The sequence below is a fragment of the Natator depressus genome, chromosome 21, assembly GCF_965152275.1.
Source record: "Natator depressus isolate rNatDep1 chromosome 21, rNatDep2.hap1, whole genome shotgun sequence".
NCBI lineage: Eukaryota > Metazoa > Chordata > Testudines > Cheloniidae > Natator > Natator depressus.
This window is the reverse complement of record NC_134254.1, coordinates 456,134-728,193: the sequence shown is the minus strand read 5'-3', so window position 1 is coordinate 728,193 and position 272,060 is coordinate 456,134. Positions and strand designations below refer to the sequence as shown.

Below are 272,060 nucleotides of genomic sequence, written 5' to 3'. Positions count from 1 at the left end.
CATTTCTGTCCCCAGAGTGGCTGGGGATTATACTGGAGACCCATTCCTCTCCCCAGCGTGCCCGGGGATTATACTGGAGACCCATTCCTCCCCCCAGAGTGCCTGGGGATTATACTGGAGACCCATTCCTCTCCCCAGAGTGCCCGGGGATTATACTGGAGATCCATTCCTCTCCCCAGACTGCCTGGGGATTATATTGGAGACCCATTCCTCTCCCCAGTGTGCCCGGGGATTATACTGGAGACCCATTCCTCTCCCCAGAGTGCCCGGGGATTATACTGGAGACCCATTCCTCTCCCCAGAGTGCCCGGGGATTATACTGTAGACTCATTCGTCTCCCCAGCGTGCCCGGGGATTATACTGGAGACCCATTCCTCCCCCAAGAGTGCCCGGGGATTATACTGGAGACCCATTCCTCTCCCCAGAGTGCCCGGGGATTATAGTGGAGACCCATTCCTCTCCCCAGACTGCCCGGGGATTATACGGGAGATCCATTCCTCTCCCCAGTGTGCCCGAGGATTAAACTGGAGACCTATTCCTCACCACAGAGTGCCCGGGGATTATACTGGACACCCATTCCTCTCCCCAGCGTGCCCGGGGATTATACTGGAGACCAATTCCTCTCCCCAGACTGCCTGGGGATTATACTGGAGACCCATTCCTGTCCCCAGACTGCGTGGGGATTATACTTGGGACCCATTCCTGTCTCCAGAGTGCCCGGGGATTATACTGGAGACCCATTCCTCTCCCAAGAGTGCCTGGGGATTATACTGGAGACCCATTCCTGTCCCCAGAGTGCCTGGTTATTATACTGGAGATCCATTCCTCTCCCCAGACTGCCTGGGGATTGTACTGGAGACCCATTCCTCTCCCCAGAGTGCCCGGGGATTATACTGGAGACCCATTCCTCTCCCCAGAGTGTCCGGGGATTATACTGTAGACTCATTCGTCTCCCCAGCGTGCCCGGGGATTATACTGGAGACCCATTCCTCCCCCCAGAGTGCCCGGGGATTATACTGGAGACCCATTCCTCTCCCCAGAGTGCCCGGGGATTATAGTGGAGACCCATTTCTCTCCCCAGACTGCCTGGGGATTATACGGGAGATCCATTCCTCTCCCCAGCGTGCCCGAGGATTAAACTGGAGACCTATTCCTCACCACAGAGTGCCCGGGGATTATACTGGACACCCATTCCTCTCCCCAGCGTGCCCGGGGATTATACTGGAGACCAATTCCTCTCCCCAGACTGCCTGGGGATTATACTGGAGATCCATTCCTCTCCCCAGACTCCCTGGGTATTGTACTGGAGACCCATTCCTCTCCCCATCGTGCCCAGGGATTATACTGGAGATCCATTCCTGTCCCCAGAGTGCCTGGGGATTATACTGGAGACCCATTCCTCTCCCAAGAGTGCCTGGGGATTATACTGGAGACCCATTCCTGTCCCCAGAGTGCCTGGTTATTATACTGGAGATCCATTCCTTTCCCCAGACTGCCTGGGGATTGTACTGGAGATCCATTCCTGTCCCCAGCGTGCCCGGGGATTATACTGGGGACCCATTCCTGTCCCAAGAGTGCCCGGGGATTATACTGGAGACCCATTCCTTTCACCAGCGTGCCCGGGGAGTATACTGGAGACCCATTCCTCCCCCCAGAGTGCCTGGGGATTATACTGGAGACCCATTCCTCTCCCCAGAGTGCCCGGGGATTATACTGGAGACCCATTCCTCTCCCGAGACTGCCTGGGGATTATACTGGAGACGCATTCCTGTCCCCAGAGTGCCTGGGGATTATACTGGAGACCCATTCCTCTCCGCAGCGTGCCGGGGGATTATACTGGAGATCCATTCCTGTGCCCAGAGTGCCTGGGGATTATACTGGAGACCCGTTCGTCTCCCCAGCGTGCCCGGGGATTATACTGGAGATCCATTCCTCTCCCCAGACTCCCTGGGTATTATACTGGAGACCCATTCCTCTCCCGAGTGTGCCCGGGGATTATACTGGAGATCCATTCCTGTGCCCAGAGTGCCTGGGGAGTATACTGGAGATCCATTCCTGTCTCCAGAATGCCTGGGGATTATACTGGAGACCCATTCCTCTCCCAATAGTGCCTGGGGATTATACTGGAGACCCATTCCTGTCCCCAGACTGCCTGGTTATTATACTGGAGATCCATTCCTCTCCCCAGACTGCCTGGGGATTGTACTGGAGATCCATTCCTCTCCCCAGACTGCCTGGGGATTATACTGGAGACCCATTCCTGTCCCCAGCGTGCCCGGGGATTATACGGGAGATCCATTCCTGTGCCCACAGTGCCTGGGCAGTATACTGGAGACCTATTCCTCTCCCCAGAGTGCCCGGGGATTATACTGGAGACCCATTCCTCTCCCCAGCGTGCCCGGGGATTATACTGGAGACCCATTCCTCTCCCCATACAGCCGGGGGATTATACTGGAGATCCATTTCTGTCCCCAGAGTGGCTGGGGATTATACTGGAGACCCATTCCTCTCCCCAGCGTGCCCGGGGATTATACTGGAGACCCATTCCTCCCCCCAGAGAGCCTGGGGATTATACTGGAGACCCATTCCTCTCCCCAGAGTGCCCGGGGATTATACTGGAGATCCATTCCTCTCCCCAGACTGCCTGGGGATTATATTGGAGACCCATTCCTCTCCCCAGTGTGCCCGGGGATTATACTGGAGACCCATTCCTCTCCCCAGAGTGCCCGGGGATTATACTGGAGACCCATTCCTCTCCCCAGAGTGCCCGGGGATTATACGGTAGACTCATTCGTCTCCCCAGCGTGCCCGGGGATTATACGGGAGACCCATTCCTCCCCCCAGAGTGCCCGGGGATTATACTGGAGACCCATTCCTCTCCCCAGAGTGCCCGGGGATTATAGTGGAGACCCATTCCTCTCCCCAGACTGCCTGGGGATTATACGGGAGATCCATTCCTCTCCCCAGCGTGCCCGAGGATTATACTGGAGACCAATTCCTCTCCCCAGACTGCCTGGGGATTATACTGGAGACCCATTCCTGTCCCCAGACTGCGTGGGGATTATACTTGGGACCCATTCCTGTCCCCAGAGTGCCCGGGGATTATACTGGACACCCATTCCTCTCCCCAGCGTGCCCGGGGATTATACTGGAGACCAATTCCTCTCCCCAGACTGCGTGGGGATTATACTTGGGACCCATTCCTGTCTCCAGAGTGCCCGGGGATTATACTGGAGACCCATTCCTCTCCCAAGAGTGCCTGGGGATTATACTGGAGACCCATTCCTGTCCCCAGAGTGCCCGGGGATTATACTGGACACCCATTCCTCTCCCCAGCGTGCCCGGGGATTATACTGGAGACCAATTCCTCTCCCCAGACTGCCTGGGGATTATACTTGGGACCCATTCCTGTCTCCAGAGTGCCTGGGGATTATACTGGAGACCCATTCCTCTCCCAAGAGTGCCTGGGGATTATACTGGAGACCCATTCCTGTCCCCAGAGTGCCTGGTTATTATACTGGAGATCCATTCCTCTCCCCAGACTGCCTGGGGATTGTACTGGAGACCCATTCCTCTCCCCAGAGTGCCCGGGGATTATACTGGAGACCCATTCCTCTCCCCAGAGTGTCCGGGGATTATACTGTAGACTCATTCGTCTCCCCAGCGTGCCCGGGGATTATACTGGAGACCCATTCCTCCCCCCAGAGTGCCCGGGGATTATACTGGAGACCCATTCCTCTCCCCAGAGTGCCCGGGGATTATAGTGGAGACCCATTTCTCTCCCCAGACTGCCTGGGGATTATACGGGAGATCCATTCCTCTCCCCAGCGTGCCCGAGGATTAAACTGGAGACCTATTCCTCACCACAGAGTGCCCGGGGATTATACTGGACACCCATTCCTCTCCCCAGCGTGCCCGGGGATTATACTGGAGACCAATTCCTCTCCCCAGACTGCCTGGGGATTATACTGGAGATCCATTCCTCTCCCCAGACTCCCTGGGTATTGTACTGGAGACCCATTCCTCTCCCCAGCGTGCCCGGGGATTATACTGGAGATCCATTCCTGTGCCCAGAGTGCCTGAGGAGTATACTGGAGATCCATTCCTGTCCCCAGAGTGCCTGGGGATTATACTGGAGACCCATTCCTCTCCCAAGAGTGCCTGGGGATTATACTGGAGACCCATTCCTGTCCCCAGAGTGCCTGGTTATTATACTGGAGATCCATTCCTTTCCCCAGACTGCCTGGGGATTGTACTGGAGATCCATTCCTGTCCCCAGCGTGCCCGGGGATTATACTGGGGACCCATTCCTGTCCCAAGAGTGCCCGGGGATTATACTGGAGACCCATTCCTTTCACCAGCGTGCCCGGGGAGTATACTGGAGACCCATTCCTCCCCCCAGAGTGCCTGGGGATTATACTGGAGACCCATTCCTCTCCCCAGAGTGCCCGGGGATTATACTGGAGACCCATTCCTCTCCCGAGACTGCCTGGGGATTATACTGGAGACGCATTCCTGTCCCCAGAGTGCCTGGGGATTATACTGGAGACCCATTCCTCTCCCCAGACTGCCTGGGGATTATACTGGAGATCCATTCCTCTCCCCAGACTCCCTGGGTATTGTACTGGAGACCCATTCCTCTCCCCAGCGTGCCCGGGGATTATACTGGAGATCCATTCCTGTGCCCAGAGTGCCTGAGGAGTATACTGGAGATCCATTCCTGTCCCCAGAGTGCCTGGGGATTATACTGGAGACCCATTCCTCTCCCAAGAGTGCCTGGGGATTATACTGGAGATCCATTCCTGTCTCCAGAATGCCTGGGGATTATACTGGAGACCCATTCCTCTCCCAATAGTGCCTGGGGATTATACTGGAGACCCATTCCTGTCCCCAGACTGCCTGGTTATTATACTGGAGATCCATTCCTCTCCCCAGACTGCCTGGGGATTGTACTGGAGATCCATTCCTCTCCCCAGACTGCCTGGGGATTATACTGGAGACCCATTCCTGTCCCCAGCGTGCCCGGGGATTATACTGGAGATCCATTCCTGTGCTCACAGTGCCTGGGGAGTATACTGGAGACCTATTCCTCTCCCCAGAGTGCCCGGGGATTATACTGGAGACCCATTCCTCTCCCCAGCGTGCCCGGGGATTATACTGGAGACCCATTCCTCTCCCCATACAGCCGGGGGATTATACTGGAGATCCATTTCTGTCCCCAGAGTGGCTGGGGATTATACTGGAGACCCATTCCTCTCCCCAGCGTGCCCGGGGATTATACTGGAGACCCATTCCTCCCCCCAGAGTGCCCGGGGATTATACTGGAGACCCATTCCTCTCCCCAGAGTGCCCGGGGATTATACTGGAGATCCATTCCTCTCCCCAGACTGCCTGGGGATTATATTGGAGACCCATTCCTCTCCCCAGTGTGCCCGGGGATTATACTGGAGACCCATTCCTCTCCCCAGAGTGCCCGGGGATTATACTGGAGACCCATTCCTCTCCCCAGAGTGCCCGGGGATTATACTGTAGACTCATTCGTCTCCCCAGCGTGCCCGGGGATTATACTGGAGACCCATTCCTCCCCCCAGAGTGCCCGGGGATTATACTGGAGACCCATTCCTCTCCCCAGCGTGCCCGGGGATTATAGTGGAGACCCATTCCTCTCCCCAGACTGCCTGGGGATTATACGGGAGATCCATTCCTCTCCCCAGCGTGCCCGAGGATTAAACTGGAGACCTATTCCTCACCACAGAGTGCCCGGGGATTATACTGGACACCCATTCCTCTCCCCAGCGTGCCCGGGGATTATACTGGAGACCAATTCCTCTCCCCAGACTGCCTGGGGATTATACTGGAGACCCATTCCTGTCCCCAGACTGCGTGGGGATTATACTTGGGACCCATTCCTGTCCCCAGAGTGCCCGGGGATTATACTGGAGACCCATTCCTCTCCCAAGAGTGCCTGGGGATTATACTGGAGACCCATTCCTGTCCCCAGAGTGCCTGGTTATTATACTGGAGATCCATTCCTCTCCCCAGACTGCCTGGGGATTGTACTGGAGACCCATTCCTCTCCCCAGAGTGCCCGGGGATTATACTGGAGACCCATTCCTCTCCCCAGAGTGCCCGGGGATTATACTGTAGACTCATTCGTCTCCCCAGCGTGCCCGGGGATTATACTGGAGACCCATTCCTCCCCCGAGAGTGCCCGGGGATTATACTGGAGACCCATTCCTCTCCCCAGAGTGCCCGGGGATTATAGTGGAGACCCATTTCTCTCCCCAGACTGCCTGGGGATTATACGGGAGATCCATTCCTCTCCCCAGCGTGCCCGAGGATTAAACTGGAGACCTATTCCTCACCACAGAGTGCCCGGGGATTATACTGGACACCCATTCCTCTCCCCAGCGTGCCCGGGGATTATACTGGAGACCAATTCCTCTCCCCAGACTGCCTGGGGATTATACTGGAGATCCATTCCTCTCCCCAGACTCCCTGGGTATTGTACTGGAGACCCATTCCTCTCCCCAGCGTGCCCGGGGATTATACTGGAGATCCATTCCTGTGCCCAGAGTGCCTGGGGAGTATACTGGAGATCCATTCCTGTCCCCAGAGTGCCTGGGGATTATACTGGAGACCCATTCCTCTCCCAAGAGTGCCTGGGGATTATACTGGAGACCCATTCCTGACCCCAGAGTGCCTGGTTATTATACTGGAGATCCATTCCTTTCCCCAGACTGCCTGGGGATTGTACTGGAGATCCATTCCTGTCCCCAGCGTGCCCGGGGATTATACTGGGGACCCATTCCTGTCCCAAGAGTGCCCGGGGATTATACTGGAGACCCATTCCTTTCACCAGCGTGCCCGGGGAGTATACTGGAGACCCATTCCTCCCCCAAGAGTGCCTGGGGATTATACTGGAGACCCATTCCTCTCCCCAGAGTGCCCGGGGATTATACTGGAGACCCATTCCTCTCCCGAGACTGCCTGGGGATTATACTGGAGACGCATTCCTGTTCCCAGAGTGCCTGGGGATTATACTGGAGACCCATTCCTCTCCGCAGCGTGCCGGGGGATTATACTGGAGATCCATTCCTGTGCCCAGAGTGCCTGGGGATTATACTGGAGACCCATTCGTCTCCCCAGCGTGCCCGGGGATTATACTGGAGATCCATTCCTCTCCCCAGACTCCCTGGGTATTATACTGGAGAGCCATTCCTCTCCCCAGTGTGCCCGGGGATTATACTGGAGATCCATTCCTGTGCCCAGAGTGCCTGGGGAGTATACTGGAGATCCATTCCTGTCTCCAGAATGCCTGGGGATTATACTGGAGACCCATTCCTCTCCCAATAGTGCCTGGGGATTATACTGGAGACCCATTCCTGTCCCCAGACTGCCTGGTTATTATACTGGAGATCCATTCCTCTCCCCAGACTGCCTGGGGATTGTACTGGAGATCCATTCCTCTCCCCAGACTGCCTGGGGATTATACTGGAGACCCATTCCTGTCCCCAGCGTGCCCGGGGATTATACTGGAGATCCATTCCTGTGCCCACAGTGCCTGGGGAGTATACTGGAGACCTATTCCTCTCCCCAGAGTGCCCGGGGATTATACTGGAGACCCATTCCTCTCCCCAGAGTGCCCGGGGATTATACTGTAGACCCATTCCTCTCCCCAGCGTGCCCGGGGATTATACTGGAGACCCATTCCTCTCCCCATACAGCCGGGGGATTATACTGGAGATCCATTTCTGTCCCCAGAGTGGCTGGGGATTATACTGGAGACCCATTCCTCTCCCCAGCGTGCCCGGGGATTATACTGGAGACCCATTCCTCCCCCCAGAGTGCCTGGGGATTATACTGGAGACCCATTCCTCTCCCCAGAGTGCCCGGGGATTATACTGGAGATCCATTCCTCTCCCCAGACTGCCTGGGGATTATATTGGAGACCCATTCCTCTCCCCAGTGTGCCCGGGGATTATACTGGAGACCCATTCCTCTCCCCAGAGTGCCCGGGGATTATACTGGAGACCCATTCCTCTCCCCAGAGTGCCCGGGGATTATACTGTAGACTCATTCGTCTCCCCAGCGTGCCCGGGGATTATACTGGAGATCCATTCCTCTCCCCAGCGTGCCCGAGGATTAAACTGGAGACCTATTCCTCACCACAGAGTGCCCGGGGATTATACTGGACACCCATTCCTCTCCCCAGCGTGCCCGGGGATTATACTGGAGACCAATTCCTCTCCCCAGACTGCCTGGGGATTATACTGGAGACCCATTCCTGTCCCCAGACTGCGTGGGGATTATACTTGGGACCCATTCCTGTCCCCAGAGTGCCCGGGGATTATACTGGAGACCCATTCCTCTCCCAAGAGTGCCTGGGGATTATACTGGAGACCCATTCCTGTCCCCAGAGTGCCTGGTTATTATACTGGAGATCCATTCCTCTCCCCAGACTGCCTGGGGATTGTACTGGAGATCCATTCCTCTCCCCAGCGTGCCCGGGGATTATACTGGAGACCCATTCCTGTCCCCAGCGTGCCTGGGGATTATACTGGGGACCCATTCCTGTCCCAAGAGTGCCCGGGGATTATACTGGAGACCCATTCCTTTCACCAGCGTGCCCGGGGAGTATACTGGAGACCCATTCCTACCCCCAGAGTGCCTGGGGATTATACTGGAGACCCATTCCTCTCCCCAGAGTGCCAGGGGATTATACTGGAGACCCATTCCTCTCCGGAGACTGCCTGGGGATTATACTGGAGACGCATTCCTGTCCCCAGAGTGCCTGGGGATTATACTGGAGACCCATTCCTCTCCGCAGCGTGCCGGGGGATTATACTGGAGATCCATTCCTGTGCCCAGAGTGCCTGGGGATTATACTGGAGACCCATTCCTCTCCCCAGAGTGCCCGGGGATTATACTGTAGACTCATTCGTCTCCCCAGCGTGCCCGGGGATTATACTGGAGACCCATTCCTCCCCCCAGAGTGCCCGGGCATTATACTGGAGACCCATTCCTCTCCCCAGAGTGCCCGGGGATTATACTGAGACCCATTCGTCTCCCCAGACTGCCTGGGGATTATACTGGATATCCATTCCTCTCCCCAGACTCCCTGGGTATTGTACTGGAGACCCATTCCTCTCCCCAGCGTGCCCGGGGATTATACTGGAGATCCATTCCTGTGCCCAGAGTGCGTGGGGATTATACTGGAGACCCATTCCTCTCCCAAGAGTGCCTGGGGATTATACTGGAGACCCATTCCTGTCCCCAGACTGCCTGGTTATTATACTGGAGATCCATTCCTCTCCCCAGACTGCCTGGGGATTGTACTGGAGACCCATTCCTCTCCCCAGACTGCCTGGGGATTATACTAGAGACCCATTCCTCTCCCCAGCGTGCCCGGGGATTATACTGGAGAGCCATTCCTCTCCCCAGAGTGCCCGGGGATTATACTGGAGACCCATTCCTCTCCCCAGCGTGCCCGGGGATTATACTGGAGACCCATTCCTCTCCCCAGATTGCCCGTGGATAATACTGGAGACCCATTCCTCTCCCCAGAGTGCCTGGGGATTATACTGGAGACCCATTCCTCTCCCCAGAGTGCCCGGGGATTATACTGGAGACCCATTCCTCTCCCCAGAGTGCCCGGGGGTTATACTGGAGAACGATTCCTCTCCCCAGATTGCCCGTGGATAATACTGGAGACCCATTCCTCTCCCCAGAGTGCCTGGGGATTATACTGGAAACCCATTCCTCTCCCCAGAGTGCCCGGGGATTATACTGGAGACCCATTCCTCTCCCCAGAGTGCCCGGGGGTTATACTGGAGAACGATTCCTCTCCCCAGACTGCCTGGGTATTATACTGGAGATCCATTGCTCTCCCCAGCGTGCCTGGGGATTATACTGGAGATCCATTCCTCTCCCCAGACTTCCTGGGGATTATACTGGAGACCCATTACTCTCCCCAGACTGCCTGGGTATTATACTGGAGACCCATTCCTCTCCCCAGTGTGCCCGGGGATTATACTGGAGATCCATTCCTGTGCCCAGAGTGCCTGGGGAGTATACTGGAGACCCATTCCTGTCCCCAGAATGCCTGGGGATTATACTGGAGACCCATTCCTTTCCCAATAGTGCCTGGGGATTATACTGGAGACCCATTCCTCTCCCCAGACTGCCTGGGGATTGTACAGGAGATCCATTCCTCTCCCCAGACTGCCTGGGGATTGTACAGGAGATCCATTCCTCTCCCCAGACTGCCTGGGGATTATACTGGAGACCCATTCCTGTCCCCAGCGTGCCTGGGGATTATACTGGGGACCCATTCCTGTCCCAAGAGTGCCCGGGGATTATACTGGAGACCCATTCCTTTCCCCAGCGTGCCCGGGGATTATACTGGAGACCCATTCCTCTCCCCAGCGTGCCCGGGGATTATACTGGAGACCCATTCCTCTCCCCAGACTGCCGGGGGATTATACTGGAGATCCATTTCTGTCCCTAGAGTGCCTGGGGAGTATACTGGAGACCCATTCCTGTCCCCAGAATGCCTGGGGATTATACTGGAGACCCATTCCTTTCCCAATAGTGCCTGGGGATTATACTGGAGACCCATTCCTCTCCCCAGACTGCCTGGGGATTGTACAGGAGATCCATTCCTCTCCCCAGACTGCCTGGGGATTGTACAGGAGATCCATTCCTCTCCCCAGACTGCCTGGGGATTATACTGGAGACCCATTCCTGTCCCCAGCGTGCCTGGGGATTATACTGGGGACCCATTCCTGTCCCAAGAGTGCCCGAGGAGTATACTGGAGACCCATTCCTCTCCCCAGAGTGCCTGGGGATTATACTGGAGACCCATTCCTCTCCCCAGAGTGCCCAGGGATTATACTGGAGACCCATTCCTCTCCCCAGAGTGCCCGGGGATTATACTGGAGACCCATTCCTCTCCCCAGAGTGCCCGGGGATTATATTGGAGACCCATTCCTCTCCCCAGCGTGCCCGGGGATTATACTGGAGACCCATTCCTCTCCCCAGCGTGCCCGGGGATTATACTGGAGACCCATTCCTCTCCCCAGACTGCCGGGGGATTATACTGGAGATCCATTTCTGTCCCCAGAGTGGCTGGGGATTATACTGGAGACCCATTCCTCTCCCCAGCGTGCCCGGGGATTATACTGGAGACCCATTCCTCTCCCCAGCGTGCCCGGGGGTGATACTGGAGACCCATTCCTCTCCCCAGAGTGCCCGGGGATTATACTGGAGGCCCATTCCTCTCCCCAGAGTGCCTGGGGATTATACTGGAGATCCATTCCTGTGCCCAGAGTGCCTGGGGAGTATACTGGAGACCCATTCCTGTCCCCAGAATGCCTGGGGATTATACTGGAGACCCATTCCTTTCCCAATAGTGCCTGGGGATTATACTGGAGACCCATTCCTCTCCCCAGACTGCCTGGGGATTGTACAGGAGATCCATTCCTCTCCCCAGACTGCCTGGGGATTGTACAGGAGATCCATTCCTCTCCCCAGACTGCCTGGGGATTATACTGGAGACCCATTCCTGTCCCCAGCGTGCCTGGGGATTATACTGTGGACCCATTCCTGTCCCAAGAGTGCCCGGGGATTATACTGGAGACCCATTCCTTTCCCCAGCGTGCCCGGGGATTATACTGGAGACCCATTCCTCTCCCCAGCGTGCCCGGGGATTATACTGGAGACCCATTCCTCTCCCCAGACTGCCGGGGGATTATACTGGAGATCCATTTCTGTCCCCAGAGTGCCTGGGGAGTATACTGGAGACCCATTCCTGTCCCCAGAATGCCTGGGGATTATACTGGAGACCCATTCCTTTCCCAATAGTGCCTGGGGATTATACTGGAGACCCATTCCTCTCCCCAGACTGCCTGGGGATTGTACAGGAGATCCATTCCTCTCCCCAGACTGCCTGGGGATTGTACAGGAGATCCATTCCTCTCCCCAGACTGCCTGGGGATTATACTGGAGACCCATTCCTGTCCCCAGCGTGCCTGGGGATTATACTGGGGACCCATTCCTGTCCCAAGAGTGCCCGAGGAGTATACTGGAGACCCATTCCTCTCCCCAGAGTGCCTGGGGATTATACTGGAGACCCATTCCTCTCCCCAGAGTGCCCAGGGATTATACTGGAGACCCATTCCTCTCCCCAGAGTGCCCGGGGATTATACTGGAGACCCATTCCTCTCCCCAGAGTGCCCGGGGATTATATTGGAGACCCATTCCTCTCCCCAGCGTGCCCGGGGATTATACTGGAGACCCATTCCTCTCCCCAGCGTGCCCGGGGATTATACTGGAGACCCATTCCTCTCCCCAGACTGCCGGGGGATTATACTGGAGATCCATTTCTGTCCCCAGAGTGGCTGGGGATTATACTGGAGACCCATTCCTCTCCCCAGCGTGCCCGGGGATTATACTGGAGACCCATTCCTCTCCCCAGCGTGCCCGGGGGTGATACTGGAGACCCATTCCTCTCCCCAGAGTGCCCGGGGATTATACTGGAGGCCCATTCCTCTCCCCAGAGTGCCTGGGGATTATACTGGAGATCCATTCCTGTGCCCAGAGTGCCTGGGGATTATACTGGAGATCCATTCCTGTCCCCAGAGTGCCCGGGGATTATACTGGAGACCCATTCCTCTCCCCAGCGTGCCCGGGGATTATACTGGAGATCCATTCCTCTCCCCAGACTGCCTGGGGATTATATTGGAGACCCATTCCTCTCCCCAGTGTGCCCGGGGATTATACTGGAGATCCATTCCTGTCCCCAGAATGCCTGGGGATTATACTGGAGACCCATTCCTCTCCCCAGCGTGCCCGGGGATTATACTGGAGACCCATTCCTCTCCCCAGCATGCCCGGGGATTATGCTGGATACCCATTCCTCTCCCCAGAGTGTCCGGGGATTATACTGTAGATCTATTCCTCTCCCCAGAGTGCCCGGGGATTATACTGGAGACCCATTCCTCTCCGCAGAGTGCCTGGGGATTATACTGGAGACCCATTTCTCTCCCCAGAGTGCCCGGGGATTATACTGGAGACCCATTCCTCTCCCCAGAGTGCCCGGGGATTATACTGGAGACCCATTCCTCTCCCCAGCGTGCCCGGGGATAATACTGGAGACCCATTCCTCTCCCCAGATTGTCCGGGGATAATACTGGAGACCCATTCCTCTCCCCAGATTGCCCGGGGATTATACTGGAGACCCATTCCTCTCCCCAAATTGCCCGTGGATAATACTGGAGACCCATTCCTCTCCCCAGAGTGCCTGGGGATTATACTGGAGACCCATTCCTCTCCCCAGAGGGCCCGGGGATTATCCTGGAGACCCATTCCTCTCCCCAGAGTGCCCGGGGGTTATACTGGAGAACGATTCCTCTCCCCAGAATTCCCGGGGATTATACTGGAGACCCATTCCTCTCCCCAGAGTGCCTGGGTATTATACTGGAGACCCATTCCTCTCCCCAGCGTGCTCGGGGATTATACTGGAGATCCATTCCTCTCCCCAGCGTGCCCGGGGATTATACTAGAGACCCATTCCTCTCCCCAGCGTACCCGGGGATTATACTGGAGACCCATTAGTCTCCCCAGCGTGCCCGGGGATTATACTAGAGATCCATTCCTCTCCCCAATGTGCCTGGGGATTATACTGGAGACCCATTCCTCTCCCCAGAGTGCCCGGGGATTATAGTGGAGATCCATTCCTCTCCCCAGACTGCCTGGGGATTATACTGGAGATCCATTCCTCTCCACAGCGTTCCTGGGGATTATACTGGAGATCCATTCCTCTTCCCAGACTGCCTGGGGATTATACTGGAGACCCATTCCTGTTCCCAGACTGCGTGGGGATTATACTTGGGACCCATTCCTGTCCCCAGAGTGCCCGGGGATTATACTGGAGACCCATTCCTGTCCTCAGAGTGCCTGGGGATTATAGTGCAGACCCTTTCCTGTGCCCAGAGTGCCTGGGGATTATACTGGAGACCCATTGCTCTCCCCAGGCTGCCCAGGGATTATACTGGAGACCCATTCCTCTCCCCAGACTGCCCGGGGATTATACTGGAGACCCATTTCTGTCCCCAGATTGCCTGGGGATTATACTGGAGATCCATTCCTCTCCCCAGCGTGCCCGGGATTATACTGGAGAACCATTCCTCTCCCCAGAGTGCCCGGGGATTATACTGGAGACCCATTCGTCTCCGCAGCGTGCCCGGGGATCATACTGGACACCCATTCCTCCCCCCAGCGTGCCCGGGGATTATACTGGAGACCCATTCATCTCCCCAGAGTGCCCGGGGATTATACTGGAGACCCATTCCTGTCCCCAGACTGCGTGGGGATTATACTTGGGACCCATTCCTGTCCCCAGAGTGCCCGCGGATTATACTGGAGACCCATTCCTGTCTCCAGAGTGCCTGGGGATTATAGTGGAGACCCATTCCTGTCCCCAGAGTGCCTGGGGATTATACTGGAGATCCAGTCCTGTCCCCAGAGTGCCTGGGGATTATACTGGAGATCCATTCCTCTCCCCAGCATTCCTGGGGATTATACTGGAGATCCATTCCTCTCCCCAGACTGCCTGGGGATTATACTGGAGACCCATTCCTGTCCCCAGACTGCCTTGGGATTATACTGGGGACCCATTCCTGTCCCCAGAGTGCCCGGGGATTATACTGGAGACCGATTCCTCTCCGCAGCGTGCCCGGGGATTATACTGGAGATCCATTCCTGTGCCCAGAGTGCCTGGGGATTATACTGGAGACCCATTCCTGTCCCCAGACTGCCTTGGGATTATACTGGGGACCCATTCCTGTCCCCAGAGTGCCCGGGGATTATACTGGAGACCCATTCCTCTCCGCAGCGTGCCCGGGGATTATACTGGAGACCCATTCCTGTGCCTAGAGTGCCTGGGGATTATACTGGAGATGCATTCCTGTCCCCAGAGTGCCTGGGGATTATACTGGAGACCCATTCCTTTCCCCAGAGTGCCTGGGGATTATACTGGAGACCCATTCCTCTCCCCAGGCTGCCCGGGGATTATACTGGAGACCCATTCCTGTCCCCAGATTGCCCGGGGATTATACTGGAGATCCATTCCTGTGCCCAGAGTGTCTGGGGATTATACTGGAGATCCATTCCTCTCCCCAGCGTGCCTGGGGATTATACTGGAGATCCATTCCTCTCCCCAGACTGCCTGGGGATTATACTGGAGACCCATTCCTCTCCCCAGAGTGCCCGGGGATTATACTGGGGATCCATTCCTCTCCCCATCGTGCCCGGGGATTGTACTGGAGACCCATTCCTCTCCCCAGCGTGCCCGGGGATTATACTGGAGACCCATTCCTCTCCCCAGAGTGCCTGGGGATTATACTGGAGATCCATTCCTCTCCCCAGGCTGCCTGGGGATTATACTGGAGATCCATTCCTCTCCCCAGGCTGCCTGGGGATTATACTGGAGACCCATTCCTCTCCCCAGCGTGCCCGGGGATTATACTGGAGACCCATTCCTCTCCCCAGCGTGCCCGGGGATTATACTGGAGACCCATTCCTCTCCCCAGCGTGCCCGGGGATTATATTGGAGACCCATTCCTCTCCCCAGCGTGCCCGGGGATTATATTGGAGACCCATTCCTCTCCCCAGCGTGCCCGGGGATTATACTGGAGACCCATTCCTCTCCGCAGCGTGCCTGGGGATTATACTGGAGACCCATTCCTCTCCGCCGCATGCCTGGGGATTACACTGGAGACCCATTCCTCTCCCCAGCGTGCCTGGGGATTATACTGGAGATCCATTCCTCTCCGCAGCGTGCTTGTGGATTGTACTGGAGATCCATTCCTCTCCCCAGCATGCCTGGGGATTGTACTGGAGATCCATTCCTCTCCATAGAGTGCCTGGGGATTATACTGGAGATCCATTCCTCTCCCCAGACTGCGTGGGGATTATATTGGAGATCTATTCCTCTCCCCAGAGTGCGTGTGCCCTAACGTCCTGAGCATGGCGGATGAGAGCATTATGGGTGATATGACCCCAAACGTGCACTAGTGGCTTAAAGTGGTCATTGTGCAGTGGCAGGCTTGAGTTGGTGTGTACTTTCTCCAGTAACTCGAACCTCTTGTCTGATATGAGGAGGAGCAATATTGCTCAGAACTGGAAGCTACGGGAGTGGGGTCCGACGCAGGGTGCCGGAGATGATGTGCATGGCAGCATGTAACTGCGTATCCAGCAGTTTGGTGTGTGACGATCAGCTCCGCACTGGTCCGCAGGACTCCGCCACCAAATACGAGGTGGCAAGAGCTGATGTTCGCAAAGGTAGAGCACGAGCACTCCATGATGAACCTGCCAGTTTGCTAAGAAGATTGTTGTGCATTTTAACTTTAGGTGCTGTGTTCTTCAGGTGGGCATGGTAACTCAGTGTGCGGTCTAAGGTCACACCTAGCTAGACCGGTTCTACTTCATGCTTCACCTTCTGACCAGGTACTGAGCCTGGGCAGCTGGGAGCCGGCAGCCGCTGCTGCAGCAACCCAGCGCAGGTGGCTCGTTGTTACAGGCCAAAGTGAGCAACATGAACGAATTGTCATAGAACTGCTGAGCGTGCTAGTGATCGCCAAGGCCAGGTGTCTGGCAGGACGCATCCAGGAGGCAGCCCTGCAATCTCCGTCTTTGCGGGGGTCGCTAGCCCGGTCAGCATGCAGACAGACTAAATGTTTTCCTGTGGTTTTGTTTTATTTCCTTCATTCAGCTTTCTTGCATGTAGCATTTCCCAGGTGTGATAAGGCTGTTAACCAGGTGCTGTGCCTTGATAGCCCGTGAGATTTTGATAGCCCTTCTGGATGGGTGAGGGACCATTCCTGTGCCTGGGTTCACAAGTTCAGAAGAAACATTTTCAAAGTTATAAAGCCAAATGTACATATTTTCTTAAAGCATGGAATACTGACATTACAAGTGAGATTAATGCATGCAGCAGCTTACAAGCATTTCACAGAGTCTAAACACTAGATACATTCTTATCAGACTAACAGCTGTTTTGAGGAAAACTAACATACAGATGATGGGGTCTGGACTCCAGCTATGAGTTTGTCAGTTCTTAACGAATGCCTGTAGCCTGGGCAAGAGCTGGCATCTGGCCTGCCAGCATCACAATGTCATCATGCCTTTGTGTGATGCCATCCCATCTCTGGGTGTAGCTCAATCACTCCAGATGTGCCCTAATCAGATGAGTTGCTAACGACTATATGTGGTGCGCTCCTGACACCCCCTTTGGCACTGTGGCCAGCTAGAAGATGTAGGCCACATACTTGCACACTGGGCCCATCAGCAAGGGCTGCCTGGTTCACTTGTGGACTGGCACAGTGCCCTTCCCTCAGCTGTTGACTTGTTAAGACACTGAGACTGACACCTTGACTTGACCATCTATGTATAGTAGAACCTGAGTTATGAATACCTCGGGAATGGAGGTTGTTCATAACTCCAAAATGTTCGTAACTGAACAAAATGTTATGATTGATCTTTCAAAAGTTTACAACTGAACATTGACTTAATACAGCTTTGAAACTACTATGCAGAAATAAAATATTGCTTTTAACCATTTTAATTTAAATGAAACAAGCACAGAAACAGTTTCCTTACCTTGTCAAATCTTTTTTTAAACTTTCCCTTTATGTTTTTAGTAGTTTACGTGTAACACAGTACTGTACTGTATTTGCTTCTTTTTTTTTGTCCCTGCTGCTGCCTGATTACGTACTTCTGATTCCACATGAGGTGTGTGGTTGACCTGTCAGTTTGTAACTCTGGTGTTCGTAACTCTGAGGTACTATTGTAAATACAATTGCAAAACATGAGTGACAATGTTGTATCACAATGATGTGCAGTAAATGTCATAACATGAAGCGTAGACAGCTCAAGTCCTGGAGCCTGGGTGGATCTGGTGTGCATCTTCTGAGATATACATCTCAATGTGAGGCAGCTGTACTCCCAGTTATATCCATGATGGTACAGGCTTTCTGGAAATTTCATCATAATGAGTTTGGGAGAGTTTGTTACTCACAAGTGACCTGGTCACACATTTAGTTATGCAGCACATCCCAAACCAGTGCTGATAAACTCTATGTAAGATGCATATATTTTTATTGTATCAATATATAGTTATATAGGTGACCAATGTTTATCACAGTGCAGCTCTGAATCCTGATTGTGGGCTCTAGGTGCTTGTATATGAGCATGTTTGAAACGTAGGATCTTTTGCGTGCTATGAAATTACACCCCATTAGAATTTGTACAGATCTGACATCCTACTCAGTGCTGTTCAAAACGGGGACACAGTCTCTTTCCCGAGGAGTTTACCATTTTGAGGCCCAATTTTTAAAGTCTTTCATGATTTCAGTGGGAATTGCACATGCAGATGGCTTGGATGATCAGGCCTACCATGTACTTCTGTACCAGATATGGGCCGGTCACAGCAGCTTTCTTATACACACCCGATGCATTCATCAGAAGATCCTTTAATGCTCTTCCAGGCATGGTTGAGGTTAAATAAGGTATTTCACACTGCCACCTAGTGGCTGAACAATATAATACCCCCCTTTAAGTTTCACATTCCTACCATTTATAATATTTACACTATCACATGGTTTTTGAAGTTCAATACATATCAGTCTGTTAAGTCTGAATCATACTGGTTTTCTAATTACATGACCTGAACATGTAGCATCTTGGTCATCTGGTTGTCAGTTAGTTGCAATGACGGGCTGTGGTCAATCTGGAATCCTCGAGTCCTCTTGTTCTCCCTCTACCATCCACAGAGTTTACTTTGCTGATTGTTCTTTTTGAGGAACAAACTGTAGATGTTGATGGTTTCTGTTGAACTCCATTGTTGTTCTCGATTACATATGATCTGGGGGCTGACTTTTTCAGCACGACAGCTAGAGTTGTCCATCCCTTTTCTCCATCCAGTTTGACATGGACATGGCCACCAGGCTCCAGACCTCGCAGTTCTCTTAGTGACATCAGTTGTAAAAGTGTTCATAAACTCTTTTAGCCTTTTTATCTGATTTGGCCACTCTCTTCATGTCTGGCCATGTTGGAGATAGATTCTTTTCCAAAGTTGGAACAGCGGTTCTGATTTGTCTTCCCATCAGGAACTGTGCTGGACTATATCCAGTAGCTGCTATTGGGATTGATCTGTAACTCAGAAGAGCACAGAATGGATATTCCTGCTGTAGGGTTTTCTTAGCTATCTATACAGCTCTCTCAGCCTCTCCATTCACTTGGTGGTAAAGTGCTTCGCTGATAATATGATCAAAATCATTTTAGTTTGGAATGACTTAAATTCTGCTGCAGTGAATTGTGGTCCATTATCCATCACTAGTTGTTCTGGAAGACCAAAGTGAGAAAAAGTGCAGTTCAGTTTCTCAGTAACACTGCAACATCTTATGTCTTTAATGACATTATTTCTATATACCTGGGGAAATAGTCCAGTACAACCCGATAATGATGTCCTCTGATTTTGCATAAATCTGCAGCTAGTCTCTCCCAAGGTCTGTTTGGTAGGGGTGTTTGTAAACTGTATGGTTCAACATTGTCTCTTAAGTTGATTTATACTGGATCTCCTTTCAAAAGTCCAGTGTCCTCAAATCCTCCAAGTTCTTCCACCTCTTTCAATAGGCCCATCAGGGCGCCACACTGCATCTGAGAAGGTTGGTGGTCTTTGATCCTTTAATCACATGCACTCTGAACGCAAAGCTTTTGTACTTGTATATTATTTCTGTGGTGAACGGAACCCTGCAGTTCAGAATACCTCCAGGACTAGTCAGAGCTCTTTCAGGTGACTTAAACTATGGGAGGGTTGAAAGGGATTGTAAATTCCTTCTGAGAAAAGAACATAAGAACAGCCATACTGGGTCAGACCAAAGTCCATCTAGCCCAGTATCCTGTCTTCCGACAATGGCCAATGCCAGGTGCCCCAGAGGGAATGAACAGAACAGGTAACCATCAAGTGATCCATTCCCTGTCACCCATTCCCAGCTTCTGGCAAACAGAGGCTAGGGATACCATCCTGACTAATAGCCATTGATGGGCCTATTGTCCATGAATTTATCTAGTTCTTTTTTTTTTTTTTTGAACCCTGTTTGAACCACTGATGACTGTGAAGTCAGCTCTGGAGTAAATTTTAAAGTCAATAGTCTTGCCCTGAATATTCAGTTTCCTTCTCCAGGCAGGCTGTATGCCATCACACGTCATTGATCCCAGAAACAATGGCTGTTGATTGTCTGTAATATAAGTCAACTTCCTAACTGCTTTGGTGTGGCAAACTGATGCAAAATGTTCATATTTCATGCATATGTCATACTGTGTGCCTCTGGCTAGACATGCATCATTTCTTGCATGTAGGCTGGGATTTGTCCCTCTTAGCCTGGGAGTTCTCTCTCTTTGCTTCAGACTGTTTATGATCCTGACTTTTAACACTCAAATGTCTGTATACAGTCTAAGATAGTTTCAGGTTTTTCAAATTTGTCAGGTTGCTCTAAGTTTTGCTGTCTCATCAGCTCAGAATATATTGCTCTCAATATAGCTGTGGATAGACTTAAATCCCTCTTGAACTGTAGCTACTGTGAAAGATTTTTATCTGGTAACCCAATAATCAACCTGTCTCTGGTATTTTCATGTTTTGCATTCCCCAAATCACAGTTTTCAGCCAATGTATGCATAGCTCTTATAAAACATTCAACGTTTCCCCCTCATTCTTGAATTTATTGGGGAAAACATGCTCTTTCTTAAACCACATTTCTCTGGGGTATAAAGTATGCAACAAACATAGCCAGAAACCTTTCATAGTCACCTTTGTGACTGTCTTCAGCAAAGTCAAAGGATTGAAATATATGTTCTGCTTGCTTCCCTCTAGCATAAATTTGATATCTGTATATCTCCAAAAGGAAAAGGAGTACTTGTGGCACCTTAGAGACTAATAAATTTATTTGAGCATAAGCTTTCGTGAGCTACAGCTCACTTCATCGGATGCATCCGATGAAGTGAGCTGTAGCTCACAAAAGCTTATGCTCGGATAAATTTGTTAGTCTCTAAGGTGCCACATGTACTCCTTTTCTTTTTGTGGATACAGACTAACACGGCTGCTACTCTGAAACCTGTATATCTCCAGTTTCTTTGTGGAGTTTGTTTGCAATTCAAAATCTTGCAAAATACTGCTTCCAGTCTGTCCATTGTGAAGGTTTGTCAAAGCTAAAGTTCCCAGGGGCATTGAAGAGTGGCATGTTGATGAGATCCTGCAACCTTTGTTGCTGTTCTGTTCTTTGTTTACTCCTGATGCCATGCCATGTTTCTCTGTGCCAGATATGGACTGGTCACAGAGCTTGCACCAGGTGTTTTCATCGTAAGGTCCTTTAATGCTCTGCCAGGTATCGCTGAGGTTCATTTAAATAAGGTATTTTACACACAGCACCATCTAGTGGCTGAACAATATAATACAGTTTAGCATTCCATTACAACAGGGGTGGGCAAACTACGGCCTGCCGGCGCTTGTAATCCAGCCCTCGAGCTCCCGCTGTGGAGCAGGATCTGGGGCTTGCCCTGCTGTGGAGCAGGGTCTGGGGCTTGCCCCGCTCCGGCGCTCCAGCTGGGGAGCAGGGTCTGGGGCTTGCCCCGCGTGGCTCCTGGAAGCAGCGGCATGTCCCCCCTCTGGCTCCTATGTGTAGGGACAGCCCGTGGGCTCCAGGAAGCCATTATTGACAGAACAGAACTGAGAGCCCACGAAGTCAGCCCCACACAGGGCTGTAAAAACTCCACAAGGCTCAGTTGGGAAAGTTCAGTGATTGTATACGAAGTCCTGTAGTCCTGCCCTACCTCACCCCCAATTTGTGCTTTGTTCAGCATTTTGTCTGTTTTAAATTATAACAAAAGTCCTTGCAATAGACTGGAGGGTGGTGAAGCACTGGAATGTATCATGGTTCGGGCAAGGGATTGGGAATCTGAAGTCCTGGATTCCATTCCTAGCTATGGGAGAGGAGTGTGATCTAGTGGTTTGGAGCCAGGAATCACAAATATTGTGTTCTGTTGAAGATATGCCAGTCACTTGCTATGTGATGTTTGGCAAGTCACTTCACCTCTTTCCGTCTATGATTATGCATCTGTGAAATGGAGATGATTAAACCTTCTTATTTCACATCGTGTAGTGTGGGCTAATTAGTGAATTTTTGTCATGCTTTGAGCTCCTTGGTCAAGAAGAGGTAAGTAAGTGCAAAGTATTATTATATTTATTTAATATGTTCACATAATGACAATGTTTTCATCTCTGTAATCTGCCCATGGAAAGAAAGAGCTCACTGTGGTAGGGGATGATGCCTTTGAACCATTATCAAGACAGAAGTCTAGAATTTTGGTAAGTAAAAGCGATTGCTATACACACAGATTTACAAACTTATTCCACTCTTCAGGGTTGCATAGGTGTAACTCCCAGTAGCATTGTGAAAATTATGTGGTGACGTCCTTGCATAAAGATAACCCTAAAATTTCTCTGGTTTAGTTCACTTAATAGGTTGCGTATAAATACATATATGTTTGTGATTGAGTCCCTTGAACTAGAAAATGTATTTTCTAAACAAACTCAGATTTCTCAGAAAACAGTTCCTATGGGTTGTTTCCCTGCCCCGCCCCATCCCCACATAGGCACGCACTGCAGACATAGCCTTGTAAAGCAGAATAAAAACAAATTAGACCATTAAGTCTTTTTAACAAGTTTTTGTCTAGAAAAAATAAAGCTTAGTGAAAATGACCACAATACACATTTTCCCTAATTAAGAACCTTAGACTGTAAGCATTTTTAAAAGACTGTGGGGTTTTTTAAACATAATAAATCAAATTAATTCCTAATGTAACACTCAATTAATGGAATTCTACTGGGATGATTTTGACTCAGTATTTACTACTTGTGTTGGTATATAATGAATATCAGTGCCATGCAGCATTGTATATTTGCAGCAGGGCATGCATCCTTGACCCAAAGGGGTTCTGGTTACCTGTTTAAATACACCCTTAAACACTGTTTGATAAATTCTGGTCTGAGTTCTGTTGATCTATCATCTTATCTAATATTCCTGTTTGTTCCTTTTCACAGTAAACATCCTCCACTCAAGTTAAAATAACAGAATTTCTGTTATGCTGATTTGGTTCTTTGTTACTTATTTGCTAAGTGAAGTGACTGTTAGTGACATTTATTGTCCTTAATGCTTAATGTAGCTTTTACTATGGGGCTTTTAGCTTTCTATTATTATTACCAAAAATATTAAATTTTTCAAAGCATAAGGCAGGGTTTTAGCCACAGGATTCCCATTGACTGTAGTGAGCTAAATCTACAATACTTAAATCATTTACCCCTTAATGTTTCAAAACCTGTCAATAGAGACACAGAATAATAATTTCAGAGGCTTTTTACTGGATAAAAGCTTCTTTATTATCACAGAGACAAATATTCCAAAGGGCCTAGTCAAGAATTGCTGAATGAGACAATTTCAGATTAACAAGTGAATTTTAAGATTTTATTATGAGTCAGTTAGGTATAGTTCAAGCAGCCATATTTGGAACACTTACACATCATTTAAATAATTAGTAACATATTAGAGTGACTCATTTGGCAATCCTGGAAAATGTAATGTTACTTTGACTATGGTAGGTCTTTTATGGAAGTAGAAACTGGCCTGAGTTTTGTAGCGTAGTTTTCTGTTACTTTCTGGGCACTTTTCTTAGTTGTCTTCTCATTGCTGAATGTTAAGCTTGGAATATTTTTAGTATTTGTTTTCCTTTTTCATATTGGGTGAATAAAGTACATTCATGAATGCTCACACATGCTACAGTGATACTATAGGTGCTTTATAATTACAGAAAGAGGGAAGGTAAAAGACTGATGGCACTGGTCTGAGATGGGCATAGTGCCCCTCAGTCCTACTTAAAACACACCCCTACTGTTCCAGGCCTACAGGTCTATCAGTGCATCTTAATCCTGACCTACTGTACACAGGGCTAGGCCAGTGCTAGGCTTCCAACTAATTCTCTCAATTAATTTCTGTCTTGCCCCACAGCACCTCCTGCTGTTCCAGTCCTAAAGCAATCTCAACTCTGCTGCTGCTGAGGCATCTCAGATCTGACCTGTAGCAGGCTCTGCTACATTAGTGGGTGTCCTACAGCTCTATCAATGCATCTAATTACAAATTGGCAGAGCTCCTGAACTGTTGTACAGAGTACATCTGATATGGTTCTGTGGGGGCAATGGTACATATGTACAAAAAACAGTACTCTGCCTATTTGCCCAGCATAAGGAAGAGTTCATCCTTGAACTCAAAGAATGTAGAATATATGGGGTTCGTAGGAGTTCAGTCCCACAGTCAGGAGACAGTCTGCAATGAGCCATATCCTACATAGAGTGCATACAACTTTAAGAACCATTCGGAACTTCAGTGCCAAGAACTCTAGTCTAACTCTAGTCTGACTGAGTCTGCTAAAGGAACAGCTTCACTAGAGCAGCTAGCAGACCATCAGCAAGTCCATTATATTGCAGCAAAGGGCATAGCACCTCTGCTGCAATATAATTACATAGTTCTATGTAATAGTCTTTGTCTCTGGCCTGTCCCATCCCAGGCATCAACAATACCTGGCTTCAAGCCATTTGTCTTTCTGTTGGGCTTTAATGATTATTTATTATTAATTTTTCTGACTTTAAAGAAGATTCAAGGCCTGTGACTCCTGGAGAAGGAGAAAACCAAGAAGAGGGGTAAAATGGAGCATATCACGGTTTTAGGGTTCCATTTCAGGAAGTAAGGCATCCCTGCTTAGGATTCTCACTGGCTGGGATAAAAGAGCCAAGTGAAGAGGAGGCAGAAGCAGCAAGTGCCTTACAGAGGCCAATCTGCATTCTCTCAGGCTCAAGGATTGGGCCCTCCACTCCCCCAATAGAATAGTTTGACAAAAATAATTTGTTAAATTAAAAAAGAACAATTGAGTGATCTAGTGCAGCATAGGAGCAGGGATCCATGTCCTAGAAATACAGAACTCATTTGAACACTGGAAATTCTCATCAGTTGAGGTTTCAGTCTAACACCACAAATGGAGCAGTCCTCTTAAAACTGCAGCAGCAAAGCTTATACTACAAATCAAGTGATGAGCACTGTCTGTACTGTGGAGTCTTCTTTCTAATTCCTTTGGCTTCTTATCACATTGACTCTGTATAAACTGAAGAGAATGTATAAAGTTGGCCTCTCAAACTTTTCAGTGTTTAACTTCAGTTCGATTAAACACTTATGTATGTGTACAAAGTGAAAAATGAGGTTACAAGAGGTTAATGCTTTAATGCTTTTAATAACTCTTAGCCACATGGCTGTATTTTGTCAAATAGAACATGGGTTCTACCATGAAAAGCATGTGCTAGATAGGAAATGATGCTTCCAAAAAGAACAAAAGTACTACAATGCAAAATGCTTCTAGGCCATCTTGAAAAGTCACACAATAGTATTTCTGCACTGGAAATTAATGTAAAGTGCTTTACAAGGGTTTAGCTCACAGCCTAAACCAGGAAGGAATGGATTTTTTTTTTTTTTTTTTTGGTCAGACTTGCAGTTGAGAGAAAGAATTCACAAAACAGCCTGCAGTGCAGACAAAGACAGAATTACTCAGCATTGGGCATAACTGAGGGGTTTTATAGAGTTCTGAGTGCAAAACAATGTCTGTAAAACCAGGGGCAACTTCAAGAACTGGTCCTAGGGGCCTTAAAACAGTGCCACCATCTGTGCTACTCCTCATCCATGGTGCCCCACTGGCAGCCAAAATGCTGGAACTGGGAGAATAAATAATAAAGCACATGTTCCTTCTTTGTATAGTGAGTGTCAGGAGAAGGAAGAGACAATATCAGAGATGTGGATGGTAGCTGAGAATGACTGAAGAAACTGGCCTCCTCACCACAGGAGATTCTTGCATTTAGTCAAAAACAGCGTTAGACTGGCACCAATAATCACTATTAGTGGTGGGACCAGCATGGTACAAGAGACTATGGGCCAAATTCCCTGCTGGTTTAGCTCCCATAGAGTACTGCCAGCAGAAATGGGCTCTGTCCCTGGCTGGAAGTGTTTCTCCTCACATCCCCGCTAGCTGAAAAATCCATTAGATTCAGTGGAGTTACTCTGCATTTACACCAATGGAAGTGAGAAAAGAATTAGGCCTGAAGAGACAATTCTTGCCTTGAGGTGCTTACAGGCTGGATATCTCTGCTTACAATTTAGACATTGTACTTAAAATATAATTATATAATTATTATATAAATGTAATTTGCAATTTTTGGATGGCTCACTTAAAAAAGCTGTTTGATTATGGTATTAATGTGAAGGGCAGGTAATGTTGTGATTTAATTGCTACTCGCCTTGACAAAAACTGGAGCAATTAGCAGGATCCACAGAATCCCCACAACTCCCCACTTTGTTGACTAAATCCTGTCTACCCATTTCTTATTCTTATATTCTAATGTGTAGCATTTCTGTGCAAAACAGAAATTTGGTGACAAAGGAGTACATATTGCAGGAAATGGATTTAAACTTTACTAAGAAATGCAGCCCCATTGTTAATCTTAATTACCCAGTTTTGACAAATCTGGAAGAATCACCAATAACACTATGTAGTTTAAGTTGATGAGTCTAATATTCTTTATACAATTAAAACAAACTTCCATAAGATGGAATCCAGGCTGGAAGAAAAGAAAAACATTATCATTGATAAATGGATGAAATATACATCCAGCTATTTTAGTCTCCCTGCAGCTACACTCCATTCCTGATAAAATGCTGATGGATGCATTCCACAATAATTATTTTACAGTGCTTAATACAGGGTGTCAAGATACTCTGCCTTATGGAAAGCAAGTCTGAAGTCTGGGATCTCATTGATGTACTTACAAAAACATAGTTTGGTATTGTAAGGAGCTGAATATTTCAAATCTTACCCTATAAGTTCATTTAAATTCACCAGCATCACAAGAATTTGTGATCTAGCATCGATTAGCTGTAAATTGGCCACTTCCTTTAATATGTAGGTGCTTTAATATTTCATACGTAAATCCCCAAATATCTGTGCACTGTGCTATTACAGGAACAAACCTGGGTTTCTGTGCTAAGATCAAGTATGTGAGCGTGGCACAGGGTGTTCCATGGCAGAAGGGGAAGCAAGCCTGCCATTTTGTTAGCATTACCATCCACAGCCACTGTTGGAGCCTCAATGCTGAAGTAGGCTCTGGGGCTCTTGTCCCACCAGCCAAGTGGGATAGTGGGGAGGTTTGGCCAAAGGATCTGTATTATCATGGAAGCCAGCTTCCCTATCCCATCCTATCATGGTGCTTTAAAATGACCCCCATAGAACAGCAACGTTCAGCATAGCTCTGTGAGGTGAAGGGGTGCAGACCCCCTATGCAACCTCCCTGTTTCCTATACTATCCATGCACATTGGGACTGTGCCAGTTCTGCTTCCTACCCAGTTTCTGAACACCCACATCTTTGTAGATGGAATAATGCCATTTCCAAAGCTGATTGAGACCTAGGATAGGATTTTCAAAGGAGCCTAAAGCAGTTAGGCACTCAAATCACATCGAAATGTAGCAGGAGTTGGGTGCCTAACTATCTTAGGTATCTATGAAACACCCAGTCCTAATTCCTGACAGTATAATGAATGAATAGTGAGAATAAGAACAAAACTTTGCTTTTCATGATTGCAAGAGAACATAATGCAGTGTTTTAAGAATAAATAATTCAAGCCCATCTTTCTCCCTGGACTGAGGTATTTTCCCACCACTTTATTCTAGGAAAGCATTCGAGAACTTAATGAGAATTTATATCTTCCATTGACATTATTTCTCTATTAATTTTACTAGGAAGATTTCTCTAATGTCTTTGACATTAAACAGAAGAGTCTTCATATTATCTAACACCAAGCCAACTGGAATAAGCTCCAGAGAAGAATTAACACCCTCTAATGCTAAACAGGAGCTGTTCATTGTATCTCAGAGCTTTTTCTCCCTGGGTCATAGCTGAGTAATGGAATTTTTGAAATCTGTGTAAATCCTAGTTGAAAAGATTTACCTGTTGAAATTTCCATGGCTGAAGCTCAATCTCTGGTTTTCACCCCCCTGCTATAACATAGAATTCTGCCTTCTGAAGACTATTCTTCTTTTTGATTTAACTGCATTGTACAAAAAACTACATAAAGGGAAGGTTAAGACTGCACAAGTAAGTGCTCAAAAGTCAGGAAATGCCAAACAAATCTTGTTGCCAGAGCTACAGAAGTGAGCACAAGCCTGAAAGTTGCCAAAGAAGGAAACCACAGGATGAACTTGTATTGCAAACAAAACCATTCCCTCATCCCAGATCTCAGGGCTTTAGATTATTATTTTTTTTATATGTATAAGAACATGGTCTAGAAACCCCAATCAGGTTGGGGCCCCATATTGCTAGGTGGCGTATTGTAGACATATAGTAAAGATAGACCCTGGCCTACTGAGCAGGCATTCTTAGATTAAGACAAGATGCAACAGGTTAGTGAAATAAAAACAGGGTGATCAGGTGGCAGGGAGAAGGGATGGGGTAACAGTAACATTTCTCACAGACTGGCTGTATGCACCTAACCTTCCTAGATCCTTTAACAAGGAACAGGAACAAATGTGATAGACCCAGGGCAGTTGGGTACAACAGAGTAGTCAGAGGCAGATATACTGGCCACTGGATTAGCAGTTTGCTGTTCCCTGACTGACCAGAGCAGGGGCTGCTCCAGGCTAATGAGAACACCTCACTCCAGTTAACCTGCAAAGAGCCAGGTGAGGCCATTAAGTTAATGTAAACACCTGACTAATTACGGCCCTTCTGATACTATAAAAGGGCTCACTCCAGCCTCAGGCTGAGGGGAAGCCAGAGGAGAGGAAGTGTGGCTGAAGGGCTGAGTAATGAAGACACTCTCAAGCCATTAGGGAGCCCTAAGGTAAGGGTGAAGAAGAGAGAGCAGGAGAGCTGTGGGGAAATGGCTCAGGGAAATGTGGCAACTCTGGCAGTGAAAGGTTGGCTGCCAGCAGCTGCTGCCATTAGGGTCCCTGGGCCAGAACCCAGAGTAGAGGATGAGCCTGGGTTCCCTGCAACCCGCCACTACAGAAACACTTCCTGGGAGGGGAAGACAGGCCCCTGTCAGGACAGGAGGCTAAACTATTATAGAATAAGCCTGTAGGGACAACAGAGACTGTGGGAGTTCTCTCACCAACCTCCTTGCTGGCTTATGATAAAAAGGGCTCAGTAGACTGTAACCTTGGCCGTAGAGAGAGAGAGAGGCTATGTGGAGGACTGCAGTGAGCCTCTGAGGCTAGCATAAACTGCCTGGAAGCGTGGGACCCATGGGGGCAAGGTCAGAGCTCTGCCACGCAAAGAATGAAGATCCCTTTGACTATTTCTCTTTTTTCATAACAATAAAGCATGTGGTTAAAACCCTTTTTCTGGTTCTTTCCTCCCTAGCCTCTTCATAATCATTATCTCTATATGAGTAAGTGACATCACTACAAAAGCCACCCTCATCTATTCAACAATTCCTAGTGCATGAGCCTGCACCCGCTGACATCAGTGGTGAAGGATTGGGCCTCTAGTCACCATCAATGATTGTACTGCATCATGAAAGGTGCCATAAAGTGAAGAGCAAGCAGTTGAGAGCTTGTATTTCTTCAGAGATCCTACTGTTCTGTAATCTCCCCATGTAGGCCATGAAACCCCTAATGTGTGGGGCAGGCAATTATTTTCCATTCATATGCACTGCCATTTACATTAGCAGCTGTAGAGAATTCCAGAACTTGCTGAAGGACAATTTCCATTTTGGCAGATATTGGCTCTGATATTTTTATCTTGGTACATGTGAACCAATCATTACAACTGCAATGCCAGTAAAAATGGATCCAATGAGGATGAAACTGACTGTCGTACAGAGAGCCAGCAGAAGTGCTTGGCACCACTTACACCCAGAGATCTTAAGTGGAATGTAAATAGTGGATAGGCTTTTGGGCTGATCTGCACGGGGTGAATTTCACTCCTAGTTCATCGAATTTTGTACACTAGCTTCTGCATGACTGGAAAAATATACCCATACCAGAAACATTACAAAGGCATCTGTACCTTTATCACCTTAATATATTAATGGGGACAATTATGCATCCAAGAAACAGGTGAGCAGAAAACTTGCAGATTTCACAGTTTCCCGAAGAAATGGTGCATTTACATAATTCTCAGAACACAGTATATTTGGCATTTATTATTTTTTCATTATACCTTTATGCCTGTCTTTATTCCTGTAAAATTGAAAATGCATACAGCCAAAATTAGACTATTTTTGATGAACAAGTATTACATTCATTTTTAACTGCTCTCTTTCCCAGTTTTGAACATCTTGCTGCCATCAGTTAGGCTTCTTTTGCATGACATATATGAAAAAAGCTTTAATAGTATAATCAATCATCTTAACATATTCTCTGTCCCACATACAACAACAGTTATTGTGGTGCAATTAACAATGAGTTTTCCAAGGATTCCTGATTGTTTTGGGTTTGACTCTTCTTTTATCATGTAGTGATTTACAGTAAAGAGCTGAAACATCAGTATTTTACACTGAAATGGCCAACATTACTATCCAGGCACTGTTGCCTCTGTATGACAGATCTCAGATGGACTCTCAGAGAGTTAGCCAAAAGCAATAGATGACTCCATAATTTCTATCTTATTTTTAATGAAAAACAACAAAAAGCGACCACAGTGATTTGCAATCAGCCTCAGTAGCTTTTAAAGGACTATTACTCCTCTGAGATTCTGCCCTTTGTTTAACTTTTGTTTGACAAGTGCCTTATAAATGAGCAGAAGAGGTGGTTTATGTTTCATTAATGAGGTTGATAGTGGTTAATTACTGACATGGCATAAACAATCCAATGCCAGATCAAGCAGGAAGGGTCAGTTATGCAGAAAAGATCCAGCTGGACCAGATATGATTTCCTTTAACTATCTGAATACCAAACCATTTATAGACAAGATCTCCTGAGAACTCAAACCCATAAGAGTTCTGAATTCTATGGTTCAGATTGATGCTGGGCTTGGAACATAAAACACGATTCAGGAACAGCAACTTTCTGTATAAGCTGTCTGCTGAGCTCAGACTCCAGAAGACGCTCATCACATTTTTAGGCCATTGAATAGATGGAGACATCCTCACCCCATAGGATGGTCTGTAGAGGGGCCCACAATGATGCTAATGAATAAAATGAGGCCTCCAAAGTAGTGTGACATGACAAATATAAGAGGGTCTTTCAGGTCAGACCCACAGCATTATCACAGCTGATTATTCTTGAATATGAATTTATATGTGCCTTCCATACACTGTACCGTGGTATTTCCAGCCTCCAGCTCCTGACGTAACACAACCTGTTCTATCAATCTCTGGAGCCTGAATGTATGAGTCAAATAAAGTAAATCTTCCCAGTCAAGCAAAGCATGCTCACTGAATTGGGTGATTTCCTTTGCCATCATGCTGTTGACCAGATAGGGTAAGTAGTGTTTTCAAACCTGAGCTATGCCTTATTGCTAAACAATTTGTAAATCAGTTTATACTGATTATTTGCCTCATGATTATTTTGACTTGTTTGTTTGAATTAATTTGCTGTGTTGGGAACTAAGATATGCTATCAAGATCGACTGGTTCTTGTGAACAATCTATAGCAAAAAATGAGAAGTCATGCCTTTGTCATAGCAAAAAAAAGTATAATAATGAGCAGCTATTCCTGCAGTAACAGCAAAAACTGCTGTTGTAAATATGAAATGTCAGTAAAACCAGGGGCAAATATGAAATGTGACCTGAGTCCAAATTTAAACCATCTGATACTTACTCAACATCATATCAGGCAGGGAGTTGGAGAATCATGGTGCTTAATGAGAGAAGGCCCTGACTCCAAAAATCTTAAATCGTACCCTAGGAAGTCCTGAAAGCCCATTGCTGGAATAGCTAAATCAACAAAAATCTTTCAAAATCGAGGAGCTTCGAGTTCTTTCACAAAAGTGAAATTGGTATAAAGAAATATAGCTAGACTGCTGTTCTCTAAGACAGCTCAACTACAATGCAATATGCTAGAATACAATACAGAACAGCACCATACTACAAAAGTTTGCATAATACAATGTAGCACAAATTATTCTGGTTAACTTAAGTGAAAAAGTAGCACTAACTACTTCATGGGCAGTTAAGAATGCCAATGGCCAGATTATGCAACGTTTTATAAATGAAAAGAAACAACAGAAAATCACTCCAAAAGACCCACATACAGAGATTTCCTAAACTTCTCTAGAGTCCATTCTGGAGGTGTGCACATCAGAATTATGTGCTGTTAGGATCCTGAGTGATCCTGAGCTGTAGAATTCTAGGTATGTTCAAATTATAAAATACACAGCTGTAACAGTTGCCTAAGTGCTGACAAACAAATGGCAAAACTATAGTCAACGTGTAATGGAGACATGGATTAATCTTCCTGTACAATACAGCAGCACGTATGTTAAAATTAAAACATGTAGAAAAAGTTCAACGTTTACATAGTTTAGAGATAGTGGCTTCACAAAGTTTCCAAATTCAATTTATTATGGCACATATACATGTTAAAATAATACTATTGCAATGTATGTTATCTATTAATGTGCAGAGATGCCAGTGTTAAGCAATCAAATTAGGAGAATGTCAAATTCTATCAAGAAAGCAAAATATTTAGTAAGCTGCCTAGAGAGAACTCTGGGAAAGTATGACGTGAGAGTCCCAATGGCCTCTGTCCCTGATGATACAGTTATTATTTGATTTATGTGGACTTGCAGCTGCCCTTGCTTTGACCCTAGGAAGGGCTGTGTGGGAAGTTTGTGTCTCAGATAGGCTGAAGCGTTGGTCTGCAGAGTGTCTGGAGCCGAAGTGTATGCAAAGAAACTGATAAATAGGGAAAAGGCCCAGTTTGCTCCAGCTGGAAATCAGAAAGTTGAAGTAACTGCTGCATCCTCACAGACCCACTCTAGGAAGAGAGGGCATTCTCTCCAGAACTACTGTATGTAAGTATTTTATTTAGTTCTCTAAAAGCTTGGGGGTTTTACAGTATCAGTCTACACACAAATTAACTGTGCGCTATTAAGATATTTGCAGTTTAGAACACTTTCGTCATCTGATTTTTGAAATGCTGATCAAGGAACAATAGAAAAATGTATACCTTTAAAATAAGGTGTTCTTTACTGCCAATCGTTTTGTTTCAGGAGTATTATACATATGTAAACTGCTTTGGTGACCTACAATATACTGGCCATTCAAGAGATGCATTTTCCCCTCCTGACGATAACAAGGAAGTGCAAAATTCAGTGCAATATAAATAGTAGTATTTTAGTCACGTAATTATGCAATGGCAGCTTCTGAGCCCCAAGGATTCTGTGCAACATTCAGGATTAGATTTGGTGGTAAATCTGGTGTCTGAGGCACAAATGTGTCTGTGAACTGTGTAAAAATAAATTAAATGTAATTTTTGATGTCCTTTTAAACTAACTTTTTTTTTTTTAGTGGTGGATCCATTTCAATGTTACCCATTCTCCACAAACCAGACACGCAGACATCAAAGCTGTACGGTGATAAAGGACCTGCCTCCCTTTATTTTTCCAATTTATTTAAATTATTCCTTTTAAATAATTAGACACACAGCCATTATTTAAAAGATAAGTAGCAGAGATTACAAAATCGTCACATACAAAACTATCCATCAATGGATAAAGCAATCCCGGTTACAGAAAGTCCCCAAAAAGGCACCATACAGACCGATAAACAGAGTAAATACTATTTATGGGGGGGGGGGTGTGAAGCTTTCCTCAGAGAGCAGTTTAATTTGGGATTCTTCACATATTAAAAAAACAAAAATCCCCACAAGAGCTCATATTATTAAAAGGCCTGATTTATGCAGCACTATGTTATCTGATTCTATTAGCTTTCTTTGCAAAATGAATCCACTCTTAGTTTAATCACAGAGGTGGTTAGAGGATTGCCTTTTGAATGCAGCCAAATATACTACCTGGGATGTCAGAATATAGTAGCCAGTGAGAGTGGCTGGTAACTTCCTGTCAATTCTTGGTTTAATTTTCAGAACTTCAGAAAGTACAACTCCCTCTCTGGAGACCAAACAAAGCTGGGATTAAAACTGAGATTGAAATCCACTGCCTAATTCATGCGGTTGTTCATTCATGCTTTCTTTCCCAGGATATGGGGTGCACTAAATAAATCTAAAAGACCTTCAGCCCAAGTTCCTGAAATTCCTTTGGAACAAGAAATTTCCGTTTTGACACAACTGTCAAAATATTTACGATAGATGTTAATGTACTGTCAATTCAGACATTTTGAAGAGCTCCCTGGAGGGTCTCCTTAAAGAAATATGTTCCACATGGTAATAAAATTATGAAAAACAACATAGCATCTTCTGCCATTAATAACATGAAAACAGATGCACAGTATGTCTTTAGTTTGTATACGTGACTTCTGGTAAGTGACTCAGATGGTTTTGTGTCATGAGTTCATACTTTACTTTTTATACATTAAAACATCACTTTCCTTTAACTTTTGATAAACTGAAGATGAGTGATGAATCCTTTGATTAGGATTAATAGCTGAATATTCCTGAACCTTTGTACGACATGCAAGATTTACAGTGGATGGCTAACCTACTGTTTCAGTAGATGTTCCAGTTTACATTTTGTCACCTGCTGGAGATTTAATACTATCAAAAATAAGGTTAGAAAAGCAAAACCGTATGATTTTTCAGATGTGCCTTAGGCTCCTAAGTGCCATTGACTTTAATGTTTGTCAATCAATTAGGCACTTCTGAAAAATTTACCCTAAGTCATTGTGAAAAGGACATTTTATTTCTTTTATATGCTTCCTAAAAACTAGGAAAAAAGACTTTCCATACAAAAGGCTTAGCAGGAATAAGATCAGAAACAGTAAAAAATGAGCAGGGCGTAACGTGTATCCCTATCCAGGAAAAACTCATCTTAAGGCAGCCTAACTAAGGGCTAAAGTGTTGGGCCCTAAGTGTGGCACTAATTGAGATCTTAGATAACTGATATGATAGTAATTGCTCTAATTAAGGGGTGCATCACAGTTCCCAGTCTATCACCCTGTTTTCAGTTGCAACTTTCAGAAACTTACTTTTTAGGTTAAAATTCCCCAGCTTCGTCTCTGTGCAAAGATTTTTTTTTTTTGTCTTTTCTTTTTAAAGTGTAAGTAATGGTCAAATAAGAGAAGTGTGTGTGTAATCTTTTTCCATTATAAAAAAAAATGGTGGTAACTCTTCTGTTTGGGATAAAACATTAAAATTTGTCAGAGAAACAGCTGTCATTGAGGAGAAGAGGTTTTGAGTGTTCTGGTGAAATCTGGTTATGATTTGATCAAGTTATGATACTTTGAAAATTGCATGCTGAGCAATTGCATTTTTTTTTGCTAAGTTCCGCATAGGCAACTAAGGAAGGCTGTGTTCTGTATGTATGGATGCCTAACTGAGAGTATGTGAAAGGAATACTGCACGTAAACATGTGGGGTGAGGAAATACTTCCAAAGAGTTCTTGGTTCAGTCCCTGCAGACCTCGTAAAGTCTAAGAGATTAGAGACAGCTACCTTGCAAGGAGCTAGGCGCCTACCTCTGCTGGGATTCTCTGCTGTGAATCTTCTTCTGGAGTTAGGCACCTAAGTTGTTGTTTTTTACATGAAATGTTGGGGGCAGGAGGCGGTAGCAGCAGTAGTCCTCTTATAATCTTTAGCCCAGTAGTTAGGACCCACAACGAGCTGGTGGGAAATCCAGGTTCAATTCCCCCATCTACCTGCTATGGAGAATTAATATGAACTTGGGTCTTCCACTTGTCAGGAGAGTGCCCAAACCACTAGCTGAGTGTCTCTCTCTTGGTTTCCCCTGTTAAAGTCATACCACTTTGTATACATAATTAAATATGTACTGGGTCAGAGAGCATGTCAGACTGACTCTATAGTCCAGTGGTTGGGGCACTCAGCTAACTAGAGGAACACCCCAAGTTTAAATCCCTTCTCCACATCAGGCAGAGGAGGGAAATGAGTCTGGGTCTCCCACAGCCTGGGTGAGTTCCTTAATCACTTGGCTAAAGATTATAAGGGAGGCTACCATCTCCTCCCCCAGCCTGGCTGTTTTATGTGGGGTTAGGCATGCTGTGATTACGCATACTGCGTTGCATCCCGCAGGGTAGATAGACAGGAAATGCCTAATTTGAGTATCCCACTGGGGCTGAAGTGTGAGATAGGCATGGTATGCTTAGACTGAAGCAGCTGTGGGTATGCTCGCTGGCAGAAAATTCAGTGACTTGGGAATTTAACAGTGGAAATATAGATATGTAGGCACTTAAGGAGCCTCCAGGGTTAGATGGTAGCAGCAGAGCAAGAATTTTGAGGATCCCCATGGTGCCTAAATGTTGGCACCTATCTCCTCTTGTGGAACTAGCCCCATACTGAAATGCATAAAACACAAGATGATAGAATTAAAGTTGAATGTTCAATCTTAACTTTGGCATTTCCTAACTTTGGAGAGCTTTGCTATGCAACCTTAATATTATGTTATTTTTTGGATGAAATATAGAGCATAATTTAACTTTTGTTTCTCCATGATCTTGAAAGACCATCACAAAGAGCCCAATCCTGAAATCCTTTCTCAAGCAACACTCATTTAAATCAGTGGAAGCTTCGCCTGAATAAAGACTGGTTCATTACATCAGGATCAATTTAGACACATTACAGATGTGAATGTGGGTTTTGTAAACACAATTTACTTTTTTTACAGACTCAATCAGTGTAACTTTATTTTACTTTGGAATACTTTCACATAGAACAACCATCAAAAGGATGTTGGAAACACATACTTCCATCAGTTTAAAAAAAAGCATATTTACCAAAGGAAAAAATTTAGACTTTGTCCATGCCAAATTGATCTGATTGATAAGGGGCCCCACCATGATTCACTGAGTCACTTCTCTTTCAAACAAATATTTACTAGCAGAGATAACAAAATGGCAGCATTCCAGCCTCACAGCACCTTTTCTCCTTGTGCTGGTGACATGAGGGGAAAGTTTTCTATTCCATGGATATGTCTATGTTGGGGGAGGGTTTTAATGTGTATTTTGGGAGGGGAGGTGTATATACCTTAAGAATTGGCTTCAGTTCAGATTCCCTGATGTCATAAAATCATCTTCTCAGGTACAGTAAACTATTCCATGTAGCCTGCTGTGACCATCTTTCAGGTGAGCCCTTAAGATCCAAGCTCTTATCTGCTCTGCAGGAGTCATTACAGATCCCATGACACCATCATTTTCTTTGAGTATGGATATGTCTACACCGCAGAAGAAAGCGTGCCTACAAGTTTGGGTAGGCACATGCTAGCTTCACGCAAGCTAGAGCATTAAAAATAGCAGCATGGATGTTGCAGCATAGGCTACCCACCTGAGTACAAGCCTGCCCAACCCCGTGGATCCAAGCTTAGGTGGCTAGGCCATGCTGCTGCCCAGGCTGCAATGTCTACACTGATGGTTTTAATGTGCTAGTTACAGCAAAGTTAGTGTCTGTCTCCCTAGGCTGGGAGGAGTGCTCTAAGCTGCAATGTAGACATACCGTAAGAGTTTAACCTAGTATCCTCCCCAAACCACTGTGGAGCATACTATGTGCTTGGTGGCTGCAGTTCAGTCATTTTGTGTATCAACTGTGAATTTCTTTGGGATAAAAGTTCTAGTGGAAATGTAAAATATTGGGTGCATCTCCCTTAGGGTTCATCTACATTTCAGCTTGGGGATGTGTCTGAGGCAAAGCTAGTTTGAGTACCTCTATGTGAGCTGGGAATCACATCTCCCAGCTCAAATACAGATGTATCCACAGTGTGAGTATATACTATATTCTTTTTCTGTAGCACATTTCAGCATTTCATACAAGTTTTCAATTACAGCATATGTTTTGTACACACTACATATTTTACATAGTCTATTTTAGAAATGTTTTAGACAATTTTAATTTTTTTTTTTTTTACCAGGCATTCCTTTTATCCCTCCTCCGGTGAAGTAAGGTGCCTTACTTATCATAAGAATGGCTATCCTGGGTCAGACCAAAGGTCCATCAAGCCCAGTATCCTGTCCTCTGCCAGTGGCCAATGGCAGGTGCCCCAAAGGGAATGAACAGACAGGTTATCATCAAGTGATCCATGCCCTGTCACCCAATCCCAGCTTCTGGCAAAGAGAGGCTAGGGACACCATTCCGGCCTATCCTGGCTAATACCTATTGATGGACCTATCTTCCATGACTATATCTAGCTTCCTTTTGAACCCCATTATAGTATTGGCCTTCACAACATGCTCTGGCAAGGAGTTCCAGAGGTTGACAGTGCATTACGTGAAAAAACTTTCTTGTGTTTGTTTTAAACCTGCTACCTATTAATTTCATTTAGTGGCCCCTTGTTCTTGTATTATGAGAAGGAGTAAATAACACTTCCTTATTTACTTTCTCTATACCACTCATGATTTTATAGACCTCTATCATATCCCCCCGACTAGTCGCCTCTTTTCCATAAGTTCAACTGTTCAGTACTTAGAGAGAAAATTATGATTATTAATCAACTTTAAAAACTTCTAAATATTACTTAAAATAGCTTTACTGTGATGATTTCAATAGTCAGAAATGTGGTATAATTACAGTATTTTCAGCCCAGTTCAGTAGGTGTTAATCTTAAGGTTCCTCTGGAGGAACAGATGGTTCCTCCAGAGCTGAGTTGAAGCATATTGGTTGGGGATAGTGCTGGCCAGAAATTTGCTCTGTCACTGCCCATCCTGTACTTGCTCTGGGGACATGCACAGAACTTCTGAGTCCAAGGCTATCAGACTGGTACTTTTCATCTCTTTGACCCTCTGAACTCACTCCTATCATGCACTTTTTATTTTTTCCATATGCTTATTTGCCTCCTTCATCTTTGTCATCCCTCCTGTTTGCTAAAGGAGAGACCATTAATATTTTAGTGGTGAGGCCCCCTTTGGAGCCTGATCTCTTCTGGAGAAGTCAAATCGACTGGTACCTTTAATCAATGCAGTTCCCCTAATCCTTCGCCACTGTGGAGGGAAGAGAAGGACACTAAGGATAGGTCTACACTATGAAATTAGGTCGAATTTATAGAAGTTGTTTTTTTAGAAATCGTTTTTATATAGTCGATTGTGTGTGTCCCTACACAAAATGCTCTAAGTGCATTAAGTGCATTAACTCGGCGGAGTGCTTCCACAGTACCGAGGCTAGCATCGACTTCCGGAGCGTTGCACTGTGGGTAGCTATCCCACAGTTCCCGCAGTCTCTGCCACCCATTGGAATTCTGGGTTGAGATCCCAATGCTTAATGGGGCAAAAACATTGTCGTGGGTGGTTCTGGGTACATGTAGCCAGGCCCTCCCTCCCTCCGTGAAAGCAACGGCAGACAATCATTTAGCGCCAGACTTTAGGCTGCAGTAGTGGCTTCAGAGCAACTCCACTGCTACTATGAGATTAGTGTTGGGGAATATTAATCCTCCTCTAATTATTTGGGATGGGAACATAGTTTAGAGTAAAATCAACAACATGAGAAGACTTATAAATGAATCCTCAACCCTGTTCATTAGCACCAACACAGTCTGAAATGTAGACTCACAGTGACTTTCTGCCTATCTGAATTTCTCTCATAATTTGCAAATGGCCTCATTTTCTGGAGAGGTTTCTTTTTGTTCAGGGCTGTTGAACCTGCCTCCCACAATTCTTTCTGAAGTAATGTTTGTCTTCTTTCTAATGAAAGGCCGAGTCTTGACTTTTGAAGTAACAGGCAATGTTCTACTTCCTCAGATTTTCTTCTTAAAAGCCCATCATACACCAAAGTGAATGAAACAGTTGGAGCTGCAGCAGAGTATGGCAAATACCTTTGTAACTGTATCTGATGGGTACTGTCTTGCTGAACCCATTCAATATTATGGTGAGTAAAGCAAAATGAAAGTATTATGAAAACTCGGAAAGATTGTCCGCAGCAGTTACTCTTTTCTTTTGGTTTATTATTACAAAAGGTGCCTACCTTGAAGATCTTGGCACTTATACATTCAAATGGGGAATGATCATCAAGCAAGTATGTTTCTAGTAAGTTCCCACAGGGATCAGTTCTTGGCCCTATGCTATTTAACATTTTTATTAATGACTTCAAAGAAAAGGTAAAGTCATCACTGATACAGTATGAGATGATACAAAAATTGGTGGGAGTGGTAAATAACTAAGAGGACATGTCACAGTCTAGATTGCTTGGTAAACTGGGTGCAAGAAAACAATGTGGTGTAATACTGCTAAATGTAACATCTAGGAGCAAAGAATGTAGGCCATACTTACAGGATGTCATGTGGGACTCTATCCAGGGAATCAGTGACTGAAAAAGATTTGGGGGTCGTAGTGGATAATTGTTGAATATGAGCACCCAAAGTGATGCTCTGGCCAAAAGGGCTAATGTGATCTTTGAGTGCATAAAGAGGGGAGCTTATTTTACTTTTGTGTTTGGCACTGGTGTGACCGCCTACTGGAATAGCGTGTCCAGTTCTGGTGCCCACAGTTCAAGAAGGATGTTGATAAACTGGAGAGGGTTCAGAGAAGAGCCATGAGAATGATTAAAGGATTAGAAAACATGCCTTATAGCGACACACTCAACGAGCTTAATCTGCTGATCTTAACAAAGAGAAGGTTAAGGGGTGTCTTGATTACAGTCTATAAGTACTTACCTTGGGAACAAATATTTGATAATGGACTAGTCAACCTAGCAGAGACAGGTATAACATGTTCCAATGGCTGGAAGTTGAACTTAGACAAATTCAGACTGGAAATAAGGTATAATTTTTAACGGTGAGGGTAATTAACCACTGGAACAATTTACCAAGGGTCACTGTGGATTTTCCATCACTGTACATTTTAAAATCAAGATTCAATGTTTTTCTAAAAGAGATGGAATTTAGGAATTATTTTGGGGAAGCTCCAGGGCCTTTGTTGTACAGGTCAGACTAGATGACCACAGTGGTCCCTCCTGGTCTTGGAATCTGAAATATCCAGTGAGAGAGATTCAAAATTCATTAAAATAATTCAGATACAAAAATCTGTGCATTCAGTGTGATATGCTGACCATCAGTTTTATCCCAGGGTTGCATGGAGCAGTTTTTGTCATCCTCTGGTACACAAAGGTTAAAAGTCTATGTATCATTAAACTATTCCAGACATACTGTAAAGGCCCTATGACTATTGCTCCCGCTCCAATGTGACTATGTAATTGAAGTTAGTATCTGGCTCAGGATGAGTGAACACTAAAGTCCTGATCAAAAGCCCACTGAAGGCAAAAAGTCTTTCAAGATACTTCAGTGTTCTTTGGATCAGGCCTGAAAAGTAGACTGAAACATGATACATAATGTACTGAAATATGCACACATTCTTAACAAAAGAAAAGAACAGGTTAAAGAATATTTAGATAAACTAGATGCATTCAAGTCAGCAGGGCCTGATGGAATTCATCCTAGGGTAGTTAAGGAACCAGCTGAAGCAATCTCAGAACCATTAACAGGTTTCAGAGTAGCAGCCGTGTTAGTCTGTATTCACAAAAAGAAAAGGAGTACTTGTGGCACCTTAGAGACTAACAAATTTATTTGAGCATAAGCTTTCCTGAGCTACAGCTCACTTCATCGGATGCATTCAGTGGAAAATACAGTGGGGAGATTTATATACATAGAGAACATGAAACAATGGGTGTTACCATACACACTGTAAGGAGAGTGATCACTTAAGGTGAGCTATTACCAGCAGGAGAGCGGGGTGGGGGGGGACCTTTTGTAGTGATAATCAAGGTGGGCCATTTCCAGCAGTTGACAAGAACGTCTGAGGAACAGTGGGCGGGGGGGTGGGGGGGAATTAACAAGGGGAAATAGTTTTACTTTGTGTAATGACCCATCCACTCCCAGTCTCGATTCAAGCCTAAGTTAATTGTATCCAGTTTGCAAATTAATTCCAATTCAGCAGTCTCTCGTTGGAGTCTGTTTTTGAAGTTTTTTTTTGTTGAAGAATTGCCACTTTTAGGTCTGTAATCGAGTGACCAAACAGATTGAAGTGTTCTCCGACTGGTTTTTGACTGTCATAATTCTTGATGTCTGATTTGTATCCATTTATTCTTTTATGTAGAGACTGTCCAGTTTGACCAATGTACATGGCAGAGGGGCATTGCTGGCACATGATGGCATATATCACATTGGTAGATGTGCAGGTGAACGAGCCTCTGATAGTGTGGCTGATGTGATTAGGCCCTATGATGCCATGTACATTGGTCAAACTGGACAGTCTCTACGTAAAAGAATAAATGGACACAAATCAGACATCAAGAATTATAACAGTCAAAAACCAGTCGGAGAACACTTCAATCTCTTTGGTCACTCGATTACAGACCTAAAAGTTGCAATTCTTCAACAAAAAAACTTCAAAAACAGACTCCAACGAGAGACTGCTGAATTGGAATTAATTTGCAAACTGGATACAATTAACTTAGGCTTGAATCGAGACTGGGAGTGGATGGGTCATTACACAAAGTGAAACTATTTCCCCTTGTTAATTCCCCCCCCGCCCACTGTTCCTCAGACGTTCTTGTCAACTGCTGGAAATGGCCCACCTTGATTATCACTACAAAAGGTCCGTCCCCCCCACCCCGCTCTCCTGCTGGTAATAGCTCACCTTAAGTGATCACTCTCCTTACAGTGTGTATGGTAACACCCATTGTTTCATGTTCTCTATGTATATAAATCTCCCCACTGTATTTTCCACTGAATGCATCCGATGAAGTGAGCTGTAGCTCAGGAAAGCTTATGCTCAAATAAATTTGTTAGTCTCTAAGGTGCCACAAGTACTCCTTTTCTTTTTGAGAACCATTAACAATTATCTCTGAGAACTCCTGGAGGGCAGGTGAAGTCCCAGAAGACTGGAGAAAGGCAAATATAGTATCTCTCTTTAAAATGGGGAACAAGGAGGACATGAGGAATTATAAACTAATCAGCCTAACTTTCATACCTGGAAAATATTGGAACAAATTATTAAACAATCAATTTGTAAGCATCTGGAAGATAATAGGATAAGGAATAGTCAGCATGGAGTTGTCAAGAACAAATCATGCCAAACCTTCTTTGATGGGGTTCCTAACCCAGTGGATAAGGGGGAAGCAATAGATGTGATATATCTTGATTTTAGTAAAACTTTTGACATGGTCTCATGTGACCATCATGAACAAATTAGGGAAATGTGGTCTACATGAAATTATTATAAGATGGGTGCACAAATGTACGCCAGGAGCAGTTATCAATGGTTCGCTGTCAGACTGGGGGGGGGGGCGTATCTAGTGGGGTCCTGCAGGGGCAGTAATAGCTTCAGTACTATTCAATATTTTTGTTAATGACTTGGATATTGGAGTGGAGGGTATACTTATAAAATTTGCAGGTGACTGTGCTGGGAAGGGTTAAAAAACTGGGAATGTTTAGTTTTGAGAAAAGAAGACAGAGTGGGCACCTGATAAGCCTTCATATATGTTAAGGGCTTTCTAATTATACAGGTAGTTAAACACTGGAATGAGCTTCCAAGGGAGGTTGTAGAATCCCCATCATTGGAGGTTTTAAAAACATGTTGGACAAACACCTGTCAGGGATGGTCCAGCTTTACTTTGACCTGCCACAGCACAGAGGGCTGGACTTCATAGCTTCTCAAGGTTCCTTCCAGCCTTACATTTCTGTGATTCTTGTACATTTTGTTTCATATTTAAATCAACTGCAAGCATGATAAATAACTAAAAACAACTCCTGTCACAACACTGTACAAACATATTACTGAAAATGCAAGTATGACTATATGAAATCTGGGTTACACAGAGAAATATTAAATAAAACATGTTCTGGCATTTGTGGTCTATTGAATATCAGCTTTGAGATGTATATGTGATGGTAAAATATGTCACCCTTTGGAATTTCTGAAATGTCCTTCTCTGCTTGTTAATCCTTTTTTCATTTTCATATAGTGTACCTGGAATGTGTTTTTAATACAAAACAAAAATGTTTCCCTACTTAAAATGTTTGTTTATTTCGGGGTAAATTTTCTGCTGGACTGACACCGGGTCTCTTTTCTGGAGCTCAACCTTAGTCATCATTAATGAACTGCAGGCATAAGTCTGAGTACACCAAACTCTCACTACCTGAATTGCCTGCAATTTAACTATCTATGGAAAATTAAATTACTAATCTACAGGATTCCAGTAGCCCACAATATGACACTGACCAAACACATGAAAAGAATTTACTAAGAAAAATTGCAGGCACCAATTTTTAGGTGCAAAAGTGAAGCTACCCTTCTGAAAATTTATCTTAATATTGACACATTATAAAAATAATTTAATATTTTCAGGTAAATGAAGTCACAAATTCTTCCACAACCTTTGTTTCATTCTCATTTTTTTCATTATCTAGATGTTTTGCCAGAGCACATCAATTATCAGCTGCAAGACTCAGACTTTCAGGCTACTCCTTACTGCCAGTATTCAACTGTTCAGTTTCCTCCAGTGTTACAGTCACAACCTTCCCAGTCACAATACAACACATACAGCCTGGATTCTCAGTACAGTGATGGGCAGTACATAATCAGTAATTGTGAATTAAACCAGCCCTCCTGCATGGTTGCCCATAATAATGATGATGATGGATATCATGGACTAAAAAGGCCAAGACTAAGTCATTCCTCCTTGCGAATGAAGGGTCAGGAAGAGCTCTGTGTTGTATGTGGGGACAAAGCCTCAGGATACCACTACAACGCGCTCACTTGTGAAGGCTGTAAAGGTAAAGGAGAAATACTTTTATTTTGTGACTTGAAAGAAAACTGCCCCATATTAATCAGTGCAGCGTGCTGAAATTCCACATGTGCAATTTTAAATTAACATATTTATGTTAATTTTCAACTGACATTTTGGAGGACAGCTGAAGTCTAGATGAAGAGTGGAATAACTTATGGGATCCTCTCCTTTGAATCCCACTACTGACTGCTCCTTCTCTGCTACATCAGACTCCTCTTCTTGTCCTTGCTTTCAAGTATCTACATAACTCAACTCCTCTGTACTTATCTACCCTTGTCTCTTTACATGCTGCCCCATCTCCTCTGTTCCACCAATGATGCCAGACATCCACTCATTTGTCAGGTATGTCAAAAAAAATCTCCACCCTTCTCCCTCCCTGCTGCTCCCACTGCATACAGAAGTCTTTGACCACTACCCTCACTACATTAAAATCTGTCCTCAAGATCTATTGCTGCTGTGAGAACTATAGGTTGGGAAAATTCTGGAACTCTATCATACAACACACACACAAAGCTAATATTATTCAAGCAATATGTTGCAATGGATAACTACCCCCTTGACCATTTCATCCATATTACTCCTCTTCCTCTATCTTTTATCTGCCTGCTTGTCTTTTAGCTTCTAAGTTGTTCAGGGCAAGGACCGTGCCCTCTTTTGCATTTGAAAAGTGCCTAGCGCATTGTGGAAGCTATCAGAAACAGATAATACATTATAATATTGGTCCCAGTTTCACATTTTTGTGGAATTTAATTAATATCTATTTTCATAGTAAACATTATGTGAGGTGAAAACTGATTTCACACAGTGCTACACATCGCTCTCGGGCCTAGCTGACTTCAGTAAAGTTGTGTCTGCGTATGCTGGTGGTGACTTTGGCTCATAATGCCTATGTATTACTGTGTTTTTTCTCTCTCTGCTGGGCTTGGATCCCTGAGGATCACTGCAATTTTTGCATTTATCAAAGTTCCTTTTTCATGGAAACCAACTCATTTCTCAGGAACCAGATAATACAGCTCTGACAATGGCCAAAGCGATCCCTACAAAGTGGTGTGTGGCACTCATAAGAACATAAGAATGGTGATATTGGGTCAGACCAATGATCTGTCTAGCCTGGTATACTGTCCTTCGACAGTGGCCAGTGCCAGATGCTTCAGAGGGAATGGACAGAACAAGGCATCTATCGAGGGATCCCTCCCCCATCATCCAGTTGCAGCTTCTGGCAGTCAGAGGTTTTGGGACACCAAGAGCATGGGGCTGCATCCCTGACCATCTTGGCTAATAGCCAGTGATGGACCTATCCTCCATGAACGTAGCTAATTCTTTTTTTAACCCAGTTATGCTTTTGGCTTTCGCAAAATTCCCTGGCAACAAGCTCTACAGGTTGACTGTGAATTGTGTTAAGAAATACTTCCTTATTTTTGTTTTAAACTTGCTACCTATTAATTTCATTGGGTGACCTCTTGTTCATGTGTTATGTGAAGGGATAAAAAACACGTCCTTATTCATTTTTCTCCACACCATTCATGATTTTATAGACCCCTATCATATCTCACCTTAGTCACCTCTTTTCTAAACTAAACAGTCCCCAGTCATTTTAATCTCTTCTCAGATGGCAGTTGTTCCATACCCCTAATCACTGCTGTTGCCCTTCTCTGTACTTTCTCTGATTCTAATGTATCTTTTTTGAGAGGGGGAAGTGTCACAGGGTGGTCTACTCATCACCGGGTGGCATCCCCTACTGGCAATTTTGGGAATCACCCCCTTTCTTCTATTTCACTGTTGCAGCTCTTCTCCTGTTCACTGAGTCGCAGTATGGCTGCTTTGTGACTAGGATACACTGTGATTTCCCCTTCCGGGGGTCTGTCAACGTCCCCCTTCACAAGCAGTGTCAGGCAGTCCTTATGCCCACTTCCCTGACTATATCATTGCTGCAGTGACTCAGACAGTTTTCCATTCACTGCCCCCTAGCAATACCACTCTGCAGTAAATGGTAGGGGAACCCAGGCTTGCCCTCTAATCTGGATTCCAGTTCAGTGCCCTATAGTGAGCAGTTAAGGTCTGGACTTCCCTGGACTACTTCCTACCATGCTTCTTTCAGTTTCTCTTTCATCAGCCTTCTCCTCTCTGTTAAGCCTACTAGATAAACCTTTTCTCAGGGGTTTCTATCTCCCCTTCCTTCTCCTTGCTTCAGGGAGAGAGACTGTAGGCTTCCTCCCTGCTGCCTCCCACACTGTTGCTGGCCTCCTGCCGGTTCCCTCACAGCTTCCTTCTCATTGGCAGCCTCCACACAGTTGCATCTTAACTGATTGGGCCTACCTGGCCTAATTCAACTCTTTCAAGGCTGGAGTGGGGAGTACACCCCATCACGGGCAATCAGAACTGCACATAGCATTCAAGATGTGCATGTACCATGGATTTATACAGTGGCATTATGATATTTTCTGTCTTATTATCTATACTTTTCCTAGTGGTTCCTACTACCATTCTATTAGCTTATTTGACTGCTGTGCACACAGAGTGGATGTTTTCAGAGAATTATCCACAATGATTCCAAGATGTCTTTCTTGAGTGATAACAGCTAATTTAGACCCTATTTTGTATGTGTAGTTGGGATTATGATTTCCAATGTGCATTACTCTGCACTTTTTAACACTGAACTTAATCTGCCATTTTGTTCCTCAATCATCCAGTTTTGTGAGATCCCTTTTTTAACTCTTTGAAGTCTGCTTTGGTGGTGAAGCACTGGAATGGGTTACCTAGGGAGGTGGCGGAATCTCCTTCCTTAGAGGTTTTTAAGGTCAGGCTTGACAAAGCCCTGGCTGGGATGATTTAGTTGGGGATTGGTCCTGCTTCGAGCAGCAGTTTGGACTAGATGACGACCTGAGGTCCCTTCCAACCCTGATATTCTATGATTCTAACAATCTTGAGTAATTTTGTATCATCTGCAAACTTTGCCACCTCAGTGTTCACCCCTCTTCCAAGTCGCTAAACATGTTGCCTTTGCTGTGTTCTCAGCCTCTAACAGGCCTATATTATTTTGCTCATTTCAGTTTTCTTGGAACTACAGTGTCAAGTGTTAGTGTTGGTCAGACCTCCTACTTGGAATATGGTTTGAGCCATTACTTAAAAATGGGGGGAGGGGGTGTATGCTGATTTCCTGCCTCTCTTAATAGATCCTCTTTTTATTGGTAAGGTGCCTGTCACTAGAAAGGGAGTTACCTTGGTCAAGCACTGGTTAATATTAGGCATAAAACAGCAACAAACGTAATCAATGAGAATTAAAATGTCATCAGTCTAATATCTAACCATCTGATCCTTTCATTGTAGAAACATCATACACTAACTCTTTAAATAATTGAGAGTGGAATTACAAAGATTTCTTAGATTCCTTCCCATCATCCAAAATATCTTGTTTCTAGGATTCTTTCGACGTAGTATTACCAAAAATGCAATATACAGATGCAAGAATGGTGGCCACTGTGAAATGGACATGTACATGCGGAGGAAGTGTCAGGAGTGTCGCCTGAAGAAGTGTAAGGCTGTGGGAATGTTGGCAGAATGTAAGTGCTCCACTGCTCCTTACAACTGCAACAAATTCTCTGGCATACTATTTTTCAAAGCCAGTTTCTTTATTTTTTTGCTTTAGGAAGTTTTAACTTTGGAGGGTCCTCTCCTAGGTTCAGAGAATATGTGGTATTCCTCTTTCCACCCATATTGGCCATCAGTATTTGGGAAATATCCTCTCTAAAGTGATGCAGACTTACTTATGATCTAGAATTGCTGTGTCAGGCATCTTAACTGAATCACAGAAGGGTCTATGAAATTGCCAACAAGAGATAGCTAAAGGTGGTGAACTGTGACTGATCTCCATAAGCGTGTTTAATATTCTTTCATGTTACAACAAAGAGAAAAAAGAAATTTTGCCCATGCTCATTCTTCATGAGAAACCCTTATGTTCATATGGTACAGAGTCTAGGTTAAGAGAATGTGACGTCAGACTGTTTGGCCCCTGCCCACATCTAGGCTATTGATAGGAATTGACTGACAAAACTCATTATGTTGCCACCATCATAGGCAGAACCTGGAACTACCTGTTAGCTGAGAACATTCATAGGTAGGAAGCTGCTTTCCATATAGGTGATAAGCTACCGAGATGCCAGACTTATAAAGTCTGCATAATAACACAAGGGCTTGTTTTGAACAGTACAGGTATTTGAACTTTAACAAGTACTTTGATCTAGAATTATATATCTTACAGGTTTGCTGACTGAAGTCCAGTGTAAATCAAAACGACTCCGAAAGAATTTCAAGCAGAAGAGCACTTTCCTTTGTAGCATCAAGGTGGAAGATGAGGGAGTAAACAGCAAGCATGTTTCATCCACAACTAGATCTGGAAAAGTGGGAGATTTTACCTATTTAAAATGTATCTTTTCATTGTTACACATTATTTTTACTTTAACACACATGTATTGTCATTTATCTGATTTTTTTTTTTTTTTTTAAAGATCCAAGGGAGGATGGAACTTACTCCAGTGGAACATCAACTTATTGATCACATTGTTGCAGCCCATCAAAAATATACAATTCCCCTAGAGGAAGCAAAGAAGTTTGTACGTGTTCAGAATGCACAGGCCACAATACAAAGATATTAATTGCTAGAATATTAAAAATTAATATACTATTAGTGTATTTTGGCAATACCAAATGTTCATAATCTTTCTTTCTTTTATTCAGCTGCAGGAAACTGCAAACCCTGAGGAGAGTTTTCTGAGGCTCTCAGAGACAGCAGTTGTTCATGTGCAAGTACTAGTGGATTTCACGAAGAGACTCCCAGGTAACTTTGTAAAATAATTTAACAAACTCTTCACCACAAGCAGTATAATTTAGCCTTACTCTAAAAGGACATTTATTTATGTGGCATGCATACTCTAAGAAAAGATATACAGTTCAGAAACTATTCAACTGATTAATTTTACTTGCAAATGTTAATAATTAGGGACACTCTGGTTATCTTCCCTAGAACTGAGGAAGACCTCTGTGAAGCTCAAAAGCTTGTTCCTTCCACCAACAGAAGTTAGTCCACTAAAAATTATTACCTCACCCATGTTGTGTCTCTCGTATCCTGGGACCAACAAAGCTACAACAACCCTGCAAATGACAATTAGGAAGGCCATTAATTCGCTAGCATCTGAAAAACAAAGAAACAGTTCCCTGTTCTTTCTTTCAAGAAGCAAACTCAACATGTATGACACACATTTAGCTTTAATAACAGTACAATTCACAACCTTTTTTCCAAATTAAAAAAATCAGATAATATACAATATGTGAGAATAGAGCCATATTTTCTCAAAAATGTACAATTAGAAATGCTGTCTCAAGTGTACTATTGTTCATCTTATTGTCTGAACTCTGTTTCACTTTGTCACAGCAAAAAGTGAAGTTACTTTGTGTCAAAAATAAGAGGTACACTATCGAGATAAAATAATGAATGGTGTGAGAAGACAAATCAGGCACTCCCATTCATCCTCTCGTATAATACAAAAACAAGGAAACATTTGATTAAGTTGAAAGGTGATACATTTAAAACCGATAAAAGGAAATACTTTTTTTACACAGTGTACAATTAATTTGTAGAACTCATTGTCAAAAGATATTGGGTTTGTCTACAGCAGGAATTTTCACACTAATTATCTAGCACTAGTACAGCTTCACTGGTGGTAGCACTCGTGGAAAAACAGGAATGTTCACCACCACATTAAGTAAACCTGCGCTGATCAGGATTAAGAAATCCTTGCAATTTAACTGAATGTCCCCTTGCTCTTGTAGGAGACCAAGAGGGGAGTACGTGTCTGTGGCTAAACAAACCATCCACAGTTACACCAGACAAGATAACAAATGTATGGGAATATAAGCCCTCAGGCTGCAGGGCAGGTTATTCCAAAATTCTCTACTGGTTTCTTGCACCTTCCTCTGAAATTTCTAGTATTGGCCACTGTCAGAGACAGAATGGTGGAGTAGATGGATCACTGGTCTGATCCATGATGTCAATTCCTATGTAAATGTAAAATATCTAGAAAGACCAGAAGACACTGCTAGCTGTGATTGCTCCTTTACTGCTTGGTGCAAATATCTTGCCTTTGATGCAACTACGGGTCCTACTGTCTCTTAAAGCCAGAGACTAATAATTTTTGCAAAAAGAAAAGGAGTACTTGTGGCACCTTAGAGACTAACCAATTTATTTGAGCATAAGCTTTAGCGAGCTACAGCTCACTTCATCGGATGCATACTGTGGAAAATACAGAAGATGTTTTTATACGCACAGACCATGAAAAAATGGGTGTTTATCACTACAAAAGGTTTTCTCTCCCCCCACCCCACTCTCCTGCTGGTAATAGCTTATCTAAAGTGATCACTCTCCTAATTTTTGGTAACTTATATTGGTAGCCTGAGGCCAAACAGCAACCCCTAATTTTGAGTCTTACTGAATATTCTTCCCTACAGGATTTGAAAGTTTAGCCAGTGATGACCAGATTGCATTGTTAAAAGGTTCAACAGTGGAAGCAATGTTTTTGCGTTCAGCCCAGATATATAATCAAAGAGTTAATGAATGCCAATCATCAGTGAGTGAAAGTAAGTAACTTTTAATGCTAACAGTTGTGTGAATTCAAACAACAGTTTTGTATTTGTTGACTTATTTTTTTCAGCAAGCCTGGCTCCTCTGGACACTGCACCTAAATGGGTTTGTCATTCAAGCATAGAAGGGTGTTTTTTATAATAGCTTTGATGATGATGTCCACCTACCCTTCACTTTTTTAGAAGACCCCAACAAATAACAATAAAACGGATCCTTTCTTGCCTCTCATTAGCCCCAAAGAGGTCGCAGAGCTTCTGGAATGTTTATACAACAGAGTACTGGGTGGGTGGGGAGGTATGTGAACTTAACTGTACTGTGTATCCCCTGTATTGGATTTACAAATAGTGCACCCTTGTCTAGGACTCATTTGCAAAACATTTGCAACCCAATGTTTAAATAGGGTAAAATTAAAAGCAGAAGTGGACTTTTAATATTGTTTCCCTTGCTCTAGGTCATGTAAGATTTTCTGATCATGCTGTGTATTGTCATGTTCAAGACCTTGATAAAAGTACTATTTATTCCATGGAAATATCTCACAGTGAAGAGAGTCCAACTTCCACAACTACCACAGGTAGATGAGCCCTCAATACCTCAAGAATGATCATTCTTTTACTAAATTTGCTAATAATTTTGAGATTAAATAGTTTGAGTATTTTAAAATTACTCAAGTTTTTTTTTGAGAAAATGAATTGACAATGGTAACACAAGTTTGCTCCTGGATTGATTTTTCAATAGCTTGATTTCATTTCTGAAGGTATCACCGAGGAGTTTATCACTGCGCTATTTTACTTCTACAGAAGCATGGGAGAACTTAACGTGACTGAGACGGAATATGCCCTACTTGTAGCAACTACTATATTTTTTTCAGGTAAACTTTCAGATTAATGAAGAGTGATTATGTTACATGTGCAAATTTTTAAAAAACTTTAAAAAAAAGTTAACTGATCACTTTCAAATCAAACATGCTCAAGCCACTGTCCTAAGAAGCGAAAAGTGTGTAACTAATTATGTGGTTGTTTTTTTGGTATAATTTTTCCTCAATGTATAATATTTCTTGAGTTCAATTTTGCTAATCATTGTATTTCATTTTATGCCTTTCATTTATGTCAAATCCTGTTCTCATCATTCAAATGAGTAGTTTCACCAAAATTAATGGGAGTACTCATAGAAAATAAAGTGAGTAAGTTTGGTTCCCAAATTATATTAATATACTATTGTTGTTTTGCAGATCGCCCACTCCTAAAAAACAAACAACATGTGGAAAAACTCCAAGAACCCCTTTTAGGTATTTTGTACAAATATTCAAAAATTTATCATCCAGAAGATCCACAGCATTTTGCACGCCTCATAGGGAGGCTTACCGAACTCAGGACCCTCAATCATAACCATTCAGAAGTGCTAGTAATGTGGAGGACAAAAGACCCCAAACTGACCTCTTTACTCTGTGAAATCTGGGATTTGCATTGAACACCTTACCTATATTACTGTTATTACACACATGGCTGATTTTCTTTAAACTTGCAGAAATGCACACTGTTCAGAAACATCTTACTTTTATAAAAATATACTAAAATTTTCACTTATTTTATATGGCTGCAGCGTCTTCAACAAATATTGTATTTATCTATAGTAATCTATATTTTAAACAAAAATTGGATGCAGAAGTCATGCTCTGTTGAAGTGATCCAATATAAAACATATAAAATTTATCTTAAACTTTATTACTACAAAGGGGGGGGGAGAGTAGGATTTAAATCAGTTTCACAGTTTGAACTGAATCCCCAGAAAAAATACAGTAGCAGATCCTTCATTTAAAAACAAACAAAAAATCTAATCATCCATGCAAAGTTGTATTGTGCTCTTACTTAGGTACTATGATTCTAATATTGTCGTGCCATTAGACTAAAAAGTTAATTTCCTGGGATCCGTTCAACTTGTGCAACATCTTCCTTGCAAGAATTATGTAACCATGTTCGGAAATTTGACAGATGTATAATCCAGTGGGTCCAAAAGGCCCCAGAAAAAGTAGGAAAAAGGATACAGTGGCTCAAGTGGACACTGCAAGTATGTTATTAAAACTTTTAAAATCTTGAAGGCTGAGTGCATAAATTATTTGTCACCTGAATGTGACCCTGGCAGGATTATTTTTACACATGAATTACTCTGGAATGGTTTCTCCAAAGCAGATAAGCACAATATACTTTTTCAATTTCAGCAATATAGGTCCCCCCCCCCCTTCTTTCTTACCTACTATGGGTGAAATCCTGTCCCCACTGAAGTCAATACCAGAATACCAACTGACTCCAGTGGGACCAGGATTTAACTCTGTATTTTTGCCTACCAACCATATTGCAAGTTTTATGGAGAATGTCATAAGGACTCCCCATTAATGTTTGAATTCTCGGTTACATTTATCATGACTATAATGGGGTAGAAGATTCCTATATGCATTTGAGGATTCTTTTTCAAGACACCAGTCCCAATTACAGGCACTCAAATTCATTTGTTGTACAACTTCATAAAATAAAATGGAAATACAGTGGAAATTAATGTTACTTTTCTCCAACAATAGTCATGTTCTGGACGGATTGAGATCAATGTTCTACTGCTGGCATATGCTGTTCCAGAGTATGCTCCATCTTCCAGCATGGGCTATATAATCTCATTTCCTTAATGGGTGCAAGGACTCCAGCAGCATGCTTTTCCTGCATCAGACATAGCATCATGATAGATTATGTTGGAGGCAGAATACTATGAAGAGTGAAATCATCCTTCTCTTACTCAGAATCAATAGAATTACTTATGTGAGGCTGTCATGGGGTGAATGTACCCCATGCTAGGCCAGCAACCAAAGGGTTATTACAAGCATTGCTAGCCACTGCTGATTGGCAGTCTCACAGCAGCTGGGAGGATAAAAGTGCTGGGAAGCAGAAAGGTGAGGTGACTGCCAGAGGAGTGAGCAGGCCAGAGAAAGGAGCTTCTGCAAGCAAGCTACTAAAGAGCTCCCCAAGACAACAGCTCAGGAGGGGATGAACTGACCAACAGGTGAGAGAGCCTGCAGAGATCCAGGGAAAGATAGGAAGGAGCTCAGAGCACTGTCCGTTGAAGAATCCTGATCCTGCTTATCTAGCTTGAGGGCTCAGAGCTGGAACCCTGTGGAGTGGGTTCCCATACTGAAAAACTTGTGAGTGAAGAAAGGTTTTGGGGGGAGGGATAGCTCAGTGGTTTGAGCATTGGCCTGCTAAACCCAGGGTTGTGAGTTCAATCTTTGAGGGGGCCATTTAGGGGTGTGGGGCAAAAATTGGGGATTGGCCCTGCTTTGAGCAGGGGGTTGGACTAGATGATCTCATGAAGTCCCTTCCAACCCTGATATTCTCTGATTCTATGTTTTCAGACTCCTGGGCATCAGGACTGCTAGACTGTAAGCCCCAGTGCTGTGCCATGCTTGACCAGAGGGGGTGCTGTTGCACTGATGTACCACCTCACAGGTGAACAGAATCTAGCCAGAAAGGGGAATAACTTTTTGAGTTTTTTTTAATAGTTTTAGAAAATTACATGCACCCATTGGAAATGTACATCCAGTTACACAGTGGGCACTGCCCACAACTGTGTGGGTAGAATCCCATTCAGTCTGTTAGTGCCCTCTATCTTCCTAAAAAGATAGGAATAAAGATATGATGGGTATATAAAGCAGACTATAATAAAATCTTATGTATTTTAAACTTTCTACACAGCCATTAAACATTTCTCACCACAGAATGAACTTTCAAATAGTTTTATCTCAGGATTATTATTTTAAAAAAAAAAACCACCACTAAGAGGTAGGGTGGTTTTGGTTGTTTTTTTTTTTTTTTTTTAAAACAATCAAAACATCATAAATGTGAAAGAGGATCCGGCAGCTGGTGTGCATCTCCTCCCACAATGAGTTTGCTATTGCATCTAATCATTTTCTTTACTCCAGACACTTGTCTAGCTTCATTTTGGAATGTCTTTTTTTTCAATAAAGTTTCATGATACTTAAGGGGCAGCTGACTCGCTTTGCTAATGTTTTCAAGGTTATGCTAATATTTTGGCAATGTTAATGAGCACCTATTATATTTTGTCATTAAAATATTTTCATATGGCAGATTAAAAACCATGTATGAATACTTTCATATATTAGATATGGTTTGATTCAATCTGTCTCACACCTGTGGATCTTTCATCACTTTTGAATTATAATACAAATAGTGAACACAGACCAAAAGTATCTTATCTTTAATACAAAACTTAAGTTTAAGATATCCTGTTTTTTTCAGAAATTATATATATTTTTGCCCTATATACATACTATTAGTGTTTTTTGCTATAGTTTGAGACTTATATTTTGTATGGATTTAGGAAGAGTCAAATGAGTGCTTTAACCACATACAGTTGTAAGCTATGTGCATCAAGTATGACTGTACTGCGACCTACACACTCTGTTATACTGACTAAAAGGAGAGGAGAATATGTAAAGCTTTACAAGGCACCACAGCCTTAAACTAAAGGAATGAAAGGAACAGGTGAAACAGAACAGACCAAGTGGAGATTATTAGGACAAAAAGGAAATGGAGATAAAAGGAAAACGAGTGAAGGGTGTACACTCATGAATTAGAGTGTTCCTTCTAATTTAATCTTCTTTTCCTCCTTACCCCAGTTTCCATTTCTTCTTCTCCCTCTCTTGTCTGATAAAATGAGATACAGTAAAGTGAGTACAAAAGAGCTATTTTTAAAGGCAATTTAAAGTGTAGTACTATCTTGAAAAATAGGTCTGTAACAAGCAGGGGTGGAGATTTCCATGTTTATCACCTTCAGTGCTGTCCCACTCAAGTTTGCTGTTCAGATAAAAGTAAACAGGGGAGGTGTACATGTTAGATTTTTGTTTTTGGTCATGTCACCTTAAAAATCCACTGGGCTCTTTCCTCCTTATGCACTATCACAGTAATAGCACACTGATGAAATTACTCTCTCCATAGCACCTGTGCAAAGCCAGTAGTCTTTAAGACAGGTGCAACTCAGATAATTAAGAAGATACAGAGACTAAGACACTATTTGGCATAGCATGGAAGGCATTAGGTTTACACAAGTACTACCAAGAGCAGAAGTTTGCCTGAAGAATTATTATTGATAATGACAGATGATTTCTGAGCTGCACCAAGTAACCCTGAGATCTCAGGGAGAAGGTTTGAGGCTGGCAGGTATTCAAAGCACCCTTTTCCCTGAGAGGAGTTGCTGTGAGACAGTGAATATTGGAGCAGAGGAGGCTGCTATATCTCAACACCTCCTGCCACAGGAGACTACACCCTTCTCAGGCCGGCCCTGGGGAAGCACCCTGATGCCCCCAGCCTCGGGGTCAGTCTGTTTCCAGACAAGGCTGAGCTGTGAAGGGGGCGTCCCTGTTTCTCCTGCCCCACCTGAGCCGTCCCCCGCCGGCTGACAGCCTGATGAGCTTCCACGCGCCGGGGGCCAGACTCGCGTCACCCAGCACCTGGGCCAGGGCTCCCCACGCAGCCACCGCGGCCCGTCCTGGCCCTCTCCGCTGTCCCCGCGGGAACAGCAGGCGGCCTGATTTTTCTCCTTCCCCCGCCCGCAAGGCGGCTTTGGCCAGCTGTCCCCCGCCTGGTGCTAGGCAGGCGCCCTTCGAAGCGCCTCGCGGGCAGCGCGCGGCCCACAGGTTTCAGGGCTGGCTCGCGCTTCCCGCCTTTTTCGCCTCCCTCTGGCTCGCGCGGCCGTTGACCGCCGCGCTCAGGGGTGGGGCGCGGTCCCTGTCTTTGGAGAGCCTGGTTCTCGTGCTGCTGGGCCTGGGGAAATGGAAAAAGAAAAGCCCTTTACACTGTTCGTGCCACCCAGGCTGAGCAGCAGCCAAGTGTCTGCTGTGAAGCCTCAGGCGAGCGCCAGGGGCGCTGGAGCCTGTCAGGTAAACATGGCACGAATGAAACGGCGGCTTTTCGGCGCAGCGATCGCGGCTGTGTGTCGGTGCGGAGAACATTCAGACGCGAACGGAAGGCGAGACCTTTCCATGCCCCCCTTCCTCTTCCTGCTGCGGACAGGGACTGCGTGTTGTGGGGACCCCGGGGCGGCCGGGCGGGGGGCCGCGACTCGTGGGGCCGTCTCTCGCCAGCTGTATTCCCCACGCCGGGGCTGTGGGTTATCGTTAGCGCAGTACGGTAAAGGCGCTTCCAACCCGGCTCTGCCTTTTCCTAGCTCGATGTCAGAAGGGCCGCACAGACCCTCCTGCTGTTCCGCGAAGTCCTGTTCTTGGAGACCAGTTCAAGGATCTTGTCGAGAAATATTGTCGTCTTATAGTGTAGTGTAATTTCTAAATTGAAGCTCTAGGCCTTCCTAATTGAAGTACTTTTATTACAGTGGTTCTCATCTAGGATTGCCAATTCTGGTTGGACATGTTCCTGGAGGTTTCATCGCATGACATAAAATTTAATTGACTATTATCTTTAATTCCTGGAGACACCAGGACAATCCTGGAGGGTTGGCAACCCTGTCTCGACCAGGAGTCCAGGGCCCCCAATGGGGCCGTGAGCAGGTTTCAGGGCCTCTGCCAAAATAAACTAGAGAGCAGGGCCAGTGGAATCGAGGGGAGAAAGCTGAATCCTGAGCCCCGATGCTCCTGGCTGAAGCTGAAGCCCGAGCAACTTAGCTTCGCGGGGGGGGGGCCCTGTGGCGTGAGGTCCTGGGCAGTTGCTCTGCTAGCTACCCCCTAACACTGGCCCTCGCTATTAATCTACTGAAAAACTGTTGCAGTGTCACAAGTGGGCCAAGGAACTTGTATAGCATGGGAGTGAGGAGAGGAGAGCCTCAGAAAGAAAAAGGTTGAAAACCCATGCATTATTTGGTGTATGTGTATCTGGAAGGTTACACCTGTTGCACTTTGAAAGCTGCAGGGAGAATTATGGTTGTAGCTAGCCTTGACAGAATTTGCTGTTTTGTTTTGTTTTTTAATAATTTTGATGGATAATAATTTAGTTTTAAGCATTTTTTTCAATTTTTATAGATTTAAATTTGCAGTTGTGAGAAACTGAAGGGTTAGTAAATATTTAGTCACAGTAGATCTTGAAATTCAAGAAGTTAAAAGATTTATAGCCATTAAAACATTATTATCATGTAGAAATATACAAAATCCTTAAATCAAACAAATAAGGAGCATTTTTCTTACTTTGCCTATTTGTAAATGTTGATTATTATAGGTGGAAATATTTTTAGTTGGTTTGTGTGTGTATGCTGAAATTGATGCTTACTGATGATATCCTTCCAAGCCTAACTATAGCTCCAAAACAACTAAAAATAATGTTACCAGAATTTCCAAAAATGGTAATATTTGGCCTAAGAACAAGAATGAAAAATTTCATCCCCCCCCCCAATATTCTGTTTTACAGAAAGCTACAATAATTTGAGAACAATGACCGAAAAAAAAAATAGATATTCAGCCAGCGAGAAATTAAAATTGCAATAATTTTGTGGATTGTGGATAATTTAGAATACAGAAAATTATCTAGGGATTATAAAATTTTGGGACATATTCAGATAACCTTATTCACCCTGAATAGTACCTTACTTGACAAATAGTCCCACTGAAAACAATTGGATTATGAACTATTTCATGTTCTGTCAGGCAGTAGTACTAGTTGAGGCCTGCACACATTTAATTGTTCGTTGCATAAATATACATAAGTTCAACATATTCTTTTTTCTCATTGGGGTCTCTTATTCAAGTACTGATCAGTTCCAGATATGCTCAGTTTTTAAAAGCATATGAGATCAGGTATACTCATATCAGATTTCTATGGTATTTTCTAAAAATGAAAAATTGATTTCTAAGGTAAGATTTAGGTTGTGAAATTTCATCACGCATGTTTTCTGAGAATGTTACAGGGAATGGAAAATAAATTTTGAACAGAGCCTTAACTATAGTATTGTTCTGGGATTGGCACTCCCAGTCTTCAGATATACCTTAACAAACTAATTTTTAAAATTTTCTAGGTTTTTAACAAGTGCACTGAAGATTATTTTAGTTTGCCTTTTGTAATGACAAGTACACCAAGCCATGGTGAAGTCACAGATCCAGGTAAGGCCAAAAAGGGTATTACATCATCTTGTACAATGGTCTCTTTAAATTTAAGCTTCTAGTTATATGCACTTTTTAATGTTTTCTAAGAAGACACTTCTAAATATTGTAACATTTTGCCTAGTTTTAAGCATTATACTATATGTTATACAAATTTATTTAGAAAAAATATTCATCAAAATATCTTTTTCAGATCCTGTTTCACAGAAAATAAATTTTTTGCCTGGGGTAGAAGAAGAGGTCAGTTAAGTGTACAGACTGTGAATTTAATATCTCAGCACCTCACAATCTTTAATGTATTTATCCTCTCAATGCTCCTATGAGGTAGGCAAGTAGTATTTTAACACATGAGGAAACAAAGGCACAGACACTGAATGACAGAGAAGGTCTGTGGCGGAGGAGGGAATTGAACTCTGGTCTCCAAAGTCCTTGGCTAGTACCCTAACCATTAGACAGCCTTCCACTTATACATAGTACAATCTATGGCAACACCAAATAATTTACTAGCATGAACTACTGAAAAGGTGAATTACAGTACTGTACTTTCAGCCCATTTTCCTCAGTGCTGTTTTGCTGCGCTCTATTCCAACCCTCAGCAAAGTTTACAGCAGTTAGCATTCCTGACATGAGAAGCACCCTGACAACAGCCACACCCTTCCAGATCGAACGGGCTTCCTCTTGTGGGTCTCATGGTTTCCATCTCCACTTGGACTGCACTTCTTTAGCTTTAGCAGCTAATAAAGCACAATCATGCTGTAATAATCCCTGGTGAAGCCATAGAAGGAGGATAAAATTTGGTGACCCCTGAGGTTTTTTTTAAAGAGTAGAAAAAATATGACCTTGTGTCTGAACCGATTCCCCTTTTCTGTGAGCTGCTTAAGACCAATAATCAACAATTTCTTGTGTGGTGCTCTACAGTTCTTTTTAGAGCTCTTAATTGACTGATATCATTAACAGCACATAAAGTCCCTCTACTGCAGAAAAAACATAGGAATTCTTGGATGTGCTCTCTGGAGTCCTACTGATTTCACTCCCAGTGTCTGGACTTTTGGGCATTGGAACTTGGTATGGGAAACCTAGTGGGTGAAATCCTGGCCCTAATAAAATTAGTAACAAAACTCCCATTTACTTTAGTGGGACCTGGATTTGACCCAGAGTAATCATCCATGACTGCCAGGATTTGCCTTCAGCTATGTTAGAAGATCTGAAGATGTTAGGAGAATTTTCCCTTATTTGTATTGTGTTGTAATTATGCATTTTTTGTTGTTTCTTATTCCATGAAACAAATTGGTACACAGTGGTTTTTAGTGGCTGCTGTAAGCATTCAGAATAGTGCATCAATGGTGCTACCATATTTAATCAGTTTAAACTTTGATCCCTAGAGCAGCTTAGAATCATAGAATATCAGGGTTGGAAGGGACCTCAGGAGGTCATCTAGTCCAACCCCCTGCTCAAAGCAGGACCAATCCCCAATTAAATCATCCCAGCCAGAGCTTTGTCAAGCCTGACCTTAAAAACTTCTAAGGAAGGAGATTCTACCACCTCCCTAGGTAACGCATTCCAGTGTTTCACCACCCTCCTAGTGAAAAAGTTTTTCCTAATATCCAACCTAAACCTCCCCCACTGCAACTTGAGACCATTACTCCTTGTCCTGTCCTCTTCTACCACTGAGAATAGTCTAGAACCATCCTCTCTGGAACCACCTCTCAGGTAGTTGAAAGCAGCTATCAAATCCCCCCTCATTCTTCTCTTCTGCAGACTAAACAATCCCAGTTCCCTCAGCCTCTCCTCATAAGTCATGTGTTCCAGACCCCTAATCATTTTTGTTGCCCTTCGCTGGACTCTCTCCAATTTATCCACATCCTTCTTGTAGTGTGGGGCCCAAAACTGGACACAGTACTCCAGATGAGGCCTCACCAATGTCGAATAGAGGGGAACGATCACGTCCCTCGATCTGCTCGCTATGCCCCTACTTATACATCCCAAAATGCCATTGGCCTTCTTGGCAACAAGGGCACACTGCTGACTCATATCCAGCTTCTCGTCCACTGTAACCCCTAGGTCCTTTTCCACAGAACTGCTGCCTAGCCATTCGGTCCCTAGTCTGTAGCTGTGCATTGGGTTCTTCCGTCCTAAGTGCAGGTCCCTGCACTTATCCTTATTGAACCTCATCAGGTTTCTTTTGGCCCAATCCTCTAATTTGTCTAGGGCCCTCTGTATCCTATCTCTGCCCTCCAACGTATCTACCACTCCTCCCAGTTTAGTATCATCCGCAAATTTGCTGAGAGTGCAATCCACACCACCCTCCAGATCATTTATGAAGATATTGAACAAAACCGGCCCCAGGACCGACCCCTGGGGCACTCCACTTGACACCGGCTGCCAACTAGACATGGAGCCATTGATCACTACCCGTTGAGCCCGACAATCTAGCCAACTTTCTACCCACCTTATAGTCCATTCATCCAGCCCATACTTCTTTAACTTGCTGACAAGAATACTGTGGGAGACCGTGTCAAAAGCTTTGCTAAAGTCAAGAGACAATACATCCACTGCTTTCCCTTCATCCACAGAATCAGTAATCTCATCATAGAAGGCGATTAGATTAGTCAGGCATGACCTTCCCTTGGTGAATCCATGCTGACTGTTCCTGATCACTTTCCTCTCATGTAAGTGCTTCAGGATTGATTCCTTGAGGACCTGCTCCATGATTTTTCCGGGGACTGAGGTGAGGCTGACTGGCCCGTAGTTCCCAGGATCCTCCTTCTTCCCTTTTTTAAAGATTGGTACTACATTAGCCTTTTTCCAGTCATCCGGGACTTCCCCCCGTTCGCCACGAGTTTTCAAAGATAATGGCCAATGGCTCTGCGATCACATCCGCCAATTCCTTTAGCACTCTCGGATGCAACTCGTCCGGCCCCATGGACTTGTGCACGTCCAGCTTTTCTAAATAGTCCCTAACCACCTCTTTGTCCACAGAGGGCTGGCCATCTACTCCCCATGTTGCGATGCCCAGCGCAGCAGTCTGGGAGCTGTCCTTGTTAGTGAAGACAGAGGCAAAAAAAACATTGAGCACATTAGCTTTTTCCACATCCTCTGTCACTAGGTTGCCTCCCTCATTCAGTAAGGGGCCCACACTTTCCTTGGCTTTCTTCTTGTTGCCAACATACCTGAAGAAACCCTTCTTGTTACTCTTGACATCTCTTGCTAGCTGCAGCTCCAAGTGCGATTTGGCCCTCCTGATTTCATTCCTACATGCCCGAGCAATATTTTTATACTCTTCCCTGGTCATATGTCCAACCTTCCACTTCTTGTGAGCTTCTTTTTTATGTTTAAGATCCGCTAGGATTTCACCATTAAGCCAAGCTGGTCGCCTGCCATATTTACTATTCTTTCGACTCATCGGGATGGTTTGTAATTTATTAAAGAAATACAAATTCTTATGATATTTCTAAGAGACACGTGTGTAGAATATTTTTAATTAAACAGCATTTCAGATTAAATTGTGAAACCTGTTTCAATAGAATATAGAGACAATGCATGAGCTTTATTCAAAACTCTACAAAGAGGCTGAAAAGATCAAGAGGTGGAAAGTGACAGTAGAATCTGAACTGAAGCAGAAGGAGAGAAAATTGCAAGAAAATAGAAAGATTATTGAAGCACAACGTAAAGCTATTCAAGAGTTACAGGCAAGTTTCTGTCTAGGATACTTCAAAATATATTTTTAAGAATAAAAACTTTCTGAGTAAACAAATATAATTTGGCTTTCTGATATAATTTAATCAATAATGATTCACAGCTCACAAAAATATTTTAAGCAATTCATCTCGTGAAAAAAATTTGACCGTCTAATTGATCCAACAGCTTCACCTTTTTACAAGCAAAACTTCATTTTTTAATTTTAAAATGTAAAAACTTATCCTCTCAATAATGAATGTTTGTTTTGAAAGAAAAAAGTGACTTAATATACAAAAAAAATAAGAATGTAATGAACACGTGGAAATGAAGCTTCTCTGTAACTTGTAAAAAGAGTACAGTGAAACTTGATATATATATTCCCCCTTCATACAAATTATATCACAAAACATGGTTCAGAGTTAAATATTGCAGTCACAGTGAAATAACAGCACAGAGAGAAATTAAGAGGTATAATTAACAGCACATAAAATATTTTATCAGGTGAGGTTTGAAAAGAAATGAAGCAAGATAATTGTATTTTGAATAACTAATTTTTTATTTGCATCTCTTATAAAATTAGTTTGAAAATGAAAAACTAAGTTTGAAATTGGAAGATGAGATATGTGAAAATAAAGATCTTCTACAAGAGTGAGTAATATGAATAAAATATTATAGAAATTTTTTTCATACTGAACACTTCACATTTTTATTTATAATTTTGAATAATTAACTGCACTCAAGAAAGACAGTAGATTGCAGAGCTTCTCAAGGCAAGGACCTTGTCATTTTTATATCTGCAAAATACTATGCACCCCTGTAATATTATGTAAATAATAATAAAATAGGTTTTTCTTCTTTCAGAAACAGTGCAACAAGACGTTTGTGTAACCTGCTCAAAGAAACCTGTGCTCGATCCACAGAGAAGTCCAACAAATGTAAATAGTATTTAGATATTGTTTTACATTTGTAAATGCACACTGCTGCATGGGAGAACAAGCTTTCTTTCTGCAGGCATGGATTCTAGTGTAGTTTGAATAAGTTGTGCGTGGCTCATCTCACTAAAATGAAGTTTTCTGGAGAAAATAAGCCATAGACCTAATAGCTATTCATTTTGTGTTCTTAATTTCAGAGTTTTTTTCCCCCAAAGGCAACAAGGTTGTTAAAGGGTTATACATTTGTCTCCCAACCTTTTCTTTGGCATATTCATCGGAAGCAACATTGACCTGTTTGGGGTAGCTTGATTCCTAAACTATGCAGAACAAAATAAGTGCATCGCACTAGTATTTTTTACATTACATTGGCTACCCATTTAGACACTGATCCAGGAAGGTATTTAAGCATATGTGTAATAGTCCTATTAAATTCAATTTAAGTACTTAAAATTATGCATGTGCTTAAGTACTTTCCTGAATTGGGACTTTAGAACTATAATCTTGATTTTTATCTGGATTACTCTTCAAAACCCTCAGAGTTGCTGGATCCATGCTGCTGAAGAGTTGCTCTGTTTCTCTGGCCTCAATCCTGTACATATTTACACATTTAGCTTTATTACTGTGAGTAGCCCCATTGTTGACCATTATCTTTCATGACCGCTGTGTTCCTGAGGAGCAATGGCATTGTCCGCTACAAGGGTGAAAGTCTTAAGTGCAAGATGCAGATGTTTTTTAACAGTTGTCTCATGGCTTTTCACAAGAGAAGAGAATGACCTGCATCTTGCCTTGTGTAGGACAAAATGCAAGACTAAACCTTGCATCATACCGTTCCCACAATGATAAAAATGTAAAAATATTTTCTTCCTTCTACAGTAATGGAAGACAGGGCAGAACCAAAAATCAGTATTGATTACACTATATGGGGAACCCATGACATTTTTGTAAGGTGCTTAGCTACCACAGCAGTGTGGTTGGTCACACTGGCACATTAACTTTGACTCTCTTATCTCCCTTGTGCTCACATCTAGGTCATGTACAAATCCTGCTGTATTTTCCTTCATAACGTTTCTAAAATAAGATATTTTCTTTCTGTTCACATAGCTGAAACATTGACATCATCCCTCTTTAGTCTGTACAAAACGAAGATGCTAAGATAATCTTCTTTGCCTGTTGCACTACCTATATCACACAAATCTCTTTGGATCTCTTTGCTGACCAAGTTTTCTGTTGCATCAAATTCAAATGTTTTGTTCTCACCTTCGAGGCCTTTCACAACTTTGCCTCATCTTAGTTATCTGTTCTCGTCATTTATCACATCAGCCTCATGGTTCCTTGTCTTTACCAATGATGTCAGACTTGATGGTCCATTTGACTGCTTTTCTCACAAGTGTCTTCACACTTTCTTCTATGCCATCTCTTACATATGGAACACCTTTCCTGAATTTATCTTTAAAATAACTACCCTCTCAAATCTCTCGAGTCATTTCCGCCATGATAGTTATTGGAAATTGGCCAACTAACAATGGTTAGGTTGAGGGGGCAATCCATGAAGTAAACAAATATATATATATATATATATATATATATATATATATATATATATATATATATATATAAATGTTTGATTCAGAAACATCTAGTTTGCGGCACTAATAGTATGTTTAATTATGTGACCGTATCACTTGACCACCTTATTCCTCAAGTAGTCTCAATGAAACAGAGTGGATTTCAGTGGGGCTACTCAAGGAATTATCAACTCATCTTTGATACTCCTGTTGTCGCTATGTATTGATGTGTCCAAATCTGTTATAATAATAAAAAATGATAATGTGCTTATACTTTTTGATCCTGGATTTACATCTAGCCTGCCATTCTGTCTGGAAGAAGTGGAATTCAGAATGAAACCATGTAAACTGATCTGGAATGCTACTTAGATGGAGAATACACTTTTTCTGCATTGCATAACATTTGCCAACAATATTTTTGCAGACATTTTGGTAAAATGACGAGAAAAAGCAGGCTCACCATATCCGTGTTTTAATTCTTGATGCACTGTGTATTGAAATGCTTGGGCAAAACTTTTTTTAAAATCATATGTACAATCTAATATGCCCTTGTATATTACATTTATTGCTGTATTGTTATGCATATCTTAAAAGTAAAATTTTATTCAAAATATTTCTATATTGACAGATGAACATGAAAGAGAAGAAACCAGACATCTATATATGGCACTTAATAATAATATTGAGGTAAGTGATTGATTATAAGAGGTTTCAAAATACTCTAAATTTAAATAGCTGAATTGAGTTGATGTGAATGCTGAGATTTTCTTAAATACAAAACACATTTGTCATTGATCTACAGGATGGTCAGTGCCCCTGCTAGGAGCTGGGATGTAGGTGGTCCGACCTAATAGGAGAGGCTAGGATACGTAATTGGGGGTCAGGTCAGAGTCCAGAGCCAGAAAACAAGCTGGGGATCAGAGACAGGATTGATAGGGCTGTTAGTCAGAACAAGGTATAGGGGAAGGAACCAGAGATGAAGCAAGGATCAGGAACAAGGCAGGAACTGAGGAGCGAGGGAAGGAGCAAGATAGGGATCAGGAACGGGACAAGAGTGGAGTGGAACTAGGAACAAGGTTGGATGCAGATTGCAGAAGCCAGATAAGAGTGGGGTCTGTTGCAGCAACATCAAGAAGTCTGCGCAGCTGCTTGGACAGCCCTGCCTGGGACACTTCCTGGTGTAAGTAGTGGGTGTGAGACAATCAGATACTGCTTTGTTTGTCTTCACTGGTGGTGACAAGGGATTGTGACACACCCCCACCCCCAAAACCTGAGTTGTAGACCTGCCAAAACTGAGGACCCAAACCCCTGGATCCTCATAGCCCCAGCCTTTATACAGTCTCTTTGGAGTATTCCTATTTTTTGCCAAGCCCTTTGCTTTCTTACAAGGGTGAGACCCACAGTTGTATAACTCCAAGGCTAGGCCTTTAGGCGCCAGCACTCTTGATTGTTCTCTGTGGCTCTACAGCAAGTCTGAACAAGTTCAGACTCCTTTTAGAAACTTCCACTATTTTAGGGAGCAATATAACCAGTATTTGCAGTGACAGAGTGTAGCCTTTTCAAAACAAGCCAGCATTTCTTAGTCAGTTGAAATACAGCATTTGAGGGTCCTTAGATCATCATGGAAAACTTAACAGAGTCTATATTGGCAGAAAACAACTGCGCACTGTTCCATGTCATCCTTGAATCTATCCTAGTCTCACTCTCTCTGACCCTGTGTCTCTGCTCTGGGCAGCAGCTAGTCTTAAAAACCATTCCAGTTGCACCTTATAGGCGCAACATTCCTTATCTCCCAGACAGTTAAACGTTTATTTTCAGTCATTGGGTCTCCCATTGTCTCTCAAGGGTGACATCCACTTATGTCTTGCTTCTCTGTGCCCTGGGGAGAAGTTAACCTCTTTGTACCTAGTGGGTAACAATACAAAGTAAAACTGAGTCACATGGATTGTTCATAAAAATAAAACAAGAATTCCCACAGCATTCCCTGCCATTGTCACATGGGCAGCTGCTGGTGCTGAGTGCCCAAGTCTTTATGATAAGAACATAATGATAAGAGTTTGTTCTATTCAGTTGGTGGTGGTTTTTTTTAACATAAAGAACTTTATTTGAAAAATATATACATGTATTAATACAAAACATGCTTACAAACATAAGGTGCAATACAATTGTATCATGACATAAGAATTGAAAATATACACCAGTTTTAAGTACAGTACAGCATAGTAAGTAGAGTGAAAATTTAGTCTTAAGGCTGATCTACACTACCGCACTATGCACTCCCCTGTCGTCATAATTACTCCACCTCAGCGAGAGGTGGAAGCTATGTTGGCAGAAGAGTGTCTCCCACCGACATAGTGCGGTGTAGATGCCACGTTAAGTCGATGTAACTTATGTCGCTCAGGGGGCTTGCTTTTTCACATCCCTGAACAACTAAGTTACATCAACTTAAGTGGTATTGTAGACAAACCCTTAATATATTTTGTGGAGGAACAGATGAGTAAGTAGGGATAAGAGGGAGGTATTAAGTTCTTTTACACCATTTTTTGTCTGGACTTTTGGTATTTTAAACAAAATGTAAAACCATCAGTAGAGTCTTGCAAAGTACATTTGACCTTCAGTTTTTTTCTGAAGTTCAGTGGGAATATAGTGAGAATTTTGAATATTTGTCAATGAGAAGGGAGAGGAATTTTTATCTGGGGTAGAGAATTTGATATTAAAATTGTTAAGTTAAATGTTTCTTTTTAACCTTTTGACTTTTATTTATTATTTGTAATGTGATAGCACCTAGGCACCCCATGTTGTGCACCAGGGCTCCATTAAGTTAAGCACTGTACAAATAGCTAGCAAAAAGATGGTCCCTGCTCTAAAGAGCTTACCATCTAAGTATGGGATTACTTCAATTTCTAATTTTTTAAATAATTGTTCTAATAATATTGATTTAAAATAATAGCTGTCTGTTTTAACAAAGTACTTTTTAATCTGGAAACATTACCATTGGCTTATAATACTGCATATTTTTAAATGGTATGTACATTCCTTTTTCATTATAGGAAATCATTTGTTTTTGAACATTTATTGCTATGTTTTATTTTTTAGAGAATGATACTGGCTTTTGAGGAACTTCATGTGCAAGCAGAGAACTCCAGATTGGAAATGTGTTTCAAATGTAAGAATTCCACCTAATGTTTACAATACTCATAATATACAGAGTACATGTAACAATCTCTTTGATCTTTGGAGATCATAACATGCACTTTTGGCAGGAGTGATGGGATTTATTAGAACCAATGAATTATAGGCACACTGTTAAGAATGTCTATAGGACATGCTTATGTGGTAATAAGGGGAGCAGATGCTCTTATTACAGCATAACTTGGTTCTACAATATGGCAACAATTCCTGAGGAAGGTCAACTAGGTTCTAAAAAGGGGCATAAAAGAGATTCTCATCCATTCTTTGTACTCATTTGGCCTAATCTTACTCCCCTTAAAGTCCATGGCAAAACTCCTGTTAATTTAGTGGGAGTAGGTTTGGAACCTGTATATCTGTAATACTCTAAAACAGTGGTTCTCAACCTATTTACCATTGTGGGCCGCATCCGGTAGTACCTCTGTGGCTCTGAGGATGTCGCATGGGCCATAGCTCTGTGCTGACTGGGCTGCAAGCGGGCCGTAGGTTGAGAAACAGTGCTCTAAAAGCTTGAAAATAACATTTATTCACCTGAGAGATAGGGTGCGTGAGTTAATAGCTTTTATTCTGTTGGTGAGAGAGACAAGCTTTCAAGCTGCACAGAGCTCCTCTTCAGGTCTGAGTAGTGTACTCAGAGTCACAGGTTCATCTAATTACAAGCTGTGACAGATTGTTTAGCATAAGAAGTTAACATACATCTCAAGGGACCATTGAAGTTGAAGTGCCTGTTAACACCAACCCAGTTATTGGGTGGGTAAGTACTTTATAGATTGTTGTGATAAGACATAAATCCAGTGTCTCTGTTCAGTCCGTGATTTTTAGAATCTAGCAAAATTCTGAATTTAAGCTCTCAGATTCGTTCTTTGAAGGTGTTAGGCATGTTTCCAATGAGGATAAGGACTTAAAGGTCAGATATAAAGTAATCGCTTTGTGAAAAGTGTTCACACACAAGTGATAGGCAAACACCTGTCTGGGATGGTCTAGATAATACTTAGTCCTGCTATGAGTGCAGGGTACTGGACTAGATGACCTCTTGAGGTCCCTTCCAGTCCTGTGATTCTATGATACTGTGGTTTTTTGTCTTTTATCATTTTTCTGTGAGAGTTCATTTGAGAGTATAGTGATTGTCTTGTTTCACCCACATAGTTGTTATTGGGGTATATAGTGCATTGTCCAAACCTGAAGAGTTCTGTGTAGCTCTAAAAATCTTCTCTCTCTCACCAACAGAAGTTGCTCCAATAAAAGATATTGCCTCACCCACCTTGTCTTTCTAATATCCTGGGACCAACATGGATACAACAACACTGCATACATTTTATTTTCCGGTCAGCTTTGTTCTTGTTTTACTTCTGTTTTAGGGTTTTGTATTAGTACTTATCATCATAGGAATTTTGCAGACACCGTTTTTCTTCTTATGGAGCCCAGCCCACAGTGGCACTGCTTGTTTTCTGTAGTTGCCTTCTTGATATATGATGAAGCTGCACTGGTTTATACCAGCAAAAAATTTGGGGTCATTATTTGCTTATTTACACTTAAGTGCCCAGCCTTGCATCATTTCTATACATGAAATTCTCATTGACTTCCCATTTTACATAATATTGGAGTAAATATGTGAAGAGACATTGCAAAAAATATTTTCTCTGAATAGTCCATAGCTTCAAACATACCTCAGCAGTAAATCTATAATGAAAAAGCTATATAAATATACATATTCTAAAATGACAGTTATATTTGATTTCTTGAAGTATGTTTAGTTTAAGTACTAAGTATTTACATTTTATTTCTGAAGTAAAAGAAGCAGCAGAAAAAGTAGAACAGCTTGAAAAAGAATACAAAATGGAAACAAATGTCAAGGAAAAGCAGGTTTGTTTAGTGTAAAGTCCAATTTGTACATTTTTATTTGGAAATATAATTTGCATTATATGGAGCAAAAATATCAACTGATTTTATTGTTGTTGACTAATTTAGTTGGAGTGCAGAAAAAACCAAAATAGTTCTTAAAAAGGTGCTTTGTTGTCTGTAAAAGATTTTGTACTTTTGAAGGATGAAAATTATTATTATAAGTGATATTTAAATTGTGTGCTTCTTGCTTTATGTTATTTGAATTAAAATGTTAATGGGAGTTATATGCCATTATTTTTTTCCCCACAAAGCACCATAAAAGAAATACAGAGTTCTGACAGTCCTTGTATTTGAGCAAGGTTCATTCCACATCTGCTGGTGAAGAAGAGATGGGGGGGAAAGAGAATGATGTAGAAGCTGGGAGGAAGGATCAGGAAACAGATCAGACCAGCGACTGACTAGAGGAATACTGAGACTAGGAGAGGGAATAGGGTATTGTCATGGTATTAAGGGAGCCAAGGAAGGTGGGCAAGTTGTGGAACCGTGTGGTGGTGGTATTAGGAGTGTAATCAATAGTGTGGAAAGAAGGTTTTATTTCTTTAATTTTTTTAATTTGAGAAGGGTCAGAAGATGGACCTGTTGGTTCATGGGGAGAATGGATCTGAGGAGGTGGCAATCAGTCTGACCAGGCACTGGTGTAAGTGTAGGAAATGACTGCAGGAGACTACTTGAGTCTGAATGGATACTCCATTCTCCCTAAATATAAGTTTCTACACCTCCATCCTGTTGGAACTTACAGTCTAGTTTTGATGGCAGATCTGCTGTCTCCAGACTGCAGTGCCTTTTTTTATGGACATTTGGTTAATGCCGCCGTATTTTTTTCTTGAGCTGTATTCATTTTTCTACAGTTATTCAATGAAATCCTAATCCTGCATATAATGTACAAATGTGAAAACAATATGAAGTTAGTAGTCTTTTCTAGACCTTGTTATTTATATATTGTAATTGCTCTTCACTTCATTAGCTATCAGTTCTGACTGTACAAGGTGGTGAAAAAGACAATAAAATGAGAGACCTCACAATTCAGTTGCAGGAGTCAAGGGATAAGATTATTGATTTGGAAGAAGCAACAAGTAAGAATTTTAATTGCTATAATCCAAATAGCATTATTTGTAATAGTGCAAGAGACAGAAAAGCTAGAGCTTGATCATGGTGGTGTTATTCTTTTGCTGAGTACTGGTGGAATTTGGGGACTTGCAGATCACTTTCCTGTTTTGAAGCAGAAATTGGGTGAAATGGAATTGGGTATTTTGTTAGTGTGATTTGTTTATAAAATATACACAAGTGCAGTTAGGGGTTGAATGGAGTTGGTAACAAACTTCGGATAAGCAGATACCTTTTGTAGAAACCTCAGGTAAGGTGCCCGTGTCCCAGTCCTAAGAAGCAGTTGTCTTGCTCTCCTCTCACCCCAGGGAGGGTCTCAAATTGCTAACAAACCCAGCTTCTTTTAAACAATTCCTGTGTCCTTTTTTTCCACACCTGTGAAACCCTTAGTCCAAGGCTACTCGCTGAGACCACATGGCCTGGAAAAGTGAGCCTTGGCATTGTTCACCTGCTTCTCAGTACAAAGGAGTCTCAAAGTTGTAACTGCCAGACAGACCAGTGCTTTAATCCACACAATCTCTTTAACCAGTATCTGGGTGCTTATAGATCAGTGACACCCTAATGGACAAACCGTTAGCACCTTATGCCATAACAGTATGTTCAAACTTTTATTTCTAGGGTCTGGTCTACAATTATTTATTATTATTATTGTATTGCCTAAGAGCCCCAGTCATGGACCAGGACCCTATTGTGCTAAGTGCTGTACAAACAAAAGAAAAGATCATAATCTAAGTATAAAATGAGACAAGAGATGGATACAGACAGATTGATGAGAGAGAGAGAGAGAGAGAGAGAGAGAGAGAGAACTAGAAAATTCAGACGCAATGTTGGTCAGCATGGTAGACTGTGTTTGTCTCGATACGCCAGCAGTTTTTGTAGCGGTATAATGGACACACAATTTTTGTACCAATGTAAGCATTTGGTTTGGGGGTGTGATTTTTTTTTTTTTTTAATGCTGCTGTGGACACTGTTATACCAATATAGCTTATTCCCTCGTAGGAATAAGTTATACTAGTATAACTATGTCCACACTGTGGGAGGAGTTCCATTTTAAGTATCCCAATATAGCTAAAAGGGTACAATTTTTGTGTGTAGACCACCCTAGGTCACTGGTTATTGAAAGTTGTTAGTTTCAAGCAGTTGTTCAGCAGCCAATGAAATAAATGGTGGTTTCACTCTTCTCTATTGGACATGTTTCCACATCTCCAAAAAATACCTTTACAGATGGCATTAGAGTTAACATCCTTGTAGGCAGGCAAAAGGCAGAGGATTGAATGGAGTTGGACATTGAACTGCTTTTAGAAGGGGCCTTCCATTTCATGGTTGAGACATGTCAATGAGTTTTTTGAGTGAAACTTGCAAAGGGCAAAGAAAGGACTTAGTCTTCTTAACTGTTAATCAGCCGCTTTTAATTAAATTAAATACTTCTTAAAAATAGTGGTATGTTTTCAGTGATTTTGACACATAAAATTATATCATTTTATCAGTAATTAAGTTATTTCTGTTTCCTTTGCTTTGTAAAATTGTGGCGAGAGTCCTAATTCATTGAGTAGATGAGGAATAATTATTTATTTTGGAAGGCTGTAAGTTTTTTATATATATTTTTTTTATATATATACCATGTTGTGCCTAGGATGGGTACATTTAATTAAATTTTATAAATAATATCTATTTATTAAGTACTCCGTGTATTTTATATTTACATAATGAAAAGTGATATGTATGCAGTGCTCTCTCATGTCTCTCTCTTAAACCATTGAGAGAGATAAATTATTTAAGTGGCATATATTGTAAAAATTATTGTAGAGTACAGTCGAATTTGTTTGGTACATGACATAATGTTTAGAAACATTAGTGTAATCTTATCTGTAACAATTGTCATTTAGAACAACAAAAAGAAATGTTAAAAGAATCACAGAGCAAACAGGAACATTTGATGGGAGAACTGGAAGAAGCTAAAGTTTTGCTGCAAAAAACAGAGGTATGACTTGCTCTAACTTTTTTTTTCAAATCAAAATGTAATATAAATAAGGTAGATGTGTAATTTGTAGAAGCAATTGTCAGTACTTTTCATCTGAACCATGAGTTGTAATTGCTTGCTACTATACATCGTGACGAGTTGGACCCCCCTTCTGGGATGTCACCTAATGTATGGGGATTTCACTGATCCTCTCCTTCTCCGCCAGCCTGGCTTCCCACTCCCTGTTTTGCTGAATTAGGCTCCCCGGCCTCTTGCAGCACACACATACAGGTCGGGCCACACCCAGTTGCAGCCAGACTGAAGTCAGCTCTGTGTGAGAGGATTCGCCCAGCACTCACGTCCACACCCCTTTTGGGAGATAAACCCGAAATAATACTGTCTTGCACTGTTTAGAAAAATCTGCACAGCGCAAGCTCATAAAAATCCGCCCTCTTCCTCAATGTGAAGAGAGATGTGCACAACTTCTTCCCCCCCCCCCCGCTTAGAAATTACATAAACTGGGTTTAATAATAAACAAAATAAGTTTATTAACTACAAAAGGTAGATTTTTAAGTGGTTAAAGGGATAGCAAATGGAACAAAGCAGATTACCTTAGTAAATAAACAAAAGCCGCAAACTGAGCTTAACACACTAGATAGGTAGGATACAAATTAGCAAATTCTCACCCTGAGTGATAAACAGGCTGGCAGATTCTTAAGGCACAAGTTGCCTTGGCTTTCCCAGGTTTTCTTACACAAGCTAAAAATCCTTACAGCCTGGGACCAGCACTTTCCACAGTTCAGTCTTTGTTCCTCAGGTGTTTTCAGGTGTGTTTGTTGTAGGGAGAGTGAGGTCACTCATGTTGTCATTGTCCCCCTTTTCAAACACAACACCCACCCCCCCCCCCCCCCCCCCCCCCCCCGCTTGCTGGAAAGCTTTTTTGTTGTGACCTGGGTCAAACAGTTCCCATTGTGTAGCGCTATCTCTGAGAGGTTTCTGCTGCACACATTTCCTGAGGTAATCTTTATGATTGTGTGCGTTGTCTTCAATAAGCCACTAACATTATTTGGCCTCATCCAATGTAGCACATTTGAAATACAGAGACATGGTCAATATTTCCAGCTTCAGATACAAAAATAATACATGCATACAAATTGGATAAACACAGTCAGTAAATCATAACCTTCCCAGTGACACCTTACATGAGCCATCTTGTATAAAGTACATTTCAGATATGTCATATCCATATTTCCATGAAGAATATGGCAGGTAATGTCTTACACATATTTACAACAAATTTTTATTTTTTTACACTTTTTTCTATTTAGACTGCTCAGAAGAGTTTAGAAAACGAATTACGGACTGCAATGAAAACCTTAATTGAAGTCACTGTAGAAAAAGAAGCACAAATGGAAGAACTTAAAGAAACTAGGGTTTTGCATGCATCAGTGGTTGAAGAATTTGAAATTGCTGTTTCTAATTTGAAAGAGTTGCTGAAAAGAGAACAAAATAGGTTAAAAAAGTTTTTATATTTAGAGTGAAAGGATGATCTTGCGATTTAAGGCACTAAACAGTGTTCAGTTCCCAGATCTTTCTGTGTGACCTTGAGTAAACTACCTAATCTCTGTGCCTCAGTTTTCTACCTGTAAAGTATCATCCTTACTTTCTCACATCCTTTAGGTTTTTTTTTTCTGAACTGTGAGCTTTTTAGGACCATTTTTTTTTTTTCCTCTTACTGTGTGTGTGTTGTGTTTAGCACAGTGTGGCCCTAATCTCAGTTGGGACCTGTAGGCAGTACTGTAATAGAAGTGTTCAATAATAATAAATGTAGTGATATGGACATTCAGTGGGTATATAATAGTATTACTATTTAGTGCTACTTAATGTTCTTTCATTTCATTTGTCATTAAAATGTTTGGGGTTTTTTGCAAGAAGTAATTGATGGTAATCAAAATTTAATCTCAGCAAAACTAGAAATTGATCTATAAAGTGGGTATTTTATTCAGTTCTTGTAATGGAGTTTTTCAGGAGATAGACTGCATTGCGCTGTAATGTCATGTCACTAGTAGAAGTTATGAGAAATTCAGGGGATATGAAGCTAAAACTGGCTCTCACATAAATTGGTGTAAATCTGGAGTAACTGCACTGACTTTTCTATGATTACTCCAGATTCATAGTGGTCTAAGGGTAAAATCTGGACATGATGTTTTTGAAAAAATGTAACATTTACTTTAAAAGAAATCTACATTTTGGGAATGTATCTTTTTATCAATTTATTTTTAACTAATTTTATTCTGCCTGCTATTCAAGCAACATGTTGATAGAATGTTTGGTACTTAAATTTCTCATAGCTTACTTTCCTATATGTGTAATATATTTACCTATCTGCTTGTTAGCAGGCAGATAGACATATTGTATTTCCAACAGAAATATGACTTACTTTTCTAGTTTAAATCCTACATGGGAAAAATATTTTTTTTTATTATGCTTTTAAATAGGTTGAAGAAACTTGAAGAAGAGTCAGAAATACTTGCCTCAGAGCTCCAAAATAAATCTGTTGAACTGGGTAAGATTTGCTGAAAAAGGAATGAATTTTTTTGCAAGAGCTGGTTACAGGTAAAAATATCAGTATTAGTTCTTTGAGAAGGTTGGTATTATCTGTATAATACCCACTCCAGTGTCTTGTATTTTGATTCATAGTGTAGTGTGTATATGATCAATGTGGGGAGATCCTCTGGTCGTGTAATGTTGATGAGTGCCTGTCTTTTTTTTTAGACTGCTCTAAATTATACTGAGGATCAGTTCCAGGATTGAGGAAGTAGAAAGATGACAACATAAACTGCCTTTTCTCCCTTTTCCCAGATCCCTTGTGAAGCAGAGTTTGAACTGATCCGGAATGCTGGCCCTAAGATGTTCACTACTTTCATATTCTTATAAATAATATATATAATTTTTTTTCATAATTGCCTTATGCAAAAATATTTCAGCCAAAAGGTATTTTGTGAACTGTTTGTCTTGAATATTAGCAATCCTTATTTGTGGTATGTGATTGGTGTCTAAAAAACAGTACTATGGAATTTACTTCCTGATTGAATAGCTGCAACTTTTATTAAACAGGAGGAGGGAAATCAGTGAGATTTCAGGATAGCCATGTAAACACTTGCGGTCCAAATGTTTGTGCAAGCAGACATTTGCATAAGTATTTTAAAACTAGCTTTCTCTGTACATTCTTGCAAACAACAATTCACTTATAGATGTGTTTTGTGGAAAACCTAAGAAGGGTTGTGAATACCATTGAAGTGAATGATTTAATTTTTATTGAAATATATGTTCACGAATACTTTTTTGAAATATTTGTCCAGCTCAGCTTTAAATTAAGTCATGTTACCAAGATATAATTTAGAGCAGAATATAGCTTTGAGTCAAGATTTCTGGATTTGGGCCAATGTCTTTTTTAACTCCATAGAAAAATAATATGTTCAGTGGTAAAATATAAATTAATTTTCATTCATGACTTGAAACTAAAAATAAAAAGGCAATATGTTTGGCCCTGATTCAGCAAGATACTTCAGTATATTTTGTAATTTTGAGCACATGCAGTGCCAATGAAGTCAATAAAGCTACTAATTAGTACAAAATTAAGTACTTTATTGAATTGGGGCCTAAAAGACTTTTGAGGGGGCAAACAATGTTGATAATATATTAATATAGAGAATTGTATCCATTTTGTATTATATCTTTACATTGTATTTGCTGTAGAAGAGATGTCCAAACTAAAAAGTGACAAAGAAACACAACTTGAGGATCTGACAGAAGCCTTGGTAAATATAAATTGTCCTAGATGTTAATAGTCTAAAGACATTTATTTTTCATTTGGGGTCCAGCGTCCCTTCTAGAGGCTTCCTGGGGATCCATATCAACCATCTCCAATCTATTCAAAAGCTGCCACTAAACTTAACTTTCTAACCGATCAGTTAGTCCAGTGGTTCTTAAACTAGGGGCGCCGCTTGTTCAGGGAAAGCCCCTGGCGGGCCGGGCCGGTTTGTTTACCTGCCGCGTCCGCAGGTTTGGCCAATCACGGCTCCCACTGGCCGCGGTTCGCCGCTCCAGGCCAATGGGGGCTGCAGGAAGGGCGGACAGCACATCCCTGGGCCCGTGTCATTTCCCGCAGCCCCCATTGGTCTGGAGCGGCGAACCGCGGCCAGTGGGAGCCGTGATTGGCCAAACCTGCGGACGCGGCAGGTAAACAAACCGGCCCGGCCCGCCAGGGGCTTTCCCTGAACAAGCGGCGCCCCTAGTTTGAGAACCACTGATTTAGACTATTGCACTCATCTCTTTTGAAGTCTCTGAATACTACTACTGGTTCTCCTTTGCCTGGGCCTTCCTCAACTCCACCACAGCCTACGTCTTGGACTTCATCTCTTACGTTTGTTTCCTGTGTATGGCTATGAAATGAGCCTTGATGCCCTATTCATTTTCTTCTGCACTTCCATCCTTTCGCATGCCATCTCCTATGGATGGGATGACCTTGCCTTGGTATGCCAAGCATTCACCCTGTCTTCATTCAGATACCTTTCTAAATACTAATTTCTTCCATGATGTCTGCAAACTCCTACCCCTGTTGAACTCCTCTGACATTACATTTGAGGCTGAAGTGTGAAATGAGTTCCAATAATAATTAAAAAAATATTTTTAATGCCACCTTCTGGGATTCCCAGTGTGGTCTCTTTTTTTTCTGTAACTTTTAGTTTGTAAAACTAGAATGTAAGCTCTTTTAGAGCGACTGTCTATTTTGGTGTTCAGTATGGATTGTTAAACTTCTAACTTCACACAGAGTGCTATAGATTTTTGAGAATGTTATGTTTAACAAAGAGCATGTCTACATTTTGAGCTGGAAGGTATAAATTTCAGCTCGAGATATACTCGTGCTTTTTCTAATCAAGCTAATGTGATACAAATAGAGTGTAGCTGCAGTGGCATGAGCAGCAGGTGGGGCTAGCCACTCCAACTACTTACCTTTCCAAGAGGCCAGCTATATATTCAAGGCAACTAGCTGCTCGCACCGCCATGGCTGCCTTCTATTTTTAGCATGTTAGCGTGATCATAGCTAAAGTGTATATGTCTCCTCAAGCTGGAATTTACACCTTCCAGCTTGAAGCATAGACAGTCTTTCATCAAAGCGCTCACACTAGGGTATCCTATATACTTTCCCATTTTTACAGACATGTTGTGGGGTTGCGGGAAGTGGCGTGAACCTTTTGTGGGTGTTTACAGACACTTTTTTTTTTGAATTTCCCATTGGAAATACTTCAATGGAATTGCATTTTCTCCCTACGAGGCATTATTTTTTCCTGTATGTCAGGCATAACAAGGAATTGCAGTTCTATCAATCTTTTCCCCAGTGAATCATCATGGACGGGAATGACACATACTAGGTATTTCCCTTTAGGGAAGTACCTTCAGGAGTTAGTGCTGACCCTCTAACAGAGCATGTCTGTTCGGCAGCACCCCTTGCCTGCCTGGGGTAGCTCTGTAGTACTTTGCCTCCGTTTCCCTCTTCTTCAGAGCCTCTTTAAACTCTACATACACAAGTTGGTGCTGGAGATGTGGCTTGGCCCTCTGATCAAGTCACAAACAACACCTTCTGGGGTAGCAAAAGTCCTACTAAAAGTCCATACAAACAAAAATGTTGTTTTCTGCCCTTCATGGGCTTCTCTTCAGCGTATTTTCTGAACACTCTTCTCTGCTGCTTTCTGGGCTACTTTTGAGTCTCTCTGGTACAGAGCACTGTTCCCCAGGTTGGTTCCCCTGGAGTACCTGGCCTCTTGCCTTGCCAGCCAGCCCTCAGCTCTTTTCTAAGGCCCATGTGTCCATTTAGTGTCAGCCAATTCTCTTATTATCATCCCCTCAGGCTGGGAAGGAGCTAATTAATTAGGGCATTGGTGGACCTGGCCCCATCCCCTCTTACAAGGGGCCAGTCACCCTGTGACACTGCCAGTATGAATTCCTTAAATCCAGTAGAGTCTTATACTGGTGCCTATGACTGTATTATCTGAGTACTCTTCACTTTTATTAGATTGGCATAGTATGGTTCATAGTGGATTTCATGGTCCCCTTTGCGTTCCGTCATCTGTGGGGTTTACCCAGGCATGGGATGGGAGGCACTTCTAGCATTGACATTGAGTGGGGCAGGATGGGGGAGAGGGAGTAGTATGTATTTTTTGTTGTATAAAAATATGACTGAAAATAACCCATATATTTAATAAATCTTCTCAGCTTACTGTAAGATACATGTTAAAACATTTTTCTTTACTGTTTAGGAGAGGTCAGTAAAACTTCAAAAAGATTTGGAGCAGCAGTTAGTGTGTGAACAATCAGAAAAAACGATATTAATAAAAGAGAGAGAAATTAGGGACTCTGACCACTTAGAGTTTAAGGTTAGACCATGTGGTTTTTCTTGTTAATTGTACTTAAAATTTCATTTTATTTGTTACCTCTTGAACTAGCTATTTCAAAAGTTATAGATTTTTTTGTGTATAGATTTCCCCCCACCGCCACCCAAGGGAAGATGCTTTTCTTTGTGAATCGCCAGTACATAAGATTCCCATTTATAGTGATGCGCACGCCCAGCTCACAGAGGTTGGCAAACTATAGATAGCAGTGCCTGTTGGGGCAGTGCAAGTGCCCCTTTATAGACAAAACCTTCAAGGGTCTGAAGCTATAGAAAGGATTCAGGGCCCTAGTTGCCACAGTTCCCTCACTGGAGTTGTATCCCACATCATTCGATCAGGTGGGGAGCGTTCTTCCCCTTAGAACAGGCCGAGGGGCCAACTAGGGTGACGAGGCTTCCCAATATTATCAGGACTGTCCCAATATTAGGAGTTTTGTCCTTTATATGCGCGCACACACACACACCAAGCCCTCCCAAAGTGCCCTGATTTGTCACACTTGCTACCTGGTCACCCTAGGGCCAACTCCAGGCCCTGTGAATCCTAGATTCGGGCAGCACTGACTCCCTGTTACAGATCTGGTTAAGCTTCCTGTGCTAGGCACTTGACACACTGCAGTGAGGGGATGCAAATGCTGAACCCCACGTGCCCTTAGCTTGCTGGGACTGGGTGGTGGTTAGCATTGTCCCTGGCTTTGGGCCTTTAGGCATACACTCCAAGTGCAGATCTTGTGTCTGACAACTCTTGGCAGTGGGGATGCTATGGTCCAAATGCATATCTCCTCAAACTAGTGCCATCTCCTGCAAGCCTCCCCAGCAGCTCTTGCTTGTTCCCTAGAACCCTATTGAATGTGTTAGCCTTCTGTGTTTAACCCTTCAGGGGCATGTGATAGTGAAAGCCATCAAACAGATTTTTTACAGGATTCTACAACACTTACTCTTTACGTAACAGCATATGAGAGAGAGGCAGATTTAGATGAAATAATAAACACACGTATTTGTGTTTTCCTTGCCTCAATTTTGTTACCACTTTGAAGAGTTTTTTGGGCTTGGGCAGAGTCCTCTGGGGTGTCTGGGATCCTTCTGTCACTACAGAGCCTTTCTAGGTCAGCTAACTTTCTCTGATCTTGGCTGGTTCCACAGTTAAACTGGACCCTCCCAGCTCCTCCCTCCCCTCCCCCGGTGAAGGCAAGTCAATTTCTTCCTCATTGCTGTCAAAGTTTCCTGTTTGTCTCAGTGAGCCTGTCACTCATGTTATACGGGACACCAACAATACCTGGTTCCTTTGCTACTGGGGATTTTCCACTCCCCCTCTCTCGAGAGGAGATGTAGGGACTAGCTTTTCCCAGCCTCTGCCAACCTGTTGGCCCAAGGTGTTTCCACCTTAATAGGCAACAGTTTTAGGTTTAATGAATGACTATTGCTCCTGGTCTGGCAGAAAATGGTGGATGCCACATCCACATTCCATGATACAACAGTTTCATAAGAACAACTTTATAATATCAACTAGAATTAATAAATCTACATTGACAAATTCCCCAAATCATTAATGCAGTCTAACTTGGTTGCAAGGTATATGTATTTATTACACAATGTTACTTATGGTCCTACATTTGGTTGTGTAATTAGAAATTATATTTTAAAATATGCCCATGTATGCCAGGGCTGAATTTAGCCAATTAAGCTTATTCTTTATATGTCCAAGCCCTAATTTTGTAAATTTTGAGCTCAGTGTTCTTAAACAGGAACAAGTTCAAGGACTTTTATCTGAAAAGAAACATCTTGAGATCACTATTGCGAAATTACAAAAGAGAGAAAAAGAGATGAAGGATAGTCTTCAAATCAGAGAGGTCTGTAGAAAGGGTGACTTTTTTCTCAGAAATATCTTATTGATATAATGCGCTCAAATATCCTGATTAGTGACTTGCAGAAATTATTGTGCATGCAATGAAATTAATAACAGGTTTAAAATAAAAATAAGGAAGTACTTCTTCACACAATGCACAGTCAACCGCTGGAACTCATTGCTAGTGGATTTTGTGAAGGTCAAAAGTATAATCAGGTTAAAAAAAGAATTGGATAAGTTCATGGAGGATAGGTCCATCAGTGGCTATCAGCCAAAATGGTCAGAGATGCAATGCCATGTTCCAGGTGTTGCTAAATCTCTCTCTGACTGCTAGAAGCTGGGACTGGACGATGGAATGGATTATTCCATAATTACCCTGCTTTGTTAATTTCTTCTGAAGCATCTGGCACTGGCCAGTGTCGGAAGACAGGATACAGGGCTAGATAGATAGACCATTGGTCTGACCCAGTATCACCATTTTAATGTTTTTATGAGTTTTTACTTTACATATATTACATTTAAAAATCCAGGAGAAGATATGTCCTGTTAGGCACTAAGGAGGCTCTCCTCTGCAAGTGCCCTGGCAACCCGGCACACTTCTGATTCCAGCAGGGAGAAGAGTTGGAAGAAAGTTGACACTGGCACCGATGGGTACTCCAGTACTGCAAAAGAACAGTTACTCACCTTCTCATAACGGTTGTTCTTTGGGATGTGTTGTTCATGTCAGGGTCTTAATTAGCGGTAAGGCGATATGGGAAGGGCCTGAAGGGGGCAGGATGTCTGCCATAGAGTCTGCATCATCTGTAACTTCTTCCGCCTTAATGCCCAGACCCTGTGCGACCCGGCAGAGCAATTGCTGCAACACCCTGGAGTCTCCCAGGGCTGAGGCGATGGTAGCGCCTGCAAGTGCTTCTTCTGGGGAAGATGAGGAGGAGGTCACTAAGGGAGGTGGTTGTTCCCTTCCATCCCTGCACGAGGGATCTTGTGAGCCAGTGGGGACATTGTCTGGTCTGGTCTTGGTGCCGAGAAGAGCACCAGCTTTGACATCGCCCTCCCACCCCCACCCCGGTCAGTGCAGGAGGCACTGTCAAGTAGTGTGTCTGCACCATGGTGGTTGTCAACATCGGTGCAGGCAGTGTCGATGACGGCGTTGGTGCCTTAGTAGGGGCTGGTGCTGTAGCCAGTGCCGCAGTCAGTGCCAAGGCCGCTGTTGGTGTCGTGACCTGAGCACTGGCACCTCTGGAGCACAGGGCACTGCCAAAGGGGCTGCCAATATTGGTGCCGACGTCGGCAATGTTGATTCAGATGCTGGCATAGATGTCAGAGGTAGTTGCTCAGACACTGGACATGGTGGGACAAAGGTAGCAGACACGACTGAAGCGGCACCTGAGCGAGAGCCTTGGCTCCAACCCTGGGCTTGTAGGAAAGCCCATGGAGTCCAGAAGGGCAACCGAGCTGGGTTTTTCCATTGAGAGGCCCACTGTCGGGACCTCCTATGGTGCCTGGAGGATGACTTTCTGCTCCCACTATAGTCGGAGCGGTGCGAGTCCGACTCCAACTTGGAAGCCTCGGAATACGAGGACCGAGGCAGCGCTGCACCTCGAAGTGTCGGGAGTCTGGGGACTGACTTTGCTCCCTGGCATGCATTTTGCTCAGTCCTTGCAGGTCTTGAATCCCGGGAATCACGGCATGTCCTGGTGTGGCAAGAAATGGAGGGAAGCCTGGGGGAAAAAACCCCGTAACGGAACTTACGACTAATTAACTAGGTAACAAACTAAACTGATTAAACAAGAAGAATATAATGAGAGTCGAGCTGCTAAGCCATTTGCCGGAGCAAGAACCAGGGAAGTTCCAGCTACCATCACTGGCGGTGAGAAGGAGGGGGTGGCAGGTCAACAGCGCTCTATATTGGGCGCCATGAAGGTGTAACTCCGGGGGCGCCCAGGCTGACCCTACGGCAGCTGCTAAGGGAAAAATCTTCTGGCTACTGTGCCCGTGCACGCGCACACACCTGTTTGGAATCGACATGAACAAGCACTCGAAGAAGAACATCAGTGCTGACCTCCTTGGCACTGACACTGGAAGAGAGAGACCCAGGACACTTTGAATCCAGCACAGAGCGCTTGAAGCTGCATTTGCATCAGTGAACATCATGGGCTCCCTGGAATCATAGAATCATAGAATATCAGGGTTGGAAGGGACCCCAGAAGGTCATCTAGTCCAACCCCCTGCTCGAAGCAGGACCAATTCCCAGTTAAATCATCCCAGCCAGGGCTTTGTCAAGCCTGACCTTAAAAACCTCTAAGGAAGGAGATTCTACCACCTCCCTAGGTAACGCATTCCAGTGTTTCACCACCCTCTTAGTGAAAAAGTTTTTCCTAATATCCAATCTAAACCTCCCCCATTGCAACTTGAGACCATTACTCCTCGTTCTGTCATCTGCTACCATTGAGAACAGTCTAGAGCCATCCTCTTTGGAACCCCCTTTCAGGTAGTTGAAAGCAGCTATCAAATCCCCCCTCATTCTTCTCTTCTGCAGACTAAACAATCCCAGCTCCCTCAGCCTCTCTTCATAAGTCATGTGCTCTAGACCCCTAATCATTTTTGTTGCCCTTCGCTGGACTCTCTCCAATTTATCCACATCCTTCTTGTAGTGTGGGGCCCAAAACTGGACACAGTACTCCAGATGAGGCCTCACCAGTGTCGAATAGAGGGGAACGATCACGTCCCTCGATCTGCTCGCTATGCCCCTACTTACACATCCCAAAATGCCATTGGCCTTCTTGGCAACAAGGGCACACTGTTGACTCATATCCAGCTTCTCGTCCACTGTCACCCCTAGGTCCTTTTCCGCAGAACTGCTGCCTAGCCATTCGGTCCCTAGTCTGTAGCGGTGCATTGGATTCTTCCATCCTAAGTGCAGGACCCTGCACTTATCCTTATTGAACCTCATCAGATTTCTTTTGGCTCAATCCTCCAATTTGTCTAGGTCCTTCTGTATCCTATCTCTGCCCTCCAACGTATCTACCACTCCTCCCAGTTTAGTATCATCTGCAAATTTGCTGAGAGTGCAATCCACACCATCCTCCAGATCATTTATGAAGATATTGAACAAAACCGGCCCCAGGACCGACCCCTGGGGCACTCCACTTGACACCGGCTGCCAACTAGACATGGAGCCATTGATCACTACCCGTTGAGCCCGACAATCTAGCCAGCTTTCTACCCACCTTATAGTGCATTCATCTAGCCCATACTTCCTTAACTTGCTGACAAGAATACTGTGGGAGACAGTGTCAAAAGCTTTGCTAAAGTCAAGAAACAATACATCCACTGCTTTCCCTTCATCCACAGAACCAGTAATCTCATCATAAAAGGCGATTAGATTAGTCAGGCATGACCTTCCCTTGGTGAATCCATGCTGACTGTTCCTGATCACTTTCCTCTCATGTAAGTGCTTCAGGATTGATTCTTTGAGGACCTGCTCCATGATTTTTCCAGGGACTGAGGTGAGGCTGACTGGCCTGTAGTTCCCAGGACTCTAAGTTCAAAGACCTACTACTGAGGCATTCCAGTTCCAGAGACAGTGGCAGGGCACCAATATCAAAGAAAGCCAGAGAGACTTTGGCCCCTATATCTATTTTGGCACCAAGATACCTTCAAGCCCCGACCATGACACTGACTAAGAAATCATTTCAGGCACCAAGGTTTGATGGTTTCACTTTCACTGTACCTCCCAACATTGACTCAAGCACCAATCTTGGTACCAGTACTGACACTGGTATTTGTACCAGCACCATCCTCGCTGGACCCACACCTGATGGCACCACCATTCCTGAAGAAGGTTTTCTCCTTTTTCTCTCCTGGCTTCTACAGCAAGTCCTCCTCAGAGAAGGTGGAATGATACCCTAGGAGATACCCAAAGGACAATCAGTATCTGGCCCTCTGCAAGATGGTAATGAATGGACCACCCACAACCTAGACAGTATCAATATGAGATGCCACCATGGCTGTATTGCCCATATTGGGGCCTGCCGTCCCATCAGCCCTGGAGTCACTCCCTGTGGTAAAAGCCGCCACGAGGAGGAGATCTTGCTATCTGTTTGTCAATGATAGCGAGGGCTTCCTCACTGGAACTGAAAGAGCAGGAGGGAGAGCCAACAGGGCAGGCTAGGGAGACGCTGCAGTTTCCCTCAGTGCTCAGGGAATTCTCAGCCTCATCAGGTGAGGAAATCAGTCTGGCCCTGGTGCCAACAGTGGATGACTTTTGGGTATTCCAGGAACTCTTGTCTGAAGTTGCAGATATCTGGGCTGTCAAAACAAATGTAATCCAAAAGCATATCCATAAACTATTTGACATCTTGAGTTATGTACTGTCCACACCAATTGCCTTACCTATTAATGATAGTTTATACTCTGCAAAGCGCTTTGGAATAAATGAGCCTCACTCCCTCTTACTTCATAGTAGGTTGAGTACCAGTGAAGGGGCTCAAGCAGTTCTGTGCACACACTATCCGAAGGTCACTCTTACTGGTGTTTACAAGAGAAAATAAGGTCTGCCAAAGGACAAGAATCCAAAGAAACTTTTCAGTTGGAAGGCATACTCTTTGGCTTTCTTGCAGTTCCTTGTGGCAAATTACCAGGTGTTATTCATGAAGTACAGCTTCTTGGTGTGGGAAAACGTGACCCCAATTCCCTTCCAAGTTACTGCAGGACTACAGTGGGGAACTGAAGGATGAAATGAGAGAAAGGCAGATGATAGGCAATCATGGATGAGTTGGATATGGCCACCCAGTCCACAGCCATGGCTATCGCAATGTGCTGAGAGTCTTGGGTGCAGGCGTTGTGCATCCCCAAAGAGGTCCAAGCAACCATTGAAGATCTGCCATCTGAGGGAATGGTCCTATTCAGTGCCAAGACAGATTACATAGACCATGGTTGCTAGACATAAGGCCCCTGGACTGGAACGTAGAGTAGTGGGCTGACCCATGTTCCCCTACCAGCTACTGGGGCGGTAGCTCCACTGCCCAGAATGTGCTGAAGACTGATTCAGACAGTTAGTCCAGAGGGACTTTGATACCCTGAAAGAGGAAAACTATAGCTGGAGGGCCAAGTCATAAAGAGGGTGCACCCTGAGTCGTGAAGAAGGAGCAATTGAGTCCAGTGAGAGAGAGCAAGACTGACCATGGGGCAAGCAACTGAAGGAGGTGGTGTCAGACTGGTTGATAGCTAATCCCCAGATAAGCCACAAGGAGGTGCCTTAGCAGTGAGTAGAAAACTCCATGTCAGGACTTCAATATGTTATTAACAGGGCTGATGGGGGGGGGGGGACCTCCCTGTCTTCCCTTAGCAACCTGTTCCCTATACCACCTATCCGTGAAGATTGCCTTTTTAGTAGCCATTACATTACATCACATCAAAAGATAGGGGAGATTCAGGCCCTCGGGGCACATCACCTTCTACAGTATTTCATACAGACATGGGTACTCTCAGGTCTTGTCCAAAGTTCCTGCCTAGAGTTGATTCAGAATTCCAGAGGAACCAATTTATCTGACTTTCATTTTTCTTCCACAAGTCTCACTCGATGCAGATGAAGTTAAACTTTGCACACTTGATGCAGTAACAGCACTGTCTTTTTACATTGGCAGAATCATTCAGAGAACACAGGTTATTTGTGGCCTTTGCTGATAGGGTAAAGGGGCAAACTCTCTAATCTCTCAGATTGTCTAAAGTGGGTCTCCAGCTGCATAGGGACATGTTATGATTCAACCAGGTTAAATGCACCTAGTCTCATTAGAACTCATTCCACTACAGCTCAGACAGTGTCTGCTGTCCCAGTCAGGCAGCCTAGTACAGGCCAGCTGTGCTTGTTAGGTTGACCAAAGACTGGCTCTGCTGCAGACCCTGATTCCTGACAGTGACCCTGCCTCAAGGGCACCTACTTGGGGCCTGTTTTTTTCTGGGTACTTCCGATGAAACTCTCATAAGTCTGGGGTTTGGGTGTTCTCTGCCAATTACCAAGACTGCTTGTCCAGCCTGTAACCTTTCCAGTCCACCAGGTACTGGAGCCTTTCCTTAACTTGCTGAGAGTTGAGGATTCAATGGTCAAAATACTCCTCTCGTCTGCAGACTGTTATGGGTGGCAGATTAGAGTGGTTTGGGCATGGGTTCCTGGTGTAAGGCTTTAAAAGTGAGATGTCAAGGATGAGTGGATCTTCAAGGACTTGGGCAGCTGTAACCTGAAGGTCACTGGGTTCATCGGTTCTGTAATCTTGAAAGACTCAGATATAGGTAGTCTAGTTTGGTAGATCAGCTCAATTTAAGTTTCTGGGCAGAGAGCCCAACCTTCTCCCCCTACGTCCAGGTTGGCAGCAGCTTGACCATCTTGGTCTGGGGCTTCTTTAGGAGATTGCAGGTGTTCTTTGAGCCGCAAGTTAGGTGGGAGGCTGAATCTGCAGCAGCTGCCGTACTGGGAACTCACAAGTAAATTTGGATGGAAACAAGGGTGAAAGCCCTAATTTGTGAAGTATGGACTATTTTGCATCAAGAAATATAATGCTTTGTTATGCAAATTTGGCATAGCACAGCAAGGGAAGCCAGTAACATTAGTGGTAACTCAGGAAGTAGTGAAGATGCTGCTCCAAGATTTGATTGACCCTTTCCATTTGCCCATTAGTCTGGGTGATGGGTAGACCAGGTGAGAGACTTGATGCCAAGGAGTCTGAGAAATTCCTGACAAAATCAGGAGCTGAACTGGGGACTCTGGTCTGATATTATGCCCACTGGTGACCTGTGGTTGCAGAAGATGTTTTCTATGAAGAGCCAAGATATCTCCCATGCAGTAGGAACAGTATAGAATGGGATGAAGCTCTATTCTTGTTAGGAGGTCAGTGACAACCGGGATTATTGGATATCCCTGGGGAGTGTGGCAGTTTTCAGTGAAGTTCATTGATACAATAGACCAAGCCTGTGGAGGCGTGGGCAGAGGTTGGAGGAGACCTAAGGGTCTTGATCATGGGTTTTTGGTATGGGTGCAGAGGTCGCAGGACCTTATATAATTCTTGATGAAAGCTTGTTGTCTTGGCTAGCAGAAGCTCCTTGAAACTGGATCCCAGGTCTTTGAATTGGCTAAAATGACCTGCAGGCAGCAAATTGTGGCACAGTTTCAATACCTGAAGCCTAACTTATCCCTCCAAAACAGAAATACAACTCTTGTGGTAGAGGAGGCCATTTTGTAGTCAGAACTCTGAGTCAGGTTGGGTACCCACATCGTTCAGGCTCTGTTGGATCTGGATTGTGAACATGTCATTGGAGAACATCAGACTGTTGTCAGTCATCTTGTTGACAAAGCTGGACATCTTGAGCATGGTGGCAGAGAACTCATCGCCTGCTTTGAGATATTTGTCTTTGTGGGAGAGGGCATCTCTCTTTCCATTTCTTCTCACCAGGTGATAACTTACAACAGAGGCAAAGTAAGAAAAGAAGAGAGACCAGTGGATCTGGCAATGGTTAAAAAGTCTAGCAATCCATAGGTATTCCAAGTTCTTGTGGTCTGTCAGGCCTTTGAGCAGGAACTGGGCTACTTCTAGAGGTGTCATCATTCCTTGAAAGCTGACTTAATAACCAATAGCCCCTTATCCCAAATATCATTTTTTTCCCACCAGGGTTAGCTTCTGAGAATAAAAGATACAGGGGTAGAGTTGGTTGCAGCTGCCCACGTATTGAGATAGTATTGCATCTGTGGCAAAATTTGAAGCATCAGCCTCAATCATAAATGGTTTGTAGGATCTGCATGAATCAGTGCTGAGGTGAATGCCGATTTCAGTTGATCAAAAGCCAACTGAGCTTCTATGGACGAGGCAAACCAGGCCACTGTTCTTAGAATCACCGTTATGGGTGCAACCAATGTTAGAGAATCCTTTTAATAAATTGCCTGAAGAGATTGGTGAACCCCAGGAGTCATTGCATACATCCTTGGAAGTGGCCCACTCAGATATTGTTGCCACCTTTATGGGGGTCCAGGGTGAGTCCCTCGCGTGAGACAATAAATCCCAACAATTCCATTGTATCCTTATCAAACTCACGTTGCTCTTGATTTGCGTAGAGGTCTGGCAGAGTGTCTCCAAGACAATGCACACGGGATGAAAATGAAGATACTGACTTCCAGAGAAAATGAGGATGTCATCTAGAAAAATGATGACAAATTGTCCAGCATGTCCCTGAAGATGTCATTAAAGAAATGCTGGAAGGAGTGTTGCACAATGCAAAACAGCATGATCAGATGCTTGACATGGCCAGCCCTGGTATGGAACGTAGTCTCCTTCCCAGATCCTTAACAGCTTGTAAGCTCTGCAGAGGTCCAACTTTGCAAAGACCTTGGCAGAACAGTCTTTCAAACAGCTCATTTATGAAAGGAGTACCAGTTTTCAGTATGATATTGTTCAGAGCTTGTTAGTCCACACAGTTGGAAGATTCCTGACGTTATCTAAGTAGGACTCCCACTAGCATCAACCAAGCAAATGGGTAGCTGTTGGAGTGTCACCAAGAGTAGAATCCATGTGGCCAGTCTGTCAGAGAAGAAAGAATGGTTACTTACCCTACAGTAACTATGTTTCTTTGACATGTATTGTCCACAAGGATTCCATGACCTGCCCTTTCCAACTATTATGGATTCCTGTTTCTGGGATTCTGTATTGGTGATGGAACGGAGGGATGTGCGGGTGTGCTCTGCCCTCCTCTTTGTAGCACATCCCTTGCATATACATCCTAATAACATCTTATGTATTCCTCACTGAAGGCTCTATCCTGAATTCCTTGTATTCCCAAACTTCCATTGGATTTGTGAGGAGTGCATGTGCCCATCTATGCACTCAAACAAAACACTTACAGCCTGGTTACTCAGGCTATGCACTAGGGAGAGGATTTGTCTTGTGTAGCTATATGAAATATTTTAATGCAAACATTTAATATCATAGTAGTCCATACAATGCTATATAAATGTAATCTGACTAACAGCTGTCCATAGGTTGGTTTATGAAGTTTTGGGTTGTCTGTTTCTTTGCAGCAGTATTCAGAAACTATATATTATAAATGCATAAGCACTTGTGACATTTTTTTCTGCAGAAAGAAGTACGTGATTTGGAAGTACGGTTAACTGGTGCAGTTGAAAATGAACAAAATTGTTTAAAACAGATTACAGTACTGAATGCAGAGCTTGAAAAAGAGATGTATGACTTTATTTTTAATTACATTACCTTTAAAGTTGTTGCTCCTTTTAATGCATATTTAAAATCTGTGATTTGTTTTCTAATGAAAAATGTAAGGTTTATTTTGTTACATTGTACCCCTTTGCAATTACTGTGCATCTCTCACTTCACACTTGTCTCTGCTGTCTCTCCCTCTTATTGGTACCAGAGCACAAAGGGGGGAAGCGTTACGTATGGAAAGGGGTTGTCTTTAGGAAGAACCATGGAAAACTGCTTAAGCTGTAACAAATGTCAAAAGTTTGTAAAAGAGAAATCAAGGTGCAATTGTTGCTGATACCTCAATTCCCTCCCCTTCTGCTCAGAGTATTTTTCAGTAATGTAAAAGCTGAATGGACTACCACCCTCCTCTCCCCCCCCCCAACAGTGTTACTGTATTTATCTGTGCATTTTAAAATTAGACTAATACTAGTATTAGTAATTACAGCTGGAGAGCCACTTTAGATAATCTGAGAGATTATTAGTATAATCACTAAACTGGGAGGAGAGGTAGATACGCTGGAGGGTAGGGATAGGATACAGAGGGACCTAGACAAATTAGAGGATTGGGCCAAAAGAAATCTGATGAGGTTCAACAAGGACAAGTGCAGAGTCCTGCACTTAGGACGCAAGAATCCCATACACCGCTACAGACTAGGGACCAAATGGCTAGACAGCAGTTCTGCAGAAAAGGACTTAGGGGTTACAGTGGATGAGACGCTGGATATGAGTCAACAGTGTGCCCTTGTTGCCAAGAAGGCCAATGGCATTTTGGGATGTATAAGTAGGGGCATTGCCAGCAGATCGAAGGAGGTGATCTTTCCCCTCTATTCGACATTGGTGAGGCCTCATCTGGAGTATTGTGTCCAGTTTTGGGCCCCATACTACAAGAAGGATGTGAAAAAAATTGGAAAGGGTCCAGCGGAGGGCAACAAAAATGATTAGGGGACTGGAACACATGACTTATGAGGAGGGGCTGAGGGAACTGGGATTGTTTAGTCAGCGGAAGAAAAGAATGAGGGGGGATTTGATAGCTGCTTTCAACTACCTGAAAGGGGGTTCCAAAGAGGATGGATCCAGACTGTTCTCAGTGGTAGCAGATGACAGAAGGAGGAGTAATGGTCTCAAGTTGCAGTGGGGGAGGTTTAGGTTGGATATTAGGAAAAACTTTTTCACTAGGAGGGTGGTGAAGCACGGGAATGCATTACCTAGGGAGGTGTTGGAATCTCCTTCCTTTGAGGTTTTTAAGATCAGGCTTGACAAAGCCCTGGCTGGGATGATTTAGTTGGGGATTGGTCCTGCTTTGAGCAGGGGGTTGGACTAGATGACCTCCTGAGGTCCCTTCCAACCCTGTTATTCTATTATTTGTATTATGGTTGAGGCCCCAGTCGGGATCAGGGCTCCACAAGCTGTGCAGTGTAGAAACATCTAGAAGAATCCATTGCCTGTCACAATGATTTTATAGTCTTATTTCGAATCATAGAAATGGAGGACTGGAAGGGACCTTCATAGGTCATCTAGTCCAGTCCACTACACTGAGGCAGGACTAAGTATTTTCTAGACCATCCCTGACAGGTGTTTGTCTAACCTGTTCTTAAAAAACCACCAGTGACTGAGATTCCACAACATCCCTACATAATTTGTTCCAATGCTTAACTACCCGTACTATCAGGAAATTTTTCCTAATGTCTAACCTATCAAACAACCATTTATTTAAATATTTTTGGATGTTTTCTACATTTTCAAATATATTGATTTCACTTACAACACAGAATACAAAGTGTATAGTGCTCACTTTATATTTTTGATTACAAATATTTGCACTGTAAAAATAATAAATAGTATTTTTCAGTTCACCTCACACAAGCACTGTAGTACAATCTCTTTATTATGAAAGTGAAACTTACAAATGTACATTTTTTTTGTTACATAACTGTACTCAAAAACAAAAACAATGTAAAACTTTAGAGCCTACAAGTCCACTCAGTCCTACTTCTTGTTCAGCCAATCGTTAAGACAAACAAGTTTGTTTACATTTACAGGAGATAATGGTGCTCCCTTCTTATTTACAATGTCACCAGAAAGTGAGAATGGGCATTCACATGGCATTTTTGTAGTTGGCATTGCAAGGAATTTACGTGCCAGATATGCTAAGCATTTGTGTATCCTTTCATGCTTTGGCCACCATTCCAGAGGACATGCTGCTGATGCGCGTTAAAAAATAATGCATTAATTAAATTTGAGACTGAACTCCTTGTGGGAGTATTGTATGTCTTCTGCTCTGTTTAACCCACGTTCTGCCATATATTTCATGTTATAACAGTCTGGTATGATGACTCAGCACATGTTCGTTTTAAGAAAACTTTCACTGCCGATTTGACAAAATGCAAAGGAGGTACCAATGTGAGATTTCTAAAGACAGCTACAGCATTCGACCCAAGGTTTATGAATCTGAAGTACCTTCCAAAATCTGAGAGGATGAGGTGTGGAGCATGCTTTCAGAAGTCGTAGAAGAGCAACGCTCCAATGCGGAAACTACAGAACCTGAACCACCAAAAAAGAAAATCACCCTTCTGCTGGTGGTATCTGACTCAGATGATGAAAATGAACATGCAGCGGTCTGCACTGCTTTGGATCATTATCGAGCAGAGCTTATTATCAGCATGGATGCATGTTCTCTGGAATGGTGGTTGAAGCGTGATGGGACATATGAATCTTCAGCACATCTGGCACATAAATATCTTGCAGTGGTGGCTACAACAGTGCCATGCGAACATCTGTTCTCACTTTCAGGTGATATTTTAAACAAGAAGCGGGCAGGATTATCTCCTGTAAATGTAAACAAACTTGTTTGTCTGAGCAATTGGCTGAACAAGAAGTTGGGCTGAGTGGAAGTGTGGGCTCTAAAGTTTTACTGTTTTATTTTCGAATGCAGTTTTTTTTTTGTACATAATTCTGCATTTGTAAGTTCAACTTTCATGATAGAGATTTCACTACAGTACTTGTATCAGGTGAATTGAAAAATACTATTTTTTTTTTTTTTACAATGTAAATACTTGCAATAAAAAATGTAAAGTGAGCACTGTACACTTTGTATTCTGTGTTACAATTGAAATCAGCATATTTGAAAATGTAGAAGACATTCAAATATATTTTAAATAAACGGTTGCTTGATATCCCTACTGCAAATACATCCCCGAATGACGTTCGCTTTTTAAGACAAGACATATTAAGTGTATGTAACACATGGTGGGAGGAGGACAAAGATAACAGCAATAAAAACATATGGTTACATAGTCTAGCTGTGTACATAATTTGGTAGTTCAAAGTCATTTTAAATGTATAGCTATATCAGCATGCTAAGCAGTTAGTAGAATCAGGGCCTGAGGGCACAGAGATTTGCATTCTGTACAGTCACTGAAAAATAATTGTACTCTTAGGCAAATCTGCCACCTCTTAATCCAGCCAGCGTGCAGGGATTTACATAACCAAAAACTAACTGTACAGTGGTGAGTCAGCAATGTTTCAATTACCCTGTGTTCAAGAAGCTTCGTCATGATCTGATTTGAAAGTGAATTTGAGAATACAAATAAATTATTCCTCTTATCTCGCAATTATTTTAATAGGATACAGAATGAGGAACTAAATATGAATTGCAGTAAACTTTTATTAGAAAAAGAACAAATATCTCAAAAGAAAAGCGATACTGTCACTGAGCTCAAGAAGCTACAAGAAGTTCATAAGGCAAGTTGAGAAGTAAACTTACCTTCTTTTGGAAGACACTTCTTACTCAAAATAAAATGTGATTAAAGCATATGGTATATCGAAATATGACACAGGACCATTTTCATGATGTTAGTTAATTTTGAAACACAATTTTTGCACTTTAAAATACAAATGGTGAAATTCACCCTTTGCAGAGGACTAGATGAAAGCATATGTACTTCTTTGTGCTGTCTGTCACTGCACAGATTGAATTTCACTCAAAATAAATAATTGATTGTATGCATCTTTGTTTAGGATAACAGAAAGAAAGAAGAAAAGACTAAGAAGCTAATAGAAAACCTTGAAGAAACAAACGGCCAGCTAAGGGAAGGAAAAACAAAAATATAAGTAGCATATTCTTAGAAAAAGTCTTGATTCATTTATTTACCATTAGATTTTGGAGTTATGCTTTTTTAGATATATATGTGTTTACGCATTGGCTTCTATGACTTCAGATAAATATATTTGTTTTCAGGCTGTATGTTAATGTAATGGGTCTTACTCTCTCTGTGGTGATTTTTGGGGCACCCAGGACTGAGAGTCACCTTGTTACCCTCCTTCCTGACGAGGAGGAGGTAACAAAGGAGAGTCTCTTGCCTGTGATGACTGGGTGGCCTGTCAGCCATGCAAGCACCCTTCCTGCAGGCTCTGCCAGGTCCTTTCGGTTGTGTATGAATTCCTCTGGAGCATTTCACTGTGATATCCAGTCCCTGACTCTGGTTACTCACAGAAATTCCAGATCCTCTGTCCCCAAAGGCAGAGCATACTCCAGTTTTACCTTAAACCCTCCTCCTCCAGAAGATACAGCTTTGTAATAAAATTAAATAAGGTCTATTTAAGAAAGGATAGCAATTCTACTAGAAATAAGAGTATTGGAAACAGATGGTCACAACTAAATCATAAAACACTAACCTAGGTCTACACTTGTTAGTATTTACTTTTCCCATCTAATAAAGTAGGTTTTCCCCGCCAAAGTTCAGTGCGTTGCAGAGCTGGCTGGCTTCAAAGGAACACCGCTCCAATTTTTTTGTGAGATCAAGCACCCTCCTCAAGATGTCTCCTCAGTGAAAGAATACCAAGTGCCTTTCCCCTTCTGTGTTATACTGAAACAGTCTTTTGTCTTCATTCATTCAGGGTGATTCTCTGTCTGTTGTAACGTTCCTTTTTTTACCTCCAAGTGGTTTTGATTGTGATTGTGTCTGATGGTTTTCCATTGAAAGTCTTGGGATGAAGCAAGGCTAGACTATTGAGCCTTGCATTACGTCACTGGCTAACCAAGACATGTTCACAACTCCGACCTCCTCAAATGAGCCATTGTGGAGACTTATCCTCTGGTGATGAACTTCTGCTTCAAGTCCAAAAAGCAGACTTTCCATATAGTTCCTTAAATATTACCCACACATTCATCTTGCAATGCTTATGAGTCTTGAGAAGTCATGAGCTTTCTGTAGATCCCTTATGTGTTACTTTTTGATAAATATTCTGCAAGATGTGTGTTTTAGTGTAGTGAGCTTGTCAGGTTTGAGGTGAGAATTGTTTGCAAAGAACAGGGGCCCCTTTGCTTCTGTGTCACATTCTCATTTACATTAAGACTATTCTGCACTATTCTGGCAGTGTACAGAGCCATAAAATTGCTATGACAATAATTTACTCCCACTTTATATTTGTTAGTTATGTTCTGTTTTTTGTAATTGTTGCACAGTTTATACCAAGAGTTATACTGCATCATTCATTTTCATCTAAGACGTTAGAAGTTTGGGTTTTCAGTTTTCTCAGAAAAACCCTTTGATTATAGAGGAAATTTAAAGAAAATAGCATATACAAAGTTATTAGTTAAATGTGGGAAAAAATGAGATGATTATGGAGAAGAGGATTCTTATTAAATTTTACCATCTGAAGTGTTGTATATTTTGACAAGTCTCATTGTTAATCTGCCTTCCATAATATGGATTTAGATATTATGGAGATAGATGCATTAAAATAATGTAGATAGATAAACTTATTGTATGTATAGGACTTTCTAGGTCTGTGAAAAATACGTACAGCTCAGAAGTGAAAGTCTGGGCCACTGCCCTGTACCTTTTAGGGACATCTTCAAAGACTGGCATAAAGCATCCTTAATATTAGCTATAAAGGAAGCTGCCTTTCTAGCTTTGAGCTAAGCTGTGATTTTTTAAAATTTTTTTAGCAGCAGTGAAAGAAATCTTCATTTTAAAATTAATTATGTACTAATACTTATTAATTTGGCATTTAGAAATGACTTGGAGTCTCTGAAGGAGAAGATGAAAAAGAAAGATGAAGAAGCTAAAACTAAACTGGATGAAAGTGAAGAAAATGTATGGGATATATACAGTGCTATATCTTATTATGAAAAAGCTATAGCAGTAAATGTCTGAGCCAAAAAAGGTATCCTTAGGAAACAGATGATGATGGCGAGTAGGAAATAATAGTTGTGTAGGAACAGGCTGGTTGGGATGCTTTCTACGAGTACCCAGGGTTGTGAGGCACCTACCTACCCCTTAGAGTGAGAAAGTACCTGCGGTGGATCAGCTCACTGACTGCACTGGCCTCTGATAATGCAAACACTGCCTTCCAGGACTCCTCAGGCCTTGCACACCCTGTGCAGGTTAGTGATAGGAACACACCAATCCCCAAGTCCTCCGAATGTCCCTCTGGACTGCCCAGCCCCTGTTCCATGTTCACAGAACTCAGCTTTGCTACTCAAAAAGGAATAATACACACCAAATTACAGTTTTAATTCAGGATCACCAGTCCACTTAATATACAGCACTTAGATATATTTATAGTGAAAACAAGAATAAGTTTATTATCAAACAGAGATTTAAATGATACAAAATCAGAATATTGGAAACACATGTTTGCAGATAAAACAAAATCATAAAATGCATTCTAGAGCTTACACTTTGTCAGATGTTTGGCTGCATGTGTGTGTTCCTGCATGTTGCACTGGCTTTGTCCAGATAGCCAATACAGCAGGCTCTGATCGAACTGACCAATAAACACAAGACTTAGTTTAGTAGCGAAGGCCAAGTTTATTGCCAACAAAGCACAGTGCTAATGCCCTGGCTCAATGGTTACAGGTACACTAACACATATGCCTGTGACAATGGATTTTCCACTGCCCCTTAGGCCAGACGAAGGGTAAAAGCGAGGTATCCCAACGTTTATAGACTGAGACAAACAGCCTGGAGTAGACAACTTATCTATCACCTTACGTGTTTCATGACATGTTTGTTATCTCCCCTTGTACTTTTTCCTGATGTTTCAGACAGAACATCACTATTCATTACTTTTGTCAAACCATTTTATCATGTGCTGGGTTGGAGTGTTCTTATACTGGCCTGCTGGAATGTGTTTACATATTCATTGTGTTTTAGCAATGGTAGCAATATTGGTGCCGAGATCGTGTACCGGACACTGACTTGCAGGCAAGCATATGCTTTTGACAGGGCCTAACTGTTGCTCATAGCATAACTTTTGCTGACGTTGGTTGAGACCTCAGGCCTTGCACTAGGCCCATGCTTCAGGTTCTCTCTTTCTTAACTCACAGGACATTCCTCTGTCTCCTATAGGATAACTTACCCAAAGTCTTTCCCTAGCATTTTCAACCAGGACCTTTCAGAAGATCAAGCCTGCTGGTGCCTTGTCTTCACAGATTGAAGAATGCCAGAATTTCTCTGCATCACTAGCTGTACCGGACTATCCCTTTGATCTTCACCTCAAAACAGGGGTGTCCCCTAGCTGTTTGTCTTACTGTTCATTTCATTCTGAAGTCTCCACAAGCTCTTTGTTAGCATTTTACTCAGTATACCAATAGACTTATATTGTAAGATCTGCAATACACAGTGATCCATCAGGGAAAAATGTCTCCCTGTCTGTAGAAGTTTGTCTCAAGGCCCTATACCTTTGAATGACCTGCCTTTAACTACAAGATCTAGAGAATGTAATTTTCATCATGCATAACACCTCCCATGTTTTCCATATGTATGTCTCTGAATGATTATAATGACCAATGTGACCCATGGTTGTCTGTGGGTTAGATGAGATTTTAATACTAGTATGTCTGGTGTGGAGGATTTTTATTTTCTTATGTTTTCTGGTGCATAGAAATATATCTTGGAGCATGCTAAACAGTCTCTTATGAAGTTTTACTGTGAAATTAAATTAGATAAAGACACCCAGAACAAGGGATGTTTGCTTGATTGTTCTGTAAGTATAAATAAATAGCAGAAGAAAACTAGCTGCATATTTTGGGGCAATTTGTGGTAAAATTTCTAATAATAGTTTAGCCAGATTTTAAAATAATGTATTTCAGACTAGAAACATTAGAAGTGAAATGTCAAGAAAGGAAAAGCAACTGAAGATGCTAGAAAATAAGGTATGAGAGTGTACTATTATACTATGAACTAGAGAGAACTTCAAAAATTCTTTTCCGTTATAAGCATTAGCTGCAGTATTTCATATACAATTTGTGAATAGAAAAGAGGTGATTATGGTTCCATATTACAAATTTTTGCTCTGCTCTAATTACAGCTTTTGATGTAGGACGACCAGACAGCAAATGTGAAAAATCGGGACGGGGTGGGGGGTAATAGGAGCCTATATAAGAAAAAGACCCAAAAATCGGGACTTTCCCTATAAAATTGGGACATTTGGTCACCCTGTTTCGTTGGGCTGTCCTACTACAGTTTTACTAGCTAGCAGTAGAGTATCAAAACCATTAGAGCTTTAGTGCTCTAAATCCTGATTCAGCAAAACACGTAAGCTTGTAATTTACGTCCCACTGAAATCGGTGGGTTTTATGCATGTGATTATAGTTAAACACATGCTTAAAAGTTGTACTAAATAGATACTTGAGCATGTGCTTAAGTGTTTTTACTGAGTTGGGGCCAAGAATAGTTCCAGTGAGCATCAGTGAGGTTAATCACATTATTGAAGTTGAGTATGCTTAAGTGCCTTACTGAATTGGGACCTATGCAAAGACAATTGCAATTGTTCTTAAAATAGCAATCAAATAAATTAACAAATTCTAAAAATAATAATTTTGCAATGATTCATTGTTTGAAATCTCTCTGTTTTTAGTTTAACAATTTAAAGAAACAGATTGAAAATAAAACCAAATACAACGAAGAACTGCAGCAAGAGGTATGTAGAATTTTTTAAAGTTACAGGAACATGGAACACAAGAAATCCAGCTGCATTTGTGTAGAGCAATACTGTTGTTCAGTCTCTGGTAGGATTTTAAATAGATGTGGAGTCTTTTTGCAAATGTCTATGAGATTACATAACTGGTTCTCTTTTCTATGATAGTCTTAATTCAGGTCAAATCTAAAGAAAGTTTGGTCTTTAAAATGGTTCTTTTTAATTGTAAAACTTGGTCTACTTTAGTGAAAAGTAATTGTAGAAAGAATATATTTATAATGAATTCTGATTATTTTGTATTTGATACAGTGTCATCAGTATACTTTTAAATAAACACTAGAGTTATGTTAATTATCCATCAGGAAAAGCAGAAAAATAAAAATCTGAGCTCAGATTGTCCTCTCTTGTTAAAAGCCATGGGAGTGGATTTTTTGTGAGGAAATCTCATTGAAGGTTTTTTCACAGAGTTTTCCCCTATCTCACCCTACAAGGGGGCAGAGTTGTCTCCTTGTAGAAAAGCCATCCAGAAACTTGGGCCGTCTGCTTGGAGCCTCTGTATCACTGCATCAGGTCTGGCCCTCTGGAGATGCCTTTGCAGTGCAGCCTGGGCCTGTATTAATTTTTTCATGGAAGTTCAACAAGCAGGAGGCAGAGATGTTCTGCATCCTGCTTTTTCCTCCTTTCTTCCACCCATGTTGCTCACATGAACCTTGAACCATGTGGAGAGTTTTTTCCACAGTGTCCACAAAGGGTAAAAAAAAAAAAAAGTTTTATTGAGGTACGTGAAAAGAAAAGGAGTACTTGTGGCACCTTAGAGACTAACAAATTTATTTGAGCATAAGCTTTCGTGAGCTACAGCTCACTTCATCGGATGCATTCAGTGGAAAATACAGTGGGGAGATTTATATACACCGAGAACATGAAACAATGGGTGTTACCATACACACTGTAAAGAGAGTGATCACTTAAGGTGAGCTATTACCAGCAGGAGAGCTGGAGGGTGGGGGAGGAAGCTTTTTGTAGTGATAATCAAGGTGGGCCATTTCCAGCAGTTTACAAGAACATCTGAGGAACAATGGGGGGTGGGGGATAAACATGGGGAAATAGTTTTACTTTGTGTAATGACCATCCACTCCCAGTCTCTATTCAAGCCTAAGTTAATTGTATCCAGTTTGCAAATTCATTCCAATTCAGCAGTCTCTCCTTGGACTCTGTTTTTGAAGTTTTTTTTGTTGAAGTGTTGCCACTTTTAGGTCTGTAATCGAGCGACCAGAGAGATTGAAGTGTTCTCCAACTGGTTTTTGGTACTTGAGCTTTCCTTCCACAGGAAGGATTTTTCAATGCACAAATCTTACGGGGCCTGATATGGGACATGGATTGTGGGGGGAAAAAAAATTTTAAAGGAGAGGGTACCGGGATCAATCTTTAGTCCCAGTTCTGACTGTTGTGTGCTGGTGAGGCAGTACACAGTATGCAGAAAACTGCTGTAAATGAGCAGCTGAAGATACCCCGCCTCAATTTGCCCTGTGTTTTATACTAATTTTAGCTACCGAAGCAGCAAAGCAATACTCCAATATGTTAATAAAATAATGTAAATGTTTAAATGCATACCTTTAGTCTTCATTTTGGTTTTAACAGAATAAAGTGTTGAAAAAAAATATTGCAGCAGAAAGCAAGCAATCCAGTATTTATGAAGAGAAGGTAGGTGTATACTAAATATTTCTTGTAAAAGTGAAGGACAAGTAGTTGAAGAGCATGAGTCTGTCCTTCAGTCCCACTGAAGTCAATGAGATTACTTCTGTGTTTAAAAATTAAGCAAGTTTAATTGTTTTGCTGGATTGGGGCCAAAATGTTCAGCATCTTGTTGTATCAAGCTATGTTATATTGGAGACTGTCGGCTCCCCATTGAAATCAGTAAGGATTGAAGTTTCTCAGAATCTTACAGGAGATGCTCTGCACCTCACTGAATCAAACCTTTAATAAGAAATTTGTGAAATTGTATCCACTGTTTCTAGGACAAGATTTCAAGGGTAGTCAGACTTTCAGTGCTGCAAGCACCCAAGCATGTATTATCTTTTTTGGATTAGTTAATACTTTTAATTAGAAGTTGGCCCAGGTTGCAATATTCAGATGTAGCATTCCAATACTACAATGTCTGTGACCACATAAGAACCTTTATAGATAGATAAGCACATTTTTATTTAGATTTTAGTTTGGCTCATTGCAGAGATACAGGTCAGCAACAAAATTCAAATCCAAATAGGAGTTTGGGAGTTCAGAATCTCTCTTTACTTTTAATTCTGTCAGGTTCAGTTTTCCTGGAAAATATAAAGTTATTCGGGGCTTGCTTCTGTATCATTCAGATCAAGGAAGTTGTCCCATTGACTTGACTCGAGCAGGGTTAAACCACAAATGATTTGTTCATAAATGAGCATTTTATGTGCGCATTGTAGCTGGTCAGGTTAGCCAGACCTGTGGAGGAGCTCTATGTAGCTCAAAAGCTTGTCTCGTTCACCAGCAGAAGTTGGTCCAATAAAAGATGTGACCTCACCCACCTTATCTCTCTAATATCTGGGACCAACATGGCTACAACAACAATTCTAAAAATACAGTTACATACTTTGACAGCAATATAACATTATTTAAATTACTAATATCCTTGTGCTTTACTAAAGTGAACAAAATAATATAAATGGTTTTTCTCCTTCTGAACTTCTTTTCTCTAGCATCTACTGAAAGTAACACAAGAAATTTCTCTCTAGCCTAATTATTCAAATGCATATTAACTGGTTATATGTAATTTTTGTGATAAGTTGTTTCTGCCATAATATGAGCTGTTGTTTAAATATTCTAAGTACTGAATTTTGAATAAATTAATTTTACTAGGGTGCACCCTTTTAATTCATGTCATGGTTTCACTGAAGTCAGTTCTCAGTCAAACATGCAAATTGTTGGCCTCTTCCAGGCATTTTGCCAGCAAAATCAGCAGTTTAAAAGAACGTTTGAATAAATACAGTTCCTTTCATAGAGATTACTATTAATAATAATAAAAACCTACTAAGACGAATGGGCCAGGAAAATTCCCTGTTCTTCAATCAATGCTATTCTAAATGGAAATTATAAAAAACCACAGGACTAGATCATTGACTGTGGCTGAAGAGTACGCAGTACTGCTCAGGATGGGGATTGCAAAGGTGGCATGGGAGTCAATGGAGACTCCTTGCAGAGCCCTGCTTTCCATAGCAAATCTTCCCCCCCAAGAACAGGAAGAGTACAGGAATGGAAGACTATTCTGTGGCTGCACAGCTCTGGGAGGAAGTCATAATGCCAGTGGATGAATTTCCAGGGAATAGCAAGCATGGTCTTATTTTCTTGTGAATTTTAGGATATCATGTACACTTTGGGGGGGCCCTCTCCTCTCAAGTAATCAGAAACCTCCCCCTCTTTAGGTGATGATGTCTTGGAGACAGTATTAGTTGAAACTCAGTATGTTTCACTTTTCCTTTTTCATATGTTTTTCCATTGGAGGGGGTGATTTAATTGAAATTATTGTTGCTATTTTCCCAGTAATTAGGAAAAAATGTGAAAGGCCATAGCTCAGATCCTTGTTTTAAAAAAAAATTGACTTGAAGGTAAACTGTCCCAGTACAGAAGTTGGTCCAATAAAAGATATTACCTCACTCATCTTGTATCTCCAGTATAGGTTAGGTAATAACTGCTTAAATGAATCAACATATATTAAAATTTAATCCTGAATGGTTAATTGAAATGACTTTATCCTTTAAAAGGTGAATAAATTACAACTAGAGCTCGAAAATGTAAGTAGGCAACATAAAGAAACAGTTGACAGCTACCAAAAAGAAATCGAGGCAAAAAACATAACCGAAGAAAAACTTATTGAAAAGGTAAGAATTACTAAAATGTACTGTTTCTTTGGATTCATTTGAGTAATTTGATATTTATCCAATGTTTAATGTGCTTTGTAAAGTTATTTAGAGCTGATCCTGAACTCCATGTTATAGTCCTGTGGACACCCGTGGCCATATGGGGAAGCTGTCTATATGCAATTTATTCCTTCTATGTGAAATCATGAATTGTATGTGTAACTCCAACACTCAATTTGAAGTCAGTCAGTCAAGGGCTGGGAGAAGTTACAGATCAAACAAATTAAGTCATTAATGTGAATGGATCCCATTCAAATGGGACCATTTTTTGGACAATGTGATGGCTGAAGCCTTGGAGAAACAGTTTTCTCTAACTTCTCTGCAAGTGGGTTTGAAAAGTGGAAAATCCCCAAAGAGCAAAACAAAGTACCAAGATGTTCGTACTAGTTTTTAAAAACACAAAATCTGGGAGGGGAGGGTCAGACAGATGATGAAGGTATGGTGCAGGAGAGAGGAACAAAGACACATGGTTTTGGAAGGAGAGAGGACTTTTTTGACTTTGGGGGACCAGTCAAGGTCAAAGGAAACGGGCATGAGGAAAGAGAGAGAGACTCCATGATTTGGAGGAGAAGCTATGGGCAGCGGGGGCGTGTCCTGGACACCCTAGAGGACTCTAACCAAATCCCAGAAAACACTGAGGAGGAAACTGAAACAGGTGAGGAAATTGAGACAGGGAATAGCATATAGATGTTTTATTTTGCACGATCTGAATTTCTTTTGCGCTAATATAAAAAGTAATTACTTTAGCAATACCTGTTGCAAAGCCTGTGTGTGTTTGCTTCAACTATCATGAGTCCCTGAAGAGAAATTAAACCAGAGTGCCCACAAGGTTGGAGCTCTGAGAAGGTGTGTGAGTCAGATACTGGGGAGCCTAGGGGAGCCAGTGCTAGTTTTCAGGGCCTAGGAAGTTGGACCATGGAGTCTAAGCTTGCAGATGGGTTGTTTGCAGAGTATTTGTAGCCTGAAAGTGTGCCTAGACATCCAGAGTAAGAGACAGGGAATGCATGGGCTTTGTTCAGATTCAGGAAGCATAAGAGCACATGGATCCAGTGTGGTGGTCGAAACGCAGCACCTGGTGAATGTCTAGTAGGGGGAGTTCGACTAGTGCCATGACAAAGTCAGTGGAACTGCTTGTGTGTGAACTATGAATACTGGTGATTTATAGGCTTTCAGCACTGAGTCCTTAAGTGAAAACGTTCATATTTGGGTCTCTAAAGTGAGGCACCTAAATAAAAGCTAGGATTTAGTGCGTCCGTTTAGGAATCCAGGTTTGAAAATGTAGGCCTTAGTTTGTGAAATTGCCTTTCAGCTAATGTGCATTTTAGTACAGGAATTTTTAAAATTAAAAATGTTATTTTTAAAACTAATTGCACAGGAATTTTTTGTTCTAGAAAGTACCAGACTGAAATACAATGAGAATGAAAAAACTAAGATTTTAAAATATCTGTTTTACAGATTTTTTGCAGGGCAGCCAGGCATTTTTAAGTCTTCAGTACTGTAGATTATAATATCACAAAGAAGAAAATACTCCAAATCAAGTGGTTCATTCCATCCATATTACTGTAATTGTTAGAATAACTTCAAAATGTATCTTGTGTATTTCATTAAATGAATAGCTGTGGTTTCATATTTGAGAAAAATACAAAAATGGTCAGACAAGTCCACTGTGAAAAAAGCATTTCTTTTCATGTGTGTATATATAGTATTTTTAAATATATTTTTAGCTTCGTTTATTTTATTTTTTTAACTTGATGCCACAAAATTTTGCCTGTCTTACAGTTAAAGATAAACTGTGCAACAATGCAGGCACTGCAAGTGAACCATATAAAGAACAAAGTGGCTTTTGTTTTAATGGAAACCCAACCCAAGTGTTGGACTGTCATAACAAAAACTAAACTATATGTAGTTTTGTGGGTTTCGTGAAAATATTGCATTCAATGTTGCTCACAAATTAGAAGAAAATACTGTGTTGTTAACAGGTAGAAAAGATGAGGTTAATAGCTGATGAAGCAGTAATATTGCAGAAAGAAATTGATATTCGATGTCAGCACAAGATAGCTGAAATGGTAGCACTTATGGAAAAACACAAGGTACAATGATTTTGCTAGTTTTATATGTACAATACATGACATTATGTCTGGAATCAGTAAAATTGAACAAACCACAAGTATTAGGAACTAGGAAATGGAGCTTTATTACAAGGACACTGATCTAGGAAAATTAAGCTGGAGATATGCTCAGTTTCTTCACATCTAACAAGAAATACATCAATGACAGGAAGCATTTCTTCCCTATCTTAACTCCTAAATATGTAGATAAGCAGAAATTATACTACTACTTGTAACTGAAGCATTTGGCCATCCCTAATACTGTAATACTAGTTGTGGCAGAGATGCAGCTCTCCTAGAGCTGCTTTGGGAGTTGCAAATACTGAGGTATTACATTTGCATACATTTTTATGGAAGAAGGGAAATACGGACCTTAATGATCATTTAGAATTCTGAATGTTCCCATGCCTGTTCTGTGGGAAGGATTTTCTGGCATTTCAGATTCCTTGTGGTCCCATTCTCCCACCCCAGGTTTTCTTTTGGTGTTAATTTTCGGACCCATTCTTGTAAGGCCTCTAACCTTTCAGTGGTCTTGCGTAGTTCAGTTTAACATACTTTAGTGAAGCACTCTGTACCACTCTTTTTTAAGTGGATATGTTCATAAATGTTACTTGCTTCAGTATAACCAGCCTTTCCACACAGGTACATTTGATTCCCCACTGAGGACATAAAATGCTTTTAAATGGCCCCACGGAGTATTATTGTATAGAGAGAAAGTGTGAGTAGCATCTGTAGAAAGAGTTAAGATATGTATCATTGAAACTTCAAGCTAGTTTTGTGTCCAGCAAAGTTAGTAATCTTTTGTAACTTCTGAATAAAGAATGAATACTAGCTGTTTTTAAGTGATGTTTATTTATCTCACTTATCCACATGACTCTTTTTATGCAGCATCAATATGATAAAATGGTTGAAGAAAAAGATACAGAATTAGAACTCTGTAAGATGAAAGAACAAGAACAAATGTCAGTAAAACAATCCTTGGTAAGAGCTAAACCTTAATAGTGAATAACTACAAGAAAATTAAAAGAAACAGCTGCAGATGAGTGACATAACTAGATAACAATTTTTCCTTTTTTACTGTTTGTTTTTTCTCTATTTTAGATGTGTACTTTATATTCTGGAACTGTACAATGAAGGCTAGCCCCCCCAATTTCTGTGCGCCATACTTACTTAATTATTATTATTTTTGTATGTGTTACAGTATAAAGTGTTTTAAATGAAATGTAAGCAAGTGTACTTCCCTGTCTACTTTTCTCCTGATGGCCTCTGAATGTTTTCACCACTCTATCTGATTAAGGAACTTTTGTATCAAACAGCGTGCCATTTTTTTTCCTGGTAATAATATGCCACAAATAACGAGAGAAAAACTGCTTGACTTCATAGATCCATAGATATTTAGGTCAGAAGGGACCATTATGATCATCTAGTCTGACCTCCTGCACAACGCAGGCCACAGAATTTCACCCACCACTCCTACAAAAAAACCTCACACCTATATCTGTGCTATTGAAGTCCTCAAATCGTAGTTTAAAGACTTCAAGGAGCAGAGAATCCTCCAGCAAGTGACCCGTGCCCCATGCTACAGAGGAAGGTGAAAAACTTCCAGGGCCTTCCAATCTGCCCTGGAGGAAAATTCCTTCCCGACCCCAGATATGGCGATCAGCTAAACCCTGAGCATATGGGCAAGATTCATCAGCCAGATACTACAGAAAATTCTTTCCCGGGTAACTCGGATCTTACCCCATCTAATAACCCATCACAGGCCATTGGGCCTATTTACCATGAATATTTAATTTCCAAAACCATGTTATCCCATCATACCATCTCTTCCATAAACTTATCGAGTTTAATCTTAAAGCCAGATAGATCTTTTGCCCCCACTGCTTCCCTCGGAAGGCTATTCCAAAACTTCACTCCTCTGATGGTTAGAAACCTTCGTCTAATTTCTAATCTAAATTTCCTAGTGGCCAGTTTATATCCATTTGTTCTTGTGTCCACATTGGTACTGAGTTTAAATAATTCCTCTCCCTCTCTGGTATTTATCCCTCTGATATATTTATAGAGAGCAATCATATCTCCCCTCAACCTTCTTTTAGTTAGGCTAAGCAAGCCAAGCTCCCTGAGTCTCCTTTCATAAGACAAGTTTTCCATTCCTCGGATCATCCTAGTAGCCCTTCTCTGTACCTGTTCCAGTTTGAATTCATCCTTCTTAAACATGGGAGACCAGAACTGCACACAGTATTCCAGGTGAGGTCTCACCAGTGCCTTGTATAACGGTACTAAAACCTCCTTATCCCTACTGGAAATACCTCTCCTGATGCATCCCAAGACCGCATTAGCTTTTTTCACAGCCATATCACACTGGCAGCTCATAGTCATCCTATGATCAACCAATACTCCAAGGTCCTTTTCCTCCTCCGTTACTTCTAATTGATGCGTCCCTAGCTTATAACTAAAATTCTTGTTGTTAATCCCTAAATGCATGACCTTACACTTCTCACTATTAAATTTCATCCTATTACTATTACTCCAGTTTACAAGGTCATCCAGATCCTCCTGTAGGGTATCCCTGTCCTTCTCTAAATTAGCAATACCTCCCAGCTTTGTATCATCTGCAAACTTTATTAGCACACTCCCACTTTTTGTGCCCAGGTCAGTAATAAAAAGATTAAATAAGATTGGTCCCAGAACTGATCCTTGAGGAATTCCACTGGTAACCTCCCTCCAGCTTGACAGTTCACCTTTCAGTAGGACCCGTTGTAGTCTCCCCTTTAACCAATTCCCTATCCACCTTTTAATTTTCCTATTGATGCCCATCTTATCCAATTTAACTAATAATTCCCCATGTGGCACGGTATCAAACGCCTTACTAAAATCTAAGTAAATTAGATGCACTGCGTTTTCTTTGTCTAAAAAATCTGTTACTTTCTCAAAGAAGGAGATCAGGTTGGTTTGGCACGATCTACCTTTTGTAAAACCATGTTGTATTTTGTCCCATTTACCATTGACTTCAATGTCCTTAACTACCTTCTCCTTCAAAATTTTTTCCAAGACCTTGCATACTACAGATGTCAAACTAACAGGCCTATAATTACCCGGATCACTTTTTTTTCCCTTTCTTAAAAATAGGAACTATGTTAGCAATTCTCCAATCATACGGTACAACCCCTGAGTTTACAGATTCATTAAAAATTCTTGCTAATGGGCTTGCAATTTCTTGTGCCAATTCCTTTAATATTCTTGGATGAAGATTATCTGGGCCCCCCAATTTAGTCCCATTAAGCTGTTTGAGTTTTGCTTCCACCTCAAATGTGGTAATGCCTACCTACATATCCTCATTCCCATTTGTCATGTTACCATTATCCCTAAGATTCTCTTTAGTCTTATTAAAGACTGAGGCAAAGTATTTGTTTAGATATTGGGCCATGCCTAGATTATCCTTGACCTCCACTCCATCCTCAGTTTTTAGTGGTCCCACTTCTTCTTTATTTGTTTTCTTCCTATTTATATGACTATAGAACCTTTTACTATTGGTTTTAATTCCCTTTGCAAGGTCCAACTCTACTTGACTTTTAGCCTGTCTGACTTTATCCCTACATGTTCTGACCTCAATAAGGTAGCTTTCCTTGCTGATCCCTCCCTTCTTCCACTCCCTATATGCTTTCTGCTTTTTCTTAATTACCTGTCTAAGATGCTTGCTCATCCAGCTTGGTCTAAAACTCCTGCCTATGAATTTTTTCCCCTTTCTTGGGATGCAGGCTTCTGATAGCTTCTGCAGCTTTGATTTAAAATAATCCCAGGCCTCCTCTACCTTTAGATCCATAAATTCTTCAGTCCAATCCACTTCCCTAGCTAATTTTCTTAATTTTTGAAAGTCAGCCCTTTTATAACCAAAAACCCTAGCTACAGATTTATTTTTATTAATCCTTCCGTTCAGTTTGAACTGAATTAGCTCATGATCACTTGAGCCAAGATTATCCCCTACAACCATTTCTTCTATGAGGTCCTCATTACTCACCAAGACCAAATCTAAAATGGCATCCCCTCTAGTCGGTTCAGCAACTACTTGCTGAAGGAATCTATCAGCTATCGCATCTAGGAAAATCTGAGCCCTATTATTATTACTAGCACTCGTTCTCCAGTCTATATCTGGGAAGTTTAAAGTCTCCCATGATCACACAGTTTCCATTAGTATTTACTTGAATAGTCCTGTCCAAATATTAATAGATACATTTCTCAATAGTACTTGATCTGTTGAAAAAAATAACAACAACCTCCTAGCCTATGACTGCATTAACTTTTCTGTGCCCCTCCTTTACCTGGCAAAACCTCATTTTGGGGAAGGTCCTGAGAGTAGTCACCAAGTCATTGAGGAGTCTCTGACAGTGTAGCCTCAGATCCTCATCCCCCTCAAACCCAGTGAGGGGTTTCTCATGGAGATTTATTGGGGATTGGTCCTGCTTTGAGCAGGGGGTTGGACTAGATGACCTCTGGAGGTCCCTTCCAACCCTGATATTCTATGATTTCCTTCTTACAGGACTTGTTCACATGTATTTCCATGGGAAGGGGTTGATCCAAGTCTACAAATTAACTCATTCATGCTGAACATACCTGTTGCTCAGATAGGAAACTCCATTATTTCAAAACATCCAACTTAACCATAGGCCTGTAAATGGCTAAGTGTTTGAAGGTACCCACAGTTAACTTTTAGAATTATTTCTGTCATTAAAATAATGTAAAGTTGAACAGTATAGTAGTATATGACAGATACATTTATGTGAGTTTTTAAACACTATTTTCTTTTTCAATGTAACAGAAAATTATTAACTCTTATCTGATTGTAATTTTTAGGAAACTGAGCTATCTCATGTAAAAAGTGAACTGTTATCCCTTAAGGAGCAGGTTAAAATAGAGATTAAAGAGAAGGTATGTCTTGTGGCATTACATTTAAAATTTTTTGGCTTAGCCCTGTGGCTATATCATTTAGTGCTATGAAGGAAATTTGGGTTGATTCCTCTCTCTCGGGACTTGTGTACATTTAAGAGGCTTTGGGGGTATAGATATTCTGGCAGAGGTATGCCAGCAAAGCCCCCTGTTGGAGACAGGATATGCTGGCAAAAGGAGTCCTGCTGGCATAGCAACACCACCTCCCCCAAATAGCATTAACAATGCTGACAAAACCAACGAGGTGTCCAGTGGCACCTTAAAGACTAACAAATTTATTTGGGCATAAGCTTTCGTGGGTAAAAAATCACTTCTTCAGTTCTTCTTTTACCCACAAAAGCTTATTCCCAAATAAATGTGTCAGTCTCTAAGATGCCACCAGACTCCTTGTTGGTTTTGTGGATACAGACTAACATGGCTACCCTTCTGATACTATGCTGACAAAGCACTCTTGTGTTAGTATAGTTGTGTCTACCCTGGGGGTTTTGCCAGCATAGCTATGTCAGGTAGAGGGGTTCACTTTTTCACACTCCTAGCCCACATAGCAATGCTGGCAAAACTTTGTTGTGAGCCTCACTCTGCTCTCAAGAGCTTGATGTGCTCTGAAGTCAGCATGCCTAGCTGAATTTAAGTCAAATTCCCATTGACCTATATGGGTCCAGGATTTCACCTTTGGCCTCTGAAGTAATCCAGTTGCAACTCTACAGAAGTTTTCTACACAAGAGTACAGGCATATAAAAAATGAAATTATGTTTTGGACACAGACATTTTAGCCTTTCCTTATCCAGATACAAACTGTCGGAGGAATGTTTGATGGTCTGAATCTTAGCATACAGATTGCTGAGCTTGTACACTACCTTTTATTACAACCTCAAACACTCTCATGGAATTTGTTGCTAAATGACTCATACTAGCACAAGACCAGAACCGGCCAAACAATATGCAACAAATAATCTCATGAATTTAGCCTCTTTTTTTAGTTCAGGAATTATCTACAAACAGATTGCGATTTTTATTTATTTGCAGTTGTTCAGTAGATTACTTGTGCAAATAAATTCTCTATTCATGTTGTGTAATTGTGAATGGATTGTTTAATGGGTCTGTTCATGAGCCTAAGTACTTGCAGATTCAAGCTGTTAGTGAATAAAAGGGATCACAAATATTTGACAGAATATGTACCTGACTCTGTAGAGGACAAAACTCCGTATGTGGCAGAACTCCATAGAAGTAAATGAATGAAAGACAGCCTGAAATAAAAAAAAATCTTACTGCATAAATAAAAAACAAACACTAATGAAAACTGGGTATGTAGGGACAGTAAGAGATGTATCCTTTCCCATATATAATTAAAATAAGTGTGTTAATTCTTGTTTCCACTTTTTTAATATCTACTGAAGTCTGAAATTTAATTAAATGCTGCTCGTATATTGTTGTGTGTTTATAACTGAATGCTGAACATGTGTACTACTGCATTATTGTACAGAAGATATATTCAGCTAAAATATATTTGCAAATAGAGCATTTACTACATATTACACTACTCTTTTATTTTTAAACAGGAAAAGCTTACAAGAGAAGCAAAAGAAAATGCAGTTTCTGAAAAAGAAAAAAAGCATAAGGTGGCTTTTTACTTTGATTTTTATAAAATGTTATGATTTGTGTTAGCAGGCACGTATAATGAAACTAAGGTTTCATACTAACTGCAAATGTTGGTGAGTTGGCATTTATTAATATGATGTTGATTTTTAGTATATTTTAATTTATTACTGTTATTTTTAGACAATACAAACATCCTTTATGGAGACTCCCTAAAACCAGTTTAACGCTTGCCTCTGCATCAGTTAATTAAAAAAAAAAATTATCCCAGAATTTCACATCTTTTAGAGAGAACAAGTTGGAAAACAAAGAAATGTCTTCTTGGACACCTACTAAAAGTGTCTTGGTCACTCCATCATTAAAGGTCTGTTGCTTATGGGGTTGTATATTATTTCCATGTTTTTATTTTTTTTTTCTTTATTTTTGAAAATACACCTTTCACTTTGTTTTAAGGGCCCATGCTGACCTAATTGTCTCCAGAGACACTTTTTCACTTTTGATTAAAGAAAGCATAGGTTAAAAAAATTTAGAGTATTTTTCATGTGCATATATTGGGGGATATTTAGGGAAAATAAGTTTTTGAAAAAGGAATAGGGCTCCAAGATTCTATTCCTCACTCTTGCTAGTTGTGTGATCATGGACAGGTCAGTTCACTCATCTCTGCCTCAGTCTACCCATCCGTAAAATGGGGCTAGCAAAACCCATTTTACAGGGCTGTTGTGAGGCTTTATTTAATTATTGTCACAAGAGTTTTTTTTGACAATCTTGGTGGAAAAGTGCTGTGTGTCCTGCACAGCAGAAATGTTTCTAGTAAGCAGCGCCAAAAAAATAAAAATAAAGTTAGATTGTAATGCTATTATAGCCATGCAGTGTTCATGACTGTTATATCATAGCCATAAAATAGGCTCTTTTTAAAATGTGAGAAACCCACATGCATTTTTTACAGCATTTGAACTAATAGAATTCAAATATGTAAATAACTAAGGTCAACTTTTTATGCTGAATACATCTATAAGAATTTAAAATCAACAATAAAATCTACTATTTAGAAAAGAAATCTAAAACCCTTTTCTCTTCTTCTGACAAATTTAGAATATATTTATTTAATTTTGCCATAATAATAATTAATAAATAATAAACATGAAGGAGAACAAAGTGGTTAAGTGTTAGCGTACTGTCTTCTGAATAATTATTTAAGTGTTAACTATGTATTCATATTGTACACACTGAGGTAAATCCAGACCCTTCTTCTGTGGTCATGGTATAGTTCTGCAGTACAAAGTGGGGAGCCCGGAGCCCCTCTCCTGCCCACCCCTGGTCTCCCCATCCCAGCCCCAGGTCGCCTGAGCACCCCCAATCCCGGAGCATCAGGCAGGTGGGAACTGTGGCATCTCCAGTGCCGGATGGCTGGTGGCACAACCTGGAGCACCGGGCAGGTGGCACGGCTCCCAGCTCTCCCACCCCCAGACCGCTGGGGGCAAGTGGGCGGCACGGCAGTCAAGCGCCAGAGCACCAGTCGAGCGGACAGGCAGCATGGCCCCCAACCCTGGAATGCCGGGCAGCCGGTGGCGCAGCCCGCAGCCCTGGAATATCCGGGTGGGTGAGGGCCGACAAGGGTAGGACTGTGAGGGCGAAGGTGGGCTGTATGGCACCATAGTAAAAACTGAAAAATGTTTCACGACCATTTTATTTGATTTAACTCATGTTTTAAAATCACCACAGAAATTAAAGTTGGCTACTCAAGCCTACTATGAAGCACTACATCTACATCCTTCTTGGTTTCTTGTTGTAATTTTGCACAACTCTTTGGTGTCGTCTTGTGTGTCCATTACTTCCATGATATGCTCATGATCAGGCAGAAGGCGACTTCTTTCAGAATACAAAATTCTATTCAACGAGGAAAAAGAACTCTCAACTGTAGCTGTTGTGACTGGGAGTAGCAAGAGATGAATTCCTACTTCTTTCATCCCAGGAAACAAAGCACAAAGATTGGGTCGAACCACTAGTGATGATGAAGAAGAAGAAGAAGTTGAAGTTAAGTCTTCCTTCGTTCGTCGTATGATATTCCACTCTTTGTTCAAAATTCTCTATTCTGTCTTGATCACATAGCAGCCCCATTGCTCGTAGCGCCTCACTCTACGCAACTGTAGGTGTTTTATAAGACAGGCATCTGTAATAGCTATGTAGAAGTTAGTAGAATCCAGAAATCACTATTGTAGATTTGTAAGAATCAAGTCTGTGTACTTTTTCAGCTGTCTTAATAAACACTTCTTGTCCTCTTCACTTAAGGAGTAAATATAAGTGCCTTCATTAGTCAACTTCTGGACTAAAGTCTTTGCTTCTTCCAGTACGTTTTCAATGGATATCTCCCTGGTTGATCCACGGTTAGCTTCTATTGCTGGACAGAGATCTACTGCTGTTGTAGCAGATGCCTGGATGGCACTGTTTAATGACCCAAGTGGTTTTAACAGTAGACTTACAAGAAAGAGAATGGTGATAGTCTTCTCTGAACTTAGTAACAAAAGTAGTCCACCAGTCTCACTACTTAGATCTGTCCTATCTGGGTAGATACTTTCCAAAGCCAGTAATAACGGTTTCAGTAATTTTTAAGACAACAGCCAAAGATCGCTCATGAGAAAGCTAGCAGGTTTTCCCAGGTTGGACTAATTTGAACTTCAGTCCCAGTGTATCTTCTATTTGTTTCCAAGATGTTCAGTCCTTTTGGACTCTTGCTGAAAAAAGAGTATAACAAAGCCATTAAATGTATGGCTTTTTAATGTCTTTTGAGGATTCTGCAGCTTGTACTAGCACTAGCTGGACGAGATGGCCTCTTCAATGTGTATAGGAGAGATTAGGGTTACACTTTTTTCTCTGAGCAAAGCTTGTACTCCACTGTGTCTTGCAGAGAAGTTTGTAGCTCCATCAAATGCACAAGCAGCCATCTGTTTGGGGTTCAGTTTACAAGCGTTTAACTTTTCTAAGATGTCACAGATGCAGGTGATGTATATTCTATAACTTGAACATCTAGAATGTATCTACTGGCCTACCACGAACATCAAGATAACATATGCAATAATTTAATACTTAATGCCTATTTGCACTGGTGCATTATCAGCCACGTATGCACATTTATTATTGAATATGGTGAGAGACTTCTTCACTTGTTCAGTTGCCGAATCTTTCACTGTTGCAACCCATGTTTCTAGACAGTCAGCTGAGTTTTTTTTACAGAAAGATAGTGAGCATTTGCCAGTCTTGTTCGGAACCAGTGTCCAATTTCAGGATTAACAAGTGACAATGCACTTAACATTGACTTCCACTTTGCAGTGTGTGGTATCTCTTGCTTAAATAGAAAGTATGATGCAACAGCCGTGTTAGTTCACATAAACGGAGTTGTATCTCCAACATTCTTAACAGCCTTATTAAGTACTTCTAAAATTGGCTTTGACAGTGACCGGCTTATAAGGCTTTCTGCATGTTGATGCAGTCCAGAGGCATGCTGTTTTGCAGCCTTTTCATGAAGGTTTTCAGTATTGGCTCTGCTGATCAGTTTGGCAAACCAAGCTCCTCCACTTTTACTGTATAAATCCATGATATGCCCACATCTTGAATACCGTGTGCAGTTCTGGTCACCCCATTTCAAAAAAGATGTATTGGAATTGGAAAAGGTACAGAGAAGGGCAACAAAAATGATTAGGGGTATGGAACAGATTCCATATGAGGAGAGATTAAAAAGACTGGGATTTTTCAGCTTGGAAAAGGGATGACTAAGAGGGGATATGATAGAGGTCTATAAAATCTTGACTGGTGTGGAGAAAAAGAATAAGGAAGTGTTATTTACCCCTTCACTTAACACAAAAACCAGGGGTCACCCAATTAAATTAATAGGCAGCAAGTTTAAAATAAACAAAAGGAAGTACTTCTTCACACGATGCACAGTCACCTGTGGAACTTTTTGCCAAGGATGTTGTGAAGGCCAAAATGATAAGTTCATGGAGGTTAGGTCCATCAATAACTATTAGCCAGGATGGGCAGGGATGCAACACCGTGCTCTGAGTGTCCCTACCCTCTGGTTGCCAGAAGGTGGGAGTGGATTACAGGGGATGGATCACTCGATGATTCCCTGTTCTGTTTGTTCCATCTGAAGCACCTGGCATTGGCCACTGTCAGAAGACAGGTTCTTCTTTGAGGAGTGTCCCTATGGGTGCTCCATTTTAGGTGTTTGTGCACCGCTGCGCTTCTAGTTGGAGATTTGCAGTAGCAGTGCCCCAGTTGGCCGTGCATGCGCAGCAGCCGTCTCTCACCGCTCTGAGCAGCTACCCATCGTGTGCAGCTAACCACCGCCCCGTTCCTTCTCTACTGCCATTGGCTTCGCTCGGAACAACAAAAGCACCTTCAAAAACCTTGCTATTCCTTTACTTCAACCCTTGTAGTTTTATCCTTTATTTATTTACTTCTTCCTTCATTTTTTCTCTATTGAACCCCCCCCTCTTTTTCTTCCCCCCCTCCTCTGGCAGAAATCCGCCTCACAGCCCAGAGGCACTTGGAAGGGACTATTCCCATTCCTTCTTTGTGAACAGCCTCTTTGACATGCCTGGTTCTCCAGGCTTTAAACGCTGTTTGACCTGTAGACTGTCAGTACCAGTCTCAGACGGTCACTTGCAGTGTGTCTGTTGTCTGGGAGAGAGACGTGTCGCACAGAAGTGCCACCACTGCAAAAAGCTGACAGTGAAGACTAGAAAAGCTAGGGTTCTCAAGTTAAAACTTCGGATGATGGAGAAATCCCTTCGACCTGCTTCTGATCCTGAGCACAGGACCCCTCCCTGCCAGCACTCACCCGCGGTGGCATCAGACATGGGATCCTCTTCAAAAAACAGCTGCAAAGGACCCAGTCCCACAGGTCCCACTCCTCACCTCAGCGAGAATCACCTCAGCAAAGGCGATCTCCGACCGCCAAATCTGCTCCGGTACTGTCAGCACTCAGAGCTCTGGACCGAGAGGCGCTGGGACGGCCCAAGGAGCACAAGACCCCACACAGTCTAGCTCTAAGGCAGGCACATTTAACAAAGCTAAGCCTGCTACCTCAGCACCAAGCAGCGCAATAGCACCAACTGCTGCACTAATACATTGCAGCAAGTCTACAGCACCGGCAGCAATCACAGTGATTTTGAACGAAAGCATGCCTCCTTTGTCGGCACCGAGCCTACCCGTGCCAAAGCACTTAGTTAGCCAGGCAGACCTCTTCATCACGTCTACTCCGGGAATGCCTCTCTTCGATGCTGATGGTACCCCAGCCAGACCAGGGCCAAGCCTGACTAATACCCCTGCTGGCTCAGCCCCTCCTCTCTCCAGCGATGAGGAGGAGGAAGTGGGGACAGGAATGTACACCCCTCACCATTCCTCAGCCGAACCTGGAACCTCACGACAGCAGTCCATAGCATGGCAACCTCCACAATGGGTGCACCCCTCATGGTCCTCCTACCAAACTGGCCATATTGGGACCCCTGGGCGTTATACACAACCCAGAACATACAGCCCTACAACCCATCCAGGTCCAGAACACCAGGATCACAGAGATCACCTTCACCTTCTGCCCCAGCTTCCCCAGAAGCTCTCGAGGAGGAAGCAGAAGCAATTAAAGAGCCACCAGATGGTGACACCATCCCACCCACCCACATCTCCTCTTCGTCTCCTGACGAAACAGTAATGCCGCCTTCTCCCACATCAGGCGATGACTTTAAATCCTTCCAGGAATTATTTAAATAAGTGGCTGACTCCCTCGACATTTCTTTGGCAGAGCTGCTGGAGATACAGCATAAGCTGACGGATATTTTCCATACATCTCCTACTGCCAAGATTGTACTACTCATCAATGCTGCCATCATGGATCCAGCAAAAACTGTCTGGCAGACATCAGCTACAGCTCCACCTTCTTGTAAAAAATCAGACAAGAAGTACTACGTCCCAGCCTAGATTTTGTTCACCCACCCTAACCCTAATTCATCGGTGGTGGAGGCAGTTATTCAAAGCGGAAAGCAACATCTGGCTAGGACCACCCCTTATGATAAAGCTTGGAAATGCCTAGCCCTCTTTGGCAGGAAGGCCTGTTCCTCAGCGACCCTTCAGTTTCGCATAGCAAGCTATTCTGCCTTACTAGCCAAGTACACATGCAACATTTTTGCACAAATGACAACTTTTATTGAACATCTTCCAACAGATTAAAAAATAACAATATAAAGCTAACATAACAGAAGGCTCCCTCATTGCCAGAACAGCCTTACAAGCTTCCTTGGACTCCACTGACACAACGGCCCACTCCATCGCCATATCCATAGTCATGTGGAGGACGTCCTGGCTCCACCTTTCGGGCTTCCCCCAAGGAAGTTCAGGCAACAGTAGAGGACATATCTTTCGAAGGTCAAAAACTATTCGTGGAAGGCACAGATGCAATCTTACAAACTCTCAAGGATTCCCGTGCCACATAAAGAAACCCGAGGAATATATGCCCCTGGGAACAAAAAGAAACAGGGCAGATTTTATACCCAACGCTTCCGCACTGTCCCATATGCCCAACCTCACAGAGATTTTGACCAGCACCGCAAACAATGTCAGATGAGACACTGACAAGCCCCAGAGCAATCATCGACGTCTCAGCCATCCACTTCCAGACAAGCATTTAGAAGTGTTAGTCGAGGACACGAGCCCCACATACTCCACTGCTGAAGTTACTCATAACCTCCAGCCCATTTGGGGACCACCTAACACTTTTCTACCTGGTCTGGTCAGCCATTACATCAGACAAGTGCATTCTGGAAATTATACACAAGGGCTATTATATCCCTTTTGCCTCTATCCTGCCTACCCACCCCCCTTTCCCATCCCTTTTCAGGGACCCATCTCATGAGGACCTGTTACAGCAGGAAGTAAACCACCTCCTGCAAATAGGTGCTGTAGAACCTGTATCTGCCAAGCACAGGGGGAGCAGATTTTATTCACACTACTTTCTCACCCAGAAGAAAACAGGCAGATAGAGGCCCATCTTGGACTTGTGCAAGCTAAACAAGTTTGTCGGAACACAGAGCTTCAAGATGATAACTCTAGCAACCATAATTCCAGCATTGGAGAAAGGAGGTTGGCTCTCGGTCCTCGACCTACAAGATGTACTCCATCCACAGATGACTGACAATGCCCAGCATGGTAAAAGACTCACTCACCTGGTGGACAAAACAAACGAATGTTTGCACAGGTGTTCCGTTTCAATGACACACCCCATTGGTAACAATCACCACGGACCCTTGTGGGATGGGGAGCACACTTGTCCAAGAATACCATGCAGGGCTCGTAGTCCCTTGCAGAATCCACCCTCCTCATAAATCTATTAGAACTCAGGGCGGTTCGAAATGTATGCCACCACTTTCTGCCCCTGGTGTGCAACAAGACTGTCCAGATCCTCACGGACAACTTGGCCACTATGTTTTACATAAATCACCAAGGGAGGGGCCTGATCTTACCTGCTCTGTGCAGAAGCAGTTCACCTCTGGGAATAGTGCATCTTCAACAACATAGATCTCATCGCAGCCTACTTTCCGGGAAGCCATAATGTCACAGCAGACCACCTTAGCAGAAACTTCTCGCAAATGCACGAATAGGAGCTGGACCCAGGAATCCTGAAAACTGTATTCCAACAATGGGGTTTTCCCTCAATAGACCTTTTTGCAACATCCCACAATACCAAATGCCCACAATACTGCTCCTGGGCAGGACTTGGACAAAATTCCCTGGGGGACGCCTTCTTCATGAAATGGGAAGCCCTCTTGAAGTATGCCTTCCCCCCAGCTCCACTATTGAGCCCCATACTTCTTAAGATCAAGAAGGACAAATCCAGAGTAATCCTAATTGCACCAACATGGCCCAGAGAAATGTGGTTCCCATACCTGAATCAGATGGCCACAAGACCACCACAGATCCTTCCCATTGTGCATCACCTACTGACATGGGACGCCTCCACCACCCCAACATTCCAATTCTCCATCTCAAGGCGTGGCTAATCCATGGATGACGAACCTAGAGGCATGCTGTTCCAGGGAGGTGCAGGATATCTTACTGAATAGCCGACGACTCACTAAGCAAAAATCATACGCGCACAAGTGGAAACACTTTTCCATATGTGTGCAGAGACATACAAGTTACCCCACAATCGGCACCACTACCCACAATACTCGAATACATGCTGATGCTCAAAAAATTGGGCCTTTCCATTAGTTCACTCAGAGTGCACTTATCTGCCATTACAACTTACCACTCTAAAGTAGATAGACTCACTGTCTTTGCCCCCCCTTCCCCCCCGAACTAAACGCTTTCTCAAAGGCATACAGAATTCTTATCCCACATTGAGGGACCCAACCCCTATGTGGGACCTCAACCTTGTTCCCCGTACTCTCATGGGCAAACCCTTCGAGCCACCTGCTCACTGTTAAACTTATGCATGAAAGTCACCTTCCTAGTGGTGATCATGTCGGCAAGGAGGATGGGAGAGCTGGGTGCCCTAATGGTAAACCCACCCTGTACCATATTCCTCAAGGACAAGGTAATCCTACATCCACATCCCAGATTTATAGCCAAGGTTGTTTCCTTCTTCCGGTTCAGCCAACACATCTACTTACCTGTATTCTTCCCTAAGCTGCATGCTGACAGCAGGGAAGCGTCCCTTCACATGCTGGATGTTCGTAGAGCACTTGCGTTCTATATAGAAAGAACAAAGACATTGAGAAAATAATCCCAATTATTCGTATCCACAACAGAATGTTCCCAAGGCCAAACCATTTCCAAACAGCGACTCTCAAAATGGATCTCTAACTGTATCAGATTATCCTATCAAAACCACGATCTGGAACCTCCTTCCGGACTTCACATGCACTCTACCAGAGCTATGTCCACATCAATAGCTTTTCTCAAAGACGTACCTATCTCTGAAATTTGTAAAGCAGCTACCTGGGCATCAGTCCATGCCTTTACCAAACATTATACCTTACAGCAACATTCAGCTGCTGATGCTCACTTCGGATGATCGGTGCTATCCATTGTGCTTTAACTAACTCCGAAGCCCCTCCCCTCCAAAGAGGGGCACTGCTCTACACCCCTGTGGAGCACTCACAGGGACACTCCTCGAAGAAGAGAAGATTACTCACATTGAGGTTCTTTGAGATGGTTGTCCCTGTGGATGCTCCACTACCCTCCATCCTCCTCTCTGTTTCGGAGTTTGTCTTCGATCCTATGGTGTAGAGAAGGAACTGGGGGGAGTTGGCTGCGTGCGCTAGGTAGCCGCTGGGAGTGCCCAGCCAGGCACTGCTACTGCAAATCTCTGACTCAGAGCACTGGAGCGCACAAACACCTAAAATGGAGCACCCACAGGGACAACCATCTCGAAGAACCTCAGTTACTGCACAAGGTGAGTAACCTCATACTGGGATAGATGGACCATTGGTCTGACCCAATATGGCCATTCTTACATAAAAATTAATTATAATGATAAAGTTTAGTACAGAAACTCCCCAGGATGATGACCTCTTGAGATAGTGATGATATGAGATAAAGACCTTGGTAAAAAATGCGTTTTAAAAATCTTGGCCTATGAAACTTATATTTATATAAGTTTCCCAGTCACAAATCTAGCATTCGTGAGCGAAGTCACTAAAACATAGTCCAACAAACAAATGCTCTGGCCACTGTTGTTTGTCATGCCACTGTTTACTCCACCACTCCGTCCCCAATGTCCCTGTACCATCACCTTCTGCTGCCCACCTGCCACTGTGACCTCTGCAAGTCGGACTCTCGAGGTTCCACCCAGCTCTCAGTGATTTCAGCTCTCAGTGGGGGAACCTCGCTGCTAATGCAGGCTGGGCTGGCTCTTCCACAGAAACACTATCCCATTGCAGGTCTAAGCACTTAGACCTGATTATCAGTGATTTCAGCTCTAGTGGTCACTTAACAAACCAAAAGATTCTCTATAGAGCTGTAACAGGGTCGACCCCCCCTTTTCTTTGGCCAATAGTGCCTGAAAACACAGTTGTTTTCATGAAGGGGCACCCGTCTCTCCTGGATGGCCCTCTTTCTCTTGGTTAGGTGTGAGCCTGCTTTTCTTTTTTGGTCTTACATCAGGCTGGTGCCTGCCCTCACAAGCACCCCCTGGCCGCTTGTTCTCTCAGATGGTCTTTGGCACCTCAGCCCTCCAGCCGAACCGTACGCGCTGTCCCCCCTTCCGGGGTATACAGTCCAAGTTCTTTCTCAGCCCTGGTATGAGACCGTAGCTCAAAGGCTTCTTCCCTGAGGCTCTGCCTTTTTCATCCACCCAGTTGGGGCCCATCTTGGTAACCTCAGCTGGTGTCCTTTTCACAGGCCTCCCTGGGCTCAGTCTGAAACCAGTCTGGTACTCTCTCCTGGTCTGGCCAGGTCCTGAACTCAGTCCCCCTGGGCTTAGCCTACCGGCACTGGCCTTTTCATGGTCCTGCTGCTACTCTATCTAGCCAGCCAGGCACCTGGTCTTTGGCAGCCTTTGCTGGGCTGAGTTCTGTCTGGTGAGCTCTCTGCAGTGAGCTGCCTGCGGCCTGCTGCTTGTCTAGCCAGCCAGGCACCTGGCCCTCCCTAGTCAAGCTCCACACAGCAACTGGAGGCTCTGCTCTGCTGCACTTGTGTTTTATGTGGCCCTTCTGGCCCTTTATTGATCGCTCCAGCTGCCCTCTGATTGGCTGCTTTTCTGCAGCCACCTTAGACTGCCAGGAGGACTTCTCGCTGCTATATACTGGTGCAGGATGATTCAGGGCCACAAGGCCTCCAGCAGGGGGCCTCCAGACCTAGTTCACCATGCCACAGGAGCCTAATCAGCTCTATCTCTAAAGAGGAGAGAGGGGCAGGTCAAATAGTGGCTCTTAGGCAGAGTCCACACCACCAAGCAAAACACCTGTGCCTCACCATCATGCTCTCTCTTCACTAGGATATGACATCCAAACCTCCTGCTTAGGGAGTGCAGTTCAGTTGAGGGTGTTTAATTTGTAATGGAAGAGGTGTCGGGGCTCAAGCAATTTGTTATTTTCATAACTGGTGTGGCAAGCCCAGAGGTCCCAGGGCTATGAACTGCGAAGCCTAGAGTGCTGGGGCTCAGCCCTGTCAAGCCGTAGCACAAAGTAAGCATTGAGGGAGACCCCCTCATCAGGCAGGCTAAGTACAGTTCTGCTGCCCTTTACTCATACAATAAGGATAACAACATTTCATGACCCCCACATTCAATACTAATGTGATTTGTAACCCAGCACCAGCCAAAATTGATCAGTTGGGCAGCACAGCTCTGTTTGCTGGATACCTAGGCAGAATAGGTGTGTTCATGTCAATCCAGTCTGGTCCTGAAGCCTTTCCACACACCCCTGGCTCATTACTAGCTGTCAGGGGAGAGTTCATTGAGACCTGGCTTACAAATCATAATTTGAAATTATTAGGTAGGCCAATATAGCCGAAACAAATGCGCCGACATTGTTCATACTTTTCAAACCCATTATGCTTTCTCAGGTACAAGTATTTTCTCATATACTGTATATTATTTTATCTATTAATATATTTCAATTTCAATTCAAATTTCCAACCAACGACTAAATTGGCAACACTGCATGTAACTGTGGGGGTGTTGGGGAAATTTAGGGGGCTTGTAGGGAAATCCTTGAGCCCTAGAGTGCTGGGCAGCCGGTGGCATGGCCCCAGCCCAGAGTGCCAGGTGGGCAGGCAGCGTGGCCCCCAGCACTGGAGTGCTGGGGGTGGGTGGGCAGTGCGGCCTCAGAGTCCCAGGCCGCAGCCTGCTCCCCCTCTTCAGCCCAGCCCAGCCCAGCCCAGCCCAGCCATGGGGGAAGAGTGCCAGCAGGAGGGGGACTGGGGGCAGAGCATGGGTGGGACCACCATGCAGGGCTGTTTCGGGAGGCTCAGCCTCCCTTGGCCTGCGATAGCCGCCACCCATGATGCAGGTTAAGTTGAACAAGTGGAACTTTATTAAACCCTAAGCACTGATTTGTCCATGTGACCTCATTGCTTCCAGCCCAACTCCTCTCATTCCCTGTTTTCCTGGTATCCCCTCCATAACAATCCCTGCAGGGAACATGGGCCCTCTGACTCCAGTTCCACTTATTATGATTAATTTTTAATATAATCATTAAAAAACAAATAATTGATACCCAGACCCCTATCCTGTATCCCCTGGACCAGAGATTGCTAGCACATAGTTGAGTTGAAGTCTTGTCTTTACCACAGAATCTTCTGGTTGCATAGTCTTTGAGATAGTTTGGCCTCCTCAAGAGGCAACCACACCAGAAGTGACCTATCTCTGTCTCCCTGCTATCAAGTCTAGCAAACTCACTCTCTCTTTCAAGTCTCTGCCCTCTTGGTGTGGCCTCCGGATGGTACTCTGTCATTATGTGATAATTTGTGTATTTCTGTATGCTCGCTCTGGGTGTTGTCTCCTGGTTCATAGATGGCTCTTGTTCTTCAGATCACTTTGTGCCACTGTGGCTCTCACGACTCCTTGAGTCCACTCTGTCTCACTAATGTCTTTGTCCTTACAGGAGTACCTGTTATGGAGGAGAGACCATGAAAACATGGGCCCTCTGACTCCAATTCTACAGATCACGATACAACTCAGACTCTGTACTCTGCTCTGGATTTGGTCCTCTATTTATGAACTTAGTGTAACAACATAATCTTAAATATTTTGGGGTTTTTTCCCCCCCAGACATATACTGTGAAGACTCCTCCAAAATATAAATTGCAAAGAGAAAGCATGAATCCACTTTCAGAAGAAGACATGAAGAAAAAAAGAAAAGTACTTTTAGAGCTGGATACTCACTCAGATAGCTCAGAACACAATGACCTCCTGGTAAAAATTTCAAAATGAATAGCGCCTATCACTGTTTATTCTGTGTACATTCTTTGCCGTATCTCAGAATGTGTGTCTACCTTTCAGAGATATCATATACTGTACAAAATAAAAATATGTATGTGTGTGTATATTTAAGAAGTAACTCAGATTGTTCGTTTATGTGTACATAATTCTAGAACATGATCAGGGCACGTCTACAGAAACATTATTATATATTCAGTTAATCGTTTCAACTGCACTAAATTCTAATATCTCTGGAATTTGACTGAATGTTGTTGAATTCATCAGGATCTGTAGTAATTTTTTAAGATTCTTTTTTCATGATGGAATGTTAATAAATATGGTAGCATAGAAAACATATAGTTTATGATGTCTTTTGACTATGTAACATTCTTTTTCATTTAAGAGCATAGTCTCAGAGGAAGAAATGTTTAAAAAGCTGTACAAAAATTGTCCTCAAGCTTCTCGCTTATGTGTTACGACACCAAAAAAGGTATCTTCTTATCTTTACTTCAGATCAAACTACATACTTGAAAGATTTTGTTACAAAAATAAATGGATAGTTTTACTTTTGTTCTTAGATACCAACTCTGTCAACCATAAAGTCTCCTGGTGCTGCACTGAAACTTACAGCTATGAGAAAGATGCGAGAGACTGGATGGACTGCAGTTTCTAAAATGGACAGGAAAAAAAAAATGAAAGAAGCTGAAAAACTCTTTGCCTAAAATTAAACCTGAGCAATCAGTTATGAATTTTCTGTTCATGTAAAATCTTTTACAGTAGAATGTATTAATCCTCCACAGTTAACACTTGCAGCATATTACTGGTTTAGGGCTAAATCCTGGAAGTGCTATGTTTGTGGAACTCCTGTTGATTTCATTGTGGTTCCTTTGTTCCACCACAGCCTCCTCCTCCTCTGGAGGACTTTTCACATTGAGTTTACACCATCATAAAACATAAACCTGGGAATAAATTTGGCCCATTTAGGTTTTGAAAATTGATAGGAAAAAATAATGTATGGTGTGTTAAAATGGAAAAATATGTTGCAAAATTGTTTGAAGTCATTTAAATAACTTCAGTTTTTGTTCTTTTAAAGTTTACTTTCACTTTTGCAGTATCTTATCCATAAGAGTATTGTTTTATTATTATTGAGATTGTTGAACTACATTCACTTAATTGAGTACTTATATTTGAATTTACTTCTTTTTTGTTCTTTTGATGTGTTCTTTACAAATATTCTTTTAAAGTAGTTGGTTGAGGCAGTAGCCTGTTTTTCAGTTTGTAACAGTATTGAAACATTTAAGTGTTGAACTTCTAACAATATTGATTTAAATATTATTTCTTTTGCTTTTCAGGAATCTAGTTTTATAATAAATGCTATATGTAGACTTTGTTCTTTCAGATTACTGTGAACACACTTTCCAAATGTCATTAAACGGTTAATCTGAAAAAAGTTCAAGAAAGTGTTACACTAAATGCCTATCCATAAAATGATGAGCTCATCAGTAGTCAAGTTAGCACCAAACAGGTCTTAAAGCAAAAATGTTACTCATATTCAGATAGCAGAGAATTATCCAAATTATTCTTGTCAGGACTAACATCTTCTTCATTTAATGAGAATTTCCTTTTTTACAAAAATTGCACAGAGTAACTTAAAACAATATATGTTTTTTGGTATTTGATTAATTTCAGTTGCTCCAAAAATAGTACAGAGGCTTCAAAGCTTAAAAATAAAACTTCAGAGGAAAAAAAGGCAAATAATTTGATCTCTGAACGTAAATAGATCCACAAATATCAAGGAAAATTAAAAATCTTTGGATGAAACCTTGACCCCATAGAAGTTAATTGCAAAACTCCAATTGACTTCACTGGGACCAGGATTTAACTCGTATCTAGAAATTCTTACTATTAGTTTTCGTTTGTTTATATTATCATAGCACCTAGGATCATTAGTCATGAACTAGGACTCCATTATGCCAGGCACTGTGCAAACACAGAACCAAAAGGTGATCCCTGCCTGCAAATAGTTTATACTCTAAGTATAAGACAAGAAATAGATGGAGAAAAGCAAACAAACAGGTGAGTACATGGGGGGGGGGGTGTATTGCCTAAAAGAGGAGTTTAAGGAAGGCTTGAAAAGATAATTCAGTAGTTTTGTGGACGTTTATGGGGAGCTCCCCCCCCCCCCAACTGAGGAGCAGAATGGGAGAAAGCATAGAGGTGCTTGTTTGAAAATTTAACAAGTGTGGTATGGAGGCTGGTATCATAGGCTGATCAGAGGCAGGAACCAATATCTCAACAGTGAATGAGAGATAAGTACGTAAAAATCGTCATACTGGGTCACACCAATGGTCCATTTTAGCTCAGTATTCTGTTTTCTGACAGTGATCAGTGCCAGATGCTTCAGAGAGAGTGAACAAGGCAGAGCAAAAAGAAAAAAGAAAAGGAGTACTTGTGGCACCTTAGAGACTAACCAGTTTATTTGAGCATGAGCTTTCGTGAGCTACAGCTCACTTCATCGGATGCATAGCATATCGTGGAAACTGCAGAAGACATTATATACACACAGAGACCATGAAACAAAACTTCCTTCCACCCCACTGTCCTGCTGCTAACAGCTTATCTAAAGTGATCATCAAGTGATCATCAAGGAAGGCCATTTCCAGCACAAATCAAGGTTTTCTCATTCCCCCCCCCCCCCCACACACACACACACAGACACACATACAAACTCACTCTCCTGCTGGTAATAGCCCATCCCTCTTTGAAACCTCTCTTTATAATGCGCATGATAATCAAGGTGGGTCATTTCCAGCACTAATCCAGGTTTTCTCACCACCACCACCCCCCCCCACACACACACACACACCCCCTCCAAAAACCACACACACAAACTCACTCTCCTGCTGGCAATAGCTCATCTTACAATGTGCACAACAATAATCCAAGTTTAACCAGAACGTCTTGGGGGGGGGGGGGGGGGTTTGTAGGAAAAAAACAAGGGGAGATAGGCTACCTTGCATAATGACTTAGCCACTCCCAGTCTCTATTCAAGCCCAAATTAATAGTATCCAATTTGCAAATGAATTCCAATTCAGCAGTTTCTCGCTGGAGTCTGGATTTGAAGTTTTTTTGCTTTAAGATAGCGACCCTCATGTCTGTGATTGCGTGACCAGAGAGATTGAAGTGTTCTCCGACTGGTTTATGAATGTTATAATTCTTAACATCTGATTTGTGTCCATTTATTCTTTTACGTAGAGACTGTCCAGTTTGACCAATGTACATGGCAGAGGGGCATTGCTGGCACATGATGGCATATATCACATTGGTGGATGTGCAGGTGAACGAGCCTCTGATAGTGTGGCTGATGTTGTTAGGCCCTGTGATGGTGTTCCCTGAATAGATATGTGGGCACAGTTGGCAACGGGCTTTGTTGCAAGGATAGGTTCCTGGGTTAGTGGTTCTGTTGTGTGGTATGTGGTTGTTGGTGAGTATTCGCTTCAGGTTGGGGGGCTGTCTGTAGGCAAGGACTGGCCTTTCTCCCAAGATTTGTGAGAGTGTTGGGTCATCCTTCAGGATAGGTTGTAGATCCTTAATAATGCGTTGGAGGGGTTTTAGTTGGGGGCTGAAGGTGACGGCTAGTGGCGTTCTGTTATTTTCTTTGTTAGGCCTGTCCTGTAGTAGGTGACTTCTGGGAACTCTTCTGGCTCTATCAATCTGTTTCTTCACTTCCGCAGGTGGGTATTGTAGTTGTAAGAATGCTTGATAGAGATCTTGTAGGTGTTTGTCTCTGTCTGAGGGGTTGGAGCAAATGCGGTTGTATCGCAGAGCTTGGCTGTAGACGATGGATCGTGTGGTGTGGTCAGGGTGAAAGCTGGAGGCATGTAGGTAGGAATAGCGGTCAGTAGGTTTCCGGTATAGGGTGGTGTTGATGTGACCATCGTTTATTAGCACTGTAGTGTCCAGGAAGTGGATCTCATGTGTGGACTGGACCAGGCTGAGGTTGATGGTGGGATGGAAATTGTTGAAATCGTGGTGGAATTCCTCAAGGGCTTCTTTTCCATGGGTCCAGATGATGAAGATGTCATCAATATAGCGCAAGTAAAGTAGGGGCGTTAGGGGACGAGAGCTGAGGAAGCGTTGTTCTGAATCAGCCATAAAAATGTTGGCATACTGTGGGGCCATGCGGGCACCCATAGCAGTGCCGCTGATCTGAAGGTATACATTGTCCCCAAATGTAAAATAGTTATGGGTAAGGACAAAGTCACAAAGTTCAGCCACCAGGTTAGCCGTGACATTATCGGGGATAGTGTTCTTGATGGCTTGTAGTCCATCTTTGTGTGGAATGTTGGTGTAGAGGGCTTCTACATCCATAGTGGCCAGGATGGTGTTATCAGGAAGATCACCAATGGATTGTAGTTTCCTCAGGAAGTCAGTGGTGTCTCGAAGGTAGCTGGGAGTGCTGGTAGCGTAGGGCCTGAGGAGTGAGTCTACATAGCCGGACAATCCTGCTGTCAGGGTGCCAATGCCTGAGATGATGGGGCGTCCAGGATTTCCAGGTTTATGGATCTTGGGTAGTAGATAGAATATCCCAGGTCGGGGTTCCAGGGGTGTGTCTGTGTGGATTTGATCTTGCGCTTTTTCAGGAAGTTTCTTGAGCAGATGCTGTAGATGCTTTTGGTAACTCTCAGTGGGATCAGAGGGTAATGGCTTGTAGAAAGTGGACTGAGTGATCCATCCCCTGTTGTCCAATCTTAGCTTCTAGCAATTAAAGGTTTAAGGACACCCAGAGCATGGGGCTGAGTTCCTGAACATCTTGGTTAATAACCATTGATGAACCTATCCTCCATGAATTTATCTAATTCTTTTTTGAACCCAGCTGTACTTTTGGCCTTCACAGCATCCCTTGGTAACAAGTTCCACAGACTGACTGTGCAGTGTGTGAAGAAGTACTTCTTTATGGTTTTTTTAAAACCTGTTGCCTGGTTCTTGTGTTGACCCTTGATTCTTGTGTTATGTGAAGGAGTAAATAACACTTCCTTATTCACTTTCTACACACCATTCATGATTTTATAGACTTCTATCATATCCTCCTTTAGTCATCTCTTTTACAAGCTGAACAGTCCCAGTCTTTTGAATCTTTTCTCAGATGGAAGATCCATACCCCTAATATTTTTTGTTGCCCTTCTTTGTATTTTTCCCAATTCTAATATATCTTTTTTGAGATGAGATGACCAGAACTGCATGCAGTATTTAAGATATGGGTGGCATTATGATATTGTGGCATTGATATTTTCTGTCTTACTATCTATCACTTTCCTAATGATTCCTAACAGTGTTAGCTTTTTTGACTGCTGCACATCAAGCAAATGGCTTCAGGAAACTATCCACAATGACTCCAAGATGTCTTTCTTGAGTGGTAACAGCTAGTTTAGAACCCATCATTTTGTATGTATATTTGGGATTATGAAAAGGAGTACTTGTGGCATCTTAGAGACTAACAAATTTATTTGAGCATAAGCTTTTGTGAGGATTATGTTTTCCAATGTGCATTTATTTGCATTTATCAACACTGAATTTCATCTGCCATTTTGTTGTCCAGGCACCCAGGCGTATGAGATCCCTTTGTAATTCTTTGCGGTCAGCTTTGGACTTCACTATCTTGAGTAATTTTGTATCATCTGTAGACTTTGCCACCTCCCTTGTAGGGTGGTGATAGGCTGTGAAGTGTAGACAAGTAGCCTTTCTTTGATGCTTTAGAGGAGGAGGAGCCAATGGAGGGATGCAAAGAGAGAGTTGACATGGTGAAAGTGAAGGGCTAGGAAAATGATATTGGTAGAAGCATTCTGAATGCATATGAGCAGGGCAAGGCCAGAGAGAAGGCTCTTGCAGTAATTGTGATGGAAGATGATGAGAGCCGAGACCAGAGTTTTAGCCTTGAAGGTGGATAGGAAAGTCTGTGTCTTATGGCTTTTCTACACTGGCAATTTACAGTGTTGCAACTTTCTCGCTCAGGTCTCGTGGAGGTGATTTTTTAGAGCACTGGGGGAAAGCTCTCTCCCAGCGCTGTGCTGTGCCCATACAAGCCACATTAAAGCACTGCTGCGGAAGCGCTTTAGCGTTGCCAGTGTAGACTTGCTCTTAGAGATGTTATGCAGAAAGAATCTGCAAGTTTTAGACACAGCCTGGTTGTGAGGACCTAGAGACAGGTTTGAATCAAATACAACACATGGGTTATGGGCCTGAGTGGCAAGGAAGATGCTGCTGTTGTCTGCAGTTAATCAAAACTCCCACTGATTTCACTGGGATCGTGATTTCACTCTGTGTCTAGAAGTTAGGCTACAAACTTTGGTCCTGATATATTGGCTATTGAGCAATGACGCCTATGTCACTATAACTGTTCCAGTGCATATAGCTGAAGCAGATAAACGTTGAACAGAGGGGGATTTAAAATATCTTCAGAATATTGTGACTGGAATATAGGGGGTGTCGCAGCTTCTGAGAAGTCAGGATCATTTGTAGACAGGTTCTTTTTTTACAGGAAAGTAGTGACTTGACACAAACACAGAATATTGTGTTCTATTCTAGTTTTTTTCAGTATGTATATTTTTTAACAGATATATTAGAAGGCAATGCACAGCCCTCTTATAACACAGACAACAGCTGTTTACCAGAGACTGTTCTCTCTAAATACTGTAAAACTCTCTGTGTTAACCTTTGCCAAATACATTAATTGCTTTTTTAGAACCATGTATGTGGGCTGTGACTCAAAATCAACTATTCTACTGCAATCACTTAGTTTGTTGACAGTCAAAACCACCTGTGGATATGGATATTAGTATTGATACATCTGTAGCTGCTTTGCAACAAAAAATTAATTCCCCCCTCTTAAATATAAGATGTGAAATCCTGGCCCTATTAGTTTTGCCATTGACTTTAATGGGGCCCAGATTTCACCCAGGGCTCCAAGTATCTGCTATTAATTACCATTTCATTTCAAAACAGCCAATTTCAAGTTTTCAGTGCTGCCATTTTTGTTCTGTTCAGCAACAGTGGTACCTAAATTCAGAGACCATTTTAAAATGTGAACCTTAATTACTCACTGAGCTTGCTAGGGAACTAAGAATAGTGGTTGGCCCGTCTCTTTTATGACCCAGTTATAAATCCATGCATTTCAAAATTTTGCAGCAGTAAGATTAAGATTTAAAATCCATGTTTAACCTTTACTAATCATTTTCATGTTTTTGCTATATCCCTGCATACCAGGAATGTGAATGCTTGCCTGCCTAGGAGAAAGGATTAATCCAGTGTTGCAATGAGACTTCATATGAGAAATGAATTATATCTTCAGTATAACTGAGCATGTATAACCGAACATATACAAGTAGCATTATATTAATCAGTATATTGGGCATGAAACTGAAGCTGTGGGGAAGAGTGGCATACACAGAGTATGGAGCAGTAGACTGGGACTCAGGAGACCTGGGACTTATTCCTGCTCTGCCACAGTCCTGCTAAGTGACCTTGCGTGAGTCACTTCACCTCTCTGTGATTGTTTCCCCATCATTAAAATGGGGATAACAATACTTGCCTCCTTTGTGAAGTGCATTAAGGTCTATTGATTAAGAGCTAGTATAATTATTAATATTGTAATAAAATGCTACTTAAAAACAAATGTTACAACGAATTAAAGAGAGTGCTCTATACTACTGGCATTATTACTACATTATGAGTGTTGTGGTGGTGGCTGAAATCTATCAAAGGTTGGGGAAAGTCCTTTTTCATTTTCACCAGATAAAATTTCAAGTGTGAACTTCCCAGGTCTGGAGCCAAATGGTAAGTATTCAGCTTGAAGCTCATCATCGTCCAATACAGTCATATTGGGGTTATAAATCCTTGGTGCATCATATAGTCCTCCTGATATCATCAGTGTGTCGTCCGGAGTAGTGTATATGTCAGCTGTAAAATATTGAAAGCATTATTAAAGTACTCTGGGGAGAAATGTAGCATATTCAAGCAAATCACAAGGCCTAAAATCGATGTATTCACATTGAACTACTATTTTGTGTATATGTGGATTGACTGTATATGTTAAAGTAAAAATGGAAACATAAAAAAGCGTCATTGTTCCAGGCACTAATCCAGATAGCATAGGAGGCAAATGAAAAATAGCAAATGAAAAATTGGCGAATCTACTTCTTTATAATCTGTGTTTTGGTTTGTACATTCTTCAGGTAGTAAAGTGGTAGAAATTATCTGTTTCTAACAAATTGTGAAGCTGATCAGGATATTAGTAAAATAACCTTTAATAAAAGAAGTAATAGAAGTACCAGAAAACACTGAAAGAATGCCAGGTTGTTTTGGGTGAGTGGTATTAAAAAAGAGGGGGTATGATAAATGTAGAAGTACTTTGACAAATCTTCACATGTTTTAACAGGGAATATTTTCTCAGTCAAGACCTGAGTGAGAGACCACCCAGATGTGTCATTTTAATACAGGATTTTATTAAATCCTTAATTGCCAGCCAGTTGCCCTTTCAGTAGTCCATGAAAGATGTTATAGTAAGTACAAAAATATTACTATTATTACATGGAAATGCGGGTTTATTTGTATCCATTTAGTCAGGAAAATAGAATATTTTTAAAGGTTATAATTTATAATACTGAAGCATTTAACTATTGAAGCATTGATGCATTTTCCTGTGCATTTTTATTTAAGTTTTTAGACTAAATGCTTGGTTATCCCAGATCCGTGTTATCTGTCCAGTCCCATTCAATTCAAGAAAATTGTATTATTCTACCATTATCTGCAAGAAGTATAATCAGCACAAGCATATCTCTAGCTGTCGTTTTCCCAATGCTTGTATGTATTAGCCATACAAAGAAGTATTTGGATGATTCTCTGTCAATGGCTTTTTAATTCAAATTTATATTAGTGATTCTGTTGACATCAATTTATTAGGCATATTTGTGATTCACCTCCTTTAACTCTCAGCTAATTTATACCTGAAGTACATACACATTATACATTTGTTATACTACATTTTATTTTGTGAAGTTAATCCACCTAACCAGTTCTTGGGAGGATATAGCCTTTCAGAACCTGATCTCTAAAGCATCTCACCAACTAGAGATAGGCACAGTTTGAAAACGATAACCCCAGCGTACCTCCAGATACTAAATAATTACTTGTTTTCAGTAAGTGACCCTAATTACCAATGCAAAATTCTGATAAAATGAATTACCAAATTTATTATCCAAAAATAAGTTGCTGGTGTTGTCTCATTTGCATTTGTCACCACTCCTGTAGTCAGTAGAAGACAAAACAATGATACAAAACAAGGACTAGAGATAAAAATAGTTTGTTCTGGGGACTGTCTCATTAATGCGTCCCGATTGTAAGCTAAACAAATAAACATCTTGGAAGATTTCCAGATTTATTTGTAGGATAGTGTGCCAGTACAAAGGATTCTTTGGCTTGTTACAATGTCATCAGCAGCTCTGAAGATTCTCTCTAATTATACACTGTGGCAAGATTAACAAGCAGATTTTTGTCAAAACTGTCACTGGCTGTCTTTTCAGTTCCCACTTCATTTAAAGTTATGAAACTGTAAGCCTTCCATTAAATGATATATGCTCCAAGGGATGTAAGCCAAGATTCTGTAACAAAAGGCCCATGGTACCCATATGCTTTTTTGCTTTCATAAATGACAAATATTGTTTACTGCTGTGGAAGCACTGGTGCTAAAGTTGACATTGGGTGGGTGTGCATATCATGCATTCTTTGGCCTTGTCTTTACTGCTAAAAAAGTTGTTTTACCTTGGGGTAACTAAAGCTACCTTGATATAAACACACAGTAAAAATGGGGCACTTTGGTTTTACTGCAAGATAAACTAGGTGAGGTCAATGCCAGATGGGGGTATAATGCTAACCTCTCTAGTTTATCTTGCAATAAAACTAAAGTGCCCTGTTTTTATTGTGGTTCCAGTCTGAATTTGGCTAGCTGTTTTAAGCAGCATCTAAAGATGCAGATACGTGCCTGATGGATTTTTTTAAAGCCCCTAGGCACGTTAGGTGTCTAAATACCTTTGGAAATCTGGCCCTCCGTGTTTAAGGATTTTTCATTGTTGCTATTTCATTTAACATAATTAATTTCATTTAAACAAAACAAACACATAAATAAATTTTAAGTATAATAATATACACTGTCGGTCAAATTCCAGTTTCAAAACCTGCCTGCCTAATTGTTGACAACAGTTCATAGAATATCAGGGTTGGAAGGGACCTCAGGAGGTCATCTAGTCCAACCCCCTGCTCAAAGCAGGGCCAATCCCCAATTTTTGCCCCAGATCCCTAAATGGCCCCCTCAAGGATTGAACTCACAACCCTGGATTTAGCAGGCCAATGCTCAAACCACTGAGGTATCCCTCCCCCCACTTGTAATTGGAAAAGATGGTAAGTTCTCAGTTTCTGCCCAAAAGTCACATCTTCGGCAGGTGTAAATTGGTGTATTTCCACTGAAATATTTGGAACGATACTGCTTTACAACCACTGAAGATCTGGCACTTAGACCATTGTGTAGCACTACTTTACACCAGTGGTTCTCAATCCGTGGCCTATGGGCTGCTTGCAGCCCAATCAGCACATAGCTGCGGCCCGTGTGACACCCTCAGGGCCACACAGATAGTATATATATTGTGTGGATGAAGGCCGCATAACACGTAGAGAGCTGCTTTACAGTGTCAAAAAATTACCACCTTCTTCCTCAGGGGTTGCTGCCTTTCTTTACTGGGGGAAGTGGTTGCCTTGAATAAACAATTTGTAATGTGCACATATAGAATGCACGTTTGTTTATATGATACATCTTATTAAAAATATGCCAACCTGTTTCAGAAGAGGTGTCATATAGTGGGTGATGGGAATACTGATCTCTTCTCTTCCTGTACTTATCAAGACTGCATATGACAATTGCTAGAACAGCAAATGTGAGGATGCTGCTGAAAATAATGATCAGAATGGCCTCTGAATTCCTTAGATGAATTCCTCCTGTTTCAATAAAATCATTTAGAAAGTTGTTCTTATTTCACAGCTACAAAAACAACAAATCTCAATCTTTAGGTTTCAGTATGGCAATACAGAAGGTTTTCATGTGCTAAGTATTAAGGAGATTCAAATTCTAACCTCTCTGTTAAAAAACCTCCCTAAAATAGATTTGAACTGCCTTAACCTCCAAGCTGCCATGGGGCAACCTAACAGCAACACACCCAAGATGCTGTGTTTATTCAAATGAGTCTTGTAGTAAAGTCTGGTTATTTTATTATTATTGTGGTGAATTTTCAAAGTAAATGTTTTAGTTTGGGTTTGACCCTCCCAGGTTTACTGTAAATATATGACAGCAGATCAAAGATATAGCACATGGTCAAAATTTATAAAATCAGGGTACATAAAGTTAGTCAACTAAATCCATACTTAGGTGCCTAAATTAAAATGACCTGATTTTCACAGGGGCTGAGGACCTGCAGCTTGCACTGAAGGCAATAGGAATTGTGGGTGGTGAGCCATCTGAAAATCAGGTCATTTTGATGTAAGGGCCTAAAAAAGGATATAGTTATCTAACGTTAAGCCACCACACTTTAAAATGTTGGCTTACGTGATGATTTGTCTTTGTTATGTTGCTAGCATAGATCCCCAATACCTGTTCCATCAACCTGTGCCTACTTTTCAGAAGGCATGGGTGGCCCTCTTTCTCATACTCTTTGACAACTTGGCTCAGCATGTCTCTTTGTTTCTGTCCTTTCCTGTCTCTGCTTTCCACCTTCTCATCTTGAATTTTTTCTTTTCTGTGTAATTTTCAATCTTTGGTTTTCCATTAAAAATTTTTTTCCTTCCCCTCCCAGAAAGACTCCTTCTCCTCAAGTCCTCCACTCAACAGAAGTTACACACTTTTGGGCATCCAATGATAGCTCTTGCAGCTGAACTGAGTTCACGGGAACAGAGAAGAGAAACTTTAGCTGATGGTCTGTTCCCAGGGCCTGGGGCCCTGAACACGTAAGGTGGGGGGGGGGGAGGAATGTTGGTGCCCTGAAAGCAGCCAATACCTGATACTTGTTGACACATTTGTTGTGTGTACATGATGAACCCCAATGCCATTGCTTCTTTCCAACAGCTGGGTGCACACAGTGAACTAGTCTGACACCGCAGGTTAGGAAATGCTGCCATAGAATCTAATGACACTTACCTGAAGCCTGTGTTATAGGAACTGAATCCAAAGCTTTGCTAGTATGTAGTTGTGTGGCTGTAGAAGACTGAGCTGTTGGTTTCAATGTGACTGAGGACATTCTGGGATTAGAATCTTTATCAGTTGCTTGATTAAAGGTTGAAACTGTAGGTGATGTCACAACAGTGTTGAATCTAATAGTAATATCTGAAGGGCTGCTATTGTCTGTGTTGGGGGGATGTAGAGTGCTTCGTGCAAAATGTGACAAAGTTGTTAAAGCCAATGAACTAGTTATCTTTGCTGGCGCAGTAATTGTATTCCAACTGGCATTTATATTCTGCACTGTGGTTGTATTAACTGCTTCTTTATCTGAAATGGTGGACATTACAATGCTTCTAGATATGGTTGTATTTCCAGATTCATTGGATGTTGCTTCTGTTTGCATGCCTTCGTTCACAGGGGGAGGTTGATCTGCAGCCTGAACAGAAAACTTCACTACTATATGACAAATCAAAAGGAGCTTGACACCCGCAAGTTGTGTTCCATCCATTATGGCTTCTCACTCTTTCTGCTCAGCTGAAGATTTACCCTTCTCTATGCAAATATACAAACAAACAAAGCCATGAAGATAAGCAAAATAGATTAGCTTAGTACCTGTGGGCTAGTTCCTGCAGGAGTTTTGGGTGATGGCTGTGACAGTAGCTGGGCTTTATTACTTGGGATTTGAGGGCTTGCTTTTCTACACAGGGCCACTCAGGAAAGTAAATATGAATTAAGGTAGTAAAGTTAAAATGAATTAAGGTGTGAAGTTAAAGCAAATATTCTGCAATATTCACTTAAAATTTACGGTTTCTGCAAATGTTCTTGTCAGTAATATTCACTGTTACCAGTGAACTTATTTTCTAGATTTGCAGAAAACAAGCTGTGGGGGTTGAGGGGGGGAGGTTTGAAGGAAAACACAGCTGAAGCCAATTTTGTTACAAGTGTGAATGAATATTAATGGCAAATTGTTTGCAGTACTCAGCTAGTTTCTGTGTTTACCATGAGTTCCTGTTAAAATATTTAAATGTCAATCACTGTAGTTTCTATTATCACCTATAAGCCTTTTTTTAAGCATGGAAAATTGGAATATTACCTATTATTGCAAAATTATTAGCTTGTTTTTATTGCTTTAGCCCAGAATGCCAGTATTTTTGGATTTAGATATCAGTTGTTTGTTTTGGTTTTGTCAAACAATAGAATAAAGTAGAGTTGATACAGTACCTGACACAACACTACACATTGTAAGTCAAACCAAAAAGTTGTCGTGATAACTGCAAAGAAACCCCAAATTTACAGACTCCAAGTGAAATATCAAAAACTTTCGGAACTTAAAACTACAGTGCAAACCAAGCGTGTCCAAGTATTTCCGGGTGAGTCGTAGCTGTGAGCTGACATTAATGACGCAGTTACATTCCACACACTTTGTATTCTGTGCTTTAGTACTCAAAATAAGTGGAATTTTTAAATGCCATATGGAAATATCAAATCAGAACAAATTTTATCAAAATAATACTTTCAGAACTCACCTAACCTATGAAACACGGTGGCACTTGTACCTGCAGGTAGTTCTGAGTAACAGATACACTGTCGTGGCATGTTCCTGTTTATTCAGATTCTGGAATACACTCCGTTGAGGGCAGGGTGAAACACTGAGATGTCTCTATGGTAACCAGTGGAGTTGCAGTGGAGTTTTGCGATTAGTCAGAGATAACTGCACTAGGGTTGGGTTCACCTGTTTATGAATCTAGCAAGGTCACATTACAGAGAGGTGTGTGTGTCACGCTAGTAGTTACCAATAACTTAATTTCACAATAGTTTTAAAAAGCAGCTTTTGCAGACCTAGAGACAATTTTAGACTCTTGTAAAGAATATATGTAGCAATCCCTTCAAATGTTTTCCCTCAGAAGTGGTGTAGGTGTTTAAATCTTCTTGCTAATAGCAATACCATTCTCTGATCAGAAATAGTGAGTTTTAGAAAACCTGTCAGACGTGCACTATAGTTACAAAGGAGTACTTGTGGCACCTTAGAGACTAACAAATTTATTTGAGCATAAGCTTTTGTGAGCTACAGCTCACTTCATTGGATGCATTGAGCTGTAGCTCACGAAAGCTTATGCTCAGATAAATTTGTTAGTCTCTAAGGTGCCACAAGTACTCCCTCTCTTTTTGTGAATACAGACTAACACGGCTGCTACTCTGAAAGCTATAGTTACAGTAAAGGACAAATTAAACCCAGAACAAAGATAATACTCAATGCAACTTCTGAATACAAAAGGACTAAAAAAAAAAAAAAATTAAGGTACAGGAATTAAATGAAAGTAATAAAACAAGACCCAGGAAAAGTGAAGCTCCATTATCCCTATACTCCAGGGGCTCTTTCCTTCCTGTGAGTGTCAGTATTCTACCCAATTCTTGACTGCCCATTTCTTCAGCTGAAGCAGATTTCTCGGCTTTCTCTTTGTCTCTAATCGCCTGTGTCTTTGGATTCGCATTTCTTGGAGATCAACAGTAAAAATTCAGAATTGGGGAAGGATATGAATTTGATGATCTGCAATGTCTTTTCCATCTTTCACTCCTATGTTACTCTGAAGAAGATGCAGAGATGAAAATCCTGATTCTCATTTACATTAAGATCACTTTACACCACTGATAGCATGAAGGGGCTTTAAGATGGGAATAAATTATATTTAATATAAAAGAAAATCAATCTCAGAATCGTTAGGTGAGCTGGTGCTTGTAGGCTGGAAGTAAAAAGCAGATTTGACTGCATGTTCTCTTATTGGGCTAAGTTCTGCTGTCTCTGATCCTGAAGCCAAAGGAACAACTCTGGGTTTAGGACAGTGTCAGTGGTGGTAGGTTTTTCCCCAGAGTGATTGTCCTGTTTTCAAGGCCTGTTTTCTTCTCTTTATCCATCTCATATGCTAGCTCTCTGGGAGAAACACAAGTTCATCACAGAGCATGAAGTCTTTTGGGGGGCAGGTTTCATCCATATATCTACCTTGGATTCTGGAACTAAATCAGCCCTTTTCATTCTGAAAAACTTTCCTGCAAAAAGGCCACTGCTCTTGGCTCACTCTCTCACAGTAGCACTATTAATATCTTGGATGCAAAAGAAAAGGAAAAATGAACTTACCAGTAGAATCCCCTTCCTGATTTACGAGAACATCCCTTACCTGTGCTAGAATAAAGTACTAAATCTCCTCAAGCCTATTAACTGACTGAACGTAATAATTGTTTTGGCAACACTCACAGGTAGGTAAATCATTAACGTGCCATTTTGCATTCACAGTACAAGTGGAAAAGAGGACCTTTTGTTTTCCCAGGTAGTTTAGGTCAAACTGTGGCACCTGAAAAGCAGTGGCAAAAAATCATATCTGGATAGATTTGGATAGATAAAGGGCTGACATGCTACAAAATGACTGGCAAATTTTGACTCTCACAATGTTCCTTGAAAACTCACATAACAGATTGTAATTAAAACAACTTGTGAACAGCAGTCCAGTTGAAACAAACACATGAAATCCAGAATGGCCAAAGCAAAACATATTTTGCTATGTTTGTTAACAACTACATTCAGCAAAGCAGGCTGAAGACAAGTTTGGAAAGTTACTTATTTTATAATAAAACCCAATTTGAATAAAAGTTGGTGTTTTTCTTTTACAGAGACAGTAATGTAAGTTTCCTACCATTACATTATTTTGTAGACAAAGTTTTTCAAATAAATGTTAGTAATTGCATTTCAGTTCAGAATAGTTCATGGGGCATAGGTAACCTAAAAATGGAGCATGCCTAAATTGTCACAGAGGGAAAGGCATAGAGTGCTTCCAAAGCTCTAAGACACCCACTTTCCATTGTTCAACAGCTTGTTTTTTAGTTTGTTAAAAGGCAACAAAATTAAAGAGAAATTTGTTTACACATTGTACAAATAATTTGTAGAACTTAATGCCACAAGATGTCATTGAAACCAAGATCTTAGCAGGATAAAAAGGGATTAAACATTTATATGGATACAGAATACATCCACCGTTGCATTACACGGGTTAAGAACAGCCATACTGGGTCAGACCAGTAGTCCATCTGGCCCAGCATCCTGTCTTCTGACAGTGGCCAATGCCAGGTGCTTCAAAGGGAATGAGCAGAACAGGTAATCATCAGGTGATCCATCCTGTGTTGCACATTCCCAGCTTCTGGCAAACAGAGGCTAGGGACACTTCAGAGCATGGTTTTGCATCCTCGCCCATCCTGGCTAAAGGCCACTTATGGACCTAACCTCCCATGAATTTATCTAGTTCTTTTTTGAACCCTGTTATATTCTTGGCCTTCACAACATCCTCTGGCAAAGAGTTCCACAGCTTGACCTCTGCATTAGATATACTTCCTTTTGATTTACTAACGTGGATTAGGAAGAAGCTTCACCTATGGGCAGATTTCTCCCTAATTACCCACTAAGTGACAGGTTTCAGAGTAACAGCCGTGTTAGTCTGTATTCGCAAAAAGAAAAGGAGTACTTGTGGCACCTTAGAGACTAACCAATTTATTTGAGCATAAGTTTTCGTGAGCTACAGCTCACTTCATCGGATGCATACTGTGGAAAGAACAGAAGATCTTTTTATACACACAAACCATGAGTTCTTGCACATTCCTCTGTAACATTTGGTGTTGGTCACTGTCGGAGATGGGACTGGACTACATGGACCCCAGTCTGATCCAGTCTAGGGATTCTTGTGTTTCTAATCCATTGAAACATGTAATTGCCTGTTTTTAATAGATATAATTAATTTCTCATTGTAAGGAATCAGCATAAATAATAAGGCTGAGTAGTGTAAGTATGAGATACTGACTAGACAGGGAGTTGGAAATTAATGAAAGTATCACTCAGGGACATCACAGATTAACAATTCTACAATAAAGAAATGTTGTAATCTTAGGAGTCAAGAAACCTTTCTTAGGGGAATTTTGCTCTTTTTCATATTATGATGGGGTATATGCCCCCCACAGTTAGTGAAATGGTTAATGTGGGTCTGCCAGGCTAATTAATCCATGTTGTTGCAACTGAAGCATGGGCCAGACCCAATTACAGATGAGTCGCAACTTTAGAATGAGTTAGGTGGTTAATATAAAGAGGGGAAGCACAGACTACTAGACCGAGGCTTCAGGGATAAATTCTGCAGTCATTCTTTACAAGATTTCCAGTTGTATCTGAAGGCAAGACAGCAGATAGAAGGGTAAGGGGCAATCCTGGCCTCCAATACCTGTATCTGCCTCTGATTTCTAGTTCTGAAAGAGAGATGAACATTCATTGGTACTTCCAGCTTGCCCTTCAGAAAGGGGTGTAGTGTCCTCTCCTCCCCAAACACATGTGCACACAAAATATTCAAAGATAGGACACATTCCACTGAAGTTCAATGGCTTTTATGAAGAGAGGGGGTCAAACTGCAAGTACCTTGAGATTAGTGCATAAGAGCAATAGAACTTCACAGACTCAGCCTTCTCTTAGGACAGATTCATGTGCAGCAAGAATGGTTTATTGATAGCAGATCTAAATACATGCTAAAATTACAGTTGTGATCAGTGATGAAAAGTTGGGTAGACAAGGCTAAAACCTCAGTTCCAGTCATTCTGGCTGCACACAGTGCTCTGTTCTGTATAAACAACAATAATTAAGCGGACTATGTTGTATTTTCAATATCTAAATGGAGATCGTTATCATATGCTATGCAACGAAGAGAGAGTATTAGTGTTGAAATCTTTGGTTGGTAAGGAAATACTGCAGCTAATCCTGGAAGCAGAGGAGCAGAACTGTGGTCTGTGAATCTTTTGATTACAAAAGATTAGAGCTAGAAGGAAACATTAGAAGAGATTACTCTGAGAGCCTGCGATGGACAAATGGACTTTGAAAATTCATCAGCCACAAACATTTTAAATGTGAAAGCTAATGTGTCTATCTCTTTGCTAGGATCTTATTTCCCTTTGTCACTGGAGCTCTGCATTGGGATGATACTGGCAATGATTCCTGCACCATAACTGTGGTCCTGTTCCTAACATTTTTCTTCCGCTCAATCACCTAAACTATCCCAGTACTTTGGGATCTAGCTGTCTTGTTCCTAAATGTTGGCTTTGTCTCCAATTCCAGTATTATCTGCAAACATGGAGATTTTTTTAAATTCCAAAACCCAGAATCTTACATGTAGTAGTAAGAACAGATTTACTCACACAAATGTATGGGCTAGCCCACTCATAACACCTACAAAGTTTTCCGTCATTGCCTCCTCTTGTTAAGCTAGCTTTCCATCTGCCTCCTTCCTCCCACTTGATATTCTCTTTCCTGACTCTATCTTGACATTAGGCATTGGTCTCTGTTGTAGATCCTTGTCAAATGATTCAGTGTATGTATAGAATGTCTCTGGCCTACCAGAATCTTTCTGACAATCCTGCATACCAAACCACATATTTTTACCCCTTATTTGGTTCCTTCCATTATGATCACCCATAACATTTCTTGTGTAGCAGCAGCACAGACGGCTTTCACTTCATGAAAATGTAGATTACTGATGTCAGAGAACTAATTGTTTTGGTTAGCAGAAAGGCTAGAGATAAATAATTCACTGTGTGACTGACTGTCACTGAATGCAGCTGAGAGCTCGAGGGCTGCAGTGGCACATTGAGAATCTGTATAACTGAGCAGGCACCAGGTCAACAGTGGGTCAGGAGGAGAAATGGATCGATAGGAGTCTTAAGAGTGAACTCTGGATTCTACTGGACTATTCAGGGAGACACTTGCAAAAGCAGCCTTGTGAACTTAAGGAAATGTTCTTAGACTATAGTGGCAGGAATCAGTGAGGCAGTCAGACAGGGACCTAGCTACAGTGAGAGGATCCCCAAGTTTAGACAGAGGCCCAGGGTGAAAGGGAACTACACAGTCCAGTGCACAAGGGAAGGCTGCACACCATCAGTTTAATGACTTATGTAAGTCACTGGAGAAAACAGCAGACTTATATCCTGTCTGATGAGGCCTCTGGTACCTCAGTGGTACAGGCAGAGAATTGAGCCCAATGGTGGCAAGGTTGAAAAAGTCACTAGTCAGGACACTGAGTTGCAATGAACAAATGTACCACAGAAATACCACCAGGCATAGTGATGAATTATGCTCCACTGCCTTCATACACCATGCCAGATTCTGTGCAATGGCTCCCTGTAGCACTGAATTTATTCATGGAGTTCAAGCCCAAAAGGCCATTAGATTATCTAGTCTGTCTGTATAACACAGGGCAAAGAATTTCACCAAATTATCCCTGTATGGAGACCAATAACGTGTTTGGCATCCATTCTTGTTACAAAGACATCAAGAGACGAAGAATCCACCACTTTCCTTGGTAGTTTGTTCCAATGGTTAATCATTCTCCCAATTAAAAATGTATGCCTTATTTTTAATTTGAATGGTTCTGGCTTTAGCTTTGAGCCATCAAATCACCTCCATACTCCTACTCACTGCTCCCTGTTTCTACATCCAAGGGTTGCATTAGATTTTTTTTGCCACAGTGTCAAACTGAGAACTTAGGTTGCATTGTTTGTCCACTGTGTCTCCTTTTCAGAGTCACTGCTTTCCAGGAACAGTCCTCCATTCTGTAGGAGACATTTGTTCCTAGATTTCTGACTTTGCATCTGGCTATATTAAAACACATTTGTTTGAAAGGGACCAACTTTCCAAGTGATCCAGATCACGCTGTGTGACTGCCCTGTCTTCATCATTGTTTGCCATTCCACCAATTTTTGTGTTATCTGCAAATTTTATCATTAATGGTTCTTTTTACTTTTACTTCCAGCTCATTGATGAAACTGTAGAAAGCAGTAGGCTTAGACAAATCCATTTGGAACCTCTCTAGACACACCCTCCATTTGATGGCGATACCCAACTGACGACTGCTGTTAGTGTTGCTAATGCTGCTGTTCTTGGAGAATCTGTGCATTCTGCACCAGCATAGATTATTGATTCAGCACACCTCAGGTTACTCCTAAAGAAGGACTGTAGGCTCGATTCAGTGGCGAAGGCTCAGCAAAGGTTTATTGTCGACAAGGCACAGTATCAGAGCCCCACGTACCAAGCTGCAGGTTCACCAATGAATGGATGCGAGTGACAAGGTAGCTGCTTAATCAATGTAATATTGTCCCCTAGGACAATACAAAACTGCCCCTCCTGTGACTTCTCCTTTTATACAATGATACAAACAAGTTACGTATTACATTCCAGATGTTATTAGTTACTATCCTTGCACTTGTACCTTTATAGTTCAAACAAAACATCCTCATCCATTATTCTGTCATTACCTCCTTACTTTATGTGGGGTCTGTGTGTTCCTGTACCATTCTCTTTAAGAATGTGTTTATGTAGTTAGTTGAAAGGTATGTGTGTTCCTGTATCATCCTCTCAAAAATGTGTTTACATTGCTAGCTAATACCTAGTGTTACTATTCTCGCAAGACTTACTTTGGTTCACACTTTTAGGTACACCAAGGATTCCTGAAAGGCCTACAACTACTACTGTCTGGGGTTGTTCAATTAGTTCTTAATTCAGTTAACACTTGCTTTACTGATACTGCATAGTGCTAATTTGTTAATCAGAATGTAGAAGGGATTTTATGCTACCCTTAGCTGTATGTTTATGACAACCTCAGAGTTACAAACTGACTGGTCAACCATTTGGAACCAGAAGTATGCAATCAGGCAGCAGCAGAGACCCTCCCCAAAAAAAAAGAAAAGAAAAGAAAGAAAGCAAATACTGTGTTGAGCAGTACTGTGTTAAATGTAAACTATTACAAAAATAAAGGGGAAGTTTAAAAAAAAAAGATTTGGCAAGGTAAGGAAACTGTTTCTGTGCTTGTTTTGTTTAAATTAAGATGGTTAAAAGCAGCATTTTTTTCTTGAGAGTAGAGTATCAAAGCTATATTTAGTCCATGTTCAGTTGCAAATTTGAAAGAACAACCATAGTGTTTTGTTCAGAGTTATGAACAGCCTGTATTCCTGAGGTGTTTGTAACTCTGAGATTCTACTGTACCTTTATCGACCAAATGCATAATCTCATAAAAAATGAGGTCAAACAAACCTGATTTGATCTATTTTCCCTAAAATCATATTGACTGCGATTAACTAGGTTCCCATCCTTTAATTCTTTATTGATCAAATCTTGAATCAGCTTTTCCATTATTTTTCCCAGGATTGCTGGGAAGCCAGCCAGGTTACTGCTTACCTGGATCCTCTTGTTTGACCTTTACAGTACTGCTACAACATTAGCATCTTCCAGTTTTTTGGAATTTCCCCAGTATTCCAAGATTTATTTAAAAATTAACTTTAGCGGGCCAGAGATCTTCTCAGCCAACACTTTTGGGACTCTTGGGTACAAGTTATCGAGGCCTGCTGATTTAAAAATATTTATCCCTAATACATGCTGTTTAACTGTCTCCTCAGTTACTAATGGACTGGAAAGTACTCAATCCTCCATATAGGATACCAGTATATCATCCTTCTTTCCAAATACAGAACAGAAATATTTATTGACTACTTCTGTCTTTTCTGCATTGCTATTAACAAATGTACTGTCTCCATCTAGGAATGGGTCTACGCCATTGTTAGGATTTCTTTTGTTCCATACTAAAAAAACTCCTCCGTGTTGTCCTTGGCCCTGTCAGCAAGGGATTTTTCCCTGATTTCATTAGTTTCCTTTATCTATTTTCTGCACTTTATTACTTCCAATTTAAATTGATTGCTACTTGATTTCCCTTTTTTCCATTTGTTTATATATTTTTAATTGATGTCTTTATTTCCCCTCTAAACCAGGATGGGCTTTTAACCCAAGTTTTCCTCTTTGGTGACTGTAGAATTGTGGCTCTTTTGGACACGTAATGAACTCTTCTTAAGCAACTACCAATTTTCATTCATATTTTTGTGTCTAAAGGTTTTCTCCCAGTAAGTTTCACTCATAATATTCTTCAGCTTTGGAAAATTACCCCTTTTGAAGTGCTTAGTGTATACCTTTCGGGTTGGGTGTGTCCTCTGTTTGCTCATGCTAAATATAAACAGCATGTAATATGGTGAGGGCACATTAATTCCTTATCCACTGGGTTCCTCATGTCAGGACCAACAGATACAAGCACAACCCCAACAGCCTGGAGTCCTATATGTAAAGGACTTTGAGATCTGTGGGTGAAAGGCACTAGTTGTTCCCCAACTGCACCCTTTGCAGGTATTCTGGGAAGGTGACGTGTCAGATGCCAGTGCTTTGACTTATGCAGGACTGGAAGAGGGACTCTGGATAGGACAGGTGTCTATGCAGTTCTTGCATCTCACTGGATTTTATCTCCCCCTTACCACATTTTGGAGGAAGTATGTTTTCTCTTGCATTGACCTTTTCTATCCTTTCTGGATCTCAATAGAAACTCCAGTCTCCTTGTGCATGCTTGTAAATATTAGATTTTCTCAGGCAGGAAGTTATTCCCTGAGACTAGTTTTATGCACATACACTCACCTGTATAAAATATATGTACACGCACAAACAGTATATCTAGTTCCATTTTAATTATATCAGGACAAGAAAAAGTTAAATAGTAATAGTAGCAAAATATCAGTATTATAATTTTACTGCTGAGGCAGCATGGACAGATGTTACCGAGAGTACAATTAATCTACACTCATACCCTTAAGCCAGAAAGAGTCATACCTAATTCTTGGCAGGTTATATAAAGAAACCCATTATTAGAGACCCTGAGAAATGAGGTGGGAGGAGTAAAATGTGTTTTTTCTGACATTATGGTATCACTGAAGGACTACCGCAGAACAAAGAGACACGTACTGCAGTCTGAAGTCATGGCAGTGAGGCAACCTAATGTGCCAGCGAGTGGAGTAGCTTGGCACTAGTCTGGGCTAATTGGATTCCTCCTGCCCAAATCACTGTGTGCTCACCAAAGTCAAGTTAATCTTAATTGTATTGTATTTCTCATGTCCATGTAAATGGAGAACGGGGCTGTTGCTATGTGACATGTTTTGGATCAGATTCATGAAAACTTAACAGCAGCTAGTGGTTACTGAGGATGTGTCTGGGATGCTAACAGTGGAGTAAGAACCAGAGAAGCTCAAAGGGCAAAATAAATGAGATGGGAAGGCAAGTTGGCTCCTGATGAAGCAGGAGAGGGCAACAGCCCTACTATAAATGAGAATGCACACGTTTCATCGAGGCCAACTCACATGCAGCCACGCAACCCCCTTAGCCACCCAGAGTGCTTCCCCAGTATCTGTCCACTCTCCACTGGCACCTGAGCACTCCCATTTCTAGACATTCTCCAGACATAAATATTCAATATGGTGCTTCTAGCCATGCTGCATATAGCTGTTTCTAGAGACTTGATTCCCATTGGATATGACTAATTTTGAGTCAATTGTTGCCATCAATCTTTTGCAAAATAGGTTCAATGCCCAAATCATTTCTATATCTGCTTGTGTGGGTAGATGAAAACTCCTCTTCCCATGTGAAATGGTGGAGTGACTGAGGGAATTTTTTCAAATTAGCTACAGTTTGAATCTTATTCATTTTGGACTAGATTCACAAAAGGACTTAGGCCTCTAACTGCCATTTTAGGCACCTGTATTCCAGAATGAAGCCCCACTGGGATTCACAACCCCATAATCTGCCACTGAAGCCAGTAAGTGTCACAACTTGCTTGGCACCTAAATTTTTGCAGTAAGCATTCTCTATGTGCCTACATTTCTGCATGTGCACTGCAGCCCTACCCCAGACCTCTGGATACCTAAGCCCCAGAACGATGCATGAGCTGGGGGAATTTAGGCATTCCTCTGCCTAAGTTGCCTGTGGGGATTGATCCACCAAGTGTGGTCATAGCTCATCTACTAAATTGGATCTCTATAGGGGATGCAAAATGGCCGGGTGGCAGAGAGGACCTCCCTCATAACTTTCAGCTCGCTGGTTAGAGTAGTCAACTGGGATGTTGTGAGATACATCGTCCCTCCCCCCACCCCACCCCCATTCAAGTCCCCCCTCTACTGGAGAGAGAGAAGAGATTTGAACAGGGTTGTACTACATTTCAGGTGAGTGCCTACACACTGAGCAAGGGGATATTCTGATGTGGGTCTCCATCAGTCTCTGCTGTTGAAGCTGTTCCATTGTAAAGAAATAATTTTAAAAAGTAGTTGGAGCAGGGAGACTGGATCCTGAGTCTCCCAAGTAGTGCTCTAACCATCAGGATAGAGAGTCACTCTCATGCTTGAGAACTTTCTTGCTCTGGTCGAGTGAGTCATTATTTATTTACAGTGGAACAGCTTCAACAGGACAGACTGAGGGAACCACATATTTCAGAATGTCCCATATATAGCCCAGTGAGTGGGGCACTCATCTGACAGATGGCAGATCCTTTCTCACCTCAGGTGGAGATGGGGCTTGAGCTGGAAGTCTTCCACATCCCAGGTGAATACCCTAACCACTTGCTAAAAGTTATGAGGGAGCATCTACTTGCAAAAATGGTGTAGTCACCTAACCACAAGAGAGAGTTTGCAACTGAAAATCCCAAGCAAAGCAAGGTGCTGAACTTCCTGAGTGGAGCAGAGCTTAGGACACCCCCCTCTTCTTGGAATCTCCCATTGGCTAGTTGAGATGGGGAACTGCCTAGCATGCTGGCTTTTGTGAATCCCATTCTGGGATGCCTGTCTCTCCCCATTCATTGTACAGGGAGCCCCAGTGCCTGACTTCGACTCCATTAATCCCAGTGATTTTCTAGGCACCTGAAAGTTAGGCATGGTGCCACTCAGCATCTCCACATCTAAGTTCCTTTGTGAATCTAGCCCTTTCTGTGCATGCTACTGCCTCTTTGTTATATCTATCTGGTTTCTGGTCACATTGCATCCAGTGGGAGCCAGAGTTAAGACCTTCCGCAAAATAAACAATTAGGGGAAAATAACCATCTGTAATTCCTATAGCAGCTCTCAGTTCTAAGCACCCAGGTTGGCTATATGTCCATGGTAGCCTTTTTGTCATGATGTTACTGTCCTGTGTAGTCACTAAACTCATCAATAAAAGCTTTTTTAAAGCAACACTTGGTTTAAAAGGCTGAGAGGAAAATGAGTGTTAAAGTAATTAGATTTCCAGTCCCAGTTTCCATGTGAGGATATAAATAGAACATTTGTTCCAATTACATTTGCTTTATAGTTCAGTATGAATTTTCAATAGATAGGTTTGAGATAAGAAAGCTGCAATTCAAATGCAATTATATAAACAGTACGCTCAGCCTGGTATTAGCTTGGAGAGTATAAAGCACAGTGAGAGCTTTTGCTGGGTCACAGCCTCTCCAACTCCACAATGCAGACACAAGCTACTGTATTGAGGAAAGATTCAGCTGCCAACAGGTTGGTCTTTGCAGGTTCAGCATTGTTGCAGCTACTGGGTGTTGTAAACTGGACAACATAATGGCTTTGGCTGGGGAAACTAGAGGCTGAGAGAGTTCAGAGGATGATGTCCATAAATTTGTAGACACTGTCAGTTTAACTTTGTACTTTGGAGGCTGTTGAGCAGACCCTGGAGCTAATCAGAGCTTCATTCTAGGGATCCCTCAGCATGTATGCAAAAGGTCAGCAGAGCTGGTAGATGGTTGATTGATTTGAACTCTTTACTGATGTTCTGTCATTTGTTGTCATTTACTAGAATGTTACTTAATTACTGGCAGTGTGCATATCTCACCAGCTCCAGTCAATGGGCCTCTAATTAAAACAGACTGTTGGAGCGTCAGAAGTGTGATTAGGTAGTCTGTCTACACAGCCATTTCTTTTCATTTTTTCACCATTTTATAGGACTTGCTTTCTTTAAAGCCAATGGAATGGTTTTGGGTTTGAACTCTAGCGCTCATTGTTTCTTTCGTTTGTCACATTTCTTAGATCCTTTAGTAGGGAGGGTTGGGGATACTTCCTGCTATTTTATTGTGTCAGCATTTTAGGACTCATTAACAGAAAGTTCCGTGTAATGGGATTTAATAGGAGGAAGTGAACATGAGATTTGTCTCATTGTTCCACGTTTTGGCACCCTGCCTCTGGCAGCAGTCAGTACTATTTCAGATAAAGGACTGAGGGTAGTGGAACTTTGTCAGGTTCTTGTTAGATATAATTTAATTGTCTTTCACTTTTGGGAATAATATAACTGGTTCCCCAGTGACTGCTTTTCAGAACATGGCAGAAGGCCACATCTAATGCTTTCTCCTTTGATATTTTGTCTTTTCATCTAGCATGAGTCCCATCTTTCTGATGTCCCTTCTCTTTGGCCTGACTTTTGGGCAAGCAATGTCTTTTTGTGCTCCCATTGAGTATATCATCCACGTGGAGAAGAGAGAATGTGCCTACTGCCTGGCCATCAACACAACCATCTGTGCTGGATTCTGCATGACACGGGTACCAGGCACTATTCTGTTCTAGGCGGGTGCTTCTATTGTGCCCACTGCTGTGGTATGAACATCTGAGCTCACTCATTAATTCCTCTAGAAAATCAGCGGGACAAACTATTAATTTCTTACATTATTTACAATAGATAGAAAATCATACACTTGCCACATTTGGCAAATCATTCAGACAGAGGCGATGCAGGGAGGTGGGAGAAGCCATCTGATGGATCTGGTGCCTATAGCAAAAATGTTGTAGTAGAAGATTGGCAGCTGCCGCTCACATTGCAATGGCTTTTTCTCGTATGAATTTGTGGGTTAGGATGGAAAAGAGGTTCTTCTCCCATTTAATGAGGGACAGAATTTTTTTTAGATTACTAAGTGAATTGTTTCAGTAACTTCTGCCTCATCATGTGTGCAGCTGGTAAGTCAATGCACTGATCACAGTGATGGCAGTACAGTGTGGGGAGAGAGGTGTCTCTCACACATAGGCAGGTCCCATGCTACCCTTAGAGCCAGCACCTAAAATTCCACCCTTAAACCAATAGGCAGCCAGTGCAGGTCACGGAGCTCTGGTGTCACGTGTGGGTTTACCTCAGCCAGGCAGCAGGTGCAGCATAATGTGGAAGTCTTTATAGAGATGTGGAGACTATTCACATGCAGATTTTCAGTGAGAGATCTCAGTAGAACTACACTAGAAATGCAGCCATTACAGTCTGCAGGGAAAGATGCCTGCCTTCTGAATACAATCAGAATGACTCGGGGGGTCTTGAGTCACTGGGTCACTTGTGTATCCTTCAGTAAAACGGAATAACATCTCTCTTTTTTTTTTTTTGTAGGACAGCAATGGTAAGAAGCTACTCCTCAAAAGTGCCCTGTCCCAGAATGTGTGCACATATAAAGACATGGTGTACAGAACAGTGGTACTCCCTGGCTGCCCACGACACACTGTCCCCTATTACTCTTACCCAGTGGCGACGAACTGCAAGTGTGGTAAATGTAACACTGATTACAGTGACTGCATTCATGAGACAGTCAGGACAGACTATTGCACTAAACCACAGAAGCCCTATAATGTGTGAGCTTATTACTGAATGAGGTAGAAATGTACCTTCTGCCCCACAGTTAGCTAGTGGCTATCTATAACTGAGTCATAAATAAAATTGTATTTCACAACAAATCTGCAAGTTGGTCTGTAGAATTTTTTAATCTAAAGAAATCCTAGGACAAAGCAACTACAACATTGGAGGGCACTCGTGGAAGTGAAGGGAGGCAAAAAGGATAAAAATAATTGGTATGCAGGGAGGAGTTAGGCATTGCCCTGGCCTATTGGATGATGATCTAAGATGTGGTGATCTGCTGCTTTGTCATCTCCAGGCTCAATACCTGATTGTGATTATTTATTTTAGATCTGTTCCTTGACCCTTGGTGCCTTCTAGATTGGGTCACTGCAGTGTACTCATTTCCTCTTTGCTCTCAGGTGCTGACATCCATATACACAGCTTAATACTGTCTGTCTGAGAGATGCCTCTCCCCATGAGTAGTGTCCTTGGGTGCGCAAACTATATGTCTGTGGCTTTAAACATCTGGTTGGGAATTCCAGAATCAAGGACTTTGCACTGAGAAACCCCCTTCCCCACTTGACTGAAGGAGCCTGCGTTTGTTGAGCTTTATGGCTTATCTGTAACTTATGTTGAAGGGTAAAGGGAGTGGGGGCAAGCAGAACCTTCTGTCTGAATTTTGTTTGTAAAGATTATATGAAATGTGGTTTGGACATATTGGGCACATGTGGTCACTTTAAAAAAAAATAAAATAGGTGGCACATGGTCCTCTCCCAATGTACATTAAGTGAAATTTTCACATGCCCTGCTCCTCAATTTGGGGGCTACACCCACTCTGTGCACAGTAAGTGGCAGCCTTCTCTTAGGTGCTGAGCAGGCATGGGTGAAGAGTCTGTGCCCACTTGTAGGGAAATAAGAGTAGGTGAATGAATGAATTTTTGCCTCACTATTAACCCCTGCAGATGTGAAACAGCAACAGGTGGCTCAATGGTAAGCTATAAATAAAACAGACCAAACACACAGTGGCAGGGCGAGGTAGTTTCTAGCAGGTGGTTCACAGCAGGGGAAAAAAGCTGCAGAACCCACTTATGGAATTTTACAACCCTAGCATTCACATGTCTATTTTATTAACAGAATTGCAGAAGTCAGAGATGGAAAAGGGCCATTCAGTCCCTTCTCGCCTCTGCCCAAGTCAATCTCACTCCACTTATCCAAAGACTGCATGGGGGCCATGCAGGGCTGCAGCAAAGAAAAAATATGCCTCACTAATACTGAAGGATCACTAGCTTTTACTGCAAGGTGGTATGGCAGGCACAGGGTCTGGATGGTTTCTACAAAGTTGCCATTAATGTCATAAAGGGCTTCAAGCTTTCCTTGCACCATATACATTTAAATTCCAGACTGCACACTGTGAATTTGGGGAAGGGGCCAAAGATACTGACCAGTTTATTGCTCCGCAGACAACAACAAAGAAAAAACTGGGAGCAGCCATTACATGAGCTCACTGCCAAGGAAAAGAAATGGCTAAATGTAATCAAAGATAATATTTTAACATGGTGAAAAACTCTTAATCCAGTTTTACCCTCAGGTGCAGCTCCTAGCAAGTTCAACGGTTGCACTGTATGTTTGTTTGAGGGAAGAACTGGTCCCTAATTGCTGAGAACTTCAAGTATGGAATGAGTTATGCTAACAAGTTCAAGTAGCACCTATGTCTCTGCTGAACGATCATGGGTTTATGAGCATACAAAATCGTCTGAGGGCTTTCTCTAGAACCCATATTGTAAGTGATACATAGGCCCTGTACAGGATGAATTTCATCCTGAGTGCCTATCTAAGATAGTTTGCCTACTGTGCATGTATGGTCTGAAATGGCTTCTGTTTTTAGCTGTCACCAAAGCAACCACCTTCTTTACAAGGAAATGCTCCAAGTTGTAAACTATGACTTTTTTATAAGCCATAGCCTTCTGTTCCCAATTAATTGTGAAGAGTGAATTAATGAAACAGCATTGATGGATCAGAGAACAAAGAGAAATACCAAGGCAGACCCTTCTAGTCTGGTGGCTGGATAATCAAGTGCAGTTAATAGAGAAAGACTTGGCCCCAAACCCGTTAAAAAATGTGTCGTTCATGTTCCCTTCATTAAATAATGAAATCCCTTCAACAGCATGTCCTTAACCTCCATGTAAGACTGAAGTCTTTAATCTGTCCCATTTAATCCCACTACCTACTGAAGTTCCAAATCAACTACCCCTAATGTCTGATCACGCTATCCTCTGAAAAGTACACAGAATTCAGTAAAGCAGCAATGGTCATTTCACATATAGAGATTTATATCTCTTACAACCCTCAGCACTGGGAGACATTCCCATACACTAACAATATGCAGACTCCTATACTGCACTGGTTGTTGGTGTCACAAGTCTGACTCGTGGTGCAAAATAGGAAATGCCATGAAAAGGAGACATACAGCATCCCCAAGCTGGGGTGCAACACTGAGCAGCAGCCCAGGGATACGTTGTCCCAACTTTCCGTTAACTTTAGTTGATTAGTAACAGTTTATTCAGGGAACCCCAGATTCACTCAGAATGTAAGTAAATCAGTCTGAGTTGCCATTTGTTTCTTGGGTCCTCTCTATACCAATGATTCTTGCAGGTTCTGTTCCAACATGTCAACAAGAATGAGGGGGGATTTGATAGCTGCTTTCAAGTACCTGAAAGGGGGTTCCAAAGAGGATGGCTCTAGACTGTTCTCAATGGTAGCAGATGACAGAACGAGGAGTAATGGTCTCAAGTTGCAATGGGGGAGGTTTAGATTGGATATTAGGAAAAACTTTTTCACTAAGAGGGTGGTGAAACACTGGAATGCGTTACCTAGGGAGGTGGTAGAATCTCCTTCCTTAGAGGTTTTTAAGGTCAGGCTTGACAAAGCCCTGGCTGGGATGATTTAACTGGGAATTGGTCCTGCTTCGAGCAGGGGGTTGGACTAGATGACCTTCTGGGGTCCCTTCCAACCCTGATATTCTATGATTCTATGATTCTATGTCCATGGCATGAGGACTTAGGATGAAAATCTGCCATATTGGGAAAGCTCAACAAGGAACTCCCTTACTCCAATAAAGTAAATAACTTGAGCTACACCAAAGAGAGGAGCAATGACTAATGATCTGCAGCAAGCCCCAATCAGGAAGGCAAGGTGACCCTCCTTCCACCAAATTTTCCTGAAAATAGAAGACAAAATACTGTTTTTGTTACCAGGCTCTCAAACAGGTCATTTACTGTTCATGCTACCACTGCACCCACAGTGTTTTTCCTTATACGCGTTCAGCTTTCATGAAAGAGAGAGAAAAAACACAAATGTAAACCTGTGGCAGCAACATGTCTGTCTAATTCAGCACGAATGCTTCACAATCTATTAAAAGCTAAGAATATATTCTAATGGTAGGAGTTCTTAGATCACTGGCAAGACAGACTTCCAGCTCCATGCCACTGCACTGAAATCAGTGCAAGTTCGGAGCTTAAATGCCTTTGATCTAGGTGAAAGTGTATTGACATTTACATGATGGTAGACAGCTAAGAATGGCTCCCACTTGTATAGCTCACCAATGCCATTTCCCTTATGGGTGCACACAGCTGTCCATACCTAAGTGGAAACAATACAATGATGAAGGATATCACCACATTTTTGTTGGTGATATGGTGTTTGAGCGGAGGCAGTTCATATCCAGGCAGTGGCTGATTCTCAGTACTTCTGCACTGAGGGACAAGACTGTTATTACTTGTGTTTTAGCAAATAAGAAAATGAATTCACATTCAGCAAAAAATATCCCATTTATAAACGAATTGGGATATTAACTCCCTGGCTGTCTCCCTAGTGCTACAAAACTAGTTCACCATTAAGAATTCACTGATCTCCACAATTACACAAAATGACTCAAAGCCACAAAGAGTACAATTTTCAAGGCTGTCCAAGTCATACACACCCTTAATTAGTCGCTTTTGAAAAATATTGCCCATCATCATTCTTCATTTGTTACCTTGCACAGTCAACAAGTCCGCTGTAGCTGTCCTCATTTGTTCCTTTGGTTAGTGACAGGAGCCGTGTCTTTATTAGTGGAAAATCAAAATGTTCCATGGTAAAGCATAGTATTGGCTTGAACAGATTTACACAGGCAGGGCCAGGAAAGGACCCCTGAATGCTGTTTGAAGACACACATCTTGTCTGTTATCCATACTAAGACTTTTCTTGCTTTATTTTAGTAGACAGCAGAGACCAGAATGAGCTCCTCTGCCCCATACCCAGAAAGATGAAGGCAAGTGTGTTCAATGCTGTTTGACTCCCCTTCTAGCCTAAAAAAAGTGCCATGTGTTTCCACTGACATGGTTGAACACTGAACAGTTACCTGCCCAATGTTCCACAGAGCTGCTGGTGTTGGTGTCTCATGTTATTTGTACTGTATAAGAACATACGGACTGCAACGCTGATCAGACCATTGGTCTGCCAGTCTTGCCTTCTGCAATAGCCAACACTTAATGCTTCAATAATGGTGTATAATACACCTACCAAGATATTCCTCCTCCTTTCCAAATCAATAGAAAGTTTCATTCACGTCTGTGTGAAGTAGCTGATATTGATCTTTAATTTCCATTGAGTTTTCCTGGAGCCATCAGCATTCTTTGTTGGGACATCCTAACAGCACTCAAGGGCTGTTTTTAAGGTCCCATTGGTACAGCTGCCCTCCTCAAAAACAACTCTTCACTAATTCATGGTACAGCTGTTGAGGTGCCTATCTCAAAGCACAGACAGGAAGGGGATTGTTCTTCAAGTGATGGTCTCTATGTGGATTCCAAACGTGTAATAAAAAGCCTCTTACCATCACACGGATTGACAGACACTGCTGCCACAGAGCCAGCCAGACAACCAGCTAGAAATAACTGATAAAATGGGGCTCTCTCCTCCAGAGACTCCTGTCCTCCTCTGTTCAAACGTGCAAATAATGGAAAGTAGATGATGGAGAAGGGAACATCCCTGAGAAAAGAAGACACCATGTTTACATAACACTCCTTGATCAGCAGTTCTCACCAATGAAAGGAGAAAATGAGAAATGTACCATTACCACCTCAGTAAAGTGGCTCCAAGACCCCTGTAGAGTCCCTTAATGCCCTCTGTGTATGCAGAAGTGCAGCTGCTATCTGTGTAGCAGGTCCAATGTTATATGCTCTAGTCAGGGGAGAGCTGACAGCTACAAGTTTGCAGCCAGAACTTGAACAGTGGATTCCACTCGCAAGCTGTTGAGATGCTGAAATGAAGCCAGAAATGTCAAGCTTACTTATTTCCTGGCACTCTTCCTAAAGTTTCAGATCTAGTTCTTCATCCTCAGTACAATGAGGCTGGAGAATCTGGTCATGGCCACCACCCAAAGCACCTTCTTACAAGAACTGGCCTGCACTCAAGAAGTCTCATACCAAAGCTGCTACTTCTCGCTGATCTTTCCCAACCACTAAACGGTGCTCCTACCTGACAAGACATTGCCAATTCTACGTTACCGCACCCAATCAGCCATAACAGACTGATAGAAGATCAGGACAAGATTCCTCTTTGTCCTCCATTCCTCTGGGGCCAAAGTGTTGTACAGTACAAAGATTGATCTGCACTGATTGTTGCTCTCAGGCAGTGAGAGCTAAAACCTGAAACAATATTAACAGCTCCATCATTCACGACGTCAGAGATCTGTGTGTTAATGAAAATGTATCTTTTTAGCAGAGACACATTAATGCCCAGAAATTGACACTCAAAGCCAAGCACGTTGTAAATGAAGGGGATAAGTGCTCAATTACCTACTCTCCCTGCAACCTGTAGTTGGATTTTCAGCATCTCCATGGGAGTGGTGATGATGACCTGGCATGTTCCAGCACCACAGCCTGCCACCATCTCTCTGGATATGGTCAGGCCCGTTCTAAAATGGGGACGAAAAAGATTATGGTATAGCAATATCTGTTTAGACCACAAATCATACAGGAGCAACAGAATGCCTCATTGACAATCTCATCATCTGTAACCTTATTCCAATGTGCTGAGGCAGAGTCTAAAAGGTACTAACTTCTTCCAATCAACAAGTTAATTACCTGGCACTGTACCCAACACTGTGCTGCATCTGCTACTTACATCTTTGGCAGCATAAAGTGCTGTATAAAACTAGCAGTTTTGTTAAACAGCTGAGTTACTTTCAGTTCTGTTCAAAGCAAGGAGGAAAAGTTAAGTTTAATAAAACTGGCAGAAAAAGCCATGTCTACCCTATGAGAAGAAGTTTTTCTTCTTTTTCCTCCACCATACATGTTTTATGCTCCTAGCTGTTGTGTAATGATGGCCAAACATTACAAGTGTCCTTGCAACCTAACAGGCTGTTGTAATATTACATTGTTATGAACATATTAGTTCAGTTTTTAAAACTTTACTAACTTTGTGCCATTCTGTACACATGTTCAGAGTTCCAGAGAAGCTGTCTTCCATTTATTTCAGCGGGGCTACCTGTGTAAGTGAAGGATGCGGGACTGGACCCTCAAAAGCTAAGCTACATATTTATCTAATGTATATAACTATCATCACTGTAGTATCTGAACAAACATCTAATACAAACTAAGACACTCCCTCTCTAGGCTATTTGCCTGTGGTCCTACAAATTCACATGACTTTGATGGAGCTACAGCTTTGTTTTATTAAAATTAAACCTTATATTGAGAATGTATTCCACAGAAAGACTAATAGGGCAAGTCCAAGTATATACATCAAACTCTACCCTATACAAAGTATCATGTTCTAGATATCTTGACTATCCAAAGAGGAACGTACCCATCCCTGGCCAAGAAGTGCCTGAAATAGTCATTTGCGACGAGCTTGATTGCCTTCTCAGGTGTTACTAAGGTCAGATTTACTGTGGCATCTAAAAATAAATACACTTCTATTTAATTGAAACAGAGCTTTTCTTCTATTTAATTTTTAGAGAACTAACTATATACACATCCTCGTAGTGTACACCCACCTTGCACTGACAAAAGAATGCTTTTGCCAGTGTAGCTTATTACAGTTCCCCAAACAAAAGAAGCTATGTGACACTGGCAAACCAAGTGCCGGCTCTTGCCAAGGCTTTAGGCCTCAGTCAAGCACTGACAAATTGCTTGCTGGACAGTCTGTTTCACCTGTGGATTAGCACAGGTAAGGTGGGTATTGGACTTATAACAATGTGTGTAGGCTTTATGAAATGCTTGTAAGTGTCTGTATGCATTAATCTCCCTTAAATATCTTTATCACATGCTGTAAGGTAATATTTAAGTTTTTGCTTTATAACTGTAAAAAATCTTTGCTCTGAAACTGTGAACCTGTCAGGAGGGACCACCTCCTGCTCATCAAGAAGGCTACCAAAACCGAATGGGCCATTGGGGGACAAGGAGCATCATTCTACAGTGCAGTGGTTGGGGTACTCAGCTAGGTTGTGGGCCAGTCTGGTTCACTGGTTCGATGAGAAGGGATTTGAGCAGTGATCACCTACCTCTCAAGAGGATGTCCGCACTACAGGGCTATGAGTTATTCTGATGGGGGGCTGCCTTGGTCTTGCCTCTGGAAGCCGTTCCACTTTAATTAACTAGTAACAGCCAAAGCAGAAGTCAAGCATAAGAAGCCCTCCATGCTATGGGGGTTTGGGTACTAACCTGGGCTGTTGGAGGCTGTGGGTCAATTCCTCCTGCTCTGGGGCAGGGAGTTAAGTGAGTGTTTTCTCTTGAAATTGTTTTAATTAACTATTAACTGGGCCAAGCCTAGTTTGAGAAGCCCTGTATGGTACAGGGGCTAGAGTACTCTACTGGGGTGTAGGAGCTTCTGGTTCAATTCCTCCCTCTGCCTTGTGAGAAGTGTCCCTTTCTCTTGAAGCTGTTCCACTTTAATTAAACTATGAATTGGGCCAAAGGACATCTCCCAAAAGAGATGCCTTCTGTGGTATAGTGGTTGGGGCTCTCACATGGATGTGAGAGACCCTGGTTCAATCCTTGCTGTGGGCAAGGGGTTTACAACACATATCAGCTGCCTCTGTTTTATTTAAATATTCCTTGAGCTACATTAAAAAAGCAAATCACTCTTTTGTCCCCCACGGCTAGGCTACCCACCCGGGCGGTGGGAGACTCCAGGTCCAACCCCTCTGCAAGGGGTTAGACCAAGGCTCTCCCACCTCCCAGGGACCCTCCTGCCACCCAGCCCCACCCCCTACACCTCACAGCCCCACCTGGCCCCCCAGCCACCGCCACTCCCTGGCCCCCTGCCCACCTCTCCCTCGCTCCACCACACCTATGAAGTGAGTGATCTCTGTTCAAACCCCCTTCTGTTTCCAGAAAGACAAGGGTCTCCTGCAAGCGCAAGGGGACCTAAACAGGAACCTCCCACTTCCCTCCTGGGAGGCAGGACAGCCTTCTCCAAATCCTTAGAGGAAAGATTTGAACTCGCATCTCCCACTGCAAAGGCAAGCAACCAAACCACTGGACTATAGAGTGACCCTAGCTCAGGAAGTGGCCTGATTCCTAGTTAATTAAAGTGGACCAGCTTCAAGAGGCAAGAGCTGAAATCCTTTCTCCTCAGAAAGTAGGAGGGGGATTTGAACCAGGATCTCCAACACCCTACCTGGGGCCCAAACCATTAGGCTATCAGGGATTTATAGTAAGCAGCTTTGATTTGACTGTTTAATAGTTAATTGAAGTGGATAAGCATCAAGAGGAGAGGCAATTACTGCTTAACTCTCTTCTTAATCTAAGGGGATTGGGGGAGAATTGAACCAGCAGCTCCAGCTGGTACCTGCACCACCTGGCTGTGAAAGCAGTGTTATAAAGGAGGCTTGTTTTGGCCCAACGAATAGTTAATTAAAGTGGACCAGCTTCAAGAGCTGAAATCTCTTCTCCTCAGAAAACAAGAGGGGATTTGAACCAGGCTCTCCACCACCCTAGGTAGGGCCCAAACCACCAGGCTATTCAGTAAGGAGCTTTGATTGACCATTTAATAGTTAATTAAAGTGGACAAGCATCAAGAGAAGAGGCAATTACTGCTCAACTCTCTTCTAAATCCAAGGGGGGGGAGAATTGAAGCAGCATTTCCATCACCCTAGGCTAGTACCTGCACCACCAGGCTATCCAGGGAGTGCTGGGAATGAGGCTTGTTTTGGCCCAGTTAATAGTTAATTAAAGTGAACCAGAGGAAAGCTGATAGCTGTTCAAATCCTTTCTGCTCATCAAACACAGTGAGAATTGAGCTGCTGCAGCCACCACCAACCCAGGCAGGCAGCCTGACTAGCAGGCTACATTGGGCTGCTTTGATGTGGACCATTTAATAGTTCATTAAACAATTACACAGCTTAAAGAGAAAACACTAATGCAGTGCCCATTCAACTCCCTTTTCAAGCCAAGGGGAGAATTGAACCCACTGTGTCAGCACCCCAAACCAGGACCCAAGCCACCAGGCTAAGTACAGACTAGTGTGGATGATACTTGCTTTCCTCAGTTAATAGTCAATTAAAGTGGAACAGCATGAGGAGGAAAAGAGCTCAGAGCTTGTCAAATCCCTTCTCAGCAAGCAAGGGGGGAATTAACCCAACATCTGTAGCACCCACGTGAGTACACTAATCACAGGGCTCTAAAAGGGCTTCTTACACAGCAACACTGCTTTGGCCTAATTAAGAGTTGATTAAAGTGGAACAGCTTCCAGAGGAAAGAAACTTGCTGTGCACATTCCGTCTCCACAGCAAGAGGATTGAACCAGCCCCACCGCGTACCCTAACCACCAGGCTATGTAGGGTTCCCTACAAATATCCTGGCCCAATTAAGAGTTAATTAAAGTGGAACAGCTTCAAGAGAAGAGAAGCTCCCTCCTCAAACCCATCCTTAACAGGATGAGAGAGGTGTTGAAGCAGATGCTTGCACTTTTGAGATCAGCAGCCAATCAAGCAATACTGAGCCTTTTACTGACCCAATTCATTAAAGTGGAACAGCTTCAAGAAGCTGGGTGTGCCCTGCTGAAAGCCCTTCTCCACTTGAACCAAGGTGCCCAACTGCCCAGCGCGATATCCAAACCACCATGCTCAGCTTCTTGTGCTTTGTTATTGCTTTGGCCCAATTCATAGTTCAGTAAAGTGGAACAGCTTCAAGAGAAAAGACTGAGGGAGCCCCAAAGCAGAATAATTTATACCCCAGCAGTTAGGCTATTCACTGGGGAGGCAGGTGCTCACTGCTCAAACTCCTTTTCATCAAGCAGAAGGGGGATTAAACCAGATGCTCCAAAAGTCTGGGAGAGTCCCCAAACCAATGGACTACAGGCTGAGTTTTACAGCTTCTGTGGCCCAATTAATGTTTAAATATTTAATTAAAATGGAACAGCTGCAATAAGAGCAGACTACCCTTTAGCTCAGCAATTAAAGCATTCACTTGAGAGATGCTGGACCCCCTTTTACATACCTTCTGCTGAGGAGCCTAATCACTGGGATAAGGGACAGACAGGAGGTTTCTGCCTCCTTCTCCCCACTGGTTTTGTATGGCTTTGGGCAGGAACTTGACAATCTCACAAGACAGGGATTAGGCACTGAAGTCACCTGACCCTGGGAGACAGGTTCCTGGCTGTGGAGCGCATGCAGCAATAGGGATCAAACTCTGTGAATGGCCAGGCTTAACATTCCCCATCTTCCTGCCCTTCAATAGCCTCTCCCAGTGGCTACCTTAGGTGGCCCCCGGCCTACCATGCTGGCTTTTGTGGTTCCCATTCTTAGGTGCCTTTCTCTCCCCATTTATTGAAGAGGGAGCCTAAGCACCTACTTCAGGCTTAGGGGATCCCATTGGTCTTCCAATGAGTGAGGGCTGGTAATACTGAGAATTGCCACACCTAAGTCCCTTTGTGCTGACCCAGAGGGGAACTGAGACCGGGTCTGGGCCCATATTACAGGCAAACATCACTAAGACTGTACAGGAGCTGGGAATGGGCATGACTCAGGTGAATAGCCCTGCGACCAAAGAAGAGGGGTTGTTCAGTTCACCACAGACACATCACCAAGTCCCCGAGAGCTGAGAGTGGGCATGCTTTGTTACTGCCACGAGCACTGAGATTAGGGTGGGCAGTGCAGGCTAGACACCATCAGTGCATCCCCCAGCCTCACCCCCAAAACCCCAGGTGGGGAATTGAGAACAGGCAGGCTCAATGTATGCCCCAGACACAGAGGCCTGAGACTGGGTGTTGGGGTGTCTAAATGGGTGTGTGAGAGGCATCTGCACATCTGTGGGGGGTGTGTGTGTGGAGAGAGAAGAGCTCTAAACTTCTCTGTTCACTTCTCTGGGTGCTCAGCTGCTGTGTTCAGCCATCTTTTCCCCATGCCACTGAAAGCTGAAGTGGAGTCACATCCACTGGCAGCATGTGGCCCAATGGCCATTCCCAGCTCCATAGCCATGCGAGGAATGGGAATGCATCTCTTCTTTTGGCCAACATCAGTTTTGAAATCAAATTCATCTGCCCCAAGAATAGAGCAATATTGTGGGCACATCAGTGCAACCTGAGTCCAAGCTCCACATTAGCATCCTGTTTGCTTTGCATGAGCAACATGCAAGAACATGAGTGAATCTGCTTGCTTGTGATCTGCTTTGAATTCTGGTATTGCAGTACGGGTGCCAGGCCCTAGTCTCACCGCTCGTGCGATGTCGTGAAACTCACCAGCAAGGTGACAAGGTCTGCTTACACATCACGGTCCAGTCATCGAGGAGACTGTTTGCAATGTTAGCTTTATTCTTTGGCTGTGAATTCTTCAGATTAAATCCCACCCTTATGTAGACATACCCGATCATTTCAGTTACATCAGCTGGCTCCAGTACCAACACACTGTATCAAAGGCAAAGCCACTAGGCCAAAGTATTGTGTCTTCTCGCCAGGCTCTGCCCAGTCCCTTCCCACACTGTTGCCTGGAGCTTATTGGCAAAGGCTTAGGCCTGTGCTGCACTAGAGACGGTATCTTGGGCTGTCAGTTGGGCTGTAATTATTTTACCCCTGTAGTTACACTGGGTTGAGCCCTAGTGTGGATGCAAGTCTATCAGGCCCAAGGTGCTGGCTAGCCACACAGCTTGTTTTGCTTCCCAAACCAGACTAAACGTTCATACTGATTCGCTGCAGCCACACTGGGCTTGGGGGCAGAGCTTACGGAGCCGAGCGTTGCCTCGTTAACTGCACTGGCCTAGTTAAAGTGGCCCCACTTTCGAGTGTAGACAACCCCTTAACTGAGCTGGTTTTCACCATGGTGCCCATCACATTAGGAAGCAGAAGTCTTGTGATTTGTTTTCGGCGGGGCAATAACCCAAACAATGGAATTTTTTACAGCCCTTTTCCCCCCGTGAAGAAGGAAAGTTCGGTGCAGTCTTATCTGTGGTGTTGCTGCTCCCCACCATGATAGTGCCGTGCCACACCAGGGTTGGGGGATGAGCTGGCAGTGCGTGTTGTGGTCAAGGATTCCTCACCTAGGGCCCTCCAATAAGTAGACATTAATAAGCAACGTACGCTAAAATCCACCCATATTGGGAGTTTGGCTTGAAACCTGCGATAGCATAACAAGGAACCAGGTAGACTGTAGAGGCCACGGAGCTGGGGGGTGCCCACCCACGACCAGCCACTTTTAACCATGTGTTGGGGTTGCCACCTAGACCTGGCTGGGCTAGTTTTTCTGCTGCCTTGCTGGTTGCACTATACCCCTTGTTAAACACTGGCACATTGCAACTGGAAGCTGTGGGTGTGCACAGGGGAGTCATACAGCAATTTCCCTACTCTGGCACACAGGCCACGTGGCCAGGAGCATGGGCAGCATGGCACCCGGGGCCCACTTTAAGTACTGGGCCCTCAAGGTGCCAAAACTGCAGCAGCTGCGGTTCTTGCTCCTCTTGGCACTGGGATCTTGGCATCAGGCTGGCCGGGCCCAAGGCTCAGCAGCAGGGGGGTAAGGAGTGGGATGGGGGTGGGAGGCAGGGGCGGTGGGCGGCTGAGGCTCCTGGGAGTACATGGGTCATTGCGGGGAAGGCAGGGGCTCCTGTTTCTAGGGGACTGCAGGGGGCTTCTCCTCTCTCAAGTGCTGAGGAAGGCTCCTGGGAGCAGGTGGGTGTAGGGGCTCATGGGAAGGCAAAGAGCCCTTGTGGTGCAAATTCCGAGGCGTTTGGTTCCGGGGCTCCAGGAATTCAGCCTGCCCCAAAATCAGCTCCTTACCATTGTCCAAGTGCACTGAAATCCACAGGTCTGCAAACCGCTTTAAAACCTGGTATGCTGCCGTGGTGTAGAGCGTAGAGCTTGTGGTGCAAAGCTGTCACTTGGGCAAGGGGATCCTCAGGCTTTCCTCAGGCTACTTATTATGTCCCCCCACTGAACCATTCCCAGTGGTTCTGGCCGGAGCCAGGGGTTAAGGTCGCTTTGCATGTCCCTTGACTCTCTAGTTCCTCGTTTACAGAGGTTTAAGTCTAGTGGCTCTCCACATTCTGGAAGGCCACAGAGCTGCAGAGGGCAACCTTAACTCTGCCTTAATGAAGGCTGGCGCAGTTGCTAACATTCAGGTCAGAGCCTGGGCAGGGCCTAGGAGGTGCTAGTCTTTGATTAAGGGGGTTTGAGATTCAGGAAATACCAACTGGCATCTTGATTCTTTGTCACTAACAAAATCACACTGGGACGTACTGCCGCAGGCGTCTTTGTGGCAGACTGTGTCCTGCGAGGCAGAATGGGGGGGGCTGTTTCTATGGTCCACATTTCTTTACTTGTGCTACCAGTACCAGAGTAAGATTTTATGGCGCATGCTATATCTAGGACCCGAGCCAACTCCTACTGAAGTCCATGGGAGTCTCACCATGGATTTCAATGGGCTCTGGCTTGGGCCCTTAACGAGGTGAGTTCAGTGTTCCTTGAAAGATGGACCCATGGAAACCCACCTTTCTGCTGCTTTCTGCTCTGCTCCCATGCAATTCTGAACCTCCTCCGTGTCCATAGTGAAGGACACAATGCCCCAGCCTCACATGAGCAGCCAGGAGGCTATGTGAAAAGGAAGCGACTCTACTTTATCGCCTGCAGAGTGTTTTCCACCCCCCATTCACTGGCAATAATGACTGGAAACCACAGACTGGATCACAAATGGCATCTTGTGCCCCATGCCTGTCACCAACAGAGGCTGTATGTGACATGAAAATATTCTCCTCATCAGCTTGTCAGCTGTCCGCAGGGGCCTGGACTTTCTAGTTAAGGACCAGGAGAATCACTGTGCAGCAAGATTTGTCCCAAACTAGTCACTTGTCACTGTAGGAGTGTATGTGCTGTGGCTGGCACCTGGTCTATTGTAAAGTGAACCTAGATAAGAATCGGGTTTTGAACACTGTGGAAACTTCCCCAGAGAAATCCCCAGGCCTGACTGAGCCAGTCACAGATGCACCCAACACTTTATCAAACAGAAAACCTTAGACAGCCGGTGTTTTATAGGAGGCTCTCAATGCTCCTCTTTAGTGATAACTATGAAGGTGACTAAGAAATGCCTTTAATTTCCTGTAGTATTATTTGCTCAGTGCAGATTTGAAAGTGGAGGCTCAGATGCAAGAAATGACATAAAGGGGAGAATTTCTGCTTTAAGTTAGCTCAACTTGATCGTGACCCTATGACAAGTTGTACAGGAAATTATGTAAACTCCCTGAATCAGTGTTATCTGCAAAGGTGGGGAGTGGGATTCTTCCGGTTACACAAATTTTGTATCCACAATAGAAAAAACAGAATCTGCGTTACAGCAACATTCCACAATGATACACCAGTGAGAGCCGAGTGGGTAGTGTAGCTGGAGCTGAAGGGTTTTCAGCCCTCTACTGTGAAAAGTGGTGGTAAAAATGCTCTGTCTACAGTGTCTCTGTTGTATCACCAGCAGAGCGGCATCCTATGTGCTTTCCTTCACTGATTCAGCTCGTGTACTATGGCAGAGTGCGGGCATTTTTAACACCACTGTGACATACCCAGGGTACAATCCAGACTAATAAGTAGCTGCGCAACACCTGCCCTCTAACCCGGGGTGCCCTTTACACTGCCTTGCTGCTGTAGCCTCCAGTCTGGAGTGCTCACAAAGAGCCTCCAGCCTGCAAGTCACTCCCCACCATGTCTGTGTGCTGCAGCCAGCCAGGCACGCCTTGGCTCTCACCAGCCTGGGTTATACTGAACGGTGACCCCAACTCACTCCCAGGCTTAGCTTTTCCCCCAGTTCAGAACATCCTGTACTGCCCAGCCCTCTCCTGGACAATATCTCTAGAAATGTGGCTCCAACAAAACAGGTGAATTTAAATTACAATTCCCTGGATTACTGTGCAAGAAATCTTAAAAATCCATGGGATGTGTATTGTACAAACTTGAAACTAACAACGCTTGTAACATATAGCTTTGCATTTGGCAAATGACAGGAAAGAGGCTTTAGGACCTCGCACTCAAATCCAAATGTCTTCATTTTGTTTTATTTTAATTGCAGCAAAGCTTCTGACAGACTAATGGAATCAGATTAGGCAGAATTATAATAAAGCCTTTGCCTAGAGCAATTGTCATGGGCAGTTAGTGATATGTGTGCAACATTTATACTCTAGTCACATTTCTATGTAATACGTACACAGAAGTTTGATTCTCCATCATAAAATGATCCTCAAATTTCTAACTCTGCAAACGAGCTCTTATTTTTAATCAATGGAGAACCACAAAGGCTTGGAAGACATCTTGTTTATTGATATGGTATTAATCACTAGCTAACATTATATATGTCATCAGTGTTCTCTACTAGTGGGGAGTGTCACAGCTGTCAGGTGGGAGTTTTCATACTGCACTTTACAGCAAGAGACCCACAGAAGCTATTCCCTCTAATACTACTACTGCAAGAGATGCACCTGTTACTCAAGTGACTGAAGACTGTGTTCTGGGGTCAGAAAGTTTTACATCCCCAATTTCAACTGTTAAATCCATGCAGTCATGATGTGCAGAACAGCTTATGATTCTAAAGTCTATATGACTATAAAATTGTTACAGTGTCCCTATTATGGTGTCCCTAGCCTCTGTTTGCCAGAGGCTGGGAATGGGCAACAGGGGATCCATCACTTGATGATTATCTGTTCTGTTCATTCCCCCGGGGCACATGGCACTGGCCACTGTCGTAAGACAGGATATTGGACTAGATAGACCTTTGGTCTGATCCAGCATGGCCGTTCTTATGTTCCTCTTATTTGTGAAAACAAAGCATACAGTATAACACACAGACATGCAGAAAGTGTGAGGAACACAACTGAAAGCAGCATGTGTGTTAAACAAGCCAAAGCAAATGGGGAAGAGAAGAAAAGGCAAAGTCCTTTATTGTTATAATCAGATCAAGTTTTTGAAAGGCCTTGTCCCCAACTCCAGCGTGCAGTGGTAAATTTTGCAGACTATTTTTTGGCAGTAATAAGTCGGGAAAGCACCCACAATGGTTAATACACTTAAGCAGTGCGGGTCACACACGTGTGAGAGAGAACTCTGAATTTGCCCAACACTGAAACAAATGAGATTAATGGCTTGTAAAATGGTTGCGATAAAAACCAGTACATTTACGCGATAATTTTTCATTTGCCACACTAAAGATCTGTAGAATTCACTTACTTTGCTAAATACCAGCAATACATAGTACAAATTAGATTATCTAACAAACTCCTTTATTTTGTCTGCTCACCACTATCCAGCCTTAGTGGGTGGGAGAAATTATTTTAAATGTTAGATTAAAAGCTATAACAACCCATTAAACTTTTAGAATCTATCCCAAATTAAAGGAAACCTTCCATTGCTGGAAAGATGAGACTGAATGTTTTTGTTAAACATCCATAGTGTCAAGATTCCTTGTTGGTAATCCAATATTCAGTGGGAACTCTCCCAATATCGATGAGCCTTTAAAACAGATGTTTGGCAGAGAAAGAATTTATATTGAAGTTAAGGGAAAAAATCTTCACTGAGAGAGTAAACACCTAAAGCTAGGCAGTGTCTAAGACAGGAAGAAAAGGGAACTACGCCTGTTTGCAATGGTAAGCAGCACTGCAAAACCATTAAACGTTCCATTGAGGCTTGGCCAGATTGACTAGCCTTCAAAATTCTCAGGAGCCAAGGTCTGTATTATGAAAAACACAGATGCCACAAAAAACATTCTACTTTGCCTAGGTATTAGCAGTAAAAGTCACTGAGGGAAAATAATTAGGATGTCTGCCTTTATATTTTTCTTAAATTCCACATTGAAATGCTGGCTTTTGTGTTAAGGGATCATTTCTTGCTTAGTCTCCATTCACATGGTCTGAAAGCTTCTTTTCCTTGGCAAAGATTTCTGCACTATGCGGTTTTGGCTCCTAAAAACTAAATTAACTCTCTTGAAGCAGATTTATCAGAGGGGAACATTCTTTAGGTATAGTGAACCTGTGAACAAAAAGTAGCTATCTTAGGAACTAACTTTCCAATTTGATAAAAGTGGATTTATAGAGGATCCTGACATACCCATCTCCCTTTCTAACACATCCCAATCCTGGATGTAAATCCTTCCCTGGACATGAACTGATAGAAAGACATGGTATATGCAGTAAATAAAGGAGCCTCATACACTACTTGGCAGAGTCAAAGCCCTTGCTGTAGTGAGTGTGTCCTTAAATTTTAATTGGCCTCCTCTTAGGTATGGATATCATGATTCCATTTGATATATTAGGCCTCTCACAAATCCAGAAGAGACCTGAAAACTGGATCCCTCACACAGCTGCTTTTAACTAACTGCTTCGTGCCCATAGTTGAGTTCCTTGCTTGCCATCTAGCTACCAGCACTTGCATATCAGAGCATGGAAACAACAGAAAGTTTGGATAAAATGTATAATAATAATAATAACAATTTAAAAAAATTCTAAAAGCGTCCAGTCTTACTTATGAGATTTTTTTCTAGTGCTTTGTAATGTTCCACTCTTAGGTCCTGAAGGGCCAACTTTTCAAAAGTGGCCTCTAACATTGGGTACCCAGTTTTAGACATGTTGAGTCTGATTTTCATAGCTTCTCAGTACCTACAGCTCCGATTGATATTAATACTGCTGAAATTTTGGTCCATGGTGTATGATGTTGGGAACCCAAAACATTTTGAAAATGTTGGCGAAAAGGAATGAGAATCACTGTGATTATGTGTTACAGAGTTACCTATAACTAGCTACAAAACAGGAAAAAGTCTTATATCTGTACATCCCAAACAGCCCTCTGAGCGCAGTGTCTTAACTAGACAATCCAGCCTGACCAAGACAAAACACAGTAATTTGAATTCATCTGTCAAAGATCTAAACATAGCCTATACACTTTTGGAGCGTATCTATATATTTAGTTATTCCATTTATTAATATTAAAAGTGGAAATTCCAAAGGAAACCTAAATCATCATTAGAGGAAGCTGCATCCTAATGAAAGAATTTACAGCCAAGCCTGTGTCATCTGAGCACAGAATTGCCTGTTTCAAGAGACGCTTAACTTGCTGACACCAGGGCTTTGGCAGCAACAGAAAATGAGAGTCTCAGCACAAAAAGATTCAAAAGACTGAAGGCTCATACCAAACTACTGCAGTGCAGCCACATGTTTAATGCAGAAGAACCTGCAACTGGTCAATATGGGAGGCAACAAAATAGGAAGGCAACAAAGTCTAATGAATACCCAGCATGACAGTACCACAGTGGTGTGTCCCTCTTTGCTTAACTAAATTACGAATTTCAAAAGAGGCTAAATGTTAACACAATTTCTAACATTTCTTGAAAGGGCTTTTATTCCACAAATTTCTTGTTGGTGGCAGTGTCTCCAGCATACACATACAAACTCTTCTGTCAATTCATTTCCAATGTTCACTTACATGCTTTTGTATACTTGCTGTCCACTCCTCTGGTTCTGTAACCTGGTTTTAGTAGGATCAACTGGAAAAACACAGGTAGCGCCAATGATCCCTGCAACTCCCCCATTGATGAGTTTAGCAGGCAGACTGAACAAGAGAAAGTGCATGTTAAGTGGAAGCAAATGAAGCAAGTATCTTTATTTCTCAAAGCTCACCTGTGCTATGTAAAACCAACAAGTCTCCTTAATACCTTTTCATGCTGAACTGGAAAAGCTCAGCATCTCCTTAGAGTTACTTAATGTAATCTCAGACTCCCTTTCAACTTGAACTAGAGTTTGGAATTGTGTTAGTTTTGCATTGCATATACTGCCCTTGTTCAATCGTCACTACTATCACAAGCAGCCTGCTCTGAAGCTCTCTCTATTCCTTATTTAAATTTAGTGCTACACCTCTTCTGCAAATAGCTTAAATAATCATATACAAAAAACAAAGCAGTTCTGAACACTTTATGTGGAACCTCCAAACAAAGCTGAATTCTCTGAACAGGTGCAGGAAAACTGTCAATTTTAAATAGTACTATTGTCAGACCTTTGCACGTTGTAGAGACATTATTTTGCAGACTATATCCACAACATCTGCTAGTATATTACAGAAAACTTAGTTACAAATGAAAATTTGTCAAAATAAATGAATACAATACATTTTTCAATCTATTTGATTTTGATGTATCTTGATCATTTAAAGTATGCTTGTTGGCTTACTCGCTAATTTCCAAACTCCAGCAAAGGATCTCACAGTTTTTAGTGTGAATTAGTGACGTTCTATTGTACTCACATAGGAACACAGCTAACTTTCAGCAGTCCTGCTTTTTAACATTCCAGAACTATGAGACCTACCCAATGTGTTTCTCAGGCATTTTCTTTGAAATTCACCAGATGAAACGTGTTTGCACTTTTTGGTCACTCAATACAGATGCTCCTGGAGAGGAGTTGGTTGTTAAGCAGAAAATTCCAAGTAGTCTCTGTGAAGTAAAATGAAGCTTAAAAACCTTCTGGTTGTTATATATATAACCCAGTGTTACTTCACTGGCTGTATGAGAATAAAGCTATTTCAAGCAGCTCCATGTCACTCAAATTCCATGTGCAGGGAACGTGTGACAAATCAGCACCCTCCCCCAGCTGTAGTGACAGCTTATCAGTGGTGCAAGTAGAAGTAATATCTTGCCGGTATTGCGCTCATGGGAGGGACACAAGGGGGGGCACGTGACCCTCCATGTGACTCCTCCCCACCCCCCACACTCTCCCTGTCCCCTCCAACACCCCCCTTACCTGTCTAAAATTTTACAACTGCATCTGTTAAATAGATGCAGTTGTAAAATGATGCCTTGGGCCCCTGGTGCCATCTGTACTTCCAGGTGTCATTGAGGATCCAGCAGCACCCCAAATTGTCCTCCCTATCCTTATTTAAGAAGTTTTCAATCACCCCACTTTCCCTTAACACACTATCAGTGCCTCCCTTATGTCCATACTAAGCTTCTGCCAGCTTACCTTTATCTAAGGGTATGTCTTCACTACCAACGTTAAAGTGCTGCCACGGCTGTGTAGTCTGTGGCTGTGTATCGCGGCACTGGTGCTGGGATAGAGCCCTCCCAGCGCTGTAAAAAAACACCCCCATGAGGGGAGCAGCTTCCAGTGCTGGTGCACTGTCTACACTGCCACTTTATAGCACTGAAACTTGCATCACTCAGGGGTGTATTTTTTCATATCCCTGAGCGAGAAAGTTTTAGCGCTGTAAACTAGTGGTGTAGACAAGGCCTAAGTATTGCTCTCTGCTAGGCACTAGGAAAGCAAAGATGCTGCGCCATCTGGGTCTTATGGAAAAGAGGCATAGAACTGTGTGTGCCATGTGAATCTTGATAGAACTACAGCCCAGATTGCTTTATTATTTTCCTCAGCATGACATACAGGAGGGGTAATCAAAATCAGCCTGGCAGAATGTGCATGAGAACTGTCTCTGCACAGATAAGCAATTGATCAAAATCACATTCTGTGATCTCTTGGGGCCAAATCCTGTTCCCATTGAAATCAAAAGACGTTTTGCCATTGAGTTCGATGGGAACAGGCTTTGACATTTGGAGAGGAAAGAACAAAGCCACTCAAGCAAGGGCTATGTTGCTTATAGCACAGGCATCAAAGGCTGCTGACTCATATGAGAAAGTCAGCAGACATCTGATCTTTGTCCATTGCAAAGGAGAAATCAGCAATCAATGAGGCTAGAACAGTTTTTGTACCATACCCAACACATAAGTCTATCTGCAAAGGATCAAGGAAATATGAAGGCTCCAGATTACCTTAAAGTCCTCAGTCCCTTTGTTAGAATGCTCCCATTAGTATATGTTCATAGTCCAGAGGCTGGAGCAGGAAAGAGGGCAGAGCAGGAAAGAGGCAAAATGGAGATGTTTCCAGGCTAGGGCCTTTTAGCTTCTGCCAAGTAAAGGGAAATCTGATCTCACTGTAAAAGATGGTGTTTGGAGTCACATGGGCAAGTTACATATCCATCACCCCCACCCATATTCTAGTTAGAATGTTCACAAAAAGTCCATTAAGTGTAGACAGATGTTTTCCAGGGTCCATTGTTAGCTAAGTGTTCCTTAATGGGCCATTCAACTTGACTTGTCCCTTCACATGTCGGCTAAATACCTTGTGGGTGTTACCACCGAGAAAACATGTAGTAAACATAGCTAATATTCATAACTTCAGATACCAAGAGAAATACACATGCATAGAAATAGCATAATCACAAGTACCAGCTATTTCGGACATATGACTATTCCCAAAAGAGATTCTGAAAAATCATACCACGTACCTGAAACCCTATGTGCCAGAACGATGCCGCACTGGGGTTTTATCTGATATGTAACAACAGAGATGGAGCCAGTGACATAACTCTGTTTAGCCTAAAAGGGCAAGATTAAATTTTTGCTGTTCAGGTGTGACTGCACCTTTAGTCAGTGAGGGCATACTGACTGGCACACATTCAGGTTAATGGGCTTCAGTGTTCCTTTGCAGTAAACTTTTTAATGTTCATAAAACTGGTATGTGCTGAGATGGTTTAAAGCATAATACAGGTTTTTAGGTTTGCAAATCTGTGAACCTCTGCCTCTTTGAGATTTTATTTATTATTATTATTATTATTATTTGATGGTCATAATGTGGGAGGGTATCCTCTCTGCCCTCTGCTCATGAGGTTATGTGTGTGTCTTGTAGCACTCTTCTGAACACCAGTTGGAAGGAATATTTTTTTAAGTATGGACTGATTCTTTTCTCTTAGAAGACATGTAATGTTTTCAGGTACATACTGATTAACCCAGAAAACAACTGGAGCTGTTGGAGCTGTTAAACTTTCTTCAAATTCCATAGAAAATTAAGTTCAGCATATTTTCCAGTACAGTGATGAAATGGGTGTTTGTATATACAAACATCAACATGCTTAACTACTCACTTTCCTTGCAAATATGTACTATTTCAGTCTGTTTATATGCAATATGGGAGTTAGGTGAGGAGCCATTTCAGCATATGCATGACTTATTAAAAGACAAATTTTAAGTAGAACTGTATCCTAAACTGCATTATGGTATTGTACCCAAACACTTTATTTCAATGGGCGATTCAACTTCCTTTATAGGAACAGAACAGACTCCTGAAACTCTTACCACAAAAGTGGTCCGTAGTCATGCAAATAGTCCCATTTGTCTTCAATGGGATTGATCAAATGATTAATGGTTTACAGGATTAGATTCCAAGTTTGTAAATTGTTCTGGATGAAACTGACAATGCCTGAGCTCTCAGATCAGAAGGAGCTTCATTCGAATAAAGGTGGGCAGATGTGTGATAAGTCAGTTCCGTTGCTAAGATGAGGAACATATTTCCAGCAAAGTTCTTCGCAGATTCCTGTGGCAGCTGGTTGAAGGTTGTCAGTGTCCAGCATTATAATATTCACTTATAGTTCTCTCACCCACAAAGCTGGAAAATGAGGCATTTGTTTTCTTTGTTTTGTTGCTCCAGGTCCAGTTAACAAAATACATGTTAGACTAGTTTGGGTGCAAAGAAGAATTCTATGTACACTGGGGACAACACCTGATTCCTGTCAGGCTGCAGAACTGGGCTGACATCAGAACCAAACATCCTCTGGTCAGGGTAAGCAGAGGCATTCCTCTAATGATCTGGCCTTGATGTGATGCCATATGGATGTTATGGATAATTCAGATGTAAGCAGTGTCAGGATGAGCTCCACCCTGACATCTGGTGGTGAGGTGTGGCAAGTTGTGGAAAAAAAACTTCAGGGGCTGATCTCATTTGCATAGGCACACCCACCCCGCCTAGACTGAGGCCATAGCTGCCCAAATGGTCACTTTGGCTGCTGTGGGATCCCCAGTGTCTCTGTTATTGGGGCAGGAAGAATAAATTGTTATTACCCTGATTATGGGAACTGTGCTTGGAACTGTACTTGGCCTTTTGTTATTATGGAGGGACTCACCATCAACTAAGAAGCACTCGCTAGGCAAGAGTCATGGGTTCCAAAACTGTGTGAATGGAGAGAGACTTGAGACAGGTATTAGTACCTGGTGGTGTGGGCCCCTTTGTGAGGGCCTGAAGCACCAATTGCACCTCTGTCTCTCTCCACTGTGGAATGTCAGAGCTAATTTTGGGTCTATTAAGAGTCTTGCTACAGGTACTATGCTGCATTCACTTTGGCCTTATGGTGCACCAGCACTAAGGCCCCCACTACTATGAGCTGAAATCACTGAGCACTGTGTTAAGTAGTGGGGAGCCGGAAGATCTAGAGTGCAGTGGTGCTGTTTGTGGATAGGCTGGCAGAGCGGAGCTGTTTGTGAGACAGCGGTGTGTTCGTGAGACGGCGAGCTGTGCAGAGCGCAGCCGTTTGTGAGACGGCGAGCTGAGCAGAGCTGTTCGTGGGACGGCGAGCTGTGCAGAGTGGAGCCGTTCGTGAGACAGTGGCGTGTTCGTGAGACGGCGAGCTGAGCAGAGCTGTTTGTGAGATGGCGGGCTGTGCAGAGTGGAGCCGGTCGTGGTGGAGCGGAGCTGTTCGTGAGACAGCGGTGTGTTCGTGAGACGGCGAGCTGTGCAGAGCGGAGCCGGTCGTGGTGGAGCAGAGCCATTCGTGAGACAGCGTAGCAGAGCAGAGCCCTGTGGGGTAGTCAGCTTCAGGACACATAAGGTACCCCTTACCTCTTTCCCCCACACACAGGCACATTTTAGCCAGACTGGGGAGTAACACTATGCAGATGAACTTTTGAACTCTGGGGCTGGACTTTTTGGATTTTGGGTGATTTGAGGATTGCTGGACTCAAGAGACGTTTGGGTTCTGGGACTCAAGAACCCGAGGGAAAGGATGTGGCCCAATTTTCTGGGGTGGGTCTTTGCTCATGGTTTGGTTAATGAACACTAGTTGTGGTGTTTCCCCAATTTAATGCTGATGTCGTTTACCTCATGTTATTAAAGATTCTCTACTACACCGAGACTGTGCTTGCGAGAGGGGAAGTATTGCCTCTTTGAGGCGCCCAGGGGGTGTGTAAGATTTCCCAGGTCACTGGGTGGGGGCTCGAGCCACTTTTGTATTTGCTTTGATGAGAGAGAACCCCTGTGTACTGAACCCGGCCCTTGCTGCTATCAACTTGGCCTGGCAGAAGGGTTACACAGACTAATTGGAAGAAACAGAACCAAAACCACTGTTTAAACACCTTCCGTCCCCCCATCCCTCCTGAGGACTCCTGACCAACTTAACAACACAATACATATGCTAACAAATTTAAACAAAGCCTTTGTTTAAGTTTGTTAGCACATGTATTGTGCTGTTAAAACCATATAAAGAATAAAAGCCCTCCCTAACCGCGTTCTGCTCCTTTAAGGAGCAGAGTGCAGCCCCCCCATGGAGGCGGGGGATGAGGGGTGGGCTGGCCCCAAGTCTTTCCGATACCGCATACCCGCTAAAAAACTCTTGCCAGTACTGCATACTGGAGGGTACCGCCCAACTCGCGCAGCTTGTCTCCAGTTAATGCCAGCGAAGCCTCCAAGTGGTGGCCCATGAAGCTGTAAGAAGTTTGGCGTGGACACAGGATTGCAGCTCTCTGGCCTGAGTAATGCAGATCACACTAGCAGGGGCTGCACCCCACCCCCACCCCCGCGACCTCCTCCTGCTTTCCCAGCCACCCCGTAGGCCCAGGCTGCTGACACCCCAACCTCCCCTGTGCAGCGCGTGCAGCTGGCTGTGAAGAGGGGGCGGGGCAATAACAGCACCGCGGCCCTCTGGGATTCGGTCACGCACCGAACACAAACTCCCCTCCCGTCACTGCCAGCCCCACCCGGATACTGTGCACATGCGCAGTGCGGCCGATAAATGGCGCTGCTCGAGGTGGACTAGAATAGGGTTGAGTTGTCGTTTGCGGAGAGAAGGGGTATGAGTGACAGGCGCAAGAGCCAATAACGTGCGGGTCGGTAGGCGCCATCTGCTCCGGTCTTAACATAGTAGAGACAGCGTCGCGCTCTCGAGCTCACTCCCTCGGTTCGGCGCCGCCGGCTGAGCGCGTCCCGCCCTGCCGACAGGAGCCTGCCCCGCCGCAGGGGTGCACAGTGATTGGCAACAGCCGCCCCTAGAGACAGCCAGTGCGGAGCGGGCGCCGCTCTTTGCCCCACCCTTGGCCCATGGTAGCGGCTGGGGCTGGTTCTCCCCCGTCGTGGCGGCGCTCAGTGGCGCGTCCTTCCTGTGGTCCGTCTCCGTGACTCTGTCTGGCGCCAAGCGCTAAACGGGGATCGAACGGAGAGAGCCCGGAGCGACGCCCCCGGTCCCTTCAGCCCCAGTCAGCGAGACCCCGCCCGTAACTCCCCCTTCCCTTCATGCCGGGCAGAGATAGCCCGTAACGCCCCCCGTCCTCTCAGCACAGAGTAGAGAGACCTCGTAACGCCCCGCCGTCCCAGAGAGCGAGCCCGTAACGCCCCTCCGTGCGGGGCACAGAGACCCCGTAACCAACTGCCCGGCCCCTCAGCCGCGCAAAGAGACCCCGTCACGCCTCGCCCCTCAGCGCCGGACAGAGAGAGCCTGTAACGCCCCTCCGTGCGGGGCACAGGGACCCCGTAACCAACTGCCCGGCCCCTCAGCCGCGCAAAGAGACCCCGTAACGCCTCGCCCCTCAGCGCCGGACAGAGAGAGCCTGTAACGCCCCTCCGTGCGGGGCACAGAGACCCCGTAACCAACTGCCCGGCCCCTCAGCCACGCAAAGAGACCCCGTCACGCCTCGCCCCTCAGCGCCGGACAGAGAGAGCCCGTAGCGCCCCTCCGTGCGGGGCACAGAGACCCCGTAACCAACTGCCCGGCCCCTCAGCCGCGCAAAGAGACCCCGTAACGCCTCGCCCCTCAGCGCCGGACAGAGAGAGCCCGTAACGCCCCTCCGTGCGGGGCACAGAGACCCCGTAACCAACTGCCCGGCCCCTCAGCCGCGCAAAGAGACCCCGTCACGCCTCGCCCCTCAGCGCCGGACAGAGAGAGCCCGTAACGCCCCTCCGTGCGGGGCACAGAGACCCCCTAACCAACACAGAGACCCTGAGCCCCTTGCTGCTGGGCAGAGAGAGCCCGTAACGCCCACCCCTCCTTGTCCGGCAGAGAGACCCCGTAGCTCCCGATCCCTCAGTGTGCCCAGCAGCGTGAGCCCATGAGCCCCTCACGGCGCCCAGTGCCAAGCCAGGCTCGCTCCGTCTCACTTTCCCACAATCTGTCACTAGCCTGCTCTCTTGTTCCCGCCCGCTCACTCAGACATTCTCACAGGGAGAGGTGGGAAAGACTGGGCTTGTTACCTCAGACTGGGGATGGGTAAGAAGAGGGGACTCGATAAATACACACAAAAATGTGCGACCCCATTTCACCAGGGCTGGTGTTAGGCTGGCTGGGGCCTGAGCCCCACCGCCCAGGGCTGAAGCCTGAGCCCAACCACATCAGGTTACAGGCCCTCTGCCTGGGGATGAAGCCCTTGGGCTTTGGCCCCTCCTGACTGGAACAGTGGGGCGGGCTCAGGCTTCAGTCCCCGTCTCCTGGGGTTGTGTAGTAACTTTTGTTGTCAGAAGGGGGCTGTGGTGCAATGAAGTTTGAGAACCCCTGGTCTAGAGAAAGCAGCTCAGGAACTTGTTCTCTGTCTCCTAATACAAGAACAAGGGGACAGTTAATTAAACAGAAAGGAGACAAATCAAAATGAATGAAATAACTTTTCACTCAGCGCATACTTAAACTGTGGAACTCATTGCCAAAGGAAGTTATCAAGGCCAGAAACCAACGAAGATTCAAAGAGATTGGACATTTATATGGAAAACATACATCCAGAGTTACAGTTGTTGATGCTAATCAATTCTGGAAGGTGTGTTCACCCTCATGCTTCAAAGTTTAAGCCAATCTCTAACTATTAGAGACCATGAGGACACCTAACGTAGGGGACAGAATATCCAAAATTTGTAGAAGGCAGAGTATCTAACACAACTTCCTCTGAAGCTAGTGTACTTTAGTGTCAAAGAGACAAAATACTGCACTAGATGGCCCATAGGTCTGAGCCAGTCTGACAATTCCTGTGTTCCCATGACTCATTCACACACTCAAGAAAGAGATCTTGGAGTCATTGTGGATCGTTCTCTGAAAACATCCACTCAGTTTAAAAAGGGAACATAATGTTGGGAATCATTAAGAAAGGGATAGAAAATAAGACAGAAGATATATTGCCACTATATAAATCCATGGTATGCCCACATCTTGAATACTGCGTACCAGATATGGAACAGCTGCCATATGAGGAGAGATTAATACGACTGGGATTTTTCAACTTGGAAAAGAGATGACTAAGGGGGGATATGATAGAGGGCTATACAATCATGACTGGTGTGGAGAAAGTAAATAAGGAAGTGTTCTTTACTCATAACACAAGAACTAGGGGTCACCAAATGAAATTAATAGGCAGCAAGTTTAAAAGGAAGCATTTTTTCACACAATGCAGAGTCAACCTGTGGAACTCTTTGCCAGGGGATGTTGTGAAGGCCAAGTCTATAACAGGGTTCAAAAAAGAACTAGATAAGTTCATGGAGGATAGGTCCCATCAATGGCCATTAGCCAGGATGGGCAGGGATGGTGTCCCTAGCCTCTGTTTGCCAGAAGCTGGGAATGGGCAACAGAGGATGGATCACTTGATGATCACTTGTTCTGTTCATTCCCTTTGGGGCACCTGGCATTGGCCACTGTTGGAAGACAGAATACTGGGCTAGATGGACCTTTGGTCTGACTCAGTATGGCCATTCTTATGTTCATTCTCTCCCCCTCTGACTAGTTGTTCATTTGCACATTTGTTTCTGATTCACTCATTCAGCTGAACACTGATTCTCTGATTCACCCAGGCATTTGTTTAGACATTCATGCTCTCCAGTTTGCACCCATTTCTGCTTTTTGCACGGCCACCTGGCAGCAGCTCGTTGTGAAGCCAGCAGCTGCTGAGGCTATGCTCTGCCATGCTGTCTTGGCTGAGGATTCACTGAATGCACTCCATGTCCTGCATGGCACTGACTGCAGCTGCTCCTGTGGCAAGGATGCTACCCTGTGCAGGCTCTGGGCTAGAGTCATATGCACACTCACTACATGGATCACCTAGGGCACAGAGGCTCAATTTAGCTGTTTGGGGCAGGGAATGTCTTCTACTACATAAAAGACCTCTGCTCATCCCTGTACGAAGAGCTCAGTCCTTATCCTAGCACCAGTTCCACCTTCTTTTCAGATCCTTCTGAAAACACAGCTCTTTCCCAAGGCTCCCAAATGCCACAATCTCATGCCATTGCTACATCACCCCACCGCATGTCTTGAGGTTATCTCTAAGCTTAGACTCCTAGTATCTGTGTGCTCTTGGCAGCTCAGGCAGGGGAACCAGGTCTCTGTATATTGTACATGGCCAAGCATATTCTCAACAACTAACAAATAGTAAAGGTGCTATATACAGCATTAATAGTAATCTGGAGACAATGGGGCTGCTTGTAAAAGCTGTTATTTTTACAATGATTTATTACTTATAACAAATACATTTGCCATTAACCACGTCAAATCTACCAAAATGTCCTAAAACTCACTCTTTTATTCCATACCCGATTCACTCTGCCAATTAACAGTATTTTGTATGTGTGTGTTTTGTTCTTTTGAAGCTTGTTTATGATTAAAAGGAGGCAGAACAAGTTGGTGTTAAGAAGAAGTGGGCATTTTACAGCAGAAAGTGTTATTGGGAAGTATGTGTGAGAGTGTGTTACATGTTTGGATCTGTGAACTCTGAGAAACCTCTTTCGGGAAATGGGGGTGGGGAGGAATAATAGCATCGTGGCCTATGATTGCTTGGCTTTCCAGCAGAATCATTTTCAGAAATGGTCACACAACAGAGCAGTTCAGAAAAAAGGAAAAAGTGTTGGGAACAAGGCTGAAGGGGAGTTGGAGGAGGATAGGCACAGTGCACTTCCAACAGCGTTTTCATATGTGTGCATGTGTCACATATGAATATTCTTTGTGTTACTTCAATGTTTTTAGATTATGATTTCAGAAAAGCAAATTGTGGGTAGTTAAGACATCAAATCTAGCATGTAAAGTGCAGCAGTAGACAGGATTAAAAACCACCATGATGGGATAAGGCTTAGGACACCATAATTAAGGTATAACAGACTATGGTACAAATCCTCTGAAAAAAAAACATTCAAGGAACAAGAAGTGGCCAGTTTGGCTTCATGAAGGATTGACTCTAAGAACCAAATTTTTTAAATAGTGAGTCAAGGCTGCAGGGAAAAGATAAGCATTGCAAAAAATGGTACCTTTTTAATTATACGCGGAATAAGAACAGCTTCTACAAATATTAAAGAGACTGAAGCTCAATTAGTAAAGGGGGAGGATGAAATTATAATGGCTGATACTGAAATGCAACTTAAAAAGGAGCAGTTAACAAAACACAAAATATAAATAAGTTTGAAAAATTAGTAAGGCCGGTCCAGTAAAAATAACAATTTATAAAGAGCAGAAAAGGGAATATTTGGTAAAATCACAGTTATTAAAATCTGCCTGTCCAGATTATATATGTCCTAGGATAGCAAGGGGAATAGCCAGCGAACTTATTGCACCCTTTACTGCTTTTGAAAAATCTCGAACAACTGATGAGACACAGGAAGACTTAGAGCAAACACTCTAAAGTAAGGCTAAATGGATATGGAGGTTAGAGGAAGGGGGAACAACTTGTAAGGAGACCAGGTTACGATTGTCCATGTCCTGATAAAATAAATTTTAATGAGACTAGTTAGTTTCTATAATGATTTATACACATATATGCACACATTAGAATCATAGAATGATAGAATCATAAAATATCAGAGTTGGAAGGGACCTCTGGAGGTCATCTAGTCCAACCCCCTGCCCAGAGCAGGACCAATCCCAGCTAAATCATCCCAGCCAGGTCTTTGTCAAGCCTGACCTTAAAAACTTCTAAGGAAGGAGATTACACCACCTCCCTAGGTAACGCATTCCAGTGTTTCACCACCCTCCAAGTGAAAAGTTTTTCCTAATATCCAACCTAATCTCCCCCACTGCAACTTGAGACCATTACTCCTTGTCCTGTCATCTGCTATCACTGAGAATAGTCTAGATCCATTCTCTTTGGATCTCCCTTTCATGTAGTTAAAAGCAGCTATCAAATCCCCCCTCATTCTTCTCTTCCGTAGACTAAACAATCCCAGTTCCCTCAGCCTCTCCTCATAAGTCATGTGTTCCAGATCCCTAATCATTTTTGTTGCCCTTCGCTGGACTCTCTCCAATTTCTCTGCATCCTTCTTGTAGTGTGGGGCCCAAAACTGGACACAGTACTCCAGAAGAGGCCTCACCCGTGTCGAATAGAGGGGAACGATCACGTCCCTCGATCTGCTGGCAATGCCCCTACTTATACATCCCAAAATGCCATTGGCCTTCTTGGCAACAAGGGCACACTGCTGACTCATATCCAGCTTCTTGTCCACTGTCACCCCTAGGTCCTTCTCTGCAGAACTGCTGCCTAGCCATTTGGTCTCTAGTCTGTAGCGGTGCATTGGATTCTTCCGTCCTAAGTGCAGGACTCTGCACTTGTCCTTGTTGAACCTCATCAGATTTCTTTTGGCCCAATCCTCCAATTTGTCTAGGTCCCTCTGTATCCTATCCCTACCCTCCAGCGTATCTACCACTCCTCCCAGTTTAGTGTCATCTGCAAACTTGCTGAGGGTGCAATCCATGCCATCCTCCAGATCATTAATGAAGATATTGAACAAAACCGGCCCCAGGACCGACCTTTGGGGCACTCCGCTAGATACCGGCTGCCAACTAGACATGGAGCCATTGATCACTACCCGTTGAGCCTGACAATCTAGCCAACTTTCTACCCACCTTGTAGTGCATCCATCCAGCCCATACTTCTTTAACTTGCTGACAAGAATACTGTGGGAGACCGTGTCAAAAGCTTTGCTAAAGTCGAGGAATAACACGTCCACTGCTTTCCCTTCATCCACAGAACCAGTTATATCATCATAGAAGGCAATTAGATTAGTCAGGCATGACTTTCCCTTGGTGAATCCATGCTGACTGTTCCTGATCACTTTCCTCTCATGTAAGTGCTTCAGGATTGATTCTTTGAGGACATGCTCCATGATTTTTCCGGGGACTGAGGTGAGGCTGACTGGCCTGTAGTTCCCAGGATCCTCCTTCTTCCCTTTTTTAAAGATTGGCACTACATTAGCCTTTTTCCAGTCTTCCGGGACGTCCCCCGATCGCAATGAGTTTTCAAAGATAATGGCCAATGGCTCTGCGATCACATCCGCCAATTCCTTTAGTGCTCTTGGATGCAACGCATCCGGCCCCATGGACTTGTGCACGTCCAGTTTTTCTAAATAGTCCCGAACCACTTCTTCCTTCACAGAGGGCTGGCCACCTCCTCCCCATGCTGTGCTGCCCAGTGCAGTCGTCTGGGAGCTGACTTTTGTTCGTGAAGACAGAGGCAAAAAAAGCATTGAGTACATTAGCTTTTTCCACATCCTCTGTCACTAGGTTGCCTCCCTCATTCAGCAAGGGGCCCACACTTTCCTTGGCTTTCTTCTTATTGCCAACATACCTGAAGAAACCCTTCTTGTTATTCTTAACATCCCTCGCTAGCTGCAACTCCAGGTGTGATTTAGCCTTCCTGATTTCATTCCTACATGCCCGAGCAATATTTATATACTCATCCCTGGTCATTTGTCCAATCTTCCACTTCTTGTAAGCCTCTTTTTTGTGTTTAAGATCAGCAAGGATTTCACTGTTAAGCCAAGCTGGTCGCCTGCCATATTTACTATTCTTTCTACACATCGGGATGGTTTGTCCCTGTAAGCTCAATAAGCATTCTTTAAAGTACAGCCAGCTCTCCTGGACTCCTTTCCCCCTCATGTTATTCTCCCAGGGGATCTTGCCCATCAGTTCCCTGAGGGAGTCAAAGTCTGCTTTTCTGAAGTCCAGGGTCCGTATTCTGCTGCTTTCCTTTCTTCCTTGTGTCAGGATCCTGAACTCGACCATCTCATGGTCACTGCCTCCCAAGTTCCCATCCACTTTAGCTTCCCCTACTAATTCTTCCCGATTTGTGAGCAGCAGGTCAAGAAGACCTCTGCCCCTAGTTGGTTCCTCCAGCACTTGCACCAGGAAATTGTCCCCTACCCTTTCCAAAAACTTCCTGGATTGTCTGTGCACCGCTGTATTGCTCTCCCAGCAGATATCAGGATGATTGAAGTCGCCCATGAGAACCAGGGCGTGCGATCTAGTAGCTTCTGCGACTTGCCGGAAGAAAGCCTCGTTCACCTCATCCCCCTGGTCCGGTGGTCTGTAGCAGACTCCCACCACGCCATCACCCTTGTTGCTCACACTTCTAAACTTAATCCAGAGACTCTCAGGTTTTTCTGCAGTTTCATACTTGAGCTCTGAGCAGTCATACTGCTCCCTTACATACAGTGCAACTCCCCCACCTTTTCTGGCCTCCCTGTCCTTCCTGAACAGTTTATACCCATCCATGACAGTACTCCAATCATGCGAGTTATCCCACCAAGTCTCTGTTATTCCAATCACATCATAATTCCCTGACTTTGCCAGGACCTCCAGTTCTCCCTGCTTGTTTCCCAGGCTTTGTGCATTTGTATATAGGCACTTGAGATAACCAGCTGATCGCCCCTTGTTCTCAGTATGAGGCAGGAGCCCTCCCCTCTCACACGCTCCTGCTTGTGCTTCCTCCCGGTATCCCGCTTCCCCACTTACCTCAGGGCTTTGGTCTCCTTCCCCCGGTGAACCTAGTTTAAAGCCCTCCTCACTAGGTTAGCCAGCCTGCTCGCGAAGATGCTCTTCCCTCTCTTCGTTAAGTGGAGCCCGTCTCTGCCTAGCACTCCTCCTTCTTGGAACACCATCCCATGGTCGAAGAATCCAAAGCCTTCTCTCCGACATCACCTGCGTAGCCATTCGTTGACTTCCACGATTCGACGATCCCTACCCCGGCCTTTTCCTTCTATGGGGAGGATGGACGAGAACATCACTTGCGCCTCATACTCCTTTATCCTCCTTCCCAGAGCCACGTAGTCTGCAGCGATCCGCTCAAGGTCATTCTTGGCAGTATCATTGGTGCCCACGTGGAAAAGCAGGAAGGGGTAGCGGTCTGAGGGCTTGATGAGTCTCGGCAGACTCTCCGGCACATCGCGAGAGCGCTCTATGCCATTATCCAAATCATCACTGTAGATATTGAACAGAACTGGACCCATGATGGATCCCTGCAGGACCCCACTCGATGTGCCCTTCCAGCTTGACTGCAAATCATTGATAACTACTCTCTGGGAATGATTTTCCACCCAGTTTTGCATCCACCTCATAGTAGCTCCATCTAGGTTGTATTTCCCTCATTTGTTTATGAGAAGGCCATGCGAGACAGCATCCAAAGCCTTACTAAAGCCCAGATATACGTCTATTGCTTCCCCACAATTCACAAGGCTTGCTTGACAAGTATCCCGTCAGCTGGTTGCCCTCCTTCCCTAGGCCCCCAAGGACTAGTTTATCGCAATATCTTCTTTTCCTTTTTAAATAAATTGTCCTTTTTAGTTGGGGAGCTTGGCCATCTTCCTCCATCTGCCACAGATTCCAGGCCAGTTGCTGTGTCAGGAAACTCTCCTAAGCACCAGTAGCCCAAGACCTGCTGATGACAGGAACCTTGTCCTAGCAAGTTATTGTTACATCTCAAGGAAGTCTTTGAGCCCTGATTTTAGACTGTCACAGCTGGACAAATTGAAAAAGGAGGCCAGAGCAGCCACAGAGGCTTTACAAGGCCTTAAGAAATAAATGAAGGTTCTGTGCCGTTATCTGAGAGAGACCAAAGCAATAAATACAGAAGACGAACTTCAGCAGTGCCATGCAGTGAGTGTGTCCCCTGCTGTCTAACTGCCTGCAGCTGTCTTGGTAATGTGGTGAAGTACCTGAGCATTCCTTCCCCCTTGCAATCATGGGACCCTCAGCTGAGTGAGAGCTCTCCCAGCAAGCATCTGTGCCAGTTTGAGAAAGTTCCAAAGTCTGCCTGCAATGCCAGGAGCCAGGGAAAGGTTTGTGCAGTTGGGACATTATGCCCTGATCCAGCAAAGCACTTTGCACACGTGCTTTCCCTAGAAGCCAATAGAAATATAGAGCTGCCAGACTGGATCTGACCTGGGGGCCATCTAGTCCAGTATCCTGGCTCTGCCAGTGGCACTGGCTGCCTCAGAGGAAGGTGCAAGAGCCCCCAAATTAGACAGATTTGGGATAATCTCTCTGACACATGTATTAATGACTCTCTATTTTGTAGCAAAGCTTTGCATATAGGCAAGAAGGGCAACAGGTCCAAAGAGAAAATCTTCCCTGTGGCGTCCAGCGTGTGCGATCAGTGTCGTTTCACATGTTGGTAGCTAAATCCAGCCCCGAGCTCTGCCAGAGCAGAGCTGTCAGCAGTTTGCTATACATGGACTTCTGCTAGAGCAGAAGCCCAGTCACAGGTGCATATTCTCCAGCAACCTGGACGTCATTCTAGCAGAAACTTCACCCAGAGTTCATAGAAGATCACTGTCACCAAGTCTGATCTCTTAGGTAGCACAGGGCAACTCCTAGCTAAAAAGCTGTGACCGTTTCTATTATAAACCCCTGAGCTCTGCTGCTGTCAGACTTTCTGAAATGTTCCCTTTCCAGGCTGACATATTCCAAGCTTGCTCTCTGTCCAGAAGAGCTTTTTAAGGGTGAGCAAAAATGGCTCAGCTCTTTGTTGGTTTCAGAGTAACAGCCGTGTTAGTCTGTATTCGCAAAAAGAAAAGGAGTACTTGTGGCACCTTAGAGACTAACCAATTTATTTGAGCATGAGCTTTCGTGAGCTACAGCTCGCTTCATCGGATGCATACTGTGGAAATGTTTTGAAGATCTTTTTATACACACAAAGCATGAAAAAATACCTCCCCCCACCCCACTCTCCTGCTGGTAATAGCTTATCTAAAGTGATCACTCTCCTTACAATGTGTATGATAATCAAGGTGGGCCATTTCCAGCACAAATCCAGGGTTTAACAAGAACGTCTGGGTGGGGGGGTAGGAAAAAACAAGGGGAAATAGGTTACCTTGCATAATGACTTAGCCACTCCCAGTCTCTATTCAAGCCTAAGTTAATTGTATCCAATTTGCAAATGAATTCCAATTCAACAGTCTCTCGCTGGAGTCTGGTTTTGAAGTTTTTTTGTTGTAATATCGCAACTTTCATGTCTGTAATTGCGTGACCAGAGAGATTGAAGTGTTCTCCGACTGGTTTATGAATGTTATAATTCTTGACATCTGATTTGTGTCCATTTATTCTTTTACGTAGAGACTGTCCAGTTTGACCAATGTACATGGCAGAGGGGCACTGCTGGCACATGATGGCATATATCACATTGGTGGATGTGCAGGTGAACGAGCCTCTGATAGTGTAGCTGATGTTATTAGGCCCTGTGATGGTGTCCCCTGAATAGATATGTGGGCACAGTTGGCAACGGGCTTTGTTGCAAGGATAGGTTCCTGGGTTAGTGGTTCTGTTGTGTGGTATGTGGTTGCTGGTGAGTATTTGCTTCAGGTTGGGGGACTGTCTGTAGGCAAGGACTGGCCTGTCTCCCAAGATTTGTGAGAGTGTTGGGTCATCCTTCAGGATAGGTTGTAGATCCTTAATAATGCGTTGGAGGGGTTTTAGTTGGGGGCTGAAGGTGACGGCTAGTGGCGTTCTGTTATTTTCTTTGTTAGGCCTGTCCTGTAGTAGGTGACTTCTGGGAACTCTTCTGGCTCTATCAATCTGTTTCTTCACTTCGGCAGGTGGGTATTGTAGTTGTAAGAATGCTTGATAGAGATCTTGTAGGTGTTTGTCTCTGTCGGAGGGGTTGGAGCAAATGCGGTTGTATCGCAGAGCTTGGCTGTAGACAATGGATCGTGTGGTGTGGTCAAGGTGAAAGCTGGAGGCATGTAGGTAGGAATAGCGGTCAGTAGGTTTCCGGTATAGGGTGGTGTTTATGTGACCATCGTTTATTAGCACTGTAGTGTCCAGGAAGTGGATCTCTTGTGTGGACTGGACCAGGCTGAGGTTGATGGTGGGATGGAAATTGTTGAAATCATGGTGGAATTCCTCAAGGGCTTCTTTTCCATGGGTCCAGATGATGAAGATGTCATCAATATAGCGCAAGTAGAGTAGGGGCATTAGGGGATGAGAGCTGAGGAAGCGTTGTTCTAAGTCAGCCATAAGAATGTTGGCATACTGTGGGGCCATGCGGGTACCCATAGCAGTGCCGCTGATTTGAAGGTATACATTGTCCCCAAATGTAAAATGTCCTCTTTGTTGGTATGAGCAGCAAGGGAAGATACTTTCCCCTTTATGAAAAACATTCTGGTCATTTCTTTAGCAGCTGCACAGCAGAAACGGCAAAGGGCTGGAGGCCGAACCTTGGCAAGGAAAAAGCCTTCCCAGGTGAGAAAAGTCTTGGAGCACCCTAAGGACCATTGTTTTAGCTCTAGCTGTGTTGTGAACGTGTGGGAATCCTGCGGCACCGTGTGCAGTCAAGTTGGACTGTGCTTTTTTTTTTTTTTGCTAAGTGTGCATGAAAAGGGCACGTGCTGTGCAGACTACCCGTGGCTGTCACAGTTACAACCTCCCGCAGTCCATGCACACATTGTGAGGCAATTGGAAGGAAATTGCCCTTACTGATTCCAGCATTCAGTCAGGACTTCAATGCCCTGGGTCTCCCTTAGCTTTTGTGTTGTGCTCTGTAGTCCGTTCCAGCAATGGGTTCGGTCTTGGATCGCCACCTTATTCCGCAGGCCCTGCTGAGAAGATCAGCTGCAGTCTGTGTCTGTGCATGGGGCTGGAGTGGCTCACTCCTAGTGGGAACTTACATCCCGTTTTGGCCAGGACAGTCCCTTTTTTAAGCCCTGCCCTGGCCGTCCTGACTTTTTTTTCCAAAAGTAGGCATTTGTCCCTTGTGCTCTTGCTGACTTTATCAGTTGGCAAGAGAAAACGGGACAAATGCCCACTTTTGTCAAAAAGGTGGGGTGCGGTGTGGAGGAATTTCGGGGGGAGGGAAGGGCAAGCAGAGATGCCAGCTCCCCGCAAGAGGGGAGGCAGGGCTGGGGAGGGGAGGCAGTGTTCCAGTATGGGGGGGGAGGGAGGGTAGCAAGGTTCTAGCAAGGGGCCAAAAGCCTCCTGAGGGCTCCCCACAACCCCTGCAGGGTTCTAGCCATGGGCAACAGCCTCGCGGAGGGGGTGTGTGGAGAGAGTGGTCCTTGGGCAAGCAGCTGGGGGTGTCCCATTTTCTCTCTGGGAAATATGTCACCCTACTCACTCCTCACTGTGCAGAAGGGAAAGATGTAGGCTGGTTCTATTGCCCAAGAAGGAATGCCGCCCCATGAAAAGGGCCAAAACTAGGCCACTGCGCCATTTAAAGTCTATTTTGTGGTAAGGTCAGACTTTGTTCTGGTCATCTGCCCATGGTGAATTTGGGACGAAGAAGCAGGCTCTCACTCATTGTTACAGTCAGCCTGGGTTTACAGAGAATGGCACTTAGTACATGACTGCATTAAACATCTTGGGATAGTCCTTGTGCCTTACATCCTCAGTGCACCATCAGTGGCAATTTTACTTGAATCTCTGTGTTATGAGGAATGTTTATTTCCTGTAGCTAGATGTGTAAAATAATTGTACAGTTTTGTGCCATGCAGTGATTGTCTTTGTCTTTAGAGAGTCTCTATATTTTAAAACAGGGCATTAAACATGCAAGTATGTGTATAGTTTATTTTTTCCATTTAACTCCTAATTAAAAAGAAAAAGGAATTTACAATACACTTTATTTCCGAAATCCAGTCTAGACATGAATTTAAAAATGTAGTTTATTAAATTTAATAAAATAACTTAGAATGGTTCATTGTGAGTCTTCATTTTAATATATATTCTGTTGCCATGGAAAACACCCATGGTGATGAGCATAACCTGCAGCTTTGTCAAGTACAAAATAAAATGAAAACAAACAACCCACAATTCCCCCCTGTTCCTTCCTGTCCCTCTGTGAGTGTCTGCCAGTGAGGCTGCAATGCCCAGCTAAACCCAAGTGCACAACAGCCAGTCTCCCCTGTAGCGTCTTCCTCATACCACCAGACTTGTGGGTTATAACACATTTCTGTTGGGCCCCGGAATTTCCCTCCGTGTGCAGCGTGGTACTGCTGGACAGGGGCCTTTGGAAGATTTTTTTTCTACCTCCTCCAAAGCTGAGCTGCCAGACTGTATGTTCCAGTGGCTGGAGCTGGTGGAGAAGGTAGTGAGCTAGCTGAGTAGACAGATGGATGGTCTGGCACAGCAAGAGGCAGGATACCAGACTGTGGGTTAAGGGATTGATCCATTACTATAAATCCTATATACCTGAACAAAGAAAAACTGAACTTCCTGTACCTAGGACAGTGTCAAACGCCAGGCTGCCAACCTAGTCACAATGCGGGTCATTATAACTGTAGAGCTCCTGCACCCCAGGAAATCAGGGCCTTCAGATGGATTTGATTTCCAAACAGTGCTGGAACATTCAGGGACCAGACTCAGAGTCACCCCCAAGAAGTATTAAATATACGAATGAACAAGAGGAAAAAGTCTCACTGGAAAGCTTAGGAAGGCAAGAAAATTACCATAAAGTGATGGAAGCATCTTGCAGGAACGTCAAAGGGGCACATTCAGGGCACTGCTTAGTTCCTGAGGACATAAGCCAAGCTTTGCTCTTGCTTCCTGGGTCTTACACGACACATGTGGATTACAGCTTCCCTGGTTATTAGGCTAATGATTTTGGGTGCCTAGTTTGAGACACCTTCGAGGGGCCTGGCTCTCAGAGGGTGGGTGCTTGGCATGGCCTGAAAACCAGCTCCTTTATGGCATTGTGCACTGGGCACCAACTACCACTGTCACTTGGGAAAATGAAGGCCTGTGGAGCCAAGAGACCAGTAAGCAGAGCATTGAGTCTCCCGCCCACAGCCGAGAATCCTGTGTGTCAATGAGAGAAGGCACTGACATATAGCCAGATACTGGACCTAGCACTCTCACTGGCAAATGGAAAACATGGATAAATACTTCAACAAGGCCAAGAAATCACTGTACTGTGGGAAGGACCATCAGCAACACAGTGTACAGAGATGCCTAAGCCATGTGTGAGGCAAAAAATTCCCCTGGCTGATCTGGAACAGATGGACAATGCTGCTACTGAGGGCCAATGACAGCTGGAGCGGGGAGGATTTTAATTCTGGTGGGTCCGGTTCACTAATGGACATGAGATTTTTTTCCCCTGGCTTTTTTCCCTTTGGTGCATTGCCCCATGAGTGATTGCTGCACATCTCCCCATCTGCACATTCTGGGTCTTCTTACTCCCAGGAATCTATCCCAGAGCATTCAGTCACCCTTGGGAAAGACAGTGGCAAGGACTAACGCTAGGAACTCAAAGAGTATCAGGAGGTTCTCACCTGATGTGCCACGTATGGAAAACTCCCAGGCCTTGTCTTCACTGCAGAGTTAACTCGAGGAATAACTCAAGTGTTGGCTCTAAGTCAAGTCCTGTCCACACTCCCAAGTGTGGTGGTGCTTTGAACTCTAATTGGTTAGCCTGTCAGCAGGTATAGCCTTCAGGCTGAGTTAGCACAACTTATCAGCTGCTAATGCTCTCTGTGCCGCTCGCATGTCCTTGGGCAGTGTGGCTGCTCTCACTTGAGCGAGGCGAGCTCGAGAGGAGTTAGCCGGAATGCAACTGATTCATGTTCACTGGACAGTAAAGACATAAGGCTTGTCTGCACTTGGGATTGACTGAAATAGCTTGTCCAGAATAATCATCCATATCTTGGCGGTGGATTAATCTTTTATTCCAGAATAAGCGTGTCCACCCGGGGTTTATAGTGCAATAACTATCCCAGAGTAAGAATTCAGAATAGCTAATTGGGTAAATTTCCAGCCTTAGCCATCATGACCTAGTGTAACGTGGCCAGCCCTTTACCTCCAGCATCCGCTCATTTTGCAGCCACGCATTAGGCCCAGCCTAGGAAGCCCTGCTGCCAGAGTGGATTGCATATGGCTCTTTCCAGGCACAACCACCTGTCTGTGTGGGCAGCTTGCAGGATCAGTCTCAGTAAATGATCAGCCAAGGCTTGGGATGTTGCCCCAGAGGGGAAGGGAAGGAATGGGCTGAAGATCTGAACAGACGCTTCTCTTCCACATGAGTAATAATGCTTCTCTTCCATATGCTTCTCTTCCACATGTCGCTCTCCAAACAGTTCTGAGCTGCGGCATGAGGCTGGCGGAGGGAGAGCTGAGTAACCAGGCTGAACAACCAGCTGCTTACGGAGAGGGAGGGACACACCACTCTGTCAGATGTGCCATTAGGAGAGGAGCAGTAGAGGGGTGAGAACTCGCCGGCCCTGGACGCTTCTCCCTATCAGTGCACAAAACAGGCCTTTTCACAAAACCCTCTGGGCACCAAGGCTCCTGGCTCTGACTGCACATGGAGTAACAGCAGCCTATTAAGGGTAGCGGCTTTGTCACCCAGCCTCAGTTCACGTGACTGGGTCCAGAGAACAAAATCCAGCCTCCCTGTTACCCAGAAGCTCTCTGGGGTCACCCCACTCGTAAAGCGACAATTCGTGTTCAGTGCTGTCTGAGTCTGACCCCCAAAGCCTATTTTCCAGCGACAGCGTCTCCACACGACACGCTGTGATAGCAACTAGGGCTGCCCGAGGCCAGGGAAACATGGCGGCTGTGCTGAAGTTCGTGATAATGCACTTGCTGCCGGCGCAGAGCAGGAGAAAGGACAGCTGGGTGCCCGACGTGGTGTGTGCGCAGATCCGTTCTGACGGGGGTGGTGCTGCCCTACAGGCGTTTGGGTCAGGGGACCGTCGGCCCCTCGCTGACACCGAGTGGGGGGTTTGGCGGGTCTTCGCCCTGTGCCAAGGGAAAGGGGCAGGGCCAATGAGCAATCAGGAGCCTGAGACTGATGGTCCCCAGGGCCAACGGGGAGGGGCCAACCTCCAGGTCAGCCCGATTGACAGGGCAGACGGGCCAATGAGGGAGTCAGGAGCCTGGGGTCCCGTCCTCCGTGTGCGCTGGAGCTGCCTGAGGCAGCGCAGGGCCGAGCTAAGGGGAGCGGGGGCCCGAGCTGAGCCGGGAGCAGAGCCAGAAAGGAGCAGCCCAGAGGGCAGGGCTGGGCCGGGAGAGAGCCGCGCCGGCCGGAGGGGCAGCCTGGGGAGCCGCGCTGAGGCCGGGGCCGTCCGGAGCCGCGTGCGGTGAGCAGCTGGGGACTGCGAGGGGGACCCCAGGCCGAGGGCCCAGCGCAGGGAGAGGTCACCAGCCCAGGGGTCTCACAGGCTGGACCGGGAGGGGGGCCGTGACCCCACAGGGGGAGGGGGCAACCCTGGGGGAAGGGCCCGGCCACCTAGAGCCTGAGGGCGGCTCCGGCCAGAGCAAGTGTCCGACCCGCCAGGCTGCCAACTTTCTGACTGAACGAAACCGAACACCCTCGCCCCGCCCCTTCTCCGAGGCCCTGCCCCCTCCATCTCCCCCCCCCACTCGCTCCGTTTCACCAGGCTGGGGCGGGCCCTTTCTCAACTGGGTGTTTGGGTGAAAACTGGACACCTGGCAACTCACCCGCGGCGTCCCTGCCGCGCGGCCAGGGCCTGGGACGTGCGAGGGACGGACTGACCTTCCCTTGCAGCCAGAGGCGGCTGGTGGTGTGTCCCCGGCCCACCGAGGGGGTGACGTGGTTTCCTTTAACCGGCCCATTTGTCCTTATTTTGTTTGTTGGTTGCTGTTTAATCAGTCGTGTTTGCTTTGAACCACTCTATGTAATGAGCAGTGGGTCAGGGACGTGGCCGGGGCGGAAAGAGCCCCCCGCAGTGGGGACACCCTAGCCACTGTCCTAAGTGAGCACGACAAGACTGGGGGTCCAGCCCCCCCTCCCCCCCAGGGATCCTGGGCCTGGCCTTGTTGGGGTTATGAGGACTCTGCCCCACGGGAGGGAGGAAGGGGAGTCCTCGAGGCCAGGCAGGCCTCTGGGTAAAGGGAGTGGGAGTGAGGACTTAGGACTCCTTTCACTAGCCAATTTCACTGGGGTGAGGTATAGGCCAGGGAAGTTCCCCATGATAGCAGGAACATTCCCCCGCTTACATTTGGGTAAGTGCTAGGGGCTGTGGGCGGGAGGGATAGTAATGCTTGGATTCAGAGTAGCAGCCGTGTTAGTCTGTATAAGCAAAAAGAAAAGGAGTACTTGTGGCACCTTAGAGACTAACCAATTTATTTGAGCATAAGCTTTTGTGAGCTGCAGCTCACTTCATCTGATGCATGTCTCTAAGGTGCCACAAGTACTCCTTTTCTTAATGCTTGGATGTTACTGTATAGACTCCTCAGTGCAAGTGAAGAGCAGATCCTGTAACTCAGAATGTGAGGCTAGATGGCTGGGCCCATCAGCTCAGATAGAGATCAGAATAGCTGAGGAAGGAACCATGAGGGCTTATCCAGTGCCTTAATAACAACACAACACTCAATAAAATCCATTATTTCATATGGATGAATATATGTGAGATTTTCATCCATACATCTCACAAGCATTTACACAGGCAGGTCGCTGTCATTGCTCCCTTTACAGTTGGGGAAACTAAGGAACAGAGGGGGCAGGGTAGGGGGTTCATTCCAGCTCATACAGGGGTTCAGTGACAGAACCCAGAAGCTCCATCCACTAGGCCGTGCTTCCTCCCTAGGGCAGGGCTGACTGGAATTCTAAGGACAACGAGGAATCTTTGTTCAGAACTGGGGTAAATGTTTAAGAAGCAGCTGGGCTGCAATAGCTGGATCGCTTCCTTGCTGAGTTCCAGCCTGGGGAAATCCAACAAACTTCTGTGTAATTAGGGATCTAAAGAAGGGCATTAAAGCTGAGACAGGAGCCCTTTCAGTCTGATAACAGGTGGATTGGGAGACCTTGACACATGAACCAACATGAGATAATTAGAGGAAAAGTAAACAGCGGCTGTCCAGTCTCTTCTAATATCACCCCATAGAACAATCATGGGGAACTAGAGAGCAAGGGGCGGGACAGGCCAGAGCTCGTTAGGAGCACAAGTGCAGAGGGTTAATGGAGGGTTAATTGCTGGGCTCCGGTTAAAGCCTACACAGGTGTATGGTGTTCCAGGGTGCTGACTGGGCTGCAGGAGAGCTTATATCGGGAGGGTCACAAGGCAGGCTCTGTAACCTGTGTACAGCTGAGGGCAGGATTGTTACTTTCTTGCACTGCAGCTATTGTTAGAGAGATTCCTTTTCCAGCTGACCTAGGGGAAGAGCCAGGCCCTGGGCAAACTGGAGTGGATTGTAGCTGCCTAGGGGCCAAGGCCAGGACTCTGAATGGAAGGGATGGCAGGAGGCAGGGAACTGCTGCCTCTAGAAGCTCCCACATTAGAACAGTGGGTTCAATGCACCTGAACTTAGCTCCAGGGACACCCTGAGAAAGCGGAGAGAGGGGCTGCTTCAGAAGGTCCCTTTCACAGGGTGTTTAGCCTGTGTTTAGGCTGGAGCTCACTGGTGTAAGCTAGCTGGTAGTGACACCTCTTAAGAGAGTAGCCATGCAAAACGTGTATAGCTAAGAGTACTGCACTGGGCAAAGGGGATAGTGCTGCCTGACCAACACCCAGAGGAGCTGCCCAGCCCAGTGCTCCTGTAACAGACCACAGCTGCCAGCTAGGGAACATGAGCTACACATGAGAGCTGGCAGCAGGATGGAGAAAACTGCTTTATGGAGGGGCTGAAAATAGAGGGGTTCAAACTAAACCTAGGTGGGACAAACTGCTGAGCACAGCGCTCTGCCTGTGGAGTCAGCTTGCAGGGCGAGGGCCTTGCTGGTAACTCCATGTCCTCAGGGAGCCTCTTGTAACTGCTCCCAGGCTGGCCCTGCAGACAGGGGAGACTCAGGCGAAGTGCAGACAGCCTCCCAGCTCTGCTGGGTTGGCTCACAAAGGGGAAGCTCTTGACACTTTGGGAAGGTGCACTACTAGTCATATTGGAAAAACCCACACGCTATATATAGCTGCAGGTGGGGAAACGTGCAGTGACTGCTTCAGGCCAAACTGTGGGCTGCAAACTGCTGGTGCTGCAGTCTGAACAGTCCTGGGTTCATGGGGCAGCAAGATTTATATTCCCAGCCGTGCTTGTGGCCTAAGGGAAACTAGAGAGAAATGCACAAGGATTTCTGCAAGCAGGGAAATGGGATTTGCTAAACTTTGAGAAGCACTTTCATTCCAACATCATCATGATCCAGATCCACAGAGCAGTTAGATTCAGCTAGGGCATGTGGTAACCTGGAAACAGGATGGGTTTGCTTCTGTGTTGTATCTCCATTACTCTGCCTTATCGATTTAGCTTGTGAGCACACAGGGACTGGTTCTTCCCAAGCATTTGTATGGTGCCTACCTCCTGACTGGAGTAATGGGTCCAAGGTTGAGCAACACACCTCTCTCCCCCCCACAGCAGGGCAAATCATAGGGAGAAAGTCCCTGTTCTGTCTGCTTGGCAGCTGAGCCGTGCCATCCAAACACTAACTTGTAAGAGAAATGATGGGCAGCATGTCAACTCCCATGTAATCCATGAGAGCTCCACTGATTCTCACGCGTCAAAGAGCAGCCATGCCCGTGGGAGCAGTACTTATCTAAATGTTACATCTGGCCATGTCAAAGAAACAATCAGGGTGTAGAATGGAGCCCCCTTCCCTGGCAACTGGGATGGGGGCTTCCAAATCACTTCTCCTGGGGCAGAGTTTCAAATGCAGAACAACTGGGGGACAGGGTTTGCTAGTGCTTGGTACGCGCCTCTGAACTCTTGCAGAACAACTGGGGGACAGGGTTTGCTAGTGCTTGGTATGTGTCTCTGAACACTTCCATGCAGAATCCTGCTGTAGGGCATTTCGCTAGTGGGGGAGGTTTGTGGCCTGTCACGTGCAGGAGGTCAGGCTAGGTGATCATGATGGTCCCTTCCAGTGTTCCAGTCTCTGCCTCTGAGAGCCACATGGCAGGGCCCTGGGGGATGCCACAGGTGGCAACAGAATGTTTCTTCCCCCCAAGCCCATATGGAAAGCAAGGGGAACCGCTGGTGGCTGCTCTTCGCAGGGCTCCAATGGGGGATGCTTCTGACGTAGCAGTTCCTTCGCTTCTGCCCTCTCCTCAGACATGAGATCATCCCCTGGCCCGTCTGACCCTTGGCTGTGTCCATGGGTGGTAGGTACCAGGTGTGACCCCTTTGCTTCCTGCTCCATGCAGCTGGAGTCCTGTCTCCCTGTAGGGTGGCCCCGGCTCGGGCCGCTCCACCCGCCCTCCCAGGGCCCCAGGGCTGGGTGGAGCTGGGCTGGGGGGAGCTAGCCTGGGGTGGGGACTGGTGGCTGCGGGGGATGGAGGTGGCTCTGGACTCCGGTGGAGGGATGCAGAGGGGCGGGCCTGGGAGCTTGCACCACCCCTGGCTGTGTCCCGCCTGGGCTGGTTCTGGTTTCTCTGGCTCTGCAGGAGAGAGATAGACAGATGCTGTGGCCAGCGGGTTTGTGCGCTGACCTGCTGCCTGGCATGTCTGGCTCACAGACTAACAGGGGTGATCCCGCTGGGCCCCAAAGCTTGGGCCTGGATTTCAAATTCCAGAGCGGGGTAGAGGAAGCCCTCAGGACGAGCTGCTAAGGGTCATTTCCCTGCCTTCCTATCGGAGGGGTGCAAGCGCTGTGGGTGAGCAGCTGGGAAGGGAGGAAACCCTTGCGCTCTCTGTACAGCACGTTGGCATTGTACACTCTGGGCTCAGGGAGACACGTAGCAAACCAATACACAGGAAACCTGACCCAGTAATCAGTTCACATCTGTAAATACTTTCTGGGCGGTTAATTACTTCCAGTGCAAAGGGCTCGTTTCTAATCTCCCATTAGCAATCGCACGTCTCTTTCCATTTCAGACCGCCTCAGCAAATGAGTCTTGCTGCCACAAAGGACAGGAAGAAGAGCACTAATGACTTTTTTTTAATTAAGTCAGTTGTTGGTGCTACTCTAGGATAAAATGAATCTGTTTTTCATAAATGGAGTTGGATTCTGTTATTGCTCTGTCAACTTCCTCCGAATGCTGCAGTCCCAGCTGCCTCACTCCCGGTTTGTAGTCCTCCATTAATACACTGCTTAGTCAACTGCTACCTGCCAAAAGCCTCAGAGGTTGTGCCTTACATTTGCAATGTTAACATAGATCCACAGGCATGGCTCTCAGCTCTAGGGCAGCCTGTCAGGTCCAGTCCCCCTGAATCTCGAGCTCAGACTCCATAACACCGGGGTTTGCTGCATTCATAGAGGGTGTCACCCACCAAAGAAAAGATCTTTACACCTAATTCTTAATGCCATTGTAGCACTTGAAACCACCAAGGAGAGTGGGGGCCTCAGGAGGAATTTCAGTGAGGGGAGAATGGTGGTCTTGCAGACTAACTGAGGAAAGGTGTTCCATATGTAGGGGTGACATGGAATACAGTACAGAGAGTTGTTTGGTGGGGAAGCAGCCATATGACATGTTAAGCAATAAGTAGCATGGTGTGTGTGTTGGGGGAAGGGGGGCTGTTCTAAAAATTAAATCTTAGCATAAAATTAGAATAGTAAAGCATCTGATACTGTCTCTCAAAATATCATTTCAAATGAATTCAGACTGGTTTGGCTAAAAACGCTCAGGGGAATGAAAACCTATTTAAAAGGAAAAAAAGTAATGTGAAATGACAAAGGCCAGTATTGAACTGTGTGTTGGGGTACCACAAAGACTAACGTTAGGCCTATTCCTATATAATATCTTCAGTAAGGATTTGGAAGAGGAATTAAACAGCATGCTAATGAAATTCACAGATAATCCCAAACTGGGATGAGTTACAAACATTAATGAGGACAGTAAAAATATAAGTGGGGCATGAGGGCAGAACATTTTAGGAGGTTCTGTCACATTGGGGTGCAGTCCAGACCAGTGAGGGGCTAGGTGCCTTCAATGCTCTCCTGCTGTGGCTCACAGCCTGTACACCGATAGCCATTAGACAAGCATGTACTAAGAGTCTGTGTGCTAACAGCTCTGATTCTAGCAGCCTGCTTGTTACATCCCAGCCATACTGGTATCCACTAGCCTTGGTTATCCAAGTGACTTCACACACATTTCCAGTCCTGAATTTTCCCCAAACCATGTGTCCTGAAATGTCCAGTCCTTTCCTGGACCATTCAGAAGCATAATAAGGTTTGTTTGCACCTTTAAAAAGTCAGTACCCAACAGCTTGCCACATTAACTTGAGTAAGCAATCACTTCAATTCATATACAGCACTGGGTTGGTTTAGATTAAAATAAAACAAGTTTATTAACAACAGGACATAGGGTAAGTCATGTCAAGTAAAAGAAATGAAGGTAGAGATGATTACAAGCAAATAAAAGAAAAAACATGCTTCTAAAAGTCTAAAACAATTTAGCAAAGTACAGCCTTTGTTTAAGATGGTTTCATTCACCAATCACTCTTTGTCCAGCATGGCTGACTGTCTCTCAGTCAGGATCTTCCACAGATATACACGGTGCTGGTTCCCCTTATTTTCATAGGTGAAAGATAACTTGGGGTTCTTTGCCCATTTCTTTTATAGTTCTGTGAACTTAATGAAATGGATTCTTCTGAAAGTTGCCCCCCCAATGATGTTTATTCAAGTTCAACATGGAGTTTTGTGGTGAGTTTTGTGAAACCATGCTGGTTTCTTCCCCTGCTGGTATTTGCTAAAATGCAAATTGATCTGTTCCTGCCCTCTCCGATGCAAATAAATGGCCACTTGACATGTGATTGCTAATCAACTGTGATGACATCTGCTGGAGGTGTCAGCTTGTCCTTTGTCTGGGAGGAACCTGTTTACCCTGCCTGACTTGTCTGCTAAACATATTTTAGTTTCACATTTCCTTCATATTTGTATGTCCTTTGGGCATTTACCATACATATACCACACAAGACTATTAATGATCAGTATGCTATTAGTTTTCCAATGATACCTTACACGACATGTATCCGATTCAGTTTATGACAATCAACTGGAACAACCGAAACTCACTACCAGAAGTGATCCCCTGGCCCTCTTGCATTGACATACAGAGAGAGTCACAGGCTCCCTTTGGATGAATACAGCTAATACACTGCGGGGGAAATGATTCATAATACATATTTCAATGAGAGGAAAAAACATGGAAAGCAATACCGATGAGAGGAGCTAGGGGAGATAGTGACAGATAATTAGATCTGAGTTTGCAATGTGATATGGTTGCAAAAAAGCCCAAAACAATTTTGGGCCATATACATAGTCATCATGTCATGAAGCAGGGAGGTGACATTCTTCTTTATACAGGTCTCGTGTGACCGACCACACGTGGTATGCTGCATTCAGATCTGGTCATCACATGATCTAATACTCCACAAACTGCAGGGAGTTCAGAGAAGAGCAAGCTTCCTGAGGCATGAAAGAAAGTTGACTCCCACATCCAACTGGCCAATATTGCCAGTCCCCATTGTCCATTTCTTATATTTTCAAACAAGCATCTTCATGCTTTCTCCATTCTGCCCCTCACGCTTGGGAGGAGCTACCTGTAAACACTGCAAAGCTACCGCATTATCCCCCTCCAAATCCCTCCTTAAAGCTTGCCTTTGCCATGCTGGCTACAAAAACACTTGACAATGAATACCCCTGGCTAGCATGCTAACCAATATTGTCTCACTGTTTCCTTGTACTCCTACATCTGTCTGTATCCTTCTGTTGTCTTCTGTTTTATACTTAGATTGTAAGCTCTCTGGGCCAAGGCCTATCTTTTAGTTCTGTTTGTACAGCACCTAGCATAATGGGGCTCCTGCTACATCACTAAGGCATGGTAGTAATACAAATAATAATGTGTGAAAAGCATGAGCTGAATTCAGATGGACCTCAGTTCTGGGATTTATTAATACATATCCCTTTCCTATACAACTTTATTCCTTGTGTTCACCTACTGTACTGAAAAGTCATTGAGCATGAGTCATTCAAACTATGAGAGCTTTATTGGGCTGTGGGGGCTGTGGTTTGATTGAGACAGGATGGGGATCACAGAGTAAATGGGAATGTTCAGCAACCAACGTGAGTGTGGAAAGACCTGGAGAATGGGGCCAGGATATGAAAGGGAAGGGAAGGAACTAGGAAAAAGTGTATAAGGACAAAGAGAGAGTTTATCACAGCAGTTTTTTCCCCCAGAGATCTTTGCGCCCTTCACAGTTACTGGGATGCTGGGTTACAGCAGAAAAATGTGCTTTTGTAGTTAGACGGACACCCCGCCACTGTTAAATACAGAGCTGGCGCTTAGTGTCTTGGGTTCTGGGCTGGTGTACTATTGTCTGATTTGTTACTGAGAAACAAGGCATAGGATGTTCTGACTTGCAAAGTGCATAGAGTGAGGGCAAAGGGGTTCAGCTTGGTGACAAAGACTATTTCCAGTGCATCACTGGCAGCAGTGTTTGGAATTTTGTTCTTCATACAAGAACTGTGGGGCTCCCACAGCTGGAAGTTTCCCAAGCAGGGTGAAGTATATAGTGTGTGTATGTATGTGAATGACAGGGCCAGTTAGCACTCCTGTGAGGCCACAAAAACTTGGACTTCATAGACTTGTTTCCTCCACTTCTCTTTTATTTCAGGTTATTTTTTATTAGAATCTTTAAATTCAGTACAGCAAAGTCGATAAAAGCCAGTTCAGAACATGTCAAATGAAAACTAGTTTCAGCAACAGCACAATCACCTGACCAACATTTACAACTCAGGGAAACTTTCATATAGACAAATGCTCTTGCTCTCACAGGCCCTATAATAATAACGTGATGTCCCAGTCCTGCCTAATGTTAGTACTTGGAATACAGGAACAAGCATTCAGTATTGGAAATGCATGTCTCAGGCAATGTAAAAGAGACAATCCTGGTCTCGCAGGGAGGTAAAGACACGAGCATCGTAATTCGCCAACACAGAAGGGGAAAGGATCTGACGGTGAGCTGTGTTTATAATGTACATTTAATAAGAATAGGTTTCAGAGTAGCAGCCGTGTTAGTCTGTATTCGCAAAAAGAAAAGGTGTACTTGTGGCACCTTAGAGACTCACAAATTTATTTGACCATAAGCTTTCGTGAGCTACAGCTCACTTCATCGGATGCATTCAGTGGAAAATACAGTGGGGCGATTTATATACATAGAGAACATGAAACAAAAAATTTAAAGGAGTTAGTCTCCCAAAGGCCACAAAAAGTGGGTTTAAAAGGGTTCAGATAACAGCTCTGTTTCTTTTTCAGTAGGGATGGAATATATTTTGCCATGAAAACAATCCCACTTGTTTCCAGTGGGACAACTGGAAATGAAACACAACTCTTTGTTGCATGGATATTCCAGGGATCTACTTCACTCAGGTCCTGCTTGGCCGCGGAAGGCTACCAAAACTAGTCAAATTCTGCCCTCAAATAGGCACATATGGCTCCTACAGAGGTCAATGAGAATTTCAGGAGCTCAGTACAATTAAAAAGAGGTTAGACAATTATATGAATAATGAGAATAATAAGCCAATTGATGGGAATAGGAAGGAACTTCCCCTACAGGCTGCTGCTTGCTACAGATGTTTCTGGCAACTTCTTTGGAAGCAGCTGGTACTAGCCACTGTGAGATACTGGTCTAGAGGGAGCCCTGAGCTGATCGGTGCATTGGATGTTCTCGTGCACGTACGTATCTGAGGACAGAATTGGGTTGAATGAATTCAATCCTGATGTGCTGATTTTCTAGCACAGACTATATTTTTGGGTAGTTTTGATTCAGATGCCATAGAAAGTTTCCTTATTGTAGCCAGATGGAGCATGTTGGGAAGAGTGCTGCGCCATCTGGCAGAAGTGCAGAGTTTGGAAATAAAATGAGAGTGCCAGATTTAAACCAAAGGGGAAGCAGCACAACGAATGGGGCATATTTCCACAGAAACTGAGAGTATTTTTCTTCCCAGATGTCAGGGTAGGATTTATAGCTCAACCACAACTGTACTATAAACAGGATTGCTCAGTCTAGCCACAGAAATGCCAAGGAAGGGTCTAATTAGTTATTGCTTGTAAAGCACTACAGAAGAATCCTAATAATAATTATAAGGGCCGGCAAGAATAAGATAGTAATTTCACCTTCTATTGCTAGTAACCACTGGATCAGAGTAAAATGTCCTTCAAATGCTAATACAGGATAGAGGAAACTGTTACTAATGCAGTAATATACTGTCTACAAAACAACAGCATGAAATAGCGAGATGGGAAGGCCACACTTTGTTAAAGGCCCTGATAGACATTTTAAATATGCTGCTTCCTGGCCTGATGCACAATAATAATCCAGAGAATTAAATCAATAACTGGTACCATTATATTCCTGATCTTCAGTACAAAGTGCATCCAATATTCCTGGATAGCATGAGAACCCAGAGTACACATAACTGTTATGTATATAAATATGAAAGCACTGTATAGAAAAAAACTATTTCATTAGAAAGCAAGGTGATTCAAGTCTGAATTTATTGAAATATTTTTCTTACTGGCACTCTTCTCTGTTTCTAAAAGGCACTTAGAGGTAAACAAGCAAAAAGTTTTCTGCAAGCACCAGTTCGTGTACTGGTGCATCTCAAAAGCAGAAGTGGGCATCTCCAGACTGACTCCATGTTGCTGTAAGTGAAAAAGGAAGCGAACTCTGGCTATTTATTCCTGTTCTAGTGCCAAACAAGATTCAGTAATTTTTAAAAAAATGGCAAGGGTGTTTGTGTGTGTTTAAAAAAATATTCATTCTAGAGTGTGCATGAGAGAGATGGATCTGTGTGTACAGTAAATGCCCTCCCACATGGGATGCAGTGAGCATTACAGTTATCTGTACTATCCAGACCAGGAGAACCGGCGAGGCCAGCAATGTACAGACTCGTCTTTCACAAAAGTTAAGTCTTAGTTAATAAAAGATCACTGATGCCATCATATCTGTCTAGTGTGTTATTTACAGCCTGCTGGTCTGCAAAGACCCTTTCATTTGACTGGCAAAGGCTAAGACAACTGCTTCTGTATAGCTATGTGTATTTTTTGCCAGCCTTCTCTTTATGGGGTATTCCCCAGCTCCACAGAACTGCCACAGGGCTCTATGCCTTGTCGAGAGACTCATACTCTCTCCTAAAAGTGAACTATTTTGTCAGGCCCTGAAGTTCTGGCCTTAGGCTAGTGCAGTAACCTCCTCAGCCCCTACCTTTACACAAGGTGTGTCCACAAGACTCTCCTCCAGTGAGGTCACTGCAGAAGGATGCAAACCTAACTCTCTTCCTTGGAGCCAGCCACACTGTCTCCATGTTGGCTTGGGGAGCCTGAGGCTAAGCCCAGAAATTCCTGGCATGGCAGTGTGTTGCATACCCAGCTGCTTTACTTTTAGTAGAACACAGCTGCCTTAGGATATCAATGGCCATTCAAATGCTGCTCGTGAGAAATTACAAATGGCTAATGTAAAGGACAGGCAGGTCTGACACTCAAATATTATTAAATGAATTGTAGAAAAGGTATAACAGTAGAATGATTTCCAGCACCAAAATAAGCTTGAGGTGGTATAAATATGAGGTTCCTTGGGACCGTGAGGGCTGCACACTCGGATATTTGTATTACATATGAGGGCTGCACACTCTGGGGTATTTGTATTACATACAAACCCATGCACTTGGATTCACGCAGTGCTTGAATTAATGCCCTGATATAGGAAATATTTCCTGAAGTCCTATATCCTTCCAGTATGTTTAAATGGAGCAAAGACTCTATTATAGTGACTGCACTAGATTTTTGGAGAGCAGGGATCATTTTATTAAGACATCAGTCGAGATGAGCCCTTCTCCATTATACTTACTCTCTAATTTGGAACCCAGGAAAACCAAATCACAATTGCATTAGAAAGCTGGACAGGATAGGCAGAGAGGCAGGGTTACTACATGAGTTCATGCACATCTCTAGCACAGCCCCCTTTCTGAAACATTTAGGGGGCGGGAGGGGGGAGAAAGAGACTGCTTTCCCAAATGAAATGAGCCAAAAATATAAGACTCTTAGTCACTCATGTACTTTATTTTCCGTTTGTGGGGAGAATACTTCCAGGCTGTCGAATGTTTTAAAAGGAACATTCTACTGTGAATAAATAAGAAAAATAAAAATATGGAAGCAAGCTGTGTAAACTCAAGCCCTGAGGTATTTCAAGGATACAGTGTAATTCTTACATCTCTTACCCGCAAAGCATAATTGCCAATAAGAAAATGACTCTTTATGACTCTGTAAAAATGTGTTGCCTTTACTTCCTGCCCTTATACCCAAAGGAGAGGGCGAGAGATTTGAGGTAAAAGCCCTGCTGAAATGGTGATAGTCGCAGTAGTTCAGAGCAGAGGAAGAAATGAAGGTATTAAAGTGCCACTTTTGTTTCTCCCTAACAGTCTTCACAATTTATTTGTCCCCTACAGCACGGCTAGCCAAAGTCTTTGGGCACAAGATCTCCCACAACTCTGCTGCTTTTCTGGATAAAGGCTTCAATCCTGCACGAGCCTCTGTGCTGTGTGGGGTTCTGCTGGGGTCATTTGGGCTTTGTACAAGTATAAGTCCATGCTAGCTGCTCCCAGTGTGGGACTGTCAGCTTCAGCTCTCTTCGGCCCTTTCTTTTGAAATCTCCGCTTTAAAAATTAATAGGATTTTAGAGACTTTCAAATGCATAACCGTGATTTTGTCACACAGACTGGGTTGCGAAGCCAAGGCACGCTTTATCCTGGTATAACTGACTCTGCATTGCCCATCAGCCTCCCATCTCTCTCTTAACCCTCCCCCTTTCGCCTGGTCCTAGGACTCCCCAAGAATCCTTCTTTGTTCAGATGTAGGGCCCAATCCTACCAACACTTCTACATGTGACACTGAAGTCAACAGGACTACTCACATGGAGTACACACTTCCAGGAACAGGCCCTTAGATATCAACTCATTTGAATAAATCCTATCTATTAATTGTATTTCCTTTTAATTTTGGGATTAGTGGATAAAAACTACATTAAAGGTTTTATTTTAAAAATGGCAGTTGCTCCTACACTGATTATTAGCCAACAGGGGTTCACTATGAAAGGGTTTCAACCTGTATATATGCCAGGGCTTTATGCACACTCTCACATAGTGGGGACACTGCAGGAATGTGCATGCAAACACGTGCCCACACAACATATGTCATATGCATGCATTCACCCACACAATGTACTATATATACAGATATCTGTACTTGTGCACTCTTGCAGATCTGTACGTGGAGACAGGCAGGTGCTTATCCAGTGTATATAGATGCACAAGCACTCAGCCATATATATGCAAAGATATTTAAAAACAAATTAATTTTAGGTACCACCTTTTGCCTTTTCATTTTAGGAAAGTACATTTTAAACCCTCATTTTACTCATTTCAGTTTTCTGACTTAAAAGTTTGAACACAATTAATGCAATTCACACTCACCAAATGGGGCCTTTTCCTCTCAGTTGGTTAAAACACTAATCAAAAATGTATTACAATTATTAAACTCTGAGAATGCATCTTGTAAAGTTTAGTCTGGAAGTCCCGGAGCATAGAAATTGTGCAGTGAGTTTTAGAGCATGTCCCTTGTATTGCGGATAGCACAGCAGAGAACCATGCTGAATATCATGCCAAAGATCTAAAAGAGAAGGAATGTGATTTAGAGATTTCCATGGAATGCCTCCTCTTACAAAAGTAGATATAGTTACAAAACTGTCATTTCAGAACAATCTAATGATCTTCACAGAGGGGTAGTGGGCACAGATGACTGTTCCTCTCTACAAGTCTCAGGAAAGAAGATAGTTAACATGGAAGAAACATCACCATTACTCAGAGCTAAGATGATATGACCATAGCAGTGCCATGGAAGTTTTAAATGCTCTGCAAGCATAATGCCCTTCCCAGATATCACTGGGGAGATCATTAATACTATTAATGATACTGTCTGCACTGACACAAGATCAGCACTATCACTGGTATCAAATCCAGCACTGAAACAGAGGACTTGAATTTCAGTCTAGCACAGAAACGTGGTTATAGGCGGTCTCTGTTCATGGAGTATCATGTGTACTTCTGAATAAGAGCAGAGCTCAGCTCTGGGTGTAAGATAGGCTAACGTATGGGATTGCTGCAGGATACTGTGGGTTTAGAGAGAAACTTAAACTCTTAATAATTACTGTACATGAGGCAAGTTTATACACTGCATGTAAATAGAATCCATAGTCTTAAAGCACAGGAAACTGCAGGGGAAGGTTAAAATGGAATCCAATGGAGGGTGCTAGAGTCTCTAGTAATTCCTCCCTAGTCACAGTTTTTAGCTCCAGAAGAGAGTTTACAGGCAATAAGCAAAGACGTCATCCATGATCACGAGAAACAGGCAAGCTATACCATTGAATCCCTCCCCCAGGAACACAGGACAACAGCTGGCCAGCCTTACCACACAGGAGCCATGGACTAGCACTTGCTTCTCCTTCCAGCCCAGATGCCTGAGAGTTGTCAAGTTAATGCAGGACCACGAGGACCCCAAGTGCGTGGCATCTGATATCTCCTTTTACCATATCTGTGCCCATTTCAATGGGACGTTATGAAGACTGGATCCCTGTATGCAGTGCACACGTACTCTTAAGCACTGAACAGCCTGCTTATTGAGGCTCTGTTCCATCTGGATTGCTTTGCCATATTTTCCATGCATGCCATTATATTTTAGAAAAGTCACATTTCAGGTTGCCTATGGCTAACTGGTTGTTATGACCTCCCCATATTTCTGAGAATGTTTAACACCCCCTGCCTCTCTCCATCCCCACAGGTCAGGTGTAGCGACCGTATTACTATGCTCTTTAGTTTGAAATATATGAACCCTCCTTCCACATCTGAACTCAGTGAGCTTTGGAAAGTACAGGTAACTCCATTAACTTCCTCCTCCAGAGAGCAGGTGAGAGTGTAATTCCTCAGAAATCTGGTTTCATCCTGTGTCTTCAGACTGTCATTGGCTGCTGAATCTGGAGCAGATCGCAGCAGACGCAGGCTGGAAAATGCTTTTAATCTCCAAGCCTCTGTCAGTTTGATGTGTCTTCCTGCTGGATTCATGCACTAGTGTGACATCTAGTGGCCACACAGTTCAGTTATGAACGCACAGATTTTTGGAAATGGCAAAGCACACTTTTTGCGGGAGAAGATGAAGTTTAAAACAAGTGAAGTGAGAAGCTTTGGGGATACGATTAGATGAATCAGTCACTGACAACATGGTGTTGTTTAATCTGGATACCTAACAGTTAGAAGAGGGATATATCCTGAAGCCATCTGCCTAGTTTAAATTCAGTTCTGTTAAAGCAACGGGCATAGGAATGAGGATGTGCTGATTTCTAGCTTCCAGGTAAGCCATGAACATCTATCACAATATCATAGGTTTTCCTTCACCAGATTGTTAATGTGCGTGACCTGGGAAAATCAGTTCCTTACAAGCAACTGGTTGAATCACACATCATCCTTCATGTTCAAATCCATTATGAGTGTACAGCTTGGATCCAAATATTTAGGGACAAACAACACCAGTGCCAACAATGGGTTGGAATGGGTGAAATCTCAGGATAGCTGGTTGGTTTTCAGTACACTCAGCCTTTTTGGCTGAAATTATTAATTTATATTGATTTACAACAGTAACAAAGTGGAATTTCTCCCAGATAGCTTGTATTCACTCTATGGGGATGAAAAATAAACTGGTAAAACTGGGTCTTGCCAAAATTTATGTGGAGAGTGAGAGTGACTCTCAGAGAAAAGCGTCAGGGACAGTTGATATCATATGGAAATCTCCCCAGCAGCTACTGCAGAGCATCTCCCAGGAAATATGGACTCGGGGAGGGTGCGGGGATTTCATATAGACAGAAAAGACAATGATATGATGTATTTACTCACTGTGATGCCAGCAATTCCAATTCCAACGATTCCAACTAAATGCAGATTCGAGTTAATTAAATTCTGGATTTCATCCAGGCAGTTCTATTAAAAACAGAATGAAAGTTCCACTTAACTCCTAGATAAATATTTCTATATCATTTCCCTAACTCCTGCCTTCGTGTACATGGAGAAAGGCTAACACAGTCACCTGTCTGCTAACCTGCCTTCTATGCCTTGTGCCCCGCTGGACATTTCTTGCTACTAGGTAGCTTACTCTCCCCTCATCTGAGCAATCAATAGCCTTTAAACTGCCAGGAATAATCTCCTTTGTTGTCCTCACCATACTCCTTTGTATACCCACGTGCCATCTCAATAGCACTCACATGTGGGTTTTCATTAATAGCTTCCCCACAAGTTAAAGCCAGCTATGTGTCCGGATACACTAAATCAGGGGAATATGGCCTTTCGGGATAATGGTGCAACTGCAGGCAGGTGCCACAAAAACTAGAAATGAGAGTATTTCCCTCATTTTAATTGGCCACGTTCCTAGCCAGGGTCCTCTGAGCATGGTGAAGACAGGCACATGCCATAATTCAACCTTCAGCAGGCCTTTCATTCAGACTCCTAAACACCAACATCTAAGTGCCCCTGCTCTTCAGACTGTGTGACATTACTGCCACAGCTACCTGGGGAGGTGGTAGGGAGGCTGCAGACAACAAGAGCAGGGGCTGTTCACATTTCTGAGTCTGACCCCTCACTCTCCTCTGCCTCTATGCTGTTCAGCTGCACAGAACTGCCCATGGCTGAGAGGGTGCTGGAGCTTATTCAGGGCAGATAGCTGCTCTGACTTTCCCGAATATGATTCTACTTGCACATTTCTCCAATTTCATCTTAAGTAACTCTGATATGGACAAAGGATATCTGAATCATCTGAAGCCGGCTGATCCGACTGTGGACATAGTCTCTCCTCAGCTAGCTCCTCTGGGCTATAAACCTCAGTCCGTCCCAGTGTCATCATTAGTGCTATTTTTGCTCCTTGTGTGTCAGAGAAACTTCTGTTTCAAACTGACATATCTGTGGGGAACGGTAATTAAAACAATCAGCAGAGAAGACACTTACCTTGGGCACCTGGATGCCCTCTGGACAGGTGGGCTTCACCTGAACCTCACTTTCTTTACCACAGCATTGAAGCTACATAGTTGAGAGAGAGAGAGAAAGTCAAAAAAGGAAGAAACTACAGGCTAGTTTCCTATTGAGACTCTGCATTCAATGGCAGCAAGTGGGCCAGTAACTAAGAGGAAAGAATAGAGTCAGAGGCACAAATTCCACCCTCTGTGGTAACTCCACTCCCTTTAGTAGATTTTCATGTCCATTGAATGTGGCCCAAATTCTCAAAATTCCTTTAATTTCAAATTTCTGAATTCTCAATGGACAAGTAAATACCAACATCCAGAAACACTTACATAAAAAAAGCTCCCGGAAGGGAATTTATGGCCCAGTTCAGATAGTCTGACAAACAGACCTGACTGCTCAAGGCAATACAAATCCCTGCTACGGACGGGCCAGCAGTTTCTAAATCCCTTTACCCAGGAAAACAGAAATAGTTCAAGCAGTATGTGTAGAAATGTGGGCACCATGTTGAAGCTGCAGCAGAGTATGCTAGAATCTTTATTACAGACAGAACATGCTATTGGGTTTGTGGCTAGTGATAAATCAACAGAATGTTTCAGTGGGTTTGTTTTTCCCATTTACACATCTCTGAGAAAACGCTTGGAATTCCTCTTTGGGTCATAATTAACAGGCATGGGAAAAGGAAAAGAGGTTCAGAGGTTGTGAAATGTTAGTTATGAAGAATGTTGGAATGATATAAGCAGTGACAAAAGGAAGGGCTTGTTCTCTATGGGAGGCAGCATTGCTTCACGAAATGAACACAGACTTGGGCACAAGTAGGGCTCTAAGTTTTAATCTTGGCTTAGTCGCTGACTTGCTGTGTGGCCTGGGACAAGTCTCTCATTCTGTGCTTCAGGTTCACTGGCTGTACAATGGGAATGATGACAGGATCTACCTTTAATACTGTTAAATCTGCCATCACAGTAGGGCCTGGGGGCACCATACAGACATAGAGGTGAACTCAGTCCCCACTGTGAAGGTTTACGACCTCTCACAAGGGTGTAATTAGTTACTGTCTGTACAGCTACTGTTCAGCTAAGTTTCAGGGATGCTCACAAACTCATCCAGTTCTTGAGCAAGGGACATGAGGACTAACTGTCCCATGTGTCTGACAGAGAGAGGTGCTGATGCATTGCATGGGAAAAAGGCCTCTTTGTTGAGCTGGAGTGGACCCTGCTGGAGAAGCCAAAGCTGGTTGTTGTAGATTCTTTTGGGGATTGTTTTCTAGTTGGGCAAATAACACCTCTAGTGCACTGGAGACCAGATCTGCCCAGGACTCAGGTGAACAGAGTCCACTGCCCTTGGATTATTCTTAAGCCTGTGCCCTGTTGTCAGTTACTGGAGTTACTCAGCACTATGGCTATAAGGAACAGGATGGATGGGGAAGGGCATGTGTAATGTTGTGCTGGAGGAAACACATTGGTAAACTGAAGTACAAGAGAAATCGTTGGCACTGCACGCCTGATTGTGGCTTCTTCATTTCTATGGTAACAAATGTCGTTGTCCAGATCCCTGGTGGTGACAATATCCATTCACCATTAGTTTTTCTAGGGAGAACTTGGCCCAGCTGCAGAAACCGATGGGGAACGTTCCTTGCTTTGGGGAGCAGGAAGCCACAGTATTGTCACTGCAGGGTATTCGTTCCTCAAGTACATGAATGAGGCATGGGGCCAGTTTGGCCTTAAGGCTTGTCCACACATGACAGTTAGCAACAGTTAATCGGGAATGACTATCTCAATTAACTCCCCATGTAGAAAATCCCTTCAATAGCTGGTGCTGTAGAGAGCCCTTTGTGGCTGATGCAGCCCTTTAAATGCTGTTTGATTCAGAAATTTCCTGCCCATTCTGATTTTTTCACAGTTATATTTGCATATTAATACATTTTAAAGCCAGAAGGGATCATTATGGTCATCTAGTCTGACCTCCTGTATAACGCAGCCCACAGAATTTCACTCAGAAATTGAAGGTCTAGCAGTTTGCACTTCCCGTGTTAGTACTTACCTGCAATTTGAGCTCAGGACTTCTGGCACCTAAAGCAAGCTGCATACACTTGAGCCACCAGGTCACCTTTAAACAAACTCCTCAATTCCACTCCCTCAGGGCCCAGAGAGTGGGAAGCAGTCACCCTTCTGCAAACCCTGGCATTCGATTTTTGAAGGGTGCCACCACTGTGAGCACTATTTAAGCTCACTTGAGTTACTTACAGCTGTGTGGAACTGAATGAGAGTATTGTTACTCTTCCCCATGTCCATCACATAGTCTTTATAAGCTTCTTCATAGATGGTCTGGACCTCCTGTACTGCCTGCAGAAATCAGACAAGTCCAGTGAGATACTGAACTGGAGACAACAGGGGACCTATCAGATCCTACTCCAAATCCAATATACATCCCTGGTTTTCCTCTCCAGCCCCTAGAGTCATGAGCGACTCCTCTACATTATTTTATCCCTAGTGATCTGGTGGACTGAAACAGTAATAGAGGTGTTCTGGGAGAGCAGGGCTCTTGGAGACTTATGAGAACTTGGGCAGAACCCTACAGCACTTGTTTACTATATTTCTGCCAGGCACTCAGAACCCAGGAGAGGTTCACCAACAAGAGATGTTCGTTGTTTTGATTATGTACAGTTCCCCAGAGCATCACCCACTCCCCTACAGCTCTCCAGGCAGTTCTGAAGTTGATATTACTCTCACATACAGGGATTATTTATACTTTTGGATTTTCTGTTCATATGTGGGAATGGAGACTATGTCCCATTTTGAAGCCCAGCTTCTCAGGCTCATGACAACACGAGCTCTCCATGTCTAGAGGGTCACAGAGTCCTCCTGTTTCTGTGGAATCCTTCCCTAAAATGTGACCTTTACCTGACCTCTTCAGATCAGTCAGCAGCAGGAATCCAAACCCAGCCCATAGCATCAGAATCACCTTGCTACTTACTGCTTTTTTGCCTATGAATGCAAACACTCCAGCGGTGACTTCAGCAGCAAATATCACCAGCAAGCAGGCAAAAAACTGCAGAGGAGAAACAGAGTCTGTACTAGTTTATTTTGCATAAGGCCCTTTATACAAACTTTGCATCCCAAATCCTTCCACAAGGCTCAATAATACACAACAGCTGAGGGAGGGAGGAAGGTGTTAGCAGGCAGAGGCAAGGGAGAAGGAGTGGTGTTTTCAGATTAGATTTTCAATGAGATAAAGGGCAGATGAGATGGAAATGGACCCCGAGAGGTCGCTACAGATGGTGGAAGTGACAGAGGAGGCAGTCCCAGGAGGCAGCAGCTGAGTCAAGCTAGCAAGGGGATAAATTCACACATGGAAGCTATTGAATGGGACCTGTTGGAGATGTTGGGTTAGTAAAGTAGCTGCTTATTATGAGGAGTAAAATCAAGTTACTGATCTCTGACCCAAGAGCTGTTCCCACCAGTGATGCAATGGTGCACCCCGAAGGAGATTTCTATCAGAATAACCTCCAGCAGAGAGATGGTCCATCAAGCCTGTTACTTACCGCTCCAAGCAGGCACTGAGACTCCCGCACTGCTCCACAGCACCCAAAAAATCCAACTGTCATCATCAACGCTCCTGCTCCCACCAGCACATACAGCCCTGTGGGGAAACCAGAACCAGTCAGTCTCAGAAGAGTTCAAACCAGAACAGTCTTTCAGACATTACATCACTTTTCCTGGCAGGGAGGAGCCTGTCATCCATTCTCAGTCCTGTGTTTGTGCCCCAGGGGACAGTCCCCTCCATCTCTACAGCTCCTCAGCAGGGCTGCTGTGTCCCCCAAAGGGAACCAGTCACCTCCTTAGATCTCCTAAGCTTCCTTAAGCTCCACAAAGGCCAGCATGAAAAGGGTTCCACCTGCCAGGTCTCCTTTATGGAAACCTGCACAGTCCAGCAAGAAGTCTACTGCCCACCAATAGGGACTGTGTTTTATACATCACATCATATAGAATCATCTTATAGCTAGTCACCACAGAACAAGGAGCAGGAAATACAATCCTCTGAAGTCAGCACTGTTCAGGATCACATCTCCCTGGAGTGTACCTTCTCTGTGGAAGAGAGAGCCTTTGCCACACGGAATTCCTGTGACACTGAAGCACCTGACCTGGCTGTGACGGGTTGGGTCACAGAGACCCCCTTGGGACTGCCACCTGATGTGCTGAGACTACTTCTGAGCCCATTTTCCCTGGCAGCTTGGGATTTCAGTACCGTGTCTTGTTGAGCCAGACACGCTAGCCTGCTGCAAACACAGACCCAGGTCTGAACTGCGTCCCCCAAAAGCTGCAGACTCAACTGAAAACGGCTTAGAGAGTGCTCCTATCTCTAGCACCCAGACACCCAGCTCCCAATGGGATCCAAACCCCAAATAAATCTGTTTTACTCTGTATAAAGCTTATACAGGTTAAACGCATAAATTGTTCGCCCTCTATAACACTGATAGAGAGATATGCACAGCTGTTTGCTCCCCCAGGTATTAATATTTGCTCTGGGTTAATTAATTAGCAAAAAGTGATTTTATTAAATATAAAAAGTAGGATTTAAGTGGTTCCAAGTAATAACAGACAGAACAAAGTAAATTACCAAGCAAAATAAAACAAAAACACATAAGTCTAAGCCTAATACAGTAAGAAACTGATTACAGATGAAACCTCACCCTCAGAGATGTTCCAATAAGCTTCTTTCACAGACTAGACTCTTTTCTAGTCTGGGCACAATCCTTTCCCCTGGTACAGTCCTTGTTCCGGCTCAGGTGGTAGCTAGGGGATTTCTCATGACTGCAGCCTCCTTTGTTCTGTTCCACCCCCTTATATATCTTTTGCACAAGGTGGGAATTCTTTGTCCCTCTCTGGGTTCCCACCCTTCCTTCTAAATGGAAAAGCACCAGGCTAAAGATGGATTCCAGTTCTGGTGACATGATCACATGTCACTGTAAGACTTCATTACCCACTTGCCAGCACACATGTACACAGGAAGACTTACAAGTAAACAGAGCCATTTATAACCAATTGTCCTGGTTAAAGGGAGCCATCAAGAGTCCAAGCCGCCATTAGTGGCCCACATTTTGCATAATTACAATAGGACCTCAGAGTTATATTTCATATTTCTAGTTTCAGATATAAGAATGATACATTTATATAAACTGGATGATCACCCTCAGTAGATTATAAACTTTGTAATGATACCTTACTAGAGACCTTTTGCATGAAGCATATTCCAGTTACATTATATTCACACCTATTAGCATATTTTCATGAAATCATATAGAGTGCAAAGTCACACTGGCCTCTAATGGGACCCATCTCATAGAACCCTCCCTAGCTTTTCTAAAGCGTATGGGCTTGGTTTTGCCAGCTGGCCCAATGCATGGTTGGGAAGCACACTGCACTGCTGTGCAGGGGATGAGTGTGGGAAGCCCCATGGAACCATGCTGCTGGGATGTCTGGGCACAGGGCTAACACGACACTCTCAGTCTCCTCCAGAAGGGAAGGCACAGGATCTATTGCAAGATGCTGTCTGTCCTTGGCAGCAGTATTTCAGCTTTGGAGGATACTGCTGGCTACTGGAATCGAGAAGGTGTGGGGCCTATTGGAAAACTGATGTCTCAGGAGAAATGGAATGAGATGATCACATTACAACTCCTGTGGACAAAGACTGGCAATAAAAAGTCAACGTTCTCTAAGAAGCTGCTGAGGGTCAGCCACTGTGAATCCCAGTGCTGAGCTCTACTTTCACAGAGGTGGGGCATCTCTCAATAGGTCAGTGGATACATGAGATGCTTCTCTATTTGGAGTGTGGCTTCTTTCCTGCAGAACAAATGGCAGGGACACTAGTGCTTTGTATGATAGCCACACTCCAGATCCATTAACACACACATGCCCTTATAGCATACTGATGCAGATGCCAAAATGATGGACAACATGAGCTGAGAGGGGCTCATGTTATCAGCATGTTAAGGCCAGGGACTTTCTTCCACAGAAGCTGCCAGCACAAGCAGCATGTGTTATAGTAGGCAGCGCCATAAAGAAAGAGAGACAAACCATGGTCAGATGGTCTGGTAAAGTGGTTATGTTTGAAAGGGGCAAGCAGCCTAAAACTCACAGTCCTTCTCATATGAACTGCAGGCAGCACCTCCTGCAGGGCCTGTTGCCTCTAGCCATATTTCATATTGCCCTCAATTTCATCAGACAGGGTCCGAGTGACCCTGCAATAGCTGATGGGAACACTGTGAACTGCCTCCATATTCTGGCTGGCTGTTCATGGCTAAGTGCTTCAGAGATAACTTGGGAGTGGTGGGTCCTGTCCAGAAACTCTGGCTAACCTCTCTCTTGGACTTGTTGCCAGAAGAGCTTGGGCCCATCTCGCCAAAGGAAATTTGCCTGTATGGAATTTGCATGGCATGAAGACTGGTCAGAAACAGTGACAATCATAACATGGAATGTATTAGTGGGTACTGCAAGATGTCTCAAGAGCACACTGGGGTGAGCCTGCCAGTGCAGATCAGCTTGGAGAGGAGAGGGGAGACCACAGAAAGGCCCCTAGCACTGAGGGACACAGGCTTGGCACCTCATACATTTAAAACTAGTACTGGCCAAAGTACAGTACTATAGAAAATATTGTAATGATCATTTCTGCCCCACCCTGAGAGCTATTCAGCTTTTGCCATCTCCAGCATCTCTGTGCACCTCTAAGTGTCATGAGGTCACTTGCATGGTTTTGTGTTCTAGACTTTATCTGGGGGAGAGGGAGACAGGTCGGGGCTGCCTCTTCCGAGCAGAGATCACATCTTATTTAGATTTGTAAATTGTTTAATGATGAATGGATAATAATTCTGCCTGGCTGCAGGCTTTCAGTCAGAATGCCAGGAGGGTGCTCGTTACTCAGTGGAGTCTATGATTCCTTGGCCTCGGGTGCAGCACTGAACACAAACAGGCCTGCTGTCCAGCACAGCACCCTGCTACTTCAGCCTTTGCCATCTTTACATGGGGGCTGGGAACTCAGATGTATTTAATGCATATCAAATGCTAAAATGAGCCTGCAGCACTTTCCGTCCCACGCAGCATGTGGGGGATGCTAAGGTCGGTTGTACCACTAGAGGGCACAGTCAGCCCTGCTTTCAGAGTCAACTGCACACTGCATTTTCATACTTTCACTATTTTCTAATGTTTAACATTTTATTTTTTAAAACTGACCTGAATCTTTATCATTCACATAGCTGCCAGCATTGAATATGCACTAGGCCTTGCCACATCCAGACCCGCACAGAGACCCCACAGAAGGGTGTAGGAATAATCGAGAGGGAAATAATTAAAAGCTCTGCATTCCCCAGTGCATCGTGGCATCTCTCTTTTGGAGGATAAGTTCTTTGGGGCTCTCTCTGCATTTGTGCACAATATATTCAGCACACAGGGATGCTAGGCAAAATAGCAGAGCTAGTCGAGAAATGGAAAATATTTCAGCAAAAATTCTACAGAAAATAGTTAAATGTTAACAAAAACTTTCATCATAATCTTATTATAACACTGACAGCCTCAGAACTTCAGTATACTCAAACCATGTCAGAGTTCTTGCCCGCTTGTCCAGGAGCAACGGAAGATCTCACTGCCAAGCCACTGCTGTCATTAAAGTGCCACGCCTGAGTGTCCCAAATCCCAATGGCTTTTCTGTCTCTCTCCCTCTGTAATATCATTATCAAGAATTGGTGCAATATAAATCCTGCTAAAAACTAGTAAACAGATTATTTTTGTGATAACATCCGATGAAGTGAGCTGTAGCTCATGAAACCTTATGCTCAAATAAATGTGTTAGTCTCTAAGGTGCCACAAGTACTCCTTTTCTTTTTGTGAAATGTTAATGGAGAAGCAGCTGCACCAGCTGTTACACCAGAGAAGTTGGATTTCCTGAACTCCTGCTTGGAGTTCAAAGAGTCTGAATTTACCAGCATCTTAGTACCATGCAGCTTATTATTTACCTAGAGTCTTAGCATAATCCATGCCAATGTAAATGCACATTGCAACAGGCTTTTGACTATTTTTGACTGGGTTTAAGGTGGGGATGTACATGGGTCGGAATCAGAGTTCATCTCCATGTGTAGCATGAGGAGGGTAAATCATATTATCTGTGACATGCCTCAAGAACATCTTTCATCATGTCGCCCACTGTCACGTCTTCTCATTTTCTGAGGGGGCACTCTCAGCTCCCATGGTTATGAGACCACTGTAAATAGTGATACAAATTTCCTGGACCCTGCTCTGTATGTTACACTCTGCCTCCTCCTTTATCAGTTATTGAACATCTTGGCTCGGGTTTTTCCTATTTCCCTTCATGTTGCCTCTAGCTAGATCAGACGAGGTTCTTTGGGGCCTGGGGCTCTGACCACTTTGAAGAGTCCTAGTTGCATTTGGATTTGCTCTCACTTCAATGGCAAAGCCTTTTAGCATATTACTCACATGACTCATAGCTGAACTTCTACCTCTCATCGGAGCTTCCCTTTTAAGGCGTGTTATAGGAAGTGTGTCTCACTGCATCACTAAATAAATCTGTCAGCTCCCGGAGTGGGCTGCCTGGTCTGCTGGCTGCAAGGGGCTGTGCCCACCAAGAAAAGCCAACTTTGTATGTCTCCCACTCGAGATCTCATCCCAGAATGCATCCCTGCTCTTTCAGGGACTGCCGATGCCTGACGCACACTGCTGCCTCTAGCTGGAAAATATGAATAAGAGAGATTTTTACAAAGCCCCAAAACTGAAATAGTTTTTAAATGTCTTCTTCAAACACACATGTGCACAGACACCAAATCTTTAGTCACAGGATTGAGGAGTGGGTGGGCGAGGTTCTGTGGCCTGCGATGTGCAGGCAGTCAGACTAGATGATCACAATGGTCCTTTCAGGCCTTAAAGTTTATGCGTCTAAAAACTGCCTGAAAACAAACTCAGAGTGAGCAAGTTTCCCTCCCAATGTGCAAGTCTGGGACTTGTGTACCAGGGTTCCAGGAGAGAGCCAGGCCCGGGCTTTCTCAGCTGGAAGGGACTTACTGGGAAGATACGTGAGAGACGAGAAACGGTAGCAGAGGAAGTGGAGACAGAGATATGTCCCTGCACCAAACACAAAGAAGTACAAGGGTGAGGCCTTCTCAAGCTCAGAAATAGTAACAGATTCCCACTAAAGAGCCAGGCAGAATAATTCTGTGTGAAGTGGAAGGGCAGCGGGAGGGTGTGGGAATGTGATAGCTGCTGCCACTGAATCAACTGGCAGTATGGGAAATAGCATTGTACAGACCCCATCCCCCTCATGACCCTGCGTAGAGACACAGGTCCTGACTCAGATCTTCTTTGAAAAAACAAGGAATATCCCCTCTGAACTCAATGGAGTTAGACCCATACAAGATCAATGAGGGATCAGTTCCAGTCATCCTAATACAATCACTGACATGGAGCACTGGGTCATCAGTAAACTAAGCTGCAGAGTCAGAGGCCTGTGTTAGGCTCATTCCCTTCCATGAGACTGGGAGGCATGGGGAAACACCTCCATCTTCAGCTCTTACTGCCAGGGCCGGATTAAGATTATGAGGGGCCTAAGGCTAATGGGAGGGAAGGGTCTAAGTATGAATTACATATTGCAAACAAAATTATAAAGTCATCAAACATTTATCTACGTACATATTTACACATTATTTATGTATGTAAAATTAACAAGTTTATTCTACTCTCAGTACGCTCATTTCTTCAAACAAACAAATTTTTTTTTCTAGCTTTAGCTGTGGCAAAGTAATGAATGATGTCATCGTAATTCAAAGACCTGACGATTGCATTCTCAATGCTCAAGAGGGACAAAGCACTGAGATGCTCTTGAGTCATGGTGGATCAGAGGTCATTTTTGACCCTTGTTAGAAGAGAGAAGGAACATTCTCCACTACAGTTAGAAATCATTAGTGACAATTTCCACTACTTTCTTTTGGGGGGAGGGATAGCTCAGTGGTTTGAGCCCTGGCCTGCTAAACCCAGGGTTGTGAGTACAATCCTTGAGGGGGCCATTTAGGGATTGGAGCAAAAATTTGGGGATTGGTCCTGCTTTGAGCAGGGGGTTGGACTAGATGACCTCCTGAGGTCCCTTCCAACCCTGATATTCTATGATTCTGTGAAATACAGCCATAAAGCAGTTTCAACATTTGGGAAACATTCTGTCACATTGGATTCAGTGATAACTCGATACATCCAAATAGATTTGCTTTCACCATCTTTTCTCTCTATTTCTGAGCGTGATGTGAATTCAACAAAGTGAAGAAATTCTTTAGTAAAATCTACTGGGAGATCATCTGGGTACTTCTGATACAGACGTTTGATTCCTCCACTGACTTCGGAACTTGAAATGTTAGGCGAAAAATTTGTCAGTACACTAAAGGTTTTGTCAATATTTTTCTAAGCCGCGATCTGATGTTCTAATGAACTTTTTGGTTAGTTGATGATTGTGATGAAGGTATTAACTCTGAAGGCCTCCTTGTCACTGAATGAGTGGGCAGTTGCATTGTCACATGTCTTGTCTTTTGTGGTGTTTGGCTGACTTATACTCATGGTAAGCAGTCCTATCGGCCCCCTGAATTTCATACTCATCAAAACTATCCCGCATTTGTTGAAGAACAGTTCCAAGATGCCTCATTAGGTTTATAGCAGTGGAAAGGTCAATTTGAGCACTTTGCAAGCTTAGACTGCACCTGCTGAATGGCTGAAGTATATCATTCCAGAGCTCACACAAAATAAATTTGTTAGTCTCTAAGGTGCCACAAGTCCTCCTCTTCTTTTTGCGGATACAGACTAACGCGGCTGCTACTCTGAAACCACAAAATATCAGTTTCCAAAGTGTGCAGTGCATCACTCAGGATCTTCGCATCTCTTCTTGTTGCTGATTTTTGAGGATCATCATCGTTGATGCTCTGTAGTGCTTCAAGGATGTTGGGATATCCCAGAACAACTGCATTCACAGCTTCAGTGCTGGCACTCCACTGTGTCCCTGAAAGCAATCTGGGCACTGGGCAGAGAAAAAACTCTACAATTCTTGGACAAATCCAAAAAAAGAAACTGTTTCAAGACAACAATCCATGGCAGACTGGCCAGCAAGGTTGAGTGAGTGTGCAGCACATGGTATGGTATGTAATCAACCAAAGCATTGCGCACTTTTATCTTTGCCTGCACCCCTGAATATTTGCCACTCATATTCCTTGCGTTGTCAGATCTTTGGTCACGACAAAGGCTGATGTCAATCCCATTTTTGGTGAGGAAATTGAGTAGGAATAAGGCAAGTTTCTCCCCTGTGTGGCTGGTGATGTTTATGAAGGTCATGACATGCTCAACTGGTCCACTGGGTAGCACATAACGCAAGATGACAGTCAACTGATCTATGTGACACATCCGGTGTTGAATCAACAGACACTGAAAAATATCCCACATCTTTGATCTCCTCTACAATGGCTGATAGCGTCGTCTTTGCCAGCAGTGCAATGAATTCATCACAAATAGTCCTTGATAGATATGATGTATGGCCTTTTCCACGATTTGTGTGTTCACTGATGTGCTGAGCTAACAGAGGGTCGAACTTGGCGATTAGTTCTAGAACGCCAAGGTAATTGCCATTGTGTTTCAATCGAACAGTCTCATCTGAGCCATGGAATGGCAGACCACGCTCAGCAAGAAAAACTATGGTTTCAACTACACGTCTGAGATCGTTCTTCCAATAAGCATGAGCTTCCAAAAACTGATTTTCCATTTGGGTATCAATTCTGCCACTAACTTTCTTTCGGGCATGGTAGCTGCTAACTGACAATATATGCTGCTCACTCATTGCATGATTGGTAATGTATGCAGTATTCTTCCAATCACTGAAGCCTTCGCAGAACATTCCTCACTTTTTGGTATCAGAAAACAGGCAGCAATAAAAACAGTACGCTTTCTTCTGAGAAGGCAAATAGATGAGCCATTCTCGCTTGCCAATCTGTTTGTTAGGCTTCACATATTCAAACATTGATTTGGTCAGATAATGATTCTGATTGGTATACTCTCGCTTTGTCAGTGAAAAATCAGTATCTAGATTCTGGCATTTCTGTGGGCCATTCTCAGTCCAATATGCCATGAGATCTTGAGAAGTCGTGTCCCACTCACCTGGATCATTGGTGAAGGATGTTTTTGTATATCACTGGGAAAGCGTTCAGGGGAGTAGGGTGCGGCTGCAGCTTGAGAAGTCACAGGAGGCTGCTCCTTTTCATCAGGTGCAGGCACAGCAAATTCACTATTCGCCTGGACTTCCTCACCACCAGACTTAGCAGGAGGAAAAACCATGAGGAGAGAAGGAGTACCTTTCAGCACTACATCTTGTCTTTGCCATCTTTCTCTGGCTTCCTCCAATTTCTGCCATCCTCCTTTCTTTGAGATGGTTTCTATTGTCCAGTGTAGGCCTACTGTGTACAAAGTTCAATACTGCTTGGCCCCACAAACACTTACTTAGCCCACAAAGACAAAATCACAATCACCATCAATTGAATTCACAATCTTGATGGATTCACTTGTACAAAGCAATATCTAATGAGACGAAAAAAAATCTGAATGCCCTGCTACCGTTGCTCAACTCTTACTTCAATATGGAATGGAGGGCCTACAGTAGCGCCTAAAAACAGGAGGGCCTAAGGCTATAGCCTTTTTAGCCTATGGGTTAATCTGGCTCTGCTTTCTGCCTCTGAGCTGCTTCCCTTGTGAACCACAAAGCCCTGGAGGTCACTAGTCTTGCACCCACATCAGAGCAGGAGGAGGAAGAGCAAAAACTACGAGCGTTTGTGCATGGGGTGGGTGTTTGATTACCACAGACACTGAGGCAAAGAGCCTCTTAATAATAATCTGGTGCAAGTGAAAACAGAGTGAGTGGCAGATCAAGGCAAAAGGGGCCAGTTTCAGCCTGACAAGTTTTAGCCACTTTTCTTACCACAAATACCTTTTGTTTGCAGCTGAGTATGATCTCTACAGGTTAGGGTGACCATACATCCCGTTTTGGCTTGGACAGTCCCTTTTTTAAGCCCTGCCCAGTGGGCAGCCTCGCATGGGGGATGGGCTCGGACTAACCCCACATGGTATCCCGTTTTTCCTTTGGAAAATATGGTCACCCTACTACAGGTGAAAGGAAGCCAGCACTGTTTGGGTTCTGTAAGCACATTTTTTTGTTTGGACTCCAAGGACAGGTTGGTCACACCACCTCCTCTTGCAACTGCACATATCCTGGTTCCCTGGTCTCTCTCAGTGCTTTGGGGACAGCAAGGTCAGATCTGCCCATGTGCTGGTTTGAGTTCCTTGCTCTTTGTTCGGTGCCATGATATACTTAAGTGCTTTACCTTGGATGCTGGGGGCAAATGCCTGCATGACAGAACAAGGAGTAATGGTCTCAAGTTGCAGTAGGGGAGGATTAGGTTGGATATTAGGAAAAACTTTTTCACTAGGAGGGTGGTGAAACACTGGAATGGGTAACATAGGGAGGTGGTGGAATCTCCTTCCCTAGAGGTTTTTAAGGTCAGGCTTGACAAAACCTAGCAAGGATGATTTAGTTGGGGATTGGTCCTGCTTTGCGCAGGGGGTTGGACTAGATGACCTCCTGAGGTCCCTTCCAACCCTGATATTCTATTATTCTATTGAAGAGAAAGTACTGAATATGGCCACATTAATGTGACATTGACTGTGAAGGCCGAATGTGGGACCTTATTACAGACCTGGAGAAGACTGCCATTTGAATGGCCCAGCCTGTGGCTCCTCACAGCTTAGGAGTTCACCACATCAAACAACTCATGCATTCCGATTTAGCAAAACAACCCACCATGTACATTCGGCCCAGACATTGTAAACTGGATGATGAGGCACCTCCCATGTAACTGAACCCAATATGGACAATCCTAACAGACAAACTACTTGGTGTGATTTTATGGAAAAAAGGACATTCATGGATTTATAGATTCTAAGGCCAGAAGGGACCACTGTGATCTTCTAGTTTGACCTCCTATATAACACAGGCCACAGAACTTCCCGAAAATAAATCCTAGAAAATTTTCCTTTTAGAAAAACATGTAATCTTGATTTAAACATTGTCAGTGATGGAGAATCCACCATAACACTTGGTAAATTGGTCCAAAGGTTAATTACTCTCACCATTAAAAATATGCACCTTATTTCCACTCTGAATTTGTCTAGCTTCAGCTATTGGATTGAAGAGCCCATTATTAAACATTTGTTACCCGTGTGGGTACTTATAGATTGTGATCAAGTCACCCGTAACCAGGGTGGATAAAATCAATGATTTAAAAAAACAACAACAAAAAACCACAAACCCTAAAAAATTGGATTTTTTTGATAAAATGCTTTCTGAGGAAAAAACCTATTAAAAGATAGTTTTAATTAAGATACAATATAGCTCGAAGATATCTCCTCATTAAATAGGGATTATAAATTCTAATTCTATAGTATGAGACAATATATTCATGTAATGTTTAAGAAAAGTTTTGTAAATGAATTCCATTAGTTCATGGATGAGGGACCCAGTCTTATGGGGTTCCATGGGCTTCTGTATAGATTATTTAGGTTAATCTTTCTATTTACCCAATGGGACTCAGTGATCAGTCTAGAAGATACCATCAGACATGCTTAGTTTTGCAGTTGTGGATTTGTGTCTCCAGAGATAACACGCTTGTTAACAGCAAAAATGTTTTTAAATAGATAAATAATGTAGAGAGGTACGAAATAACAGACCTCAACCCTATTGTCCCTCTGCAAATTTGTGTACACAGAGTCCATCCCTTACCTCTCTCTAAAAGTGCAAAGTTTCAAAAAGTTCAATGAATAGAAGATTGTTGGGGGCGGAATAGATCTGGACAAGGAGAATAAGTCTGGAGATAAATGTGAGAAGAAAAGGACAGGCAGTAGAAACAAAAGTGAAACTGTTTGATCAGCATATTCCAGAAGTCTTGGAGGTCTTTCTGAGTGTTGCCTTCATTGATTTGAGATCTACCATACCATTCTCTCACTAGAAGAGAAAACCTATAATGGCAGCAGGCTGTAAAAGAGACCCAGTTTGGGAATATTTGAATGGAGTTCTTCTACCTGTGGGTAAGACAGGCATGTGTGCAAAATGAACATAAGAACATAAGAATGGCCATACTGGGTCAGACCAAAGGTCCATGCAGCCCAGTATCCTGTCTGATGACAGTGGCCAATGCCAGGTGCCCCAGAGGGAGTGAACTAACAGGTAATGATCAAGTGATCTCTCTCCTGCCATCCATCTCCACCTGTCTTCCTTCTGGACTATACTTGAATTCTCATGTTGGAGCAAAAAAATATAGTTTTCACTCTATGGTACTATCATTTTAGATGCAGTTGTGATAAAAAAATAAATAACTGAAATAGGCAGATCTTCCTTTCACAATTTCACCTTTAAAGTAGTACTGAGTGTCAGTGAATGCAATGAGTAATACTAAATGAGCAGTATGGTAATAATAACTAATAACTGCATTGACTTATTTTGTTTAGGAGAATCCATCCTCAACCTACAAGATTCTGAAGACTATCCACCTTCAAGATTGGACAAATGACCAGGGAAGAGTATAAAAATATTGCTCAGGCATGCAGGAGTGAAATCAGGAAGGCCAAATCACACTCAGAGTTGCAGCTAGCAAGAGATGTTAAGAGTAACAAAAAGGGTTTCTTCAGGTATGTTAGCAACAAGAAGAAAGTCAAGGAAAGTGAGGGCCCCTTACTGAATGAGGGAGGCAACCTAGTGACAGAGGATGTGGAAAAAGCTAATGTATTCAATGCTTTTTTTGCCTCTGTCTTCACGAACAAGGTCAGCTCCCAGACTGCTGCACTGGGCAGCACAGCATGGGGAGGAGGTGACCAGCCCTCTGTGGAGAAAGAAGTGGTTCGGGACTATTTAGAAAAGCTGGACGAGCACAAGTCCATGGGGCTCGATGTGCTGCATCCGAGAGTGCTAAAGGAGTTGGCGGATGTGATTGCAGAGCCATTGGCCATTATCTTTGAAAACTCATGGCCATCGGGGGAGGTTCCGGACGACTGGAAAAAGGCTAATGTAGTGCCCATCTGTTAAAAAGGGAAGGAGGAGGATCTGGGGAACTACAGGCCAGTCAGCCTCACCTCAGTCCCTGGAAAAATCATAGAGCAGATCCTCAAGGAATCTATTCTGAAGCACTTAGAGGAGAGGAAAGTGATCAGGAACAGTCAGCGTGGATACACCAAAGGGCAAGTCATGCCTGACTAATCTAATTGCGTTCCATGATGAGATAACTGGCTCTGTGGATGAGGAGAAAGCAGTAGACATGTTGTTCCTTGACTTTAGCAAAGCTTTTGACACCGTTTCCCACAGTATTCTTGCCAGCAAGTTAAAGAAGTATGGGCTGGATGAATGGACTGTAAGGTGGATAGAAAGCTAGCTAGATCATTGGGCTCAACGGCTAGTGATCAATGGCTCCATGTCTAGTTAGCAGCCGGTATCAAGTGGAGTGCCCCAAGGGTCGGTCCTGGGGCCGGTTTTGTTCAATATCTTAATTAATGATCTGGAGGACGGCGTGGATTGCACCCTCAGCAAGTTTGCAGATGACACTAAACTGGGAGGAGAGGTAGATACGCTGGAGGGTAGGGATAGGATACAGAGGGCCCTAGACAAATTAGAGGATTGGGCCAAAAGAAATCTGATGAGGTTCAACAAGGACAAGTGCAGAGTCCTGCACTTAGGACGCAAGAATCCCATGCTACAGACTAGGGACCGAATGGCTTGGCAGCAGTTCTGCAGAAGAGGACCTAGGGGTTACAGTGGATGAGAAGCTGGATATGAGTCAACAGTGTGCCCTTGTTGCCAAGAAAGCCAATGGCATTTGGGGATGTATAAGTAGGGGCATTGCCAGCAGATCGAGGGACGGGAACGTTCCCATCTATTCGACATTGGTGAGGCCTCATCTGGAGTACTGTGTCCAGTTTTGGGCCCCACACTACAAGAAGGATTTGGAAAAATTGGAAAATGTCCAGCGGAGGGCAACAAAAATGATTAGGGGACTGGAACACATGACTCATGAGGAGAGGCTGAGGGAATTGGGATTGTTTAGTCTGTGGAAGAGAAGAATGAGGGGGGATTTGAGAGCTGCTTTCAATTACCTGAAAGGGGGTTCCAAAGAGGATGGATCCAGACTGTTCTCAGTGGTAGCAGATGACAGGAGGAGGAGTAATGGTCTCAAGTTGCAGTGGGAGAGGCTTAGGTTGGATATTAGGAAAACCTTTTTCACTAGGAGGGTGGTGAAGCACTGGAATGCGTTACCAAGGTAGGTGGTGGAATCTCCTTCCTTAGAAGTTTTTAACGTCAGGCTTGACAAAGCCCTGGCTGGGATGATTTAACTGGGGATTGGTCCTGCTTTGAGCAGGGGGTTGGACTAGATGACCTGCTAGGGTCCCTTCCAAGCCTGATATTCTATGTTTCTAAGATCACCATACTTTTCTATAGTTTCAGAGTTATCTCCCAATGATAGTGTTTCAGTCACATCATGTATGTCACACAGCCACAGTATATCACCCGGAGCAAAACGGAAAAAAAAAATCTCCATCATCCAGAAACAACCATAGATAAGTTTGTGATAAGAACCAGCAGATTACAAAAAGAGGTAACTGCTGAAAAAATTGCCTGGTTTGTTTATGCAATAAACACTACTTTCCGTATGATTGAGAACCCACACTTCATTAACATGGTTCAGTCATTAAGACAAGGATACAGTCCACCCTACAGAGCCGCAGGCAAACAGATGTCGCACCCAACAGATTTCACAGGCAAATTGCTGGATAAAGTGTATGAAAGAGAAATTGAGCAGTGTGCAAAAGGTCTAGAGGTAAAATTGTTAACCTGAGTCTTGATGGGTGGAGCAATATCCACAATGATCCTGTTGTATGTGCTTGTGTGACAACAGAAGAAGGGAATGTCTTCCTTACAGAAACAATTGATACATCAGGAAATGCACACACAGCGGAATACTTACAAGAAGTAGCAGTAAAAACTATAACAAACTGTGAAAAAAAAACCTGAAATGTCTAGTATGCAACTTGGTCACAGACAATGCTGAAAATATGTCCAAGATGACAAGAAATTATTTAGAAGAGAGTGAAGAGAGTCCCAAGCTAATAACATACGGTTGCAGTGCTCGTTTGATGCACCTCCTAGCCAAAGACTTCAGTGTTCCAGAAATAAAGGCTAATGTTGTTGAAATTGCAAAATACTTCCGTAACAACCACTCTGTAGCAGCTGCTCTGAAAAAAGTGGGAGGAACCAAGCTAACTCTCCCACAAGACGTGTGATGGAACTCAGCAGTGGACTGTTCGGAGCACTGTATCAGGAACTGGCCTAATCTGATGACAGTTTGTGAACAAAATAGTGAAAAAATAGATGGCACTGTCACAGCCAAAGTTCTCAACATTGGGCTTAAGAGAAATGTTGAACACCTGCTGAGTATTTCTGTAGCCTTCAACAAAATGCAGGGAAATAGCTGTTTTATTGCTGATGCTGTTGAAATTTGGAAGGAACTGAGTGAGATCTTAAAAGAGAGAAATATGCAATGACAGAGTTAAATTACAAGCATTAAAAAATGATTGAGACAAGCACTATCTCCAGCTTATTTTCTTGCAAATATTCTCAATACTCGATACAGCAGGGTCAAACCTTAACTGCTGAAAAAGAGGAGTTGGCTGTGACATGGACATCCAGCAACCATCCCTCCATAATGCCACCTATAATAAACTTCAGAGCTAAGGGTGAATCATTCAAGAAATAGATGTTTGCTGATGATGTTTTAAAGAAAGTCACACCAGTGAACTGGTGGAAGTCACTTAAGCACCTGGATTCAGAGACTGTTGAGGTGATAATCTCACTTTTAACAGCAGTAGGTTCTTCTACCAGTGAAGAAAGAATATTTTCTTCCTTTGGACTAATTCATTCCAAATTGAGGAATTGTTTGGGACCTGAAAAAGCAGGAAAGCTTGTTTTTCTTTTCCAGGTTATGAACAAACAGGAAAATGAAGGTGAAGACGACTGAGTTAGTTGCAAAAGCCAATATTTTAAGTTTCTCATGTTGACCTGGCTGACATAGTTGATTTATTTATTTTTGTTTTTTTAAAAAAATATTTAACTATTTTAGTTAAAAAAAATTTTTTTAACAAAAACAAACCTGATTTAAAAAACCTGAATGTTTAACTATATGCTTAACTATATTCATATGCTTGTTTTGTTAAAATATTATATGTTTGCTGTTGAAGAAAAAAATCCAGAATACATAATGTTGTTGTTTTACTTAAATAAAGCAATTTAAATGACTGTCTGCTAAGTTCTCCTCCTAATAGAGCATGGCAAGAAAATCCTCCAAATATTAATGACTAACCTGTTGAATTGGAGATAGTTCACCTCCAAATAACTTCATAAATATCTGCTTTAATTACTTTGGTAAATGAAATAACCAAACAATCATTCATTTTCTGATATAGCTGTAAAACTAATCTGAAAAGTTTTCAAAATAAATCACTTTAAAAATGTATAGTGTATACCTTCTAAAAATGAAACCTACGTCTGTCTCTGAGTTGTGAAGAATATGTATTAAGGTTATAACAACCAACAAGAATGCACTTTTATGTAGAAATCCATGATTAAATTGAGTCTTCCTGACTAGTGATTTAAATCATGATTTAAATCAATTTGATTTAAATCAAATCCACCCTGCCCTTAATCTTCTCTTTGTTAAGCCAGAAAGAGTGAGCTCCTTGAGTCTATCACTCTAAGGCAGAGAGCTGACTGTGAAGGGTCTGGGGAGAAGTGTCACTTTGCAATAGAGCTGGTAAAAAAAGGGGTCTCAGCTAAGACTATTATTTTTGTGAAAAAATCTAATTTTTGACTACATTTTTTGTTTTCTTAAACAAATTTTTTTGGTGGGTAACCCTTCAAGTATTTGAGTATTTTTGGAGATTTTTCATTTTGAAATTGTGTGGAAATGCTCACCTCACTGTTTTGTGTTCTCTCCCTTAAAAAAAAGTGGGTAAAAATGTTAAAGTTAAAAACAGGAAGTAACACTTTCATTTTTAGCAATAACATTCTTCCTCTTTAAGTGAGAAAACAACACATAACACTTCAACTTCTTTGTCAGTCAGAAAAGAGGAAGTGGGAGAAAATGGAAAAGAAGCCACCTTTTAGACTTTTCCAACTGGCAAAAGTTGCAAAGGTGAAAGGAAGTGGGGAGAAGTAGTTTGGATCACACTTCTTAATTTTTCAAATATTCCTATAGGAAAACCATTATTTCCCAATGGGAAGATTTCATTTGGGGATTTTTCCAATGACAACTCCCACGGGAAAGGTTTCCAATTTCCAGCCAGCTCTGCTTGTGATAATGATGGCAACCGACAATGAGCCAATGGCAATCTCAGACAGAGAGGCCTATGGCCACCCGCAGGGAAGGAGGGCAAATGCATATGTAAGGTTGAGATCCCCACATGTTCACAGTATGGAGCTCCACGCTATTGTGTGGCCTGAGGAAAAACCCCACACACGACAGACTCAGACACTTTAATTTGCACTTTCTAGCCTTCCTTGCTAGTGCCTCTGTCCTGCTCGGCGTGGGAATGGGCAAATCAGTCTTCCCTGGCTACTGATATAAAGCTCTGGGTACAGGATGTTATTTCTTTTTCTTTCCCTTGGCTATAAGGACACATACTCTATTTTGGAATGGGTACGAGGCAACAGCTACCCAGCCTGAAACAGCATCTAGTAACAAGGATAAAGGGCATTTTGTGCACCACGCACAGCTGAATGGAACGTTTGTCCTAAGCACTGACTGTGGAATTCCATCACTCTGAATTGTTTAGGAAAAGGAAAGGATAGAACTTTACAGCTGCAAACTGGGGCATGTTTGTGCATGTGTTGGGGGCAAGAGATGGCCCCATTTCCGAGACAGAATGAAAGGCTCTGTGAGAGATCTGCTCCTTTGCTGCCTCCGAGCCCTTATACACACATGCGAATCTACAAACAACACAACTTCACATTAATTAACCTCAATGGAAGATTGCTTGTTTGGGTGACCAGTTCGTAATCTGTCAGAAATCCCACAGCACCAGAAACATTCCAGCTGTTGACGAAATAACAAATGTATCCTCAGAACCAGTCTCAATCTTCGCTTGCATTGTGAAGGATCACACAATGGCTAGGGATAGGAATTAAAATTCTGTTCTAAGTAGAGGAGAAACATGAAAACACAAGCCAGTGACCCAGGAACTTATTAGTCTGTGTGATAAAGCAAAGCCTCTTCCCAGACAATGCAAACCAATGGCCTTCCTCAGCTACTTACCTTCCCATGACACAGTTTTACTGAGGATTTGAGTACACACGACTTCTGTGCAGCATCTCCTGCCAGGAGAAGTTAAACTCATCCATAGGGTCTGTTTTCTCCAAAATCCTGCTCACAACTTTGAGACATGGACCCATGTCTGAGGTCCATCACTGTGGAGCAGTGGGAGATAAAGGCACAGTGTCTCTGCATGGCCTTATTTCACATGGGTTTCTTATTTACCTGGCTCTCTGTATTTTCATGGGTATTTTTTCCATTTTAAATGGGTCTCCTCTCTCTCCTGGGCTGAGAAGCCAACACTGCACACACAGCCAAGTGTTCAGCCTCCACTAACTGAGAAAACAAGTAGCCCCATTCTTGGCATGAGGGAGCCAGAGGCAGCGATGGCAGAAGATCCCAGCATCCAGACTTGACCGGAAGAGATTTCCACTGAACTTCTCAGTAAACTCCAGGGAATGGCTACTGGCCTACTGTGCGACTGAAAGTAACTACAGTCCCATTGGCAATTGCCTATTCTCCCTGGCAAGGGCTGACACAACTGTGACAGGGGCTATCATATCCCAAGGCTGCATTTGGTGACATCGAGAAACCAAAGATGCACATGCTTTGTGGCGGAAAAATTAGAAACAAACTTGAGTTGTTGGAAATCATGGGCCATATCCTCAGCTGGTGTAAACTGGCAAAGTGCCATTGTCTCCAAAAGAGCTTCACCGGTTTACAACAGCTGAGGATCTGGCCCCATTATTCTGTGTGCACAGATTTTTACTATAAATATTCCTATCCAACAGGTTTACAAAACAGGAGAGCAACCAACTGCTGTTTGCAACTGGAGAGAAATGAATTACATGGATTTACAAAGAGAGTGAGATGGAACTCTCAGCTTCCTATGAGCATAGCACATAAACACAAGCACACCCTGTAACTACTGTGAATTTAATAGTTATTTTGTGGTTAGGAGGTTTGCTTTTAACTGACAAAGTGATAAAACAGGTTTGACCACTTCTCTGTAATATTTGCCTAATTTACCTTTTTTCCTTCCCGCAACTTTTTCAGATGCAACTGTCAAACATGCTATATTTAGACAGCTATTTCAAGCAAATGAAGCTTTTATGTGATATTGTTGAGAGTAATTGACAAGAGATTATCATACTCCAATTTACAAATTGCATTGTAGGGCTGCTGATTTCAGAATCACTTGAGTGTTCCAAATAGCAACCAGTACATATACTTCTGTTGATACATTATAATTTCTGAATTTAATCCTAAAATAAGCACCACTACAATGTAACTGCCCATCCTGCATTTCCGCCCCCTTAGTTAGGATATTTCCATGAAAACAGAATCTTTGTTTCTTTTATTTGTATTAGAGTCTAGAGGCCCATTGAGTAGACACTGTACAACACACTCTCAGAGTAGAATCAGCCTACTACTGTTGCTTTTACCCCCATCTTAAATCACATTCACCACCCTAAATAATTATGTTGCAAGAATATACAAACTAACATAGTGCAGCCATTGTCTATGCCAGAACATGGAGGTAGTATGCAGAGAGCTGACTCCACTCCATGCTTAGTTCAGCATGTGCTATAAAACACTGAGCTAATATCTGAATAAGGTACCAGTGTATGCTAGTCTATTAAACCTGATAGACAATTTTTAATGGAACTTCAACAGTCCCAGTGGACTTTAAGATTACATGCAGCTTGATTAGTGACAGAAAAGTTATATTCCCTAGCGCTGTGTAAATCTCTGCAAAGGTGTTGCAGGCTGACTTGTTATCGCCCAGCACCTGTGGTTATGTCAACACGACGAAATGTACTGCCCTTGTGATGTTTAAATGTAAGCATGGAGAATTTCTGGGTGAAAGTGCAGGAAAATAATGAGGACCATCCCTAACATGTCTCTGCTCCAAATCTGCCTTATCATCTGTGCTCAGAGTCATTTGAGATGGGGCAGAAGCTAGAGAGGATCCTGGCTTCTTTATAGCGTCCGTGAAAATCTGCTCTTGATACTCCCAGTGGATATTCCCATTGTGAGTGTTTCCAGCTCTGTTAGAGTGTAACACAGGGTAGGACGCTTTCCGCATGATACAATCAGGTTTTTTGTGCTGTTCCTTTTTCTATAAGCCATTTTCTATCCCTTTTTAAAGATTTGATTCTAAAACTGGGATATTATAAAAAGGAGAGGGTGTGTGATGTATAAGGGATCTAAGTTAAGAACGCTGTATGTGCCTGGGCTTTAGGTATCATCATGCACTGTCACAGCAAAACGTTCTTCATTTGTTAATAGACAACCAGGAATTTATCCCCAATCACCTGCTTTAGGGTGTCTGCTTCTTGAATTAAGGCAAGTGTTGTCTTGATGACCGGGTCTGGACTAGGAACAACTGTACAGCTAGGAGTCTAACTACTGGTAGTCTGACTAGACCAGGGGTCAGCAACCTTTCAGAAGTGGTGTGCCGAGTCTCCATTTATTCACTCTAATTTAAGGTTTCGCGTGCCAGAAATACATTTTAACATTTTTAGAAGGTCTCTTTCTATAAATCTATAATATATAACTAAACTATTGTTGTATGTAAAGTAAATAAGGGTTTTAAAATGTTTAAGAAGCTTCATTTAAAATTAAATTAAAATGCAGAGCCCCCCGGACCGGTGGCCAGGACTCGGGCAGCGTAAATGCCACTGGAAATCAGCTCGCGTGCCACAGGTTACCTACCCCTGAACTAGACTCTGACCCCAGAATCAGTTTGCATCAGCCCAGTGAATCACAAGGGGGTAGGACAGTGGGGACCCAGACCCAGACAGCCTGTTGCTAAATGGTGTTGTCATAGGGGAGAGCAACACACACAATGTCAGGTGCCAAGGTGATCTGTAAGTGCTTTATATAAGAGAATCATAGGCCTGGGGAGGGGCATGTGTCATTCATAGTTACACAATTAAAGAGCAAGTGCATTAATGAAACTAAGTTAAACAGCTGCTGCTGGTGTAGAGTGGAGATCTACAAGAAATGGCAGCTCCACACAAGGAAAGAGAAGAAGAAAAGTGAAGGCAGATTCATCACCCAGCATCTCTTCAAGAGACAAAGAAATCAGTTTTAAAATGTATTTTCTTGCTTAAAGGGCTCATTATACTCATTAAATGCCTCCTGATTTTAAGTATACAGAAAATGTAAAACCCAAGAAGAAACAGCACTGTCAAGCTTGGGGGTATATCTATGTGGGGTCACACATGGTCAGTCCTGGGTCTGGTACTTTTCAATATTTTCCTTAATGACTTGGGTAATGGAGTGGAGAATATGCTTATAAAATTGGCAGATGACACCGAGCTGGAAGTGGTTGCAAGCACTTTGGAGAACAGGATTAGAATTCAAAATGACCTTGACAAATTGGAGAATCGGTCTGAAATCAACAAGACAAAATTCAATAAAGTAAGTTCAAAGTACGACACTTAGAAGGAAAAATCAAATGCACAACTACAAAATAGGGAATAACTGCCTAGTATTGGTGAAAAGGACCTGGGGGCTAGAGTGGATCACAAACTGAATGAGTCAAGAAGGTGATTCAGTTGCAAAAAAAGGGCTAATACTCTGGGGTGTATTAACTGGAATATCATATGTAAGACCAAGGAGGTAATTGTCCCACTCCTCTAGGCACTGGGGAAGCCTCAGCTGGAGTAGTGCATACAAGTCTTGGCAAAAAGGTGGATAAATTGATACAGTCCAGAGGAGAGCAACAAAAATGATAAAAGGTATAGAAAACCTGACCTCTGAAGAAAGCTTTAAAAGATTGGGCATGTTTAGCCTTGAGAACAGAAGACTGAGGGGGGACTTGATAACAGTCTTCAACTATGTTCAGGGCTGTTATACAAAGGATGGGGATCAACTGTTCTCCTTGTCTACTGAAGGTAGGATGAGAAGTGATGGGGCTTAATCTGCAGCAAGGGAGATTTAAACTAGAGATTAGGAAGAACTTTCTAACTACAAAGGTATTAAACTCTAGAACAGGCTTCCATCACAGGAGGTTTTTAAGAATACATTAGACAAACATTGGTCAGCGACGGTCTCGGTTTACTTGGTCCTGTCCCATCACAGGGGGATGGGCTTGATGATCTTCCAGCGCTACATTTCCGTCTATGATCACGAAATAAGGGTTCAGACAACAAAAAGCCATTTAAATACACTGATGACCTGACCTCCCCATGCCAACACAGGAAAGGTCCTGGCTCTCAGGAGCTCTCGGCAGGTGATAAAAGCCAGTGCAAGGTGAGGAGCTTCTAACAGTTTCAGTTTTGAATCAATCAGTTTTTCCTTTAGTGGCTTTCAGCACAGTAGCTTTCATTTTCCACTCAGGGCCCTTTCTGTACAAACCTTCCTCTGACTGCAGCATCAGGCACCTGCACACTGGGAGTGCAGGAGAAGAGATAGTCGAATTTACCACCTGAATCTAAGGTGGAGGTTAAAAGTATCTGCAAGCTAAGGGTTGATGTGCAATGGCATGGATTGCCAGCAGCAATTCCCAGTCCCTGGGCAGAAGGTGTCAGGTGTGGAATTGTGCCTTTCTGTGCAGATGCTGCCTTTGCCTCCAGTTCTAATTTTAAAGGCCTGCTGGAATTTGATGGGCTTGTGGATTCGGAAAAGACTGAACAGGACTTTTAAAAGTGCTGACTCAGGATATAGTGCGTGACCCAAAAGATACATCTAGGTGGCACTGAAAATGGTCTGAGCAAAGGAGTAGACAGCTGCAGTTCATATGGTGTCATGCTGCTGGGCTGCTCCTGTTTGCGTGGGCACCCACCACTATGGAGAAAAGCTGCTAATATCCGTCTGCTGCAGACATGACTTCATATCCTAAAGCATGCACTGTCTCATTACAGCCACTCAAAGCTAGCAGGATCATTCAGTCTCCTCAGTGATCTGAAAGGAGAGCCCCAGCCTTCATGGTATTTCCAACCACAGCCACTCTAGCCCCCACAAATGATCAGATTATATAACTGGGGTGGAGAAAGTACAATGTAATAAAGTGGTGAAGAACTTGTAATGTGAAGGGAGTGCTGCGCTTCTGAGCAGAGTGTGCTGCAGGGAGCTATCATCCAGCCTGATTCATTCATTCACACAGATCAGTTTTCCTAGTACATTTCAAGGCTGTATGGACTGGCTATATTCAGTTTATACCTTACTGTAACTGACAATGCTATGGTTTAATATTTTACTTGCTAGGAGATATACAGTGAGTGTCCGTCAGCCTGCTCTGGGGGGCCAGAACACAGACCTTCCCCTTCTGCCCAGCCAATCTGGAGGAAAGGGCTGGGTCTCGAACTGTCCCATAAACATCAACAGACTCATGTTCTAACAGACAAGTGGAGAAGTGACCTCCAGAGCCTAGGAGACGGCTCTGTTCCCAGCCCCTACCTGGGGAAGTCTAGGACCCATGAGGCTGAACATCCCAACTGCCACAGGGAAGAGAGATTCCTCAGAGCGTCACACAGGGAATTCTAACTTGACTCTGTGGGCGGCTGAGAGGGCTGGTCTGGGAGCCCTTGTGCTGGAGTGTCCCGTATTGTTGCTTTAACTCCCTGCTATAGAAGCTCTCACGTCACAAACTTAACATCCTGTTTGACGGGATCATATTGTCTCCATTTTGGGTTTTAACATTTTAAATTTAAAAGCAGCAGCCCCACAGGTAACATCCCTACCAGCATGAGAAGTTCACTTAGGAATGGGAAATTACCGAACAGAGACACTTTGAAATGCACTCAACTAAAATCTTGGGTTCAGCCCGTGGCCATTATCCCCTTTAGAGGGCGTCACGTGAACCTGGCTCATTTTTCTTCCCAAAGAAAGCAAGCCCCTTATTTTCAGATTTCTTGGCCTGATGGTCTCAGGAAATAAACAATCAAAAGGAGTTCCCTCTTCCTGCAGATCATTGTTCTTCCAACCGGTGCAGACAACACAAACGAGATGTGTCTGCATCGTAGCAGCCCGGCACTGTAACCATATCCCAGAAAGAAGATAATTAAAGGAAAGAGACTTTGAAGATTCATCATGAAATCTAATGGAAAAAAATCACTGTTTGGGAGCATAATCACAGCTGGAGCAAAATGCTGCCATTATATCTCACTGCTTACAGCAGAGACATAAAACACATGCTGTGAAATGGTGTAAAACATAGAGGCACTGGCATGTCTGCTATCAGGTGTGAAAACCCTCAAGCAGTCTAGGCAGTGCGTGCAGTTTGCTAAGGCCTAGGACGGCTGCCTCCTCTTGCTCTGCTGTATTCATTCATAAACAGACGTGTCGTGCCCAATGATATGGGGTGAGAGACTGCAGGAGTCAAAAGATTTGATTACTATAGTGCTAAAATATACCCTTCCTGCCAATCCTGCTCTTGTGAACTGTGATGAGGAACCTGAAGCACTGACAAAAAGCCAAACCAGAGATGGCCCTGAGCCTCTGACACAGAAATCTACCTATGTCAAAATTGCCAGTCGGTCTCCAACCAAGAGGAGTATTTCAGTGGCTTGAAAAGTTGGCTGGATTGCTTGGCAAGTGTGGCCAGAACTAAATCCAGGGGGCAAAGAAGATGCCGGATTGCTGGTGAGGGACAAGGTTATTGGGGTGGTTCATGCCAGCCAAATGGAAAATACAGGGGTATAATTATCAATCATGTTAAAGTATTTCAGATGCAGGAAAATCCCCCACCATAAATAAGTGTGAGAGGGAAACCAGTTCAAACCAGGTACCATATGAGCAGAATGTGTCTTCCCCGGGAGCTAGTCTGAACAGCCTTAGAACCCACCACAGGCATAGTCCATTTGGCCTGTTAACTACATTCCATCTGCCTAGTTTTAACTACGTCCTTCAATCCACGGTCTTTCAGAAGGAGATTACAGCCAGTGCCCTAAAACTAAGCGTAACACTCCCCCTGCACAACCCTTCTCTTCTGCAGCAGTTATCTCCTCAGAGAACAAGCCTCACGCAGCCAAGTTCAGCATGAATCCCATGACCGAGTTTATGAGCTGGTCTACACCCCATTTTTGTACTTCTATAAACTGGTTTGGAAATGGTTTAAAGCGGTGTAGCTACCTAGTGTGGATGCAGTTATACAAGTGTAAAGGTCCTTATATCAGTCTAGTTCATGTTGAAGCACCTTTATGCCAGTAGAACTGTCCACATTAGAGAGTTGCACCGCTTCAGCCATCTCTCTTTCTAAACTGATATAGTTCTAGTGGTACAAAAATGGAGTGTAGAACAGTCCTATGCTGATCAGACTGGGGTCCCCAGGAGCTCTCCCAGGATGTCCCACAGCAGATGTTATACTCACTGATCTAATGCTTTCCTCTTGGTCTTCTTATCATTTTCAGTAGAGTAGATTTTTTCTCTTCCTGGTTCTCTAGAGTCTCCCCTATGTCAAGTGTGCATATTGCTAAGCTGTTCCTTACTGCTCACCTTTCCCTGCCACGTGGTGCATGCCAAAAGGACAGAATGGTGCAAAAGCTACCTCTAACATAGCTACAGAGCAGACTCTGAAAGCAGCTCTAATGCAGACCCCAGTACTGCCTCTGAGCTGATATGATTACAGGTGAAGATCTGGATCCTCAGGCTTGGAGAAACTGGCTGCAGAGCTGCTATTATAAATAGGCTGGAGGAAAGATTTTTAATATAACCAAACATATTTATATCTCCCTGTCACATTGATGACAGCAGTGCCCTTGAGCAGCAGCCCCTTCCATAGCACAAACACACTCTGCACTAGGACTTAGTGCTGCAAAATCCTGGCTGTCAGCATGAAGGGGCCAGTTTGTCTGGAACAGAAGATACATACACAGCTCCTGTGCACCCCCTGGAAAAATGAGACTCCTGGAATCTCTCTGAATAGGCCCCAGTGGACAAAATGGGAGGGTTGATTCATAACTGAAAGTTACAATGAGAGTCAAGTGCTTGGGGCACCTCAGCAATGGGTGAGGTTCAAGCACCTAAACAGAACAACCTGCTGCACAGAGAAACACTGACTCTCTTCCTAGCTCTTCATGATGTAGAGGGTGCTAAAATCTTTGCTAATAGCACAGCCCTGCCAGATTGCCCAAAGGCCACAGTACTATTCAGCTGGGATTTGACTGGACACGGGGCAGGCAACAGTGTAAGTTCAAAGGACTTCCCAGTACATTTCTGTCCTGTTCCTCAACTTTCCCTCTTAGCAGATAGGTACTGCAGTGTAGGGGTTCTACAAATACCCAGTCAAAGAAAATTAGCGTGGCAGAAATTAAATCCAGTTTTGGATCAGGAGATACAGCTGAACTTTTACAAGGACATTCTCAAAGCCTCTGCTCAAATGACCAAAATCTAAATAACACTTGGAATTTCCATTTAAGGCTACAGCAGCAGCTTAAATTTTTCAGAAATGCCACTATGCATTCACCAGAGGAAACTACTTTTTGCATAGCAAGGATGATGGAATCTACATTAAGAGGTTTATTTTGGCACATGAAGAGAAGGGAGTTACCTTACAAGTGGAGAACCAATGTTGAAGGCCAATTCAGTCAGGGTGGATGTGGTCCACTCCCAATAATTGATGAGGAGGTGTCAATACCCAGAGAGGGAAAATTGATGGTGTTAAGTTCGCAAATGAATTGTAGCTCTACGGTTTCTCTTTGAAGTCTGTTTTTGAAGTTTTTTTGTTGAAGAATGGCTACTTTTAGATCTGTTATTGAGTGTCCAGGGAGATTGAAGTGTTCTCCTACTGGCTTTTGTATGTTACCGTTCCTGATGTCTGATTTGTGTCCATGTATCCTTTTACATGGAAACTGTCCAGTTTGGCTGGAGAGGTTTTAGCTAGGGGCTGTACATGATGGCCAGACTTCAAAGAGAAACTGCAGAGCTACAATTCATTTGCAAACTTAACACCATCAATTTGGGCTTGAATAGGGACTGGGTGTGGCTGTCTCACTACAAAAGCAATTTTCCCTCTCTTAGTACTGACACCTCTTCATCAATTATTGGGAGTGGACCACATCCACCCTGACTAAATTGGCCTTCAACATTGGTTCTGCACTTGTAAGGTAACTCCCTTCTCTTCATGTGTCAATATATATTTATGCCTGTATCTGTACTTTTCACTCCATGCATCTGAAGAAGTGGGTTTGACCCACCAAGAGACTGGGGTTTGGGTCAATTCTTAACTGTACAATGGTCATTTAAAGGTAACTGGAGAGAAGGTTAAACTTGGACTAAGACTCCAGGGTAGAAATAACTGGTGCCGTGCACTGCCGCTGGATCAGCTTTCACTTCTGGCAGGCATTCAACTCCTCCAGTGATTCATATTTAATACTCTTACACGAGCAGCCAGGATTTTCTCTCTCTCGCTGGAGATCCCCAGCTGCTGCTCTGCACTTGGCATTGGAGAAGGATGAAATGAGTGTGATAATCAGATTGCATTGAGTGAACCTGCTTAAAGCTTAAAATAGACTGAATCTGACTTCTCCTAACGTGATCAGAGAGGAAAGGGGAAACAAATCAAGGGCATGGGAGGTGTCTCACAATTGGAAATGGATGGATGAAGAAATGGGAAGTATGAAACCACAGGCAACCAATGCACAATAACCAGTTAGGCACATAATATACATGTAACATCTGGAGCCCCCAGAACACCCCAACAGTGCTTGAAAAGCACATCTGGAGCTTTGGAAAAATTACATCTTTAAATTTACATAAGACGAAGTAAAGCGCCCTAGGGCTGAGGAGCTGGGCTAGTCACTGCTTAGGTTGTGGGAACAATTCTGGAGGTGATGACAGTGCACTTCTACTTTTCAACCATGAGAGGATTTGTTCCAATTCCACTGAGACAACACTGAGGGCCTGTGTGTGCAGGGGCAAGAAGAAGCGATGAGCAGTAAGTCCTCCCATTGTGTTTGGAGCTGTACCTGAAATATGCAGAAATGATCCTGTTGCAATCTCATGGAAACATGTTCTTGCCACTGTTTCTAATGTGGCAGGATATGGATCACTCCAATTTCACCATGCTGCTGGCTAGCATGGGAAAGGAAAGGCCTCAAAGGGTGCTGTGGTAGGCAGACCTGAATGAGTGCACAATCCTTCCCAGTTTCTGTTTCATGAGCATCAGCATTACAGAAAAATTCAACTATGAAATCATATTTAGGAATTAATTCAGGTCTGCAAAAGTTGTTGCCAAGGAGAGAATTGAGAGAGGCTGTCACTTAATGTGCCATGGGAAGGGCAGGAGACAAGGTTAGTGTCATTCACCTGTCAGACCTTTTAAGCACCATTTTTGTATGTGTAGTGTAGAGTAGTGTTTGGGATCATACCTGCTGGTGAAACTGAGGTTGGAGATACAGCCAAAGTCTAAGTGCCTTAACTTACCCATGTAGAAGTACTCTGGGGATTTTTCCTCTGAAGTTAAGTCTCTCAGGACCCCACCAAATCGCAGCCATAGTCCAAAGGCAATGACAGCCAACCCTGCCAGCTGGAAAGCAAACAGACCAGTTAATAACAACTGCAAAGGGCCAGAAAGAGCTGGAGCATGCCAAAGAGCTACAACGGGTGACTCCTTGTGCTTCCCGGAAACTCCAAAACCGCAGGATTACAAAGTCACAGAACTCAGCAGGCCCCTCCCAATATTGGATACCAATGAATTTCTGTTACAGAACAACTTGCCTCATCCTCTCCTCTGGCTCTTTAACACCACGGTGCTTTTTAACCCATTAATGACTTTCAAACATTACAAAGAACCAACCTCATACATTCATCAAAATGGCCCCAAACAGCCTTGTAGGTTCTGAGTGCCACAGAAAATGATAGGGCCCAAACAGAGGCATAGGGGAAGAGAGCCAGTGCTCAGGCTGCCACAGCTAGTTCCCGCAAGTCCAAACAGGCAGAATTTGGAGAATTCGCTCAATGTGCTGTTACTTACTTGGGTGTATCCTGGTGGTGTAAAAACACCGAATGGAAAGTTCCCTGATGAGAAAAGCTCATTTTCCTCTTCTCTCTTCATTCCCTCCTAGCCCCACAGCCACTCCCTATTCCGCTCCTTACCACCACAGATACCCAACTGGAGTAATTTGAAGGCAGGTCAACCAAGCCTACTCTAAGCCCAGAACATAAGTCTGAGGTCTATGGAATTGGTGCATCCCCAGGAGCTGAGATGGTGCTGCCGGCCCACGCTTGCTTGGCACAGACAGAGCTACTGGGAGAGGAATAACTTCACTGACTGTTTTTCAACCAAAATCTTGTGGCTGTTGTGAAGCTGAATAAACAGACATTAGAGCTGGGCGAGTCCCCTGCCAGTGTGTCCCTAGCCCTGCTGCATGGTCAGGAGGAGCACAGATGCAATGGGCCCAGCCTGTGGCTGCTTTGAAACTCTGAGGAAGATGAAGCCAGGGCACACACTCCTCCCCCGCCTCGGTTATAAACGACAGTCTCTCTGTTTCAGGAGCTCCAAGTGCCAAATGGCACTGTCCTCACGAGACAAGCCAGATTCTGATTAGGGGCACGTTCAAACCAGGAAGAAAAGATTCCGAAAAAGGATCCTACTTCACTGGGGGGAATGTACTGAAGTTAAGCAGGGCTAGGTCTGATCAGCCCTTGGAAGGGAGGCCGCCAAGGACAACCTTAGTGCTACAGGGAGTAACAATGGCATTTTAGTACAGGACAGTCTTCACTACTGAACCCAGAGCCCCAGCAGGGAGCTAGGGGCACCGTCCCAATGAGGGACACTCTGACCATACGCGTGTCTAGCAAAGAAGGTATCAGTTTTTTCAAACATCAAGAAGAATCCCATTTGATACAAATACAAACCCAGTGCAATGGGATGTCAGCTCAGGAGAAATGTTTAGATGATGGGCCCAGTTCTGCAAAGTGCTAAGCCTCTTCTGGGAGCTGAGGAGTCCCCCAGCTCCCACTAATGTTATTGGGTTGAAGTGTTCAGCACTTTGCAGGATCAGACCCAATGCTCCCCAAGAGGAATTGAGTGCAGAGCATTTAAGTGCACTGTCAATGCAGAAATGGCCGATTTCCTGGTGCTCCGCAGAGGACACTCCTATGGTAGATAAGGGCAAAAATACCTTCTCTGTTATCCGGCTGAACCTGTCACATCAGCATGGATCAAATCCAGATGCTTCAAAGAGGACCATGAAAACAACAGACATCAGCCTGGCTGTTAAGGGCAATTCTGCCAGGGCTCCACCAATGTGGGGACAGGAGGCTTCAGAATGACCCTGCAAACCAGAGCTCAGGGCCAATACCAAGAGATTTCAGCTCACAAAGCTAATTTAGGTAAAGATGAAGCCAACACAGAACAGAACAAACACTGTTGACAGAGTCCAGAGCCAATATCTGCAGCCACTGCCTAACCTGGAGGAGAGTGGGGGAGCCCACTGCTTCATCACATCTTTGGCATCTAACTGACAGTAGATGCCAAAGATGGGTCTGTCTGGGTCTCTCTCACCCTACTGTGCACCTGTTCAATACTGGTGCAAGTGAATTCAGCACAGACTGGACGCAGCACTTGAGAGGATGGTCTGAAAATGAGCAACAGGACAAGAAGGCAAACTGTTGGACTGACTCTAAGGCCTGGCTTAACTCTACCTACACAGAGACATAGCCTTCCCTAGGCAAATGGACTGGAGTGAACTTCATCATTGTACACAAGCCAAGCGTCCCCAAGTGCCCTGATCATACTGCTAGAGACTCCTGAGCCAGACTCATGGGCTAGCCTTAGGATTATTAGGGTCACCAGTAGGAGTTATTGGGAAAATCAGGCTTACTTGGGCTACATGTGCCCTTCTAGGTTCAGCCAAGTTTTCTGACTGATAGTGTCAGAGTTGTGTACATGTAAAGCAACTTCCCAGCCAATCAAGAACAGAGAGACTGAAACCTATCTTCTTTCTCAATACATTAAACAAGACACAATAGCCATTATTCTCATGAAATCACATAACACAAAGCTTTGTACTGGTCCCGTTGGATTCACAGCTGCAGCTGAGTAACAGAACTCCCAGTGCACTGTGCACGCTGGCACTGTATACATTGGAACTGTGGCACTTAAACAAAAAAGGAGCTGTGTTCAATTTAACCTTATTCAAAACCTACAAGGTAAAAGGGAAAATACCCCACCTATATTTGCCTAAAAGAAAAGGCTGAAACTGTAAGGTAGAAGGTCTATTTTGCAGCTTCTGACAGAGTATGGAAAAGAAAGGGGAAAGAGTGAAAAGCTATTTAAAAAGTATGTGTCCTTTTAAATAATTCTATTAAGATGCTAATGTACTGCCCTGGAAATGTGTGTTTTCTGTGTCATTAGTGCCATGAATTGGGCCCGCTAGACTTTCAGTAGTTAACCACACTTCAGGATAACTGCAGAGTATGAAATTGCAAATGGCATACATGGTAGAAATGTCTCTATGGAATCAACTTTTCCTAAATTACCCACAGCTGGCTGAAGGGACCCCAGACTTGCCTAGGAAACATGCATCCAGTCAGAGTGGGTTGCATGTCTTTCATTGAGTGCGACTGTAAAGGCTCTTAACTGAGAAGCAATTTCAATAGGAGAGCTACTATAGGCAAACACAAATATTCCCTTTAAGTGTGCCTGCTACCCAAAGCTGTATCATTTAGTTGCCAGTGTGGCTCCATCAGTCACAACAGATTTCTTCTTTCCTTCCTTTATGGGAAACCTTACAGAAGGGGGACTGTTAGGTGAGAGACGTAAATACAGTGATAGCAAGACTGCCCCCCCAAAAGTGATACCATGAAAGAAAATGCCTTTATTATCCTTTAGTTGTTTAACAAGCTTGGGTTCCATAGTCTGCACCATATTTAGTCTGAATCTCCCTGCTCAGGATACAAAGCAGCGATCAGAGCAAGTCTGTGTTTCTAGAAGGCTTTTAAGCAGTACCAAAGGAGAAGGTACAAGGATACATACCAATCAGCTGACTAACAGGTTACAGCCCTTCTGTCAGAATAACCTAGGAGAGGTTATTTGCAACATTAGTTCATGGGGAAAATTACAAGTATATACAATACTTTGGATTCAGAATACATTTTCTACTAGATACTGATGGAGGTAGCTCTGGGCAAGCCCCACTGAACTGCTAAACAGGCAGAAGGCTGTTTGAATGAGATCAAATATTTTCTGTACGGACAATGGCATGTTTCATACTGGATAGAACTTCAGTCACAAGAAAGCTCTGCAGACTTGGCGAGTTAGCAGTAGGAAAGAAGACAGAGAATGTTGTCCTATTTAGCATCCTCTCCCCCAGTGTACAGAGGCAGGGAGCTGTGAATGGGTTTTATATAGGGTCAGTGTTACAGTATCACATACTTTCTGCTGAGAATGTAGCTTTGGTTAAATTATTTAAAGTGCAATTGAAGTGTCCTGTGTCTGAGGTTCCCAAACTTGGGTCCACAAAGAGCTGCCTGGTGACCTGGTGCTGGTTTTCCTCCTTGTTTCCAACTGAGAAACAGCGTGGATGTGAGGGGAGATGAAATGCAAAGCTGGAGCAGCCTCTGTGAGTAACTATTTTTTTTTAAAATGGACAAACACTTCTCACACTAAAAGCTACAAATATGCAAAGGCTTCCTAAAATCACTTCTCTAGGTAACCAATGGCTGTATCTGCCAGAGGATGGTACTTGAACCTGAATGGGAAGAGAAGGGTCTGAAAGACAACCTATTATGATGGGGCCCATACTATGGAAAAAGTGAGAGCCCTGCCCTGTAGTACTGAACACTTTTACAACATGCAGGTCATGCTAATGGTATAATTCTAGGAAATCACCTGCCTACAACAGACAGAAATTGCTGATGGCAAAGAAATCCTTTTATATTATCACAAATCAAACTGGAAGATAAGTACTACCCCAGGCAATTTTATCCAGAGCAGCTCTCCCTGAGAGCTTGGATATCTGGCAAAGAGCTTTAACTACACTGTTGATAACAACTAGGGATATAAAATGTTAACATTAGTCTTACTGGTTAACATGCCTTAATTGTTAACCCCTGAGCCAGCTGGCTGGACCCAGCAGCCCCGCGCCAGCCGAAGCAGCACCACCTGGAGCTGCCCCAGCCGCTGGCGCGTTAATTGGTTAACCGTTTAAACAAAATATTTTAATCGTTTAAACGATTAACTTCTTCAACGGTATTTATATCCCTAATAACAATACCATTAAACCCTGCTGTATTGTTCTGCAATTATGGGAGCTGAGGTCCTGTGTGTATAGCAAACTTCTCCAGAGGCTGTCAGGAGTTGTCAAGCCATGGCGTTGGTTAGCAGACTTTGAGTCCTCTCCCTGCTTTCCAGCGGTAGAAAATCTAAGCCATCTTGTGTTTGTAGATATCAAAGCCATCACAGCGCTAACCAACATTATAACCTCCTTCTGCTCAAGGAGCAACTCCAACGAGAAAGCACAGAGAAAGAAAATGGGCTACTGGCTCCCTGCACAGCCTACAGGTCAGGATGTGCCTGGGATCAGTGAGAGGTGCAGCCCCCAAGCTGGACAGGACTTGGGGAGTGAGTGAGAGGTGTGGCCCCTGGACTATTGGACACTGGGGCAATGAGCAACAGGTGTGATTCCAGCTGAGAGGTCAAAGAGAGTAAAAATGTGAAGAGGTGCCCTGGGCAAGGGCCTTTTAGCCTAAGACTATCCTTAACGGCTGTATTATTGCAGAGCTTCCTTAGCTTGTATTCAACTAGACATCATGAGAACTGGCCCTGTTGTTAAAACTACGATAGATACTTCACTGTGTGTCTTAAATTGTGCACTGGCACCCTGCACAAACTCCTGCAAAGAAAACTATATTAAAGGCAAAAGCTAGGCTGATGCAATAAGGGTAAGACATTAAACACACTAAAGGCAGGGATTCAAAGTGACGGTTCCCACAGCAACAACAACTAAGCCCCCCTGCAGCTAAAGTACCTTGTATTCCTGACTTCTGTGCAAATAAAACCTCAGCCTTGGAAGCTGCACTAACAGCAAGCTCTAACATGCATTGTTACACGGCACATTTGCTTCGGAGTTCCACTCCACGACCTCTAGAGCAATGACATCCAGAAAGACTCCAACACAACTGTGCTCCTTACACTGCCAACTCAAAGACAGGGGGACTCTTGCCACGTTTGGTGTATGCAAAGTCTCTCGAGGACCCTGCACATACCCAGTCTGAAAAGACCACTCCAGTGACTGACAACAATCTGTTCCTAAACAGAAGGTCTTAGTAATACAGGGGGAGCAGAATTTTATTAGTATGGTTGGCAGTACTTTGGGGTACTTTAAGTGTCTTGCAATGTTTGACTGAATGTGGAAAACTGCCCTGCCTTTTCTGGTAGGCAAATGACATACCACACACTGGTATGTGTGGGATGCAGTTTTCACCTGTTTGTAACTTCTTCATCTTGGAAACTATTTTTGTTTTTTTGCAGACATAGCAAACCCACACCTCTATCTAATCTATGTATCTATTGCATCTCTAGAACATCTGCACCTGCGCCATGTGGGTGCACAGGATGACAGACGGCAACTTTTATCCAAACTGGCTTTGAGTTATCCAGGCAGAGAAAGTCATGAGTAAGATTTTATTTTTAAAGAGCAGAAATCCCCCTCACTCCATTCCAAAATACCTGCATAATAATTTTTAAAGCACCACTGAAAAGAAAAATGGGAAAATGCAGCCCAAAAGATAATTTTGCTAGAAACTTACAAGCCACTGAATAAAGGACTTAAAAAGCCAGTGACGTTTAAAGTACACACAAGTGCTAAGGAAACATGTTTATCTTCTATAACTTTAGATGAGCCATCTGATGTTTTGATTACTATCGGAAAGATCTTGGAGTCATCGTGGATAGTTCTTTGAAGATGTCCACGCAGTGTGCAGCGGCAGTCAAAAGAACAAACGGGATGTTAGGAATCATTAAAAAAGGGATAGAGAATAAGACTGAGAATATCTTATTGCCCTTATATAAATCCATGGTACGCCCAGATCTTGAATACTGCGTACAGATTGGTCCCCTCATCTCAAAAAAGATACACTGGCATTAGAAAAGGTTCAGAGAAGGGCAACTAAAATGATTAGGGGTTTGGAATGGGACCCATATGAGGAGAGATTAAAGAGGCAAGGACTTTTCAGCTTGGAAAAGAGGAGACTAAGGGGGGATATGATAGCGGTATATAGAGTGGTGTGGAGAAAGTGAATAAGGAAAAGTTATTTACTTGTTCCCATAATATAAGAACTAGGGGCCACCAAATGAAATTAATGGGTAGCAGGTTTAAAACAAATAAAAGGAAGTTCTTCACTCAGCGCACAGTCAACCTGTGGAACTCCTTGCCTGAGGAGGTTGTGAAGGCTAGGACTAAAACAGGGTTTAAAAGAGAACTGGATAAATTCATGGAGGTTAAGTCCATTAATGGCTATTAGCCGGGATAGGTAAGGAATGGTGTCCCTAGCCTCTGCCTGTCAGAGGGTGGAGATGGATGGCAGGAGAGAGGTCACTAGATCATTACCTGTTAGGTTCACTCCCTCTGGGGCACCTGGCATTGGCCACTGTTGGAATACAGGATACTGGGCTGGATGGACCTTTGGTCTGACCCAGTATGGCCGTTCTTATGTTCTTATGACCAAAACTCAACTGGCAACATATGGTGTGAACTGGGTGTGCATCTGAAGAGCCTCAGGTCGCTCTTGTGCAGATGTGCTGAGACCACTGCCTGCCACACTGACCAATACTGTCTCATTGTTTCCTTTTATTCACATCTGTCCATATCCACCTGTTGTCTCTCGTCTTTTACTTAGACAGTAAGCTCCTTGGGGCAGGGACCTTTTTTTTGTTCTGTGTTTGTACAGCGTCTAGCTCAATGGAGTCCTGGTCCACGCGGGGGCTCCTGGGCACTGCCCTGACACATTATTATTATTTATTCTTTGTGCTGTGTGATGGGGAGATGAAATGGAGCACAGATGACAAATACTACTCTCACCATCTAATGCACTACTGGAAGGCACTCATATACTATGGTAATGAGGGCACTAAAAAGTACCGAGATGAAATGGAATGTATGTGTGGGAAACCCAGTTACCCTCATTGATAATACACGGAACGTGTTTGTGTGTGCAAGTAGATAGTTCCCTGAATGTCTAGTCACCCCTAGTGATCAAAAATGGTAGGTGTGTACACATATCTGTATACTGAAGGAGCCTGCTCATAGCTGGGCCTCCTAATTTTGAGCAGCCCCTTAGAACAGAGACTGTGCTACGCTTTCCCTCCAGTGGCCATTAGGGGCCCTCAAGTTTTGAGGGTTGGTGCAACATCATCCCATATCAGTATGGTGCGGCAATGGAATGATGTTTCATCACCATATCAGGATGCTGTTCAATGAACTGACCACACTGTGATGGAAAGCATTTGTCTCATAAAGTGAACTTGTAAAAGCAGCAGATGACAGATTCATAGGCTCAGGTCACAAGAGCTTGGTGCTGGCATGTGTGTGATGTCTTGGCTTGTAGATTTACTGTTTGACTGGTGGGGAACTGCGCACCTCTGAAAGTTAACTATGTCCATTTTATATTTTTAAAGAAAGATGCTGTCTCAGCTGAGTTTTGCCTCTCTTTGTATCAAGAATATTTTGTTCCGTGATGAGGCATTTCCTAAGGTTTATAAAAAATAAAACAACAACAACAAAAAAGAAGGAGCCCAGAGTACTGGATAGGCATGTTTTAAAAGTTAAATCTGAAGTAATACATAAATAATATAGCTTTCTTTTGATGTATATGTGCACTGCCCAGAAATTTGCTTCCCACAGTGTTAGAGCAAAGTCACAGTGCTGAAACAAACATATCCTGTGACTGTTGCAACTGGGTGAGATACTTATCCTTCTTTCCTGTGTTGGTTATGTGTAAAACAAGAGCATCTCCTATTACCACATCACCAAGACAAGGTGTGTCCGCTGCAAGACCAAAGGTCCACGCTCTCACATTCTAACATGGAGGCTTAATAAAGCTCCACATGGGAACTACACTGGACAAAACATGCAAATAAGCAATTTTACATAATTGTAGTAATATTTCCATATTTAGAGCCGTGGTTTCCAACAATGGATGGTTTTGCTTCCCTTTTGATTCATGATTATCAGCACTGCCCAAGCCAAGATACCAGCACAGTACTGGGAAAATACCAATTTCCAGAACAATGCCAAGGAATAAACAGCTATGATTTTTGTTAAACCAACATGTACAGATGAAGTTCTTTATTTCTATTGCTGTATGGTTGGGCAAAACCCCACATATACTCTTTCACTACAGATCACTAGCTATTTTGTTCTAGCTGCTGGTAACACTGGTAGGTATTTAGAACTGGGGGAGAAGAGTGTGTGTGTTTTATGTCAAAAGCAAAATATTCTTGCTAATGAGCGTCACAGAACAAAATGTTTACAGGATCAAGAGCAGAGTTTGAGAAGCTTAAGCCAAACTGCCAAAGACACTATGCAAGCCTATTAGTCAACTTGTGTACCCAAAACTGCACCTAGGGCTTGGTGACTACTCCCTCAGCACTGTGATTGTGGGGATGCTGAAATTAAGGGTTGTTTCTATGAAGGAAGACTGCATTCTAAAAGACAATATTTTTAGCACCCCCAATGAACATACCTACAAATATTATTACTTTGCAGCTGCATGCTTTAAATAGAATGGGCAAGATTTCCTCCTGATCTGTAGATGCCTAAATACCTGGTTGTGTCTAAGTGATGTAAACAGCATCCATAATTATTTGTGCCTGCAAAATTCATAGATATTATTAAGATTCATAGATATTAAGGTCAGAAAGGACCATTATGATCATCTAGTCTGACCTCCTTTGCAAGCACCAAACCAAAATCCAGGGTAAGGCCAGGCTGACATGTGTCTCAGTGGGTGCCGAGCTGTGGCGTCTGCCCCAGGGGACTGGGGCGGTGTTTATCATTTGCATAGCACTGACATGCCGCACAGACAGAAACAGCTGTTGGCATGAAGACCTCACGAGCCCAAAGAGAAAAACATGTGAAGGGTGCAGTAAAGGGATCCCCCAAACCGAGTAGAAAATATCACAGTCAAATGTACATTTCCTTTTCATTCTGATTAACTACCTGGAGGTCAGCGGTCCAGCAGGCTCCAGAGGGCGCCCCCCAGTGCTCCCCTCCCCGCCTGGCCGATGGCTTGTGGGTGTCCCTGGAGAAGTGGGTGTTGGGGGGCGGGGAGCAGCTCGGAAAGGGGTTCCGCGGGTCAGGGGGATTGTAAGAAGCAGATGTGGGTGCCAGTCCTGCCCGCAGGGTGAGGGTGGCACAGCAGCATGACAAGCGAGCCCTGCAGACTCCTCCCAGCTCCCGCCCCACAGAGACCCCGGTCCCCCAGCTCCCCCCGGTCCCAGCCTGCTGTGGCCATCCGGGGCGCGCGGAGCAGCCCCTTGCCCGCAGCGCGGCTCCCGGGCGCCCCGGCCCGGCCCGGCCCCACTGACCCAGAAGACGAAGTTGAAGGCGAAGAGCAGGAACTTGATGCAGCGCAGGCGGCCCATGGCGGGCTCCGGCTCCGCGCCCCGACTCGCCGGCAGCTCCCGGGGCGCGGGGGGAGGCAGGTGCAGGGAGAGGATGGGGCATGGCCCGGCGGGGGCGGGCAGGAGCAGAGCCCGCCCCTGGTGCCGGGCAGCCGGCGGCGGCGCTGGGGCTGGTGAGGGCTTTGCAGCGACTCCCCCCTGCCGGTGCGCGGCTGCAGCCAGCCTGGCCCGCAGCCGGGGCCAAGCACGGGACAGGCGCCCTGGGCCGCCCGGGGCAGGGCTCCTCGACAGCCCTTGGGATGGATTGCAAAGAAAAGGCTCCAGGTTCCCACCTGCCTCCTCTCAGCCGCTGGCCTGCCCTGGCGGGCAGCTGGGGATTGCTCCCAAGGACTCCCTGAGCAGCCCCCTTACTTCTCTCCTGTTCTCTCTAGGCTTCTGCTCCTCCCTCCTTCGCTGGAGGATCCCAGCACCTCCCTGGCATACGTTCCTGGAGGTTGCCGGAGTTTGTTCATGTCCTTAATGCCGTCTGACATCCGGGGAGCAGCGTGTGCGCCCCAGATTGTGATTAGGGAGGGAGGGTGTTTTGCTTTTGATACAGACACTGCTCTGTTTGTAGCAGAGAGGGCACGCAGAGAAGTGTGCCCCGCACGTGGAGCAAGGATGGTGGTAGTGCTTTGTTGCTGGGGGAGTTCACTCCATGAAACTCAAGGATAGAACATTTCTAAAAGGGAAAATGTTAAAGATACTTTCCTAATCCTAGCTGCTCAGATTTGTGCTTTCTGGGATTTGCATGAAAATGCACAGCGCTTTCTGAGGACCTGATACGTCCAGAGGAATCCACTTTGCTACTCATTGCTGTAGATAAAAAGGGAGAATAAGGTTTTTACCCCTAAAGCGTCTTATGCCCTCCCAGAATACATTCCGGACCGCCCCTAGTTTGAGAACCTCTGATCTAGACTATCCTTGACAGGTGTTTGTCTAACCTATTCTTAAAAACTTCCAGTGATGAAGATTCCACAACCTTCTTAAATAATTTGTTCCAGTGTTTAACTACCCTGACAGGAAATTTTTCCTAATGTCTATCCTCAGTCTCCCCTGCTGCAATTTAAACCCATTACTTCTTGCCCTGTCCTCACTGGGTAAGACGAACAATTTATCACCCTTCCCTTTATATACTTGAAGCCTGTTATCGTGCCCCCCCCCTTCTCCAGACAAAACAAACCAATTTTTTTCAATTTTTCCTTATGAGTCACATTTTCGAGAACTTTAATAATTTTTGTTGCTCTCTTCTGGACTTTCTCCAGTTTGTCCACATCTTTCCCAAAGTGTGGTGCACAGACTGGACACAGGACTCTGTGAGTAGAGTAGAATCAGTGAGGAGAGTAGAATAATTACTTCTGCCTGGCTTACTACACGCCTGCTACTGCATCCCAGAATGACATGTGCTTTTCTTGAGCAGTATTACATTCTTGACGCTGTTTGTGATGATCCACTATAACTCCCAGATCCTTTTCTGCAGTATTCCTTCCGAGGCAATCATTTCCCATTTTTGTAGTTTTGTGCAATTGCTTATTCCTTTCTAAGTGTTGTACATGTGTGACTCTCCTCTGATTACAGTGTGTGTATGGTATATTATTCAAGTCTCTTCCATGTGGCTCTGACAGAGGCTTTTCAGCAGCCCTTCCCACACCCACAGGAGCTTTGAGAAGGAACATGTCAGAGACTGAGACTGCTTTGTGGGCCTCTGCCAGAGGTCACAAGGTGAGGCAGATGTTTTTGAGAAAAGGACCCTTAATATTAAACATTTTATCCAAATATTGAATGTATCAAGTGTTTACTTTCCATTTTGTGTTGTAATAAAACAGTTTTATAGGGAGACTTCACCTATCGAGTTTGCTTTTGCATTTAGTGCCTCCATTTCTGAGATGCCTCCCTGCTGAGATCCCTCGAGAGGTTAATGTAGTGTAGATTCTCAAGGCAGAGAGATATGGATCTTATGTACAAATGAGAGATAAAGGGGGAAACAAGGGCCTGTTTACTTGTGTGTGTACTAAATGCAATAAACCTATTTTGTGACATGACAACATAGGGATGTATTCTGGGGTTTGGTTTCTGTTTTTACTATTTTTCAATGTTTATTTTTGGCTACTTTAGAGCCTGGCAACTTTCTTGGGAAACCCTCTCTCTGATTTGAATTGTGACTGCAAACATTTGATCAGGGATCTGCTGTTTCATTAGCAATGAAGCAAACACAGAATTAAAACAAAATCTCATAAAAACATCCAATATAGTTTGTGGCACAAAACAAAAAAGCCACATAATCTCCCTCTGTTGCTGTGAGTGACCAAGAAGTGACCCATGGCGGGGCTGGTCCAGGAGTGTTTCTGTCACTATTAAAAACAAGGCAATTAAGGAGGAAGCTTCAGCCTTACTCACAACGTTCCCTCTTTTTGATTGAGTCTGACCCTAAACATGTCTTATGGCGGATCCAACAAAGCACTCCAGCATGGGCTTAATGTTGAGCATGTGAATAGCCCCATTGAAACTTATGGGACTACTTGTGCTCAAAATTAAGCATGTGCTTAAGTGATCTGCTGAATCAATGCTCCCTTAATTCAGCTTTTCATCATTAATTTCCTTTAAGGTTCTGATGTAGAGAAGCAGAAGCCTTTCAGATAATAAAAAAGACTCAGTTATACAAGATGATTCTGTCTGCTTAAGCGATGCATAAATTAAAACAAATATAAAATCATTCTGGTGATAAATGCTGCATGTTTCAGCTTCATGAAAGAATTAAGTTGTGCACAGCAGAAAGACTAATACTTGTTTCTCTAAAAAAATATTGTGAAAGAGGGTTGTGCTGAAAACTTTCCATGAACTAAGTCAGTTACACTTTACCTTAATAGGCATCAAGTGTAAAGCTATCAAGGCAGCTGCCAGCTAATAACACAGTTCTCACTGTGTGCTGCATATGGTCTTGTGTGGTGATTGTAATGTTGATGCTTAGAACTCAGTGTCCACTTTCCTACCCAGAAGTTCCCCACTGGGGCTTGGATTCTCTCCTTGAAGCACGGGTTGGGTCAGAGGATTAATAAAATAGCATCTGAAGTATGAATAAAAGCTTAATTTATTTTGTGTAATATCTGCAAATTTAATGGAACAATACTGAAAAATTGCAAGCATGGTACATTAAAGAGGAGCTCTGTGATATAGGAGAAGGACCTGGATTAAAGAATCAATGCCTTTAAATCAAAGCCTCTGTAGTTTAACTTTACTACAGCTAACAGACAAGCATTGCTGGTGTTACTGCCAGTGCGGGAGGCAGGGGCCTGCAGCTCAGCCTGCAGCTGTCATACGACTTTGGAAGGAAAATGCTCCTTTTGGAGTTTTTCTTGAATTTTTATTTGGAACAAATCTTGCATTTTTATCTCCTCTCCTTCTGCAAAAAGAAAAGATACTTGTCCCATTCCATATAAATTGTTTACGCCAATCCTTGTATCCCCCCACAGCTTTGCCATCACATGTAGATGCTGACCTGCAGTTCCCTTTTTGTATTTCAATTCTGGAACCCAATCTACCCTGCACCACTTTTCCAATGCATCAGCCCTCCAGCTGTTTCTGTCCTGGCCTTCTGCCATATGCACCACATTGTTTGATGGTTTTGTGATGTGCACAGGTAGAGATAGGATGAGAGCTGGCAAACTCATTTAACGTGGTGAAAGGCTTATGTGGTAAATATATTGCAAAAAGGCAGGTCTCATTCCAGCCAGCCAGCCAGCTCTTCAGCACAGTTCTGAAACAGTAACATAAGAGCTTCTGCCTGCGCTAGCACCTCTGCATCGTGCTGTGCAACACGAGTTGTAAAGTGTTCCTAGCTCCATAGACGCCAGAATCCCTCAGTTACCAACTCACCCATGCTCCAGGAACATACCTTTGGCACTGACATTGGGCTGGGAGAAGGAATGGCTAAAATAAAATTCTCTCTTCAGATTAAAGCTTGTGGCCGAGGGCTACATCCCCAAATGTGCCTCTGGGGCCAGAGGTGTCTTTAGGATGCATGCTGGGGAGGGGGCCATAGGTGGCTCAGTGGTGCATGCCTTGTGGGGGAGACACGAGTGCCTTCACACCATCTTTTGGACTTCCCGATCCTGGAGGCTGTACCAGCCCTTGGCACAAGTTCGAGTAGCTTCATAACTTGTGCCAGCAAATAGCAGCTAACAAGAGGCTATTGTGCTGTCAAGGGTCACTGGAGCACATTACATTGCAGCCTACCCCCCTCACTTCTGACAAGACCAGAAGGAAGGGGACAGGAGGGGCTACGCCAGCCCCCCGCCAACTCAGGGTTCTAACTCTGGAAGAATACTCAGCTGCTGCCTCAAGGAGTGGCACAAACAGCACATATGAGCAGGGCCCTACCAAATTCATGGTCCATTTTGGTCAATTTCACGGTCATAAGATTTTAAAAATCGTAAATTTCATGATTCCAGCTATTTCAATGTGAAATTTCACAGTGTTGAAATTGTAGGGGTCCTGACCCAGAAAGGAGTTGTGTGTGTGTGGGAGGTCGCAACTCACAAGGTTATTGTAGGGGGGGTGCAGTACTGCCACCCTTCCTTCTGCGCTGCTGCTGGCAGCGGTGCTGCCTTCGGAGCTGGGCAGCTGGAGAGCGGCGGCGACTATATAGCAGCCTAAAATAAGCTTGTGACCCCCCTGCAACTCCCTTTTGGGTCAGGACCCCCAATTTGAGACACGCTGGTCTCCCCTGGGAAATCTGTATAGTATAGGGTAAAAGCACACAAAAGACCAGATTTCACAGGGGGAGACCAGATTTCATGGTCCATGACACATTTGTCATGAGCATGAATTTGGTAGGGCCCTATATATGAGGAAGCAAGGACCTGAGCAGACTGCAGCTTCTGCTGGGTAAAACCAACATCTCCTTTGTGCTACCAATCCTGATGGGAATTAATGGAAATGTCAGGTCTTTCTTGTTTAGACCTAGGCCTTGTCTACACTACAGGGAAAAGTCGATCTAAGCTACGCAATTTGAGTTATGTGAATAGCGTAACTGAAACCAATGTAGGTTAGATCTACTTACCGCAGGGTCCACACTATGTGACATTGACAGGAGATGCTCTCCCATCGACGCCACTTACTCTTCTCAATCAGATGGAGTACAGGAGTCGACGGGAGAGAGATCGACAGTCAATTTAACGGGTCTTCACTAGACCCACTAAATTGACTGCCGATGCATCAGTCACCACAGCGTTGATCCTCCGGTAAGTGTAGACAAGCCCAAAGATTCAGCACCTAGTAACACTGCTGCACGCTATACAAGATGGAAAGATGGGGCCACATTCAGCTCTGGTTTTGTGGGCCCAATTCCATTCCCCTGGAGAATTTTAATCCTGTGCAGCCAGTTTTTGTTGCTGCAGGATGAGTGGTAATTCTGGTCTGATGCAAGGCTCATACCCATCTCGCTAATGAACAGGACACTACCAACAACTGGCTCTGTTTTTATTTTCTTCCTTGTTCCATTGTTTGCCAAAGGTTTGCTTGGGCTAGTTTCCTGTATTCTGAGAGACAGAGATCATAGCCATCCCACTCAAACACAGGCTGAGGAAGAGAAACATCCAGATGAAATGATAAGGTTTAGGGTTTGCTCGAGGAGGAAAGCCTCATTTTCCTCTAGCTGTAGATTGTTTACAGTTAACACATGCATTTGACAAGTTCCTTTATCTGATATTTATAGAACAGATTCCATTGCAGTCTGATCCACAGCACTAAATTTAAACATACCCAGCCTGTTTTGTGTCTTTATTCATTGTTACAAGTCAGGGATGAACTTTTTGATTGATAATAGGAAACTCCTTTTCAGTGACTATAACTAAGACTTTGGCTTTGATACTTTGGATGTTAGCAATTACACCACTTCTCATCTGAGTTGTATTTACTTGGCTTGAGCAGAGAGCTGCCTCTAAGCTATGAATATGCTGAGAAGAAGCTGATGTTGGAAAACAGTCCTAGGGCCCAGTGTTTCATAGCAACACACCTGGTGGATTGCTCAGGCGAGCAATGAAAAAAAGCTAATGTCTCTATCTTACAGTCTGAACTCACAGCAGCTCTGTTCTTTATTGCATTTGCTGCTACAACAGCTGCCTTTCTTTCTCTAATTTTCCCAAGTTTTTCCTTGAAGAAGAAAGACGAGGCACCAATCTCCTGAAAGGTCTAACTGAGCAAGAGGGAGCATGTCCTGCCACTAGAAAGTCGTAGTCCGTACAAAGGACATTATTGTTTTGTACTTATTTCTTCGTTAAGCTCTAATACTGGGCACCCTAGAGAGGCACCTCCCAGCACTGCAGTATGTCTGTCTTCTGTAAGGGCTTCTTTTGAATGTCAAATTTTGCCAACTTGATAAGTGGATGCACAAAGGTTGAGCTTAGAGGCATGTTTTTAGATCAAGTTTGTGTTGTTATAATTTAGGATATATATATATATATATATATAAAAATTTAGGATGCCCCAATCAAGACAAACAGGAAGACACAGCCCCAGCCCCCAAGAACTTATAGTCTAATGTCCCAATCCAGTGGCCACTGAAGTCAAGAGAAAGACTCATTGACCACTCTGAGCTTTGGATCAGGACCTAATTTAAGACAAGCCATGACAAGTGAGTGATACAACCAACAGCAGAGAAGGAGGAGGGAGGATGAGAGTAACAGTAATAAGTTCCCACAGCTACACAGGCTAGCTCTGTGCACAACTTGATGGCTCTGAATCATAACAAATATAAGTTATCATGGATTGCCTCTCACCCTAGCCATTAGTTGGCAGAGTTCCCATAAGCATCATGGTAGAAATGGGTCTTGAGGAAAGATGTGAGGGAACGAGTAGTGGCCATGTCCATTAATTCAGGAAAGGCATTCCATACGTAATGGTTGGCATGGAAAGAAACAATGAAGACACTTTTGGGAAAAGCAGACAATGGGCCAATGAGGCTGACACCGCTGGTAGAGAGGAGAGGGTGTGGGGTTAATGTTACAAGAATGGATAACTAAGGAGAGGCAAAGTTATGAAGGACTTTGAGAACAAGAAGTTTAAATGTGATGCAGTGGAAGAAAGGGTCAGTGAATGCCGGTGACACAATCACTCTGACTGATCTTCACAGGATTAGGGATATTTATTGCATACTACCTCATTTCATCTGCAGATCAGGCACTTCTGAAGATGTGTGTGACTGAGTCCGAAACTGTTTATTAATGAACTCCTCATCACAGCTTTGCATCATGAAGAGTTTTGGTGTTGTATGCTTTCAGTATCACTGAAGTGAACAACATTGCCTTCCTCTTTGCTAAATTATTTTGGCCTACCATGTCCATTGTGTTATGTGTCCATACAACTGGCATTTACTCCAATAATTGTTTTTTTAGAAAGCCTCAATATATGCTTATCATGATTCTGCCAAATAGGCATTTAATTTATAAAAGGTAAATTAGTTTGAATATTAAGAAAATCTTCCTGACAGTTAGATGGATTAGGCAGTAGAATAAGCCCTTCAAGGAAACTGAATGCCCCTTTGGACACCTAAACCAGTAGCAAATCTTGGAACAATCTTGTATTGGCTGAAAGATGACAGAATGGATATTCCTAAATGGGAATTGTACACCTCTAGCTTCTGTCACATTGTGTGAACTCTTGTCTTTTCCCTCTAACGCTTTAGGACCTGGGCTTTCAGTCCTAATTAAAAAAATAAGCCTTCTTGTTACATAATTCTAACAGTGGCTGAAATCTGGCTGAACAGATTTTAAATATAGCATGAAAGTTGTGCTCTGTTATTAACATTCCAATTAACTACTCCAAATAAGTATCGCCAACATGCTGCTCCAGTTTAATACTCTTCTGTGTGGCAGCTTTTCTCAATCATTTACTGCAAAAAGTATTTTATGCCAATACTCTTATTGCTTCCAGAAGGATCAGTAACATACTTGGCCACAAGAGCTACAATATCTTTGATATTTGGCCTTTAGAAAATATTAGCAAAGTTTGTTAGAGATGATTTGATGTGGATTTAGTGCAATCCACTTACAATTATTTTTCTTCCAAGTCATTTCATGAAATGTGATGATTAAGCCATTTTTGCAGCATTCTCGGTCTAAACCATATTCAAAGTAACCCAGCAGGAAGTAACCGAACATCCTACTTCATCAATGATTAACCTACAAACTTCAATATAAAACACATTAATGCAGTCCCATTACTCTACTCCTTATAGCTGCAATTGTACTGTGTCTTGGAACAGAGGCTCTGATCTGAGGTAGTGATACTAGCCATGAACAGAACAAAGCTCAGGGAATACGAAAGCAGAATATTTGCTGAATTTCCAGAATTAACTATTTGAATCAATAACATCAAAGCATCACCTCGCACATGAACAGACACAAATATGCTGGAATTTACTATCATGGTTCAAATACAAATATTGCATTCTGCTTCCACAACGGAGTTCACAATTTTTTAGGTTTTATTTAAGCAGCTATTTACACAAGAATGTTTGATAGTTGCCCACGTTTACAGTCCTGGAGTTTCCATACGCAGTGCACTAGCATGGCCAGGAGCAAACCCTGCAGCATCCTGGGCTCCAAACAAATAGAAATCCAGCTTGGAGATTCATAAGTCACATTCTTGGCATCAGCTCTGGTTGCCTTTGTTCGTTGCAGCACAGTTCTGATACAAGGAAACGCAGGTCCAGAAGGAGACTCTGTGGTGCAGGTGTGACATTCCCTTTGGAAAGCAGAGGAGTGAGGTAACTGCCCCACATATCTGATCCCTGATAACTGCATCCTGCAGTGAAGATCTTGCTGTGGGAGATGTTAGTGTACATGCTGCATAAAGGTAAACAAAACTGCAATCCCCAGCGACCAATGCATCCATCACATGAGAGATCCTGCACCCTGCAGCACCTTTAGTGCATCCTTGGCTGAAATCTACCTTGGGCTTTAGGAGGAGCAGCAGTCTTTTATGGTTGCTGCTGTTTTGTAATCTTGTGAGTGCTGGGATGCAGGAAGCAGTGAACTCTGGGGTATTTCTGGCCCAGTATGCAGTTGACCAAAGCTAAGCAGAGAAAATCCTAGACTTGTGATCTACAGATTCAGTTTGAATAAATTTTATTGGTCTGACAAGGAACGTGGCTGTTGCTATAGAGAAATGTAGTAATTATGGGGCCTGTGTTATGTGGGGGGAAGAGGGGTGGAAATAAATGGTCAGGGAGTTGTGAGCCCTGCTGAGGGTCTGGGGATGAGAAAGGAGACCAGAAAAGGCGCCGAGGGGCAAGTCTACACTTAAAACGCTGCATCAGTGCAGCTGCCCCTCTGTAGCACTTTAAAGGAGATGCTGTAAACTAATGGGAGAGAGTTCTCCCATTGGTGTAGATAATCCACCTCCCTGAGAGGAATAGCTGTGATGGCGGGAGAAGCTCTCCCGTCAACATAGCGCTGTCTACACAGGGGGTTAGGTCCTATAACTACGTTACTCAGAGGTGTGGATTTTTCACCCCCCTGAATGACGTAGTTACATTGACATAGGTCTGTAGTGTAGACCTGGCCTAGGAATCAGACTTTTTGGATGAATCTAACCAAATCTCAGAAGCTGCCGGGCTTGTGCAGCTCTCCTGCCTGGTGTTCTATCATGCAAATCTGGGTCTGCACCAGGCAGTGTGAATCACAGGAAACAGGCCAGCCCAGTGCCCTTATCTGCCCACTGGCCAGTGCCTGAGGAAGGGAGCCTCTGGTCCAGGGCACAATGAATCACACTCCTCATCTGGTCAGCATGGAGGGTGGGACGGAAACTGGCACTGAAATGAAACAAGAAAAGGGAAATGTGAGGAAGTGGGGCTGTTTTCTCTTCTCTTGCTGCAGTCTCCCATTTGGGGCTGATGTTAATGACCAAGCAGAAATCATTGCTAAGGATACCAGGGAACAATCCACTACATTCACTCAGCCCTCAATCAGCCTTCAGTTTGGATGAGTTATGAGAATTTATATAAATAGCGACATAATTTGATTGGCATCTAAACTGATTCTCTCATACTTTATGTCACATACATTTAATGTGTCATTGGCGCCCCCTGGTGCCAGCAACCATCAATCTCACGACAGAAAGTTTAAAAACCAAGCAATATTACACAATTTTATCTTGTGTAGACATAACTGCATCATCCCAAACACTTTGCAGAACAAAGAATAAACAAGGGTAGAGGCAGAGACGAGAGAGAAGAAGCATTTTTTGCTCTGATGGAAATACTTTTGCTAAGGAGTTGTGTGTGGCAACTTTGTAAATAGAAGGAATAACATTATAACACGATAGTGATGATGTATGTGTAAACACAGCCACCTCACATCAGTTATTCAGATTTCTGCCCAGCTGTCTGGCCAAAACACAGCCTAGGTACTTGCTGTAAAGATACCAGCAAGAATCATGCTTTCTTGTGCCCTTTTACCCTACTGATGATGTAATTTGTTAGGCAATGTTGATCATTCCACATGAGGAGAGCTTTCTAACTTCCCCTGCTTTAATTGTCACTTTATTTTGTGATTTCAGGACTTCTATCCTTGCAGGAGGTGGTGGTGGGTTTGTGAAAACATTACAATGGTGATTAGTGTTTTTTCTTCATACAAATGAGGTAGTTACGGTATTTACTGTCTTAAAATAGATTAACAGAATTTAAGGCCAGAAGGGACCATTCTGATCCATCTAGGCTGACCTTCATATCACAGGAAGCAGAATATAATCAAGTCTTAATTTTAATACTTTTTGGTTGGTGGAGAATCCACCAGATCCTTTAGTAAACTGTACCAATGGTTAGTTACCCCCACTGTAAAAACTGGCACTTTATGTCCAGTCTGAATTTGTCTGGCTTCAGTTTCCAGTCATTGGATCTTGTTCTGCCTTTGTCTGCTAAAACGCTCTGTGCTTTGGTGTCTTCTCCCCACACAGGCACTTACACACCGTGATCAAGTCATGCCTTGCCTTTCTCTTGGATAAAGTAAACAGACTGGTCCGGTAATATCGAGCTTCCAATTTGAAAATCTCTTTACAGGTAGAGTTACAATTGTCAGGTTCTTGAAGCAATGACTGCATCTTCTTTTTCATCTGCCTATCACCACACATGCCAATAGACTGCATATACAGCAATTACACATTTATATTGAAATATTATATTATATGCTGTAGTATTGCAATATATACAGATTATTGGTGTGCTTGGTAACAAGAAGATAAGATACAGTTCTTGCTCCTAGACTCTTACAGTCGACATATACATACCATGTGCTGCCAATAAATTTTAGTTTAACTCTGCCTACAAAATAAACAAGGGGAAAAACTGAACTCTTATCCCTAAATTAATGTTCCTAAACTGGCTCCAAAATAAGTCTTTAAATTTATCCCTAGTATTCCCCAGGCCCGGAGAACGGGATTTTCTGACTTCTTGTCCAGTACTGAAATATTGTTTGTTTGATTTTGGTTGTCCTCAAAACTGTTGAATTCTCTGATAATCCACTGACCCAGGAAAGATTAGGAGAAAGGCCACAATATCCTCATTTCATCCTAGTGATGAACTCGTTGCTACGTGTTTTGCAGGCGTATACCTACAATTGTTCTGGTTTTTGTTCCTTTATGAACAACAGAACTTGTGTGTGCTCTGTTCTCAGCTATGCACAAAATTGTGCAGGTTTCCTGTTTTTCTGCTTTTGCTATGCACACTAAGCTCAAATTCCCTTTTCTTAGGTCCAAAATAGCCCCTCAGAGAAGCTCAAGCCAAAAAGTGAGAAGGCGCTATGTGAGAAAAAAAAGTCCTATTTCCTGACTCAAGTGAGTGATTTACATAGAATTACAATTTACTTTAAATTCTAACAGAATAGTTCAGGAACCTTTAAGGGCTCCCATTTTGACAGGGATATTTTCACTTGGATCACCTAATTGGCACCTATATTTCTGTTTCCATTTCCATTAAGTAAAGTGCCTGAGTGCGGGGCCTAGCAATGTGACCAAATCTGTCGCGGACTGTTGTTCAGGGATTGCTCACTGGATTATAAAGAAGATTAGAAATGTGCTTCTTTTATTGTGTCCAAGGGAACAGCCTGGCTCCTCTCCTGCTCTCAACCTACCTTTAACTGATCCCTTCATGCTCTCTCTTGGCTCTGCCCTTTCCTCCCCAGCTCAGCAGTGGGACCACATCCCATGAAATCTAAATCTGTGAAGCTTGTTCCAGGCTGAAGAGAACAACAGATGGACACCATGAGGACGGCACAGGCCCAGATTCCTGCTTGCCTTTCAGGCACAAGGCAGCTGTGAGAATGCTAATACATTTTGCTGATTTCTCTGTCAGACAAAGCCAATCACATGCACAGTCTTTAGGCACAGTGATGGTGACTTGGGGATCAACTATGAGCCTGTTGCTCCATCCTGCTGGCAAAGGGCAGGCCTCTGGCCTATCAGACAGACCCTCTTCTCATTCAGATTACCCCTTCCCTGAGACAGGGAAGAGTACACATGGGCACAGCCTGTGCTATCCCAACGTTTAAGAGGAACTGTATTAGTGATATGTAAGAGTTGCACTCAGATTGGCCACACTGTTACACTCCCTCCTAAAAGGTGTGTGTACACTGAGGGGACACCAGGGTTTAGCTACCCATTGTGCCATTGCACGGCCATGTTTAAAGCCCCCTGTCACTCATCCCCCTCCTTTTCGTTTATATTAGCATACTACATAGTATCCAGCCATTCCAAGAACTTTTGGCCCATCCAGTGTTTCTAGAGATGGGCAAACACTGGATTGATGAGATCTCCTGCTTGTGGCTGGGTGGTTCCAGAACTGGCTCCTCTATAAATGGTGCTTGTTCAGAAGCAAGTGCAAGTTTGTACAATCACAGAAATCTGCAAAATGTCTCAGGTCTGCAGGAAATGATTCTGCAAAGCAAAACCCAGAGGCTTCTTCCAACACCTCTGGGAACTGGTGGTAGTGGGGAGGAGGGAGCATCACTCAAAAACACTCCGTAGGCCTGGAAATTCCCTGTTGGGCCCAACTTTGGTCAAAACCAGACTTGTCTTGAGTGAGTGTAATCCTGATGTCAGTGAGAAGCTTTGTGAAGCTGCAGCAAATCCTGCTGGAACCTCCTCCTCCCTTGTCAGCATTAGCAGGTGACAGACAAAGTGTCAGAGTCAGAAATGCACCTCAGGCAAAACTACAGACACTCCAGCAAGATTTAGAGACAACAATTCTAGCAGGAACAGGAACCTGTGGGGAATTCTTGGCTGCTTACAAGTTCACGGGCTGGGCTGGCCCTGAATTGCTGCTTATTAAACAGGAGGACACACTAGTCTTTTCATTTTCAATTTTAAAATTCCCCTTTCTGTGCTGTTATCTCTGGGTCAGAGAGAGCTCTAGAGACTCATCTTCTGGTTCCTTTGCACTTCTCTCCCAAGCAATGGGCACCCAGACCCTTTTAAGATGCTGATCCCACTCTCCCTCCCTTCAGAAAAACTAACTCTTCCCACCTCCTTATTCCTCCAGCTACGTCCATTAAAGGATCCCAGTTTGACGCCCCGCTCTTTATGATCTTTGGGTCTGATTTTCATTGCCCTGCACTTTGGACAGTCATCTCCATCAGTGCAAAGTGGGTGGGAAACATTGCCACCCTGATCCAAACATTTGTGCCAAAGGAATGACAGAAACAAGATTTGCTTAGCAGCTGTAATATCTATTGTTATCTTTAACTCAGAGAAAAACCCTAAAAATGAAAAGAACATGGAAGATATTTGCGGGGAGTTGGAGAAGGGTTGCACATCCCTAAAAAACTCCATTTGTCCCATTTCATCCACTTATTTTTAGGTCTGCACGTGGCAACCCCCATCTTCCCACCTGGGGAGAACATTCTGGGGTGTGCAGTGAAACAAATCACTGCTCAGAAAGGAAGCTTTGGCACCGGCCATCTTTTGGGACATGAGGCAGGTAACAAGGCCAAGAGGGCTTGAAGCCTAGTTGTTACACCAGGCAGTCAACAGATGCACATTCCAGGTGTTTGATGTTGTCCGACGGGCCAGTGAACAATGGATTATAAAATGTAATAACGGCCCATTAAAAGTTTTAATTTGGTTTAATTTATTTAAATGGGATTAAAAGAGCCCAGGAGATGTTTTGTTTCCAAGGAGGTCAGTGCCAGAGGGTAACAAAATGGCCTGCTGCAAATGGTGAAAAATGAGCAGAAAAAATTCATTGTTTAAAGTTATTTAATCCCAAGGAAGTTCTGCGTGGCATACAGGGGATGGGAAACGCTTCTGCAGAGTGTGATGGAAGATCTAGCTAACATGGGATACCCTGTATAGGAAAAGACGGGGCCACTCCTGGGCAAGGGATAGGGAAGCTGGGGCAGGTGTTCAGAGGCTAGGCTTGAGGCGCCCAGGCCTGTGAGATTCTGAGGTGCTGCTGTTGACTCCAGTCCTAGCCTATCACTGGTTTTGCCACATTTGGACCACAGTAGGAGATGAATGTGGACTGAGCACAGTTTGATTTAGTACAGTTGGATAAAGGGTTAGGACTAAATATAGTGTTTTCTTTTTTTCTCTTTTTCTCTTTCTTTCTTTCTCTCTCTCTTTCTTTGGAGCCTAACTATGCTCATAAAAACAATGCTTCAGGCACTCAACCAGCTTAAAAAGCATACAAGCGCTTATAAAAACAACAAAGCATTACAGAGATCATTCCCTCAAAAGGCCTTCCCAGCCCTACAAACTGTCTCCTGCAACACTCCCAGGACCCACTCCATAACCCCTCTCACATTGCACTGCAAACTTAAAAGTTAACACACCACCAAAAAGGCTTTTAATAGCATATCCATAGGCTGCATTTTTAAAAGGCTTAGCGAGGTCTGATGTGCTCCCTGGGGTACTGTACAACATTAGGCAGTAAGAAACTCTGGGCCATGCCCATCTGCATTTCTTCTCATGACCCGCCAGCTCTCATTTCTGCACAGCCCCTTGATTCCCCACATTGCCCTCTGGTATTGTCAGGGCAGTCTTGGGACACTGTGTGCTCCTCTATGATACAGCTAAACTACCAGCCACTGCTGGAATTGTCCCAGAGGTGAGAGGCTGAGGCAGGCTTTCACATTTACTGAAACAGAGGTTTTGGGGGTTATATTAGGATTAGCTCTATAGCTGTGTGGTGGAAGGCAGGCCATTGTGTTCCCTGGGATAACCAAGGTTTTCCATTTTAGAGTCCCAATTGGAAGAAATATTAAACATTATCTCCTGAGTTAGAACTATAAGGGACCCAAATAATTCCTGTTCACCCAACATCTCCTTGCAAACCTGATGGATGATGAACATAACAGTACCCTTTAGCATTGGCAGGCGTGCCCTGTTGGCCCTGAACTTCCCATGCTTGCCAAAGGAGGCTATGTCATGTTTTTAACTCTGTAAGTGAAAATCACATGACAGATATCAGTCACATCATTGAATGTACTTCTGGAAGGTGCTCAGAAACCATAGTGATGAGGGTGGTATAACAACACGAAGAGAAAATAATATCATAAAAAGACCCTCATATCTCACATTGAAAGGGGTAGCCTGTTGGACCGTAACAATCCCAAAAGGGGTAATTTGATGTTTTAAACCCCTAAAATAGAAAACATAAGAGAAAAATAGAACTTGTCTCCTCACTTGCTCCCTAGGACTTTCACAGGCCATCTCTGGTCTAACACATGCAGCCAGTCATACGCTGGATCTAATCTCTGGCCTAGACGTCAGAATCAAGGACATCACAACACAGCCGCTGTCTTGAACAGATCATCAGCTCATTAAGGCAGTGGTCAGAGATCTTTCCACTGTGACATTACAGGTATGGAACAGCTTCCATACGAGGAGAGATTAAAAAGACTGGGACTCTTCAGCTTGGAAAAGAGACGACTAAGGGGGGATAGGATAGAGGTCTATTCTGTCATGAATGGTGTGCAAAAAGTGAATAAAGGAGTGTTATTTAACCCTTCTCATTACTTATGAGCCAGGGGTCACCCAATGAAATTAATAGGCAGCAGGTTTAACACAAACATAGGGAAGTAAGTACTTCTTCAGACAACACAAAGTCAACCTGTATAACTGAGTTCAAAAAAACAATCAGATACGTTCATGGAGAATAGATTGATCAATGCCTATTAGCCAAGATGGTCAGTGATGCAACCCTGTGCTCTGGGTGTCCCTAAACCTCTGATTGCCAGAAGCTCTTCAGCACTTAAGAAACTTCAACTCATACAAAATGCTGCAGCATGCTTCATCAGCAACATAGACTAATGAGAGCACATCACAACTGTCCTCTGCTCTCTACACTGCCATCCCACAGAATACTGAATCAAGGTTAAGGTCTTGGTCTTTATCTTCAAGGTGCTCCATAGCCGGGGCCCAGGAGATCTAAAGGACAACCTACAGCTCAAGGATGAAGACTGTGGCCAACAACTAAATTCCTCTGGCACAATGGAACTCTCTATAGTAAGACGAAAGCTTGTCTGTGCGGGAGACAAAACTTGCTCGGGGGATGGTCTGAGACTGGAATGAACTCCCCCTGGAGCTAAGGATCATCACAAACCTCACCATCTTCTGCTCCAAATGCAAGGCACATTTCTTTGACCTTGCATTCCCTAATATAAATACATAGCTGTGTGTGCACGCGCGCACGGGCACATTTAACTACCAAAACAAGACGCTCCACATGCTTCATCCCCTGGGGAGAGGATGAGAGAACAAACAACACGTGACAGATGTTAGTCACATTGCTTAATACGCTGCTGGAAGGCGTTCAGATATTACAGTGATGAGAATGGTATAAGAATAGAATATATAGAGAATAAAAGAGACTCTAATACTTAATAATTGTTATTATTTGAATTGTGGTAACCTGGTAGGACAGGAACATAACAGGATCCTAAAACTTTACAACATAGCACAACGAGTCCCATGTTGGACCCTAGCTTCTCAATGCATCCCAATTGGGGGCAATGTCCTGTTAACTTCATAAGTGAGACAACAGGACCCTAATATGTACCCCACATTGCAAGGAGTTTCCTTTGGGACTGCCATCCCTAGGCATTCTAATGAGGGCAATAACTATTAAGCTTACCAAGAGAAGGTTAACAAGTGACTTGATCATAACCTGTAAGTACCTATGCAGGGAGAAGCTATATGATAGTAAAGGGCTCTTTAGCAGATGCAGTGTTGGTAACTAATACTGGAACAATTTACCAAATGTGGCCAGGACTCCTTGGAGCCCTAACAATGCTTCTCTGTCTCACTGCTGGGTGATGTAAGGAGAGGCTGTCTCCCCAGAGCACTCAGCCCCTGCCTTCTAATGAATTAATCTGAACCCAGCTGATCATCATGGGACTATAAAGCATCAGCAGTGGAGTGAGCGTCATTCTGATGACCCAGCATGAAACTATGCAATAATTTAATGAGAGATTAGTCTAAGGGGCTGACCCCAGGACTGGGAGTCAGGGTCTCCTTCATGCTAATCCCTACTCTGACTTGCTGTCTGTTCTTGTGCAGATCACCTCACCTTGCTATCTTTCAGATTCTGCATGTTTAAAATGTGTATA

At 43.6% G+C, this 272,060-nt stretch overlaps 5 protein-coding genes, 1 long non-coding RNA gene and 1 pseudogene across 6 annotated transcripts; 3 read left to right on the top strand and 4 right to left on the bottom strand.

Annotated features, from left to right (window-relative positions):
* Positions 1–33,078: 33,078 nt before the first annotated feature.
* On the top strand, positions 33,079–53,899 carry LOC141975525 (bile acid receptor-like). Its single transcript, XM_074935956.1, has 11 exons — positions 33,079–33,161; positions 39,996–40,122; positions 44,660–45,025; positions 48,459–48,599; positions 49,298–49,437; positions 49,545–49,649; positions 49,774–49,873; positions 51,541–51,669; positions 52,125–52,244; positions 52,428–52,541; positions 52,902–53,899. The coding sequence occupies exons 2-11, from the start codon at positions 40,032–40,034 to the stop codon at positions 53,138–53,140; spliced, it is 1,545 nt and encodes a 514-aa protein (XP_074792057.1). The 5' UTR covers positions 33,079–33,161; positions 39,996–40,031; the 3' UTR covers positions 53,141–53,899.
* Positions 53,900–57,447: 3,548 nt separating this feature from the next.
* SYCP1 (synaptonemal complex protein 1) lies at positions 57,448–127,409 on the top strand. Its single transcript, XM_074936011.1, has 31 exons — positions 57,448–57,611; positions 59,690–59,774; positions 59,968–60,014; positions 63,299–63,463; positions 64,033–64,100; positions 64,314–64,387; positions 66,578–66,636; positions 69,046–69,115; positions 70,928–71,001; positions 72,005–72,113; positions 74,031–74,125; positions 75,433–75,617; positions 76,603–76,670; positions 77,864–77,925; positions 80,425–80,541; positions 82,298–82,402; positions 91,522–91,625; positions 95,267–95,384; positions 95,661–95,731; positions 97,660–97,741; positions 99,742–99,804; positions 100,509–100,571; positions 102,207–102,269; positions 104,357–104,473; positions 106,492–106,602; positions 107,509–107,601; positions 111,472–111,546; positions 113,124–113,183; positions 125,927–126,070; positions 126,480–126,566; positions 126,655–127,409. Exons 1-31 carry the CDS (start codon positions 57,504–57,506, stop codon positions 126,796–126,798), a joined length of 2,886 nt encoding a protein of 961 aa, XP_074792112.1. The 5' UTR covers positions 57,448–57,503; the 3' UTR covers positions 126,799–127,409.
* On the bottom strand, positions 120,723–121,868 carry LOC141975561 (uncharacterized). The gene is made up of 3 exons (XR_012635950.1): positions 121,824–121,868; positions 121,095–121,235; positions 120,723–120,834 (listed from the first exon to the last, which is right to left on the bottom strand). It is a non-coding gene; the product is annotated as an uncharacterized LOC141975561 (long non-coding RNA).
* A 4,819-nt stretch (positions 127,410–132,228) lies between the features above and the next one.
* Positions 132,229–141,481, bottom strand: LOC141975662 (uncharacterized). Its single transcript, XM_074936214.1, has 4 exons — positions 141,466–141,481; positions 138,312–138,768; positions 136,958–137,119; positions 132,229–134,032 (listed from the first exon to the last, which is right to left on the bottom strand). Exons 2-4 carry the CDS (start codon positions 138,733–138,735, stop codon positions 133,800–133,802), a joined length of 819 nt encoding a protein of 272 aa, XP_074792315.1. The 5' UTR covers positions 138,736–138,768; positions 141,466–141,481; the 3' UTR covers positions 132,229–133,799.
* A 10,165-nt stretch (positions 141,482–151,646) lies between these two features.
* Positions 151,647–154,049, top strand: TSHB (thyroid stimulating hormone subunit beta). The gene is made up of 3 exons (XM_074936025.1): positions 151,647–151,736; positions 152,606–152,768; positions 153,595–154,049. Exons 1-3 carry the CDS (start codon positions 151,690–151,692, stop codon positions 153,835–153,837), a joined length of 453 nt encoding a protein of 150 aa, XP_074792126.1. The 5' UTR covers positions 151,647–151,689; the 3' UTR covers positions 153,838–154,049.
* A 2,824-nt stretch (positions 154,050–156,873) lies between these two features.
* On the bottom strand, positions 156,874–173,733 carry LOC141975661 (mitochondrial glutamate carrier 1-like; annotated as a pseudogene).
* A 32,164-nt stretch (positions 173,734–205,897) lies between these two features.
* On the bottom strand, positions 205,898–254,487 carry TSPAN2 (tetraspanin 2). Its single transcript, XM_074936209.1, has 8 exons — positions 254,386–254,487; positions 244,278–244,380; positions 216,024–216,121; positions 215,456–215,530; positions 214,726–214,824; positions 212,471–212,542; positions 211,370–211,453; positions 205,898–209,096 (listed from the first exon to the last, which is right to left on the bottom strand). Exons 1-8 carry the CDS (start codon positions 254,440–254,442, stop codon positions 209,031–209,033), a joined length of 654 nt encoding a protein of 217 aa, XP_074792310.1. The 5' UTR covers positions 254,443–254,487; the 3' UTR covers positions 205,898–209,030.
* Positions 254,488–272,060: the final 17,573 nt, after the last annotated feature.

Bases quoted from the DNA above. Each gene is read 5' to 3' on its own strand.
- TSHB (XM_074936025.1), top strand. From the start codon at position 151,690: ATGCAGACACAAGCTACTGTATTGAGGAAAGATTCAGCTGCCAACAG. The intron at 151,737-152,605 runs GTTGGTCTTTGC...CTTTTCATCTAG, and splicing joins AAAGATTCAGCTGCCAACAG to CATGAGTCCCATCTTTCTGA. The intron at 152,769-153,594 runs GTACCAGGCACT...TTTTTTTTGTAG, and splicing joins CTGGATTCTGCATGACACGG to GACAGCAATGGTAAGAAGCT.
- LOC141975525 (XM_074935956.1), top strand. From the start codon at position 40,032: ATGAAACAGTTGGAGCTGCAGCAGAGTATGGCAAATACCTTTGTAACT. The intron at 49,874-51,540 runs GTAACTTTGTAA...TCTTCCCTACAG, and splicing joins TTTCACGAAGAGACTCCCAG to GATTTGAAAGTTTAGCCAGT. The intron at 52,245-52,427 runs GTAGATGAGCCC...TCATTTCTGAAG, and splicing joins AACTTCCACAACTACCACAG to GTATCACCGAGGAGTTTATC.
- TSPAN2 (XM_074936209.1), bottom strand. From the start codon at position 254,442: ATGGGCCGCCTGCGCTGCATCAAGTTCCTGCTCTTCGCCTTCAACTTC. The intron at 244,381-254,385 runs GTCAGTGGGGCC...TTTGCTTTCCAG, and splicing joins CCTTCAACTTCGTCTTCTGG to CTGGCAGGGTTGGCTGTCAT. The intron at 216,122-244,277 runs GTAAGTTAAGGC...GTTTCCCCACAG, and splicing joins CCCAGAGTACTTCTACATGG to GGCTGTATGTGCTGGTGGGA.
- SYCP1 (XM_074936011.1), top strand. From the start codon at position 57,504: ATGGAAAAAGAAAAGCCCTTTACACTGTTCGTGCCACCCAGGCTGAGC. The intron at 76,671-77,863 runs GTAAGATTTGCT...TATTTGCTGTAG, and splicing joins AAATAAATCTGTTGAACTGG to AAGAGATGTCCAAACTAAAA. The intron at 113,184-125,926 runs GTGGCTTTTTAC...TTTCCCCCCCAG, and splicing joins AAAAAGAAAAAAAGCATAAG to ACATATACTGTGAAGACTCC.
- LOC141975662 (XM_074936214.1), bottom strand. From the start codon at position 138,735: ATGCAAACAGAAGCAACATCCAATGAATCTGGAAATACAACCATATCT. The intron at 137,120-138,311 runs GTAAGTGTCATT...TTATTGAAACAG, and splicing joins TCCTATAACACAGGCTTCAG to GAGGAATTCATCTAAGGAAT. The intron at 134,033-136,957 runs GTTGGCATATTT...AATATTTTACAG, and splicing joins TGACACCTCTTCTGAAACAG to CTGACATATACACTACTCCG.